We start from the raw sequence: 288358 nt of genomic DNA, 5'->3' as shown, positions 1-288358 counted from the left end.
AGTGTTTTATTAAAATAATACAAGTGACAGGATACAAGACCATTGTCCCACAGCAGGGAAAAGGGAAAGGTTCTATTTCCGAGACTTTCTGGAAACTAGAGAGTATAACAACACCAGAGAAAAGGAAACAGACCTCATAGACCAGCAGCAGTCTTGGGTCAGGATGTAGAGAATAGCACTGTTGGTCCCAGGTTTTCTAGAACCTTCTATAGCTTGGGTGCAAACACAGGGACCTCGGCAGACCCAGACTGACAGCCCTGGGGGAGGGAACCAATGAAAGGCACCTGGCGCAGCAGGGTCTGCAGCCTCTGAGAATTTCTGCACACAGGCAATCCACTGCGCTAGCTTCTTACAAAGACCTGAAGAACAATACCCCTGGTGGCAAATCCTTCTGCAAAAAGGAGGAGTTTTGAATTTAAAAGGAAAGAAATGAGGAACTGAAGTGTGGAGAGGAAGGATGACATTTTTAGGAATGAAACCAGAACAAGAACCATAGAAGGTTTTTAACAGGATAACGTGTGTCTATCTCGCAAGCTTCTCTGCCTCTGCTTTGCCTTCTCTAGGAATAGAAACACACCTGTCGGCAGACCTGACCCTCGGTCATCCCTTCTATGGGGTGGGGGGACTTATTTATGGAAAAGCTATGCCTAGAAAAGGAATTCAGTTAATGTAAAGAGGACCCTGAAGATCGCCTGAGAAACACAAAGTGCAAGGCTGGGGGTGCTATGACAGACGAGGAGAAGCAAACAAAGAGACATGAACATGGTGATACAAATCAAACTTATTTTTGTTTTTTTTACTGAATATCTACCATCCAGAAACTTGCTGGAGGGTTTTCTCATGTGTTAAAAAGTGAGCAGGCCACTATTTTTAAAAGCACAATCAGAACAGTGTTCACTCCAGAGGAAAGTTGAAGTAAAAATGGGTCACCCGTTTGAATTAGAAATCTGAGAAATGAAAACGCCCCATTAAATAGAATAGAAATAAAAGAAGTAAGAAATATTTTGTCTAGTATATTTAAATAATAGGAATCCACTTACATACTCATTTAATAAGAAAAGAACTAGAAAGCAGGTTGAAGAAATGGGGGCCATGGTAAAAGTAATAATTAAGGACAATTTTATTGAACTGACCAAGGGCTGGTGACTTCACTCCTGACCTATGAACAAAAAGAATAAATAAAGACTTGTTTTTTTTTAACAAAACAAATTTGTTTTAACAAAAAAACAAAACTCCAAGATTTTTGTTAGATATGTACTCGTGAAATTTCTGAACTTACCTTGAAAAGAAAGGAATAAGTTATTTATAAAGGAGTTAGAATTTGGTCAATATTGAACTCAATTTTTGTAACATGGAATTCTAGAAAGCAATGAAATTATCATTTACATACTAGGTAATATGGTTGTTGTTTTTAAAAAGACAAGGACTCAAAACATTTATTATACAAAAACCCTTTCTGAAACAAATTGTATAAGGACATACATTTTTCAGCAAAATAAAAAGTAAAATCAAGAGAAACACTAGGGGGAAAAAGAGCTTGGTTATGAACAAAAGTAACCACAAAAGAATAATTGTGGGCAGAAGGCCTTACTGTGGCTGTGGTTGATGTAAGCATCGGGAAACACTGCGGCAAACTGTGAAGTGAAGAGTGGATGGGCTTGAACTAAAACTGGAGAGACTTTGGCTTTTTATGCATAGACTTCTAAATTACAGAAATTTAATCAAGTTTGTGTTGCTTTCAGACTTTAAAATTGTATTTACAAAGATGTCCATACTTTTTTTGTTTGGTTTGGTTTGGTTTGGTTTTTGTAGTGGAAGGATTGTTGATTTTGAGACCTGCTCTCCCAGGATGGCCTCACACTCATAGACATCCACCTGTCTCTGCCTTCTAAGACTAACGTGCTGAGACTAAAGGGGTGCACCACCACTCCGAGGTCATACGAATCTTAAGAATAGTCATCAGGGTAATAAAACCACTTGCCAAAAAGGATTTAAAGTATCAAATAAGGAAACACTGTGTGTTGTGTGTTATTAGGGAATTAGAATTATCGCAGAATTAGAGAACCACACACCTGTGAAAATGCTCAACTCTGGGTGCTAGCAGCATCCACCATGAGTGCAAATGTGGAGCAGCAGGAATCGCTGCTGGGAAGGCAAAACCACAAGCACTACCCAGTTTCTTATCACACACTCTATCAATTACATGCCTTTCTATTCAATCAAACAGCTGAAAAATAATGTCCACAGAGAAAGTCACCCACGGGCATTTGTAGTGGTTTTATTCTGAACTGGGGATTGGGATGGCGGCAGGCTCGGTGTCTGAATGACGATCCCGGAAACTACACCTGACAACCTGAGTTTAAACTCCAAGTTCATTGCAATAGAGTAGAGCATCTAGTCCTAAGATGTGTTCTCTGATTTCCACAAGTGCACTGTCATGTACAGACACACACACATGTACACACACACACACACACACATGTACACACACACACACACTAAATAATACAATTGTTAAAAGCACAAAAGTCATCCAAGTGTCCTTGAGTTGGGAATTGATGAAGACTGGTACCTCTGAATAAATGAACTGAATGTGCTATTAAATATTCCAGTGTGAAATGAACGATCAGGCAGTTAAAAGACTTTGGGGGAAACCTAGACACAGAACACAATTATCTAAGATAAAGGGGCTAGGGACGGCAGTGGGGTGAATCAGAAAGAACAGTGTACACTGATGTATATGTATGGGAATCTCATAATGAAATCCACTCTTCTGTGTGTGGACGAAAATTACTTTTAAAAGAGAACTTAGGCCAACAGTGGTGGCGCACGCCTTTAATCCCAGTACTTGGAAGTCAAAGCAAAGGTAGGCAGATCTCTGTGAATTTGAGGGCAGCCTAGTGATTTCCAGGACAGCCAGGACTGTTTCACAGAGAAACCCTGTCTCAAAAAACAAAACAAACAAGCAAAACAGAATTTTACTCTGAAAAGGTCATGTGCCTTATGATTCCACCCATGTGATCTGGAAAGCTCAAAACATGGAAAGTGAGCAAACCAGGCAGGGCATAGAAGAATGTTAGACAGAGAGATCATTACAGTGGAGGATATTAGCAAATACTATGTACACATATTATATAAAATTTTATGTTTATAAAATATGAATCACTAAAATTGTAAGGACCTTAGGGTCACTACATAGCAAACAGCTAAAGAATACACCTCGTGGGAAGTATGAGAGAGATTGATATCTTTTTATTATTGTTGTTCATTTTTATTATTTTATTTATGTAAAGTTTTTCTTACAGCCTAACTGCACTTTCCCCTCCTTCCTCTCCTCCCACAACACCCCACCCCCATCCACTCCTCCTCCATTTCTATCCTTTTCTGAGAAGAGCAGCCTCCCATGGACGTCACCTAGCCGAGGCATATCAGTTGCTGTGAAACTAGGCACCCAGTCTCTGATTAAGGCTGGACAGGCATTCTGGTACGAAGAAAAGGTCCCCGCAGCAGGCAGCAGTAGAGACCTGTTCCCACTGCAAGGAGTTCCATACATGTCTAAGCGACACAACTGTAACATAATGCAAAGGGCATAGGTCGCTCCTCTGCAAGCTCCCTGGTTGTCACTTCAGTCTTTGGGGCTCCTATTAGCACAGGTTACTTGATTCTGTGGGTTTTCTTGTGCTGCCCTTGACACCTCTTTTACAGAATTCCCCAAGATCCACTTAATGTTTAGCTGTGGGTTTTCACCAATTGCTGGGTGAAGCCTCTCTGATGACAGCTGGGCTAGGCACTAATCTATGAGTATAGCAGAATATTGTTTTTCTTTTCCAATCACGTTTGGTTCTATCCTACGTCTCTGAGCTATCCAGCCTCTGGTTCCCAGCCCCTCCAGGCAGAGTCAGGAGTGGGCTCGGTCTTACAATAGGGGTCTCAAGCTGAACCTGTCCTTGGTTGGACACTCCCACAATTTCTGCACCACTTTTACCCCAGCACATCTTGTAGGCAGGACAAATTGTAGATTGAAAGTTCTGTGGATGGGTTGGTATCCCAGCCCCTCCATTGCAAGTCCTGCCTGGTTATAGGAGATGGCCGACTGACATTTTTTTTTTAAGGTAACATTATACTTGCTCATCCAGAACAGATAAAAAGTAAATTTAAAGATGATGATAGTTAAAGAAAACACCAAAAAACAGGGGCCAGTGGGATGACTCAGTAGGTAAAGCACTTCCCATGAAACCTGCTAACCTGAGTTCTGCTCCCCAGAATCCCTGTAGAAGAGCAAAATCTACAAAGTTGACCTCTGACCTTGGGCACACCACAGCATGTGCTCCCCCAACCAATCAATCAACAAATAAATAAATAATGAAGCTTAAAAGTTTTTTTTTTTTTTTTTTTTAATTTCAAGGAGGGAAATTATTAAATCAGAAAGGCCTGGAGAGGTCTGTTCCAACTTCCAAAAGATCACATCTGTCAACCCAGATTGTTACAGCCACAGAAACTATCTTTTAAGACTGCCACGATACTAACAGACTAAAGAAATGCATGCCACTAGGCCAGCCTGCAGAGAATATTGAGAGGAACACTAGCCTGAAGAGAAGGATAAGCATACCCAGAGTCACGGGGAAGCAAACAGAGTCCTGGAAGAAATTCAAGGGCAGCTCAGATATAAAAACCAACTAATGTGGTTTATTATCTTCGTAGACTTAGAAAAAGAAACAGCTCATATGATTGGCTCAATGGAGCAAAACAACACAGCACAAAACTCAACACTCACTTGCAAAATTTGTAAAAGGTCTCTGTAAATCTGAACTAGAAGACATTTCTTAACTTGCTAAGCAACATTCATAAACGTGATGAGGACCTTCTGCTCTTGTCTTTTTAAAGGAAAGAATTCAATCAAGTGATGAGAGAAAGAGGCCATAAGGGAGAGAATAAGAAGGATGACATAAAGACTGGAGATGTGGCTCAGAGGTTAAGAGCACTGACTGCTCTTCCAAAGGTTCCTGGTTCAGTTCCCATCACCTGCTTAGCAGCCCACAACTGTCTATAACTCTGGTTCTAGGGGATCTGTCATCCTTACATGATATACATGTAGACAAAGCAGAGAGATGTTAAAGTGGGCAGCCCAATGTGGAAGTAACCCAATGAGTTCTGATTTTAAAGAAGTTAAATTTAAAGAATGCTTATGAATATTCATGAGTCGAGTGACATAGTTTGGGAGTAAGATGACTCTTTTTTTCTTCCCAAATCTCATTCAACACCACACTGTAGGTCTCAGTCAGCACAGGCAATAAAATGAGATGAAAGATATGAAAAGAGTAGTGGAAAAAAACCCAGATAGTTCCAAGTTTGCAATGGTTAGATTCATATGTGTTTAATTATAATGGTGTAGAAGCGTGCACTTATGATAAAAATTACACTTTCAATCTGTACTTTGAATCCTTTGATGGCTTCAGGGTGTGATATGGCTTCTCAGTCAGTGGTGACAGCAAGCCACATTGCCCCAATCTTTCAGTCATTCAAACGCAAGTCCCAGAGCCACCAGCACCACTTAGTAAGCTGTGTTCAGGATACATGAGATGTTCAATGCTTTATTATAAAGTAGTCGTTGTGTTAGATGATTTGCTAAGCTCTTGGCTGCTATGTCCATCTATGGCCTCTAGAGACCTGTACCTGACTGAGGACTATGAGACATGAAGAAAGGATAAGGAATGAAGAAATAATAGACGCATAGGCAGACAGAAATGTGGGATCCTGTGGTCTGGACTCTACTGGAGAAGCTGGAACACCCTGGAAGCTCAGATGTTTCTTACATAGACTTGAACAGAAAGGCAGGGTCATTGAGGAGGCCTAGTTATTACACTTAGAGAAGCAAGAAGGTGGGGTTTATGGCACACAATTGAATGGAGAGGACTAGTGAATATATGAGCAGTCTCGGGGAGTAGAGGAGAGCAGCGGGGAGCAATGGGGGCAGTGGGGGAGCAATAAGGAGGAATGAGGAGCAGTGGGGGGAGCAGTGGGTGGAGCTGTGGGGGCAATGGGGAGTAGTGGGGGGCAGTAATGAGCAGCAGGGGCAGAGAGGAGCAGTGAGGGGGAACAGTAGGGGACAGTGGGAACAGTGAGGAGCAGTAAGGAGCACTAAAGAGGAGTGTTGAGCAGTGAGGGGAAGAGTGGGGAGCAGTGATGAGCAGTGGGGAGCAATGGGGGGCAGTGGGGAGCAGTGAGGAGCAATGGGGGCAGTGGGGAACAATGGGGAGGAATGAGGAGCATGGGGAGCAGTAGGGGAACAATGGAAAGCAGTGGGGGGCAGTGATGAGCTGGGGGGGCAGCAAGAAGCAGTGAGGAGCAGTGGGGAGCAGTGAGGGGAACAGGGGGAGGACTAAGGAGCCGTAGGGGGCAGTGGAGGCAGTGAACTGCAGTGGGGAGCAGTGGGGAGCCGTGGGGGTCAGTGGGGGACAATTGGAGTAGTGGGAAGTAGTGATTGTAAAAATGCCTACATCAGGTTGTCTGTAGGAAAGTCTGTACCGGATTTTCTTGATTAATGATTGATGTGAGTGGAAGGTGCTTAGCCTACTAGGGGCAGTGACACCCCAGGGCAGATGGTCCTGATTGGCAGAAGACAGCAAACGGAGTAAGTCATGGGAAGCAAGTCACTAAGCAGCTTTCCTTCATGGCTCTGCTTCAGTTCCTGCCTTCAGGTTCCTGACTTGAGCTCCTTTTCTGACTTCGTTACATGATGAACTGTAATTTGCACGGTGAAATAAACTCTTCCCTCCCCAAGTTGCTTTCAGTCCTGGTGTTTATCACATTAGTAGGAACCTTATTGAAGTCTCAGGCCATTTACTACCATGTACCAAAATGGAATTCTAATTCCAAAGACCATTTTTACAGTCTCATTCATTGAGTCTTACTACTCCTACATCCTCATTCATTGAGTCATAGTTATCTATGGAAAACAGAAACCCAAGATCTCTTTAAAATCTATCATATCACAAATATTGCAATCCTTTGTTACCCCAAGTGGCCTAACTATTTAAGCCTTTTAATTTTTTTCTTGCTATTTTTCCTTTCTAGAAGGTCAATCTGTGGTTGTCCTTGACTCTGCCAGTAGTGGGTCTCAGATATGTATATATCGATCAAAAATTTCCATTCTGTAAAACATAAGATGCCTTGTCCACTTCCTATAAATGATTCATTGCAAGCGTGATCACTCCAACAAGCTCTTGCTCAATAAGAACATCTTCATCTGTGTGTAAATGATGCCAGCCTTCCCGGGCCAGTGCTGTGTCACTCCCGTACCTGCAGAGATGAGAAGAGATTAAATGGGTCTCCTCAATACACCCCGTGAAATATTGATTAAAGGTCTGTTGAAATAAGTGTATTAATGTAGGCTTCAAGCACTCAAGTGACAAAGAACACCCCGAGGGGAAACGTTTCTACTGAGCAAGTGAGACAAAAATTGATACTTGGAAATGGTGAGAATGTTCCTGGGTACGCAGTTCCTTTTTGCAATCTTACACAGCAAGATTGGACTTTTAACAAATGCTCTCAGTGATAAAAGCCTGGTTCTTAGAGGGAGGGCTAAGGTGGGAGAGGAGAGAAGTAAAATGGAAGCAAACAGGAGGCAAGCAACGACAAAGAGCTGCTTGTCGAACCCCTGGAAAACAATGATACTTCCTCATTCTCCCCTCTTATTGGATTTTGTCCCGATTCCAGTTCAAAATAAGCTACTCCTTCCTGGGGTGACTGAAGGAAGAAGAGTGCTGAGTTCTGCAGGAGCCATGGGCCTGCCTCCCCATCCCTGTGTTTAGCGCCCTCACTAGCTTCCTCTGCCTTGTGTCTCTGCCATGATATCCTGGGCTTGCAGGAGTTCTACAGCCAGAGCAAAGCATCCTCAGAAACATCCCAAAATCTTTAGCCAAAATCAGTCCACCCTCCTCATAAGTTAATCATTTCAGGTATTTTGTTACAGTAACAGACGCATTACTACCATAGAAATTACAGGTTGCATGGATACAAAAGGTAATAGAATTCATATAGAACTTCCAATGCTTATAATAACTTTCTAGATGGGGGGAAAGTTTACATGGTACAAAAGATTGTCTAGAGACTCACAGTAAGTGATGGCAAAGAGAAACTTAGAGTCAGGATCCTTGGGCATGCCCCATTGGCCTGCACAGAGGGTGCTGTCACCCCACTAGTGAGAGCTTAGGAGTGTGTGGTAACTTCTATGATTGTTGTACAATGTCTGCGGGATGCTACTGGTCCACTGACTAGGAGAAATAAATGTCCTTTCAGGAAGAGTTATCTTCCCGATGATACTAATGTGGTTCCCATGGGCAAACACAAGAAACCCTCCTCCACCTCACCTGTGGATTTATGACCACATTTTCCTTTCTGCATTTATGAACATTTAAATTATTGCTATTATTTTTGTGAATGTTCCTTCATTTCAGTATTCAAAATCAATCCCCTACTTCTGCTTCTACAATCCATGGGCAAATTCCCTTCCTTGAAATAACAGACAAGGACCACCATTGGAATGGTATGTGTGTCTCAAGTATCCCTCAGAGTCACAGCAGGCCTTGGGACCATGACCAAACTTTAAACAAACATGACATTTTGTCTTGTCTTAGAATATCTTTGAATATTCTAGATTTATTTTTGTTTCTACTGTGACAACATACATTCCACTAGGTCTCAATTTTCTTCATCTACCAGCACCCAATTAACTAGAATGAATCATTTTCTTTCCCCTTTCTTCCTTCTTTCTTTACTTTTAAAGATTTATTTATTTATTTTATGGATATGAATGTTCTATCCACTTTATGCAAGAAGAGGGCATCAGATCCCACTATAGATGGTTGTGAGCCACCATGTGGTTTCTGGGAATAGAACTCAGGACCTCTGGAAGAGCAACCAGTGCTCTTAACCACTGAACCATCTCTCCAGGTCTGAATGAGTCATTTTCTACATCTAAGCCCAGACCACATTCCAAATGACCATCACAAATAGCACACTGTGCTGGGCGGTGCTCGCACACACCTTTAATCCCAGCACTTGGGAGTCAGAGGCAGGTGGATCTCTGTGAGTTTGAGGCTAACTTGGTCTATAGAGCTAGTTCCAGGACAGCTAGGGCTGTTGCACAGAAAAAGCCTATCTGGGAAAAAAATAGCACACTTCCCTCAGCGGTTACTAGTTAGGCTTCTTCTTGCCCTTTGGGCCCTACTAGCCCTTTACCACACACCTCACTTCACTAAGGAGGAGTTCTTGAAAATACTGCAGTGACTTTGTTTGAAGAATGCGTTGGTTAGTTTTTCTTGTTAATTTGATACAATTTAGAGTTACCTGGGAAGAGAAAAATTAAGCTGAGGAATGCCCAAGTCAGATTGGTCAATAGTTGTATCTTGTGAGAGATTATTTGATTGATGATTGATATGAGAGAGTCCAACCCACGGTGGGTAGCACCTAGGCAGTTAGGAGAAATCGTGGCTGATCATGAACCATTGACGCAGCCAGTAAGTAGCCAGTCCTCCACGACCTTCGCTTTCAGGTTCCTGTTTTGAGTTCTTGCCTTGATTTTTCTGTGATGAACTGTTACCTAGAAATGTAAGACAAGTAAAGCTTTTCCTCTCCGAGTTGCTTGGTTGGACTATTTTCCGAGAGCAACAGGAAAGCAAGCTAGAATAAAGGGCCATCAGTCCCATTTGATAATGTCTACAGTTGAAGAGAAGACGTAGAGGCTTGTGTTCAAAGGAATGTAGGCCCACTGTTAAGACAGCTCTAAGTGTTATTTAGATGCAGTCGTCTTGCCTTAAAGGAACTTATATCTTAGCCAGCACAGACGGAGTTCTTGGTAACACCCCTTCCGATGGAACTTGGTTGTCATAGACAGGGTTAGATTCTGATCCGTTCAAAGCAGGAAGCTGTTGTGCTTGGCAGCAGTCTCTGTCCTGAGCTCACCTCAGGTGGAACGAAAACCTCAAGAGCCGCTGGGGAGAACACTGAGAAAAATGAGGACATTCATCACAGACTGCAGACAAAGGGAAGCTAATGCTTTCAACCTGAAGATACACATAATAATTCAGCCTGTCTTCCCTCTAAAGAGAAACAACTCTTGAACGGCTTGCCAGTGGGTAAGGAAGGATCCTCCTCTCACAAGACTGAGTTTCTTTAACTGTGTCCTTGCTCCTCAGTGAGTCAGCGGTTACAGATTCCTCCGTTTCCACGTTGCTGGTACTTACTCTGATGCCCACCACATGCCAGGAAGCAGAAGAAGTTAAAGAAGAACCAAGGGGAATCTTAGAACTGAAAGAAATAGAGAACAAGGACAGTTTGACGTAAATAGTGCAGTGTGAAGCCTGTGTGGGATTTTCCACCCAAACGTCCTCAGGCCACGGTGCAATGAAATTATGTCACTGTCCTTTGAATCTGGAATTGAGAAGGGAAGAAGGTTATCGTCCCTCAGAAGGAAATACACCCGCCCCCATAAACACCAAAAGTAGAAACACGGTTATCCCACGTCACAGCCCCAGCTAAAGACAGGAGGATGAAATTCTGCAGATGGCCACTTTGTTGCCCATCTCTAAGGACTGCAGAAGGAACGGAACATCCCTCGGGGTGCTCTGGACATTATGGAAAGCTGGCCCTGGCATTTGTCCTGTGTAGGGAGTCAGGGTGGATGGAACTGATCTGCCGGCCAGGCATGCACTCCATCAGATAGTATAGGTCTCTCTAAAAACAAAACAAAGCAAAACAAGACAAAAAACAAAACTACTTGTTTGGGTATCAACCAATGGCACAAGAGGCCTTTCCCAGACAGCCCCTTAAATCACACTGCCCACAGCTGCAAGTCAGTCTGCTAGAATGAGATGAAAACTTGTAAAACAAATTCAACCATGTTATTCTATTAAAATAAATCACTGTTTAAATGCTGTTATTTGTAGAACAAGATGATTGATAATAAAGTTGATGAGATACCTTCATAAAACATAAGAAACAAGAAATATAGAAAGTAAGACATAATTATGTACAATATCAATATTATGTGTAAGTTTTCAACACTTCTATGGAATCAGTATCCAAATGAGTGCACCTTACTTACCTATAAAAATTAGACTTTAGGGCCAAAATGTTTTTAGAGATTAAAAGTATACTGTAAAACAATGACTTTATTAAGTCAACGTGCATACACCTGAAACTACCTCAGAATATTGATAGAAATCTTGATAAAGAGGAAAGCCAAGGGGCTGGAGGGATAGTCAGTAAAGTCTTGCATTGCAAGGATGAGGACCTGATCATGGATCCCAGCAACTACTTAGAAAGTTAGACACAGATATCTCCAGCCCTAGAGAAGGGGAAAGAAAGGCAGATGGATCCCTGGCATTTGCTGGCTGCTTGCTTTAGCCAGATTAGCAAACCCTGTGGTCAAAGAACAAGTGATTGGTTTGGCTGATCTGCTTTACTATATGTGTCTTTTTGTTTGTTTGTTTGGTTGGTTGGTTTTTGTTTTTGTTTTGTTTTTGCGACAGTATTTCTCTGTGTTATAACTCTGGCTGTCCTGGAACTCACTTTGTAGACCAGGCTGTCCTCAAACTCACCTAGATCCACCTGCCTCTGCCTCCCTGGTGCCTCTAAGTGCCTATGCCTCCCACATACCACTATCCAGCCTGCATGTGTCCTTTAAAAAGAGACTTTTTTGAATTTCTAATTGTATGTATATGTGTAGGGGCATGGGAGCACAAGTTCTCAAGGAGGCCAGAAGAGGGCGCTGTGTTCCTGGGAACTGGAACTACAGCAGTTGTGAGCTGCCTGATGTGGGTGCTGGGAGTTGAGCATGAGTCCTCTGCAAGAGCAGTGCATGCTCTTAGCTGCTGAGCCATCCCTCCAGCCCTTGTGTATATCTTTCTAAATGTATTAATCTACATTCTCACCTTCCTTATATCTTTCTTTTTACTTTAATCAACAATTTTTTCCAACATGTTTTCCCAAGAAAGCAAATGATATGAGAAGACTCGAAGTATATCATATTTTGATCCACACCAAAAACCTGCAATTTCAAAATATTTATCAGAAAAGAGTAATAGGGAAAAATATTCAATCCAAAAAATTAGTACTTACAACCAAGAGACAGAATTGAATGTTTATAACCCAATGAAGTGCATTAGTGGGTCTAACCACAATGGCTAGAAGGAACAAGCACTGCCTCGAGTCCCCCCAGGAGAATGATGGTTGTTGGGTCCAGCCATGAACTCCTGGAGATGGGCTGTCCAGGGATTGTTATGAGCTCACTATGCATTTGGAAGGCAGGGTCGGTATCAAGTGGAATATTCCCCACCTTTAGCTTTTTAATCATTTTTCAAGCCAATGACAAAGTAAAGGACTCACTAAAATCTGTGAAACTATCTTCCTCAGCATGCTAAGTCCTTCTCCTTTTATTCCTGGGAAATTTCCAGAAGTCCCTAAACAGAGTTAAGTTCCTCCCTATCTTCCAAATCATCAAAAAAGTGGTTTGTTTCACAGTATCAAATCACCCAGCAACCCATTAGCTGTACCTGAGAGACTAAACACATGCACTACTGTGGGAACCCCAGTATGACGAGTCATTGCTTGTTATTTGAGCTTTGTAACTGATAGAACTTTCCCTAGAGAAGAAAACAGTCCTGGAGGTCTGTGGAGATGAATGATTCTGCCTAGAGGGTGCTCTGATCAACACAGGACAGGGTGTTGGGAATCTTGGTTCCAGCTCCATCACTCCATGACTGCAAGCGTCACAGGAAGTCCTCTAAATGCTATGGCACATGATTTCCAGTTACCAGGCTAATATACCAGAAAGGCTTGCTCTGCAGCCACGTGCCTGCTTCCTTCTCAGTACCCTGTCATCTTTTAGGCTTCCCTGAGCCCTGAGCGCCACAAGATTCTTTGTCTACCATTCATGAATAGCAGAAGAGGCTGACCAGACATAGGCTGGTCCACAATGCCCAGGATGGCCCACAATGCCCAGAATGATCCATAAAGCCTTGCCTGTTTCCCAGTGGTAGACACCTAATGCTGATCTCATCACATTTTGGAAATCCGGTCTTCACAAACTAGAGAAATATAACAGTGAAACACAAAACCAAATTATTTTATTTAAGGACTCCGGCACTTGGTTTACAGTATACAAAAATCTTGTTGAAATGTAGAATTTCACAGCCCCTTCTAACATTCTGTGGTTATTAAGGAGCACATATTGTCCCATACTTACAATGGACTTATCATTCTTTAACTTTAAGGTGGTGTAGTAGCAATATATAGTCAATGAAACTGCATCTCCAACAGTGAAGTTACATGTTTTCATGGGCTAGGATAATACAGATTGATACATAAAGTTGTGTGAGGCTGCATGTTTTCATGGGCTGGGGTATGTAGGATGGTATTTTCAGATACTGTGCAACAGCAATAAGCTATACTCCTTACTCATCCATGAGAGGAAAGCCAACTCTACAGATCACCACACTGTTAAACTGGGCTGTTAGGAAAGGCAGATGCATTGAAGGCATTTCAACCTACATTAGGTTCACTTGAATATCGTGAGTCAAAGAGCATCTGTATCTTTAAATTGGGTTGAAAAATAATAAAATAAAAGATGGGTGTTACTTCTCATTCTTCAGTACCTTTCTTTAACTTTTTGATATGGTATCTATCTTCATTGATTTCACTAATGTTCAACAAATACCATATAAGAATGGGGGTTCATCATCAAAGACCAGAAGTATTAAACTACACTGGTGACAAAGCCCGAGAAGCTGGGCTCCTTCCCAACCTTGGTATCCTGTGATTCACTGAGACATGATCCTCATTCTGCAGAGACGTGATCCAGGAATTTGGGGACTGGAAAACCCACACCAGTGTTTCCTCAGACACAGCAGCAGCAATGACAAGGGATGGGCCTGTGGTTATTGCTTTGGTTGGAAGGACATTAAGGAGTTAATGATGTTACTGTTTAGTGTGTGTTTTTCTGAAGATCCCAAAACCTTGATTGTCTCTATAGCTGAGAAACATTACTGAGATGAGCATAAATTAATAATCTCCCCCTGATATGTATCTGAGTATGCCTATCAAGATTCGAATAAGCATTTAAATCAATAATAAATGCAAAATAAACTGGTTAAAAGCCGAATCAACCAGCCCAATGCAATTTTCCTGCTGTCTTGTGTTCTTTCTTTGTTTTACATTAATAGGAAAAGAAACATGAAATATCAGCTTTGGTGATCTTTCCATTTTATCACCGTAATTAGTCCAGCTGTGTTGTTTAAATATTCTAGTTAGTCTGAGAAAAGATGGAGATAAGATACATTTTCTTAGCTACAACCACGTGACAAGAAATTGGCAGGTGCTATAGATGTACCAACACAGTCACTGATTCTTTGAATTTTGAACCAGTTGTGGGTCTGTGTAACAATCTCAAAGAAAGCGGGTAATTGATGGCTGCTAAGAGAAGAAGAATCATTTTTTGTTTTTATTTTTTTCTCCCCAGATAGGTTAGCCAATCCCAAGTGATCAGCCTAAACATGTGTGCTTGTGGGTAACACTAAAGTGACTCAGGAAGATGTATGTATAAATATAGAATACAAGGTCATGGATTTGAGAGGGACATAAGGAGGGGTGGAAATGATGTAAAAATAGTAGTCACATATCAAATCCTCAAACATAAAAAATTACATTAAAAAATCATAGGTACATTTGTTAGTGGATATTAGATATGGTGACTTTTAACATATGGTGATTGAAAAATGACCTTTATGCATCAGTGTTTGTGGGATCAGAAGCAGGAACTTACAATTGCTGACATACCATTTAAAATTAAATTAAAAAATATATGTGTACTGTATGTTTTGCCTGCATATATGCTTGACTACCACATGTGTGTCTGATGTCAATAGAGGCCTGAAAAGGGTGTCAGCTCCTCTAGAACTTTAGCTACATGGTTGTGGGTGCTGAGAATCAAACCAAGCTCCTCTGCAGGAGCACCAAGAGCTCTTAACTACTGAACCATCTCTCCAGCCTCTGGCATAACTTTAAAAAATATTTTCATTGTCTAATTTTTAATTTAACCTAAAATTATAGCTGTTTCAACAGTATTTGTTACTGCTGCAGCTAATATTCATAAAGTGAGCTATGTGCAGCAGAATTTTCTTTAGCTAGCACTGTGGAGATTGGCCAGTTTTTTTGCTAAATTCAAGACTGAATAGTCTTGCAGATTAAAACAGATTAACAGTTGACTGATACCACCTTGAACTAGGCCTGAACAGCTTGCTTCCCTATTGAGAACTAAGGAACACTGGAAAAAACTCTCATCAGCACAGACCTGTTTTGTTTAAGTGTTTTAAAAATATATACTTTTGGTTACAGATAGCTGAAAGACAGTAACTACATTGGAATTCTTAAACGAGTTAATGTATTCATGCTAACAAATCATATCCAGGTGTTGTTATCCTGGTAATGTCAGAACCATTTTATCAATTAATTTATATCACTAGTTTAAAGATTACAAGTCAAAAACCAGCAATCATCTACATTGAAACTCTTTAAAAATAAAAGAAATTTGCATTAACTCAATAAAAGACAGTTTTTTAGGGAACAGTTACCATCAAGTTGATGATGAAACACTTTGGTATATTTAAGGCAAAAATAAGCCCAAATCAACACTCTTACCAATATTATTCAGCATTAGCAGGTAAATTTTTGCTAAAGAAATAGGTAAAAGAACAAACAAACTTTAAGTACTAAAACATAAATTATTAAACCAGAGAACGTAGGCCAAACTAATGCCACCTCTTCTCCATCTGTCCAAGTGAGGAGTATTTCTTGATGATTAAATGATAGGATTCATCCTCAATCTCAGATCTCAGACCTGAGATGTAAATTTTATTGTTACTAACTACAGGGCTTAGGAGATCAAAGCAGCAGGCCCTTGCGTCTGAGTTTCCCAATACAAGTCCTTTGCAGCGTGAGTTTTAAGTGCACTATGGAAATTGATTAAATGGAGAAATAAAGTTGATGGATTCTACTTAAAACATGGTTTTTCTGCTGAAGGCCTCCTCATAGCCTTTGGCATAATGCTCCAAGTCAGAATACTCAGGAAAGAATCTGGTGTACAGTGCTCCCTAATATATCAGGACATGGAGAACATCCCCCACTCCCTTTCTAGAGATGTGTCTCTAGGGGTCAACAATCTTTGAAACAGACTTTGGGAAGCACTTCTGGGCTAGTCCCTCACCTCACAGATAAAGGATCTGTGGTCCGGAGACAAAAGGTGATTTGCTTTTAGGTGAATCCACAGACAGATGACTCTCAGTCTGACTCTGCCTCTGTGGTTCTTGCTCTGCTGCAGTACCTGCCTCACTCAGAAACGTTTCTGGCATTATTTCTTCAAAGTTTATGGGTCCAGAAACTCCTGGTCAATGTGCCAGCAGAGGCACTTCCTCCTGAAGTCTATCCCTTGGCTATCTTCTCTGTCCCTAAATAGTCACACTTCTGTACACACACATGTCTGTGTCCTGCTCTCCTGTTTGATAGGACATCAGCCATTTTTGGTTAGAAACCAACCATATAACTTTCTTTTATTTTATTTGTCCCTCTGAAAGACCTACCATCAAATAAAGTCATATTCCAAGTTTCTGAGGTCAAGGCTTCAGTGTACAAATTGGGGAACAACCAGCCCATAGCCATTTTCCTGTGCCCAAGAAGCCTCGCAATTCTCAGATGCAGCACGCATCTCATAAAGTATTTGATTGTAATACCTCTCCATCTCCCAGCCTACAAGGAATTTAAGAGAGCATGTGGATATGACTATCAAAGAGTCTAGCTCATAGAATTTGTTGTACACCTAATTAAAGTGTGTTGAGTGTATGGTTTGTGAAGTCAGGGGATCGTTGCATTCTGTATAACCGTGTGATCCTTGAAACAAATAGAGATAATAATAAGTGCCTCCCATAGTTTTGGTGAAAACTCAATAAAATACATCCTTGGCAAGCTGCCTAGAACATAAACAGAACTCCATAAATGTTAATTGTATTTGAGGTTGTATCTTCTCCCTAGATGTCCATAAAAACTAATTAATGATACTGATTACAAATGCTTATAATCAAATTGCTTTATAAAAACAATAGAAATGAGGTGTTCTAACCCGTTCTCCCCAGGTGCATGAAGGGTTTGCCATCAACAATATTCTGTACGTTTTATCACACAGGATGAGGATAGTTTCAACTGGAGGTACTTCAAAGCCTCCTGGCCATAAACTCAATTTCCTTTTGGCCTGCTGTGGAGAGCACCATGTGACTTCTTTTAGGCAAAGTGATGAACAATCTGCACACCCCGTGCCCCCTGAAGAGTGAGTTCTGGATCTGCTGCATTTTCTCAAGGCACTACTGGCTTTGGCACTATAGTTAGAAAAGAACAGTGCAAAAACTTTGAAGCTATTCCAGGAATAGCTTCTTCTCTAGATTTTTATCAGAGCTAACACATAAGGTGAACAATATCAATCTCAGGTCACAGTGAAGATCTCTGGAGGTCAGAACCCTATCTACCTCATGTATCAGAGCTATCTGGTCTACCTCCCTAATACAGCTGCATGGCAAAGCAGTATATGCTGCTCAGATCTCTTGCTCAGTGACCAATGGCTCTTGTTGATGCCCTTCCAGATCCGTTTCTGAGTTCACAGTGCGGCTCCACTTCCTCTAGGCTGCTCTCAGCCTATGACTAAGCATATAGAGGTTACTAGTACAGGCCCACTTCTATGAAGGGCAGGGCTCCTGTTAAGTTACATTGGCTCAAGATGTCTTCTTCATACTAGTGAGACTTTCATAAAACCATGATGTAGTCTGAGGCTTTTTTCCCCAACCACCCTTCCTTATTTTATGAAAGTTCAACCTATATCTCAGTCTGAAGGTTCTCCCTATCTCTATTTCCCCCCCCTCCCCTTACAGGTATTTCACAAATCAGTCTCTTGCTTACCTAACTCCATGTTTCATATTCTTCTTAGAAGAACTGAATTAGCACACACTCGAAAGTTCAGTCACTACAATCAATAAGCATTTCCTTTTGTTCATAGGTGTTCATGTGTTGACTAAGAAAAACTTCCAACTTAGCCTTTGATCTGAAAAAGGCTAAGTTAGCATTGACTGGGATTACCCATGGATCACAGCCAGATGGTTGCTTAGGTTCTCATAGAATCACCCAGGATGATCTCAGCAAGGGAACTCCAGTTTGGAGACATATAACTCTCTGCCCTCAGGTTTGTACTTGCAATATTCTCCGAGGACGAAGGGGCTGTGTTCTCTGAATTTTCACGTTGTTGGTTTGTAACTAACATAAAATCCTATGAAGTGTTTTCTATCAGTTCATACAAATCAAAAGACTCACCTAGTCTGGTTGAAGACAAAGATTTACTCCTTACTGGGAATGATTCCAAGGCCTCCTTGCAAAAGGCATAGTGAAGGACCAGGTAAGGAGGTCCAACCATCAATCTCACAGTCTGTTCCCAGTGTTCTCTCAGATACACGGGCCATGTTCGGCTTGCACATCTACCTTGGCCTCTAATCAGCATGTCTGGACTCTTGGCTGCCCATCACAGAGGCCTGCCATCTCCTGGATGCAGCTCCTGGCTGGTGTGAGGCACAGCAAGCGGTAAACCCCACCCTCTTGGAGCTGCTTCTAGTTCTTGCTTGGGGAACTTGAAAAGCTTTGCTGAGGGCAATGAGTCTCTTTTCCATCTGTTCGCTGTCAGCTTGCATCAGTTTCGGCTCAGAATGCTAAGAGAAAACAGTCTACAGAAGCATTTGAACTCAACCACACTTTTCCAGGGAGCAAACTGACAATTAGGACAAGGATCAGCATCAAAAAAGAGCAAGCCAGCATGAAGCCTGTGTAATTAGTCATATGAACAGAGAGCTTCCCCTCCACTTCCTCAACAGCCCATGCTTGTCAGATTTCATAGGGAAACTTTGCTCGCTGACACGTTATTGAAAGGGAACTGGGAACAGGTAGGTACGTATTAATACCGTGAGAGTCCCTCGCTGACTCACAGAATGTTCCTCTAAGAGTTACACTTGGATTCCTTTTTGGCTGCTTGAGCCGGGAAGTGAGCATTTTAATCATGCTGCAGAAATGCACCAAGAAGAAGCCCTGCACTCTGACTCTCGGATTTTTATACTTTGTCTCATGCTAATGAGAAACTGAGCAAGATGAAGAATTCATCATGAAGGCTAGACATGGGTTGCTAATCCTGGGGACTGGGTTGTTTAGCTTCCATGCTTCATGATTCTTTTTGTCCCCTTAAAGAGTCCAAGTGCCAGCAAAGGTCACCAGGCCTGTCATCAGAAAGGATTAGGGAGGACACTGGCACAGCACCCCGATGAGACAGCTGAAGCAGGCTTTCGCAGACCACCAGCTCCAAAATCATGACATGGAGACTTATCATTAGTTGTGAGTGTTCGACTTTATCTTATGCTTGTCCCACTAGCTCTTAGGACTTGTTTTAACCTGCTTCTCTTCATCTACATTTTGCCTCGGGGCTTTTTACCTTTCTTTCATTCTGTACATCCTAATTTTCTGCTTCCTCTGTGTCTGGCTGACTGGCCCCGGGGGGGGGGGGGGTCTCCCTCTCTTTTTACCTTGTTCTCTTTTCTCTCTACTCCTTTTGAGCCTAGATTCTTCCTCCCACTTGTTCTCTCTGCCTGCCAGCCTTGCCTATCCGTCCTTCTAGTTAATGGCCATTCAGCTTTTTATTAGACCAATCAGATGCCTTTGGCAGGCAAGGTGAATGCCACATAAACAAGCGAAACACATCTTTGCCTAGTTAAAGTAATATTCCACAACAGGTACCTCTGGGTGCTGAAGAAGCAATTACCTGCCTCCCTGCCTACCCACCATTTTTGAGGATTCGTTAAGAATCGGGACTAGAGGAAGACAGACCTTGGACCAGTATGTATCTTGCCTAGATTCTCACAGCAGGATGGCCCCATCTTCCACTATATGTAAATGAATTTTCAAATTTGGCTTTTAGACAAGTCATATTTTTCTCTGCAGGTGATTTTCCTCCCAAGGACACTGTGACTACATGACCATTAGTATAATTCTAGTCTCTTATTTTCCAATTTGGGGTTTGAGCCAACCTTATATAAAATGTCTGTCTTTACTGAAACCACAAGCACACTTTCTTTTTCTCATTTAATTATTAAGCAAAGCAAAGATATATGCATCATCTTGTGGCCTGGAAAAAAAAGGCAGAGCACAGGCCCTGCCTCCTCTGACCTCCCTCCTCCTAGGAGCTGGTTAAAGCCTTCTAAGAATAGTAAATATCTAACTGTCCTGCGAGTTCTTAACCATTTTCTAGATCTGCAGGACGCTCTCTCAGACAATAAGCCCATGGCACCTCCCCGTTCCTCTAACGTGGACTGTCTTCTGGGACCATTTCCTCTCGTGCCCACCTCAGCTGTGGGCTCCCAAGAGACAAAGTCTCTATTGTGCAAATTGTGTCACCTGGGACAACTTCAGATCTTTACTTATATTTATGCTAGGAAGAGAGAATGGGGGTGGATAATGAAACCTCATTATGCTACAAAAGATGCTAATCGTGAATCAGGAAGCTTGTTCACGGTGCTGCCCATTGTTTAGGGGCACGTGGGTTGCCTGAAGCTGCCAGGGAGGTTGTGACCAAAGGTGTTAACAAACTGTCATCCATTTGTGTGGCAGCAGGGCCTCTCAACGGATCATTTGACTGAAGCTCTGAGGTGGCCACGTGGCTCTTTGCATTTCAACCCCGGTCCCCTTATTCTGGCCCAGAATTGTGACCCAAGCTTGGGATGGAACTTCTCAAAGAGAAGCTTCACAGCAGCCACCGAGCCTCACGCGTTAACAGTCTGGTATCAGCTTAGAGACTGTAATCAAATGTTCTCTGGAAAATCACTAATTATGTCCCTACTCTCCAAATCTAATGACTCCTTGAGCGTTTGTCACCGCTGTTCCTCCTCTATTGTCCCTCTCTCCTAGAAGGCTCAGTTCCTGCGGTTTCCAGCTTTTATCCCTTGGGGATTGCTTTTTGTGGGGTGACATGCTTGAAAATGCACTTGTATGTGGAGTATGTTAGCAGCAGAAGAACTCATGAGGAGTTCACACCCAGAATATGAAGGATAGAATGTACGTATGTGACAATCACTTCTATATTGTTTTTTAACTCTATATTGAATAGGTGTTATTTTTGTATAATTGCTGTTAAAAACATTCTTTAAAAAGAGAAGCATACAGGATATGGAAAGCTATAGAGATTTTTATGGTCATTACTGCCTGGCAGGGATTGAGGTATAATGAACTCTTCTTCCTTCTTAGATTTATTTTATGTATGTGTGCTCTATCTGCAGATTTCACTTTATGCCAGAAGAGGGCAACAGATCACACTTTAGGTGGTTGTGAGCCACCATGTGGTTGCTGCGAATGGAACTCAGGACCTCTGAAAGAGCAGCCAGTGCTCTTAACTGGGGAGTCATTTCTCCAGTCTCATGAACTCCCATGATCTGCTGATCATTAGTTTACCTCTTTGCTACCCTGAATCTACCTGCACATATGTTAAAAAGCAAGCAAAACTGTTGCTTAATACGACTAGAGGGACTTCTCCTGGTATCCCAACATCATTATACCCATCGCAAATAGAACCTTATAGACAAGATTTTTGTCCAAGTATGTAAGGTATGTAAGGTCAGAATAGATGCTAAGAATAGTGTAAAACTCATTGCTAGCAGGAAAAGGAATTCTGAGGATACAGCAATATGACTTTTGTAACTGCAAGGCAGTGGTAATGTACACCTTTAATCCTAGCACTCAGGAGGCAGAGGCAGGTGGATCTCTGAGTTCGAGGTTAGCCTGGTCTACAGAGTGAGTTCCAGGATGACCAGGGCTACATAGAAAAACTCTGTCTCGAAAACAATCAGACAAAACAAACATAAATATACAAAAAACAAAACCAACTTGTAACGGTTATGGAGTTAAAGGCTGCTGCATACGCTTTTACAGGAGGAATGAAGATTTCAGAAACCGTGGAAGGTGTCAGTGGTTTCTAATGGAGCTGAAAAGCTAAGAGAACTGAAATTCCTTTTTTTTGTTTTTTTGTTTTTTGTTTTTTCGAGACAGAGTTTCTCTGTAGCTTTGGCGCCTGTTCTGGAGCTAGCTCTTGTAGACCAGGCTGGCCTCAAACTCACAGAGATCCGCCTGCCTCTGCCTCCCGAGTGCCGAGATTAAAGGCCTGCCACCACCACCTGGCATGAGAACTGAAATTCTAGGATCAGTCTTTTGTATGTATGTGTGTTTGTGTGTGTGTGTATGTGTGGTATATTGTATGTGCATGTGTGTGTATCTGTGTGTGCATGTGTGTGTGCCTGAGTGTGTGTGCATCTGGTGTGCTTAACTGTGTGCATGTTGTGTGTGTGTGTGCCTGTGTGTGTGTGTGTGCCTGTTTGTGAAATCCAGAGCTCAACATAGGGAGTCTTCCTTAATTATTCTATTGTTCTTCTTATTCCTTTGAATAACTGAACAAAGAGCTCATGAATTCAGTCCTCCTGGCTTGCTCACAAGGCTGGGGTCTACTGTCTCTGCACCCTCAGTGCTGAGACTACAGGCATACCACACCTCACCTTCCTGGAGATCCAACTCAGGTTTTTGTTCTTGCAAAGCAAGCACTTCACTGATGGAGTCTTCTCTCCAGCCTCCAAGACCAGTAATTCAAATCTCAATTCAAGGTACAATCAGCCACCAGACAACTCACCTATCTCAACAGCAGCCTTAAGGTTCTTAATCACTTATAGCCAAGGACAGGCATGACTATGTGGCTGCCAACATGACAAAACCAGATGTCTTGAACTCACAGGAAAGCAGGTCTTATTGCTACAAGTATTTATTAAAAATTTCTAATGAGACTTAAATATAATTGCTCTGGGGTGATAAAAGTTGAATGTACAACCTCAGCACATCTCTTCCATTGGCGCTAATACCATCCTCCCGTTTAAACTTTTTTCAAGACTATCCCATTTTACTGCCTCCAAATTTATAGCTAGTCAGATCTCAGAACACTTCAGGAGAGTTGTGGCCGCTATTCTGTGGAAATGCGGTTTACCTACTTCCCAATTTTTAAATAATCAGTCATTTTGATTTATTCATTATAACCCTTTTAGCTACCTGACAGTATTTCATTGTGACATTTTTATACCTTACGCTCTTGTGCTTTGCTCATATCCATCCTCCTGCTCTGTTCTCAAGTGCCCTTTCCCCACTTCTGGCGGTCCTTCAAGTCCCCCAGTGTCCCTTCTCTGCTGCATATATGTGTGTGTGTATATGTATGTGCATATATGTATACTTTTAAAACTACATTTTCCATGACAGAAAGCGTATGTTTTCTTTCTGAGATCTGCTTATTTTGCTTAACATGATGGCTTCATGTTATATCCATTTCCCTGAAAATAACACCATTTCATCCTTCTTTATGGTTAAATCAAATTATGTAATATATGTGCTTATAAATATGCATATTTCACACATTTTATTCATTGGTTGTCTATATTGGCCAGAACATGGGGAGCATTTATGGGAATGTGTACTCTCATTGCCTAATACAGCATAAGCCAATTTATTGATAGAACTGCACCCATTCTATTTTCTGAATTTAATGTGACCATTTTTCCTGACTGAAATAATTCTGACATGTTGTTTCTTTGGAAGAAACACTCCGGTGGGCTCTATTCAAAGAGACCATGATGCCAGAACTTCTTCGCTTGATGTGGAAGAAGGGCTCCAGAAACCCAGGGACATGTAAATCACAGTAAATGTATTACAAGCAACCTATGACTGTGACCCCTGAGAGATGTTCGGTCTGTTGTGGAACGTGCAGAAGCACTGGGGAGAAAAAGCATCTGTGCTGACTGTCCCTTGTAAGTCAGGCAGCATTCCGCTGAAGTAAGGATGCTGGTTTCTGTGGGATGATGAGACTTTAAAGAAGTAGCCCGGGCTGGAGAGATGGTTCCGCGGTTAAGGGCATTGCCTGCTCTTCCAAAGGTCCTGAGTTCAATTCCCAGCAACCACATGGTGGCTCATAACCATCTGTAATGAGATCTGGTGCCTTCTTCTAGCCTGCAGGCATACACGCAGACACAATATTGTAAACATAATAGATAGATAAATAGATAAATAGATAAATAGATAAATAAATAAGAAGTGGCCCAATGGTAGCTTGCTATGCAGTTGCCATAGTGAATGCTAGGGCTGAGTGGCAGTCAGGGTGCTTGGACACATCAGGAGAGGTAGTGGTGGTCAACTACTAGGTGCTTCTAGGAAAGAAGATGACAACCTGCCAAAATATTACTTGATGTGGATTAGCAGAAAAATAGTGGGTTTGTTGAGCATAATCCATATTTGTGTGGTCACAATCACGTCACAATAGAAAATACTCTTATACATTCCAAAGCCTAAACACCTCTAAGGACCAAGACTCTTTGACTTGGAAGGAAAGCAAGTCCCATTATCGCAGAAGAGAGTATATCTCTCTATATGTCTCCAGAGGAAACTGTGCCTACATAACTGAGGGACAGTAAGCCAAGGAGAGGGAACATAGCAACAAAAGACAGGGGAGTTGATTAGATATGGTTTTATAGTTACTTCAATTTCTTGTAACTCCAAATTTCTCTGCTGTAACAAGAGGAGTGGGCTGCTTGTCGTCCAGGCTGCCTGGCTGTCTTACACCTGAAATAATCACACAAAAACTGTATTCATTTAAACACTGCCTGGCCCATTAGCTCTAACTTTTATTGGCTAATTTTTACATCTTAATTTAATCCATTTCTATTAATCTGTGTATCGCCATGTGACTGTGGTTTACCAGCAAGATTCTAACCAGCGTCCGTCTCAGGCAGGAGATCCATGGTGTCTTCCACTCTGCCCTTCTTCCCAGCATTCATTTCTGTCTACTCTGCCTACCTAAGTTCTGTCCTATCCACTAGGCCAAGGCAGTTTCTTTATTCATTATCCAATGAAAGCAACACACAAACAGAAGGACCTCCTACACTACTCTGCAATCTCTGGGTAAAGGATAAACTTTTGTAAAAGTCTCGGTGGTAAGTAGAGTTGGATTCCCAGTCAGTCCTACAACAAACCTTGGGGGCTGCTGTCCTGGCCATGTGGTCATGTGGTGTCCTCTTCAGCAGTGGTATACTTGAGAGAATACCAGGGAAGCAGAACATCCTCTCCGACTGCCTGACATGTAAGAGGGTGGTAGGGAGGGCCAGGCTGGAGATTCTAGACATTCTCTCTTCTGGCAGAACAAGAAACCAAAGATAATGCCAGAAACCCAGAGGACTTGAAGAGGTTAAGGCCAGCATTAAAGATTTGAAACATACATGAATAGTAATCCCTATATACCCTCATTTCAACCTATGCTTTTCCATCTCATCAAAAGTCATATAGAAAATTACTCCATCCACAATATCGGAGCAGGTAGCTAGACAAGGATATCATGCCAGGAAGTAGATTCAACAGGGACCAGGAGGCTGGTGAGCTCAAAGACTGATGAGTCATCATAAGGAAAATGTTGGAACACACACAGAGTTGAGCCCGGTCCACCACGTCTGAAGGTCGGACAGTTTGAGCTTATTATTTTGTTCTACAAATGAGAGATTCTGGCCTGGGGTGTGGTTAATTAGAATTTTGAGTGTTGAAGTCATTGCTCCCCCTGGACCAAAGTTCTGAGAGTTCAAGTGTATTCCTTGTGTCGTGCTAATGAAGTCGGTTGCCTGCCCCTCCCCTTTTGGAGTGAAGTAATTAAGCCTGAGGAAAGAAGCGAAAGGGACTCAGTGTTCATTGAGGGTCTCTCCTATAACTTCCATATATGTTTCAGTCTCTTCTTTCTCTTTTATCTCTGTTCCTTTGGCCTAATAATTCTAATCCTCATGTTCTTACCCTAGAATGTGCAAGTTTTCTTAAAGCTGGGTTTTGAGGGGGCTGGAGAGATGGCTCAGAGGTTAAGAGCACTGACTGCTCTTCCAGAGGTCCTGAGTTCAATTCCCAGCAACCCACATGGTGGTTAACAACCATCTGTAATGAGATCTGGCGCCCTCTTCTGGCCTGCAGGCATACATGGAGGCTGAACACTGTACATAATAAATAAATCTTTAAAAAAAAAAACAAAAAAAACAAAAAACTGGGTTTTGACAGGAAAGGTCAGCCTCCAAATCTTTCTTACATCATATATAGCATAATACAGCACACATACTCTACACACATACAACACACACTGCACACGATACACACACAATATACACACCACACATCATTCACATACAACACACATACACCATACACAATAAACACATACCACACACATACACACATAAGACACACATACACCACATACACATAAGACACACAATTCACACACAATACAATGCACACAACACAAATGACACACATACCACACACACATACAACACACACATAACACACAATTATGTCAAGAAATCTGAGTCAGGAAAGCAGAAAAAAAAACAGGGAAATGATTTCTTGCTAAAATACTCATGTTGATGATGTTAAAGTTTCTTTAAGAGTTTTTGAATCTTCCAAATACCTTTTGTGAGAATTTTTCATTTTTAAAGGGGAATTTTACATTCATGACTTTATTCGGACCTCACAAAAGTACTGTGAACTGCACCATGAGAGAATTGTAAGAGCATCTCAAGGAAGCTGGATAAACGGTTTTCTTTTTCTCTTACAGGTGTTAAGGACCCGGCTGGGAGTGCACTTGGTGGAGTCGGTGTGGTGAGTTTCAGATCCCTAGTCCCACAGTTTCTGCGCCACTTGGCTTATTATTTTGGAAATGCAAATGGATTCCAAATTCACCTGGCTTTTGTTTCAGAACAATGCTCCTTGGAGGCTCTAAGATGTTCTTTGCCCTGGTGTAAAACCCCTATTTAAAAATAGAACTGGTAACTGGCTGCATGCAAGGCTATATCTAAATGTGGGTGACCCCCCTTTTAGGAGGACCAGTCTCCTAGACCAGCCATATGATTTATTCCAACAGGTCTAGCCGGAATTCATTTTTGGGTTTTTTTTTCACTCTAGCCTCTTAAGTCAAGAGGCTAATCACTCTGCATTACAGTACGCATTAAGTCAAGAAAGGAAGCTCTCTGGACTCACAGAGCACACCTCAACATGTGTGTGTGTGTGTGTGTGTGTGTGTGTGTGTGTTTGGCAGGACGTTGCTTTTTCTGTATCACTATAACTTGGTTAAATAAGAGTTTTATAATTTAAGAACATTCAAGGTAGTTTTCAAAATAAGAACAACAAAAGATCACGGCTAAATGTCAATAACCTGATTTGTTTTCTCTAAGAAAGTCTGCTAATTTAAATGAAAATAAAAATGAGCACCAGGATCTAATCTGAAACAATGTGAACTTCAATTGATAAGAAATTAGTAATTCCGTATGTGTAACCTATAAGTGAGTGGCTTGTGACCAGCAGGGGCCTTCCATCTGGGCTAAGAAAAATAGTACCATAGGCCATTAATCCCAGCACTCAGGAGGCAGAGACGGGTGGATCTCGGCGAACTAGAGGCCAATCTGGTCTGTAAAGTGAGTTCCAGGACCACCAGGGTTGTAAAACAGAGAATCCCTGTTTTAAAAAACAAGCAAACAGAATAAATAGAATAATCATAAAAACAGATCTTTAAAAAAAAAAAAAACCACTGTAATCCCAGCCTTGGCTCATATGACCAAGGGTACAGGTGGAATTAGTGAGACAGCTTTGAGTCACTGGCTTGTAGAAAAAAGAATAAGGCACAGCAGGCTTTCTGCTCATGTTTGTTAAACATCGTGAACATGGATAGCACCTCCTCAGTGCCGCAGCTCAGTACTACTCACGGGGGACAAGATTATTCTGTTTCCTCAGGTGGCTGATTTCTGCTCTCTCCAGCTTCCAAGTTGCCAGTTTCTGGTTGGAAGATGAACCAGAGTTAAGTCCCATTCTACAAGTCCGAATTCCATGACTAGCAAAGCTCTTCATTCCTCTTGACTGTAATATCAAAGTTTCATGTACTTGAAAATTTGATTTTTCAGTTTAGTGATGTTGGAAAAAGAAACAAAACACAGAGAATAGAGATCAATAGGCGTCAAGGCGTATGCTAGGGAGCGGGGGCAGAATCAACGAATCAATGCAAGAGTTTAATGGAGTTTTATAGAAAGAATTGGGGATGGATGGAGAATATAAAGCTCTATCTTTTTTCTTTAAAGCATTTGTACATTAATAGATCTTGTAGGTTATAAATGTCTGGAGTGACTCGTGAAAGATGGAGGAAGGGCTGCTTTAAGAAAATCAACATGCCTAATGACTGCCTTCATGTCCAATGAGGAGCATTTGTTCCCTGGAGAATCAATATCAAGTAAGAAATATTCCTGTCTTCAGAATTAGATAATTCATAGTTCTAAAATATGCTACTAATCTTTTGATGAACAGAAAGTCACCAAAGTCCCATCAATACCAAGTCAACTGTCTGGCAGATACAAAGTTCTCAATGGACTTGTTATTGATTCTCTGTCAAAGCATCTAGATCAATGGTTCCTAAAAATACATGTTGTGAAGTTCTGGGCTCGATTCCCTGCACACATTCCTGGAGGCCAAGGTCAGAGGTCACTGTCAGATGCTCTCCCCTATTGCTTTCTGCCCTGGTTGCTGAGATAGGGTCTCTCATTGTAGCTACGGCGTACTCTTTGGGATGGGCCAGTGGGTTAGCCAATGCGTCCCTACTCCTGGGACTACAGATGTGAGCCACCGTGCCTGACTTTTACATGAGAGCTGCAAACACTCCCCACTTAGACATCTATCTAGTCCTGGGTTTTGCGTTCTTAAATTTGTAGACCTGGCTGCCCTGAAACTCTCTATGTAGACCAGGCTGTCCTTAAATACAGATTTGCCTGCCCCTGCCTCCCAAGTGCTGGGATTAAAGGTTTATGCCACCATGCCTGGAATTTATAATTTTTAAAAATCTAAATTTGAAAACTCTACAAAATTTAAATTACAGTGGCTACAATCAAGATTTTTATCAGAAATAGCTATATTTATTTTATTTTCTGAGGTTGTTTTTGTGCTATAAGGGGGAGTGGGATTTGTGACAGAAACCACATGGCTCCCAAAATCTAAATGTTAGCTATTTGGCATTTACAGAAAAATCTAGCAAGCCCTTACAATAAAAAATTGTTTATGTGCAGTAAGAATTACATTTTATATAATTTTCAAGTCACAAAATGTTCTTTTCATTTTAAACCATCTTTAACTCCCTAAGTATCCAAAGCCTGACAATTTAGGAAACAGCTTATATTCTACCACACATCACTAGGAGAACAGTGCGGGTCTCCTGAGAAGAGAAACAAAAGAATGAATACTTAACGTTCAATTTCACAAACTCAAGTATAGCTTCTAAGTATGATCTTTCAGAGTCTTGGCTTCCCTAAAATGTAGAATTTAACCTACTCTTATTCAGACATTCCTGCTTTGTAACCCAGGCTGGTCTCCCGTTCGGAATCCGACTGCCTTGGTTTTCCCAGCACTGCTTATAAACATGCACCTCCAAGCCAGGCTTAAGATCCTTCTTGAGCACAGATATTTAATATTCCTTGTTTCTTCATTTGTCTTGTTTTTTGAGACAGGGTTTCTCTGTGTAGCCCTGGCTGTCATGGAACTCATTCTTGTAGACCAGGCTGGCCTCAGACTCACAGAGATCTACCTGCCTCTGCTTCTGGCTGCTGTTTCATATTCTTGCTACTTCTCCATCTTATTTGTAATCAATGGATACAAAAAAGAAAAAAAGAAAAAGAAAAAAAAGTAAGATGTGGTCTTGAGACCTATTGAAGGCATATGTGACCCTGGAGGAAAGTTTGCCTGGAAATAGCACTGACACCATCAAGCCAATAAGGAGAGGTTCTCCTTTCACCCTTGGGTTACAGTGCACCCGCAGATGTCCCTAGACTACTCATGTAGATGATATCTGTAGGAGGAAGGTAAATAGAGTTCATGGCTATTCCAGTCACCCAGACTCTCCTAATCGTTTCTCTTTAGTGATCGAAGCTACACATAGTCACCGCTATCAGTCTTTCAGGTAATAGAGTAGTGTGGGGGGTGGGGTGGGAGGAGTTAACCTTTCTTTTGCTCAAGTTGCACAAAGGCCATTGTGCAGTTTCAGTGACCTCCATCTCCAAATCAAGCAACAGGCATGCCATGTCTCAAAGCCAACCTCTTGGAGTAAGGTGGGAATAATAGCTTCCTGGGGTCCTTGGTCTAACAGCTCTGGATGACTCCAAGAAATACATAAAAGATCTGAAACATCTTTGAAAACCTTGAACTGCATATGGGAATCTATTGTCTTAAAGAATGTGGCTTTTTTTTAGAATGCTTAAAATATATAATAAAAATTTTCTAGCAAACTCTTTTTTCTGAATAATCTGGTTGTTTAAAACCAAAGCCCTGTAAAGTAGATTATATTTACAATAAAGTCTAATTGATTAAATTTATTTCAAAGGGAAATTATATGTGTTCACACACACACACACACCACCTCTACCTGGGCTTTAGCATACATTAGATCCTAGCACATGATACATAGATGGCGTGACAAGTGAAAATGCAGGAAGCATGCAATCAATCCCATCGTGGGAGGGAGTTTATGGGCAGCCCAAAGGCCAGTGGTGGTGGTGAGGAGGTCACACTGACTAATATAAGCCTCCTGCTTTCCGTTGGAGTCTCTGCCACCGGGACTTCCACGGAAGAAGCAGCAGGAATCCTGTCTCTGCTCATTACCACATCAAAGCCTCTCCAGAGTCCTGGAGAACTGGGCTCACAGCGCCTGAGAGTTTTAGCTGAGGCAGACTGAGTTCAAGCCAAGGCACCACCACTGGAGCTGAGCGGAATACAGGAGTTTGTATGGGAACCTTCCTTCTGTCATCAGTTAAATGGGGGAAATCAAATTAGGTAACACTGGCAAGGCGCTTGTGTTGCTTCGTGGTACAATTAAACACTTGAGACCTGTTGTTATAGATGACTGTTTCATGCGACAAGGGAAAGTCAGCTCAAAACTCCAGCTAGAATAAGGCTTTGGGGTAAATTGGTGAGCGAGAGCCACTACAGACAGAAGCTCGGCTCGGGAGGAAGGAATCCCAGGCTGCCTGTGGAATTGGGCTGTGCGCCCAGCACATCCCACTTAAGAACGATTCGCAAACATTCACTACTTAGAAGGCCACTTTACTAATTAGCCCTGCTTTGCTAATTACACTTTACTGATTAGAAACAATGCTGATAATTCCAGGCTTGCAGTGAGTACTCAGGAGGGTTTCTAAGCGACAGTTGGCCATAATGGTGACTGATCTCTAAGCTGGGTTGTTGCTTTTAGGACCTTCAATGATGTGTCATGCAAGCAATGCGAGGGAACTGGAAATTGGAGTGTTGGGTGACACAGGGACCCTCTCTGGGCCAGTACCTGAATCCTTTCCCCATAGCTACCCTTTGGGATCAGAGGAAAACTGGCTGGTTAAGTGCAGGAAGATCTTTTAAAACCTGAAACCTGCAGCTTGTACACCATTTTGCTAATAGCAATCAGTAAATGCCTTGGATGTATTTTCTGTTCAGCGTTCCAGGGTTTGGACGAATTTAATGTGCCCATGGTCTGTTCATAACCATGTGACATGGGTGCAAGTCCTCCATCTACTTTAAGGTTATGAGCAATGAGGCTCTGAGAGATGATCTGCCCAAGGTCCAGCGAGGCTGCTGTAACTACCCAGTCAGCAGTGAGGAAAAAAAAAAAAGCAACCCCCAAGTCAAGTGCTCAACTTTTTTTTGAAACTTTCAACCTCTAGCCCTGTCCTCCTTTTTAAATGTGTGTGTGAGAGAGAGAGAAAGAGAAAGAGAGAGAGAGAGAGAGAGAGAGAGAGAGAGAGAGAGAGAGAGAGAGAGAGAAGAGAGAGAGATGCAGGCTGAGGAGGACTGTCGGGGGGGGGGGGTGATCTTTTTAAAGGCACCAGATTTTAATGTAACAGTAGCAACGCCGCCTGGTGTATGTACCAGGCCTTCCATAGAACACTTTCTGGTCTGTCGTATTTCATCTTTACAAGCTGGAGTGAAACATCTCTCGAGATCCATTTTTCAGATGAGGAAACCGAGATTCAGAGTAGTTCGTGAGTGGCCTCCGCTGTACAGAACTATAAAGTCAGACGAAAGCTAGGAAATCAAATTCTAATAAAACGTTGGCCTCTAAGAAGCTGGATAGAGGTAGCCTACCCCGCCAGACCGATTTGGGGCCCTTTCTCACAATACCCCAGAAGCACTGCAGCTGCGGTCAGGACCCAACCCCCACCCGGCCCTGTGCTAATGGGGGTAAAGCTGGCCGGCGCCATCCTGCAAGGCCAGTCTGATAATAGCCCTGATTAAATGGCGGAGCAGCCATGGGAAGGCCCCGCTGCCGCCAGCGCCCTGTCCCCGCGCCGGCCTAGCAGGGACCAGTGGTGGCGGAGGCTCCGCCTCGGCGTCTGCCTCCTAGCCCAGGGCTACCGCAGCTGCAGTCTAAGGCGCACTCCCCGGCCTCTGAGCCTGGAGGAGCACAGGCCCCAAGACAGGGTCGTAGGGACCCCTAAACGCCGGGCTGAATGCGTCACGGGGAGCCAAGCCACCTAGAGCTCCGTCGTTGTCACCAGCTCCTAAGCTCCAGGCTGGATTGGCCTCTTTGAAGTCTTGGTTTGGTACTAGGAGCAGATGCTGGGGAAGGAGAGGAGGGGACCAAGGCATCCCAGAACCCAGAACTAAGAGATGGCTTGGGTGTCGGTACACTGTCTAGAAAAAAATGTGTGCGGGCAACCAAACAGGGCACCAACTAGCCAGTCAGACACAGCCCAGACGGTGCCCAGTATGGGCAAGCCTTGCCGTCGCTGGGTCACTCAACCCGCATTGCCTTCCCATAGGATTGGGGCTACAAGAACACTTGCCCCTCCTTTCAAAACCAGGGAAAAGAAGGCCTAGAGAAATACAGTGACCCAGGGTCACAGGACAGCAGCGGACCAGCTGAGGACAACCTTGGCAGCGTGCCTCCTAAATTTAGGGGTAAGGGAGCCTCTGGGAAGCTGAAGAAAGGTTGCCAGGTCAGGGCAGGGCACTTGATTGGGAGGGCCCCCTTCATGCAGACAAATGACACCACAGACAAACTAGCCTCCGCTGCTTAGGCAGTACCTGAAGTAGTTCCTAGGTAGTAACTTTCAGAAAAGAATCACAAAAGTTACAGCGGCCGTAGTCCATGAGTTAGCCACTTGTGCTTCTGGGTTCTGAGATTAGTTAGTGCCCCAGGAATATTTGTTCCATAAACCTGGGCAGTCTGAGTAGGCTGATATAGGCTAGAGGTTGTCACTGAGGAGCCAACAGACTGGTCGCATGGACCAGGGGCGCATACTACACCTTGAAACTCCTCCTGTGCCTTGGGCAAATGACACTCAGCCATTGCAAAGCCTGGCAATACTAAGAGTGCAATGAGTAGATGCTTTTCGGGATTTATGGAAAACTGAAAGTTAACATTCCTGAAGTGCGAGTTAATGGGGGACAATCCAGCCACGGAGGCTGTGGGTCTCCAGATATCTAATAAATTGTTCACAGTCAGTCTTGACTTCTGCAGGAAGCAGCCCTCCTGGCAAAATTTCTGAGAGTCAGCACACAGAAGCCAGAGAGCCGGCTGTTTCTCAAAAGGAATTATGGCCCTTGAACACAACTTTTTGATAAGATATAAGTATATCATTTCTAAATCAAGAAAGGCATATTGGCCAGAAGGAATGCATGGCTTCACTTAATAGCTGATGTGGGCAGTCTCCATATTTACAGATGTGGAAACAAAGCCCAGTGCCAGACACCATTCGCTTCTTCTGCAAGGGCTTGAAAGTTGTTATTTTGTCTCACTGTGTTTTCAAAGTTAAGCAGTTCACACCCATATATCCCTGGAGTTCTCTTAGCAAAACTTTGATGCAAATGCCATACCTATTTTCTGCATGGATCCTTTAAAAAAAAAAAAGATAAATAAATAAATAAATCTTCAAGTTTATGGGGAGTGTCTGGTCCAGAATGAATGTGTGGTCACTAATAGACTGAATTCTCTAAGTCTCCTCTTAATTTACTTAAATCTTTCCTTCAATTTCTATATGCTGTGTCTGTGTGTTTCTTATCTGTGTCCTGTATTGACTTGCACTGAAGCGAGACCTTTAAGATTCTGATCGCTAAGTTTGGCACAGTAACCGGAACAAAGTAAGCACTAGGTAATATTGGCGAATGAACAGATACAGTGTCCTTTTTTGTTTACTAGATGCATAGGCATTTGCTCCCTCGCTTTTGCTTCAGGCTGTCTGAAGCCAGTTGACATTAGGCAATTGGTACCCAAGCCCTTAATGGATGCGTTTTGTCAGCTGCTGTAGCAGGGTGTGTGTGGGAGGGGCTGTCAAACAGTGACTTTCCCTGTGTCTTGCTAAGGTTAGTGGAAGAGAACTTGGAGGCTAGTTCCTGCCACCGTAACATCCCTAACTTCCTGATAAAGATGTGGATCTATTGTATTTAAGCAGGTTCGAGTTCCTGCAGAATGCAAAGTGGAAAACAGTGGGAGCCGGAGCCACTCCTGTAGTCACCAGAAGGGCCAGTGCACAGTTGTGGCGGTAAAAGGAACTATCGGAACCGTCCAGAATTGCTTTGAGTTTAACCTGGTTACATCTTCCAAACTGGCCCCAGTCGACCGGGAAAGGGCACAGGAAGGCAGCGGTGGCTGCTGTTCTAGATGTACTTAAAACTTTAGTTTAAGCCGCCTAAAAAACCTCAGCTTTGGAAAGACCCTTTGGCCAGTTGTCCAGACAAGCATGTATACAGGCCCTAGCCCACGTCCTTCCCTATCGCTAGAGAATTTGTCCATCGGATCTTCACCGAAGGCCCATGAAGACGCAGCTGGTGCCTGTTCCCACCAGCCGCTGAGAGGGCGGCTCTAAGACTGAATGCTGAACGCAGGTACGACTCTTCCAAACTGTACATTTCTATTGACTCCTGGTTCCACTTGTTATTGTCAGCTTCATTTTGATGAAATTCTTAACCTTCCTGACAAGCCTGGGACCAGGTGAGACCCCCAAATTTAGAAGTGCCTCAAACCTCAGCAAACAAGCAAATAGTTTAATGTGATTTTAAAAACACGAAACGTTTGAAATTTTAATTTTAAATAGCACCTGCCAGTATTTGGATGGTTTGGAGGCCGAAGGGGCTGCACTTCGTAGAAAAGGAGAGGAAGAGTGAATGAAGATGCAGGAGTGCAGGAGCCTGTGAGGTCTCAGGTCCGAAGGCGCTGCGGGACAGGGTAAGCAGAGGACCAGCCCCCACGAGGACATGCGTGGCCATGTAGGCTGCTTGCCGTCCTCAGCTGCTGGCCTCCTCAAATCCGCAGCTGAAGAAATAAATGTCCTCGCCGCAGTTCAGCCTCTGGTCCCTTATCTCTAGATCACGTGGGCCGTGGACGCCACATCAATCTCCTCCCAGTCTACGCTGAGGAGGAACGTGACTTCCCAGGTGAATAGCGGGCTCACTCAGCCTCCCAGCACAGGGTGACTCTGCTTGGCCTTACAAAGGGAACTGGACGAAGTCGTCAACCAGGGTCCCCCGAAGGTCTGAAGGTTTAGGGCCACATCCTGCGGTTTGAACTGGGACCTACGCTCTTGCTTCTTGCGAACCACGCGAGTTCGAGAATACCTAACGCTGACCGTGTGCTTGAGCACCAACCCAGCTCCCCCCCCCCCCCCCCCCCCCAGCACAGGCTGGGACCTCTTATAGCCAGCTGCTGAGCGCTGCCTACCCAGTGCTAGCAGCGCAAAGCTCCGCACCACAGGGAACGAGCCTCAAAGGCCTTTTAGGACTGTGGTCGCCTAGCTCCCCGCACTGTTCGAGGCGGCTTTCCTCCTCTGTAAACCAAATTTATTGATCTAAAGGCGGGGTGGCCTTTGACTGTCGTTTTTATAGATTCTACCCGGCAGAACTGGAAGGAAGATCAGGACAAGACTTCGGGGCCATTTTCGGAAGTAGTTGCCTGTTTGCTGAGAAACGGATGTCCCTCTTGCCCTTGGCTTCTGCCTCCCTACCCCAGTTGCTTAGTACCTCTGCTTGGTACCTGGTCCAACGCCCAGGCTCAGCTCTTGTCCTCAGCCCCTGCGAACTGTCAGCTAGACCTGTGTGGCATCTGCCCCAGCAGCTTCCGATTCGTTAAGTCGGGGACCTTGGCAGAATGCGGGTGGCCGATCAGTCCCTGGACAGTTTTGCTTCTGAGTTATGGGGAGTTCCAAAACAGAATTTTCTAAAATGCATATCTTACATTAGGGGGCATTGGCCCCTCCTTCTAGATAATATCAAAATCTTAGATGTCTGTATCAGTTCTGAAGCTTAAATGTCTGTGGTAATCCCAGCACCTTTATGTGGTCCCAATCTTCTGCGTAAATTACAGAACTATCTGATGTCTCTGCGATTAAGAGTATGCAGCTCAAAATCAAATAATTAAAATGCATTGTTTTGCTTATGCGGAGTAATAATCAATGTTACTTATCGTTGGGTGTTTTACACTCACTGCGGATTTTATTAACTCATAGAACGATAGGAGTATTAGTCCCAGTGTAAGGTAAACGATGAAACGGAGGCTTCGAACAGTTTGGGAAAATTTCAAAATGCCAGCACAAACACATGTTAAAACAAGACTTTCTTCAAGTCCAATGCCTTCTCCAGTATCTGAAAGCAGCCTGAACACACAGCCTGTCATCAGCCTGGGCAGGGTCTCGGGAAGTGTTAATGTGATTTCTTTGTTCTAGCTCTGTGGGTGGTTTTATGTGTTAACCCTTGCTCCCCGAGGGTTTTGAAGGGACCTCAGGACTAGTTCCTCTGGGCTCCCAGGTGGAAGGTTTGAATTACCCCATGGCTGCAACTTTCTGCTAGCACCGGCTCCCCATCTTAAAGCAACACATTGGTTTGCAAAAGCCATGAACAGTTTATCAGGACAGTATCCCCGCAGCATTGTTCGCTGTGGTGATGTGATCGTTTCAACACCGACAAGATGCATGGCTAAGGGACACTCAAGTGACTCCGGTGCCTGGATTTGTTTAAGTGTTTATTTCAATTCCTCTAGTTTGCTCTCTCTTCCCACTTGCTGAACCTCTCCTGATTTTGCATGATTTCTTGCCCACAAAAGTCCCAGGTTGAGTCTGTTAGAACGGCAACAAAGCTCAATTGTTGAGCAATTGTTGCTCAGCAACAATTCAGCTTTCCCATGCTCCATCAGTTTCTCTGAAACATATCCATCTCCCAGGGTGCCAGCCATTCCAACTATAAGCTAAGTCATTAAGGTAATAAAAGATAGTACCTCCCCTTATATAAGATAAAATAGAAAGTTTTATCAATTGAGATATAACGGTACAAGTTATTGAAAACTAGATACAGCAAACAAAACCTGCAGCATTAGTTGAAACATTATATCAAAGTCTATATAAACCTCTTTCTCTCCCAAATAAAAACCTCCCTTCTTGAAAAAAAAATCCATCTTCCTTGACAAACCCTAAAAATTCAGACAAGAAGCAAGACAATGTGAACCTTACAATAAAAAGAAAATGTTACCTTGATTAGGATAATTTATATAAGACCAGGAGAGATGGCTCAGCAATCTAAAGCACATGCTCTTCTTCCAGAGGGGCTGGAAGAGTTCCCCCCAGCCCCCACATGGAGGGTGTAATTCCAGTTCCAGGGCATCTGATAACTCTCTTCTGGCTTCCACTTGCATGCATGAATGTGGTACTCAGGCACATACATACAAACACATAAGTAAATAATAAAAATATAAAATGTGTTGTATGCAGGGAGATCTATCTCCAAAGCCTGCTGCCATCCGGCCTTAGTCCTGTTATGAACTCCTCCATAGCCAGAACTGCAGAGTCTGTGTCTGATCAGGACCTGGACTGGACTGTGCCTCTGGGTCTTCAGACCCTTTCTAGCTGGGAGATGGCCTGGGGGGGGGGGGGGGGTTGAGATGCTGCTCTGCCAACTAACTTGTCACCTTCGATCTTTTAAAAGTGAGGCATACCACAGACAAGGAGTAAACAAACGCCTAGCCTGAAAACTCTGTCCTTTTACTAATTTCAAATTTCCCCAACTTTGACACTTTACGTTTGAACAGAGATGTTAGAATGACCAGGCCAGCCTAAAAGAGAACTTCTTCAGATGCCAACATGTTGTTTACACCGGATGCTCTTATAGTCATTTTGGCATTTTCTTTTCTCTATGGCTTTGTTTCAGAAGCTGTGAAGAGGATGCAGTGGGAGGCAGGAGATTGTGTGTGAGTATGTGTGGGTGCATGTGTGGGTGCATGTGTGGGTGTCCCGTCCTTTCTTTACCCCCACTTTAAGACCTACCAAGAGGTTCCTAATCGCCAGACAAACCTAATCCCTGGAAAGGAGAGCAAACATTTACAAGCAGAGCCTGAGAGTGTGTGTGTCCTCTAGAGTTTACAGGAGTGCGAGCGAAGCGGATTACCCTGCGAATTTGGAGAATTTGAGTTATTTAAACTGAGCAAGGCCAACAGAACTCCCTACACAAGGCCGTGGGAAGTCTTGGCCCTTGCCGGCTCAGCAAGGCAGATGGTTCCGTGTCCCCCGAAAGCCAGAACCATGGAAAGGTCACACGTTCCCACTGAGCGTCGTCGCGTGGTCCCCGCAGGGCTCCTTGCCCTGCCCTGGTTTTGCTGCGGGCCACTGCCCTACTTTCAGAGTCCCTCTTCTGAGTGAAATAATCAGCCCAGGAGCAACCAGTGCGCCGCGAAAGCCCAGCTTCGCCATAAAGTATTCTTCCTACACGATCCCTGCGTCTCAGCTTTTCTTTCCCAGGGATGTACCTCTCCAGCTCTCCTAGAAAGTAGATGTGACTTGGGGGACCGTCAAGTAGGGAACCTAGCCCTGGGGATTAATGCCACTTAGCGACGCGAAATTTCCTCTACTCTTCTCAGCTATTTGGGAACTTTTAAACGCTAGTAGGCAAGAGTGGAAATAGCAGAACTCGGATGGGCTTCCTCTGGTGGCGTCGGATCCTGCGCTACGTGCGCATCCCTGGATCTTCTGGGCGGCAGTGAAAGTGCAGCTCCAGACACCGCACGCCGCCCTCCCGCGGGATCTGAGACACCGGGCCGAGGTGACAAAGGCAGCTGCGTCACCCTGTTGGCAGCACACTATTTACCGTGAGGGGTGCCCAGTTCTCCTTCCAGAGCGCTGAAGGCAGGAGGGCGACGCGCCCCAAGCACTCCTCGCAGGCGTCGCTTGGCCCCGCCCCACGCCCCACAGCCAGGAAGCGGTGACGTGAGACCACTCTGACTGGCTGCTGCAGGCTAGGGACGGCCGCCACCAGCAAATTAAGGCGCGGGGCCGCGGGAGCCCAGGCGCAGTGTAGGTCGCGCCTTGCTGCGCTCTGCAAAGCTGCGGTCGGGCTCCCCGGTTTCCGCAACCTCGAGAGTCCCACAGCCGGTCGTCACCTCCCGGTGGCCCGGGCCACTCCTCAGTCAGCAGGGGAGGGAGGGGGAACTCGGCTTGGGTGCATCCCGCACTTTGTTCAACTGACGTCTGGTGTGCCCCGCGGCTTGCACACAGTTTGAGTTCGCGGCTGGTCCCCACCCTGCTTTCCCGCTGGTTCGAAGTCTCTGCGGCTCCCGGTCTTTGCTCTAGTGGATTGGAGAGGTCAGCGTGGAGCTCTGGGGACGTGGGACCGGACTCTTCGAGAGTCCCCAGTTCCGCTCTGACTGCACTCGGGAACTTAGAGCTGCGTTTCGGGTTTTTGTCCCCCTTGGGAGAAATTGGACTGCTGTTTGGCAGGCCCGGTCCCTAACCAGGAGAGCACGCTGGGGACCATGGAGTTCACGGCGTCACCAAAGCCCCAGCTCTCCTCTCGAGCCAATGCCTTCTCCATCGCCGCGCTTATGTCCAGCGGTGGCCCCAAGGAGAAGGAGGCAGCAGAAAACACCATCAAACCCCTGGGTAAGTCGGGGTGCTAGGCTGTCCACAGGGGCCGTCTTTCTCTATGTGTCCTGGCTACAGGCGGTTTGTTTCGTGGGCAGCAAGGGTGGCCTTTTCTCCCGGCCAGATCTGCTTCTACGACTCAGACTATCGACTAGATATAGGTCTGAGGAGGGAGATTTCATTTTCTTCTCTGCGCAAGTTTTCTTTGGGGGTTTCACGGTCATCTAAAGGTCGTGGGAATCCAGCTTGTGTTTGTAGTTGCTCTCTGGAGTTTCCTGGAATCCTGAGGTCATGTAGATAGTGCATGCATGTGCAAATTCGAATAAAAACAAATTCAAGGACAAATAAGAATTTTTTTTAAAGACCAGGATCCACACTGCGTGTAACACCTGAGTATGTACTTGGAATCAAAGATACTGAACGACTTCACAAGAAACCAGTTTAATTTTTCCGTCGCAACAAACTTCTTTCTCCTCTCTGCCAAGAACTATAAAATTATCCGGTTTTCCAAGCAGGAGTCGCTTTCTCCAAGGAAGGGCTAGACTTATCTGCAACCTTCATTTACATTTGACATTTTCAGTCGAGATTAGCAAAACTCTCCCTAAATTTCTCTAAGTTTACTTACACTGCTTTTGCAAAAAAAAAAAAACCGAACAAACAAACAAAAAAAACAATTTTCTTTATAGAAGACATTAGAATCAAAGAGAGGAGAGATGAGCAAGAGCAAAGAGCAACCTTGATTTTTATGAAATACGAAAACAAATGCCCGTGACAACCTCCTTCCAACCCACAGAGAAAGAACTGTTGCCATTCATTCTAGGGTCTTCGGAAAAAATTATCACACTCCCGAATCACCACCACTCTTATAATACTGCCAAAAATCAAATAGCTAACTTAGGGCAAATTTTTAAAAATTCAGTAATTTTCATTCCAAGATAACAGCAGAGAAGAAACCTTAAGGGGCTTGGAAAAATAAGGAGACTACACATGAAGAGGAGAGAACTAAAGTCCAAAATGACTTGAAACCAAGGAAATGCCAGTGTCAAAACACAGCTCTTAGCTCTGAGCTGCACCCCCCTTTTAACTTCCATCTAAATCAAAATCTTCGAAAGCGAGTGAGCTAGTCACCAAATCCTCTTTTTTAGACACAGAATTGGCTACTAATTTCACAATTGAACTGCTGAGGGTCATAGCAGTATCATTATTCTTCCTGGTTAGGGGAATTCTTTTGGAGTACCCCCATCTCATTTGGTACCCAATAGAAAATGAAGTTCTCAGGTCAAAATTCCTGACAGACTTGTGAGCACTGGGCTGGGAAGCCTGCCAGCTCTACTCTCATGTCTACATTAGTATTCTCTTTAATTTTTCTTAAAAAAAGAGAAAGACGCTTCAATCAAAATTACAAATTCTAAATACTAGGCCAGCCCTGACTCTCTACAACCTCCCCCAGTTAGCTACCGGCTCCAGTCTCTGAGAGGCGTTTGTTCACCTGTTTGGAGAAGAGTTCTTGCCTATTCCTTTTCTGGTCCCTTACATTCTCCAGTCCAACACAGCATAATAAATGACTAAATTGAAGACTTGGCAATAGAAACACCCAAAATTTCCGTTAAGAGACAGTGGGGTGTTTTCATTGAAAATCAGAATAAAACCACAAGGAGTGGGTTTCTCTGGTGCCCCATGCTCCACCACTCGAGGGGATCAGTTGTACTGGAGCAGTCCTGTTTCCTTATCTTCCTTTTCGGTGGGTGTCTGCGATGCTCAGCCCAGGTGATGCTGAGAGAGCTCACCTGTCAGCTGCTGCAACTATGAGAAGTTCGGTTTGCTTTTTGATCCCCTATAAATATGTGGTGTGAATTTTCAAAACTGTTTCTAGAAAATAAGGTGCTGGTACTGTCTAACCAGTCTTTGATCTGGAAACAGCCTGTATGACAATTAATTTGTCCTTCACTTAAAACATCTGCATGAGCTGCATTAATGCTTTATGACAAGAAAGGGCAAAATTCTATTTTGTATTAGCCTCACATTAAGAGGTTTGAGGAATAAGAAATCATTTTAGAACAAACTCGGGCACACAGCACACCCATATACAGGTACATGGCATGCCCACAGCTGGAGCTGATCGACTTTCCTTGAGAGCAGTTAGAACAGGCTGGTCTGGTTGCAGAATCAGCTCCACACTGCAGATTTAGATATTTTTTTTCTTTTTTTTAATTTCTTTTTAAGAAATGAAAGATAATTGGCTGGATTTTAAAAACCTCCCTGTATTCCACAAAGTTACGGTGGAGATTCAGTCTTTTAGCTGCTGTGCTGGAGTATGTTCCATAGGCAGTGATATTTCAACCCACTCGTATGTGGCGAAACCTTCTCTTTAATTTCCTGCTAGACTGGGGTTGAAGTTGTTTTCCTCACTTCCAGGGCTATTTGGAGGAAAAACAGTTGCTTACGTATCTCCCCAGTAGTCTGTTTCTGTCTTCAATCAATCAATCAATCAATCAATCAATCAATCAAACAAACAAACAAAGTCTGTTAGAGCCCTCCCCTGTAATTTAACAAGCTGGATGCTGGTTTCTAATGCTACCCCCTGTAGCTGCAAAGCCTAGAATTTGGGATGGTTGTAGTAATAGTTAACATTTTATCCCCTATGATCACTTTTCCCTATTCTCACTCATATTTTATTCCTAAGGTAGCTTCAGGCAGCTCAGTGATAGGCCCTGGTTCTAGATAGACCCTCCTCATTTGATTCGGTTAGCATCCAGCCCCAGACATGCACACCCCAGGTACTTTTTGTCCTGTGGTGGATCATGCTTTTTTTTTTTTTTTTTTTTTGCTGAAGTTGCGGAGTTCAGCGGCGACCAAGTGCCTTTTTTAGGTTCTCTGCCCAGCTCCTTCGTAAAGTGTCTGTTGTTAACTAAGTGACAGCAAGTTAATCTTACTTCTCATTGCCTCCAGAACAATTCGTGGAGAAGTCGTCCTGCGCCCAGCCCCTGGGTGAGCTCACCAGCCTGGAGACTCACGCAGAGTTCGGCAGCGGGGGCGGAAGCCCTTCCTCATCGTCTCTGTGCACCGAGCCACTGATCCCCACCACCCCCATCATCCCCAGCGAGGAGATGGCTAAAATCGCCTGTAGCCTGGAAACGAAGGAGCTCTGGGACAAATTCCACGAACTGGGCACGGAGATGATCATCACCAAGTCTGGAAGGTAGCTGGCGTGGGCGGGAGCATGCAGATCAAAGGGTTTGTCACTCTGCGCTCTCGGGGGTCTGGAATGGGAGCTGCGGGGCGTGGGTATGAGGGGTGACCGAGCTCAGAGGCCTCCGCTTCTCACCAGTTCCCTTAGAAAGATTCTCGGTACTAGAGTAGGTCCTGCAATCGCAGGGTGTGGCTTCAAGACTCCACGTCCGGAGATGGAGATCTTTCCCCACAGCGTGGTCTTTGCTCCCACCCAGGCATCTTGTGTTCAGATAAATGCCCGGCTGGCAGGAGCTCGGCTGGGGACTGCAGGAGGAGGAAGGAGAGGCTCTCCGGTATACAATATATGACTAACCTAAATCGAAGACTTGGCAACAGAAACATCTAAAGGTTCTCTTAAGAGACAGCGGTATGACTCTTAATAGAGTCTCCCGCTTCCAATAAAAACTCAGTTGAAAACCCGGGCGGAAGACAGAACTCCTAGTGGAGAGAAGGCCCAGACAGTGGCCCCGAGCGCGAAAGGCGGGCTGCTTCTCTAAACCAGACCCTGGGCGATTCCAATAGGGACTCCACGAATCCCCTCGCTCAGGAATGCCCGGCATTTTTGATGGGTTATGCGACCTATCTCTGGTTATTTGGGAGAAAATAAAACAAGCTCAAAATTTCTATCTACTGGTAGGGGCCCCTGTAAAAGAAACAGAATCGATTTTTTTTTCCAGTGCAAGTTCTATCTCAGTAGGCACATCTCTGAAGGTTCATAAACAGAACAAACAAAACTAACAACAACCAAATGGGAAATCGGGTACTGCATAGCGAATGGTTCCAGTTTTCTTCCTTTCCTCCTAATTCGTGTCAATTCTTTACAATGAGTGAATCCAGTTTCTCTCTCTCTGCCAGGAGGATGTTCCCCACCATCCGCGTGTCTTTTTCTGGAGTGGATCCTGAGGCCAAGTACATAGTCCTGATGGACATCGTCCCTGTGGACAACAAGAGGTATCGTTATGCCTACCATCGGTCCTCGTGGCTCGTAGCCGGCAAGGCTGACCCTCCTCTGCCAGCCAGGTTCGTGCGTGACTTTGGACTTCTTGCAGATCAAAGTGATATTAATCTTTCTGATTTATGTAAAATTTAGGGAAGTTTTTTTTTTAACCACCGGGCTCTGACTTGAGAGATTTCCAAGCCAGGACAGCGCAGGACTGAATTCAAAACTTGTAGATTAGTCTTCAAGAAAAGTGAAGTTTGTGCATAGAGAAAACATTGTCATTATCTCTCAAAATTAATTACAGATATTCATGAAATTTGGGTTTGAATTCTTTTTTAGAAATGTGACCTTTTTGAGATATAAATATAATATTGCTGATAGGATGCTGAGTAAGGATATATAAATGCACTGCTATTTGCCCTTGAGTCTTTATGTGTATACCATATTTATGACATTTTTAGCTATTTCTTACAAGTGATTATATCTGCATACATCTAGTGGCATTTGGGTAAAACTGGTTGTTTTTGAGCCATGCAAGAGTCACAAGTTTTAGGTAAGGACAGCAATTTTCCCCCTTCACAATTTTGATGGATAAACATAATTCAATAAGTTAATATTCTTTTACATTAAACCCAGCTAATATATGGGAGACAATGCAGCTTGTTTTCTTGGTTGCCTTTGCTGATAATGTTGTCAAAAATTCCTATGAACCTCTCTCATGAGCGTTTTCCTCAGAGGCGTATTCAGGAGGAGCAGCAGAATAGCCGGAGTTACAGGAGTCTGTCCCTGTAGCAACTGCTGTTACTATACAGGACATTGCACGCGCTGACTCCACTGTTCTGAATAAGAAATTGCATATTTCCTGACTGATCTTTGGTATTTGATTGAAAGTTAGATCACAACCAACACATGTATTTCAACAATCAGATTTAAAATCCTGGCAGGTATGTCTGATAAGCATCCAGTCCACAGCCACAGACACCACGGACTCAGCGGTGTGCTGGACAAGGTCCTGAAGGAGCCTCTGCTTCACTACTGGGCTGGCAGCCTGTTCCAAGCACCAGAAAACAGATCACAGCCCTCTTTAGCTCTCTGTTCTTAAAAGAGGCGAGGAAAACTGCCTTCCAAGGCTTCCAAGTCATATTGAACAATTAGGACTAGGAAATACTTGCAAATGGCATTTTGTTCTTCTAAATTAAAAAGCAATACTTCATAACAGATATTTAAATCAATAGAATTGGCGTTTTTTATTATTTACTTCTGGAAAGTCAATTCAGTTAAAAACTTCTTTTCTTTTGAGACCCGGTCTTATGTAGTTCAGGCTGTCCTCAAACTCATGGTCCTCCTGCCGCAGCATCCAGCTGATTGCATACGAGGCTCACAAATGCTCAGTTTCTAATTTATTTTTAACTCAGATCTCAAGGAGAAAAGAGAATTAGGAGAGCAGACTTCTAACCGTTTTTTTTCTGAGCACACATTCGCTTTTGCTTTCTCTAGCCTTTCTTTTCTTTAGTCTTTTCCTCTTATTTATGCCTCATTTTCTTCCTCTCTGAAGGTATGGCCAAATGCTGCAGGCCAGCAGTACTTCATAAATATGACATGCTTGTTTATGCTTCTAATCTGTTCTGGTTAGAGAAAGAAAAGTGCCTACTAGTGTGCTATCTTAACTGAAGCTTGTGTGAGCTATTGCTGGAATTTTAGGTCGGGAGGAGGGGGGTGAAGGAGGGGGAGGTTCCTGTAAGTTGTTCCATGTATCCCAGTTTGGCTTATTTAAACTAATATTAGATAAAACCATGAAATGGAGATAATTCATGGAAATTCCTGGTTGTTATTATTATTATGGAAGATAGTTTTCCAGATTTCCCACCTCCATAGAGGAAGGGAACCTGGGAAATTGGAATGCTTGAGCCAATGGTAGAAAGTCAGTTTCTAAGAGACTTCTACATCTAAGACGCCTTTCTCCCTCCTCAGACTGAAGCCAGTGATTTCTAACCAGGAAGCACAATACTTGGTAATATTATCTGGTAGTTATAACAGGCACAGCATTATTCATGACCAAAAGTAATGTTACAGTTCCATACCACTACTGTAACTTCTATTTAAACAAGTTTATATCTATGCTAATGTGATCACATATAGTGAATATGATAAAGGAGGAACATGTCATCTATTTCTAGATCTTTTAGTAAACTAGAATTCTAGGAGAGAAGGGCAATGTGAGGCTGATCAATAAAATAACAGTATTTTTAGAATTATACCTTTGGAGAGATAAACCTTGACATGCTGTTGTAGTCAAGCTATCAAAGACTACTCTTATTTACCAGACGATGATGACACCTTTGGGGGAAGACAATGCAAGAAGCAGAGTCCGCTGTGGGTGGGGTGGGACTCCTGGTCCCGCCAGCCTCACTGTTTCCGACTGTTTCGTTTATTTCACGAAGGGGACAGATTCTTTCCATTCTTAGTCTTTCTGTATAGCAGACCGTGACACAGACTTCTCATTCTCTACCCAAATAGTGCCAGTAATGTTTGCTCTATGACCTTTTCCCAGCACAACTGTTCACAAATCCCAGCTGGAAGGATGGTATGTAAAACTTATGTAGAAATAAGCTGACACATGGGTAAAAGAATTTGTCAGGCCTGCTGATATGGCTCCTGATGCAGCCTGAGCTTAGCATGCCTCAAGCCCAAGGGTAAATTCCCAACACACAAACAGCAACAAAAGAACAAAAGAAGAAAGAGAAAGAAAAAGAAAACAAAGGAAGAAGAAAGGGGAAAATGTAATTTGTCTTATGAAAAAAGAGGATGTCACCTTCCTTCTTAGTCTTCCGCCATCTCGCTTCGATTTTGAAAGATTTTGTGAGGCAGACAGCAGTGTTGAGATGTACACTGTACACAGTGCTGTAGCTGGTGTGGCGGCGGGGATGGAGGGATGGCTGGCCTTTCTTTTACAGTGAGTTTGTGCCTTCCACACAGCAGCTAGTCAATAGACGATAGGTTTTCCTTGCCAAAGCTTTTTATTGCCTAAGTTTTTTATAAATGAATCAATTTAATAGCCAGAGGTTCACTTAGATAGTTAAAACTCTCCTTTAGCAGTGCATAATCAGATAGCAACGAAGCTGTGTGGTGGAGTATAGAGTAGGCAGGGCAGTAAGCTCTCAGCTCTGATCTGTACACTAGAGAACATTTGCTGTGTCCTATACTGAAAACTCAACAGTCTTGTATTAGTAAATTAAACAAAGTGACTTTTGAATTTAAATGAGTTGATTCTCTAAAATTATTTCCTCATTTAACTTGCTTCTTTTCATTGCTCTACAGTAATGCCTATATAGAAACGTACACATTGCTGTAACAGGTCTTTTAAATCCTCTAATAGTAAGATCACGTATTTGATAAATGTAGACCAGTAGACTGGAAGAAAAAAAAAAGACAGAAACAATTCATCCCTGAAAAATCGTTTGCTCAGCAGATAATAGAAAATGTATTCATTACTTCTAAGGTCTCTGGGACATGAAGTTTGTTAGATGCTTTGGAGTTATCTTAACATTGCTATTTTAATAAATTCAAGATACATGGGAAATTGAAATGTGCCACTTACATGACGTTTCTGTGTTCCTTTAGAATCAAAACATTTAGAATAAGGACCTGATTTTGTTGTATTTTGATCCAGGATTCCACTATGCATTCCAGGCTGATTTCAAACTCTTAATTCTACCTCAGCCTTCCCAGTGCTGAGATGACAGATGCATGTGCCAATATGCTTTGTTCAAGAGGGAGTCTTAAAGCACACCTCAATAAAGCTCTCCAATCCTCTTCTTAGACTCTATGTGCATCCAGACTCCCCCTTTACTGGCGAGCAGCTCCTCAAACAGATGGTGTCTTTTGAAAAGGTGAAACTCACCAACAACGAACTCGATCAACATGGCCATGTAAGTACAGAACCTTGCATCTGCAGCTTCCCCTAGATGCAATGGACACGTTATATAAAATATCCTCTCTCCCCTCCCTCTACCTTCCCCTCTCCCAATTTTCCAAACTTCTTGTATCCATCTAGGAGTCATTGTATGAGAACACCCATGTTCTTCAGGGGACCTTGGCTGCTTTTGTTAAAGCCATTTATGTGGATGCCGTGTTGTACTGTTTGTACAAGGGGGTCTGGGACCTTCTGTGCCAAGGATCTCCTAATATGTTTGCAAACACCACCACATTTTCTAACAAGACAAAGGAAATGTGAGTTTAGGGAGACCATCAAGCACATTTTTTGGTTAAGCATCTTACGGATGTTAGTATATTGGTATCACATAAAAAAGTAGGACTAAGACATCCTGTGGGAGCCTCCTAAGTGAGTTCTGCAGAGCGCAGCACGCTACACCTGCAGCAGAGTGGAGAGGACCTCATTTCCAAAGAATCCTGCAAAGCTTTGACTCACGTATGTAGCTGTACAGACCCGCGAGCCTCTACAGCATTTATTGAGAGCAAACCTAGACCTAGAGCAAACTCTGACCCCGTTAATCTTCCCTTTGACATTCGCATGTCTCCTTGGAAAACAGCAGGGCAATGGAGAGCAAACACCCACCTGCCAGCAGCTGTGTCTCTCAGAGGGAGTGCTAGAGAGGGAGTTCAGGGCCCTGTGACTGCTAAGGTTCTAGCTGAGGGGGTCTGGCACACTCAGTGACACTGCTCTGCACCAAATACACAAACTGTAGACTAAAGTTGTCTCTTTTCTCCCTAAAAGGAACCCAGAGTCTCTGTGTGTTCCGGCAGGCTCTGCCATTACTCTTTCCTTCCAGGACTTCAAGTTTTAGTTTTGCTACACTGGCTGTGCAGTTGTCTGCCCTTGGGGGGAGGTGCACAAGTGTGCAGACAGACAACATTTGCAATTATAAACAGAGCAGAGGACATGCTGCTCACCTGTCATTTCTCCAGGGGAGGTGGAGCCAGGAGGAGGCAACCTGGTCCGAAAAATACATCCTCACCAAGTCCTTGTCTCAAAAAGCAAACCAAACCAAACCAAAACACATTTTATTTGGTGTAGGTAAAGACTTCACTGTAAGATGGGAAAAAGTGTTATTGGTTGTTGGACAAAGAGAAAATATAGCTCGGAGCTTCTATTAGTATTTGATAGAGCAAATAACCATTGATAAAAGGGCCCTTGCCATTTGCTACGTTCCTTGTCAGGCGTTGTCTTTGATGTGATTGAATGTTCCTGTGCCTGTGTGTGCCTGTGTAGGCGTATGTATGTGTGCGCATGTGTACGCATGTGCGTGTCCTTGTGTGTGTGCCCGTGCCATGCATGCCAAGGACAGAGGTAGGCAGGCATCCGGTGTCTTCCTTTACCTCTGTTCCCCTTATTATGTTAAGACAGGATCTCTCCCCCAGTCAAAGCTTGGTGTCTCAGTCAGGCTAGTGGGCAAGGGAGCTCCTTGGATCCTCCTCTCCCTGTCCCCTAGTGCTGGGGTTGTAGGTATACACAAGCTTTTATGTGGATGCTGGGGATTTGAACTTAGGACCTTCTGCTTTTAGGACAAGCACTCTTACTCACTAGGCCACTGCCCAAGCCCCTATGATTCAATGTTTTTGAATAGAATAGATGTAAAATTCTCTTAGATTTTATGTGAGAAACTCAAGGCAGACAAACATGTTTCTTTTCAAAATACTGTTTCTGTGTTTTTGCCTTCATTGTTGGAAAGCACACGATTTCTTTCATAGTTTCTTTCCTTGGATAATTATTATAGTTATATATAATCTCTCTTATCTTTTTACTAAATAAAGTTCTTGTGACTTTAAGGCTCAGTTTTTCTTGGATCTGTGAAATATGGAGGAAAATAAGTGAGAGAGTTCTATAGACAGTTTCAGACGGTTCAACTGAATCTAGAACTAAAATGACTTGAGTTGGTGTCCCTAGGAAACCTTCTTTGTTTACTATAATCACATCAGGGTGACTGTGTATCTTGTGGGTAGCATTGGAGAGACATTGGAAATGGGTTAAGGAGCTTCTGTTGTTTCACCTTTTGGAAAGATAGTAGCCTTTTCAGTGTTGGCCTAATTTGCCCTTCAAGAAAAACAGACGATGCTTCCACTCAGTGGGTTTTTTGTCAGGTTAAGATTTATGAACTATCTGAGATATTCTTTGTAGGCCAGTCATCCATCTTATTTAATGTGATTCAAATCAAAATATTTTAGGTTCCAACTGGAATCTTTGCAGAGAGAAAGTACAATTAAGAAGAAAATTCTGCTGCATTTTCTACATGTGAAAGTTCTAGAATTCTTTAGGATTCTTCAGAAAAACTCTAGACTTCAATGGTAGATTATTTACCCAGAATTTAAATGATTTATTTTAGCATCCGTTTCAAGGGTTCTGAGATCTAGCCCAATTGTGTGGCAGTTAGATCTTGTCAATTGTTCAGTTGTCGGTGGCTACTTATATTTACTCTAGCCTCAAAACTTGTCTGATTTAATATTCCCCTTTGTCACCAGAATTAGTAACCTCAGAAATTGAGTAAGAAGGGTCCTTAGGTAATATATTATTTATCCAGCTTCGTGGAATCAGATTGCTGAACTTTCTCTCTCTCTTTAAATTTATTTTTAATTTATGTGCACTGATGTTTTGTCTGTGGGAGGGTGTCGGATCCTCTGGAACTGGATTTATAGACAATTGTTAGTTACTGTGTCGATGCTTGGAACTGAACCCAGGCCCTCTGGAAGAGCAACCAGTGCTCCTTATCCACTCCCAAAGATTCCTCGCTCTCCCATCCCCATCTCTTCTTCCTTCCCTCTCCCTCCCCTCACACACACACAAGTACTCTTGAGTCTCTGACAGGAGCATCACTGTCCCAGGGAGGTATGTTCTCAGGAAAGTCGAGTGTGCATTTATGTTGGCTCTCAGCTCTGTGAGGTCTGGAGGAGCGTCAGCAGGCCTTGGAGTCTGAGGTTGTTCAGCATCCCTTACTAAATGAAGCTGGCCTGGAGCTTAGGACTATGAGGGGTGTTATTTAAATTGAAGGATTTTTTTGTTTGTTTTTGTTTTTGTTTGCTTTTTTTGATCTCATTTGGGTATGTGTACATGTGGGTGAGTGGGAATGCTATTTGAATGCTCTTATCTTCTCAGTTGAACATATAAGGAATTCTGAAAGACATTTTATATTAGGAGACAAATATTTGCCTTTATTACTTCAAACTGAGTCCAGGTCTATGATCAAGTCTCATTGTTTTGGACTTCTTGGAGGAAGTACATTATACAGAGAAATTAGGTCCTTTTTCAAAACTTATTTTAATACATTTGAGGATCTCTTTCTCCTTAGTTGTTCTTATTCTGGTTTGAGACTAGAAAGAGCAGCAGGTACAAAGTTCAATCCTATTTATTTACTCGAGGTTGATTTACAAATCAGAGAGATTAGCAGAGAGACGCTGACTATGTGGTCAGCTATTCTCTCATTTCTGTGAACATTGTTTCTAAGGTGTTCGAAAATAATAAAACCATGGCCCAAGTCACTTAATAAAACAAGACACTATTGACACATAATTTCCTCTATATTGTGAGTGCTGTGTAGGTTACTGGTAATATCTAATGCAAGTATTATGTGAATAGTTAACAGGCTGAATCATTTAGGGAATAAGCCAAGGAAAAAAAGTATGTATGTTTAGCATAGGCACAATATTTTTTAATCTAAGGTTGTTATTTTATTTTATTTACTTTCCTGTTTTTTTGAGACAGAGTTTCTTCCATGTAGCCCTGATTGCCCTGGAACATATTATATAGATCAGGGTCGTCTTGAACTTGAACTACAGAGATCCACCTATCTCTGCCTTTGCCTCCTGAGAGCTGGGGTTAAAGGCATGCACCACCATGCCTGGCCCTGTTTAAGGTTGTTTAAATCCGCAGGGGCATCACCCAAAGATGCAGATGTTGCCACATATCAGTTATCCACAGTATCTTGTGGAGAGTTTGTAAACACACTCAGCAGCAACTCTCCTCCCTTCACCACATCCATCCACGTTAGTCAAGAAACCAAAGGGCCCTTCAGTCACCATGTCAACATAGCAAACACCTATTGGCCCCAAAGTACCATTTATGGGGTGCTTCCTGAGGCCAGGGGATTTGCACGGTGTTTGAGGAGAGGATACAGCTGAACCTCCAATTCCAGAAAAGGCTTTTGTACATTTAAGTAGCTGTCTGTCAGTGGAGACACGTGGGAAACATTTTATACCTAAAAATGAGTTTTGTTCTGTCAAATCTGGTAGCTCAGGCCTGTAATCCTAGCATTCAAGAGGCAGAGGCAGGAAAGTTGCCAAGGTTTCAGGACTGGCCTGAGGTACAAAGTGAAACCCTGCCTGGAAACAAACACATCAGTGAGCAAACAAATACTAACAAGTTTTGTTGTTCATTTTGTACAGTGGCAAAATATTTATATGCTCGTTATAGGATAAATAAAAGTGCTATTTCTCAGCTGCCCTTTTAACCAAGATATGTTTACCATCGCTGTGAACTTGCAACTTTGGTAGCTGCAGCATGGAAGATGGCTATGACATTGGTAAAGTTTAGTTTTACAACTGGAAGTTGGGGTCAAAGGAATTGTCATTTTTCTTTTTCAAAAAATAGTTTCCATTTTTGAACACTTCCTATTTTTTGTGTGCCTTACAGGGTTACAGTCTTTTTTTAAAAAATATTTATAAAATATTTATAAAAAATATTCTGTCTGTGTGCATGCCTGTATTTCTAAATCATTTTACTTTTTTTTCCTCTGTAAATAGCAGTCTGGCCTACAAAATATTGTTTTTTATTTAGAAAATGTAAACATGCATTTTATGAACTGAATAGACCAAAACCAAAAAAAATTTAAAGACATTATTATTTGGGGCTGGAGAGATGGCTCAGTGGTTAAGAGCATTGCCTCATCTTCCAAAGGTCCTGAGTTCAATTCCCAGCAACCACATGGTGGCTCACAACCATCTGTAATAGGGTCTGGTGCCCTCTTCTGGCCTGTAGGCATACACACAGACAGAATATTGTATAATAAATAAATAAAAAGACATTATTATTTTAATTCGTTTACGCTGTGTGTTTGAGTGTTTTGCCATACTGCAAGAGCAACAAGAGCTGTTAACCACTGAGGCATATCTCCAGATCTTCAAGTGCATTTATTTATTTATCTATTTATTTATTTGTGTGTGTGTGCATTCATGCCACAGTGCATGTATGAAGCTCAGAAGAAGGCTTCCAGTAGTCTGTTCTCTCCTTCCGTCATGTAGCTCCCAGGAATCACATCCAATTCATCAGACTTGGAAGCAAGCGTCTTTGTTCACTGAGACATCTCACTGGTCCAAGGGTTGATTTTGAAAAATTAATAAGACTTGGTCTGAGGAGATGGGTCAGTTGGTAGCATGTCTGCCACATAAGCGTGAGGGCCTCCATTTGGATCCTCTGCACCTCCACAAAAGACAGGTTTCAGCAAGGGCTGCTTTAGCGTGGAGACACTTGGAACCTGGAGCTCACTGGCCAGTCTTCTAGTCAGTGAACTCCAGGTTCAGTGAGAGACTCTGTCCAAAGGAAGAGACTGAGGAAAACACCCTATGTTCAACCTGGCCTCCACATGCATGAACGCATGTGTCCACATACAGGAACACCCGGAGAAACACACACACACACACACACACACACACACACACACACTCAATCTAATACATGCAACATGCCTCAATGCCTTCTCTCCTGCCTCCATCATTTTAGAAGATGGCTCCTGTGATTTGCCGTTGTTCTGGTAGAATGTTCGCCTCTATGACTCTAATTGTATGAGAATGACTTTACAGACGGGAAAGGGTCATTCCTACTCCTAGAGTTGAACTTGAAGTTGTAGATGGATGGAAGGGTTAAGGATGTGAAACTCAGGACTTCCCATCTCTTCACTGTAGATCATTTTGAATTCAATGCATAAGTACCAGCCACGGGTGCACATCATAAAGAAGAAGGACCACACGGCCTCCCTGCTCAATCTGAAGTCTGAAGAATTCCGAACATTCATCTTTCCGGAGACAGTGTTCACAGCAGTCACTGCCTACCAGAACCAGCTGGTGAGTGAGCCTTTTGCAGTTCAGTTCCTGCACAAGGGGTTTCCTGGGACTCGACATGGAAGTTTCTTTGGAGAGAGCTCTTAAACGTCAGCATCAGAGCATCATGTACCGAGGGACCATGTATTGCATCATCTTATCTTCTAGGACTTGTGTTCTGTAATACAGGCTGTCTGATAGCTGAGTCCTAACCTGAATCCACCCCAGTTTACCTTCTGCAGGGAGCTCTCGGGTACTGGTTCCTCCTCCTGCAGAAGCATGCTCTTTTTGTTTTCCTAACAATTGCAAACCTTGTAGACAGCTGCCCAAATTACTAACACTTGAGGAATTTTGTGAGAGTAGCTTAGCCACAACTGAGGATAAAGAAAATGGCTGTGAATGGCTCTTTAAATAAAAAGCTTCAGTTGGATAGTTCATTGATGTCAAGATTCCAGCTCACAACATCAGGTCCTATCTTCTATTCTCTGTCAGACACCATATTTCCAACTGGACTATTATTTTCGTGCGTAAGATTTAATCTTAGTAAATATTTATCATTGTCCCACTAAGGCTGAGTGCTGCTAGGCACTAGCTCAAACATTTTATTCTTTCGTGGTCAGCAGAATGCTGACAGGTTTGTAGCAATACTGAAGCTGAATGGCATGGCCAGGAAGCTGAGGGGAAGGAAGAGTGAGAAATTTTTCTTCAGGAAAAATCCCAATCAACCAAACAAACAACCAAACAAAAAACAAAGCAGGAAGTAGGATTCCCCTGAGTGCACTTAGTAAAAAGTATTCACACCTTTAGTTTAATTGACCATGCGGCTGTTCAGAGTTCTTCATCTCGCTTTTGTTTGATTAGCTATAAGTAGCTAGGTGCTTGCCTTCCTCTTGGTGGGCTGTTGGTGTAGTTTGTAATGGAAAACAATCATACTGCCTGCTGGCTGAGAATCCAACATGGGTGGGTAGGCAGAGGAGATCCAAAGACTCTGGGAAGTCAAGAGGAAGCTGAAAGCAGAGGAAGTCCTGTGCAAATAAGAAAGTGGGAAGGGGGCTAGAGAGATGGTTCAGCAGTTAAGAGTGCTGTCTGCTCTTCCAGAGGTTCTGCATTCCATTCCCAACAGCCACATGGTAGTGCATAACCATTGAAACTGGAATCTGAGGCGCTCTTCTGGTGTAAAGGTGTGCATACAGATAGAGCACTCACATACATAAAAGAAATAAAAACCTTAAAAGAAAAAGAAGTAGGGACAGACAGAAGAAGTATTTAAGAATGGCCAGAGTGGGTGGGGAAGGCTCATGTTCCTTTCACAGCTATCGCTGCTGTTTCCCTGGCTTTTAAGCTGGGGCTAAGAACTAACCAGACCGTATTTGGAGACTACGGTGCACCACGGATGGGATGATGTGTACCAACATGCCTTGAGAATGCAATGTTGGACTCTTCAGGAGTGCCAAGAGTGCTTATCCACACTTGGGCTTTAAAATGTCAGTGACTGTGCATGGACATGGCTCAACAGGTAGAGGCACTTGTGACCTGCTTACCTGAGGTAGGTCCCTAGAAAACACACACACACACACACACACACACACACACAAAGGACTCACTGTTTATTGGCTGTGTGGGGGTTTGTGCTCACACAGGACATTGGTGAGTATCATGTGAGGGTTACTATCCTCAACCAGAGGGCCAAGAGTCAGCTCGGTTCACTTTAGCAAAGATATACCATGCCCATCCATTTGAGAGTCTCATGGAATTATTTTTTTCACTAACCTATTTACTCAGATAAACTCCGGTGTCAGAAGGAAAGTCTTATAAGCAAATGGTCAAGTGAACTGCATGCACTCCCCACTCAGGTTTCACAATCAACTATTACCAAGTTTGCTTCATTCTGTCTACTCCTTTCCCCCCTGTCTGTACTCTTCTGCCAATCCAAACTAAGATGCTAGTCTCACCGACTGAGGCTGACTCCTTTCAGCAAGCACGGTCCCACGGTGAGGATACGATTGTTGTGACCATATTGTCTTTAAGACAGCCCAGAAGATCTATTAGAAATATTCCTTCATACGATGTCAGCTCATCTAAATTTTAGTGTTGACCCATAGTGCCCATTGTGATTTTGTTTTTTTTAAAATATTTATTTATTTATTTATTATGTATACAATATTCTGTCTGTGTGTATGTCTGCAGGCCAGAAGAGGGCACCAGACCTCATTACAGATGGTTGTGAGCCACCATGTGGTTGCCGGGAATTGAACTCAGGACCTTTGGAAGAGCAGGCAATGCTCTTAACCGCTGAGCCATCTCTCCAGCCCCCCATTGTGATTTTGTTTCTTCCCCTCTTGTTTTAAGCTCCAACTAAGATTCATTGTCTAGGCTGGTTATTTAAATTCAGAAAAATCCTTCTACATTTTTCTCAGTAATCTTATTTAATTCTGACATGAATCCCTGACGGGAGTTCGGTGAGTATCATTTTGTAGATAATGAAACTGAAGTTCCAAGTGGTTAGGACACTCACTCATGGCTACATATTTGATAAGTGCCAGGCCTGTCAAGAAGGTTTGACCTGCTGGGTCCTAACTCCTCCGTTTGGGTTGGATTGCAAGCAATAAAGTAATCACTTCCAAGGTCAATAGTTTTAAAGCTGAATTTGAGAATGTTACTATATGCTAACTAATGCAGATTCTAACATTCATTACTCCTCTCGCTAATGTTTAGTTTTCTAATTGAAAGAACAAGTGGGTTCAAAATTCAGTCCCAAGAATCTATCAATCTTTGATTGCATCATAAAGTCTAAAGATTAATAGGATTAGTAGGCCATTTCACCACGGAATAGCCCACAAAAGAAGCATCTTCCTCCTCAGACTCCTGGGTTTATTTCTGTAATCCACTTTCAATACCATCCTTAGCATAAAACCATCCATAGATGTGGCTTAATATAGCAGGACCGTTTGCACAACTGACTGATAGATTTCATTCAGCAAATAAAGCTGACCCAGGTCTCTTTAGAAATCAGTTCAGGAACTGCCATTTTCAGTGGATGGTGTGCTGTCTTCTCCCTACCTCACCTCCAGGGCTCCTGGAGTCAGCTGCTTTTTCATTGCCACACTGCGTGTACTAATTTACCTACAGTAAACACACAAAAATAAATACGATACAAAGGAAATACATACTGTGTATAGCATCAACAAAAAGTTTTCCCTGCATGAAGAATTAAGATGAGAAAGGGGAGGGATTAAAAGTTTCCACTTCCACCCATTTTTCTCTGTCTTAAACTTTGATATGACTATTATTTTTATGTCTGATAAATTCAAGTCAAAGTTTCTGAAAGTGTGTGTGTGAAACCTTCTTACTTATTGACACCGGTAGTTTTATTTAAAATTAATGAAAATGGGACCTTTTCACCCATTTCTTCTTCTGCTTTTTGCAAGGGGATGATTGCATTTCTTTACATTATTAGATAAATGCTAAATACATTATACTTTCAACAAACTATCTTATAATTTAAGATTTAAAGGTCATGCATTGTTTTTGAGCTGGCAGATCATTGCTGTGGAGTTGAAGTGTAGGTCAGGTTTCATTTCTAAATGCCTTTGGTCAGACCTCCTCCTGATAATTGGAGAAATGGTCTCCAAGGGCCAATTTTACCTTATGGCTGGGACCCCAGCTGGATTCCGAGTCCCATGTTGTGACAGCGGATAAGAATAACAGTCGCTGTAAAGTTGTCTTTCCGTGCACTGCTGCTGGCATCACAAATCTGCCCTCTAATTGTGCCTACAGTTATTTACAGATAATAGCAATGGTAAAATTAATGAATTTTCTGGTTTCCCATGCATTACTCTCCATCATTTCAATGATAGCAAAAACACAAGTCTTTGCATGTACATGAACATACGCATGAGAGGATTTCTTAAGTATATAGTGTTATTCTTATTTGTCAATATGTTCTCTTCACCAAGTGAAAAATCTTGCTGTTTTTAAAAGCTGATTCAGGGGAGTAGAGAGACGGCTCCTTGATCCAGAGCAGAGGACTGGGCTTTGGTTCCCAGAATTCACATCTGGATTTTTTTCAACCAGAGCATCAGATGCCTTAGTCTGCCTCCTGCAGGCTCTTGCACACATGTAGTAAACATCAGCCCACATAGGCACATACATATACACACAATAAAAATAAATCTTAAAATAATTGTTTTTGAGTGATAAAAAGATCTGTGTCTCTGGCTTAACAGGGCAGCAGCTTTGCAGGCTGAGAACTTCCTGTGAGGAGTTTGTTGAAGTAGGCCCAGGTGCTTAGCCACTTCGCCTCATCCATTCTCACAGACAGTCATTCCATTATCCTCAGTTCTACAAAGGGATGTCTGATGTGGGATTTTCCTCTGTAGGCTGTGATTGCCACTAATGAATAAAGAAACTGCTTTGTACTTACAGTAGGGCAGAACTTAGCTAGACAGGGAAAACTAAGCTGAATGCTGGGAGGAAGAAGAGTGGAGTCAGAGAGAAGCCAGAAATGGACACCGGAACTTTAGCCGGTAAGCCACAGCTACATGGTCATACACAGATTAATTAGAAATGGGTTAAATTAATATGTAAGAGTTAGCCAAGAAGAAGCTAGAACTAATGGGCCAAGCAGTGATTTAGTTAATACAGTTTCTGTGTGGTCATTTTGGGGTCTCGATGGCCGGGAAGCGAACAAGCAGTCAAGTGGCCTCCTTCAGCAGATGTCAGACTCCCCTTCATTAGCAAGTTTCCATGTTTTTAATTTAAATACTAATGTCTGATCTTTTTATGATTTGTTGTTACCTAGAAAATAAAAATTTTATTATTTAAAATTATTTTGCTGGGCTGGAGGGATGGCTCAGAGGTTAAGAGCATTGCCTGCTCTTCCAAAGGTCCTGAGTTCAATTCCCAGCAACTACATCATGGCTCACAACCATCTGTAATGGGGTCTGGTGCCCTCTTCTGGCCTGCAGGCAGACACACAGACATAATATTGTATACATAATAAATAAATATTTTAAAAAAATATTTTGCAGTTGGATATGATGGTCCAAACTTTTAGACTTAGACTCAACACTCAGGAAGCAGAGGCAGACTGATCTCTGTGAGACTGAGGTCAACTTGGTCTTCATAGTGATTTTCAGGATAGCAAGGAGTATGTAGAGAGATTCTGTCTCAAAAAACCAACACACACACACACACACACACACACTCATTTACACATATGTATGTTTGTATGTATGTGGATGTATGTGTGTGTGTTGTTTAATCTTGATATAAGAAAGCGAAATGAAAGCCGGGAGGTGGTGGTGCATACCTTTAATCCCAGCACTTGGGAGGCCGAAGCAGGCAGATATCTGTGAGTTCGAGGTCAGTCTGGTCTACAAAAGTGAGTCCCAGGACAGACTCCAAAGCTACAGAGAGACCCTGTCTTGAAAAACCACAAAAAAGAAAGAAAAAGAAAACAAATAGAATGCTTTTAAGCATTCTAGGTTAACACACAGTTTAATCTAGCCTGCAAAATCATTAAATCACAATTTAGCAGTTTGTCCTTATCATAAAGCTCAACAGTCCTGTCTGGAATTACTGCTGTGGTTGTCTTTTGGGTCTGGAGGTGAGCTGAGCCACATAAGGTATAAGGGGAACTACAATCTCTGTGCTGCTATATTCACTGGAGATAATATAACACAACCCCAGATTCACCCAGCTTTTTTTCTCCTCTAATGCTCAAAATCAGTGATTTTTTTCTCCCTGGATTTAGCCAAACTCATCCATAGAGAAAGTAAACATCAGGTAATTGTCTTGGGTTCCTTTCTAATTATTGTTCTAAATTAAATCATCATTATACTTTATTAGTAGGCCTAGATATACAGAGGACCATGCCCTATTGCAAATTTTCTGAAGCTTGAAATTATATCAAGATGTGGAGAAGAAAAGCTATCATTGATATCAGTGAATGTTATAAAAAGGAAAGTTTAAAGAAACTCATGCTGTATTTAATTCATTTCCAGGCACAAAGTTATGACAATAATGTTAGATCATGGACACATTAATTGGCATCCATTTCTCTACTTGTATCAGGGCACTGGAGGATTTTAACCAAAGTCGCGTCATTCACAGCCACTGAATTTTAAACTTTGGAAATATGAAAACCAATTACAAATTTTTCAAAATCCTTCCCAGGACAAAGCAGCCATCATAGTGTAGACACTTCTTTCTGTTGCATGGTTTATCTGCAACCAAATAAAGCTTGCTGTGGTTCACATGGAAGAGAAAAGGCTCCAAGAACTTCTGATGTTGCCCTCACAGCATCTGCCATTATCTCCAGACAATTTTAACTATGAGCAAATCCAGTCACTTTTCAGTTTTAGAATACGTTACTGAAAGCAAGATCTGCCTTTGTCGTTTGGACGCACAGTTAAAATTTTCATTTGGGTTTGAGTTGCCTTTAGTGTTACTACCTTCCAATGGACTCACATCATCACCCAGGGCTCTTCACGGTGTATCTCTGCACTTGCTTCATAGAGTTTCAAACCCTGTCAAGGCAGAGAGCAGGTGTTCTCCACCCACCATTACCCTGCACCAAAGCAACCGATCCTCATTACTGGCTAATGATTGCCTAAACATTTCAGGAGCCCTAAGACAGTTTAACATTATAGAGTATTTTACATTACAGTTGCTGAGCAGAAAGAAGAACATCTTTCTCCTTGAAGATTAAAATCTTGCTGGGACTTATAATCTTAGGGCATTTTGGTTCTATGAACTTTAAAGAATTTTTATAATTTATATTGAATAAACAATATTATTCTTCTTGAAAGCTGACATTCAGAAAGAAGTTCAAGTCTGAAACAAATGACTGAACAGACTGGTCTTCAGGAGAGGCAGCCATACATGAGAAGAGATTCTCATCCTGAAGCGTTGGATGTGCACACTAGAGGCCACCTGAGGCCTTGGAGGACTTGGCTCTGTGCACGTTTTATTATTGCTTTTCATTGTGAACAGATCTTACTGTCTATCATGGTTCCATCCCTGTCTAGCAATATCCATAATTTTGCTAAAAAGGAACCTCGTTTTCCCTTCTCTGCTCTCCAGGGGATGTTTTGAGTGAGCAGGTACCCCCAAGGCTCTAAGTCACAGGCTCTTGCTTGGGCCTGTCAGTGCTGCAGATAGAGAAGAATCTCCACCTGTGTGATGGAGGGCACCCTAAGGGAGGTGAAAACTTCTTGGCAGCCTTACAAACACAATTCACATCAAGAATATTTTCAAAAGGAAACGGCGTCTTTTCTTATAATGAAAAGAGAAACTCGAAGCGTTGAACTTTGGATGCAGTCTTATCAGTTTTGTTTTCCAAAGTAGTATTTGTTATAAAACTTGGTTTTATAGATAAATAATATACTTATTTTATAAATTTTATAGTTATCGTGTAGAATTCTGTTTTGTTAACTCTTTAGTGTGAAGCAGAAGGACACCCCACACCCATGGCTCCCTTTTCCCTGCTCAGAGTATTTTGTGTGTCTCCCTCCAAAGATGAACCTGTATCCCAAATTTGATGTTACAAGCTAAGACCCTCTTGAAAGGGTTCCCTGTTAGTAATTCAACTAGGAACAGGTCCTTGGGTCCTGGAGCTCCTAGTGACTCACCGTGATGGTTTGCCAGATGAGGGCATAGCCTGCTCATTGGTGAGGTTCCTTTTAGTGCTAACGGAAATCTGTTCCGAGTCTGTTCTCACCAGTCCTTCCTCGGTTTTTGCTTCAGAGCCTGAAGCATCTTTCCTCAGGTGTGGCACACAGGGTCTAATGGGTCTCTCTGAGTTACTAGTAACAGTACAGATTTATAAATTCCGAAATGTAGACCCTTAACGGAGACTGATTCTTACTAGAAAGTAATTGCTTCTAGATGAGCATAGTTACGTAAGTGACATTGAACAGAAGGCTGACAAAGTAACTGCTTCCATTCTAAATGAGGCAAACGGAAAGGATACTGGTAGTAAATGTATACTTTGAAGGCTTCACGTCCTGCATTTATATAAAACACGTCAGTATCAGCACAGTGTTGAACATGGGCTATTATTAGCCTTTTAATCTTCTTATCTATTACGGTATATAGTCACCTGCTCAAAAAGTTGTTTCATGCTTCCAAGTCAGAATGAGACAGCGTCTTTGCTCTCATTCTTCACTCCCCCACAGCACACACGGTCTGCACAAGTCTCCCATCTAGGTAGTTCCCCTGCTCCAGTTGATCCTAGCCTTTCCCTAGCATTTTAAATCCTTCACAATCTAGTTTCATGTTCGGTCTTGCCTGAAAGGCCACCAAACCTTGGCTTTCTCAGTCATGACCCCAGTACACCTGTGGACTTGTCCCTTTACCCAAACCCAAACTTCTCCTGATGCTTACAGGATCACTGGGGTCTTTGGGAAATGAAAAAACTATTTCTGATTTTGTCTCATTGACCTCTGAAATGAGATCGTTTTGTACCCATTTTTTCCTTCCTAGATAACCAAGCTGAAAATAGACAGCAATCCATTTGCCAAAGGATTCCGGGACTCCTCCAGGCTCACTGACATTGAAAGGTAATAAGAATTTTCTATTTGTTCTTTTGTCCAGATAAGATAAAAGAGTGGGTGGTAAGAACAGGTGCCTCTTAACTCCCACGAAGCATGGTTTTACAGCATGTAGCTTCCATTGTCTCTGCACCTTTCCTTCCCCAACCATAAGCCCTGTCATGGTACAGCTCCTCCATCTCGAGAGCGCCTGCTGCAGGATCTCTCAAATAATTCCCCAGAAAAGAGGTTTATTTGATATGGGCCGTGTCTTCCACTGTGAAACATTGGGTTTGCTGTGACCAGAAAGTGGGTCCTAGTTACGATCGAACACTGTCTTACTGAGCGCCACTCTGAGGAACTTTATGGCCATTTTCCTTCAGAGGGGGATGTGCTTGGTAACACAAAGAACTGAGGGATGATTTGCAATTTTGAACCAAGGGGATGCCATTTAATTTGAGGCCACACAATTTTATCTGTAAAGTGGGTTGCTGTCTTTCATCGGAGAAATAAATATCAAGTCTGAGGACCCGGAAGCAGACAAGAAGCAGCCATGCATGTGAAACTTACCCTCTCCACAGTGACAGCTGTTTTTTGTCATTGGACACCACGGAGTGATTGAGATCCACAGCGATTAGCACGTTATGGATGCTGAAATGTATCTTTTTTTTTGAGAAGATTTTGACCCAGTTGATTATCTACACTCTTTACACACAGTAAATTTCTATCCTTCATCTTCATACTAGGTCTGATATGTTTGCTAATGGGCAAAACACCGCGTAGCTACCAGCCCCTTACTTATACTGTATCTCAATATTTTTGTGCAACTCTCCTGCCAACTGCCACACATTTCTGCTTTTCGTTTTATTGTTTACCACATGGGCATATCTGACCTTGACACTTCTGTCCAATCTGTCTTGGCAACTCAAATGAAAGGTTAACTGTGCTTTATCAACTTGTGTCTGATTCTTCTGAAACCTGCCAAAGTGGCAGAGCACCGAGTGGTTAGCATACTTGGAATGGATGTAGAGGCTATGCAGAAAGCCGGAGAGCTTGAGTTAAAAAAATAAAGACTAATTGCTGGAGAGTCTGACTACTGGTCAGAGTGGTGAAGTCAGCAACAAACCTTAGGCCGTTGACGGGACATCTATTGCCCGAGTCTCAAAAAGCAGGTTGGTTGGAGAATTATGGATGGTGACATTTATAAAAGTGCACATAAACCCAAAGGGCAGAAATGTTTCTGAGTCTCTCGTCTTAGAGTAGCCTTGCATCTAACCCTTTAGACCCTGTCTGTGTAATTCTGAATGCTCTCTGTGAGCTGATCTTAGAGTAAAAATAGTCTTGGAGTTGCCCTATGCTCAGGAGATAGGAGCCCAGCCTGGCTGCCCTTTAGAACAGCAGATTTGATAATGCCTGTGGCCACATTTTCCACTTATTGAATGTGGGAGCACTCGCTTGCTTGTGAAGCTAAGTGGCTTGCGATGGTGCCAAGGCCAAGAGAGCTCTGATGTGACTAGCTGAAAGTTTGCAAGATGACCTAAGTGGTGTGAAACTGGCCAAGGTTTTGGATTTCATTTCCAGGTATTTAAGTCTGAATTTTTCCTAAATAGCCTTTGGGGATGGGACAAATCAGATCAATTGATCTTTAGAGACCTAAAGAAATTAAATTAGTCTGGAGTCAGTTACTGCACTAAACCATGTAGTAATTGAATTGTTCCTTGTAACTGATTGAAAACAGCCCTATCTGTATCAATCCTGGGAGCTTTTCTTCATGAGAGATCTGAGGGGAAAACACATTTTTTTATGACACGATGACAGATGCTGCATTTTTCTAACCTAACTGAATATGATGTAATAAATATGTGACTTTAATGATTTCAAGTTTCCTGTTCTAGATTTATAACCTACTGTGGAGGACAGCCGCCCCCAAATACTGTCAGCAAGGGACATGTGTTCTTGGACTTTAACGTGGCCTTGTCGTAACTACCAGCGCTGGGTGCTTCTTGAGGCCTCACGGTTGTTCTAGGTCTGGGTTTAGCGGGGGTCTGTGTGGCTGGATGTGTCCTTCCTGCCCTTCACGTGCAGCCTCGCTGTGCAGGGTCAGCGTCCTGAGTTGTAAAGCAAACTCATGTCCTTATCGGGAGTGGAAGCACTACAAAGCCCAAAGGGATGACTACACAGGAATGAATTTTTAACCATTTAGATCAGGGAAAGCGTTGCTGCGGGTTCTGAGTAAGCAGCCCCGGACAGCCTCTGGCCTGCTGTGTTTTCTATCCCTCCCCACTTTTAGGGGGGGTTTCGTAGAGACACAAAAAAGCTCAGTGGTACTTCTGAGGAAGGGAAGATAACTTAGGATATTTTCTTCAAAAGTCAGTGCTTTTGTTAGTCCTGCTCTTTGGACAAAGAGTTACTGCTCAACTGCAGAACAAAAAAAAAAAAAAATGTTGACCAGGAAGAAAAAAGCATAAAAACAACAGACTCCAGTGCCTGTGTGTCCCCTGGGTTCTCTTTTCTGAGGACACCAGTTACCAGATGCTATTTTTAACCACTTTCCCTCTAGATATATTTACCTTATAATTTTTTAATTATTGTCTTGTGTTTTTCGTTTTATACCACAATTTTAGGTACTTAGGGTTCTTATTTTTTCCCATTTTGAACAATGACAGGAAGGAAAATGTATTTCTTTACATGTATTATTGATTATGTATATAGGATAAGTAATCAAAGGTAAAAATACTAGTGAAAGCATGTGGTTTTGTTTATTTTTCTACTATACTGCTATTTTTTCAGTATCAGTTTTACTGGAGAAAGAACCTAAGCTTTCAATAGTAGAAAATGATTTAATAAACTTTACTGTCATATGATTTAGAAAACAGTGTTCAAATATATAAAATTAAAAATACTATTTTAATCAATTTAAGCAAGATATTCTGTGACATTAAGTAGATTCATAATGTCATGCAGCCATCACCTCTATCCTTTTCCAGAATGTTCTGAGTATCACAAAGAGATGGTATGCTCAGGCCCCATCCCCCTTCTTCTTTTTTTAAAAAGATTTATTTATTTATTAAGTATACAGTGGTCTGCCTGCATATGTCCCTGTAAGCCAGAAGAGGGCACCGTATTTCATTATAGATGGTTGTGAGCCACCATGTGGTTCCTAGGAATTGACCTTTGGAAATATAGTCAGTGCTCTTAACCTCTGAGCCATCTCTCCAGCCTTCTATCTGCCTTCTTTCTCCTGGCCTGATCCATTTTAGTTCCTGTCTGTGTGAATCTGCCTAGTTAATTATCTCCTGTAATGAGTGGACACATGTTCTCAAATATATTTAACACACAGCCAAGTTTTCCAAGAAAGCTCATTTAGGCATTAAAACAAAGGAAGAAAGAAAGAAAGATTGTCTGTTCATGTATTTGTGCCCTGTCAAAAATGATGGTCACCATTTCATTCTTGCTAAGATGATGGTCTAAATACAAATTTTCTTTTAGGAATTAGCCTATCTATTTCTGGAGCTCTATTTTTGTTTTTTGGCATTGTCTGTCTCCTATCAACCTATGAAAGCCATTCATGCATCATGAGTACTTTGACAAAAGCCTGTAAGGAAGAATGGGTTTGTTTTAGCTCTCCATTCAAAGTATTGTCTATCATGGCAGGAATCAAGACAGCAGGAGATTGAGGCAGCTGGACACATTGGGTCCAGTACCAGGAATCCGAGAGTGATGGATACTTGCTTCTGCTCAATCCCTTCTCTTTTTATGCGGACCAGGATCCCAGCCAGGGAATGGTGTCTCCCCCAGGATGTGGACCTTCTCACTTCAGTTAATACAGTCAACTTATTTGTCTCCTACAGATGTATCAGTGGCCAGTCTCCCGGTTTTTGACTCTCTGAGTTGACAGTTAACATGAAGTCATCGTATTTCCTTCTAGCTTACTATTCACATTTTTGACTATTTGTTTTGATATGATATAAAAGAGACATATCACTTTATATTTTTTCTGTAACATATATTACCTGTAAATCAATTTTTATTTAATTATGTCTGCCTTGATTATTTACCTAATTCCTTTTTTAAATTTGATTAACATTTTTCATTTATTTTTACATACTGACTAGTTTCCCCTCCCTCCTCCCTTCTTGTTCCTCCCCCCACCCCATCTACTCCCCTCCTCTTCCACTCCTTTTTCTCCATTTAGAAAGAGGCAGGCCTCCCTTGGCCTTGAACCAGGTAAGGCACATCAAGTAGAGGCAGGACCAAGCTCCTTCCCCTACATCAAGGCTGGGCAGGTAATCCAGTGTGGGGAACAGGTTCCCAAAAGCCTGCTCAGCACCAGGGGACAGGTCCTGATTTCACTGCTCTGAACCTTAAAAACAGACAAAGCTACACAGCTGTCACACACATGCAGAGGGCCGAGGTGGGTCCCATGCAGGCTCCCTAACTGTTGCTCCGGAGTCCATGAGCTCCCAGGAGCTCAGTTCAGCTGTCTCTGTGACCCCCTACCCCGTCATGACCTTGACACCTCTCCCTGACTTGTACACACCCTCCTCCTTTTCTTCAGCAGAACTCTCAGAGCTCAGTCCAGTGCTTGGCTGTGGATCTCTGCATCTGCTTCCATCAGTTACTGGATGAAGGCTCTTTGATGACAATTGGGTAGTCACCAATCTAATTACAGTAGATGAGCAGTTCAGGCATTCTCTCCACTATTGCTAGGAGTCTTAGCTGGGTCATCTTTGTAAATTCCTGGGGGTTTCCCTGGCAACAGGTTTCTCCCTAACTCCAAAATGACCTTCCCAATCAAGATGTCTCTTTCATTACTCTCTCCCTCCATCTTGCCTCTCATCTGCCTCTGGCCCCCAGCCTGCCCAATCCTCTCCCTCAAGTTCCCACCCCCGCCCCAAACTCCACCCCCAGTTTGCCTAGGAGAACTCTTCTATTTCCACTTCCCAGGGAAATCCATGCATCCCACTTTGGGACCTCCTTGTTATCTAGCCTCTCTGGGGCTGTGGATTGTAGGTTGGTTATCCTAAACTTTACTCCTAATCCACTTATGAGTGAGTACATACCATGTTTGTCTTTCTGGGTCTGGGTTACCTCATTCAGGATGATTATTTCTAGTTCTATCCATTTGTCTGCAAATTTCATGAGGTCATTGGTTTTTTACAACTGAGTAACACTTCATCATGTAAATATACCACATTTTCTTATCCATTCTTCAGTTGAGGGGCATTTAGGTTGTGTCCAGATTCTGGCTATTATAAATAATTCTGCTACGAACATAGTTGAGCAAGCGTCTTTGTGGTATGATTGAGCATCCTTTGGGTATATGCTCAAGATTGGTATAGGTGGGTCTTGAGATAGATTCTCAATTTTCTGAGAAACCGTCACATTGATTTCCAAAGTGATTGTACAGTTTTCTTTCCCACCAGCAATGAAGGAGTGTTCCCTTGACCCCACATCCTTTCCAACATAAGTGCATCAGTGTTTTTGATCTTAACCATTCTGACAGGTGTAAGATGGTAGTTTACCTGATTCTTTTCCCCCCTAATTCTTATCTACACTAGGTCTTGTACTCTTCTTAGCTGCTGCTTTTGTGCTTTGCATAAATTGATAACATACGTAAATACTCAAGTGTCTCAGATGTCAAACCTCCGTTTTCTTGTTGTTTTCAAATTTCCTTGATGTTCTATGATGCATCCATCTAGTCTTCAGAATCATCTGGCAAGTCTTCCCTAGAAAATGTCATAGGAATTTTGACTTTGTTTCTGTTGAAATTACACACAAGTTCTCAGGAGAAAATTGATGTGTTTATAGTGTATATGGATGGAGGCTCTTTGATGACAATTGGGTGGTCACCAATCTAATTACAGTAGATGACCAGTTCAGGCACTCTCTCCACTATTGCTAGGAGTCTTAGCTGGAGTCATCCTTGTGGATTCCTTTCAATTCTTCTCAGGACTATTCATGTTTACTCTGTTAGCTAACACTATCACTGACAGAATTTGGGCATTTTCAGGTTTTGAAATCCCACATTAATTTTCTTAGACACATACCTGGTTCTATGAAGCTACAACATTTAGTGCAACAGCTCTGGGTAAAGGTAGTCAGTGAAAATTTGAAGGGAGGCTCTCCCAATCCTGAATTTAGGAATGAAAGTAAAAGAACCCTCCGTCCATCTGAACTTTACTTTAAAGCCTTAGTAAACACAATGAAAAACTCTCATTAATACGTGGCACACGCCTTTAATCCTGCACTCAGGAGGCAGAGGCAGGTGGATCTCTGTGAGCTCGAGGCCAGCCTGGTCTACAGAGAGAGTTTCAAGGCTGACTCCTTAGCTACTGGGAAACCGTGTCTTGAAAAACCAAAAGAAGTTTATAATATTCATTAGATATTAAAATATTTTGGGTTATTGGATTAAATAAAATATATTTTATTGCTTACTTATGCAGCCGCTGGACTATTTGAGAATTACATATGTGGCTAGCATTTTATTCCACTAGAAATAAAATGTTTTTATGAGACAGTTTGCTGTGATAAACACAATTTTAAGTTAGAAACCAAGCTGTTCTTGTTTATTAAAAATGATCAAATTCCTCATATCATTCCATCACTGTAGTGAACTTAAAGGTTAGTTTAATAAATTCTAATGTTTGTTGATTTCCAATTATATTGCTTCACAGTCTTTACAAGAGATGATACTTTTTATCTTTTATAGTTACATATTTAAAACAACTTCTTTCTTTCTGACAATGACTAAAGCATATTGCCGACAAACACAATCTCTGACATTCTTCTCTTTTTTTCTCTCTGTCCTTTGTAGTGCTTCTTGGGTCTTGCTGTGGGTAGTTTCTGCTGGTTGGCTTTCAGATGGGTGCACCTTATTACACAAGCCCCAGAAGTACCAGGGTCAGAATTAGAAGTTCCTTTAAGCCAACACTGTTAGGCTTACATTCAACATTCTTTTAGAATCTGTTGAGTGGATTTAAATTTTTTGTCTACTTTTACATAATAATATGATTTATTATTCTTATATTGCCTGTTGAATTATTATCTTATTTTTGGAATAATTCCCATCTGGATTTTATGTTGCTTTGGAAGTATATTGTCAGACTTTAGTTATTTATGTTTTATTTAAGACTTTTTGCTGATATTTGTAATGGCTAGGACTTCGTTCCTCTTTCTCTCTTTGGCCCTTCATTCTCACTATCAAATTCAGTTTGCTTAATGGAAATATAGTATTTCTCCTTTCACTTTTGGATTTGGTTTCAATAGAAAAGAAATATCCTTTACCCGAAGAGTGTATTTGGCCGGCACAAACACCAGCTGCAGTGTTTTTTGAGAAGACCACTTCTTGTCAAAATTCCTAGTTTATTCCACAAGTCATAGCTAACTATAGATGGACTTTGTCTCATTTAGGGTATTTGCTTTTACTTCAGCTTCATCTAACTACGCATGCACTCTCTTTTTCTTTTTTTTTTTCTTTTTTTTTTTCCCTTTTTTTGATTTTCGAGACAGGGTTTCTCCGTAGCTTTTTGGTTCCTGTCCTGGAGCTAGCTCTTGTAGACCAGGTTGGCCTTGAACTCCCAGAGATCCTCCTGCCTCTGCCTCCCGAGTGCTGGGATTAAACGTGTGCGCCACCACCCGGCGCATGCACTCTCTTTTAACCTTTTCTTTTGATTGCCCTTTGATTTTTTTGAAGTCATGATACCAATGCATTTTCCTCTCTTTCTTCAACATACAAACATACTGACATTTCTTTAAGGCAAAAATAAGCATTTCCTGCTTGCATTGCCTAATTTTTTTGTTCCTTTTTATGCCTTCTCAGAATTGTACATACTTTCTTCAGTTCTTTCCTTCCCTTTCTTCTTCCCTGTCTCGTAGAGCTTCACTACTGCCCCACAGTCCACCTTGGCCTGCTTGCCTGTGACCCACCAGGCCAGTTTCCAGTCCTCAGCCTGCTCAGCACATCAGCAAATCTAGTACATCTCTCCGTTTCCTTCTGGAGTTCTCAGCTTCTCCCTCTCCTGGTTTCTAAGTAGACTTTCCTGCTGTTCCATCCTCATTGTCTCCTCCGTAGTGGCGAGGTGATACAGACCTTAGATCTTCCATCTTTGCTTCATAGGCTGCACATGCATCCTGAGAGGTCTGTCTCAGAGTGAGGCCAATTCTACAGGGCTTGTTGAGTTCCCTCCAGATTCAAACATGCAACCAGCCACTGCTTTTACTGTCCCCTCCTGGCTAAAAGCACTTCCGATTTTACCTATTTGAAATGGAATGTGCTACTGCCCCCTCCACATGCTCTTCTCTCATTGCTCCTGATGCAGTCATGACTGATTCTTTCTGATGCTCTGGCCATCAACTGGAAAGTCACTCTGACTCCTCTTTTTATCTCGAAACAGTTGATGACTCTTATTATCTAATCATTCAAAATACACTGTAGAGCCCCAAACACTTGCCATGTTGCTTGCCAACACACAAATGGAGCCACTATCCCCTTTCTCCTAGTTTATTACATTAATTTTCTACTTGATCTGTTTGCCACCACCCTTTCTGTCCTTCTGTCTGTTTTCAATAGAGCAATCAGAAGGACTTTCTCAGTGACAGGAAGCTGTGCCTAGTTCTCTAGTTACTCACTGAAGGCCCAGTGAGTTCTCCCTGGTCTCCAAGTAAGTGCATCTGTCCCTCTCTTGCCCATTTGCTCTAGACACCCTGGTCTCTTGTCTTTCTCCTAGCTTGCCAAGGCTAAGTGGGAACACTTAGATCCTCCACCAGCATTGTACTTAATGCCCTCATTTCAGCCTTTGTATTCTAATGTCTTCAGAACTTAGAGTCCGATAATACTAACGTTCAAGTATTGCTGGTAAGTTGTATTGTTGATGATGTGTCCTTAAAAATATCATTCAGTATATCTGGAAAATGTGTGAAGGTCTTTGCTTTCTCTTTGCTAAACCTCTATAAGACTTGGACAGTTAATTTGTATCGTGATTCTCTGATATGAGCCTGCATCCTGTGTAGGACAGCTGTAATAGAGTCTGTGTCCTGTGTAGGACAGCTGTTATGGACTCTGTGCCCTGTGTAGGACAGTTGTTATGGACTCTGTATCTTGTGTAGGACAGCTGTTGTGGACTCTGTGTCCTGTGTAGGACAGCTGTTATAGAGTCTGTGTCCTGTGTAGGACAGCTGTTATAGACTCTGTGTCCTGTGTAGGACAGCTGTTATGGACTCTGTGTCTTGTGTAGGACAGCTGTTATAGAGTCTGTGTCCTGTGTAGGACAGCTGTTATAGACTCTGTGTCCTGTGTAGGACAGCTGTTATGGACTCTGTGTCCTGTGTAGGACAGCTGTTGTGGAGTCTGTGTCATGTGTAGGACAGCTGTTATGGACTCTGTGTCCTGTGTAGGACAGCTGTTATGGACTCTGTGTCCTGTGTAGGACAGCTGTTATGGACTCTGTGTCCTGTGTAGGACAGCTGTTGTGGAGTCTGTATCCTGTGTAGGACAGCTGTTATGAACTCTGTGTCTTGTGTAGAACATCCTCAGCTTGTTTCACTCTTAGTACTGTGATGGGATCTCTCCATATGTGCTCAGCAGTGAGGTACACACTGGAAAGGTGATTTTTCATTACTCTTCAAAACAATCACTCACCAGGAAGCTTATCTCTGTTTTTTAGATGTGACAAATAAAGCTGAGTGAGACTGGTGCTCTGTCATTAGTCACATGACTTGTGACAGCTGAGCATCAAAGCCTGTTTAGTTTGTCAGAAACCAAGGTAGCCTGGGCAAGTTATGCCAGCAATGTAGATGGACTGTTTGTCTTCCTATAGTCAGGACTTAGCACTAGTAAATTCACAAACTCCATCATTTCTTATGCTTTAACTCACCAAGGAGTCTTAAGTTCACTTATAGGACAACTGCAAATTCTTTTTCTAGTCTAACATTAATGAGCAGTATCACTGACATTCAGGTCACACATTACACTTCACACATAATACAGGAGTGAGAGGGTGGACAAAGAAGGGTTAATGCTACCTCAGGAATCAAAAGAACCTTATTGAAAGTGAAGGCAGAGTTGGAATAGTCAGGAAGGTGATCAGATGAGAGCTGTTGAGCTCAGACTCAGGCTATTCAGGGCAGATCTGTCAGGTGAGGGGCTGAAGGGGAGGGTCGCAGGGGAAAGGCTGCAGGGGAGGGGTCGCAGGGGAGAAGCTGCAGGGGAGGGGCTTGTCAGGACATTCAGTTTAGAGTGCAGGCAGTTCCTAGTGGCAGCACCAAGCAGGTAGATAGCACTGAACTGAAGCCTGGATATGCATACACCCAGAGTTTTATTTTTTAAAGATTTCTTTATGGTGAAGTGTGTGTGTGTGTCTGAGTGTATGTATGTGCACCATGGGGATGCAGGCACCTACCTTGCTAGAAGAGGGTATCAGATTCCATGAAGCTGGAGCCACGGGTGGTTGTGAGGATCCTGACGTGGATGCTGGAAGCTGAAAGTGGGTTCTGTGCATGAACAGTATGTGCTCTCAACTGCTGGGCCGTCTTTCCAGCCCTACACTTAGAAGCTTATACCCGGATGTCTCATGATACACATCCTAGCTAGTCTGATGCCTGACAGGCACTGCCTTGCCACTGGTATACGTCCAATTTTAAATGGATTTTTAGGAGAGGCTCATCACTCACTGGTCTCATGGGCATGGCACTGTCACAGATTTGGTTTCTTTGAGATGATCTGATATGCTGCATGTCCCTGAGTTAATTCAGAAGAGCATGAGTGGCCATTTTTTTGTGCGTAACTATTTATTCTGGCAATGCTACGTGCTTGTGCTAGATTGGAGGTGGCCATAGAGTACTCGGGCTCAGAAGGGCTCAAGTTGTGCTGTATAAAATATAGCCCCTTAGGGAAGGCACACCCTGAAATTGCTGAGTCTACAGCATGACATATAGCTATCTTTCCATAAAATCCTCTTCTCTAATGGGCAGTATATTGCTCTTAAATATTACCTTTAAACTCAAGATCATCACCTTTAAATTCTAGAATTAAATGATTCTAAAATTGATAGTTCTCTGTTTTGAATGAAAGTGAAACTGCATATTTTCCTATTCTAGATACTAACCTTCATCAACCAATAATTTTTATTTGAATAATTTGAGTCCAGATTTTCATCCCTATGCCATTTTGTGTCTTTCTTGTTTTTATAATACATTAACCACAATCTTTTTAGTCTTAATTTTTCTCATACTTATTTCTTCCATACTCTTTCCAGCTACTGGAATTGAATTCATTTGACTCTCAGTTGGTAGCAAACTTACAATGAATGATTCTGGAAGGCCATGAATATCCTCTTCTTCATGCATTGTGTTATTAATGTATGTTTCTGTGACAAAGTGCGCAAGAACACTTACATGGATAAGGATTAATTTTAGTTCACAGTTTCAGAAATTTCACACCATGGTTTGTAAGAAGAAGCTTCTGTGTTCCACAGCTGCTCTCAAATAAATACTCAGAGAATTATATTAATTACAAATGCTTGGCGAATAGCTCAGGTGTATTACTAACTAGCTCTTACATTTTAAGTTAATCCCTATTCATTGTTTATGCTCTGCCACATGGTGGTACCTTTATTAGCATAGCATGTTCATTTCCTGCTCCCTCTGCATCTGATTGGCAGCTCTTCACTCTGCCCTTCTTCTTCCCATCATCCTTAGTTTGATTGTCCTGCCTATACTTCCTGCCTACTGGCCAATCAGCATTTATTAATTCAAATGACAAATTCTTGCAGTATACAAAAGGACTATTCCTAGCAATGGTTGATAGGCTATGTAACTTTGGATCTCAGGTAAAGTGGAATGTCATGGCTATGAAAGTGTGTGGCAGAGGAGGCCTATCAGACCATGCCTCATAGTTTTCATAAAGGAGGAAGGCTAGGCATTCTTTTCAAAAGAAGTACTCTAGTGATCTACTTCCTTCTGCAAGGTCTCACGATAGTAACCCATTTATGAGAACAGGATCCTTATGAACTATTAATCTTCCAATAATAATAGTAGTTGTGGGGTTGAAATTTTTATCATATCAGCCTTTGGGGTCTTTTAAAATCCAAGTACACTGCACAGCTTGTAGGCAGTTCTACAGATTTTACAGTGTCCCTTTTCAGACAACTGGACTAGTCTCTGCCTCTTTAAGTATCTCTCAGCAGTCCTGGTAGCTTATATATGATTGGGAAAGGAGGACCCTAGTGCATCTGATCAGTTTCAGGAACTTCCTGAAGCGTATGAGTTGTTTACTCCTGGGTTTCATGGAGCTTCCCTGTAGGACAGGATGATTTAGAACATCTTGTGTCTTAATAACCTTTTCTCCAGAATTAAATGTTTTATCTCAGAGAAATTGCTACACAACACTATGTCATCTAGCTCTTGTAGATAATGGGATAAAAGCTAACACCAAACTTATGGTTTTAGTTATAGGGAGCTTACTTCTTTCTTTTTATAGAATATGTTTCTGAAGTATTTCTTTAACTTCAAAATTAAACAGTACCAAATATCTGTCCACTGTAGACTTTTTGTTAGCATTTAAGTATGATTAACGTTTTGTTCTGATAAGAAGTCTTAATTAAGCTCAGGAAAATCTTCTTCTGGCTTTTGCATTTCTCCTCTCTGTTGCTGCTTTTCATCTGCCCCCAGTCAGGCTTTAAAACTCCTGCTATACATACACAGCACCCCTGAGTCTTTGTCCTGGTTCTTTGTCTCCCCAACTCTTTCTTCTGACTTTTGGAGCGAATTTATCAGTCTTCTAATGCATTGATTCTGCTTTCTGCTGCATGTAATATTCTGCTGACAGTTGCTACTGAGTTTCTATAAAATGTGGCAATTACTATTTTGTTATTTCTGAACAGTTTACTAAGTTCAAAATGTTCCCGTTTCGTGGATCTTAACTCCTGTTTTATTCATCTAATTTTATTAAATGTCAAAATTCCAAAGTACAGGCTAGAGCTGTGTCTTCCTGTTGTTTGCAGCAAACTTGTTTCAAAGGAATATTGTTATATTTTAATAGTAGCTTTCCTTCTTTTTGTTGTTGAATATTTTATAATATCCCCCTATAAAATTCATTTATAGGATAAAATATTTGCTTAATATTAGAAATCAAAATGGATTCTGATTAAAGACGTGTGATGGTTGGTTAGCTCTTCAGACTAAGACTGAAGAAGGTTAATTAATTCATTGTCATTTCAGCAGCATGGAAACTTTAATTCTGTGTGGTATAGTGAGTTGAATTCCATTGCTGGACTAAGTCTTTGCATTCATGTAACTTTCTTGCCTGCCTTGGCAGCATAACTCAACTGGGTTAAGCTCCAACCACTCTCAGCTAAGTGAGCATGCTCCCTTCCCTAGAGATAGTCAAGATATGGGTCATGGATGGCACCGCTTAGGGTACCAAGTGTAGGAGGAAGGCCACTTGTTAGTCCTGGATACTCAAAACCAAATTAACCACACAGAAATTGTATTCATTAAAACATTGCTTGGCCCATTATCTCTAGCTTCTTATTGGCTAACTCTTACACCTTAATTTAACCCATTTCCATTAATCTGTGTATTGCCATGTGGCAGTGGCTTACTGGCAAAACACGTCTATCTCCGGCGGCAGATCCATGGCGTCGCCCTGACTCTTTCCTTCTCCCAGAATTCAGTTCTGTCTTCCCCACCTATCTAAGTTCTGCTCTATCAACAGGCTAAGGCAGTTTCTTTATTCATTAGCCAATGAAAGCAACACATAGACAGAATGACCTCCCAACCACCCAAGTGTACTGTTACCTGAGAGTTCCTTGCTGGCCTCTCTTATTCTCTTCAGGAGTATGGAACCTGTTGCTCACCAATTAGTCCAAGTCGGGATTTAGATAAAATGGTTTGTTGTTCTCAAGTAATATTTTTTTATACACTGGTGAGTGGCACATGGGTGTGCCTCCCCATCTCTTTTCTTATTGTGACTGAAATATACAAGTATAGAGTTGTCATTGTCCTTCATTTTCTTGGTTTCTCTAGTCATGAAAGTGGAGCAGGAAATTAAATACGTAAGCTTATATTACCATGTTGCTTTAGAAGACATACTTAGAGCCTCAGAAAATCATTAAAAAATTCCTGTACATTGAATAAAACTTTTAAACGTGGGGTTTGGGAACAAGACTAGTGAGATGCAGTAATTTTTGTTGGAACACAGTCATGTTTTTAGTATATATATTTAGTTACACAATGTAGCTTCTTCTCTACTCCAGCCACAGAGCTGAGTATATGGAGACCACAGGACCCACAGAAAAACTTTAACTATATGTGGTATGGTTTTAATGACCTGGGGAATGTTGACAGCAAGGTGACTTCCCACCAAGAAATAGTACCTCCTTCAGGTGACCTTTTCTTTTTACCTTTTCTCTCCACCCCCTTTTTGAGTGAGGATCACATTATAGTAGCCTTGAACCCCATCTTCCCACCCCAGCTTCTAAATGTTTACAACCCAGGCATGTGCCATCAGTCCAGGCTTGCCTTGCCTTCTTCTGGGTTAAATTAAAAGGCTTGCTTTATTATGAAGTCCAGGTAGTGATGGTTGCAGCTATCTGTTAGTTTCTCTTTTCTGTTTTCACATTGGCAGTGAAGATGTTTTAGCATTGTTTTAGTACTTGTGGCTTTGGCCTGAAGATGACGAGGGTGGGATGGAGATGATAAGGGGGGATGGAGATGACAAGGGGGGATGGAGATGACAAGGGGGGATGGAGATGACAAGGGGGAATGGAGATGACAAGGGGGGATGGAGGTGACAAGGGGGGATGGAGATGACAAGGGTGGGGTGGAGATGACAAGGGGGAATGGAGGTGACAATGGGGGATGGAGATGACAAGGGGGGATGGAGGTGACAAGGGTGGGGTGAGGACAAGGGTGGGGTGAGGACAAGGGTGGGGTGAGGACAAGAGTGGGGTGAGGACAAGGGTGGGGTGGAGATGACAAGGGGGGATGGAGATGACAAGGGGGGATGGAGGTGACAAGGGGGGATGCAGATGACAAGGGTGGAGTGAGACAGTGACAATGTGTAGATATGCACCTGTAAAACCTCTTAAACATCTTGAAGAACTGTGTTATTTTTGTCTGTTTTCTAAATATGTGCCTCATTTATTATGAAAAACTGGAAAATAACTCGACCATATATGGTTTTACTGTGTGACTTAATTTTCAATGCGGCTGTGTTGGGAAGTAGTGTCTTTAAGTACTAGGTCATCAAGAGGGATTGTGGCTTTTTCCCTCCCATAGGGTATAAGTTCTTGTTCTTGAAAGATTAGATTGCCTACCTCAAGAGTGAATGGTACAAGCCAAACCTGTCCTCCTTTGCGTATTCTTTTGTTTTCTTTACCACATTATGACATTTTTTTTGAGGGGGGGGGTGTTCTTTCACTAGTAACACTTGATGCTGTCACTTGATGTTGCCTACCGAGTTACAAAATAGCTTGAGGCTCTCAGCAGATGGAGCTGATCTTGGCCCTAGAAAAGTGAGCATGACCTTTCTTGGATGTTTAACTTCTAAAACCATGAGACAGGAGCACATCTTTTCTTTAGGAAGAACCCGACCTCAAGTACTCTGGTATAGCAGAGCAACATGAAGGAAGACATGTGTAACACCATCCCCCTTCAGAATCCCGGAACTTGAAGGGTCTTTGAAGAATTGGTATGAAAGACAGCATGAAAAATCATGAAACACTCTTACATCTTTAAATGGTTAGGAAATCTTTTTTTCCCTTTACTACCATTTCTCTCTCATCTGTGGGCAGAATCTTCAGACAGGGACCTGCACCTGTTGCATATCTGTGCCTTTTCCCAATAGAGGTGACACAACATGGGGAGGGTGGCATCAGTGCCAAAACTTCCCTTGCTCACTCCTTCATACACCAAGCAAGGCTCCTTATGATGCATCTTTTGAAGACAGTCTGAGACCATCCCCACACTAAGCTCTGGTGAGTTTCCCAGTGCATTTCTTGTGTGGCTGAAAGTGTGGCTGTAAGTTTAGAAAAACTTTGTGGAAAAAACGTGAGGATTATGAAGATTCTTTCTCTTCATGGAGTTCATCTGGTTCTCTGGCACGTGAGCCATTTCAAGGGAGCTGAGTGGGAGAACTGAATGGATGCTACGCTCAGGTGCCTCTCTGGCTTTCCTGCACTAGAGGCATTTCCTTAAAAGCAATCCCCCTCTACCCCACTATTTTAGACGTTATTGCCATTTTATTTTAGACATGCAGCCATTTTCCCCACAGCTGAGATTTTCTGCTGTACAGTTGTGGGCCCTTAGTACATCTTTGCCTTCATCCTTCTTGGTTGCACTTCTGTGCTTTCTCCCCAGTATTGTCTAGCTCTGAAAGAGAGTACTCTGCCACCCAGGACTCCTGAAAAGGCCATGCATGCTGTGAGCTGACTAATTCAACCTAACAGTTGTTAGCCCAGTGTACAACAGAATTAATTCTCTTACCTTCCTTAGCTCTTGAAAGAAAGCCAATGGAGTAGATTTGGGTCAAAAGAATATTGTTTACTTCAGTTTTTAAAGGAGGGAATCGGTCACGGATAGGAGGAAGCAAAAGTAACTACATTTTTGTGGTTTATAACTTTGCTAATTCCATTAATTGTTCATTTGTATTTCAGTTGTATTTACAATTATATTTGCAAAACATACAGTGAAAAGTCTACAATGTCTGCAATAAAGAATACATCATGGCTTATCAGGGTTTATTTATAGACTGAATTCTTTGAACTTGGCCTAAGAGATTTCTTCTAGTCAGAGCCAGGGATTTTAGTAAACAAAACAACAGATCTTACGCGTTTTCCAGTGCTTTCTTATTTAAGTTGTTAGTGATACAAAATGAGAAATACATACTACTAAGGAAAATAAAACCCAATAGGATTTAGTCAAATAAATAAACATCAAGTCCAAAAGCTTTTTAAAAGATGAACTTAGAGTTATTTGCTTTTCCAAAATTGATTAACACTATATTTCAGTTCTTAAATTAAAATTAATGTTTTATGATATATCTCAAATAGTATTATCCCAAAGTTTTCATTTTTTAAATATTTTATGGAATGTACAGATATTGAAGAATTATAATTTACAACATAGCTGCACAAATCTTTAGTAAGATGCTGCGACAAGAAGTTATTTATAAAGACTTAATGAGACATGAGATAAAGGACAATTAATGAAAAAGAAAATTTAAATGTTTAGTTTCCTATAAATTGGATTGATTTTAGTGTGTTTGATGTTTTCTTTCTAAACACAAGCTTTTTTGTTTTGTTTGTTTTGTTGGTTGTTTTTGGAGGGGAGGCGGGCCTATCTTTAAAAGAGAAAGTTAGAATTAAATTGAAATGATATTTGCTTTTTACTGATTTTCTTTGTGACTTTACAAATTATAGGAAAATAAAGCATGGAAAGGTGTAGGGACCAGAAGTGTCAGTTTTATCTAAAATAAGTCTGCTTAATAGAATACAGTTTTGAAATCAAACTGAGTTTTTTAAATCTATACATATTTATTGAGGATTCTTGTGTCAGGGACCAATGAATACTGTATTAATTTGCATAATCTAATAACAACACTAAGAATGAGAACACATTAAAGTCTTCATTTTAGTTGTGTTGCAATGGAGATGTAGAACAGTGAGACAATATATCCTCAACCCTACAGGACACGCTGCCAAGCTGAGCTTCTGGTTAGGCCCTGGGGCAAACACACTCATGCAGGTTGCTCAGGGCAGTGGTTTCCCATATGGGGTCTCCAGCCAATGACATCTGAACTACATGGAAATATTCCACGTGCTCAGGCCACACCCCAGAACGCTGAAGCCCTGGGTCAGAGCTGGGTAGACTTAGAGGCATTGCACGCTGAAGTTTCCAGAAAGAGACACTGCTCTCTGCCTTGTTTTCCAGTAAGCTAGCTGAATAAAGGGTCATACAAATATTTGCCCTTAAACTGACAGGTGCTGACGAAAAAGGTGTGTTTGGAAGGGCAGTTATGCAAAAAAGAATGTGAGGGGAGGGGAAGCTTTGGGGTTTTAAGCATTGAGGAAAAAAAAAAACATTTTAATTCCAAGGATGAAGGAAGGAAATCATTTCCACTTTCAGCAGAGTGGGCAGGTTTTGCTTGCTGAGACTCTGAAGTAATCGCTGAAATGGTTTCAGTGCTTATGAACACTATAGCAGCGAGAACAGAATGATTGCCTGCCTCCTCTCTGTTTCGTCATCTTCTGTCCGCTTGAGTTTCGAACAAGTGTTCCCAGAATTGACAGTTACGGAGCAGTCAGCAGCCATCCACTGAAGACCACCTCAAGCAATAATGCCATCCTTTGCTTAGACGAGTTTAGCATTAGATGCTAAAACCACTACTCATTCACAGTGCTACTCAGGTAACTCCAAGGCAAGTCTAACAGAAACCACAGTCTCTTGCACCATGAGGCAGCAGAACTGAGCATCACAAAGTGTATAACATGTCAATCATTCATCCCGCTAGCTGAACTCCACACTCGTCATGGGACAGTGTCTTTGAAACCCTTCTGATGGCTTTGCAGGCTAAACAGAGTCTTTGCTCTTTCCTTTCTGCTGCAAACAGGGATTTGCCATAAAGTAAGCAGCGTGAGCTGTCTGCTCTTTGCAGCGTCTCTGAGGAGATGGCTCTGATATGCACCACTGTGTTCAATCACTTGAAAGGCAGTAATGCAATTAGGCCGTCCTTTAGACAAGAACTGCTGTTGCTTTCAGTTCACTTCCAGGCCTGACACAAGTAAATCACTTCGATAAAATCCTCCCCCCCCCCACTCCCAGGGAACAGCATAAGTAATGATACCAGCGATCTAGCAAGGACAAAATGAATGTAATGTACTTTTTATAGAATAGCAAAATGTTTCACAAGGCAGTGATTCATCGTGTCATTTGGAAAATGAGTTTTCTTTTGTTGAATGTGAAGATGTTTAAATGGTGTTCTCTAAAGGCACTTTTGGAGAGGCAAAAACTACACACCTCTTTGGAATTTAAATGCTTACACATGAACGCCCTAAAAAAGGAATATATTTTTGAAACATACTGCTATATTCTCTTATAGTTATTCAAAAAAAGGCATTTTCCTATGCTATTTAAGCAAATTCTTTTCCTTATATATAAACAGTGACCAATTCTTTTAACTTTTTATTTTAAACATTAACGGCATGACTCAGGCACAGACTTAAAAGACATCGACTTTGGTGTAGTTTTTGATTGTCATTTTATGATGGGTTGTTTAGCCAACTTGACTTTCTTCTTAGTCACCCAGCTTACCCTAGGCGGAGACCCTTTTTGATATTACAGTGTGTTGAGTCGTTAGTCAATATTACTAGCTCTAGAGGCTGCTATCTTCAGCAGTACAGAAGTGTGGTCTGTCGTGATTAAAGCCATCCTTTCTGTTTAGTCTTTTTAATTAACATATTAGTGTTGTGCTTCAATACATGCACATTACACACACACACACACACACACACACAGAGACTAAATCTAGTTCTTTGTTCTTTATCATCCTATGTTCCCACTTCCTGACCTCTAATTATCAACTTCCATCAGAACATTTTTTTCTGTTAACTGACACACACAAAACACATGTTTCCATAAGCAAGGTTTCATTTAACTTCAGGTCTTTTCGTTCTATCATTTTGCTGAAAAAGACAGGATGTCGTTTCCCCTCCTGGTGCCATATTATACCATCATGAGCATATATACTATCATGAATATATCTACTGCATTCTCTACTTTCTTCCCTTCCCCCCCTTCCTCTTTTTTTCTCATCATTCTCCTTCAAGGGGAAGATATTTTTTGTCTTATTTGCTAATACTCCTACAATTTCTATAACATATTGTTCCTGGTAACAATTCCATATATCTGCACCTATATAAATAAGTGTACAAAAGTATATTTATTTACTTGAACATAAGACTGAACTTGTGTAGAAAATATTTTGTTCCCCAGTTTACAAACAAAGAGAGGTTAGGCTAGTAATAAGGGTTGGAGTGCTGTAGGTAGTCCACCTCCTCATGGATTCATTCATACAGTCAATGAATGGCATTAACATTTATGGCATTTCCAATGTAACATGAAATCTCCTATGTCTTTTATGTTGATATAAAAGCTGATATGATGATTATTATTTTTATTAATCCATTATCATAAGTCCCAGAAATGTTATTTTTGAACATCAGATCTTTTATGTTCTGCCTTTGGTAAGCTGTGAGAATCATATGACATTTTATACTTTATAATTATTTTTGAATAAATAATGCATGCACCAAAAGTTCAAAACTTAGAGAATAGTGCTTGGTGAAAATTTTCTTCCGCATATCTCCCCTTCATTGTAAATCTCTCTTCATGTTGGAATTACCTGGGAAATTCTGCCAGTTACTGAAGCCAGTGTTCTACCCGTGGACGCTGTGATTGAGTTGATCTAGGAGTCCTGGTGGGCTTTGAGATTCTTAGAAAGACATCATCATAAGGAGCACTGCTCTGAGAAAAGGTGTTGTATCAAGGGCGAGAAACAGACAAAACACAGAAAACATTTTTTGGTAGTATCTTTTTAAAAATTTTTTATTGATTTTATTGAGCTCTACATTTTTCTCTGCTCCCCTCCCTACTTCTCTTCTCCACTTGAACCCTCTCCCATGGTCCCCATGCTTCCAATTTACTCATGAGATCTTGTCTTTTTCTACTTCCCATATAGATTAGATCCATGTATGTCTCTCTTAGTGTCCTCGTTGTTGTCTAAGTTCTCTGGGATTGTGATTTGTAGGCTGGTTTTCTTTGCTTTATGTTTAAAAACCACATATGAGTGAGTATATATGATAACTGTCTTTCTGGGTCTGGGCTACCTCACTCAATATGATGTTTTCTAGCTCCATCCATTTGCCTGCAAATTTCAAGATGTCATTATTTTTTTCTACTGTATAGTATTCCAATGTGTAAATGTGCCACATTTTCCTTATCCATTCTTCGGTCAAGGAGCATTTAGGTTGTTTCTAGGTTCTGGCTATAGCAATGCTGCTATGAACATAGTTGAGCACATGTCCTCATGGCACGATTGAACATCCTTTGGATATATACCCCAAGGTGGTATTGATGGGTCTTGAGGAAGATTGTTTCCTAGTTTCACAGAAAGCATTTTTTTTAAATAACACTGGGACTGAAGCAACAAAAGGCAGTACAGTCGTTGAGGACAAAGCAAATGGAGAGAGGAAAGTGATGCCCCAGTACATTACTTTTGAGGGTGTTCAGACCCTGACATGGGAGTGAGAAAGGGAGGTGTGCTTGCAGGCTTCCTTGAGAAGTCAGAGTGGAAGAGTCCTGTGTTAGGAGACTTCGGAGGATACTTGAGGGAGAGGGAGAGGTGAGGGTTTAAAGAAAAGAAACCCAGAGATCGAAGAAGAATCTTTCTCGGGTGTTCTGAAAGATGTGAAGGGATTTCCAGAACGAGATAGAAGCAGAAGGGCTAAGCAGCAGTAGTGTTGACACAGGGGTGAATACCTCTCAACAGGATACTGGGCAAAATTCCTGAAAGATTTGTTTCACAAGGGGAGGGAAAAATAGCCCTGGGTTAAGGACAGTCCTACCTAACATATCCTTGGAAGAAGAATTGCAAAGTATTTCTAATGTAACCACGCCCCACAGCAAAGTTTCAGAATATGTGTGGGAGCGTGAGGACTTGCAGTACCTGGCAAGATCAGTTCCCAACGCCTGGTGACTAGGTCGAGCCTAAACATCAGCAGAGAAAGAAGAGACCAGGTATGTAAAGAGGTGAAAGAATATGCCTGACCATGAGGGTAAATTAGCTGAAATTAATACCAACGTCATGCCAATCTGATAATCAACAAAGATAATCAGATAGTTGTCACGACTATTTCACATATACAGAGTTAGATGCATGGAAGATGAAGAAAAGATCCTCGTTAAATTCTGAAAGAAGTGACTATTTACAAAGTCAAATGTAGACTGGGTGGGCGGAGGGCAGATTAGACACAGCAGATGACGAAATTTGTGAGATCCAAGACAGAGTAATAAACACTCAAGGATGAAAGAGAACAAAGAGACAATTTAGACAACACAACGAGCTTCAAGAGGCATCACATATATGTAACTAGAGACCCCGGAAGGTCGCTGGAGGGTGGGAAAAGAAATGTAATTTCCCCCAATTTAACAATTAAATACGCAATCCAGAAGGTTCGACCAGGCTGAGCTCAAGAAGCACGAAGAAAGTAAAAGCTACAGCATAATTGAATGGCTGGAAGTCAATGACAAAGGAAACACTGGAAGCACTGAGGGGATTAAAGACATTATGTCAGAGGAACAAAGCTGAGGATGACAGCGATGACGATGACAGACTTCTTGTGACTAAGGAACTGTCTTTGAAGATCTGAGGGGAAACGTGCGTGGGTAGAGTTATGACAGCCACCAGAATGAACTGTCTTTGAAGAGCCAAGGGGAAGCGTGCGTCGGTAGAGTTATGACAGCCACCAGAATGACTTCTTAAAATCAAAAGCAGAGCAAAGGTTCTTTTCCAGATACACAAAAGCCAACGACTTCATTCCCACCATCTAGTTGCTCTGTAGATCAGTTAAAGGAAGTCTTTTAGGCAGAAGCGATTGTGCTAGGTCCCATTCTGGATCTCCAGGAGGAAAGGAAGATTGGCAGAAATGCAAACTACTTGGATAAACAAAATGTTTCCATATCATTTAAATCTTTAAAAGATGTAAAAGTAGCAAGTGGAATTTATACAACATACAATGTTTTAAAAGATAGACACAACACTAGAAGGGGTAAATTAAATATATAACTGCAAGGTTTTTTAAGTGCTGGGGACTGGAAAGATTCTTCTGCTGTCCTTGAAAGGTGCAATATCACCTTAAGGTAGACTGTAACAAATTCAGTATTAACTATAAATGTGGAGACAGTCGGTAAAGTAATGGAAGGAAGCTGTAACTGCTAAACAAGAAAAGGAGATAAGGAAGGACTATGAAGCTGTAGCCATAAGGGAAAGATGATAAGGATAAAAAACAGCTGAAAGACAGGTGGTAGTGGCACATGCCTTTAATCCCATCACTCAGGAGGGAGAGGTAGGCGAATTTCTGTGAGTTTGAGGCCAGCCTGGTCCATAAGTTCCAGGAGAGCCAGGACTGGTACCCAGAGAAACCCTGTCTCGAAAAACCAATAAATAAATAAATAAAAGAATAAAAGCAAAACTACAGCTGAGAACAAACAGGAATTGAAAAAAAAAAGCAGCAAGCACAAACGAACAAACAACAAACAAACAAAACCCGCAAAGCAGCAGACAAAAGCAGCCACTAGCAGTCAGCCGGGAATATCACCTGCACATGTGCTAAGCGCCCTCATCAAAAGGTGGAGGCTAATGCCCATAAAGGACATGTTAAATCATAAAGAAATGACTTGAAAGTAAAGCCATAGAAAACAAGTGTAACAAGTTAACACTAAAGAAGACCAAGCTGGGCATGATGATACAAGCTAAGTCCCAATATGTAGAAACTGGAGGAAAGTGATTTGGGAGTCCTAGGAAATCTCCTTGGTTACAGGAAATCCTATCTCAAAAAGAGAAAGAAAAGAAAAGAAAAAGCTAGAATAGTTGTATTATCAAGGTAGGGCTGACTGGAATCAAATGTCACCTCATTCTCAGGAGCGTGCTCTCTTAGACCTATATACACACCCAATATCAGAACTCTGAGCCTGACAGGACTACAAGGGAAACAGACAATCAGTGAACCAGAGTTGGAAACTTCAGAGCCTCTTTCAATAGGAAATAGGCAAAAATGAGAAAGCAGTCAGAATATTAGAACAACTCTATTATCCAGCCTGACTCAGTCTACATTTAGAAAGCACCCCTTTCAACAGTAGTAGAATATGCCTTCTGTTTAAGTGACAGATCACTTACCATAGTGACAGATCTGTCCCATAAAATGAGACTCAATAAAGTCAAAGATATGTGCCTTTTATGAAATATTTCTCTGAAATAAAGAAACAGTAGGAGAAATCATTAACATGAAGATATCTTGATAAATTCTTAAATACTGTAAACCATATAGTAGATATAAATGAGAAAAATATCAAGAGAGTTAGAAAATATCTTGGACTGAAGAAAAAGGAGAGCATATGGGAAACTGTTGAACACTACTGAGTAGTATAGTCTTCCTTTAGAAATGAGGAAATGTCTAAGACCAATGACCCACATCTTCAATCTCAAAGAAACTAGGAGAGGAAGAACAAATCGATTCAAAGAAGGAAAAAACCATAAGAGCTCTCAGCAGCACCATGGCGGTCAGTAAGAACAAGTGCCTGAAGAAAGCCATCAGGAAGGCAGTGATCTTTTTCGAAGAAAAGTTGGTATGATGTGAAAGCTCCGACTATGTTCAATATCAGAAACATTGGAAAACACTGCTCACAAGGACTCAGGAACCAAAATTGCATCTGATGGCCTCAAGAGTCGTATGTTTGAAGTGAGCCTTGTTGATCTACAGAAGGACAAAGCGGCTCTTAGAAATTTCAAGGTAATTACTGAGGATCTTTAGGGTAAAAACTGTCCAACTAACTTTCACGGCATGGATCTTACCTGGGACAAAATGTGTTCCATGGTCAAGAAGTGGCAGACCATGATTGACGCTCATGGTGATGTCAAGACAGCCGATGGTTATTTGCTCTGTCTGTTCTGTGTTGGTTTCACTGAAAAGCACTCCAGCCAAATACGCAAGACCTCCCATCCACAGCACTAGGAGGTTCCCTAGATCCAGAAGATGATGAAAATTATAATCTGAGAAGTGCAGACAAAATGACTTGAAGGAAGTGGTTAATAAATTGATTCTAGACAGCATTGGGAAAGACACAGAAAAAGCCTTGCCAGTCCATTTATTCTCTTCATGATGTCTTTGTTAGAAAAGTGAAAATGCAGAAGAAATCCAAGTTTGAATTGGGAAATCTCTTGGAGCTCCCTGGTGAAGGTGGTAGATCTGGGAAAGCTATTGGTGATGAGACAGGTGCTAAAGTTGAACGGGCTGATGGATATGAGTCACCAGTCCAAGAATCTGTTTCTAATAGTGACAAATAAAAAGTCTTATTTGTGGGGGGAATAAAAGAAAATAAGGGGAGAAAAGCAGGAACATGAATGCAGAGATGAATAAAATTGACACTTTTCCAGTCAAACAGATCAGGAAGGAAACACAGTCCTCGTTATTAAGCATGTGGGGACTAACACCACTGTTGAGACGGCATAATCTCTCATCTTTAAGACCGCCATGAAGAATTGACCAGAGCAAATTGGGCTATGGTAGTGGTTCTTAAGTTGTGGTTACAACCCCTTTGTGGGTTAAGTGAACCTTCACAGGGGTCACCTAAGAGCATCAGAAAACACAGATATTTCAATGACAACTCATAACAGTAGACAACTACAGTTATGAAGAAGCAATGAAATAATTTTATGGTTGGAGCTCACCACAACATGGGGAACTGTATTAAAGGGTCTCAGCACTGGGAAGGTTGAGAACCGCTATTCTATGTTATGTGTGGGGAGTTGTAGTGATCACAGTAATTGAGATGGGAAGACTCTTCCCCCGTAAGTTGATTTTGTAAGAGTATTTTATTACAGCAAAAAGACAGGAAGCTAAGACAAGGAGTAATAAAGGAATATTATCATAGTACAATAATCAGCACACTTAGGATTTCACAATTTAAGGGAGGCAAATAATTTTTTTGAAGACAAAAACTATCAAATGCATTTGATAGTTGTGAATTTGTAATTAGTGTTTCCATAAGAGCTAAGGTGCCTCCTGATGACTTATACAAAATGTTTAAATAATGTACAATAACAAAAATTCCCAGCTTTTCTAGTAAACTGAAGGGAAGGGTTATGTGATGGTTAGTTTTAGTGATCAACTTGACAGGACCTGTAGTCACTTGGGAGGTAGACCTCTAAGCATGCGTGGTTATCTTGATTGTGTTAACTCAATCCCATCTCTTGTGGGTGAGGTGACACCATGCCCTAGCTGGATCCTGGACTGTGTAAGTGGAGGCAGCATGCTTGCTTCTCTTTTTTTTCTGATTGTGACTACAATATGACCTGCTATCCCAGGCTCATTCTGTCTTATTCCTGTCATGGTGAACTGTGCAATATGAGCTGTAACAAACCCTTTCCCCTTAGCTTGCTTTGGTAGGCTATTTTATTATAGCAACAGGAAGAAAATCCAAGTATACTTTTAAAATGAAGTTATGACGACATAGTTATCGTAAGACGAAGATTGAGGAAAGATATTGCAAAATAGAAAATAAGAGTCTAATATTCCTTTTTGAATATACATGGGAAAAGTTTTAAAATAATTCTAGGAGATTGAGTTAAACAAAACAACATTAATAGGACCAACTAGAGTTTTCCCCAGAAGTACAAAATTATTTTAATACTAGAAGTTTACCCAGTGTAACTGATCAAATTAACTTAAAAAAAACTCATTTGATTTTCTTTATAGACACAAAAAATAACAAAAACAAAATCAAAAGGAAAAATTTATTGCTTATTTAAAAAAATTCTCTCAGCAACATGGGATGAGAAAGGATCAATTTTTTGAATTTCATTAAACTAACTCCAATGGAAACCATCCACCAAGCCCTGGGAGCAATGTTGTGTATATGGTGTGGGATCTCACTAAGTGAATCTGACCACATCTATTCAGAGCTGTGCAGGTGATTATGGATGTTGCAGTAAGATGGGGGAAAAGTAAAATAAAATTTATTATGAACAGAAGCAAAGAATTGAAATCACTTCTGATCCTAGATATCACGACTGCATACAAATGCAAATCTTTGTTTTTTTTTTTTTTAATATTTACTTATTTATTATGTATACAATATTCTGTCTGTGTGTATGCCTGCAGGCCAGAAGAGGGCACCAGACCTCATTACAGATGGTTGTGAGCCACCATGTGGTTGCTGGGAATTGAACTCAGGAACTTTGAAAGAGCAGGCAATGCTCTTAACCACTGGGCCATCTCTCCAGCCGAAATGCAAATCTTTGAAAGAGTCACTGGGACAAATACGTGTGCTAGCAAAGCTGCAAGCTACATGCAGCATGCAAAAGAAAACTGCATTCATATCTACTATAAATGAGAAGTTGAAAATTGAAATTAAAAAGCATTTAGTAGAACATGAAACGTTTTGAGATAAGTGTGGCTCTGATGTGTCAGGCTGGTATATTTAAATCTATTTAGCTCTATTTAGTGATAAACAGAAGGAGCTGTTCATGGGCTGAAAGAGACTCAATATTATAAATGTCAACTCTCCATAAATTGGTGTACATCTCAGACACAATCCTGATAAAAATTTCAGTAATCTTAAAAATAAATCAATAAGTACTAAATTTATATGGAAATAAAGAAACTAGAGTAACCAATACAGTTTTGAATAAAAAAATGAATCTGGGGTACTGGTAAAAACTCATTTTGATACTTTAATTCAGCAACAGAAATTAGGGCATTGTGGTTTTTGGTGATTTCTACAAACAGAGACCAACAAAACATTAGAATGTGCAGAAGTGGGCTCTCACCATTATCTGTTGGGGACAAGACCCCACAGCGTTGATTATTTAAACTTTTAGGACCCCAAATACTCTGTTAATTAGACAGCATCTTCACAAGTGTGGATATATCTCTGTGAAATGTCAAATGTTACATTGAATAGTTATTGTGACACTTGATTTATTTTCTCAGTTCTTCAGTAAGCACTTGGGTGTTTGGCTTCTCCTTTCTCATTCCACACAATTTAAAAGTATCAATTTTTTTGGCCCTTTGATAGGTCATAACTATGTTTTTTTGAAAGAGTTATTTGCCCTCTTGGGAGACCCTCTTCAAAGACAATGTACCAGCGTTTCTGAGGGTCTCGATTTGCTCATGTTCCTGTTACAGCTTTTCTGTAATTTTCAGTTTAAACACCACAAAGATCTTCTAGGTCCATTATCCAAGTTGTTCTTATTGCCATGTACTCTCTGTGTTTACATTCTTAGTGAATAATGAGTCATTTTATAACTGATATTATGAACTTTTCCCAATATTTTATCATATCCTGAGCCAGTACATTTGAATCAATTCGTATCTGTTTTGAATCATTATCTGCTGAAGTCTGTAAGATTTATTGCCATTCATCACTTTTTGCTTCATTAAATCCCATCCTCCTATGACCATATTTCATTGCTCTGTGTTCTTCTATTTCTACCTAGTTGTATTTATTTGCACTTAGGCGTCTGAACTCATGTTCCAGAAGTCTCTTTACAGTGAATGAACGTACAAGCTTTGAAAGTTGTCTTGCCCTTTGGCTGAAAAAATAGGCTAGTGAACCCCCAACCTCCTTTCAGAAGAGAACTGTGATATGTCCCTCTGTTCCACAGGGAGAGTGTGGAGAGCCTCATCCAGAAGCATTCCTATGCCCGGTCACCTATCCGCACCTACGGAGAAGAGGATGTACTGGGAGAGGAGAGCCAGACAACTCCAAATCGAGGTAAGGCTGTCTACCATGTGGAGATGTGGAGCTGCTGGAGGCCAGAGCACTTGATAGGGAATGAAGGCAGGTTGCTGATGGAATATCTGGTCCTCTGGGCGTGCATGTCAATAAGTGCCTTCAAGCCTTTTCAAAAGAAGCAATCTCCAATGCTGATCTTCCTATGCCTCTTTAGTTTGCTTGAGTGGCTACTCTGTGGTGTGTTTTGCTGGTAACAGACATAGAACCTTTGAATAGGGTAGGGATGGGTTTGTCTGTGACTTACTGCCAAAGAGCCACCAATCACAGTCCTAGACAGTTTCTTACTATTTTTGAATCTCAGCTTTATTATTTGAAAATTAGGGATATTTTGTTAGGATCAAAGTTCAAAATGAAGAACACTTTTAAAAGAGGAATATCATGACAGAGGGCTATCACTGACCCTAATAGTTGAAGCAAGAATTAAACCAAGGGGTAGAGAAATGGCTTGGTTACCTAGAGTTCCCTGACTTGGAGAATCAGAGACAAACAAACCCCTGGGCTCCCTGGCTTCCAGCCTGCCATAATAAGCTAGCTCCAGAATAGTAAGAGACTGTACCTCAAAAACGGGGTGGGGAATGACACCCGAGGTTGTCCAGTACACACTGCACACGTGACACAAATCTCCAAGAGAAGACAGAGCACACAGGAAGCATGAAAGACGGGAAAGACAGAGTAGAGAGGCCAGTGGGGTCCTACCTTAGGATGGTACCATGAGCAAAGAATTTTTATTTTTTTTTTCTGGGTCTGTTTCTAAAATACCAAGCAACACAATTAGTGAAAACACAGGGCATTTCTAATAACTCAGGGAAAGGAAGCCACAAACCATTACGCAGTTGGAAAATTCAGCATTCCTGGTGTAGGAGAATTTATTCTTTGGGTTTTCATGATGACTTTGGGAAAAGGTGGCTTTGCTGAGACATATCTGGTCTCCTACAGAGAGGTGCTACAGATATGTGGAGCTCTTTAAGGAAATGACGTCATATTCTCCGGCAAAGCATCACTGCTTGGCTACTCCGGAATATGCAGGCCGTGCAATCAGCTGAGTGCTTTTCTGTCTAGTTAGTTCTTCCTTCCGTGTAGGATGCCAACGATACCTTCTTATCTAGAAAGTTGGATCTGCACTTTAGTAAGGTTCATGTTGGTTTGTCTTTTTGAAATGCTGATATAACATTTTTCCCTCTTTTAAAAATGTTAATAGTTTTATTAATTCTTTGAGAATTTCATAGAGTGTGTTTTGATCACATTCAGCTCCCTCTCCAAACTCTTCCTAGACCCACCCACACTTCTTTAGCCTCCTGACTTTGAGTTCTCTTCTTTCTTTTTTTCTATTTGTTTTACACACACACGCACACACACACATGAGTGATTTATCTACATGTATGCTTGTGTATCATGTACATGCCTGGTGTTTGTAGAGGTCAGAAAAAGGCATCAGATTCCCATGAGACTGGAGTTACAGACGGTTGTGACCTATCATGTGGGTGCTGGAACTCAAACTGTCCCCTGGAATACAGTGTTCTCAACTGATGAGTCAACAGTCCATCCCCTTCTTTAGAAATAATTGAGTCCCATCTGTTGACCAACTACTATTGAGTGTGGAGAATTAGCAACTTTTTTAAAATAAACTGATCTTAAACTGGGTACAGCTGCACATGCCTTTAATGCCAGCACATAGAAGGCAAAGTTTTCAGTGAATTCAGGCCAGCCTGGTCTATATAGTGAATCCCAGGATAGCCAGGGCTACATACTAAGACGCTATCTCAAAATAACAACAACAAAAATAAACTGATCTCTAGTTCTTCATCAGTATATTTACAGAGCCACCTAAATCTAATGAGTGTTTTTCTTCCAGGATCAGCCTTTACAACATCTGACAATTTGTCTCTCAGTTCCTGGGTATCATCGTCTTCCAGTTTCCCTGGCTTTCAGCATCCACAGACCCTGACTGCTCTTGGCACCAGCACAGCATCCATAGCAACACCCATTCCTCACCCTATACAGGGTTCTCTGCCACCATATAGCCGCCTGGGAATGCCTCTGACCCCATCCGCCATTGCCAACTCGATGCAGGGAAGTGGTCCTACATTCCCATCATTCCATATGCCTCGATATCATCACTACTTTCAGCAGGGGCCCTATGCAGCCATCCAAGGACTACGCCACTCCTCTGCTGTGATGACGCCGTTTGTATGACTCTTCTGAGAGTCGGGGGAGCTAGATCCAGAATGTGCAAATGGGTATGAAAATATAGGAGGGGAATGGGTGGGTGGGATGTGGGGAATTGGAGCAGGGGCTCTCCAGGAAATACAGGACATATTAAAGACGCGAGCTGGACTCACAGTGTAGGCGAGTGCACCATGGGCCAGGATTCGTCTGCAGCTGGATTCAGTGTAAAGTTTAGCCTGCTCCTACAACCAACAAGACATCAGTTTACCTAGGAAGCTTAATGCTCTAAAGCAAAGGAATCTCCAGGTGCGTTATTCCTAGTGTTTAAAAGTCCTGTTGATTCAGTATTGTATAAAATCCTTGTGTATAGGTTTTCTTTCTATCAACAGGTTCTAAGCATCGTCCAGAAGGCAATACTACATAGCATGTTGAAATGCTCAACTCCGTTTCTCCCAGTGTGAAATGGGAGCCAATAGCGAAAAGTTTGTAGTGCTGTGGCTTAAGCACGTTTAGTTTCCTTTCTGTCAGTTTGCTGGGGAAGGGGCGGAGTCGGTGCTAATGCATCCTGTGGTGTGAACGAATAGCGGGAGCTGCCTTTCCTGAGTTCCTGCTGCCCACGGGCCAGGACACCAGCAGCTCTGTCTTCAGTCCTTTCCCCCTTTCTTTTTCCTAATAATTCTTTTTCTTGCAAAAACCTTGCAGGTATGCAGGGGAAACCCTCTGTCTGTTATTTTAGAGTAAGATGTTCTGTTATTATCGAAGAGGTTGGCTTTTGGGGTGCTGCATTCTCAATAGGCTGCTGGCGTGGCCACCGAGGATCTCTCCAGAGCCCGTGTGTGGTGATCGGCAAGGTTCCCCTGTACAAACTACAATCAAAATATGGCGGTTCTCGTCTGAAGGGATTTCTCTGCCATGCGAACCAAAGTCCCCTTCATTTTTGCCTCCTTGTCGGGGATCTTTTGCGTATTAAACCGCATTGGGCCAACATCTGATTTTTTTAGAATCTGCTTTATTGCTGCTGCCATTGTCGTCAGGGGTTCGCTATTGGCCATTCTCTCACAGGTGGCTCACCACGCTTTCACGTATGCCTGCGGGCATGGGTGTGCCCTGCCTCTGACTTCTCTTATCTATCTGTGATACATTTACAGACTCCCTTCCTACACCCCCCCCTCCGTCGCTAACATGAAACTGCATGTTAATCCGGTGACTCCCTGACAGAAACACTGACCGTTCTTACCAGCAAACTAGGACTGCAGCCAGCTTCTTGCTTCCTTCTTACGCGTCCCCTCTATAAATACACTAGAGATTATGTTTTACTGCTATATAATCAATATGTTATTTTTGAACAACATGTATCTTAGCATTTACAGTCCAGGGAAACAAATCTGGTATTTTACAATAATAAATCCCTGATAGCATAGATTTATTAAAGTCGTTAGACCTTCAGCTTTGAAGACAGTGTGTTCCACCTTTAGGATGTGACTGGTTTGCTTCACACAGTTCCCCGAACTTTATTTTAGTTTAAATTTCGTATGTAGTTTTCATTCTACTCTGTTCCTACTTCAAATGTATTGAATGTGCTAGAAGACACGGGAAATGGCACTCCTGACGGTAGAAGAGAATTTAGGCATCAGCTCAATATAGGTACCGCATCACTCGGCAATTTGATTTGGTAGTTTTGTTAGATGTTTCCACGCTGAATGACTTTCTAGGTCAAGTCCAACCTCTGAAACAAGGTACCACACACAGCATAGGGCGGGATGCTGGCTTTAGATTTCTCATTTGATATCCTTCCACCAAAGTCTGTACCGGACTTCCAAAGAGGCACAAACTGTCAACAAAACCATTTAAAACTCCCCTGTCAGACACTGCCGGTGAATCTGGCTTCTTGTGTGTCATCGTCTCGCAGTTGGATCCACAGGGAGTTGGTTTCCAGACAAGTACAGACATGCATTTATTTTTAAAACCAGTGGTGAGTGATGTTTAAAATAAACGCCCATAAGGTTAGGGTAGGAGATGGTACTCAATGACTGGCCTCTTGCAAAAGGACCTTGGGATGAAGTGCGGCAGGGAAAACCACTATCTTCTAGGATGCCCGGATACTGAATTGAGTGAGTGTCTGCATTTTCTTTCCCATGACAGTGAGATGATAGTTTGAATACTTTGTGTAGTTTTCCCAATCTGTGTGCCTCACAGTAGATTTTTGTTGTTATGGTTAAATATGATCTTTGCCAATATTTCTTGGAATTTTTCTTGTAATTCGGCAAGAACAAAACTGAATGGCATGGATGGTGCCGAGCAAAGCAGGTTCTGAAAATTTTTTTCCCCTAAAGTTCTCCCCTTTTGGTATTACATGAACCAGACAGAAGCTATCCAAGGAAAATGGGGCCGTATGAGTGCCTGGCAGTCAAGCCTGGGAGCCACCTGTAACTTTGGGGTTTATTCTGGCCATCAATTCTTATTAATTCCTTGGGAATTTACTATTTAAAAATCCCAATGTTCACTCCACCAAAATCGATGGCAAGAATTAGATAGTAACAGGTAAATTCAATTGAATAATCATGACTAAGCCTTAAAATATAGTTGGAATAAATTTAGGTCTTCCCCTTTGCGTGGCCAAGCACAGTGTTGCTGAGGACGCCTGGCCAGGCTTGCTTTACTGAGCTCTAATGGACTCGTTCATAACTCACTGGCTTTTAAATATACCTCAATAATTCTAAGTTGAGTTGTGCCCATTCATTGTTTAGTGAATCATCCCACCTGCTTCCTGTCCCCAGCAGTTCTTGTGGGACTACATCCAGATGTGCCTGACATATCAACAGTTGTTATCAACACTGTCTAGCTCAGGGCTTTCTGCTCCATGGCTGGCGTTTCCAGCTAGTAACAATGGTGTATTGTCTGGAAGGGTTACCAGCACTGGTAGTGAGTGGGGACAGAGATGCAAAATTTCTCTGTAGAGATTCATGATGCAGCAGTAACATTGTGTGGGCTTTGTGTAACAGCTGCACTGACTTCTGGGCCATTTGTAGATCTCACCTCCCCAACCACTGGCCACGCGTCCACCATTTTGCTTCTCCAGGTACAACACTCCCATCCCCAAACACAGTAATAAAAAGAAAGGGAATCCTCAACATGCCCAAGAAATATTTTTAGAAGTGAAACCTCATGTCTCACATTGCCTATAAGTGGTTCAGGGAGATGCTAGGTTATTTATCCTGTTTCTCTATTTCCAATGAACCTTTCAAGCTACAGTGCTTATGCAAAGGGCAATTATGCTGAGGAAAATCCTCTATGTATAAAACGGATGGGAGGATTTTCCACACTGTTAGGCAGGGAAGCTCACTGGTGACGTAGTCATTAATGAACATGCTAACATGCTGTATTAAAACCCAGGTTTTCACTCAGTGTTCTAAAATTGATAATTATTACAAACAAAGCAATACCCATTATGACAAACCAGTAGACAAAAGAAAAAAAAATTAGCTTGTTCCTCTACAGAGTTGCTTCAGGAAGGGTGGGTTTTATATGTATTTTTTGTATTGTCTTAGAAAGAAAGGCATTGCTGTAAACAAGCAACAGGAAGATTATAAACTTTTAAAACATTAAGGAAGCATAAAACCCTTTGTCATGGTTTACTAGTCTATACCAGATTAAAAACACCAAAATACTTACCTTTCCTCTGCAAGCTATATATATCTGCAAGCTATATATAGAAGGCTCATTTGTTTTTTTTTTTTTTTTTTTTGGTTTTTCGAGACAGAGTTTCTTTGTGGTTTTGTAGACCAGGCTGGTCTCGAACTCACAGAGATCCGCCTGCCTCTGCCTCCCAAGTGCTGGGATTAAAGGCGTGCGCCACCACCGCCCGGCTAGAAGGCTCATTTGTAAGTATTTGATGGGTTAATAATTCATATTTTCTAGCTTTCTTTATCTGCCTCTCTCTTGCATAATTTCAGTCTCTTCCCTCTTTAAAGAAAGCATTCTGTAAAGAAAATAAATTGTGTGTGTGTGTGTGTGCGTGTGTGTGTGTGTGTAATAGTACATACGGACAAAAGATACAATTTGTTGTATTTTACTTCTGACGCAAAGACATGTTGTATTAAGTTGCTTTTAACACTTTTTTTTTTTTGAAATCTGAAAAGGTTCTTTGTTAACTAAAATATGAAATTCTGTATCACCTGTTTAAGCAGACTGTCACGGTCTTCTTGTTTGCTGTGTCTTCATTTGCTTAATGAATTGCGTGGAAAAGTCACTGTAATGCAGTGTGTGGGGTGGGGGAAGGGCGTGGGAAATGTTCTATGGGGAAAAATTATAAGCCTAATACTATGAAGTAACATCTAATGAAGTTCTGTTTAAGTGCAATATATTTATTTCTGCCAGAAATGTATTATCAACCTTATGTAATATTTGAAGCATAACATGTTATTTGTAAACAGCTAAAATTATATATTATCCCGAATTGTACAGAAGCATGAGTGTGTGGATACTCGTTTCTTTTGTGAAGAATGGAGTGGCATTTATACTTATGAACACATTTACACCTTTTATTATCTACACACAGTGACTCTTGGTGCCTGCATTCTCACCCAATAAGGAGGAGGATTGGATGATATGGGACTCCACCAGCCATTCCCAGATATGATCCCGGCTATGATGTCATGTTGTGACACTGTTGTTTAAGGAAGACGCCCTCATAGTCCTACCTACCTTTCTCTTTTTCTAGTACTACTTAATTCTCTTCACTCACGTATTCCACCCAGTGAACCCTCAGAGAAAAATATGCTTTCATGTCTCTTGTACCAGTTGACCCTGAAATTGATCCTATGTAGCTTAAAAACTACTGCCTTTTCCAAGCCATGAGCACTGATACATGCTATGGTGACATTACAGCAAATGGGCTGACCAAGCAGGATTAACTGAACTCAAGGTCTTAGGCATCCTCCACACAACTGTTCTTCAGAATACATGGTACTATCATCCCTTCTGCTTGCAAACGTCTAATTTTTGCGTATGTAGAACTCAAGCTTTCATAGATCTTATTTGAAAGGATTTCACACTTACAGGAAATACTGCAAGCATAATGTAAGAAATCCTGTGTATCCTTTATTCGGATTCACCAATTCTTAGTCTTAGTTGCCATTTGCTTTGTCACATGTGCACTGAGTAGCAAACACAGTAGTGCATGGAAATAAATATGCACAGTGCAGAACCTGTCTTGTGAACGAATGGAGCATATGTTGAGGCTACGGCCCATTTCCAGAAGTAACCCAAAACATGTTTTTAAAAACAACAAATAGCCATAGTGGTTTGGCAACTCTAAGATATCTAACAATGACCTATTATCTATATCAAAATTTGGTCACTTGACTGAGCATAGTTTTCTTTCAGTTCACATCTACTTCAGAATGACATGTTGTATTTATACACATCCTCAGCTTGTCTCGGTGTTTCATGACAAAAGTATCAGGTTTGTCAATGCTTTATGGTGTTTCTATCTTTAATTATTTTGAAGCTCCATTTGTTTCAGATTTGGTCATTAAGAACTTTTCTCTTTTTGAGCCATTTATTTATTTTATTTTAACCATTCTTCAATTTCTGTCGCAATGAACTATTTCAGGCCTATCTTATACCTTCCTTGCCAGCCCTTTCTAGAAGTAACCAAGGCTCCTTTTAATGGAAAGGGTATTAGAAATCAATTTGGATGGCAGATACGTTCAGGGCAGCGCGTTTATGTGGAAAGGTCCATATTGAAAAGATGTCAATTCACAGCTTTGAGCAATAGAGTCAACAGAATTCTACTTAAAAAACCCAGCAAGTGCTTTATTTCTTTTTTTTTTTTTTTAATATTTATTTATTATGCATACAATATTCTGTCTGCGTGTATGTCTGCAGGTCAGAAGAGGGCACCAGACCTCATTACAGATGGTTGTGAGCCACCATGTGGTTGCCGGGAATTGAACTCAGGTCCTTTGGAAGAGCAGGCAATGCTCTTAACCACTGAGCCATCTCTCCAGCCCCCAAGTGCTTTATTTCTATAAACAAATTTGTTCTAAAGTTTATATAGAAAGGGTAAAAGATACATAAAGCCAGCACAATACTGATGGAGTCAGGCCTTACTTCAAAATGTACTACAAAGCTACATTGAAATAGACGATGTGACATTAGTTATTTCTTTGTTGTTGCTGTTGTTAAATGTTTTTAAAAACATGACTAGATCAAAGAAGTAGCATAGAGGACCTCACCGCACACGCCTACAACATAAAAATCTTATCTCCATAATTAATCAAGGACCATTCCATGGAAAATAATCTTTTAGCATTGGTCCTGGAATAGTGTAATAACCATATGCAAAACTATGAGTTTAGGCACAGGCCTGATAGCTATAAAAATTAAATCAAAACATACATAAACGTAAAAAGTTCACAAGATAGCAGAATAGGGAAATCTAGGTGTTTTAGCTAGGTTTCTATTCTGGCGGTTTAACAACATGACTAAGAGTGGCTTGAGGAAGAGAAGGTTTATTTCACCTTCCAGAGTGAAGTCCATCTTCTAGGGAACTCAGGGCAGGAACCTGCAGACAAGAACTGAAGTCATGGAGGAAGGTTGTTTACTTTCCTGGCTTGCTCCCCATGGCTTGCTCAGTAGGCTTCCTTTCAGAACCAGGAACCACCAGCCTGGGCAGATGACAACACTCACAATGAGCTGGGCCCTCCCACATCAATTGCTAATCAAGAAAGCACACTACTGGTTTGTCTTGTGGTACCAAAGGTAGTCTGATGGGGTTTATCAATGGAGATTTCCTCTTTCCAAATGACTCCAGATTGGCCTAAAATCAGCCTGCCCACTTGGAGCTTTGCTTGTGCTTGTTTGAATGTTTTACAACACAACACCGAAAGTGTGATTCTTTAACCTAATAAGTCAACCTTGAACTACGCTAAAATGAACATTCCTTGGGCTCAGGAGGTGCTCAGTGTAGTACACTGGTTTCACACAGTGGAAGGACGGGAGTTTGCATCTTCTGCACCCAGGAAAATGCTGAGTAGGCATGAGGTCACTTGGAACCCAGTCATCAGGAGGCAGAAGCAAGATCCAGTGAGCAAGCTGCAGCTAGACTCGCCTAAGCAGAGAGCTCTGAGCTCAAGTGAGATACTCTACCTCAATATATGAGGTGAAGAATAATGGGAAAAGACACCTTACCTTATCTTCTGACCCCACAAGCATTTGTAAGGCATGCACATGCACCTTACATAAGCACCTATATGCATACTTGTGCTCATACACATACAAACACACAAATGCATGTCAGATACATGCACAGTCAAAATAGAAAGCCTCTTTTGATGATAGACAATATTAGAAGAATGAAAACAGCAGGCAAAGACTAGGACTAAATATTTTCTTTTTTTTTTTTTTTTTTTTTTGGTTTTTCGAGACAGGGTTTCTCTATGGCTTTGGAGCCTGTCCTGGAACTAGCCCTGTAGACCAGGCTGGTCTCGAACTCACAGAGATCCGCCTGCCTCTGCCTCCCGAGTGCTGGGATTAAAGGCGTGCGCCACCACCACCCGGCTTAGGACTAAATATTTTCAAAATACAAATGTGATAAAGGGTTTTCATTCATAATACAAAAGACAATTTAAAATGCAACAGATATAGACAAGCAGCCCAATAAAACAAGGGCAAACATCTGAATATATGCACATATTTTTAAGAAGATGTGGGAATGGAAAATGAACGTGGAAAGATATGCAATATTGCATGTGATCAGTGATTCATGCATTAAAAACTAGCACTTGGCATCAGTTGCAATACCAGGTGCTGGAAATGCTGGTGCAGTGTGGATACAGAGCTAAAGGCCTCCTACTCACTCTGGGGAAAATAAAAATCTTCTGGTTTTGCTCCAAGCTAACATTATGCTATCGTACAACCATTATGCTTTTTAGCTATTACCCAAATAATCTTGTTCTGTCGGACAAAAGTTTTCACATGAATTTATAGTAGCTTTTTTTTCATAATTATCAAGACTCGGAAACACCCAAGATGTTCCTCAACAGGTAAATAGATGCACAGGTGACAGCACAGCCATCTGTTACTCACTGATTAAAAGAAATGAGTTGGGCTGAGGTATAGCTTAGCTGTGGAGTGCTGGCCCATTGTGCACAAGTCCCTGAGTAGATTCTCAGGAATGTGGCAAGAAAGGAGGAACTAAGAGAAAAAGAGGAAGAGAGGAGGAAGAGAAAGAGGAAGAGAGAGGGGAAGAGGAAGAGTGGAGGAAGAGGAAGAGAAGGGAAGAGACGAGGAAAGAGAAAGAGAGGAAGAGAGGAATTTGAGGAGGAGAGGCACTGTCAAGCTGTGAAGAGAGGCAGAGGAACTGAAAACGTTTATTGCTAAGTGAAAAGAACATTGAGAACGGGTACTGCATCCTTCCGACCATGTAACCTCAAGATAATCTAAGAAAAGCAAATTACTAACACTGTAGGCATATCAATGAGTTCCAGGTGTTTTTTTTTGGGTGGGTGAATAGATAGAATCCAGAGGAGTTTTAGAGATTCAAATAATTTTGTTATGATAATTTAATGGTGAGTCTTAAAAATTATGCATTTGTCAAAGTTCACAGAACCAGACAACTCTGAGAATGAACTCTACTGCAAACTAGAGACTAATTACTAAGAGTGCATCTGTATTGACTCATCAGTTATAACTCACAGATTACACGAATCCAACATGTTAATAACAGGGGATGTTATTATTGGCCAAAAAGGAGATATGGAAACTCTGCTTCTGAAATTTTTTTCTGTGTACTGGAAACTTTTCTAAAAAATAAAATCTATGAGCAAGACAACAGCACAATGTCACTCTGTAGAAGTTATCTCAATTCAGAAAATAACCAGGCGAGCTAAAAGATAAAACAATTGTATTTTATTTATTATAAGGGGAAAATTTACAAAACAGGAACAAGAAGTCCAAGCTCAGCTGTGCTGCGAGGCAACCACAGAGAGAGAGCACCTGGGCTTTGTGCCCTCCCGTTTTTTTCTCCAAGTCTCAGAAAGCCACACCCTAACTTGGCCCCACCTCTTAAAGATAATTGGTTAACAAAGTGTCTCCATCGTCACTCCTTGTCTCTAGGACATCTTTGGTCACAAGGGTGATAATAATAGGTGTTAGCAAGGATGTGGGGAAACAACAGTACCCCCTCAGTTGTTATTTGTGAGCACGGGAAATGGTGTGATCGTTTTAGAAAATATCTGGCATGATGCAAAGGCTAACCATGAATTATCAGGTGATCCCAGAATCCCAGTCCCAGGAGCAAAATGGGAAAATGTAAATGTCCGTCAAGGATGAGTCCATACATAAAATGTCATGCACCCATATGATGGATGAAAGAAAACATTACAGCATGGAGGGACTTTGAAAACATGCAGCCAAGTGAAACAAGTCAGCCAGAAGTGACGACATATTGCACAATCCTGTTTATATGACGTGTCCCGCACAGGAGTGTCTGAAGAGAAAGAAAGCAGAGGAGAGAGAAATGGAACAAACTGCTTATGGTTGTGGGATTTATGCCAATCATATTAAATGTGTACTGAGAGGATGGTGCTTATCTTATAACTTTGAGTATACTATATTGGATTACATACTCAAAGCATGTATGTTATGGTGAAATTATTTGTCATGGGAGTAATTATCACACACACACACACACAAGCAGGATACCTCTATTTTGATTCTGTAGGTTTAATTTGTCCACTTTCAAAACTTCTGAGTGTCAGACAAATCTTATGTACTTGGAATTAAGAGGCGCTCCCTAGAATATCGTACTCACCTGATTTTTCTTGAAATAGAAGGCATTTCTGATGTCTCACAGCCTTGAGACCTAGGTCATCAATTTATATTACTTCATTTTCATTTCTTCTTTCTTCCCCTGAGAAAAGTCATAGCTAGTTCTTGAGATTCCTGGAAGAAAATTATTCCAAGTCTTGGAATAGTAACAATTACTGCTACACTTTTCAAGACCTTTATGGTGTGTAGGACTTTGTGTGCAGTGTCTGAACTTCTGCAGTAACCGTGAGGGAGACTGATCATGAGTCTTAGAGAGATCAGTTAGAGACGCCAATCCCATCTGTACTCAAAACTAAGATACCAAATAGCCATTTAAACAAATGTTGCGAATTTGTCTACTCTCTTGGCTCACTTCCTGTTGTTATAACAAAGTACCTGAGTCTGGGACACTTTTACATGAAGAGGGTTTGGCATGGTTTTGGTGACTGCAATGTACAAACATCATGGAGCTGGCATCTGGGTAAGTTCCACCGGGCTGTCACAACATGGCAGAGAACTGAAAACAGAAATAGCTGTGTGCAGAAGAGATTCAGGAAGTTATGTTTTCCTTGATATTTCTGAACTAGGTACATACTCGTCATTAAGAATATAAAATCTGGGGTTGGAAAGATGGCTCAGTGACTTAACACTTTACAGTTATGTATTTCTTGGGGGATGAATCAATATCTTTATGGGAGATAGACTCTGATGTCCCAAACAGGGGTCTAGTGGTCTTGGCCTGTATTTTAATTTGGTTTGTCATCTTGACCATCTTAAGAGTATTATCGAGGTACTTCTGGGTGTGCCTGGGAAGGCATTTCCAGAAAGAATTAACCAAAGGAGGAAGACAGGCACCAACTCAAGAGTTGTGGTCCAGCTGGGCACCTCACCCTTTTTTCTGTTTATGGTACCGATGTGACAAAGCACTCACCACTTGCTCCTGGAGCCGCAGAGACACTTGTCGTCAGGCCTTTGCCGCACAACATCTCCCCAAATTGAGAGTCAAAGTAAGTCTCTGCTTCCCTGAGTTCAGAGAGGTGTTCCAGAAACCTCTTAGGAACTCCTCAGAGGCCACACACAAGTGTTCTATCAAGTACATGAGTGACTCTAGTAGAGGCAATGTGTGGAAGAAAATTTTATATTAAAAAAGGCTAATTTGAGTTTTCTAGAAATAACAGCCTTCCAGAAATAAACTCAATCCAGTATCAAAATGCATGAATGAGGCAGGAGGAACTCAGGTTAGAGCCAGACTTAGCTGCATGGTAAAACCTTTTTGATACAAAAATTGCAACACATCACTGAAAAAGGAGATTGATTTTATCTTTGACCTTGCAGGCAATGTCTTACAGAATAATGATTGAACAGGCAACTAAATAATACTGCCCTAGAATTTTGGAAGGAGATTCAAGTACAGTTTACATAATTATGAGGTGCTAAGAACTTTATAACCATCTTTGTGAATAGCTAATTCTGAAATTTTGTCAAAGGTCCTTTCTGCATTTAATGAAATGATCATGTACTTTTTGTCTTCCAGTCCGTAGAAGTGATATATTGTGTTTATTGATTTATATATGCTGAACCATCCCTACATCTCTGAGATAAAACTAGCATGATCATGGTGGATAACTTTTTCAATGTTTTACTTGTTTATGTAATGCATGTGTATATATCTGTGCACCACATGCATACAGAACACAAGAAGGGCAGAGGGGGTATTTGATCCTCTGGAACTAGAGTTACAGAGATTTGTGAGCTGCCCTATGAGTGCTGGGAACCTAAGCCAAGTCTCTGTAAGAGCAGTCGATGTTCTTAAACTCTGAGCCACATCTTTAGCCCTATAGTAGAAAACATTTTTGATGTGTTTTAAAATTCAGTTTACAAGTATTTTATTGAGAATTTTTGCATCTATGTTCATAAAGGATATTGGTCTATAATTTCTTTTTTTTTCTTGAGTATGTGATTTTGGTATCGGGATAATTGTGGTTTCTTAAGAAGAATTAGGAAATGTTTCAGTTTCTATTTTCTTTTAGGTTTCTTATTTATTTATTATTTTATTTATTTTGAGAGAGAGAGAAAGAGAGAAAATGAAGTTGGATGGGTAGGTAGGTGGAGAGAATCAAGGAAATCTGGGGGACGAAAAATAACATGATCAAATTACTGTACAAAAATTAAAAATAAATTAAAAAATATAACTAAAAAGGAAAAAGTACCTGAAAAAGAACAAGAAACTGTGAAACAGCATGAACAAAATTCCACCTTTTTTTGTAAAGAATATAATTAAGGTAAAATCAGTTGTTTTAAATGATCCAGTCACGAGTGGAAAGTTTCTAAGTTTCAGAAATTGTGATGATGGAACGGTCCATATACCTTGCTTCGTATAACCAGGTTAGATGTAGACTAAATTTAAGTGCTTATATTTGTGTCTGTGTGTTTGTTCAAAGCTAAAAACCATACACTGAACTTAACAGAGAGAGGAGGACTCTCAATGAAACAAAATGAAGTTATTCTTATTTGAGAAACTAAACACCGTACACAAAATACAATTATTAATTAGGTATATGAAATGTGCAGTGAAATTGCTTTTATTTGGTGTTACATTTGGAGTTTCTCTAAATTTCATATTTAGTTCACTGATCTATTATAGATATTTTTTTCATGTTCAAATGCATTTTTCCAGGCAGAACAACATATGCTTCTAATTGAGAGAAAGGAGCGTCAACTACAGGTCTAAATTCACCCGGAAGTAGTTGTTTAGACAAGGACTGCAGAAACCTTGGCTATATTTTCCAAAAACCACTTTAAAATCCCGGTTTACAGGCCATTATTGCCATCTGTTGGCTATACAGCCTAGTTGCATTTTTCATGAAAATGCTCTCCCTGATCACTGTTCACAATACCTAGGAAATGGAAGCAAACCTTTGTGTCCTTCAACTGAAGAACTGGTAACGAAAATGTGGTACATATATGCTATGGAATACTGTTAATCTGTAAAAAAAAAAATTAATCTTGAAATATTCAAAAAACCAGATGGAACTAAAAGGATCTGAGGCTCACAGCTCCAGATTTCTGGATGTGAGAATATATCCTGGAAGAACTGCAGAAAACAAGAAAGTAGAAAGGGGTGTTGCTATTGCTGGGGCAATTGGTTGGTGGAGCAACAGAAAGGGAATAACAAGCAGCCAGTGATCTGATGGGGGAAACTGGAAAATGGGGGGATTAATTGAAGAAGGGAAAATTAAATATACAAGGAGAGAGGGTAAAAATGAACAGTAAAGATATCCTAAGAAGTCATAAGGAGTCATACTATAAAATCTACCTAAAATGCCTATAATACATGTAAGTTGATGTATAAATACACATAATATAGTGTAAATAAATATTTTCCATCTGGGATGGCAATGCTCTCTCAAAAGGTCAAAGACCATCTAACAAAAACCCCAAACACCAAATATGAGAATCCCTCTTTTGAGTTGTTGATCAGGACTGTCCAAGAGACTACCAAAGTATTATAGGCTAGGCTACTGATACTGCCCTTAGTTGTCCCTCAGAGATGGAAGGTAAGCCCCATTACTGAAGATACTATGCCCCAGAGTTGAAAATGACCTGAATGCCTCCTCCCTGAGGACTAGCGTTCATAGTAACTTAAGGTAATATGCAAGCTTCCAAAGAAGGGAAACAGCCTACAACCTTACCCAGCTATGATGCCTATCACAGCAAGGACCAGCATGGCACAATAACCAGAAGGGTACAATAGTGGTGCACATACCTTAAGGACAATAAGTTTGTCTCTAATCAAATCTAAGACTCACTGGCGCCAGAAACCTAGCCAACTACCCAGAGCTATTGAAGTCACGGATTTCAGAGGACAACCTACATTTACCACTTGACTAAACCAGCATAATTCAGAACTATGGTCTAAATTCTTGTCCTTATAATCACAGAGAAATGCAATTTTCTCCCATCATTAAGGAAACTTCTCTTTGCAACAGGTAGAAACCAATGCAGAAAACTACAACCAATTACCTTGCTCAGCTTTCTCCTTTTCATGGAGAAAAATCTTTATAAATCTTTATAAGCAGAACCAGTAGTAACCACATGACAGAGTCTATACGACACTGCTTTGAGATATCTTCTGACAACGGAACTAATCCAAAACTCTTCACTTTAGTCTCAGGCAGACTCTTTGGCCAAGAGCAAAAAAGCAGCCACATTCCTCACAAAAATATCCTGAGACCAGTCTCTAGGCCACATACTAATGCTCACCTCCTGTGAAACCTCTTGATCCCCACAGTTCGTCAAATCACACTCAGCACCACTGTCTTCCATGCTCCTACTAGGATGGCCCATTAACAGCATTTAAAACATTTCACTATTTTCCTAACCCAAACTCCCAAAGTCTATATTATTCCAAACAAAAACACCATCAGGTCCAGTACAACAATACCTCAGTCCCTGGTACCAACTTCTGTCTTTGGGTTTTTATTGCTGTGAAGAGACACCATGGTTACAGCAACTCCCTTTTTTTTTTTGAATGCCTATACATTCTTTTTTATATTTATTTTTTTAAAAAGAAGACAAATTATCTTTTTTTCATTATACATACCAATCCAAGTTCCTACTCTCTCCCCTCCTCCCATTCCCTTCACTTACCCTCCCACCCCACCTTCATTTACTCCTCAGAGAGGGTAAGGCACATTGTTATGTGGAAGGTCCAAGGCCCTCCCTACTGTATCTAGGCTGAGTAATGTATACATCCAAAGAGAATAGGATCCCAAAAAGCCAGTACATTCAGTAGGGATAAATCCTGGTGCCACTGCCAGTGGCCCCTTAGTCTGCCCCAGCCATGCACCTGTCAACTACATTCAGAGGGACTAGTTTGGTCCTATGCTTGTTCCTTCCCAGTCCAGCTGGAGTTGGTGAGCTCCCATTAGTGCAGCTAAACTGTTTCAGTGGGTGAACCAATCATGGTCTTGACCTTTTTGTTCATATTTTCATTCCTCCCACTCTTCAACCAGACTTTGGGATCTCAGCCCAGTACTCTGATGTGGGTCTCTGCCTCTGTTTCCATCAGTTGCTGGATGAAGGTTCTATGGTGATATTTAAGATATTCATCAGTCTGACAACAGGGCAAGTCAAGATCGGATCCCCTCTCTATTGCTTGGGGTCTTAGCTGGGGTCATCCTTGTGGATTCCTGGGAATTTCTCTAGAGCCAGGTTTCTGCTAACCCTATAATGGCTTTCTCAATAAAGATATTTCTTTCCTTGCTCTCATCTCTGTCCTTCTTCCTTCTCTACTATCCCATTCCCTCAAGTTCTTCTCAACCCTCTTCTTCTCCCCTCCTCTCCCCTTTTCACCCTCTCTTCTTCCCTTACCCCCATGCTTCCAATTTTGTCAGACGATCTTGTCTGTTTCCAATTTCTAGGTTGATCTATATATGTTTTTCTTTGGGTTCACCTTATTATTTAGCTTCTCTAGGATCCATGAGCTATCGGCTGAGTATTTTTTGTTTATAGCTAGTATCCACTTATGAATGAGTACATACCATATTCATCTTTTTGGGTCTGGGTTACCTCACTTAGAATAGTGTTTTCTGATTCCATCCATTTGCATGCAAAATTCAAGATATCATTATTATTTTTTTTAACCTCTGAGTAGCACTTTAATGTGTAAATGTGCCACATTCTTTATCCATTCTTCAGTTGAGGGGAATCTAAGTTGTTTCCAGGTTCTGGCTATTACAAATAATGCTGCTATGAACATAGTTAAACTTTATAGTATAATTGAGCATCTTTTGGGTATATGCCCAAGAGTGGTATTGCTAGATCCTTAGGTAGGTTGATTCACAACTTTCTAAGAAGCTGCCATACTGATTTCCAAAGTGGTTGCACATGTTTGCATTCCCACCTGCAATGGATGAGTGTTTCTCTTACTCCACATCCTCTCCAGCATAAGCGATCGTTGGTGTTTTTTATCTTGGCCATTCTGACAAGTATAAGATGGTATCTCAACCACAGCAACTCTTACAAGGAAAACATTCAGTTGAGGGTGGCTTGCTTTTTCGGAGGTTTAGTCTGTTGTCATCAGGTGGGGAGCATGGCAGCAGGTAGGCAGACATGGCGCTGGAGCTGAGAGCTCTACATCTTACAGATAACAGGAAGTCAACTGAAACACTGGATGGTATCCTAAGCATCCGAAACCTCAAAGCCTGGCCCCACAGTGACACACATCCTCCAACAAGGCCCTACCCACCTCAAGAAAGCCACACCTCTGAATAGTGCCACTTCCTATGATATTATGGGGGCCAATTCCATTCAAAATACCACAGAGGGATATTGAGAGGGTTTGGAGGGAGCAAATGGAAGAAGAAAATGTGATTACATTATAATTTCACTAAACATTTAAAATTTGATTTATCACAAAATGGGAGGGGCAGAGGTAGGTTTTAGATATATAAGTGCATAGAGTACCTTTATGAAAAAGTGATTATCAGCCGGGCGGTGGTGGCACACACCTTTAATCCCAGCACTTGGGAGGCAGAGGCAGGCAGATCTCTGTGAGCTTGAGGCCAGCCTGGTCTACAAGAGCTAGTTCTAGGACAGGCTCCAAAGCTACAGAGAAACCCTGTCTCAAAAAATCAAAGAGGGAGAGAGAGAGAGAGAGAGAGAGAGAGAGAGAGAGAGATATTATCTTCTAAAACATGAGTGGGGTATTCGAATTCCAATGCCCTCTACAGGCGTATATGTTTGAATGCTTGGGTCCCAGTTGGTGGAACTATTTGGCAAGGATTAGGAGGTGTGGGTTGTTGGAGGATATGGCCTTGTTGGTGGAGGTGTGTCATCTGGGGCGGGATTGACATTTCAGAAGCCCATGCCATTCCAATTGGCTTGATTGCTTCTTTGTGGTTATTTTCTCAGTTTGTAAACTCAGCCACTGCCCCAGTAGATGCCAAGCTGCCTGCTGCCATCCTTTCCCCACATGGCCATGGACTCCACCACTCTCTAGAACCATGATCTCTAAATTAAATGCTTTCTTTTCTGTTGTCCTTTTCATAGTGTTTTGTCAAGGTATTAGAAAAGTAGCTAGGACAGAAGTTGGTACTAAGGAGTGGTGTATTGATGTGGTTGGACTAACCATGCTCTACCTTCCTTCCTTCCTTCCTTCCTTCCTTCCTTCCTTCCTTCCTTCCTTCCTTCCTTCCTTCCCTCCCTCCCTCCCTCCCTCCCTCCCTCCCTCCCTCCCTCCCTCCCTTTTTCCTTCTTTTCTTTTTTTCTCTTTGAGATTTCTGGATGATTTGGAGACTTTGGACAAGGAAAATGGGTTGAGTTTAACAGGCCAGTGTAGTAGGAGCTTGGAAGACAAGAGTGCTGGGGACAATGTAAACTGTAAAGGTCCAATTCAAGAGGTTTCAGAGGGGAACAATATTAGCAAGTGGGCTATAGTCTATTCTTTTGATATTTTGGGAAAAAATGTGGTTAGTTCTAAGAATTTGCCATTTTGAAGCATTTGGGCTAATTTCAGTTCTTCAGGTGATGCTGCCTACTGAGTGACAAGTTGACACCTAAAACCCAAGAATATACATATCGGGTTGGATTCAGAAAATACATCCCGCTTATGTTTAACACTGTATCCTATTTTCTATTATCACTAGCCATTCACTCAAAATGAATTAATGGCCCTAATACTGTATGACATGAGTAATTCTGTAACTTGGAGTTTGATGTTGAGGCTATTCTAATTTTAAAATTGACAATAAATAATGGATCAATGGATATTTGTTCAAAAGATTATTTTAAAGGTGAGAGGGACTAGATTTTATTTGTAAGGGATGAACCAAAGGTAAGAACATGCCTCTTCAGGCAGCTGGAAAGAGACTACAGGTAATTAACAAGAAAAGAAGAGGTAACCCCTGCACTCCCTTTATTGCTGCAAAATGCAGAGTTAAAACATGTACATTAAAAATAAGGAGCTCCATTTTGATTTTGTGTATTCATTTAAGAATAGGTTTTTGCCAGCTTAATATGGTGACAAAACTTGTAATCTTAGGATTAGGGAGACTGAGAAAGGAGTTCAAGGCCAACCTGGACTACATGACAAGATGTGTTAAATATACATTGTGTGTTTGGCAAACAATAATTAATAATATCTTGTATTTTAAACTCAAAATTGGATAGACAAAGTTACAACCTATTAAAATATGAGCAAAGTACCATATTTCTGGTCCTCTGTTTCCTATGTACATCTTGAGCACAACAAACAGTACCAGGAATGCAGAAGTGCCTCTTGAGAAAAATCTTATAAAACATAAATTAGCAGTAACTTACTTGTTTCACATGTACTGGATTTAGTTAGTAGATAAATATAACTACCAGTAAGCACTCTAGCTCTTAAGTGAAAGCATAATTAATGTGAACTAGAGAAAGAGCCAGAAGACAGCATTCAAATAGGCAGGAGAAAAGGCTGGGAAAACCATGGGATGGCATGTATATATGCGTGCATGCGTGCCTGCCTCTCTCTCTCTCTCTCTCTCTCTCTCTCTCTCTCTCTCTCTCTCTCTCTCTCTCTCTCTCTCTGTGTGTGTGTGTGTGTGTGTGTGTGTGTATTTCACTGATACTCATCGGAAGATTTGTGTCCAGGAAAGTGGAAATTAAAGTCGGAAAGGTAGATTGGGAAATATTACTGAAGGTATCGCGGAGTAAAACCAACAAGTTTAAGCTCTGAGGGATATGGAGGAACCATGAGCGTTTTCAAGCAGTGTTCTTCCATGAAGAGAAGCTCAATAAAGTCCTAAAATGGATGGGTGAAGTGTTGTGGACTCCAGCTGCACAGACTGACGACTGGAATGTGGCGTGCCAGTGGCCTCTACAGTGCTGTATAGAAACTGTGAGGCCAAGACCTTTTTCTGAACCAGGGTGGCTTCTGGTTTAGGGAGGCAATGAACTCCTGAGCCTGTCCCCTTCTTCTCCGAGCCAGGATCTGAGCAACTTCGTTGGAACAGACCATGTTACTTAAAGAATGAGCTAACGAGTACTGTCCTTCAGGGCCCAGGCCCTGGGGCAGGTCACACCACTCGCAAGTCGCGCTGGCATGCGCGCGCGGGCTGCACGTGGAGAGCGCAAGGCTTCCTGGACCGCACGCTCGCCATCTTTGTTTCACGGTCGCCATGACGACGAGGCTGCCCGCAACGGCGGCGGGGGCTGGTCGTTGAGGCTGCCAAGTGAGTCCGGCCCCCGAACCTCGCCCTGCGGTGACCCAGCTCCATCCACCTGACCACAGACTATGAGAAGATGGTAGGGCCGACGAGGAGTAAACTCAGGGAATCGGACCCCGACGCATTGCAAACCAGGAGGAGTCGGGGCTCAGGGGCGGTGGAGCCCCCGCTGGAGCGCGCCGCGTCGCCGGAGAGGCCCAAGAGGTGGCTGCCGCAACCTTTCTTCCTGGGCGGCAGGAACCTGCCTGGGGGCGCCCGCAACTACGCGCAGCGGAGGACCCGAAATCTGAACGCGCAAAATTACTTACACCTGGAAGAGGTCACCAAGCTCCTTCTTCACGGCCGCTTCCAGTTCCTCCACAGCCTCTTGGACCAGCTCCGCGACAGGGTGCAGGCCCTGCAGAATCATCGCTTCTCCCACAGGACCCTCTTTGGTGTAGGTGAGCAGAGCCTGCTCCAGTCCCAGCCGGGCAGGATTACCTCCCAGCCTAAAGCCTTGAAGGGTTGGCATGGGTCTTGGGGGATTCATTCACCAGTGTTTGGTGTGGTGGAAGAGTTGTCGGTGATGTCTGAGAATCTCATGCCAGGAATTCTCAGCCTTCGAGCTCCTGTTTTAAACTATCTTGTGGGATTGTCTGACTTGGTGGTCGCCTGTATGCCAACAAAAAAGCTAAGCCTGTCAGAGCAGCTAGTTAACACAAGTTTGTAGAAGTGGTTGACTACCTTCGGGACAGAGTCATGCTGCTTTGTATTTTAAATCAAAGTTTCTTAGCTGAGATCACTAAAGGCGGAGGAAGGAGGAGAGTAGACGGTGCATTTGTCACCCCTGCTGATACTCTTCCACTCTGCTGAGCTTAACAGTAGCTGCTAGGAGTTTTTTTCATGCATGCATTTCCTCCATTTATACCTGTAATTTTCCGTGGTTTCTGAGGTAACTTAAGTATTGCTGCTGTCTGGTATTTGGGACGAGAGCTTTGCCACACTAACTGCGGATATAAATGGAGACACAATTACATCAATACAGGTCATTCCCGCCTCTTCCCACCATATGCTATGTGACTGCTGAGGTAAAAATGAGTTGTCACATTGAAGTGTTAACAGTAATTGAGGAATAATTGAAATTCGTACTTAGATTTCCACCTGCCGTCTATGCCAACAGACCCGTGCCACAGCCACAATCAATAAGGGCTGTTTTCTGAAATCCAAGCTCCAATGTATCGAGGTGTAGCACATGGTTACCCATGAGTGGCTAAGGAAATCATGGATGGCTTTATTAAATGAATAATAACTTTACTAGCTGTGCTCAGGAGAGACAGTTAATACTTTAGAATGGAAGGCGAATGTAGCTCAGAGAGATAGAACTTTTAGAAAATGGTAGAACTTGAGTAGTAGCAGAGGGCTGATATATGGCCGTGTGGAGCCGGGAACAGTGTGTGTGTGTGTGTGTGTGTGTGTGTGTGTGTGTGTGTGTGAGAGAGAGAGAGAGAGAGAGAGAGAGAGAGAGAGAGAGAGAGAGAGAGATGCTGACATAATGGCAGGTTACCTGTCTTAGCACTAGGACAGCATGGTGTGGAAACAAAGTTAAGATGAAAAGAAAGGCATGAAGACTAGAAGGAGGATGCTATTGGCATAAGCTTCCAACTCAGTGATGGGCCTGAGGCATTTGAACTCTCTGTGTGAAGACATGGATTCTTACCTTTGTTTTTTAATTGTTATTTATTTTTAAGATAATAAAATTGCATAATTTATCCCCTCCCCTTTTTTTTTCTACTCAAATCCTCTCATGTATCCCTTGCTCTCCTAAAAACTCATGGTCTCATTTTCTGTAAATGCTGTTACACACAGAGAGACACATTCCTAAATACATAAATATAACCTTCTCCGTCCATATAATGTTACTTGTCTGTATATGTTTTCAGAACTGACCATTTAGTACTGGATAACAAGTTGATGTGTTGCTCCTTGGGAAGGCTGTTCAAACATTCTTTATGAATAACTAAGTGTTCACTTTATATACAAATACGCTTATTTATATTTAAAACACTAATTGTTCTATTAAAAAATTCCATGGCATTCAGTAGCTGTGTGTTGTTGGCACTGAATGATTTCTCCCTCCAGGAAGGCTGCTTGGTCAGTGCGTGCTTTTGAGATCCTGGAGGCTGAAGCATGTGCTGTGGACTGGAGGGTACTGAGAACGAGAGCAGAAGGAATAGTTGGGAAACTCTTCTAGAACCAGACTACAATGGTCTAATGACAGCAGCAGCAGGAGGGGTGGGGAGAGACGGACAGAGAAGGTAGCAGATGAGATTATAGCAGCTGAAATTGAAGCAGCAGCAGGGGAGACAGGAGGGGATGAAGACAATCACTTTGGGTGTCCTCCACATCTGCGTGAATGTGGACAATTAAGGTGGCAAGGAGATTTGCAAGGCAAACACCAATGTACAGAAAGAAGAGGGGCAGAGTAAAGACAAGTGGGACAGGAAAACTGAGATGCACCTAAGCGTGCATCTTTTGGGGAGTCGTGGCAGGAGGGGCTGGGAGACACGGTTGGATTTTGAGGATCTTTGGAAAGATAGGTGGATCGTATTTGGCCTTTTGTGAGAATATGTGTGCATGGGGTGGGTGTGCACTGTACTGCACACACTTACAGAAGCCAGAGCAGGACCTGGGCTGTCCTTTTCTGCCATTCTCTACCTTACTTGCTTGAGACAGGTTCTCCCACTGAAATATCAGCTCATCCTTTAGTGTAGTCTGGCTGGCCAGCCAGCTCTCAGGCTCTGCTTGTCATCACCCCTAACCTTGGGTTATATAATATGCAGTTATGCCTGGCTTTATCACATGGGTTCTGGCGATTTGGACTTAGGTCCTCACACTTGCAGAGCAAGTTCTTACTCCCTGAAGCCATTTTTTTTTTATTTTGAAAATGTAATTTTAAATATTTCCCACTATATATCACTAACAAGAGACTGGAAAAAAAAGAAAAAAATGTAGTCAAATAGGACACCCTCTGTCACTAGTAACTAAACTTTATCTCAGGACATTTTTTTTCCCAGCTGAATATAAAGGTTATACATTTTTATTTCAGAGTGGTGCAGAGAACATTTGTTTTGTGTGAGGGACTGTATGGCACTATTGAATGGTTGTTTTAATAACCTTTTGAAAACAAAGAACATTTTAGCTTGAGCATTGCATGAAAACAGAGAGTGGGCTATAGTTTTCCCATCCTGATACAATACAAGCAAATCTGAGAAGTTAAGATGAGCCCAGCATGGTCATTATGTAGGCAGAGGAGCAGGGCTGGGAAATTCAACATGGTGATTTTGTTTCTTAATTAAATTGCTTTGCTTTTATTCTGTTACCCAAGATGCATGGTTTTATTTTTTTATTTTATTCTTTTTTAATTAAAATTTCCGCCTCCTCCCCATTTCCCATTTCCCTCCCCCTCTTCCCACACATTGCCCCCTCCCCCACTCCCTTCCCCCTCTCCCCACTCCTCTCCCCCTCCCCCCACTCCATTCCCCCTCCCTCTCAATACTGAAGAGCAGTCCAAATTCCCTGCCTTGCGGGAAGTCTAAGGTCCTCCCACTTCTATCTAGGTCCAGGAAGGTGAGCATCCAAACAGGCTAGGCTCCCACAAAGCCAGTTCATGTATTAGGATTGAAACCTAGTGCCATTGTCCTTGGCTTCTCATCAGCCTTCATTGTCCGCCATGTTCAGAGTCCGGTTTTATCCCATGCTTATTCAGTCCCAGTCCAGCTGGCCTTGGTGAGCTCCCAATAGATCAGTTCCACTGTCACAGTGGGTGGGTGCATCCCTCGTGGTCCTGACTTCCTTGCTCATGTTCTCCCTCCTTCTGCTCCTCATTTGGACCTTAAGAGCTCAGTCCGTTGCTCCAAATTGGGTCTCTGTCTCTATCTCGATCCATCACCAGATGAAGGTTCTAAGGTGATATGCAAGATATTCATCAGTATAGGATAGGGTCATTTCAGGTTCCCTCTCCTCAGTTGCCCAAGGTACTAGCTGGGGACATCTCCCTGGACACCTGCGAGCCCCTCTAGAGTCAAGTCTCTTGCCAACCCTAAGATGGCTCCCTTAATTAGGATATATATTTCTCTGCTCCCATATCCACCCTTCCTATATCCCAACCATCCCATTCTCCCAAGCTCCCCCCATCCTCCCCTTCTCACGTTTCTCACCCCATTTCCCTTAGCCCCATGCCACTTCACCCACCCACAAGTTCCCAGTTTTTGCCCAGCAATCTTGTCTACTTCCCCTATCCAGGCGGATGACTATACGTTTTTCTTTGGGTTCACCTTCTTATTTAGTTTCTCTAGGATCACAAATTATATGCTCAATGTCCTTTATTTATGGCTAGAAACCAATTATGAGTGAGTACATCCCATGTTCCTCTTTTTGGGTCTGGGATACCTCACTCAGGATAGTGTTTTCTATTTCCATCCATTAAGATGCATGGTTTTAAAAAACAGTTTTAGAAGGTTAATGCTGGTGGCTTATGAGGTATCTTGCCAAGTGTACTTGGGGCAACCCTGGGGAATGCAACACAAAGTCTGTGCGACGACTGCAGTGGCTGAGTGAGCTACCTCCTCCATGTCAGCAAGGATCTGGGGAATTACTAAAACCAACATTCAAAACTTTGGAAATGAGTGTAAGCTTATTGTGATGAAAGGGCATTCATCTAGGAAGAGCCATTGGAAGAAGTAGGGGCGTTGTGGCATTTAACTTGTTCTTTTGCCTCCTTGCTCCCAGCTCCATCTCCTGGTCACTGTGTTTGGAGCTCTGAAGAAAGCTGCAAACCTAGAGTAGCATTGAACTGGACCTGTTCCTCACCCCGTTAGCCTCTTGCATGGGGCTCATCTGGACCCTTGACCATGCCTGGACCAAGGTTCTCTTCAGGAGCTGGCAGTTCGTCAGGGCCTGAATAGTACAACTTAGTTCCAAAGGCATGGCTGAACAAGGGATTTTCTGCATCTAATGATCACTGAAGAGTGCAAGGAACAGTGTTCTAGGCTGGATTATGCAGGCCAGAGTGTTTTCCAAAAGAACCTTTACCTTGGCATAGTATATATTCTTTAAAAAACACTTTATATAAAGGAAGAAGAGAATAAGAAACAATAGACAGTCATACTGAAAAGTCACAAAAAGATCAAGCCACCCACTTCATCACTCTTAAAAGGAGGGATATGTAAAGCTTCCAGGTCCTCCCCACCTGCAGAGGGAGCATGGCTCAGTTTACTTTACTTCCTTTGGGGCTGCTTTCCTGGCTCAGTGAGCTCTGACTTTAGGTGTACATTTGAAGTGCTAAGTGCTTATTTTAAAGACATTTAGCAATAAAACGGTTTTTAATTATTTCTCTTTTTTCTTTTCCAGCTGCCTTTGTGGGGATTTTGCACTGGTAAGATTTTTTGTCTCAGCTTAAAATATGTGGGTTAAATTTTGGCACTGCCACTTGTAAATAGCAAAACAAGACATCGATACCCGTGTCAGCTGACACCTATGCGTCACTTCTGTATGCAGTTCATGTGCACAGCATCATTTAGAGTGCAGATGCCCTGGGAGCAAGTAAAAAAAATGATATGCATAGGTATTTTATCTGTATGTATGCTTGTACACCACGTGTGTTCTCATAGAGGCCAGATGAGGGCATCAGATTCCCTGGGGCTGGAGTCAGACGTGGTTGTGGACTGCCCTGTGAGTGCTGATCATCTTACCTTCTGAGTCTTCTTGCCAGCCCCACAAATTAATTTTTTCACTTTACCAAAGACTCACCCCTCTATTTCTTTAAATATCTCCTACCCCATAAGGCTTTTCAGTTTATCACGCCTAAAGCCTTTGCTTTCCTGGAATACCTGTATGTTACTGTTGACATAAGTTTAGAGCTAAAGTCTTAGGAATGCCTGCAATCTAAAACCCAGAAAAGGAGATAAAGCTCACTTTCTTTCTGAACTGGAAATGGTGGTACATGTCTGTGGTTCCAGCACTTAGAGACCGAGGTGGCAGGATTGTGGGTTTGAGGGCAGCCTGCGAGGCATAGTGAGATCCTGCCTCCAGAAAGCAAGCCTTTCCCACAGTGGTGTGGCGGAAGTGCTCTGAGTCTGCAGTCTGCCTTCCCTGGCACTCTCTTTAAAGAAAAAAATTTTAAAAATTATTTTTTTAAATCATGTGTTTAAAAAACTGAAAATTTTATCTGGAATATTTTCGTTTCTACATGAGCTAACATTTCATAGACGTAGGAAGCTTTCCTGGAGAGTGTTTCTCTGTCTTGCCATCTGCCTAACAATTTTGCTGTGAGCCCTGAGGCTGGACCAGGAAGGAGCCATTCTTCTACACTGTTGGTTTTCTGGCATATGACCTGCATGTGAATCCAGGGCAGAAACTATGTTGATACGTGAACTTTGTTTGTATTTTTGTTGGGAAGATTTTATAAACTGAGGGCAGCGCGTTCCCTGACTGTGACTAATTTCACCACGTACATGCCTTGGTCACTAGCAATGGCTGCTGAGTTTCACTGCTGTGAACCTTCAAGTATAGGCTTCTGGGGACTTAAAAGACCATTCTTTGTATGGACTTACACTTCTTTTAAAATTACCTTATTTAAAAGCGATTTTACTTAAATTATATTAGAAGTGCTTTTCAGTGGTTACAAAAGTATTTTCCAGCCCCTTTGAATCACTCCTGCAACATAAAAATAAAAAATAAAACCATAGTCCTTTCTGGTTTTTAAATTTTTGAGACAGGGTTTCTCTGTGTGGCCTTGGCTGTCCTAGATCTAACTCTGTAGACCAGGCTGACCTCAAACTCAACAGAGATCTGCCTGCCTCTGCCTCCCGAGTTCTGGCATTAAAGGAGTGTGCCACCACAGCCCAGCTCTTCCCGTGTTCCTAAGGAGCTGGATGTGGAAGAAGAATGGAAGGCACCATAGGAACTGTGCATGTACAGCTGGAGATGTGCATGTACAACAGGAGATGTGCATGTACAACAGGAGATGTGCATGTACAACAGGAGATGTGCATGTACAATAGGAACTGTGCATGTACAATAGGAACTGTGCATGTACAACAGGAGATGTGCATGTACAACAGGAACTGTGCATGTACAATAGGAGATGTGCATGTACAATAGGAACTGTGCATGTACAATAGGAGATGTGCATGTACAATAGGAACTGTGCATGTACAATAGGAACTGTGCATGTACAACAGGAGATGTGCATGTACAATAGGAACTGTGCATGTACAACAGGAGATGTGCATGTACAACAGGAACTGTGCATGTACAACAGGAGATGTGCATGTACAACAGGATATGTGCATGTACAATAGGAACTGTGCATGTACAATAGGAACTGTGCATGTACAATAGGAACTGTGCATGTACAACAGGAGATGTGCATGTACAACAGGAGATGTGCATGTACAATAGGAACTGTGTATGTACAACAGGATATGTGCATGTACAATAGGAGATGTGCATGTACAACAGGAGATGTGCATGTACAATAGGAACTGTGCATGTACAATAGGAACTGTGCATGTACAATGGGAACTGTGAATGTACAATAGGAGATGCACATGGAAGAATGGAGTCAAGCAGTTTGGAGTGTGTGCGATGGTGAATAATAAATTCTCAAGAATATACAAGCAGCTACATCAGTAAACTGTAAAATCAGCATTTGTTATAAAACTTGTCTTTATTGTATGGCTTTCTGAGCTCTGAAATTGTTTTAGGGCTGGTTCTGAAGCCCATTCTCATTATTATTGTATATTTCTGTCCCCCAGGATACACTTAATAACACTTTTTGAAAATGACCGTCATTTTTCTCACCTCTCATCTTTGGAACGGGAGATGACCTTCCGCACGGAAATGGTTCGGTTCTTTCTTCTAACTAATCTGTGCTGTGATAGTGGGACAATAAGGTAGAGATTTAGCAGGAACTGAAATGGGTTTTGGGTGATTCCCATTGCCTTTATACCCTTCCTGTGTGAGTTGGTCAGTACACAGATGATGGCACTGCTTTTTATTTTCCTCCAGTTCCTCTTGAAGCACTGGAGGATTCGTTCGGGGCTTAGGTTCAGGGATTGAATTTATCATTGATGTCTGTGTGGCTCTTGAATACCTTAAAGGCATTATTTCCAAGGGCGGCATATAAACTACTATTAAATAAGAACATAGTTGTGGCAGGCCTTTGGGAACAGACATTGGGTGCAGACAGCAGTCCTGTGTTTATTTCTGTGAGGACTGATCAGTTGTCTCTGAGTCTCAGTCATCTACCTGTAAGGTAGAAATCATAACAGACTTATGGGACATAGTGAAATGAAGGGGAAAATGGATGAATGCACACATTATAGCATATCCCATAAAACAATAGCTTATTATGAACAAAAATCATTTTTATTTTATTTCCCTGAAGGTAGACATTGGTATATTAGGTATGATTTGGTAGTTTTATTGCTGTGTTATCTTCATAAACTGAAAGGAAAATCTAAACAGCACAGAAACAACCAATTAGGAACTGGCTTGAATTTAGAAGCCCCTGGTGTTGTTTAACATATCAACACTGAAGCGGTCGGGTGAAGCATGAATGAGCATGGAGTTTCAATTATTTCAAAATTTTGAAGAATGGGGCATTTGCTTTTCTTTGGAAAACACCGTGGCACTTTTTATTTATTTATTTACTTATTTTGGCAAACAGCAAATTTAAGATGAAAATAACATAAAACAGTACAGACTTTTGAGTTGAAATCCCCTCCTGGTCTAAAGAGGACATTATTCCCTGTGCTGGAACTACCAATCCGGGGTGATCACTTTATGACACAGCATCTGTGAACAGTGGAAGGCAGCTCAGGCACCAGTTGCAGCTCCAAAGTAAGCTGGACCAGTCACCCGATGCTGACAAACCTGCGTTACTAGTTAATAAAACTGTTGTTCTTTCCAAATGTGGAGTTGCACTTCGACATGAAGACATCTCTGTTTTTGATAGAATTTATTATATGCCAACTTCTAAGCATATGGGAAAAATATATTTAGTCAAGTTAAAAGTACACTCACTAGATGCATGTCTTAAAGCACTGTCCGTGCTACATGCAACCATTCATGTAATCTGAATAATCTCAGACCTTCAGAAAGCTAGAAAGAATCGTAGAGAAGACACGTGAAGATACATGATTTTTAGTCTGAGAATGTTAACAGCAAGGAGTTACTAGGAAGTCTTCTTCATGATCTTTTTATAACAGAAGAAATATGATCTAAAAAATTGTTTTAAAATGTGTTCTATAAACAACTCAAGGTTTTATTGACATTGACAGTGTGTGTCTTTCTTAAAAGGGACTTTATTATTCCTACTTCAAGACCATCATCGAAGCGCCCTCATTTCTGGAAGGACTGTGGATGATCATGAATGACAGGCTAACTGAATATCCCCTGGTAATCAATACAGTGAAACGCTTCCATCTTTATCCAGAGGTAAGGAGTCTTTAGAAATGAACAATGCTAGCAAGCTATTGTCAAATAAAAGTGGTAAATATAAAAGCAGAGGTGAAAAAAGAGGTTTTCTATTTTAGGTTTGTTAACTTTAGATGTTTTTAAGATTTGATCGCACCATAAAGCAATCCTCTCTTAAAATCCAGCCCACTGAACCCCCTTACATGACGTCAGAGAGGACACCTTAGCGTGGGAATTGTAACTAAGGCAGGACAGCTGGGACCAGGGCTCAGCTTGGGGCCGTGAGAGTTGGCATGGAGAGCACATGAAGGGACAGTGAGACTGGCAGCGGAACAAGGGCCTTGGAGTTCACTGCCAAAGTAAGATTTACTTGGTCGCATGGCCAGTAATCTGTGGACTTTTAAAAAATATTTAGCCTTACAAAGTATGTTTTTTTAATGGGAGTCTAGAAATTTGAGAAACAACAACAACAAAATCTTTGGTAAGCTTCATTTGTGAATTCTTTTTTATTGAAAATATTTTTATACGGTATATTCTGACCATTGTTTTCCTTCCCCACCTCCTAGATCTTCCCCACCTGCCCAATTTCACATTTTCCTTACCTCTCTCTTTGGAAAGCAAACAATCAAACAAAAAACATGAGAAAAATGGAATAAAAAGTATAAAAAAATCCCACAAGAGACAGAGACAAAAATAAAACCTATAGAAATACAAAATTGGAAATCATAATATACATTCAAAAAAACAGTGAGATGAAAAAACAGTCAAACAAAGTAATATAAGACAAAAAGTATACAAAACTACCCCTGAGTTTTGGGTTGGCCATCTACTTCTAGGCATGGGCCTTACCCTTAAGTGTGGTTAATATCCCCAGTGAGACTCAATTGGCAAAAACTAATGTTTCCTTTACAAGTGATGCGAGCTAGAGATAGCTTCTTGGCTAAGGGTGGGAGCTGGTGTCCATTCCTCACTCTCAGCTCCTGGGACTCTGCCTGACTTAAACCTGTGCAGGCCATGTCCAGTTCCAGAGTTGGTGGTCAGCGCCAAGCTCTGCACAGCACTGCTGTACCCTTAGGGCTACTGTGCTATGTCAATATTGCTGCAGTTAATAGACTTCATAGCTGGAGGACTGTTGGTGGCTTCCCTCCTTTGTAAGGTTGCCTGGCAACTCCTGGTACCATGAAAGTTAGCCCTCAGGGAGGAGAAATTCAGGTCAGTTCCAGTTCATGTCCCTGGGGCATGCATCTGCAGTGCATTGTGTCTTGAGCAATAGGGGCTTACCTTCTCCATCTGGGGGACCACCAAGGCAATAGCAATAACCTGTATGTTTTGGGAGTCTCTTGTACAACACTGACGAACAACTTGAATGAGGACTTCTCATGCCTGGTGTCTGGGTTTCCTTAGCTGGTCTATGGCTTTTGGAGGGAACATGGTCAGTCTACATGGGAAAATTTCATTTGAACTACATGTGTATATTTATATGCCAGCTTTTTATAGGTGTCTTAAGTAGATAGAAAACCATATAACTTCTTGTGACTTTTTCAGATATCCTTACTATTTTTACCTTTCTCCCTTTTCAATATTTATTTCCCTTCCCTCCTTAATTGATGCTCCCCTTTCCACTTCCCCAGTTTGGTCACTTATTCAATACTGTTCAAGTTGCTCCCCACCCAACCCCCAACCAGGCAATGATCCCATTATACTTATGGTTTATGTAGTTACTTTAAGTAACATACCCGTACCTCAAGATTTATAAGTAGGAGCATTCTATGACAGAACATGCGACATTTGTCTTTCTAGATCTGGGTTACCTCACTCAATATGATTTTCTATTTCCACCCATTTACCCACAAAATTCATGGCTTCATTTTTATTTACAGGTAAATCGTCTTCCATATCGTATATGTACCACATTTTCATTTAGGTTGTTTCCATTTCCTATATTATGAACATGGTTGAGCAAGAGTGTGGAGTACACTGTCAAAGGACTGCTATAGCTGGGTTGTATAGTAAATTTTAGCTTTGTGAGCACTATCCACACTGATTTCCCCAGTAGCTGCACCAGTCTGCAGTACAAAGAATGAGTGTTCCCTTTTCCCCACACCTCCACCAAAATTTGTCGTTCTTTTCTTTTCTTCTTTGATCTTTGTTGTTGCCATTCTGACTGGTGTAAAATGAAATCTCAGTAATTTTGATTTGCATTTCCCTAAATAAAAAGGACCAATGAACATTTCTGAGATATTTTCTAATCTTTTCTTTTTCTTCTGAGAACCCAGGCCATTGGTTTTGAATGTGTCATGTGTTGGTTTAATTCTTGCTTCCGAGTTCTTTATATATTATGGATTTCTTACACTGCCAGATGTGTAGCTGGCAAAGATTCTCTTCCACTCTGTAGGCTTTGTCGTCAGCCAGGTGAGTTCTTCTTCAGCTCTGCAGGAGCTTTGTGTTTTATGAGGTCCCACTTGGCAGTCGTTGGCCTTAATTCTCGAGCAAATGGAGTCCTCTTCAGAAAGTCCTTCTATACACCTATATCTGATAGGGACCTGGCTATGTTTTCTTTAATAATTTCACTGTTTCATATTTCTCATTTAAGTCTTTGATCAGTTTGGCCTTAGTTTTTGTGCAAGGTGACAGATTGGGTTTAATTTCATTCTTCTTCATGTGAACATGCAGTTCCCAGCAACATTTCTTGAAGATGCTTTTATTCCTTCAGTTCAGACAATGAGGGCTGCTGAGAAGCCAAGGACAATGGCACTGGGTTTTGATCCTACTGCATGTACTGGCTTTGTGGGAGCCTAGCCTGTTTGGATGCTCACCTTCCTAGACCTGGATGGAGGGGGAAGGGCCTTGGACTTCCCACAGGGCAGGGAACCATGACTGCTCTTTGGAATGGAGAGTGAGGGGAAGGGGAGTGGGGAGTGGGGAGTGTGGGGAGGGGGAGGGAAAAGGGAGGCGGAGAGGAGGTGGAAATTTTTAATAAAAAAAAGAAATAAAAAAAATTTTTTTGGCACCTTTGTCAAATAGCAGACAACTGAAGTTATGTGAACCCATGTTTGGGTCTTCAGTTGTTTTCCCACTGGTCCTCATGTCTGTTTTTGTGCCAGTACCATATTGTTTTTAACTATGACTCTGCAATATATCTTCCAGTCTAGAATGGTAATCCCTCCAGTATTGTTCTTTTTATTCAGGATTGTTTTAGCTATTTGGGGTCATTTGTGGTTCCATATGAATTTTAGGACAATTTCTTTTATTTTGGTGATGAATGAATTAGGAATTTTGATTGAGATTGCTGCATTGAATTTGTAAATAAGTTTGGTCCTATGGTTATCTTCACAACATTACCTCTTCCAGTACATGAGCATAGGATTCTTTTCCCTTCTCTAGTGCCTGTGATTCCTTCCTTGTAGTGGTCCTTCACTCCTTTAGTTAGGTTTCAGTGGATGAATCTATCATGGTCTTGACCTTTTTGCTCATATTCTCATTCCTTCCACTCTGGGGAGCTCAGTACAGTACTCCGATATGGGTCTCTGCCTCTGTTTCCATCAGTTGCTAAATGAAGGTTCTATGGTGATATTTAAGATATTCATCAGTCTGACTACAGGGCTAATCAAGATTGGGTCCCCTCTCCTCTAATGCTTAGCGTCTTAGGTGAGGTTCTCTTTGTGAATTCCTGGGAATTTATCTAGAGCCAGGTTTCTGATAACCCTATAATGGCTCCCTCAATCAAGGTATCTCTTTCTTTTCTCTCATATCTATCCTTCCTCCATCTTGACTATCCCATTCCAAGTTCTCCTTAACTCTCCCCTTCTCGCCTCCTCTTCTCCTCTTACCCTCCCTTCCTCCCCCTACCCCCTGATTCCAGTTATGTGAGGCAATCTTGTCTGTTTGCAATGTCCAGGTGGGTCTATATACTTTTTTCTTTGGGTTCACCTTATTACTTCATCTCCCTAGGATCATGAACTATAGGCTCAATGTCCTTTGTTTATAACTAGTATGCATTTATGAGAGAGTACAAACCATATTCATCTTTTTTTGGTCTGGGTTACTTCACTCAGACAGTGTTTTTTAATTCCCTCCATTTGCATGCAAAATTCAAGATGTCATTTTTTTTTTTTACCGCTGAGTGTACTGTTTTTTACTCTAATGTGTAAATGTGCCACATTTTCTTTATCCTTTCTTTAGATGAGGGGAATCTATATTGTTTTCAAGTCTTGGCTATTACAAATAATGCTGCTATGAACATAGCTGAACAAATGCTTTTTCTACTATGATTGAGCATCTTTTGGGTATATGCCCAAGCATGGTATTACTGGATCCTGAGGTTGATTGATTCCCAATTTTCTGAGAAACCACCATACTGATTTCCAAAGTAGTTGTACAAGTTTGCATTCCCACGAGTAATGGATGAGTGTTCCACATCCTCTCCAGCATAAGCTATGATTAGTATTCTTAATCTTAGCCATTCTGACAAGTTTAAGATGGTATCTCAAAGTTGTTTTGATTTGCATTTCCTTGATAGCTAAGGACATTGAACATTTTCTTAAGTATCTTTTGGCCATTTGAACTTCTTCTGTTAAGAATTCTTTGTTTAGTTCCATACTCCATTTTTTGAATTGGGTTATTTATAATTTTAATATCTAAGTTCTTGAGCTCTTTATATATTTTAGAGATCAGACCTTTGTCTGATGTGGGGTTGATGAAAATATTTTCCCATTCAGTAGGCTGCCTTTTTGTCTAATTGTGTCTTTTGCTTTACAGAAGCTTCTCAGTTTCAGGAGGTCCCATTTATTTATTGTTGCTCTCAGTGTCTGTGCTACTGGGGTTTTACGCAGGAAGTGGTCTCCTGTACCCATGTGTAGCAGGCTACTTCCCACTTTCTCTTCTATCAGGTTCAGCGTGGTCAGTTTTATATTGAGGTCTTTAATCCATTTGTTTTTGACTTTTGTTCATGGTGATAGATATGAATCTATTTTCATTCTTTTACAGGGTGACATCCAGTTATGCCAGCACCATTTGTTGAAGATGTTTTCTTTCTTCCATTGTATAATTTTAGCTTTTTGTCAAAAATCAGGTGTTCATAGATTTGTAGGTTAATATCAGTGTCTTCAATTCAATTCCATTGGTCAACATCTCTGTTTTTATGCCAATACCAAGCTGTTTTCATTACTGTAGCACTGTAATAGAGCTGAAAGTCAGGGATGGTGATGCCTCCGGAAGTTACTTTATTGTACAGGACTGATTTGGCTATCTTGGATTTTTTGTTTTTCCATATAAAGTTGACTATTGTTCTCTCAAGGTCTATGAAGAATTTTGTTGGGATTTTGATGGGGATTGCATTGAATTTGTAGATTGCCTTTGGCAGAATTGCCATTCTTACTATGTTGATCCTACCAATCCAAGAGCATGGGAGATCCTTCCATTTTCTGGTATCCTCTTCAATTTCTTTATTCAAAGACTTAAAGCTCTTGTCAGATAGATCTTTCACTTCCTTGGTTAGTGTTACCCCAAGATACTTTATGCTATTTGTGGCTATCATGAAAGGTGAAGTTTCTCTGATTTCCCTCTCTTCTTCTTTATCCTTCGTGTATAGGAGGGCTGCTGATTTTTTTGAGTTGATCTTGTATCTTGCCACATCGCTGAAGGTATTTATCAGCTTTAGGAGTTCTCTGGTAGAGTTATTGGGGTACTTATTTACACTATTATATTATTTGTAAATAACTAAAGTTTGACTTCTTCATTTCCAATTCAAATCCCTTGATCTCCTTATGTTTTCTTATTGCTATTGCTAGAACTTCAAGCATTATGTTGAAGAGATATGGAGAGAGTGGACAGCCTTGTCTTGTTCCTGATTTTAGTGGAATGGCTTTGAGTTTCTCTCCATTTAATTTGATGTTAGCTATTAGCTTGCTGTATATTGCTTTTATTACATACGTATGATTCTTGTATCTCTAATCTCTCCAAGACCTTTATCATAAAGGGGTGTTGAATTTTGTCAAATGCTTTATCAGGATCTAATGAAATGATCATATGGCTTTTTTCTTTCAGTTTATTTATATGATGGATTACATTGATAGATTTTCGTACGTTGAACCAGCCCTGAATTTCTGGAATGAACCCTACTTGATCATGATGGATGATTTTTTTGATGTGTTCTTGGATTCAGTTTGCCATTATTTTATTGAGAATGTTTGTATTGATGTTCATGAGTGAGATTGGTCTGTAATTCTCTTTCTTGGTTGAGTCTTTGTTTGGTTTTGGTACCAGGGTAACTGTAGCTTCATAAAAAGAGTTTGGCAATGACTCTATTCTGTGAAACACATTAAGGAGTATAGGCATCAGCTCTTCTTGGAAGTTCTGGTAGAATTCTGCACTAAAACTATCTGGTCCTGGGCTGTTTTTGGTTGGGAGGTTTTTTATGACAGCTTCTATTTCTTCACTATTTATAGATCTATTTAAATTGTTCACCTGGTCTTGATTTAATTTAGGTATATGGTACTCTCTAAAAAAAAATGTCCATTTCTTTTACGTTTTCCAATTTTGTGGAGTACAGGCTTTTGTAGTAAGACCTAATGATTCTCGGAATTTCCTCAGTATCTGTTGTTATGCCCCCTTTTCATTTCTGATCTTGTCAATTTGAGTGTTCTCTCTCTGCGTTTTGAGTAGTTTGGATAGGGGTTTGTCAATCTTGTTGATTTTCTCAAAGAACCAGCTCTTTGTTTTATTTATTCTTTGGATTGTTTTCTGTTTTTCTATTTTGTTGCTTTCAGCCCTCAGTTTGATTATTTCCAGTCTTCTACTCCTCCTGGGTGAGTCTTCTTCTTTTTTTTCTAGAGCTTTCAGGTGTGCTGTTAAGTCACTGATGTGAGCTTTCTCAGTTTTTTTTTTTTTTTTTTTTAATGTGGACACTTAGTGCTATGAACTTTCCTCTTAGCACTGCTTTCATAGTGTCCCATAGGTTTGGGTATGGTGTGTCTTCATTTTATTTGAATTCAAGGAAGACTTTAATTTCTTTCTTTATTTCTTCCTTGACCAAGTTGACTGTTCAGTTTACATGAGTTTGTAGGCTTTCTGGGGGAAGCAGTATTATTAAATTCTATCTTTACTCCATGGTGATTTGATCAGATTCTAACTTTTTTGTATATGGATGTTTGCTTTGTTACCGAATATGTGATTAATTTTTGAGAAGGTTCCATGAGGTGCTGAGAAGATGACATATTCTTTCCTGTTTGGGTGGAATGTTCTATAGGTGTCTGTTAAGTCCATTTGATTCATTATTTCTATTAGTTCTCTTATTTCTCTGTTAAGTTTCTGTCTGGCTGACCTGTTCATTGGTGAGAGAAGTGTGTTGAAATCTCCTACTATTAGTGTGTGGGGTGTGATGTGTGCTTTGAGTTTTAGTAATGTTTCTTTTACATATGTGGTTGCTTTTATATTAGGGGCATAGATATTCACGTTTGAGACTTTATCCTGATGAATTGTTCCTGTTATGAGAATAAAGTGTCCTTCTCCATCTCTTCTGATGGATTTTAGTTTGAAATCAATTTTGTTAGATATTAATATAGCTACACCCACTTGTTTCCCTTGTGACAGTCTGATTTTTTTTGTTGTCTTGTAGCATTTCCCTACTTATTTCAGACTGTGTTAGTTTGAATCTTCTCTTTCTTTTTGTTTGTTGGGCCAAAGCTTTGTTAATATTTTTTTATCTTCTCAATGAACAGGCTCTTAGATTCACTGATTCTCAGTATTGATTCTTTTATTTTTGTTTTATTAATTTCTACTCTAATGGTTATTATTTTGTGTCACTCTCTGGGCCTGGACTTTGTTTGTTCTTCCTTTTCCAAATTGTTTAGCTGTATCATTAAGTTATTTATTTGTTCTTCTTGTGATTTTTTTTATAGACACTTAGAGCTTCTAATTTCTCTTGTAGACTAATGTGTCCCCGAGGTATATTTGCATTATCTTTTCATTTAGTTCCAGTAATTTTTTAGCTTCTTTCTTGATTTTTTTCTTTGACCTATTCATTGTAAAGTAATAACTTGTGTAATTTCCATAATCTTGTCTGTTCACTGGGGGTTAGTTTGATGACAAGTTTAAATTCTATTGCATTGTATTCAAATAGGACACAAAGAGTTATTTCAATCTTTTAAAAAAAAAATTAAGATTTGTCTTGTGTCCCAGGGTGAGGTCTCTTAAAGAAGTTTCTGTGTGCTGCTGAATAGAATGTGTATTCTTTAATATTTTGGTGGACTATTCTATAGGTATCTGTTAAATTGATTTGATTTATGATGTCAGCTAATTCTAATGTTTTTCTATTTCCTTTTTGTCCAGATGATCTAACTTTTGGAGAACATAGGTTATTAAATCATATACTCTTAATAGATTGATGCTAATCTGGGTTTTTTAATTTAGTAATATATTTTTTATGAAATAGGGTGCACTAGAGTTTGGTGCTAGTATGTTTAGGATAGTAAGTCTTCTTGGGTAACTGTTCCCTTGAATAGAATGAAGCTTACCCCTTCTCTCTTAGTTTGAAGACTGATTTGTGAGCTCTTAGAGCTATTAGAATAGCAACAGTCACTTGCTCTTTGGTCCCATTTGATTGGAATACTTTTATTTATGGTTTTACTTTGAGGTTTTGTCTATCATTAATGTTTTTTGTAGACAACAGATGAATTTTGTTTCTTTATCTATTAAGTCAGTCTGTGTCTTTTGATTGATTTAAAATTGTAGCAACTGGGATTGGCATAATGTTAAGCATCATTATGATAATTTTTATTTTTAGTTTAATAATTCTTGGTTTATCTCTAAAAATGTTGGTTTAGTCATTTCCTGTCATTGTAGGGGAAACTCCTTCCCAAAGCAATTAAAGAATCTACTACCTATTATAAAATAACATACTGCTCTGGATGATAGAAAGGCTATAGAAGAGAGAAAAAATTCAGGAGAAACCAAAAAGCAAAGATTTTAGCAAACTCCTATAAATGAACAAAAACCAAAATTAAAAATATGAATCAATGACATTGTTATTGAGGATCTTGTAGATACAGATGCAGATGTAGCAAGAAATGCACCAGAATCTTAGCGTCCAAATTATCATCTTCAGAAGGTAAATGTTCAGCTTTTAGGCATTGGAATGTTATCTCAGGTAAAACAGAGAAAGATATGGGTTGAATGTATAGGACTAGAGGGACATAGAGGAAAATTAAAGCCATTGATGAGTAGCATAACAATGAACTTATGGGTATGTGATTTGTTATAGTAGTGGAAGACTCAGATTAAGATTCCTCCAATGTCAGAAACAAATCATAAATTAACATGTGTTTCTGGGGAAATATTATAAGATATTATAATGAACATTCACTGATCATTCAGGTTGTACAAGAACAGGACATAACAACTGCTGATCTTCCAAAGGACAAACATGTACAGGTTAAGCTATCACCTTTAATGATAGAAAAACTTTAGGCTTTAGAACAGCTGGTATAGGAGCAGCTATATCTTCAGCATATTGAAGAATCAACCAGCCATTGGAATTCTGCTATATTTGTTGTTAAAAAGAAATCTGGAAAATGGAGATTGGTAACAGATCTAAGAGCTGTTAATAAGGTGACTCAGCCAATGGATAGCCTCTTATTCATTATACTTTTATAAGAAAAAGAGAGAGAGAAATTTGCCTTCACGATGCCTGTTAAGAGATATCAACGGAAGAATCTCCCACAGGGAATGTTAAATAGTCCTACTCTGTGCCAACTTCTGTAAGACAGGCATTTGAAATGATTCATAAGCAATTTCCTGAATCTATAGTTTACCATCATATGGACAACTTCTTACTGAGTCAAATGTAGATACTTTAGAAAGAATGTTTAAAGAAGTAAAGAAAAATTTGCCTTGTTGGGGATTGCAAATTGTTCTGAAAATACAAAGAGGAAATTCTATTAATTCTTTAGGATGTAAAATAGGTCTACAAAAAATTTAAACCCCTAAAGGTGCAAATTAGGAGAGATCAATTGGAGACTCTCAATGACTTCTAAAGATTGCTAGAAGACATTTCTAATCTATGGCCCACTATTGGGATAAAAATAATGAACTGAGTAACTTGTTCAAAATCTTGGATGACAAGGACTTACATAGTCCAAGAAAATTATCCACTGAATCTGAGAGAGAATTAACTTTGGTAGAAAAGAAATTACAGGTTGCACATCTGAATCATTTATATCCAAAGCTTGATTGAATTTTGGTTATTTTATTCTCTAAGCATTCTCTTAAAGGAATATTAATGCAGAGAAAAGAAATTATCTTAGAAGAGATTGTTTTATCATATAAACAGAGTAAACGAATTAAAATCTTACCTGTAAAAATTGAAACTTCATCAATTAGCAAGAACAGACCCAGCAGAAATTGTAGTACCTCTTAATAATGATGACTGACAAATTATGGTAAGAAAGTGAACCTTGGCAAAGAGCTTGCAGCAATTATTTTGGGATATGATAACATCAAATATCCCCAAAGCAAGAGAATTCAATTTTTTAAAAGAGAACTAATTTGATCCTTTCTCACATTATAAGGGGAAGACCAATATTTGGAATTCCCACATTCTATACCTATGCAAATAAATCAGGAAAGGCAGGTTGCAAATCAGAATAATTTAAGTAGAGTGGCTCAAAGCCCTTATGGCTTTGTCCAAAAGTCAGAATTATATGCTATTCTTATGGTATTAATGAATTTTATGGAACCTTTTAACATAGTACTGATTTGTAATATGAAGAAAGAATTGTTTTGCATATTGAATCTACTGAATTTATACCAGATGATACAGAATTGATTTCCTTATTTATTCAGTTACAAGAAACAATCAGGAGTAGGAATCATTCCATATATGTAAAACATATATCTGATCCCATATGGGTCTCTGTCAGGCCCTCTATCACAAGGTAATGAAGAAATTGATCAACTATTAATAGAAAATATACTGGAGGCTTTAGAATTTCATAAAAACATCATGTCAATAGCAAAGGTTTGAAAAAAAGATTTTTCCATCACCTGGCATCAAGCCAAGGAAGTTATAAGGAAATGTCCTACTTGTTCTTTATACAACCAAACTCCACTACCTGCAGGAAGTAACCCAAAGGGGTTCTCAAAAGAATGAAATATGGCAGGTGGATTTGACACAGTTTATAGAATTTGGAAAAATAAAACATGTAACCACACCATTGATACCTACTCGAATTTCAATGGGTGGCTGCTTTGATTTCAGAAAAGGCTGATTCTGTAATCACATATTTGCTAGAAAGTTATGACCATCATGGACTGACAATACTCCAGCATATATCTCTAGTAAAATGAAACAGCTTTTTGCTTACTACAATATTAGGCATATTACAGGTATATCATACAATCCTACAATGCAAGCACTTATAGAAAGATCAAATCAAACTCTAAAGGATATACTAAACAAATAGAAAGGGGCAATAAAGACCCTTAGAAATAGATTGCACAGCTTGTTTTATATCAACTTAGAATTTTCTAGATGCTAATGAGAAAGGATTTTACTTTTACTATAGGCATATAATGCAAATGGTCTTTTGGAGTCACAGCTCAATTTAAAATTAAAGCTGGCTCTATAGTAAGAGTGTGGCTCTTTCCTTCTTTAAACCCAAGCATGCTTGTTAAAGTAAAACCCAAAATCTCTCTATCTCATTTCAGAAAGACCACCTGATAAGAAACAGGTGATAAACCAAAATTTAGGGACTATTTTATTGACATTAATCTCATAATCCTTTGATTTTATTTAGGTTCTTTAACATTTTTCTTAAGGTATAAATATTATCTCACAATTCCCAATATATATTAATTTTTTGTCATGACAGTAATGGTTATATATAGTACTAACTTTTCTAGAGAAAAGGTTTCATCAATCTTTCTTTAAATGATTTCTTGTTAGAGTCTCTATCAGAAAACTAGAAATTAGGTTTTGTACTCTGGATGTACACAACAAATATTAATTCTTTAAACTTTTTGAGATCTGCTGCATATGACACTTAAAATGTTTAAGTTTTCTGCAGTGAACCATGACCATTCCTAATAGCAACCTTTGAAGTCTCCGAAAGGAAGATGGGGCCCCACAAATGATACCACCAAGATGATGACACCACCACAAAATTGAAAAAAAAAATTGATGATACCACCTAAAGACCGGCTTTGAACTACAAGCTGCTCAGGACAATTTCAAAGTGGCTAGCTGAGATGATCCAGCCTAACAGACTACTCAAACCAGGACTTGGGACAAGTTCTGCAGTTTCCTATTATGCAAGGACTGGACAACAAATGATACAGCTACCTCTCCCAGGACTTGATGATTAACCCCAAATTTTTCTTTTCAGGATCCCCTAAAGATGTCATCGCCCCCAGACAGAGGAACATGACTCCCACATTCCCAAGAGGTAGGGTTGTTGGTTTTTGGTTGTACAGTGGGTTATAGTTATTTGTCATCATTTAGAATGGTTGGTTACAAATTGTTATTAGTAATGGTCAGGAAAAAAAGCAGAACAAAATGCTGAAGATACAATAGAGGAAATAGACTCATAAGTCAAAGAAAACATTAAGTCTGATAAAAGATTAACCCAAAAATATCCAGGAAATCTTGGACACCATGAAAAGGCCAAACCTAAGAATAATAGGTATAGAAGAAGGAGAAGTTCACCTCAAAAGCACAGAAAATATGTTTAACAAAATCATAGCAGAAAACTTTCCTAACCTAAAGAAAGATGTGCCTATGAAGATACAAGATGCAGGGATGGTTCAACATACGAAAATCTGTCAACATAATCCACCATATAAACAAGCTGAAAAATAAAAACCACATGATCATCTTATTAGATGCTGAAAAAGCTTTTGATAAAATACAACATCCTTTCATGATAAAGGTCTTGGAGAGAGTAGGGATACAAGGAACATACCTAAACATAATAAAGGCAATATACAGCAAGCCAACAGCCAACATCAAACTAAATAGAGAGAAACTCCCAACAATCACACTGAAATCAGAAACAAGACAAGGTTGTCCACTCTCTCCATATCTATTCAATATAATTCTTGAGCAATAAGACATCAAAAGGAGACCAAGGGGACATAAATTGGAAAAGAAGAAGTCAAACTTTCACTGTTTGCTGATGATAAGATGGTTTACATAAGCTATCCCAAAAATTCTACCAAGGAACTTCTACAACTCATAAACATTTTCAGTAATGTAGTAGGATACAAGATTAACTCAAAAAAATCAGTAGTCCTCCTGTACACAGATGATAAAAGGACTAAGAAAAAAAATCAGAGAAACATCACCTTTTACAATAGCCACAAATAGCATAAAATATCTTGGACTAACTCTAACCAAACAAGTGGAAGACTTGTATGACAAGAACTTTAAATCTCTGAAGAAAAAAATTGAAGAAGACACCAGAAATTGGAAAGCTCTCCCATGCTCTTGGGTAGGTAGAAGTAACATAGTAAACATGACAATTTTGCCAAAGCAATCTACATATTCAATGCAATGCCCATCAAAATCCCATCAAAATTCTTCACGGACCTCAAACGAATAGTACTCAACTTCATATGGAAAAGCAAAAAACCCAGGATAGCCAAAGCAATCCTGTACAATAAAGAGACATCTAGAGGCATCACAACCCCTGACTTCATACTCTACTACAGAGCTACAGTACTGTAAACGCCTGGTATTGGCATAAAAACAGACAGGACCAATGGAACTGAATTGAAGACCAGGATATTAATCCACACACCTTTGAACACCTGATTTTTGACAAAGAAGCAAAAAATATCAAATGGAAAAAAGAAAACATATTTAACAAGTGGTGCTGGCATAACTGGATATCAGCATGTAGAAGAATGAAAATAGATCCATATCTATCAACTCAAGTTCAAATGTATCAAAGACCTCAACATAAAGCCAACCACACTGAACCTCATAAAAGAGAAAGTGGGAAGTACACTTGAATGCACTGGCACAGGAGACCTAAATATAACCCCAGCAGCACAGACTCTGAGAGAAACAATTAATAAATGGGATCTCATGAAACTGAAAACCTTATGTTAAGTAAAGGACACAGTCAATAAGACAAAACAGCAGCCTACAAAATGGGAAAAGATCTTCACCAACCCCACATCAGACAGAGGAATGATCTCCAAAATAATTAAAGAATTCAAAAAATTTGTCATTAAGGAACAAGTAATCCAATAAAAAATGGGGTACAAACCTAAACAGAGAACTCTCAATAGAGGAATTTAAAATGGCTGAAAGACACTTAAGGAAGCACTCAACATCCTTAACCATCAGAGAAATGCAAATCAAAACATCTCTGAGATTCCATCTCACACCTGTAAGAATGGCCAAGATCAAAAATACTGATGACAACTTATGCTGGAGAAGTTGTGGTTTAAAGGGAACTCTTTTGCATTGCTTGTGGGAATGCAAGCTGGTACAGCCCCTTTGGATATTAATGTGGTGATTTCTCTGACAATTAGGAAACAACCTTCCTTAAGACCCAGCAATACCACTTTTGGGTCTATATCCAAAGAATGGTCAATCGTGCCACAAGGACATGTGCTCAACTATGTTCATAGAAGCTTTATTTGTAATAGCCAGAACCTGGAAACAAGCTTAATGCCCCTCAACCAAAGAATGGATTAGGAAAATGTGGTACATTTACCCAATGGAATACTACACAGCAGAAAAAATAATGACATCTTGAATTTTGCAGGCAAATAGATGAAGCTAAAAAAAATATCATTTTGAGTGAGGGAACCCAGACCCAGAAAGACAATTATCACATGTATCAATCATAAGTGGTTTATAAACATAAAACAAAGAAAATCAGGCCACAAATCATAATCCCAGAGAACCTAGACAACAATGAGGACCCTAAGAGAGACTTACATAGATCTAATCTACATAGGAAGTAGAAAAAGACAAGATCTCCTGAGTAAATTGGGAGTATGGGCAGAGGCATGGAGGGGAGCAGAGAAAAATGTAGAGCTCAATAAAAATCAATAAAAAAATAAATGCAAGTTAGTAGTTAGTCATTATAATTTAATTTTTATTCATATTAGGTATGTTTTCAATGCCAAACAGATATGTTTTTGATAGACAGATCATCTTCAACAGTTCAGAAATCTTTAGAATGTGGAACTTAAGATGTTTTAATAGCATAAGTTCTTTTTGTATGAGAATGAGACATGTCTTCTCCTGGCAACACAAATCTACTTCAGAGAAGATGATGGACAGCAAAGAAACTCCATATGGAGCTTACTTTCTTTGTGACAAAAGTTAACCACTGGGTAACAAGGTGCTCTTTCCTCGACTACTGACAATATGCTGTCCAAATTGGATGAGCAGGACACAAAAGAAAGTGACTACCAAACTTTGCCAAGACAAGGTAAGACAGCCATTTAGAATGTCTGGGTTTACAGAAAAGTCTATTAAATATTCTAGGCCAGTAGACTGGAGATGGATGTCCCAATGTTACAGAAGAACCTTTGGTGACTGTCCAGGCAGTTAGCTGTTCTGTCACTTCCCATATTTTTTTGGAAGTCATTTGTTTGCACTTCTTGCTTATTTAGGTAATATTACTCTGTGATAGAGTTGAAGATTACTGTTTTCCTTATTATCAGATTCAGAAAAGAAATTCACTAAAGAAATGCAAAGTGTATTCAGTTGAGAGATATAAAAAGATAGTTCTGGTAATGCAAGTTAGAATAAAAAGTAAATTAGGTAAAACCTTTTGGACTCATCAAAATAGGATAATGGAATATTTTCTCTGAATTTGTCAAATGTTTATAGACTAGACATTTTTGATATATTTATTGCCTGTATATATTATACTCACTGATATAGTTTTTCTTATATTAGTTATAACCTTTTTTATTTTAGACAAAAGGGGGTATGTGGTGATATATTTTTTTTATAACAAATAAAGCTTGCCTGAGGATCAGAGTGTGGAGAAAGCCACTAGTTAGCTATAGAGGCCAGGCAGTGGTGTCATACACCTTTAATCCCATTACTTGGTAATCACACACCTTTAATTCCAACACTAACGAGGTGGAGACAGGAAGGGATTTGGCTGGGCAGAGAGAAATATAAGGTGGGAGGATACAGGAACTCACAGCATTTAGTCTGAGGATGTGTAGAGAAAGGATACCCCATTCTGCTTGTGGTTTTCATAGAGGTAAAAACTAGTGACTGGCTGCTCTGCTTCTCTGATCTCTCAGCTTTTGCCCCCTAATATATAACTCTGAGATTTTATTATTAAGACTAATTAGAAATCACACTACATTTGACTAATAATCCATTATGTAAATGAATTTCATTTTCTTTATCCATTCTTCACTTGTGGATCATCTAGGTTTTTTTTTTCCCAGTTGCTGGCTATTATAAATAAAGCTACTATGAACATAGTTGAACAAGTGTCCTTGTATTAGGTTGGAGCATCCTTTGAATATATGCCCAAGAGTGGTATAGCTGGGTCTTGAGGTATATTGATTCCCCAAATATCTGAACTACCACCATATTGATTTCAAAAGTAGCAATATAAGTTTTCACTCTCAACAGAAATGGAGGAGTGTTCCCATTGCTCCACATCCCAACCTGCCTAAAGTGTCATTTGTGCTTTTGATCTTAGCCATTCTGGCAGGTGTAAGATGGAATCTCAGGAGTCATTTTGATTTGCATTTCTCTGATGACTAAAGGTATTGGACACTTCTTTGATGGATCCCAGTCATTTGAGATTCTTCAGTTGAGAGTTTTGTTTAGATGCATACCCCATTTTTTAATTGGAGTATTTGGTTTGTTGATATCTAGTTTCTTGAGTTTTCTTTATATACTTGGAGATCAGTCCTCTGTTAGATGTGGCAGATCTTTTCCCATTCCTGTAGGCTGACTCTTCACATTATTTTTATTGTTTTTATCAATCCTATTTTATTGATTCCAGTCCTACCTCTTTTGGGTGTCATTTTCTCTTTTTGTTGTTGAGTTTTTTGGTGTTCTGTTATGTTACTAGTATCAGCTCTCTCCATTTTTTTAATGTAGGTACTTAGTGCTATGAACTCACTTAGAAAAATCTTCATTATGCCATAAAAGTTTGGATATGTTGTTTTTTAATTCAATTCTAGGACGTTTTTAAAATGTCCTCCTTAATTTGTGTCTTCACCCCCTTTTCCTTCAGTAGTGAGCTGCTTAGTTTCCGTGAGTTTGTAAGCGTTCTGTTGTTTCCATTATTATTGTTACTCAGCTTTAATCTGTGGTGGTCAGATTGGATGTGGGATGTTCTGTCAATTTCCTTGTATCTGTTGAGATTTGCTTTGTATGTGTTCAATTTTGCTGAGTAGGTATATTCTATTGTTTTTCAGTGAAATGTTCTATAAATATCTGTAATGTCCAATTTGGTTTATGATGTTAGGTAGCCCCGACATTTTTTTCTTAAGTTTTTGTCCAGATGACCTGTCTATTGTTGAGAGTGGTGTACTGAAGTTACCCACAATCATTGTGTGAGGTTTTATATGTGATTTAAGATATTGTAGTACTTTTTTTTTTTAAATGAACTTGGATACCCTTGTGTTTCATGTATACACACTAAAAATTGCAGTATCCTCTTGATTTTTTTCCTTTGGTGAGTACGTAGTATTCTTCTCTGTATTTTCTGATTAGTTTGATTTGGAGTCTATTTTGTCAGGTATTAAAATGGATACACCAGCTTGCTTTTTAGGTCTGTTCACTTAGAATATTTTGTTCCATCCTTTTCCTCTGAGGAAGGGTCCATATCTTTGATGTGAAGGTATGTTTTTTTGGATGCAGGAGAGAGATGGGTCTTGTTTTCTACTCCATTCTGTTAGTCTGAGTCTTTTTGTTTGGGATATTGAAACCATTGATATTGTGAGTTATCAGTGAGCAGTGTTTGATGAGTCCTGTTATTTTTTGTGTGGTGGTGTAGGATTCCCTCTCCCCTTTTTGATTTGCTGTATCTGGGCTTTTTATTCCATGTGTTTTATTGGGTATGGTTATCCTTTTCAGGTTGAAGTTTTCTTCCTAGCACCTTCAGTAGAACTAGATTTATACATAGATACTCTTTAATTTTTTTTAAATCATGGAATGTCTTTTTTTTTTTCTACATCTAACATGATTGAATGCTTTGGTATATATAGTAGTCTGGGTTGGCATCTGTGATCTCTTAGCGGTTCTCAACCTGTGTATCATGACCTCTTTGGGAGTCAAACAATCCTTTCTCAGGGGTCACATATCAGATATCCTGCATATCAGATATTTATATTATGATTAATAATAATAGCAAAATTTCAATATGAAGTGGCAACCAAAATAATTTTATGATTGGGGGGGTCACCACAACACAAGGAACTGTTTTAAAGTGTTGCAACATTAGGAAAGCCGAGAATCACTGTCTTAGAGTTTGTAGAACATCTGTCCAGGCCCTTATGATTTTTAGAATCTCCATTGAGAAGGCATTGTTATTCCAATATGTCTGCCTTTACATGTTATTTGGTCTTTCTCCCTTGTATCTTTTAATATCCTTTCTTTGTTCTGTACATTTAGTGTTTTGATTATTATGTGATGTGGGGAATATCTTTTCTTGTCCAGTCAATTTACTGTTGTGTATGCTTCTTATACTTTGATAGGTGTCTCCGTCTTTACTTTGGACAAATTTTTTTCTATGATTTTGTTGACAATATTTTCTTTTGCCTGCATTTTTTCTCTTTCCTAAAACTCATAGATTTGATCTTTTTATGGTGTTCCAGATTTCCTGGATGTTTTGTTCCTGGGTTGTTATAGATTTTATACTTTCTTTGACTGATGTATCCATTTCCTACAGCTTGTCTTCAGTGCCTAAGATTCTCTCTTCCATTCCTTGTATTTTGTTGATGAGGCTTGCCTCTGAGGTTCCTGTGTGAGTTTCTAAATTTTTCATTTCCAGTTGTCCCTCAGTTTGGGTTTTCTTTGTTTATTCTATTTCAAAGTTCATGTATTAAACTCTTATTTATATTCTTCCACTGTTTGTGTTTTCATCGATTTCTATAATAGATTTATTAATTTCCTCTTTAAGGACCCCTTAAATATTCCTAAAAGCTCTTTTGATGTCTTTTCCTTGTACTTCAGCCATGTTGCATTTCTTGAAACTTATTGTAGTAGGGTTGCTGGGCTTTATTAGAGATATATTGTTCTGGCTGCCACCAATTGTGTCTTTACTCTGGTGTCTAGCATCTGAGTTTAGGAAGGTGGTGACTCTAGGTGCTGTTCTCTGGTCTCATCTTTGTTGGGTGTTCCCTTCCTTGGTTTTTGCTGCCTTCTCTGGTTCTTACAAGAGTGTGGTTGCTGTGCGTCACCTGGTAGGGAATGTTTCTGAGATCCTGCTTCATGTGACCACTGGGGGTTCTGGGTAGAATGTGTTTCTTGCTTTTGGGACAGATGGTTAGGGATGAGATGATTTGGGGAGGTACCACAGGAGAGAGCAAAGCAGGATGTGCCACCAGGATCTGCTAAGTCCCCTAGGAACAGGGACAGAGAGGGAGAAGAGGATTCAGCATGTAGTCTGCCACAGAACTGGGGCTGAGGCTGGAAGATTAGATTTGGAGAAGAGGAGGGAGAGTGAAGGTATGAAGACTTCTTGCCTGCTTCCTGTTTAGGGTGGTCAGTGGGCTCTCAGGGAGTGCCCAGGACAGACAGGTTTTGAAGAGAAGATGTACTTGATTGGTATTTCGTATTATTTCCATTTTGATGATGAGATCTTAGCATGTGGACTATTTTGTCAGTTTTGTATCTCACATAGACAGAGCAGGTTGGGGAGGAAGATAGGATACTGTGGGACTTGGACCTATGGGTTGGAAATGTCATGAGTGGAATGAAGTCAGGTGGAGAGGAAGAAGGGCTGGTGTATAGGATATATCTCCTGGTTGAAGCCAGGAGTGTGCAGGAAGAGTTGGCTGGGTGGAGAGGTGGGTTGTGGCATGTCAAGGGCCTGTGCTATAGTGTTTGGATATAGGTTGGGAAGGTCTTTGCAGAAGCCTAGAGATCAGTTTTGGCACAGCAAGGAAGGCAAGCTAGGCCAGGGCATTGGTTGTTGAACTCAGGCTAGGTCTGGTGGGTTGAGGAGGGTGTGTAAAGAGAAGTCAGAGAGACTCACAGGACTTGGCCTTAAAGAAAGATGTGGAAGATCTTGTGAATGGAGAGCTTATATGTATTTCAGAAGGGGACTGTGGGTGGTGGCAAGTTGTGTGGATACTGAAGGATACCTGGAGGTAGGTTGTGGTACAGGCAAGGGGTGGTCAGACTTGACTGGTGCTCTGGATGTGGGAACCAGGCCAGATCTAGCCAGTTGGGAAGGAAACCTGGCTAGGTAATGGAAGAGAGACTTGCAGGGCTCGACCATGGAGAATAATATGAGATACCTGACTGGGTGTAGTGATTGGACATTGCCAACAAGAGGTTTGTGGGTGGTCACAGGTGGGATGAGTTCTGCCAGATGCCTAAAAGTTAGTTACAGCACAGACAGTGATGACCTGAAAAAGCAGGACACTGGCTGTGGGACTCTGTAGTAATAGTATGATGAGGTTTTTTTTTTACTTGTTTTGCTCTGGGCTCCACCACTCACTCCCAAATAAATCACACAGAGGCTTATTATTATTTATAAATGTCTGACTTTAGCTTGGCCAAATTTTCCTTAAGTTATATTATCCTATCTACCTTTTGCCTCTGAGCTTTTCCTATTCTCTTCTGTAAATCTTACTATAAACTCTGTAGATTTCTGGGTAGTTGGATGACTGGCCCCTGATATCCTCCTCCTCCTCCTCTTCTCTCTATCCTTTAATCTCTTTTCTCCCAGATTTCTCCTCCCATATATTCTCTCTGCCTGCAAGCCCCATCTATTCTTTTTTCTGCCTCACTAATGGCATTCACATCTTTATTAGACCATCAGGTGTTCTAGACAGGCAAAGTATCACAGGTTCACAGAATTAAACAAATACAACGTAAACAAAAGTCACACACCTTAACATAATATTCCACAACAGGATTCTGCCTAGACTTGGTGGTTGGGGAGAAGGCATAAATGGGGAGGAGACTCACAGGCCTAGATCCAGGAGAAGGAAATGGGTACTCTGTCTTGGTGGAAAAGTTGGATACAGAGCCTTATTATTAACATCATTCATGAAATTTTTATTACTTTATAAATAATACCAATGAAGAATTCCACTTCCCTCCCTACTCCCCATCCCCCTCCAGTCCTAAGAGAGGGCAGGCCCTGTGGGAAGTCCAAGGCCCTCCCCACTCCATTCAGGCTTAGGAAGATATGCATCCAAATAGACTAGGATCCCCAAAAAACAGTACATGCAGTAGAGGCAAATCCCAGTGCCTTTATCATTGGCTTCTCAGTCTGCCCCAATTGTCAGCCACATTCAGGGGGTCCAGTTTGATTCCATACTCATTCAGTCCCAGTCCAGCTGGATTTGGCGAGCTCCCATTAGCTCAGGCACACTGTCTCAGTGGGTGGACCAACCCCTCATGGTCGTGACTTCCTTGCTCATATTCTTTCTCCTTCTGCTGTTCAACTAGACCTTGGGAGCTCAGTCCATTGCTCCAATGTGGGTCTCTGTCTCTTTCTCCATTTGTCGCTGGACGAAGGTTCTATGGTGATATTCGAGATATTCATCAGTGTGACTATAGGACAAGGCCAGTTCAGGCACCATTTTCTCTGCTACCCAAGGACCTAGCTGGGGACATCCCCGTGGACACCTGGGATCTCCTTTAGAGCCAAGTCTCTTGCCAAACCTAAAATGGCTCCCTTAATTAAGATATCTCCTTCCCTGCTCCTATATCTGCCCTTCCTCCATCTCAACCCTCCCACTCCCCCCCTTCTGCCTTCTTACTCCCCTTCTCCCCACACCCTACCTCACCCTCACCCCCATGCTCCCAGCTTTTGCCTGGTGATCTTCTCTGCTTCCAATATCCAGGAGGATTTATATATGTTTTTCTTTGGATTCATCTTATTACTTAGCTTCTCTAGGATTGTGAACCATAGACTCAAAGTCCTTTGTTTATGGCTAGAGTCCACTAATGAGTCAGTACATACCATATTCATATTTTTGAATCTGGGTTATCACACTCAGGATAGTGTTTCTATTTCTATCCATTTGCATGCATGTTCCAAGATGTCATTGTTTTTTTTTCCCCCCGCTGAATAGTGAGTGTTCTAATGTGTATATAGTCCAAACTTTCTTTATGCATTCTTCCATTGAGGGGCATATAGGTTGTTTACAGGTTCTGGCTATTACAAATAATGTTGCTATGAACATAGTTGAACAAATGCTTTTGTAGTATGATTGGGCATCTCTTGGGTATATTCCCAAGAATAGTATTGCTGGATCCTGAGGTAGGTTGACTCCCAATTTTCTGAGAAATTGCCACACTGATTTCCAAAGTGGTTGCACAAGATTGCATTCCCAACAGCAATGGGTGAGTGTTCCCCATATTCCACATCCTCTCCAGCATAGGCTATCATTGATGTTTCTGAGTTGAGCCATTCTGAAAGGTGTAAGATGGTATCTCAAAGTTGTTTTGATTTGCATTTCCCTGATAGCTAAGGAAGTTGAACATGTCCTTAAGTATCTTTTGGCCATTTGAAATTCTTCCATTGAGAATTCTCTGTTCAGTTCAGTATCCCGTTTTTTAATTGAGTTATTTAGAGTTTTAATGTCTAGTTTCTTGAGTTCTTTATATATTTTGGAGATCAGACCTCTGTCTGATGTGGAGTTGGTGAAGATATCCCATTCAGTAGGTTGCTTTTTTGTCTTAGTGACAGTGTCCTTTACTTTACAGAAGCTTCTCAGTTTCAGAAGGTCCCATTTACTCATTGTTGCTACTAGGGTTATACGTAGGAAGTGGTCTCCTGTGCCCAAATATTCCAGTCTACTTTCCACTTTCTCTTCTATCAGGTTCAGTGTGGTCGGATTTATATTGAGGTCTTCAATCCATTTGGACTTGAGTTTTGTGCATGGTGATAGATACGGATCTATTTTCTTTCTTTTACAGGTTGACATCCAGTTATGCCAGAACCATTTGTTAAAGATGCTTTCTTTCTTCCATTGTGTAATTGTAGCTTCTTTGTCAAAAATCAGGTGTTCATAGGTTTGTGGATTGATATCTGGGTCTTCAATTCGATTCCGTTGGTCAATGTCTCTGTTTTAATGCTAATACTAAGCTGTTTTCATTACTGTAGCTCTTTAATAGAGTTTGATGTCAGGGATGGTAATGCCCCCAGAAGTTTCTTTATTGTACAGGATTGTTTTGGCTATCCTGGGTTTTTTTGTTTTTCCATATAAAGTTGATTATTTTTCTCTCAGGGTCTGTGAAGAATTTTGTTGGGATTTTGATGGGGATTGCATTGAATTTGTAGATTGCCTTTGGCAGAATTGCCATTCTTACTATGTTGATCCTACCAATCCAAGAGCATGGGAGATCCTTTCATTTTCTGATATCCTTCATTTTCTTTCTCCAAAGACTTAAAGTTCTTGTCAAATAGATCTTACACTTCCTTGCTTAGTGTTACTCTGAGATACTTTATGCTATTTGTGGCTATCATGAAAGGTGAAGTTTCTCTGATTTTCCTCTCTTCTTCTTTATCCTTCATGTATAGGAAGTCTACTGATTCTTTTTTTTTTTTTTTTGAGTTGATCTTGTATCCTGCCACATCACTGAAGGTATTTATCAGCTTTAGGAGTTCTCTGGTAGAGTTATTGGGGTCATTTATGTACACTATCATATCATCTACAAATAATGAAAGTTTGACTTCTTCCTTTTTAATATGAATCCCCTTGATCTCCTTATGTTGTCTTATTGCTATTGCTAGAATTCAAGCACTATTTTGAAGAGATATGGAGAGAGTGGACAGTCTTGTCTTTTTCCTGATTTTAGCGGGATGGCTTTGAGCTTCTCTCCATTTAATTTGATGTTAGCTATTGGCTTGCTGTATATTGCTTTTATGATATTTAGGTATGGTTCTTGTATTCCTAATCTCTCCAAGACCTTTATCATAAAGGGATGTTGAATTTTGTCAAATGCTTTATCAGGATCTAATGAAATGATCATATAGCTTTTTTTCTTTCAGTTTATTTATATGATGGATTACATTGATAGATTTTCATTTGTTGAACCAGCCCTACATCTCTAAGATGAACCCTACTTGATCATAATGGATGATTTTTTTGATGTGTTCTTGGATTTGGCTTGCCATTATTTTATTGAGAATTTTTGCATCAATGTTCATGAATGAGATTGGTCTGTATCTCTTTCTTGGTTGAGTCTTTGTGTGGTTTTGGTATCAGGGTAACTGTAGCTTCATAAAAAGAGTTTGGCAATGACTCTTCTGTTTCTATTCTGTGAAATACATTAAGGAGTATAGGTATCGGGTCTTCTTGGAAGTTCTGGTAGAATTCTGCACTAAAACCATCTGATTCTGGGCTTTTTTTGGTTGGGAGGTTTTTTATGACAGCTTCTATTTCCTCACTATTTATAGGTCTATTTAAATTGTTCACCTGGTCTTGATTTAATTTTGGTATATGGTTTTTATCTAAAAAATTGTCCATTTCTTTTACATTTTCCAATTTTGTGGAGTACAGGCTTTTGTAGTAAGACCCAATGATTTTCTGAGTTTCCTCAGTGTCTGTTGTTATGTCTCCCTTTTCATTTCTGTTAATTTGAGTGTTCTCTCTATGCCTTTTGATTAGTTTGGATAGGGGTTTATCAATCTTGTTGATTTTCTCAAAGAATCAGCTCTTTGTTTCATTGATTCTTTTTTTTAATTAATTAATTTATTTATTAAAGATTTCTGCCTCCTTTCCACCACCACCTCCCATTTCCCTCCCCCTCCTCCAATCAAGTCCCCCTCGCTCGTCAGCCCGAAGAGCAATGAGGGTTCTCTGCCCTGTGGGAAGTCCAAGGACCACCCACCTTCATCCGGGTATAGTAAGGTGAGCATCCAAACTGCCTAGGCTCCCACAAAGCCAGTACGTGCAGTAGGATCAAAAACCCATTGCCATTGTTCTTGAGTTCTCAGTAGTCCTCATTGCCCGCTATGTTCTGCGAGTCCGGTTTTATCCCATGCTCTTTCAGACCCAGGCCAGCTGGCCTTGGTGATTTCCCGATAGAACATCCCCATTGTCTCAGTGTGTGAGTGCACCCCTCAGGGTCCTGAGTTTCTTGCTCGTGCTCTCTCTCCTGCTCCTGATTTGGACCTTGAGATTTCAGTCTGGTGCTCCAATGTTTGTCTCTGTCTCTGTCTCCTTTCATTGCCTGATGAAGTTTAATATTCAGGAGGATGCCTATATGTTTTTCTTTGGGTTCACCTTCTTATTTAGCTTCTCTAGTATCATGAATTATAGGCTCAATGTCCTTTATTTATGGCTAGAAACCAAATATGAGTGAGTACATCCCATGTTCCTCATTTTGGGTCTGGCTTACCTCACTCAGGATAGTGTTTTCTATTTCTGTCCATTTGCATGCAAAATTCAAGAAGTCATTGTTTTTTACTGCTGAGTAGTACTCTAATATGTATATATTCCATACTCTCTTCATCCATTCTTCCATTGAAGGGCATCTAGGTTGTTTACAGGTTCTGGCTATTACAAACAATGCCACTATGAACATAGTTGAGCATATACTTTTGTTGTATGATAAGGCATCTCTTGGGTATATTCCCAAGAGTGGTATTGCTGGTTCCAGGGGTAGGTTGATCCCAAATTTCCTGAGAAACCGCCACACTGCTTTCATTGATTCTTTGGATTGTTTTTTGTGTTTCTATTTTGTTGATTTCAGCCCTCAGTTTGATTATTTCCAGTCCTCTACTACTCTGGGTGAGTCTGCTTTTTTTTCTAGAGCTTTCAGGTGTGCTGTTAAGTCACCAATGTGAACTTTCTCAGTTTTCTTTATTTGGGCTCTTAGTGCTATGAACTTTCCTCTTAGCACTACTTTCATAGTGTCCCATAGGTTTTGGTATGTTGTGTCTTCATTTTATTTGAATTCAAGGAATACTTTAATTTCTTTCTTTAATTCTTCCTTGACCCAGTTGACGGTTCAGTTTCCGTAAGTTTGTAGACTTTCTTAGGGAAGTAGTATTATTAAATTCTATCTTTACTCCATGGTAATCTGATAAGACTCTAACTTTTTTGTATCTGTGGATGTTTGCTTTGTTACTGACTATGTGGCCAATTTTTGAGAAGGTTCCATGAAGTGCTGAGAAGAAGATATATTCTTTCCTGTTTGGGTGAAATGTTCTATAGATGTCTGTTAAGTCCATTTGATTCATTACCTCTGTTAGTACTCTTATTTCCCTGTTAAGTTTCTGTCTGGCTGACCTGTCTATTGGTGAGAGAAGAGTGTTGAAATCTACTATTAATGTGTGGGGTGTGATGTGTGCTTTGAGTTTTAGTAATGTTTCTTTTACATATGTGGGTGCTTTTATATTAGGGGCATAAATATGCAGGATTGAGACTTCATCTTGATGAATTGTTCCTGTTATGAATATAAAATGTCCTTATCCTTCTCTTCATATGGATTGTAGTTTGAAATCAATTTTGTCAGATATGAGGATAGCCACATCTGCTTGTTTTTTAGGTTCGTTTGATTGGATAACCTTTTCCCACACCTTACTCTTGAGGTAGTGTGTCTTTGAGGTGTGTTTCTTGTAAACAGCAGAATGCTGGATCCTGTTTTTGTATCTATTCTCTTAACCTCTGCCTTCTTATAGGTGAATTGAGTCTATTGATATTAAGTGATATTAATGACCAGTGGTTGTTAACTGCAGTTACTTTTTGGTGGTAGTGTTTGTGTATTTTCCTTCTTTGAGTTGTATTGGTGGAGGGTTATTCTATGTCTGTGCTATTGTGGGTGTTGTTGGCTTCCTTGGGTTGAAGTTTTCCTTCTAGTACTTTCTTTAAGGCTGGTTTTGTGGATACGTATTGTTTAAATCTATTTTTGTCTTGGAATATCTTGTTTTCTCCATTGATGATGAAAGAAAGCTTTGCTGGGTATAGTAGTCTGGGCTTGCATCCGTGGTCTCTTAGTTTCTGCAGTACATCTATCCAAGATCTTCTGGCTTTCATGGTTTCCATTGAGAAGTCAGGGGTAATTCTGATAGGTTTACCTTTATATATTACTTGACCTTTTTCCTTTGCAGCTCTTAATATTCTTCCTTTATTCTGTATGTTTTGTGTTTTGATTATTATATGGCGAGGGGACTTTTTTTTTGATCCAGTCTGTTTGGTGTTCTGTAAGTTTCTTGTATCTGCATAGGGATATCTTTCTTTAGTTTGGGAAAGTTTTCTTCTATAATTTTGTTGAATATATTTTCTGGGCCTTTGAGCTGAGTTCTTCTCCTTCTACCCCTATTATTCTTAGGTTTGGTCATTTCATGGTGTTTTAGATTTCTTGGATGTTTTGTGTTAAGAATTTGTTGGATTAAATGTTTTCTTTGATCAATGAGTCTATTTCCTCTTTAGTATCTTCAGAGTCTGAGATTCTTCTATCTTTTGTATTCTGTTGGTAATACTTGTCTCTGTAGTTCCTGTTCATTTACCCAGATTTTCCATACCCAGCCATTCCTCGGTTTACATTTTTTTTATTACCTCCATTTTGGTCTTCAAGTCTTGAACTGTTTACCTGTTTGATTGCTTTTTCTTGTTTTTTGGGGGGGTATCTTTGAGGGATTTTTAAATTTCTTCTAATTTTTTGTTTGCCTTCTATTTTATTTCTTTAAGCGAGTTTTTCAGTTCCTGTTTAAGGGTCTCCATCATTTCCATAAGGTTATGTTTAAAGTTGTTTTCTTCTACCTCTTCTGGGTTAGGATGTTCAAGTCTTCCTGTTGTGTTTCCACTGGATTCTCGTGTTACCATGTTGCTTTTCAGGATGTTGGAGAAATTTTTGCATTGGGGCCTACCCATCTCTTTCTTCTAATGAGGCCAGCAGAGTCTTGGCGTCTTGGTCCAATATTTGCTGTGGTGACTGTGTACTTGGGAGTTTTTCTTGGTCTTCCCTCTCTTAGGTCCACTCAGCATTGGAGCAAACTCTCAGATCCCCTCCGCCCTGAAGCAGGCTGTGTTGGAGGTTCCAAGGACCTTGCAGACTAAAAGGTGGGCTTGTGGGCAGGGTGGAATGGGATAAAAAAAAAAAGCCAGCAGCAGGAACACACCCTTCTGGATGGCCAGAAAAGCTTAGGGAATTGGAGGTGACCTGGATTCAGTCCCCCCCCCAGGACTGTCCCAGAGAATGGCATTTTAGGCTGCCTGGCAGTGTGGCCACTTACTCACCTCTCTGGTTCCGCTCAGCATGGGAGCAGGGTCTCTTTCAGGGTTCCAAGCAAGTCTCCCTCTCTGTCTCTGTCTTTGTCTCTCTCTGTCTCTCTGTCTCTCTCTCACACACACACATACACACACACATTAATGACCAGTGATTGTTAAATCCTGTTTTTGTTTTCCAGTTGTAGTGTTTGTGTGGTTCCCTTCTTTGGGGTTTGCTTGTGCAGGGTTATCTGTTGCCTGTATTTTCATGAGTGCAACTACATTCATTGGGTTCTAGTTTTTTTTCTAGTAAGTTTTAGTAAGTCTGTAAGACTGGATGTGTGGATAGTTATAGTTTAAATCTGCTTTTGTCATTAAATATATTATTTTCTCTGTCTATGGTGATTGAAAACTTTACTGGGTATAGTAGAATGGGCTTTGTATCCATGCTCTTTTTAGTGTCTGGAGCACATCTGTCTAGGACCTTCTGGCTTTCAGGATTTCCATTGAAAAGTCAGATATAATTCTTGTAGGTTCACCTTTATATGTTACTTACTTAGCCTTTTTACTTTGCAGCTCTTAATATGTTTTTTTCCTGTATGGTTTAGTGTTTTAATTATTATGTCACAAGAGGACTTCTTTTGGCCCCAGTCTATTTGGTGTTCTGTATGCATCTTGTACCTTCATAGGAATAGCCTCCCTTAGGTTGGGAATTTTTTCTCTGATTTTGTTGAATATATTTTCTGTGCCTTTGAGCTGGAGTTCTTCTCCATCTTCTTTCCCTATTATTCATGGTGTTCCAGATTTCTGAGATGTCTTGTTGTAAGAATTTGTTATATTTAACATTTTCTTTTACTGATAAGTCTATTTCCTCTATCATATATTAAATACCTGAATTTCTGTCTTCCATCTCTTTTATTCTGTTTGATATGCTTGCATCCATAGTTTTGTTCATTTCCTTATATTTTTCATTTCCAGAATTCTGTCAGTTTGTGTTTTCTTTGTTGCCTTTTATTTCAGTTTTCAATTCTTGAACTGTTTGCTTCACCTGTTTGTTTTTCTCGGTTTTCTTTAAGAGATTTATTGTTTTCTTCCAATTTTTTTGTCTTTTCTTTCATTTCTTTAAGGGAATTTTTTTTCATTTCCTCTTTAGGGGTCTTTATCATCTTCATAAAGTTATATTTAAGGTTGTTTTCCTCTGCTTCTTCTAGGTTAGGATTTCAGTCTTTCTGTTGCAGGACCACTAGGTTCTGGTGCTGCCACATTGCTTTTTAGGCTGTAGAATATATTCTTGAATTGATGCCTGCCTGTTTCTTCCTCCAATTGGTGCAGGCAGTGACTTTGCCTCTTGGTCGTATCTTTGTAGTCAGTGTCTATGTCTCAGGGATCCTTTCCTGGTCTGCTCTGTGCAGTTGCTGTTTGTCTCAGGGAGCTGCTTAGGACTCCGGGATGGGTGGGTATAGGAGTGGAGTGGGACTTGTAGATTACAGGGTCTGATGGGGGGTGTTGGAGGAGTTTACCTGCAGGAGGTTTGCTCACTGACAAGCTAGTATAGTTGAGGATTTCTGGGAGAGTCCTGGGGTTTTGCCCTGGGCCTAGGGCCTACAGACTGGTCTGTCTAGCTTGGGGGTTGTTCCTTCACCTCTTGGTCAGCTCTATGCAGTCACAGTCACTGAGGTGGCAGGGGATGGGTGGGTTTGGGGGCAGAATGGGACTCATAGATTAGAAGGTCTCATTGATGGGGGTTGTTGGAGCATGCTGCCTATAGAAGGCTTGCCTTCTCGCCAGCTATATGCAGTAGAATTTTCATGGGATCACAATGACTCTGCAGATTGCTTTTATTATGATGGCCATTTCATAACATTAATCCTATCAATCTGTGATTATAAGAGGCCTTTCCATATTTTAGTATTTATTTAAATTTCTCAATGTTTCAAGTTTTTATTGTAAAATTTTTTTGTTTCCTTGGTTAGATTTGGTCCAAAATATATTTTTTTTGAGGATAATGTGAATGGGGTCTTTCGCCTGATTTCTTTCTTAGTATGCATGCCTTTGGTATATAGGAAAACTACTAATGTGTGTGTATTAATTTTATATCTTGTTATTTTGCTGAATGTATTTATTAGCTCTAGGACTTTTCAGCTGGTATCTTTAGGGTCTTTCATGTATAGAATCATATAATTTGGAAATAAGGATATTCTAATGTCTTTATTTTTGATAACTTTATTTGATATTATTATTTGATAGTTTTATTTCCTATTTGTATCCCCCTTTAATCTTTTCTTGTCTTATTGCTCTAACTAAGACTTTAAACACTATATTGAACAGAAGTAGAGACTATGTACATTTTTGTCTTTTTCTTCATTTTATTGGAAAGGGCTTGAATTTTTCTTCATTTAACATGTGGTTGTCTGTAGGTCTTTGGGATATGTTCCTTGTATCCCTAGTCTCTCCAAGATTTTTTGTTTTACATTTTTTAAAAAATTGATTATTTGGGTATCTTACATTATGCACCCCGATTGCCCTCAGTTTCCTGTCCTTTTATGTATACCACTCACTCCCGCTCCCATACCCCCCCAAAACCAAGTCCATTTTTCATACACTCACTAGAACTTTGTCAAACTCCTAGCAGTCAGTTCCCCAAGGGCAGGTTAGTTTTTCTTCCCATGTACCCAACTCAGCCAGAAGCCATTAACTGTGAAGAGCCATGTTGCCACATGTGAGGGGTGGAACCAGCTCTTCTGGGTATCCACACCATGCTGGCATGGGACAGTGACAGTTCAACAAAGGTCCTCAGATATTAACACATATTCAGGCAGCAGCCCAGACCACAGGCATCAACACCATCCCTGGCCTTATCAGGACCACTGGCTCACTCATGGCTCTCAGTGACTTCAAGGGTCACAGCCTCAACATGATCTGAGGTAGCTGGCTATACATGCCACACATATCCAGATGGCCCACTGAGGTAGCAAAACCCAAGGACATCTGTGGAGGCCCCCCAAAATGAGCTTAGTCCACCTTATCTGAAGGTCAGAGAGTTTGAACTTATTTTGCTCTTTCAAGGCGTTGACAACAAATATTGCTACATACCCTGACCTAGTGTATGGTTGCTTGATATTTTGGACATTAAGATGGCCAATAGAGATAGAACTACTGTACCTTGACTAAAAGTCAGAGAATTCAAGCATAATTCTGTGCCTTCTTTTGAAATGTGAGCTTTGACTTAAGGAGTAACTGCCTACAGGATACTTGGTCTTGAGTGTTCAACTGCTCTAAGCAATAAACACTTTTCTCAAGAATTAATGGTTTGATGTCTCAAGTATTGGGGCAAGTAACTGTTCTTCTTGTCCTTTGTATCATGTTAAAACAGTCTTTTGCCTTCCTCTCCCCCCTTTTGTATTGGAGTATAAAAATGTACGAAAGATAAACACTAGTGAATTTAGCATTCAGCATTCACTGAATTGCTCTCCCGTTACTATCCTGTGTTCTGTGATTCTTTCTTTCTTTCTTTCTTTCTTTCTTTCTTTCTTTCTTTCTTTCTTTCTTTCTTTTTTTTTGTTTTTGTTTTGTTTTTTCGAGACAGGGTTTCTTTGTGGCTTTGGAGCCTGTCCTGGAACTAGCTCTGTAGACCAGGCTGGTCTCGAACTCACAGAGATCCGCCTGTCTCTGCCTCCCAAGTGCTGGGATTAAAGGTGTGCGCCACCATCGACCGGTTCTGTGATTCTTTCTTATCTCTCTTCCTGCTACCTAATGTTTCTAACCCACATACTCCTAACCTGAAACATAAGAACCGGCCATGGCTAGGACTGTGGCAAAAGTCATCCCAAAAATGTGGATGCCCCTCCCCACCAAGGTGGTTCCTGTCAGACATCACCAAGACCTCAGGCAGTGACACAGACAGCATACATTCACATGGATCTCAGGCTTCATTGTAGCCTTGGGCAGTAGCATGGACCATAGACACCAACATGGCCGCTGGTGGCATCGTGGACCACAGTGGTCCTTTGAGGAGGTCCAGTCTAGAAAGTGAAACTTTTCTCATCTCAGACCTCCATTGTTGCCCAGATTCAGGGGAATCCCGAGTCAGGGTGGCCGCAGGAGCTGAGTCTTTGTCGGCATAAGCTCCAGGCTGCTTCTGCTACACACCACTTTGTTGACGCTACTGGGCGATGACAGCGTGTCAACTTCAGCCCTCTCTCTCACCTGTCACTGCCATTGTGTCTCCAGTTGAGCCTCTCTCCACAGTGTGTGCACCATTCCTTTTTCCTATCTTTTCCACCTCTCCAGCACATATTTGTTCATTGTAGCCCATGCCACACCACACAGTGAAGGTGGCCTGGTTATCTTTTTATTTATTTTTGAGATAATAGTATAATTGTATTTCTTCTTTCCCTTTCTTTCCTTCAAATGCTCCCACATACCTCTCCTTGCTCTCTTTCAAATTCATGTCCTCCCTTTTATTGTTATTACATACATATATGTGCACATACGTGTATGCACACATGTACATATACTTACATATATATAATCCTAAATATAACCTGTGAAGTCTATATAATGTTACTTGCATGTATGGTTTTTAACCGTTTGGCATTGGACAAGTAGTTAGTGTGCTTGCCCCTGGGAAAGACTGTCCCTCCACTCTCAACACTCCCTAGTTGTATAGGTTGAGGCCTCCTGAGTCTTCTCACCCCACTTTGGTATGTCTGTCGCTATTACCTTGTTTAGCTCACGTTTGCGCAGTTATGTTAGTGCTTTTATGGATGTAACTTCTGACTTCACTATGAGACATAATCTCACAACGATCTCTCTGATCCCCTGGCTCTTACAATCTATCTGTTTCCCTTTACTGAAATGTTCCCAGAGCCTTAGGGTATGGTAAGGTTTTATAGATAGATCCTTTAGGACTGAGCTCCACAGCTCTGCATTTTGAATGGTTATAGTTTTCTGTAGGTCTCCTTCCTTTTCAAAGAGAACTTTCCTGGATGGTCTCCTTTCTTTGCAAAGAGAAGTTTCCTTGATGAGGGGTGAAGATGACATGTATCTGTAGTTAGAAAGACAAATCATCATTAGGTATTATGCTGGCTTTTATTAAAGTAGTGGTTGTAGACTCTCATCCAGTATCCATGACTTCGTTAGCACTAAGTAGTTACCTAGGTTTTCAGTGCTGGGCATGATTTCTTTCCTGTTGAGCAGCTTTAAGTACAATTAGAGAGCTGTTGGTTACCGCTAAAGTGCTAGTGACATTACTGCACCCTTAGAGATGTCATGCCATTATGGTCATTGATATGGCTGCTTCTTAGGCATCATAACTGGGTAGAAACATTGGTTGCCTCCTTCCTTTGGAAGCCTTCATGGTTCTTGTTTGAGGGCTTTTGAAGTTTGTCTATGGCTTTTTCTGTATCCAGTGAGATGCCATGTGGTTTCTGTTCTTGAGTCCATTTGCGTGATAAATTAGATTTATTCAGAACTAGAAGCAGCAAGTGAACTGAGTGGCTTTTAAAAAAGAGCATATAAGGTTGGTAGGATGGGGGAGGTGTTGAGAAAAGGGAAGGAATCAGAAGAGTGAGAATGGGAAGTGAATTTTCTCAAAACAAATTATATACATGTATTAAATTCTAAAACAATAAAAGTAATAAACCAGAATCTTCATTGAATCCTATCTTTCATATCTAAAATTGTCTTATTTTATTCAACTGTTTGTGTTGTATTGGTTTTCATTTAGGTGTTTATTCATACTCCCTTTGAATTCTTTGTACATATTTATAACTGATACTTTGTGTTTATTGTACTGTGCGTCTTCTAAATTGTTTTTCTCAAAGAAAATGACTATGGGAATACTATACTGTATTGGTTCTTTGTGTTGTGTTTCCACAATAGGAATTGGGCATCTGTGGTTAGGCCTTTGCCTGGGTCGTTTGGTATGGATATCTGTGCTGCCATTGTTGGGTGGGTATTTGGATCCTTACTGACTGCCGCCCAACTTCGAAGATTTGAATCTTCTGGGCTTGTGCTTGTGATTCAGTCTTGGGACCACTCAGTGGTAATGTGTTATTGGGGTATAGAAGTCATCCATGCTCAGCTGAGCCAAGATGAAGCTTTGAACACATGAAGGGGCTTTTATGGAGCTAAAAGATTTTTTCTGAAGTTCCTCAGAAGTTGAGGTTAGAGTGCAGAGAGAGACAAAGGTGAGATTTACCAGCATGGTGCGCAAGCATTTAATGTAGATCTCCAACTGACAATCTTAGAGCCCTAATGGGCAGGGGAAGAGGAGGGCTTCCTTGGAGGGCACCAGGGAATCTGGACTTCAGATATGGGGACTTGAGGTTACCACAGAGTGGTAACTAGCAGTGCTAATTGTGGAATACATGTATGACTTAGTCCACAGATGCCACGGCAGTGAGGACTTTGGGATACAGGAGAGCAGACGCTGCTTGTGAGATGTATGTATGTCTTAGTTAACAGCTTAGTGTTATATGGGTTAGGGTGAGGCTACCTGTGAAACACTCATGGGCTTGCTGCAAACATCCTCATAGCCTTATTGAAGGCTTACTGTATTTTTAGTTTCCTCCTTGATGCCTTAAAAGTCATTGTGAAAATGTGATAAATTGCTTGTTAAAACATGATGGCAAGATATTCATCAGTATGGCTATAGGATCCTCAGCTGCCCAAGGAACTAACTGGGGACATTGCCCTGGGCACCTGGTAGCCACTCCAGGTTCAAGTCTCTTGCCAACCCTTATGTGGCTCCCTTAACTAAGATATATGCTTCCCTGCTCCCCTATCCAACCTTCCTTTATCCCCAATCATCCCATTTCCCCAAGTTCCCCCCATCCTCTCCTTCACACTTTTCTCTCCCCATCTCCCCTTACCTCCATCCCACCCCACCCCCAAGATTCCAATTTTTTTCCTGGCAATCTTGTCTACTTCCCATAGCCAGGAGGCTAACTATATGTTTTTCCTTGGGTTCACCCTCTTATTTAGCTTCTTTAGGATCACAAATTATAGACTCAGTGGCCCCTATCCAAGGCTAGAAACCAATTATGAGTGAGTACATCCCATGATCTTCTTTTTGGGTCTGGGTTACCTCACTCAGGATAGTATTTTCTATTTCCATCCATTTGCATGCAAAATTCGAGAAGTCATTGTTTTTTACCGCAGAGTAGTACTCTAATGTGCATATATCCCACACTTTCTTCATCCATTCTTCCATTGAAGGACATCTAGGTTGCTTCCAGGTTCTGGCTATTACAAATAATGCTGCTATGAACATAGTTGAATAAATGCTTTTGTCATATGATAGGGCATCTCTTGGGTATATTCCCAAGAGTGGTATTGCTGGGTCCATAGAACCTTCATCTAGCGATGGATGGAGATAGAGACAGAGACCCACACTGGAGCACCGGACTGAGCTCCCAAGGTCCTATCGAGGAGCAGAAGGAGGGAGAACATGAGCAAGGAAGTCAGGACCACGAGGGGTGCACCCACCCACTGAGACAGTGGGGCTGATCTATTGGGAGCTCACCAAGGCCAGCTGGACTGTGACTGAAAAAGCATGGGATAAAACCGGACTCTCTGAACATGGTGGACAATGAGAGCTGATGAGAGGCAAAGAACAATGGCACGGGGTGTTGATCCTACTTCATGTTCTGGCTTTGTGGGAGCCTAGCCAGTTTGGATGTTCACCTTCCTAGACCTGGATGGAGGGGGGAGGACCTTGAACTTTTCACAGGGAAGGGAACCCTGACTGCTCTTCGGACTGGAGAGGGAGGAGAAGAGGAGTGGGGGGAGGGGGAGAGGGGCGGGAGGAGGGGGAGGGAAATGGGAGGCGGGGAGGAGGCGGAAAATTTTTTTTCCAAAAAAAAAAAAAAAACCAAACAAAAAAAAAACATGATGGCATTGGCAAGACCTGAAGCTGGCGGTTTGTTCTGAGTTGTATTTCCATCTTGAGATGATGAAACATGTGGAAGGCCTAAGTTAACTGATGACTACACAATATCACAGTTTTGTGTGTTCTCGCTTTTTGTGTTTATATTGTCAATATCTAACTGTGGGTTAAAAATGTAAGTTTAGAACTTTTTGAGAAGATTAAATATATTTCATGCTTATTCTATGCCAGCCTTTTACACAGAAGTTCTCTCACTCATTTCATGGTTAAAAATGGTTATTATTAAGTTTACTTGAAAGACGAGCTGATGTTTTGAGGCTGAAAGTTCACTCAGAAACATAGAAATTACAAAATGCAGAGTGAGAATGGTTTTTAAAATCAGATTTATTTTATTTTCAATTATGTGTAAGTGTATGGTTTATACATGTGTGAGTGAAACTGCCCGTAGAGTTCAGGAAGGAGCATCTGATTCCCTGTAGATGGAATTATAGGTGATTGTTAGTTACCTACCATGGGTGCTGGGAATGGAACTGTAGTTCTATGGAAAAGCAGTGTGTTTTCTTAACCACTGAGATATCTCTCCAGCCCCAGAGACAGAGTTTGAGTTAAGTTTGACTCCAAAGCTATGCTTTCCTTACTATGTCAAAGTTCATACCAAGAGAAATATAATTCTAGATTTAGCATATACATATAATGTGGTATTTTTTGTACAGGCATGGCAAAAGTCATAAGAATAAAAATGTTAAAATTTTAAGAGTGTGTAATTTTTAAAAGACAAAATTGTAAATCTATAGTTTGGACTGAGAAAGAACATTGTGAGGCTTTTCAGAGTTGTGTGTCATTGAGTAAGTGCAGCTACATGCTGTCGGCCAGAGAGATGACAAGGTGACTCCCAGCATTTAGTGTCAGATCCATGTGTTTCTTTTTTGAAATTCTTTTTTTACTTTCTACCAACAATTCTCATACCTTTTATCAAAAATTCACCTAGTTAAAAATCCCAGAGAGAGCATTTTGTGTTATTTTATTTTTCTCTGTTTTTAGTTCCCTCCCTTGCTTCAGAACTTGGAAGCATAGGTTTCAGGTTGAAAAGAACCAGTTGCTTCAGTCTTGTCCCTGTTCCAGTTCTTAATGTGCCCTGGAGCTGTTACTCCATTGTACTTCAGTTTTTTAAATGATGTGTCTTAATAATAAAGAAATTCAGAGTTATACTCTTCTATTTGGTTGTGTGTTTATATTACTACAATTAAATTGACTAATCTATGTAAATATTACTAATATAATAAGTTTTTCTCAAATAAATTTGCTTAGGTTTATAATGTTAAAGCAACCATCAAGGAGTGGCATTTTAGAAAAGCTGTCTTTGTGATCAGAATATATTTTCTTCCATCTTCTCTTTTATAGGTAATCATAGCCTACTGGTATCGCACAATCGTGGGAACAATGGATTTATTTGGATTGAAAACTAAGACCTGCTGGAATGTCACCAGAATAGAGCCTCTTAGTGAAGTTCAGAGCTGTGAAGGCATGTGTCCTATGCTCACTGGTGTTTTCGTAGACATCTGATGTTGTGACACATTTCAATGTTTATAATAAACTGTGATCAATTTTATTTAAGACAGTAAAGAAATGTCCCATCACAATAAGTATTTTGCACCTTATAGTTATTTTACAAGAAGGCCACATCCCTAATAATTTGAGTATAAACTGGAAATTTAACTTGAGCATCGATATATCCCAACATAAGCACTTTTGAGTAAGAGTTTGTTTCAGAATTAGATGGTACAAAGAATATTTGGGGCAATGTTAGTACATACATTTGGGGGGCAAAGGGTCAAATACATACTTATAATAGTTATAGATTAGTTAATGCTAATAATAAGCTATTATAAATATTGCTTTACCCTTGTTCACACTATAAGAGGAATTTTAATGAAACTCACCCTGAATATCTTCTATATTGGCATCTCTCCCAAAACTAAACAAAAACGGAGAAACAAAAAAATCAAACTCTGTTGGAATCATGTAACAGTTTGCCAGATGCCTTATGAGACTGTTGATAGCCACATAGAAACATGGATCTAACACAAAGTGCTTATAATATCTTCACACATGACTATTCTCCACAATATTGCTACTTACTACATTTATTTAATTCTTGGCATATTAAAAACATTGAATTTCCTGTACTTTTTAAAAATTGATTTCCTTAAAAGCCTAAGGTGATACTGGTGGAGAATGTTCAAGGAGTGAAATACTTTGTGAATTTGGCAAAATACAGGAATGGAAATTATGGCTCATCAAACACTAGACTTTGTAGTGTGTCCATCATCAGCTTTTCTGAGGGTAAAAGGCATTACCTTGAAGATGTGTGGTGTATATTAAGTTCCCAATCAGAGCAGGCTGGTGTTTGGTACTTGGACTGCACAGAAGAGTCAGGAGACATGGGTCTTAAACTTGGAGAGCTTTTACTATTAACAGGCTGTTAGTAGTTATAACCATAGTGCATACTATACTACAAAGGTTGATACGCTGGGAATGTAATCAAGGACAGAGCACACTGGACCATGTACTGGCTGGGGACTTACTTGCCTCTTATCTTTGGATGTGCCGTAACAGATCTACATTCTGAAGCATCACTGCAAGCTGCAGGAAAAGCACATTTGTAAGGGCAGTGGTAGCTTCCATGTGGTCAGGTAGATGACTGATAACCTCTCGGTCAGTTCATGAGAAAGATCACTATAAATGTCTGGATTTTGGAAGCAGCATGTTTGGGTGAGAAGTAGAGTGAAGAATCATACTACTGGCTTCTAACTGGAGTCTTTGGACTGACAGAGAATGAAAAGTAGCTAGCATGGATGTTGTTTCACTTTATGTATTCGTCTTTCAACTGAAAGACCCAGAGCTGGAAATGATCAGTGGGTACATAGCTGTAGAAGCATAGAAGTAGGAAAAAGATCAGTCTGGATATAGACTTGACACCAACTGTGCATGGATGGTATCTGGAAGTAGAGAGCGTGTGACAGAGGCCATGTGGTCTTGGGATGAAAGGGTTAAAGAACCAGAGCAAACAGGGTCACAGGACCCGCCTCTCAGCAGACAGAGCAGCATTAACTTTGGAAATTATTTAGGTTTTTAATATTGTTTTCTCAAATACAAAAATCCTTTATACCAGTTAATCTCGAACCTGGCCTGAGAATTGTGTAAATCGATGACTGTAAAGCACACAGAAAGTGATGCACATGCACACAACTACATGTATCAGATATGCTAGCATTCTGTCTACACCATAACGGATGAAGTGATTGGATCATATCACAGAGACTAAGGCTTTTTCAGACGTTAGGAACTGTATGCCACTCCTCAAGAGCCTAAAAAAGACAAAATAATCAGTGGCTCCAGGGACTTCAAGTGGCTCTGCAGAAAGTCCCCAACACTGTAGCATTATCATTTCAATTATGTGAACCACAACATACCATTACATTATAGAAGCAGGCCACTAGGGGAAAGTACTAATGTAACAACATATATGTTGTAGGGGTTGGGGCTGTGTGGGAGGCCATGGCTTTTCCCCAGGACAGCAAACAGTACCATCCTCTATGGAGGTAAAGAGGATTGTAGCATTAAAGACTGATCATGAAAGCAAATGCTTTTAGCAGATTTATGAGTTCATGAGTATAAAGCACCGAAATAATTTTGCTCCTTAAATACTGATCAATCTGTGTATTTTTTTTTAAAGGATTGGGAGACCCAGCTTGCTTTTATGTTGGTGTAATTTTTATTTTAAATGGACTAATGATGGGATTGTTCTTCATCTATGGTACCTATCTGAGGTAAGACTAGTAAAGATTAGCAGAGAGAGTGAGACTATAAAGACTGGTTGATTCCTGTGGCTAAATGAAAAGGAAGCTTGAGGAAGCCAACTGACTGGGCATAAGGAATTTCGTAGTTTTGATTTTCTGTAACCAATGCCATGCAAACAGAAAATGAGATTATACTGAAAAACACTCTACAGGTCTCTATTTTACCCTTTGGGGGATCTTTGAAAACTAAGACTTACTAACAAAAATGTTAGTGAAGATAACTCTAGTGTAAGCAGAGACTACAGTTTTGCTTTTTGGCTGCCTGGACTGAATTATCACACAGAAACTATATTAATTACAACACTGTTTGACCAATGGCTCAGGCATATGTCTAGCTTTCTCTTAAATCTTAAATTAATCCATGTCTATTAATCTATGTATTACCATGGGGTTGTGGCTTACTGATAAGGTTCCAGCATCTTTCTCCTTTGATAGCTACATGAGTCTCCCTGACTCCATCTTCTTTCCCCTATGTCTGCTAGGATTTCCTGATTTGCTATATTCTGCCCTGCTATAGGCCAAAGCAGCTTCTTTATTAACCAATGGTAATAAACTATGTTCACAGCGTACAGAGGGGAATCCCACATCACTCCAGTTCATGTGTAAATTATGACAACATTACATAGCAGAATGTTGTTTCCAACTTTATTCTTTTTGACGTGAGGTTTTAAAAACTATCAAAATTTTTTAATATCATTTGTAGAAGACACTGTAGGGTTAAGCCCCACCCATTGGGGGCGTGTTCGCCTCGGGCTAATGTTTACTTATAAATCTGCCGGGCGTGATCCCAGCAGCCCTTTTCTCTGCTTTCCTTTTCTCCGCGGGAACCTGTGGTCCTGTAAGTCTATTTCCTCATTAAAGCTGTATATATTTTTATAATCTGTCTGTATTCATTTACGTCGGTACATTTTGGCACCCCACGTTTGGCGCCACTCTGTTGGTGGAGTGGCGGGGCTGCTATGCCCTGAAATAATTACACGGAAACTGTATTCTTTATATATATATATATATATATATTATTTTTTAATTAAAATTTCCACCTGCTCCCCGTTTCCCCTTTCCCTACCCTCCTCCCAAATATTGCCCCCTCCCCCCACTCCCCTCCCCCTATCCCCACTCCTCTTTTCCTCCCCCCACACCCTTCCCCCTCCCTCTCGATACTGAAGAGCAGTCCAAATTCCCTGCCCTGCAGGAAGACGAAGGTCTTCTATCTACGTCCAGGAAGGTGAGCATCCAAACAGGCTAAGCTCCCACAAAGCCAGTTCATGTATTAGGATCGAAACCTAGTGCCATTGTACATTGGCTTCTCATCAGCCTTCATTGTCCGCCATGCTCAGAGAGTCCAGTTTCAACCCATGCTTATTCAGTCCCAGACCAGCTGGCCTTGGTGGGCTCCCAATAAATCAGTTCCACTGTCACAGTGGGTGGGTGCATCCCTCGTGGTCCTGATTTCCTTGCTCATGTTCTTCTTCCTTCTGCTCCTCATTTGGACCTTAAGAGCTCAGACCGTTGCTCCAAATTGAGTCTCTGTCTCTACCTCGATCCATCGCCAGATGAAGGTTCTAAGGTGATATGTAAGATATTCATCAGTATAGGATAGGGTCATTTCAAGTTCCCTCTCCTCAGTTGCCCAAGGTACCAGCTGGGGACATCTCCCTGGACACCTGCGAACCCCTCTAGAGTCAAGTCTCTTGCCAACCCTAAGATGGCTCCCTTAGTTAGGATATATACTTCGCTGCTCCCGTATCCACCCTTCCTATATCCCAACCATCCCAATCCCCCAAGCTCCTCCCATCCTCCCCTTCTCACGTTTCTCATCCCATTTCCCCTTTGCCTCATGCCACCTCACCCGCAAGGTCCCAGTTTTTGCCCTGCAATCTTGTCTACTTCCCCTCTCCAGGTGGATGACTATATGATTTTCGTTGGGTTCACTTTCTTATTTAGCTTCTCTAGGATCACAAATTATATGCTCAATGTCCTTTATTTATGGCTAGAAACCGATTATGAGTGAGTACATCCCATGTTCCTCTTTTTGGGTCTAGGATACCTCACTCAGGATAGTGTTTTCTATTTCCATCCATTTGCATGCAAAATTCGAGAAGTCATTGTTTTTTACCGCTGAGTAGTACTCTAATATGTATATATTCCACACTTTCTTCATCCATTCCTCCATTGAAGGACATCTAGTTTGTTTCCAGGTTCTGGCTATTACAAACAATGCTGCTATGAACATAGTTGAACAGATACTTTTGTCATATGATAGGGCATCTCTTGGGTATATTCCCAAGAGTGGTATTACTGGATCTTGGGGTAGGTTGATCCCAAATTTCCTGAGAAATCGCCACACTGATTTCCAAAGTGGTTGCACAAGTTTGCATTCCCACCAGCAATGGATGAGTGTGCCCCTTTCTCCACAACCTCTCCAGCATAGGCTATCATTGGTGTTTTTGATTTTAGCCATTCTGAGAGGTGTAAGATGGTATCTCAAAGTTGTTTTAATTTGCATTTCCCTTATCGCTAAGGAGGTTGAGCATGACCTTAAGTGTCTTTTGGCCATTTGAATTTCTTCTGTTGAGAATTCTCTGTTCAGTTCAGTGCCCCATTTTTTTATTGGGTTAATTATCCTTTTAAAGTCTAGTTTCTTGAGTTCTTTATATATTTTGGAGATCAGACCTTTGTCTGTTGCGGGGTTGGTGAAGACCTTCTCCCAGTCAGTGGGTTGCCTTTTTGTCTTAGTGACAGTGTCCTTTGCTTTACAGAAGCTACTCAGTTTCAGGAGGTCCCATTTATTCAATGTTGTCCTTAATGTCTGTGCTGCTGGGGATAAACGTAGGAAGTGATCTCCTGTACCCATATGTTGTAGAGTACTTCCCACTTTTTCTTCTGTCAGGTTCAGTGTGTTCAGACTAATATTGAGGTCTTTAATCCATTTGGACTTGAGTTTTGTGCATGGTGATAGATATGGATCTATTTTCATTCTTCTACACGTTGACAACCAGTTCTGCCAGCACCATTTGTTGAAGATGCTCTCTTTTTTCCATTGAGTACTTTTAGCTCCTTTATCAAAAATTAGGTGTTCATATGTTTGTGGGTTAAAATCAGGGTCTTCTACTTGGTTCCATTGATCGACTTCTCTGTTTTTATGCCAATACCAAGCTGTTTTCAATACTGAAGCTCTGTAATAGAGTTTGAGGTCAGGGATGGTAATGCCTCCAGACGATCCTTTATTATATAAGATTGTTTTGGCTATCCTGGGTTTTTTGTTTCTCCATATAAAGTTGATTATTGTCCTCTCAAGATCTGTGAAGAATTTTGATGGGATTTTAATGGGGATTGCATTGAATCTATAAATTGCCCTTGGTAGAATTGCCATTTTTACTATGTTGATCCTCCCAATCCAAGAGCAAGGGAGATCCTTCCATTTTGTGGTATCCTCCTCAATTTCTTTCTTCATAGACTTAAAGTTCTTGTCAAATAGATCCTTCACTTCCTTGGTTAGAGTTACCCCAAGATATTTTATGCTATTTGTGGCTATCGTGAAGGGTGATGCTTCTCTGATTTCCCTCTCTGCTTCCTTATCTTTTGTGTATAGGAGGGCAACTGATTTTTTGGAATTGATCTTATATCCTGCAACGCTACTAAAGGTGTTTATCAGCTGAAGGAGTTCTTTGCTGGAGTTTTTGGGGTCGCTCATGTACACTATCATATCGTCTGCAAATAATGAAAGTTTAACTTCTTCCTTTCCAATTTGAATCCCTTTCATCCCTTTATGTTGTCTTATTGCTATTGCTAGAATTTCAAGCACTATATTAAAGAGGTATGGAGAGAGTGGACAACCTTGTCATGTTCCTGATTTTAGTGGAATAGCTTTGAGTTTCTCTCCATTTAATTTGATGTTAGCTGTCGGTTGCTATAAATAGCTTTTATTATACTTAGGTACGACCCTTGTATCCCTAATATCTCTAAGACCTTTATCATAAAGGGATGTTGAATTTTGTCAAATGCTTTTTCAGCATCTAATGAAATGATCATATGTTTTTTTTCTTTCAGTTTATTTATATGATGGATTACATTGATAGATTTTTGTATGTTGAACCAGCCCTGCATCTCTGGAATGAAGCCTACTTGATCATAATGGATAATTTTTCTAATATGTTCTTGGATTCGGTTTGCCAGTATTTTATTGAGTATTTTTGCTTCGATGTTCATGAGTGAGATTGGCCTGTAGTTTTCTTTCTTGGTTGTGTCTTTGTGTGGTTTTGGTATCAGAGTAACTGCAGCTTCATAAAAGGAATTTGGCAATGACTTCTCTGTTTCTATATTGTGAAATACATTAAGAAGTATAGGTATTAGGTCTTCTTGGAAGTTCTGGTAGAATTCTGCATTGAAGCCGTCTGGACCTGGGCTTTTTTTTGGTGGGGAGGTTTTTTATAACAACTTCTAATTCTTCGCGACTAACAGGTCTATTTAGATTGTTCACCTGGTCCTGGTTTAACTTTGGTATATGGTACTTATCTAAAAAAGTGTCCATTTCTTTTACATTTTCCAATTTTGTGGCATACAGGTTTTTGTAGTAAGATCTAATGATTCTCTGAATTTCCTCTGTGTCTGTGGTTATGTCTCCCTTTTCATTTCTGATTTTGTTAATTTGCGTATTCTCTCTCCACCGTTTGATTAGTTTGGATAGGGGTTTATCAATCTTATTGATTTTCTCCAAGAACCAGCTTTTTGTTTCATTGATTCTTTGGATTGTTTTCTGTGTTTCTATTTTGTTGATTTCAGCCCTCAATTTGATTATTTCCAGTCTTCTACTTCTCCTAGGTGAGTCTGCTTCTTTTTTTTCTAAAGCTTTCAGGTGGGCTATTAAGTCTCCAATGTGTGCTTTCTCCATTTTCTTTAAGTGGGCACTTAATGCTATGAACTTTCCTCTTAGCAGTGCTTTCATAGTGTCCCATAGGTTTGAGTATGTTGAGTCTTCGTTTTCATTGAATTCAAGAAAGACTTTAATTTCTTTATTTCTTCCTTGATCCAGGTGTGGTTCAGTAGTTGACTGTCCAGTTTCCATGAGTTCATAGGCTTTCTGGGGATAGCATTGTTGTTGAATTCTAACTTTAATCCATGGTGATCTGATAAGACACAGGTGGTTACCGATAGTTTTTTGTAACTGTGTAAATTTGCTTTGTTACCGAGTATGTGGTCTATTTTCGAGAAGGTCCCATGAGCTGCAGAGAAGAAGGTATATTCTTTCCTATTTGAGTGGAATGTTCTATAGATGTCTGTTAAGTCCATTTGATTCATTACCTCCCTTAATCCTCTTATTTCTCTTTTAGGTTTCTGTCTGATTGACCTGTCCATTGGTGAGAGAGGAGTGTTGAAATCTCCTACTATTAGTGTTTGTGGTTTGATGACTGCCTTGAGTTTTAGTAATGTTTCTTTTACATAAGTGGGTGCTTTTATATTAAGGGCATATATATTCAGGATTGAGACTTCATCCTGATGAATTGTTCCTGTTATGAGTAAAAAATGTCCCTCTCCATCTCTTTTGATTGATTTTAGTTTGAAGTCAACTTTCTTAGAAATTAGTATGGCCACACCTGCTTGTTTCTTAGGTCCGTTTGCTTGATAAACCTTTTCCCAGCCCTTTACTCTGAATGGATGTCTGTCTTTGTGGTTGAGGTGTGTTTCTTGTAAGCAGCAGAATGTTGGATCCTGTTTTCGTATCCAATCTCTTAGCCTGTGCCTCTTTATAGGTGAGTTGAGTCCATTGATATTAAGTGATATTAATGACCAGTGGTTCTTAACTCCGGTCATTTTTCCTTTCTTTCTTTCTTTCTTTCTTTCTTTCTTTTGGTAGTAGAGTTTGTGTGTTTCCCTTCTTCAAGTTGTGCTGGTGAAGGGTCATTAGATGTCTGAGTTATTGTGGGCATTGTTGGACTCCTTGGTTTGTGATTTTCCTTCTATTACTTTTTATAGGGCTGGATTTGTGACTACGTAATGTTTAAATTTGTTTTTATCCTGGAAAATTTTGTTTTCTCCATTTATAGTGAACGAAAGCTTGGCTGGGTATAGTAGTCTGGGCTTGCATCCATGGTCTCTTAGTTTCTGCAGTACATCTATCCAGGACCTTCTGGCTTTCATGGTTTCCATAGAGAAATCAGGTGTAAGCCTGATAGGTTTACCTTTATAGGTAACTTGACCTTTTTCCGTTGCAGCTCTTAATATTCTTTCTTTATTCTGTATGTTTTGTGTTGTGATTATTATATGACGAGGAGATTTTTTTTTTGATCCAGTCGATTCGGTGTTCTGTATGCTTCTTGGACCTTCAAAGGAATATCTTTCTTAAGGTTGGGAAAGTTTTCTTCTATAATTTTATTAAATATATTTTCTGGACCATTGAGCTGTACTTCTTCTTCTATCCCTATTATTCTTAGGTTTGGTCTTTTTATTGTGTCCCAGATTTCCTGAATGTTTTGTGATGAGAATTTGTTGGTTATGCTGTTTTCTTTGATCAGAGTGTTTATTTTCTCTATGGTATCTTCAGTGTCTGAGATTCTTTCTTCTATCTCTTGTAATCTGTTGGTAGTACTTGTCTCTGTAGTTCCTGTTCGTTTATCCAAATTTTCCATCTCTATCCTTCCCTCAGTTTGTGTTTTCTTTATTACTTCCACTTCATTCTTCAAGTCTTGAACCGTTTCCCTTACCTGTTTGATTACTTTTTCTTGTTTCTCTTGGTTTTCTTGGGTATCTTTGAGAGATTTATTCATTTTCTCTACCTTTTTGTTTATAATCTCTAATTGATTATGGCAGTTTTTCACCTCCTGTTTAAGGTCCTCTATTATTTTCATATAATTCACTTTTGAGTCGAATTCTTCTAATTCTTCTGGATTAGGGTGTACACTTCTTATTTTGGGATTCCTGGATTCTGGTGATGTCACGTTGCCTTTCAAGTTGTTGGGGGAATTCTTGCATTGTCGCCTGCCCATCTCTTCCTTCAAATGGAGCCAGGAGAGGCCTGGTGTCTTGGACCAGTCTTTGCTGTGACTAACTCTCTGGGTGTATCTCCTCAGTGTAGGGGCGGGAACCGTTCCCTTCCAGATGAACTCCTCAACACCAAAACAGGGACGCCTGGTATTCCAATGACCCGCGGAAAAAAGGGCGAATGCAGGAGGTAGGGCGGGGTCGAGTAGAACACAGGTGACACTGCAGTACAAGCTGGAGGTGCCTGTGCTCCCTTTCGGGGGTTGTTGAGGCCTGCCCGCTAGGTAGGCACTCACTGCTCTGGTTGGGTAGCCTTAGTGAAGGGGGGTTTGTGCTCTCTACCAGGACAGTCCGCCCCAGGATAGCACACACTCACCCGTCCAGATGGAACTTCTCAGCACCTACACAGGGACTCCTGGTAGCCCCAATGAGCCAGGGACCAAGGGAAGTAGGAGGCAGGCAGAGCGGGTCCAGGAGAGCACAGCAGACCCTGCAGCCCCAGCAGCAGGGGCCTGCGTTCCCTGGCGGGGACCTTGAGGCCTGCCCTCTAGTCAGGCACTCACTGCTCTGGGTTGGTAGCCTTAGTGAAAGGGCAGGAAGCTGTTCCACAACAAAGGACCTTGCAGACAAGACAGGCTTGGGGGTGGGGGTGGGGGCGCTTGTGTAGGAAAGAAGGCCCTGCAGCAGGAGCTGGGGGAGGGGCGTTTGTGCTCTCTACCAGGACAGTCCGCCCCAGGATAGCACACACTCACCCGTCCAGATGGACCTTCTCAGCACCTACACAGGGACTCCTGGTAGCCCAATGAGCCAGGGACCAAGCGGAAACTGTATTCTTTTAAACACTGCCTGCCCCATTAGTTTTAGCCTCTTATTGACTAGCTCTTATATATTGATCTAACCCATTTCTAATATTCTGTGTAGCACCACGAGCTGGCTCTCCAGGAAATATCTGAACCTGCATCTGTCTGGAGTGAGAGAATCATGGCGACTCACTGAATCGCTTCTTTCTCCCAGCATTCTGTTCTGTCTACTCCACCCACCTAAGGGTTGGCCTATCAAATGGGCCTAGGCAGTTTCTTTATTAGTTAATCAATGAAAGCAACAGATAGATAAAGACCCACCTCCATCAAGACACATTCATTAGGCAGTCTTTATTGATAATAGTACCACAATTTTGTTTGAAGTGTAAATGTGCCTAGTCGCAGGTCATAAAGTTAATTATGACAGTCACATATTATTCCCCCACTCCCCATTGCTCCTTAGAAGAGCCAAATGAGTTAACTTTTCTCTTTAAAAATTAAGGCAAAGTCATCATCACAAGCAAAGCAAGTAGGGGTGAGAATAAATTTATGACACATTTGTAGGAATATGTTTTAATAAAACTCATTTATTTGTTTTCTAATCTAAATAAAAATTTAAAAGTAGCAGAGGAGACGTGGTAGATATATACAATGGCTTTATCCAGCTATAAATAAAAATGAAATTATTTCATTCACAATAAAATGTTTGGAACTGGAGAGTATCATAATTAAACAAAAAACCCAATAAAGACAAATACCATGTTTTCTTTTATTAGTAGATTTAATCTAGATTTAAAAAGTATAGGCTGAGCCATGAAATTGGAAGGACTACTGTTATTGGAGGGCAGGGGACTAACGGGTGTGGGGATAACGACAAGAGTGATCAGTGGGTGTTATTGGAGGGCAGGGGACTAACGGGTGTGGGGATAACGACAAGAGTGATCAGTGGGTGTTATTGGAGGACAGGGGACTAACGGGTGTGGGGATAGGGACAAGAGTGATCAATGGGTGTTATTAGAGGACAGGGGACTAATGGGTGTGGGGATGGGGACAAGAGTGATCAATGGGTGGGATTGTTCAGTGATTAAGAGCACTTGGTGTCCTTGCAGGTGACCAGTGTTCATATTCCAGCATCCACATGGCAGATCACAACCATCTGTAATCCCAGTTCCAGAGGGAATGACATTCTGTCCTGGATTCCTTGGGTACCAGGCATGCACGCACAAGGTGCACATATATACATACAGGCAGGGAAACACTCCTACATGTAAAGTAAAAATAAATGTAATGGGGAAAGCATACATATATGATTATCTGAATCTAGATTTTATAGACATATAATAGTTTATGTAATGTAGGTTAGAAATTAACTATATATTTATTTTATATATGATACATATGTGTATATATGAGAGAGGAAAGTGAAGGCAGACCAAAAAGAATGCAAAGTGGGAAAGGAACCAAAGAATATAATGGATTTAATATGTCCAAAGTAAAATTATATATACATATATGTATATATACATAGATATATATATATATATATGAAAATTTCATAATGAAACTATTATGTTGTGAGCTAACTAAAAAATTTCTAAAGTAAAATCACAATGCATTGTCATGCTTCCCTCTGGTCAATGTAAGGAAGCTGACAATGACTTATAACATCATTTCTCTCCTCACTCAGCTCTTCCGTAGCTTATTACCTTATTACCCCTACACAGTGGTCAGGGCTGTTACCACAGCTTGCTGTTTTTGTTTTTATTTTTCATCTCATTCTTTCCTCCTCCTTTCATTTCACCAATATTTATTGTATCCTAAACTAAGCAAACAGTGAGGAGTAGGCATATATAGAGTCTGCCAGCTTCATGTTTATAATATAGAGGCCTGGGATATGGGCCGTGGATAAACGTACAACAAGACAAAACCCACTATACAGCATGGATCTGAGAGTCTGTGATGATTATGAGTCCCTGTAGGTCTGCTGTGTAGGGTCTACAGCATGGGTCCATCAGAGTATTTGCAGTTAATCAAATGGTCATGAGTCTCTGCGAAGTGAAGCTGTTAGTCTTTTGACTTTAATCTTCAGTCGCTTAAGCCTAATTTCCAAAGACACAATTAGCGCATTTACATTATTGACAGAACAGCATACAGATCAAAGGGCTGGGCTGTGTGTTTAAAATTATTTTTGGTCATGGTTTATTTAGAAAATATTTTAATGTAATTGTAAAACTGAGATTGTATTACATGGGCACTTTGTGTTTTTATGCAGCCAGGATTAAAAAACCAACTACACAGGCTTTGGGGGAAATATTTGTGGTTTTATGACTTAGTTATTCATGTTTTAAGCATAGAAAATTATGGTTTTAATTGTGATATAATTTTGTGGGAAGAGCCTATATGTTGCATGCTATGACTGTGTACTTTATTATTTTTACAGTGGGAGTCAGCTAGGAGGTCTGATTACAGTGCTGTGCTACTTTTTCAATCATGGAGAGGTCAGTTTTCTATTCAACCTTTTTGAAACATAGAGTGGCTTGTATGAACAAGAATATATAATCACTAAACTACTATGATTGCATTGTGTTGTGACTGTGAGATCTTAAAGCACTTTACTTTGTAAATTGATATGTTAATTACTAATCTAAAATTATAAATCAGTACAATTTAAAACAGGTGATCCATCAATATTTTGGTGCTTATTTATTTCCATACATATGTTTTATAGATTAATGACAACATTGCACTCCCTGAACCAGTCACTTTATACACGTCATTCATTGACTATTAGATGTCTGGTGTGTGGGTGTTATCTTCATCATATGGGTTATGAAATTGAAATTTAGAGAATTATATTACTTAACCAAGATTTCAAGGTGAAGATAGGCTACCTAATCTGTGTTGGTCTGATTCTAAAACCTCAGTTTCCTGTCTTTCTGAAATATAAACCTACCACTTTCTCCTTTTCAGACAGGGTCTCCCTGTGTCTTCTAGTCTTGCTTCAACACTTTTGATTCTCCTGTCTCAGCCTCCTAAGGGCTAGAATTAAGTGTTTTCTTAATGGTAAGAACACTTAGCACAATACCCACTCTCTTAACAGTTTGCTTTTTTTATTCTACAATACAGTTATTTTTAAAGATTGTGTGTGCGCATGCTGGAGGTACAGGCAGTTATGAGCCACCATGTGGTTACTAGCAATTAAACACCAATCCTCTTGCCTCCAGATCTATCTGCCCAGCCCCCAAACTTAACAAAATGTTGAGGGCATCATATCTCCAGAACTTGTCCATCTCCCATAATTGAAATTTTACGTCTTTGCTCTTCTCAGTGGTTAGAATGGTATTGGCCTGACAGCAGGCACACAGTTCATTCAGTAGCTGCCTCGTTCCTTTGCCGCTTCTACTGAATTAGTCTTCCTTTTCCATAAGCCATCCCAAACACAGTTGGCTGTAAGGTGCTCCTAAAAACAATTTATGACATGATAGATTCACTGTGAGTATGATCCATGTTCTGGGTTATGTATTAGATGTTGAATGCATGGTAAGAAGACAGAATCTGACTATTAATGTTTGGAATCAGATGTGTTATGCAGTGGCTCAGGTGACATGCAGTGGATGTCCTTATCTGCTGTTATAGTGGGCCAATTTAAAAATCGCTTAGATAAAGGAAGAGACAAAGTCACTTTATGCTTTAAATGTTTTAAATAATGCTTTAAATGCTTTAAATAAAATGCTTTAAATATGACATTCAGTGAAGACAAATGCCTTGTAATTCATCTGTTGGCACAAAGAAAAACATTTTATTTGGGTGTGCAGGCTTTGATGGACTGAGTTTAAGTTTGAATAAAACCATTACTCTTTTTAAGGTTTGCAAGTTTAGTTTCTTAAACAAATTATGATTTTCGGAGGCCCTTAATAAAGCAATCAGACTTACCCAATGATAAAAACTCAAATTCTTTCTATAAGTTTAGGGCTTCTGATATAAAAATTTATACAGAAAATATGGATCCATATGTCTTAAGGCAGTCTAAATATGTATATTCAAATTTAATATTGTCACTGTCTTCATTAACAGCAGTTCTTAGTGCTTTCAACTGTTTTTAAAAACTTGACTCATGTAGAGTAGATTTGATTAACTCAGATTCAATTGACCACTGATTATGTATATCTATATTAGTTGGAACTTAATGTGTCTAGAATCGTGAATTTTGCAAGTGCTCTATATTTTTGATTAACATGGTTTCCTAGCCAGATCATGTACCTCGAAGCCCCAAATGCCAGGCTCCGGTTGCAGTGCACTCTGAGCCAGTGGTCCTCACAGCGCCTATCCCTGTGTATTTGTTGGTCCTTTGGCTGTATTGTGTGTGATTTAATACAGTGTTTACTTGTTTCCAGTAATAGGGCTCCCCTTAATGGCCATGAGAGAGGATGTCAAAGGACCAGAAGCTATTCCAGACAGTGAGAAATAGGATCTAATGAACCCGGTGTTAAAACTCTGAAAATAAGCCAATCCCTGAGTTTTAAGTGAGTAACGTTTACTTTAATGGAAAATAATGCAATCTGCATGTTTTATGGTTTCAGGCCACCCGTGTGATGTGGACACCACCTCTCCGGGAAAGTTTTTCATATCCATTCCTTGTACTTCAGATGTATGTTTTAACTACTATACTCAGGTAATTTCTGTCATAAAATGTTATGGTGTAAATGAACGGCGAACAGAATTAGCCAGGCAAGCTCAATATAATAAATTCAGCTTTAATAAGGGGAGGACTTACAAAACCAAGGTTCCAGCCGAGAGCAGGAAACAGAAGGGAAGGTGGGGAGCACACCTGCAAGATTTATAAGTAAATATTAGCCTAAGGGGATCCCGCCCTTCAAGCAAGGTAGGCTGGGCTTCCCCTACAATAAAACAAAGCTAAATAAGTTGGGTTCTTTTTCTTAAGATTTGCTTTTACCTAAGTCATAATTACCTAATTTAAACATTTATATCAAAAATGAATAGATATAAAATGAGTAATAAGGTAACTGCAACATAAATTTGTAAACTTTTTTTTTAACATGAAAATGTTAGCCTATAGGGTCTAGATAATAATTAATAATTAAATAATAATTAAAAGAAAGATTTATTTAGTTTTCTTTTGTGTGAATAAGTATCTTGCCTTCATGTGTGGCATGTTCATTTTATACAAGCCTGGTGCCCACAGAGGCCAGAAGATTGGGTCATATTCTCTGAAAAGAGGATCCATGTGAGAGCTGGGAATTGAACATTGGTCCTCTGCAAAAGCCGTGTGTCCAGCCCCATTCAAATGCTTTTGACAAATAAGTACTTGATTCCTCAAAGCCAACATACTCCAGCTCTTTAGTTCCCAAACTGAGTCTTTGAAAGAGGATTGACATAGTGCCATGAAAAGGGGACCCATGTACACATGGATTTGGGAAGGTGTAAATTTTATAGTACCAAAGAGCGTGCACACACACACACACACACACGGATGGGTATATGAATGTTGTACATATGTGTAATATATAATCAACTTCTGAACGATGTTTCTTATAGTTCGGCTAGTTTCATATTGTCTTGGACACTCTTTTGTGTATTAAGTTAAGCATTTTAGAAATGTAAGAGGTCTGAGAAGTAAGAAAAGTAGAATACAATAAATAACTTTGTTATATGAATAGAGTTCGTAGAACGTTAGTGAAAGTTGCCACTGAATGAAATCATGATCATTATGTCTTCTAACTCGCAGTTACTAAGCTCTGGCAGCCTCTGCCTCATATGGAAATCTTCACTCCTTCCTGCCCTTCTTCCTAAAGTTGTGCATTATGTATTTAAAAGTACCCATAGACGCAGGAATTATACTGAATTTGAATCTTTAGCCATAGACTACTTGGCACAGTCAAGTAAATGGTTGAGGCAACATTTGCTAGTCAACTGAATAAAGATGGCGCATACATCCTGAGCTCCCTGCAGATCTGGAGAGCAGACTGCCCCTGGTGTGCCAGCAATTAAACCTCGAATATGGCTTTGGGAATCTGTTCCCAGTTCAGGTTTCTGGATTCATTCCTTACTTTGTGTGCTTAGAAAAATTATAGAGAAAGATGCTACCCTCTCATTTCCCAGGAGAAGAGGAGGATTGTTCATTTGAAGTAATATTAACCTGGCTAATTGGGGGTTAGGGGAGTCATACAGTAAAATGTGTTAGTCGGGACATTTAAGATCTAGACCTTGAAGGCCTGTACTCTATTTAACAAAAACCAGTTTTGTCTGAATAAATGCAAGAATGCTCAGATGGACTTTGTGCTCTGCTTGGGACATGGGACTTGAAAATAAAGATCCCTCCCACCCTAGATTGCGCAAAACATAAAGCTGCAACCGCAGATGGGCTTTGCTCTTCACACACGTTTATCTTTTTCATATTCTAAGAGATGCTCCACTTTCTTTGTGAAAAGAGTTGGCTCTCAAAGTTGCTCTGTTGCAAAACACACAACTCAAATGCCGGCTGCAGTTTTAAGAACTTCCCTGCAGTCCCCCACAAGTATTGGTGCGCTCCCTGACAGAATGTGTGCGTCTCCTCACTATTTTCTGAATCATGTGAGTGACTAGTGTGGGAAGGACTTCTCTGTGTCCTGTGGGACACCCTGAGGAACACAGGATCAAGGTCAGGTCCTGTCTCCTGAGCTCTGCCTGGAGGATTAAAATTGAAAGGCAAACATTTTTTTAAATAAGGAACTAAAGTTGTATTTAAATAATTAAGTTTACTGAAAAAAATTGCTCAATACTCTTTCTAAATATCTAATTTTGTTTTATTTAATCTTTCTATTGTTCAAGCATTTTAAATAATTTTAGCAAGTTGATTTCCAAAATTGAATTTTGTTGTGTTACATAAAAGGTAAGGAGATGAGTTAGGCTTCTGTGGTTAGCAAAGGCTGTGTTGTTTCTGAGTTACCGGCTGTCTTCACAGAAGAACTTACTGGTGTTGCTTCCCTCCATCAAGGACCTCCACTGTCCACAGAAAACACTACATAGCGCTCTGTCTCTCCAACGTGGCCTTCATGCTTCCCTGGCAGTTCGCTCAGTTCATACTTTTTACGCAGGTAAGATGAATGCACGTGGCCATGATTGCTCCAGTAGAGGGTTGCAGAATGCTTGTTTGATTTTGTATTTTGAGGCTAGCCTCAAATTCACTCTGCAGCCCAAGTTGACTGTCTGTGAATTTATGATTTTATGATTTATGATTCTCAAGTGAAGAAGTAACAGAGGCAACCGTCACACCTAGTTGATTTCTTTTATGCTTTCAAATTAACAGCTGATCCGAAAGTCTTTATAAATATCTATATCCTGTCTTTGTAAATGTCTGTGTTCTGTCTGTTTTGTGTGAGGAGCAAAACTGTACTAGGAGCCATTTCTCAACCTTCTCTCTCTCTCTCTCTCTCTCTCTCTCTCTCTCTCTCTCTCTCTCTCTCTCTCTCTCTCCACCCCCCTCCACCGTTTTTGGGTTTTGGAGACAGTGTGTGTGTGTGTGTGTGTGTGTGTGTGTGTGTGTGTGTATCCATGTCTGTCCTGGAACAGGTTGGCCTCAAACTCAAAGAGATCTGCCTGCCTCTGCCTCCCGAGTGCTTGGATTAAAAGTATGCACCACCACTGCCACCTTGCTATTTCCCAAGATTTTATCAGTATCTTTTTTTTAATGAGAATTGAAGCCACATTCTTTTTTCCTAAAACTTTTATGTAACTAATAGCAAGAAATTAAACTAGTGAAGCAGAGTTAAAGGACAACGTGGTGAAGATTTACAGCAACAAGTTTACCATGGCAACGTGGTGAAGATTTACAGCAATAAGTGCACCGTGACAACGTGGTGAAGATTTATGGCAATAAGCGTACCCACGTAGGTCCTTACACCCAACAGTGATGCGCTGTACCAGAACCAAGACATGACTTATGACTTCAGCTCCATAAGCACAGCTTGTTTGAAAAGTTGTTAAAGGATTCTCAGTTATTATTAGAGTTGGCTGAAAGAAAGGTCATCGTTTTTGCAGGCTGAAACAGTAGAATACAAATAACTTTTATGTGTTGGTGTTTTGCCTGTTTATAAGTCTGTGTGTGCCATGGAGGCAGTCACTGCAGCAGTCAGAAGAGGGTGTTAGATCTTCTATGACTGGAGTTACATTGGTTGCTATGATCTGCTGTGTGAATCAAATCCAGGTTCTCTGGAAGAGTAGCTAGTACTCTTAACCACCAAACCGTGTCTCCAGGCCTTGTATTTTAACAAGTCTTTGTGAGCAAATTTATCAACCAAGCTCTTTAAGTGAGTTTGAAATTACATTAATAACTTTCCAACAATTCAAAGCATATCCAGGACTTAATTATTTTAACTGAAACATGTGCCTACATTTGTGTCGGTATTTACATTTTAATGGGGAGATTCAAACTTATTTTTTTCTGGTGGCAACAGCCCTGCTGTCCTGGAACTCACTCTGTAGACCAGGCTGGCCTCAAACTCACAGAGACTGGTCTGCCTGCCTCTGCCTCCCAAGTGCTGCGATAGCAGATGAGATTTCTTTCTTTTCTTTCTTTCTTTCTTTCTTTCTTTCTTTCTTTCTTTCTTTCTTTCTTTCTTTCTTTCTTTCTTTCTTTCTGCCTTTCCTTCCTTCCTCCTTCCTTCCCTCCCTCGCTCCCTCCCTCCTCCCTCCCTCCCTCCCTCCCTCCCTCCCTTCCTCCCTCCCTCCCTTCCTTCCTTTCTTTCTTAATAAGGGTGAAGGTTAGTTCAAATCCTCTAATCATTTTATCTAAGACATGAATATAAAGGAAAGATGGCCCACATTTCAAAGCACAAAATAATGAGAATCACAGGAACCTAGGACATTTGATCTGACAAGGCCTTAGACATGATCATTCTAAGATGCTAAGAATATTGGCAGTGAGTTTTAATTTATAATTTATCTAGCTTCCCTTTGGAATCCCTAGCTATGTTTGAAAGTTGTGTCAGGGCAAGGTGAGATGGAAGAAATTGTAAAACAAGTTAGATAGATAGAAATTGTTTTTAGACAAGATAGTGCTAATGTATTTATACCAAATTCATTATCAATTCAGTTGTCTTTCTTTATATGACTGATTTTCAATCCAAGGTGCATAATTAGTTCATATCTTTTCCGAATATTTAAGTCGACGTGACTGCATGCCTTTCTGCTATTGTTGACACAGGGCCTGTTTCACTGCCTGGAGTTTCTCCTTCTGTCACCAAAAATGCTTTAGGACAAGGGAAAGCTCCAGATGTCTAGGCTAGCATAGGAGCTGGAAAGCAGACTGCCTGCATTGGCAAGGCTGTGTACCCATCATGTATTCTGTGCACTGTGGAAATGCCAGCACACCCGTTTATGCATGACAATGTGGCCTTCCATTAACTTCCCAGCTCTTCCCTTTCACACGCATGAATGTGGCCTTTCCATTATGTTGCCAGGTGCATTGCTTTATAACTGTCTAATTGCACCTCAATGGAAGGACTCCCAAATGAACTGCATTCTACCTGAGGGGAATCACTGAACCTAGTACTTATTTAAGTAAGGAGACAATTGTTTTTTCAATCAATTAGTTTTTAAATGAGCTTTCAAGGCAGCTGGTTTCCTTATGAATTTTCATACATAACTCAGACAGATTGTTCCTTCTCTGTCCTTACTCCTCCCCGTTTCCCACCATCCATACCCTGCTGTTCTCTCGTAGTCCTACTATTACCCATTCTGCTTGAATATCTCATTGTACTCCATTTTCCTTCCCACAGCCCTCCATTAAAGGCACTTTCCTGCTGTATCATGGACTTGCTTTCTCTTTCCTGGACTCTGTTTATTGTCACTCAAAACAAATCCAATCATAAAAGTTAGAAGCACAGTACAAGCATATTATGTAATAGGATGTAGAGTCCTTTGGGTGATGCCAAGTGGTGGTGTAGGTGGTCATATAATAGTTCTATTTTTTTTTTTTGCTTTTTTTCCAAATAAATACAATCCTTAAAATTAAAAACAGTGGTTTTCTCCAATCCATGTTGGCATGTCAGCTGGTGTCATTGTTCACATCTTGTTGACGTATTGTTGAGGTATCATAGTTGCAGCTTCTTTGCCATACGTAAGAAGATGTAATATCACAGCAGGTCTACTGGTTCTTTGGCTCTTACAATGTTTCCACCCTTCTTCTGCAATGCTTCCTGAACCTTGAGTGTAGGAATGGTGCCATTTATGTGCCAACTGGGGCTGTGCAGCCCACAGTGTTAGTTCTTTGCATTTGACCAGTTATGCTTTTCTGCGATGATCTCTATCTGCTGAAAATTAAGCTTTTGTGGCAAATTGAGTTTCATTGATGGGGGATCAGAAGTAAATTTATCTCTGGATATAAAGATAAGCATTTGTTATATAGCTAAAAATTATACTGATTTTCAAAGTGAAAGTGGTAGGTTCTTGTCTAGGTTGTCTTAATATACTTAGGAATAGATATAGATTGATAGAGATTTGCGGTTGCAATTAAACAGTTAAACAAAAAGAGGCCAGAGACCATGAGTTTAAGAGAGAGCAGGGGGTATGCATGAGAGGAGCTAGAGGAAGGAAAGGGAAAGAGATAAATGATTAAATTTTATTTTAATTTCAAAGAATATAAAGGTATTTATTGGAGGTAAAGAAACACACATAGCAAGGCACACAGTAAGACTGCAGAGTAGGGTGAAACTTGGTAGCCCCAAATCCTCAGTGTGTGTTTTGACAAAACTTATCTTTATTATAGTTGCATGGAGTTAGTTTGGGATCTTATATTGTATTTCACTGGTGGATATGCCTGTTTTTGTTCCAGTGCTGCACTGTCGTTGTCACTGTGGCTCTGTAGTAGAGTTTGAGGTCAACTAATGTGATACTTGTGACTGTGTTATATTTGATTAGAAGTCTTGTGGTTGTCTGTGAACTTTGTACTTCAGTATGAACTGTAGCACTTTTTCTACTGTAACAAATGTCATTGGAACTTTGGAGGGGATTGCAATGAATCTGTAGATTGAATTTAAAGAATTTCTTTCTTTCTCTCCATACCTCTTCAATATAGTGCTTGAAGTTCTAGCAATAGCAATAAGACAACATAAGGGGATCAAGGGGATCCATATTGGAAAGGAAGAAGTTAAGCTTTCATTATTTGCAGATGATATGATAGTATACATAAGCGACCCCAAAAACTCTACCAAAGAACTCCTACAGCAGATAAACACCTTTGGTAATGTGGCAGGATACAAAATCAACTCCAAAAAATCAGTTGCCTTCCTATACACTAAGGATAAGGAAGCAGAGAGGGAAATCAGAGAAGCATCACCTTTCACGATAGCCACAAATAGCATAAAATACCTTGGGGTAACTCTGACCAAGGAAGTGAAAGATCTATTTGGCAAGAACTTTAAGTCTTTGAAGAAAGAAATTGAAGAGGACACCAGAAAATGGAAGGACCTCCCTTGCTCTTGGATTGGGAGGATCAACATAGTAAAAATGGCAATTCTACCAAAAGCAATCTATAGATTCAACGCAATCCCCGTCAAAATCCCATCAAAATTCTTCACAGATCTGGAGAAGACAATAATCAACTTTATATGGAAAAACAAAAAACCCAGGATAGCCAAAACAATCTTATACAATAAAGGATCGTCTGGAGGCATTACCATCCCTGACTTCAAACTCTATTACAGAGCTACAGTATTGAAAACAGCTTGGTACTGGCATAAAAGCAGAGAAGTCGACCAATGGAATCGAATAGAAGACCCTGACTTTAGCCCACAAACCTATGAACACCTGATTTTCGATAAAGGAGCTAAAAGTATACAATGGAAAAAAGAGAGCATCTTCAACAAATTGTGCTGGCAAAACTGGATGTCAATCTGTAGAAGAATGAAAATAGATCCATATCTATCACCATGCACAAAACTCAAGTCCAAATGGATTAAAGACCTCAATATCAGTCCAAACACACTGAACCTGATAGAAGAGAAAGTGGGAAGTACTCTACAACACATGGGCACAGGAGAACACTTCCTACGTATAACCCCAGCAGCAAAAACACTAAGGACATCATTGAATAAATGGGACCTCCTGAGACTGAGAAGCTTTTGTAAAGCAAAGGACACTGTCACTAAGACAGAAAGGCAACCCACTGACTGGGAGAAGATCTTCACCAACCCCGCAACTGACAAAGGTCTGATATCCAAAATATACAAAGAACTCAAGAAATTAGACCGTAAAAGGTTAATCAATCCAATTATAAAATGGGGCACTGAGCTGAACAGAGACTTTTCAACAGAAGAAATTCAAATGGCCAAAAGACACTTAAGATCGTGCTCAACTTCCTTAGCAATCAGGGAAATGCAAATCAAGACAACATTAAGATACCATCTTACACCGGTCAGAATGGCTAAAATCAAAAACACCAATGATAGCCTCTGCTGGAGAGGTTGTGGAGAAAGGGGCACTCTCATCCATTGCTGGTGGGAATGCAAACTTGTGCAACCACTTTGGAAAGCAGTGTGGCGGTTTCTCAGGAAAGTCGGGTTCAACCTACCTCTCGACCCAGCAATACCACTATTGGGAATATACCCAAGAGATGCCCAAACATACAACAAAAGCATATGCTCAACTATGTTCATAGCAGCATTGTTTGTAATAGCCAGAACCTGGAAACAACCTAGATGTCCTTCAATGGAAGAATGGATGAAGAAAGTATGGAATATATACATATTAGAGTACTACTCAGCAGTAAAAAACAATGACTTCTTGAATTTTGCATACAAATGGACGGAAATTGAAAACACTATCCTGAGTGAGGTAAGCCAGACCCAAAAAGAGGAACATGGGATGTACTCACTCATATTTGGTTTCTAGCCATAAATAAAGGACATTGAGACTATAATTCGTGATTCTAGAGAAGCTAAATAAGAAGGTGAACCCAAAGAAAAACATATAAGCATCCCCCTGAATATTAACCTTCATCAGACGATGAAAGAAGACAGAGACAGAGACCAACATTGGAGCACTGGACTGAAGTCTCACGATCCAAAGGAGGAGCAGAAGGAGAGTGAGCACGAGCAAGGAACTCAGGACTGCGAGGGGTGCACCCACACACTGAGGCAATGGGGATGTTCTATCGGGAACTCACCAAGGCCAGCTGGCCGGGGTCTGAAAAAGCATGGGACAAAACCAGTCTCGCTGAACATAATGGACAATGAGGACTACTGAGAACTGAAGAACAATGGCAATGGGTTCTTGATCCTATTGCACGTAATGGCTTTGTGGGAGCCCAGGTAGTTTGGATGCTCACCTTAATAGACCTGGATGGAGGTGGGTGGTCCTTGGACCTCCCACAGGGCAGAGAAACCTGCTTGCTCTTTGGGCTGAGGAGGAAGGAAGACTTGATTGGGGGAGGGGGAGCGAATGGGAGGTGGTGGCGGGGAAGAGGCAGAAATCTTTAATAATTAAATAAATTAATTAATAAAAAAAAGAAAAAAATAAATCCTGAATTCATAAGTTGATAATTTAAAAAAAAAAAGAATTTCTTTCTTTTTAATATTCTACAAACACAGGAGATGTAAGGCATATTTCCACTGTCTATTATTTTCTATAATTTACTTTTTCAGTTTCTTAGTGTTTTCTGTTTAAAGATTTTTTTAAAGCTCCTTGTGATTGAGATTTTTTTCTTTTTTCTCTTTTGGTATTTTGAGACAGGGTTTCTCTGTAGCTTTGGAGCCTGTCCTGGAACTAGCTCTTGTAGACCAGGTTGGCCTCGAACTCACAGAGATCCGCCTGACTCTGCCTCCTGAGTGCTGGGATTAAAGGCGTGCACCACCACCGCGTGGCTGAGATATTTTTCTAGATTTCTTTATCAGCAAATTTGTCATACTATACAAAAAGCTACTGATTTTTAATGTTGATTTTCTAAGTCATGAAAATTCACTGCTTATCATGCCCAATGGGACTTTAAGTAGAGAATCATATCTACAATAAGAATAGTTTAACTTCTCTTTCCAGTTTTTAATTTTATATCTTTATCTTGTCTTAATGCTATAGGTGATGATAGCTAAGACCCTAGACTGATGGAGGTGGGTCTTGTATTAATCTGTTGCTTTCATTGGTTAATTAATAAAGAAACTGCCTGGGCCCATTTGATAGGCCAACCCTTAGGTGGGTGGAGTAAACAGAACAGAATGCTGGGAGAAAGAAGCCGAGTCGAGGAGTCACCATGATTCTCCCATTCCAGACAGATGCAGGTTAAGATCTTTCCTGGTAAGCCAGCTCGTGGTGCTACACAGAATATTAGAAATGGGTTAGATCAATATGTAAGAGCTAGCCAATAAGAGGCTGGAACTAATGGACCAGGCAGTGTTTAAAAGAATAAAGTTTCCATGTAATTACTTCGGGGCATAAGCTAGCCATGTGGGTGGCTGGGTGCCGGGGACGCAGCCCCGCTGCTCTTATTACAACACTAGACACTACATTGAATAAGAAGTAGTCAAAGTATTCTATGACATCATTCTTGATGTTGTCAGAACCTCTTTTAACAACTTAAATAAATTTAGTTTTATTGATGGCTTCACTTTCTCTTGAAGAGTTAGAAAATCTTGTTAATCTTTTCAAAGAACCAAGTTTTTATCTGATTAATACTGTGTACATATTGTAAGCCTTGATTTCATTAACTTCATCCTTAGTCTTGTCTTTTTCTGTTGACAGCATTTGAGTTTGGTGACTCCTCACTCTGTTAAAGCATTGAAGTACAAGACTATGTTATATATGATTCTCTTGTTTGCCTCTGTCTGAGATGTGTATGCATGTGAGAGTGTATGTTACATGCATGTCCAGTGTTCAACATTGACTATCTCCACCATATTTTTTGAGATAAAATTTCTTTCTAATCCTGGATCTTCCAAGGCCAGTTTGCTCAAGTGATCTGTTATCTCTGCCCCTACCAGCCTGATATTACAGATGTATGCTGATGGACCTGACTTTTAAGCTGAAGCACCACAGAAATTTTATCAGCTGAGCCATTTCACATCCCATCTCTGAACTTTTTAGTGTGAGCTCTTTTAGCTGTAAACTTCCTTTTTAGAGCTATCTCAACTATCCCAGAGGTTCTGGCAGGTGGAGCTGTCATTTCATTTGACTCTAGAAACATTTGAGTTTCCTCCCTGTTTTTTTTTTTGATGACCTACTATTAAAAAGTGTATCTTCACAAATCCAATTATTTGTGTATTTTGAGGTCATTCTTGCTATTGACTAAATGTTTTATATCATTGGGGTCTGAGAGGAAGCAGAAAACTATTTTTTTATTTATTAAGGCTTGATTTATAGCTTATAATGTAGTTAGCTTTAGACAAAGTCTAAGAAGAATGTCTATTTACTATCTGTTAAGTAGAGTATTAGTAGATATCTATTAAATATATTTGACTTGTATTGTGACTTGCTTTGAGGTTTATTCATGTATTTTATTTTTAATTTATTTTATTGCCTGTGTGTATGTCTGTGCACCAAAAGCATTCAGCAACTAGGAAGGCAAGAAAAAGGCATCAAGTCTACTTTTTCTTGATGTACAGATGGTTGTGAGCTGCTATGTCTATGCTGGTAACCGAGCCTGGGTCATCTGGATGAGTAGTCAGTTTTCTTAAATGCTGAACCACTTCTTCATCTCCCCTACTTATTTTTTGTTTGGAAGACCTATCTAGATGTAAGAGGAGTATTGACATCTCCCATCCACTATTACAAACCTATAGGCTCTTTTATGACCCAAAATTCAGTGGATATCGATAGTAATTGCTTCCTTTCGATGGTTTTTCCTATTTTAAGCGTGCAGTAACCTCTTTATGTCTCCTGACTAGTTTGGTTTGAAGTTTACTTTACTGGGTCCAAGAATGCCTATCATCTTGCTTGTGGCTTCCACTTGCACATTACTTTGATTTCAAGCTTTGGAGTCTCAGTATACAGATGCATCACCTAGATCTATGAATTTCTTGGAAATAGCAGCTAAATGGGTCTTGTTTACTGATCCAGTCAGTCCATTGGTCTGTATCTTTTAATCAGTGAGGCAAGGTCATTTTTGTCCAGAGTTATAACTGAAATAAATTTACTCTTATTTATGATTCCTTTGTTTGTAGTTATGATATGCTGGTTAACTGGTAATTCTTTTCTTTCTAGAGTTATAATTCTGAATGTTTGCGAATTTGCTGTGTTAGACATGATTCATTCCTTCCCAGATATTCTATGTTCATCTGTTGTTTTCGTGGAATGTATTCCTTCCTGTGTTTTCATGTGTAAAATTATCTTTCTCCTTCCTCTGTGTATAGTATTCTTTTAAGAATTTTCTGCAAGCTAGCTAATACCAGAAGCTTTGACTTGTATTCATCTTGAAATATTATTTCATCATCTAATTTAGTGGTTAAGTTTGCTGAGTATCTTGGGTGACAGTTATCTATTTTCAAAGCTTAAAGTACATCATTCCATCTTTTACCAGTGTTCAGATTTTCTGGTGATAAATCAAACACTATTCTGATACTTTCCCCCATATATACTTGTTGGAAGTTTTCCCTAACAGGATTTAGTGTTGTTTCTTTTCGATTGTGGTGTGTCATGGAGATGTCCTTCTGTGGCAATGTTATTTGAGGTTCCAAATACTTCCCATGTTTGGATGGCTGATTCTTTCTTTACCTTTTGGACGTTCTCAGCTATAATTTTAGTGAGTGGGATATCCATGCTGTTAGATATTATTTCGTTCTCTTACCCTAGACTTTTTGGTGATTTTGTCCATGTTTGTTTCATTATCTTGACCTTGTCATCTGTCCCTAAATATCTTTATGCTTAGTCTTCTTTGTTGCTAATACTGTTGAATGGTTGTTATTATTATTATTATTACTATTAAATTGATTGAGCCTTTAATTTCCAGAAAATTTTGTCTGCTTTTTCTTTAACATCTCATTTCCTTGAATAATTTTCTCATATTTTTAAATGTTTGTTTTTATGACCCTGTTTGGAAAACCTGTAGTAAATTAGTCAGTGAAGAGAATAGGGGTTAAGAGGGAGAGAATAGGAATGAAGATGAAGTATGTGGTAAACTCTTGAAAATCAATAAAGAAATACTATGGATTATCTTGAGAGAAAAGGATAGACTTAAGACCTTCAAATTGAATACAAGTGAGAACAACATATCAACTAAACTCTCAAATGTGTTTACTAAGTACATACTAAGAGAAAATAAGTTTAATTAAAAAGTTTTAAAATTTTGAACAAGGTATTATGTATATAAAACAAAATAAAATCTAAAAACATGTTCACAGAAATCAAGTGAAATGAGGGCTCTCAGTTGATGGTTTCATTTGGAAGGGGAGCTCCTCCCTGTGTTCTCCTCAGTTCTGTGATGAGGACACTGCGCCATGATCTTTTCTGCTATGGCTGTAGAGGATCTCACCCCTTTAGCCCTCCTTGAGCCTGTGCAGTTGGTAGATGTGGTTTGAGGTCTGTTTCTCTTGTCCAGATGCAGCAACAGTCCCACCCTGCTGTGTACATCCTATTTCAAAGGTTCTCCTGCTCCGTGGGGCACTAGCAGGGGTATAACACCTCATGACACCGGGTGGTGCCAGTTTTCTAGTCCTTTCTCTGTAATAGTGTTATTGGGTCCCTGGTCATCCTCCTTTGTTTCTGAGCTTCCTTGCTTGAGATTAGCTTCTTCCAAGCTTTGATCTTCTCTGGAAGCAGGTCACCTGCCATCTGCTCCCCTGCGCCATGGTAGGGAAGAGGAATTATGGGTATTGTAAATGTTTCTCCTCTTGGTACTCCCGAGAACAGTTTAGACTCCGATTTGGATTTCCAGCAGTACAGGCTGCTTCCCTGAAACTGTGGTGCTTGAGTGCTTTGGGGTTTTACATGTGGAGGCTGGCTCTGAACACTAAACCAGCTCTTCTTCGGAAGGACTATATCCAGGACTGAAGCTTGCCTGGTTTGGTGGGGCTGCTATAACATAGTACTCCCTAGTTCATTCATTCTGTCTTCCCATCCCTCATGCCTTCTTTGGTGCATTTCTGAAACTCTTCCTCAATTTCTTTTTTTGGAAAGAGGTTTTTTTCTTTTCTTTCTTTTCTTATATTGACTCTCTTCTTCACCATCTCACAAAGGAAGTCTCTACTCTGCTATCTTCTGGAAGTAATGAACCTCTTTTAATTTTGATTTGTCTGAGGCTCTTAGGTTTGGGCATTTTTGAGCCATGGATTCTGCATCTACACAACTGTACATCTCATTAACCCCTGAGCTGTACTTGAGCATGAAGGTGCTTTCTGGATCTCTGTAAGAATTTCTACAAAAGAGAAGCATCCAAAGATTCCACCTGGCAAATTGTGTCTCCTGTCCCAATGCTTCTGAGGGAACTGAAGAAGACCTTTGGTTGGGCATGGCCATCAAGAACTCAGATACACCTCCTTGAAGACAAAACAATGTCACCAGGGCATAGGTGTTGGGCTTCCTGCACAGATGGACCTGGACAGAGGGCTTGCCTGTGTGAGTTGCAGTCATTCTTCCTCACAGAGTGCTTGCAGTGCACAACTGCCAAGAGGTAAAAGAGGCTCAGCATCAACCACACAACCTCTCTAGAACTAGCTTTCTTCTGAGGCAGGCCTCCGAGTGTTGGTGATGGGCAAGTGCTCAAATCAGATTTTCTTCCCTGAGCAATTTGTGTTGCTGTTCTTTCCAGTTTAGGCTTAGAATTTAAAGGTATCCAAACACGGTTAATTCTTACAGAAAAAGATTTCCAATTCAAAAGCCCCTGGTTCTGCAACTTTTAAATCTAGTTCTTTCTTCAGCAAACTTCAGATCTGATAGGCATTAAGGGTCCAAGGAAGGACAGTTTTTGTTCATCAAGTCCACAGAACATTCGACTCAAGAACAGTGAGAACCTGCTAGTCTTGGAAATGAAATGTCAATAGAGGCCACCAAATGTGTTTCCCCACAGGCAATTTGATGTTCCTCCATCTAGAAGATGTTTGCTATAGCACTTCTCTTACTTGAGACCCGACCTCCCTCTGGACAAGCTTTGTCTTACTTGGTATCCCATTTAAGACTGTTAAATACTCCTTAAAAAGAAAACATCTGAAGAGTGGATTTCTCTGGGTTATTTAGATGTCATGGTGCTTAAAATATAATTTAAATTCTCTTTGTAAAACAAATAGCAAATGACAAGAAATATGTTTATAGGGTTTATATGAATGGTTTCAAACCTCATAACTAATTTAATTTAAGATATATGAACACAACTCTGATTTCAGAAACTAAAGTTTCTCAGGGACTTGAAGAGATTCGAATCCCTCCTTTTGTTTCCTGGAGACAATTTCTCACCTGGAAGCCAGTGTCTAAAAGAAGTGCCTGGAAGCAAGGAGCCATTCCCATTTTCTGTGTTTTACTTATCAATTCCGCTGCTTGTGTCTTGAGATAGAAATGGCCTTTTAACCAGCAATTAAACTCATGACATTTCAGAAACCCTGCAGAATCTTTGCCTTTTAAAAGTATTTTTCTCAACCAAAGCTTGGCTGTGGCATTTTAGAAAGTGCTGAAGATGAATGGATCCTAACTGTAAGAATGGAAGACTAAGTGTGCCAAATTTCAGAAGTGGGTGTCATTTTGCTTCAATCCCAGAGTAATCCAGTCCAGCAGGTGGCACTCGCTTCCTCTAACTGAAGGAGACCACCAGGCCCAGGCATTCCTCTAAGCCAGGCTGATCTGTTAAGCACCTGCACTTTGTACTTTGTTTCTGAGACACACCCAACATCTTTTTTTTTCCTTTTTATTTATTTTTTATTCCTTTTTAATTAAAATTTCCACCTGCTCCCCGTTTCCCATCTCCCTCCCCTCCTCCCAAATATTGCCCCCTCCCCCTATCCCCACTCCTCTTCTCCTCCCCCCACACCATTCCCCCTCCCTCTCGATACTGAAGAGCAGTCCAAATTCTCTGCCCTGCGGGAAGACGAAGGTCTTCTATCTACGTCCAGGAAGGTGAGCGTCTAAACAGGCTAAGCTCCCACAAAGCCAGTTCATGTATTAGGATCGAAGCCTAGTGCCATTGTCCTTGGCTTCTCATCTGCCTTCATTGTCCGCCATGCTCAGAGAGTCCAGAATCAACCCATGCTTATTCAGTCCCAGACCAGCTGGCCTTGGTGGGCTCCCAATAGATCAGTTCCACTGTCACAGTGGGTGGGTGCATCCCTCGTGGTCCTGATTTCCTTGCTCATCTTCTCCCTCCTTCTGCTCCTCATTTGGACCTTAAGAGCTCAGACCGTTGCTCCAAATTGAGACTCTGTCTCTACCTCGATCCATCGCCAGATGAAGGTTCTAAGGTGATATGCAAGATATTCATCAGTATAGGATAGGGTCATTTCAGGTTCCCTCTCCTTAGTTGCCCAAGGTACCAGCTGGGGATATATTCCTGGACACCTGCGAACCCCTCTAGAGTCAAGTCTCTTGCCAACCCTAAGATGGCTCCCTTAGATAGGATATATACTTCGCTGCTCCCGTATCCTCCCTTCCTATATCCCAACCATCCCAGTCCCCCGAGCTCCTCCCATCCTCCCCTTCTCATGTTTCTCATCATATTTCCCCTTTGCCCCATGCCATCTCACCCGCAAGTTCCCAGTTTTTGCCCTGCAATCTTGTCTACTTCCCCTCTCCATGCGGATGACTATATGATTTTCTTTGGGTTCACTTTCTTATTTAACTTCTCTAGGATCACAAATTATATGCTTAATGTCTTTTATTTATGGCTAGAAACCGATTATGAGTGAGTACATCCCATGTTCCTCTTTTTGGGTCTGGGAAAGCATCACCCTTCACGATAGCCACAAATAGCATAAAATATCTTGGGGTAACTCTGACCAAGGAAGTAAAGGATCTGTTTGACAAGAACTTTAAGTCAATGAAGAAAGAAATTGAGGAGGATACCAGAAAATGGAAGGATCTCTCTTGCTCTTGGATTGGGAGGATCAACATAGTAAAAATGGCAATTCTACCAAGGGCAATTTATAGATTCAATGCAATCCCCATTAAAATCCCATCAAAATTCTTCACAGATCTTGAGAGGACAATAATCAACTTTATATGGAGAAACAAAAAACCCAGGATAGCCAAAACAATCTTATATAATAAAGGATCGTCTGGAGGCATTACCATCCCTGACCTCAAACTCTATTACAGAGCTACAGTATTGAAAACAGCTTGGTATTGGCATAAAAACAGAGAAGTCGATCAATGGAACCAAGTAGAAGACCCTGATTTTAACCCACAAACTTATGAACACCTAATTTTTGATAAAGGAGCTAAAAGTATTCAATGGAAAAAAGAGAGCATCTTCAACAAATGGTGCTGGCAAAACTGGTTGTCAACGTGTAGAAGAATGAAAATAGATCCATATCTATCACCATGCACAAAACTCAAGTCCAAATGGATTAAAGACCTCAATATTAGTCTGAACACACTGAACCTGATAGAAGAAAAAGTTGGAAGTACTCTACAACATATGGGTACAGGAGATCACTTCCTACGTTTATCCCCAGCAGCACAGACATTAAGGACAACATTGAATAAATGGGACCTCCTGAAACTGAGTAGCTTCTGTAAAGCAAAGGACACTGTCACTAAGACAAAAAGGCAACCCACTGACTGGGAGAAGATCTTCACCAACCCTGCAACAGACAAAGGTCTGATCTCCAAAATATATAAAGAACTCAAGAAACTAGACTTTAAAATGCTAATGAACCCAATAAAAAAAAATGGGGCACTGATCTGAACAGAGAATTCTCAACAGAAGAAATTCAAATGGCCAAAAGACATTTAAGGTCATGCTCAACCTCCTTAGCGATAAGGGAAATGCAAATTAAAACAACTTTGAGATACCATCTTACACCTGTCAGAATGGCTAAAATCAAAAACACCAATGATAGCCTTTGCTGGCGAGGTTGTGGAGAAAGAGGCACACTCATTCATTGCTGGTGGGAATGCAAACTTGTGCAACCACTTTGGAAATCAGTGTGGCAATTTCTCAGGAAATTTGGGATCAACCTACCCCATGATCCAGTAATACCACTATTGGGAATATACCCAAGAGATACCCCATCAAATGACAAAAGTATCTGTTCAACTATGTTCATAGCAGCATTGTTTGTAATAGCCAAAACCTGGAAACAACCTAGATGCCCTTCAATGGAGGAATGGATGAAGAAAATGTGGAATATATACATATTAGAGTACTACTCAGCAGTAAAAAACAATGACTTCTCGAATTTTGCGTGCAAATGGATGGAAATAGAAAACACACCCAACATCTTAGACTGCACTCTACTCAAAGATACAGTCTGACTTTATTGTTTATATTATTGTTATAAAGAAAGGACTCCAACTTTCATGCAGCTTTGATAAAGAAATGCACAATTGAACAAGGCTTCTATATCCTGTATCAACTATCAATTAAATTTACTGTTACTTAATGGTTTTTCTGTGTAGAAAAAAAGGATTCAATTTTCCTCACAAGGTGATCTTATGAACTGTCATTCAATGCCTAAACTGTTTTATTAAGTGATCAAGACTCAGCAGGAAGCGTACGAAGCAATTATGTTTTTTTCCCTTAAAACCTTCTTGCTTTTCTGCTTGCCTTCCTTCCTTCCTTCCTTCTTTCCTTCCTTCCTTCCTTCCTTCCTTCCTTCCTTCCTTCCTTCCTTCCTTCCTTCCTTCTTTCCTTCCTTCCCTGCTTTTTCTAAACTGGGATGAAATCCCGAGTTATTCCATATGTTCGTCTTTTGTTTACAGAAAAAGTAATTTTAATTTAATCACAGTAATTGTAGAATTTTTAACCCTATCTATTACATCTTAGAACATACCAAAAATAATTTAATTGATATTTGATGATATCAAGCATGTTTTTGAATGTTCTGAAAGATAAGAATATCTTTCTCTCTCTTTCTCTCTTTCTCTCTCTCTCTCTCTCTCTCTCTCTTTCTCTCTCTCTCTCTCTTTCTCTTTCTTTCTGTCTGTTTATCTATCCATCCATCCATCTAGATAGATACAGATTTATATGTATATATAATTGATGTAAATGTTTGTAAAAAATAGTCAAGAAAAGAAGGTGCAACGGAGAATATTGTGACACACTGAGCAGATCTGGCCTTTCATATAACGTTGACTGATTTGTGATGCAGGAAATTTTTTAAACATCTATTTCAGGAGTCTTGTGTTTTTCTATTCCCATGCCTGGTTGGTTTTTATGTGTGATTTAGGATTAGTGTAAGGTTAAGTTGATGATAGTTTTCTCCAGGGAATAGTGAATTTGTTTCCAACAGGCAAAAGCACAAGAAATCTTGAATTATTGTCACCCAGTGAGATGATCCAAAGTGGGTTTTGTTCTTTCTAATAGCTTCCTTCTTCCTGGATCACATCTAGAGTTAGACCTTTGAAGCCTCAAACCAAAGCCTGAGAAAGAAGGAGACATTTCCTTCTCGGTGTGCCCCCCTCAGAGTCTGCATGGTTAGTCTGCTAAGTCTGTCATACACTGTGCACACTTCAGCCATTGTTGGCTGAAGTTATTCTGGAAGAGAAATAATCCAGATATCATGGTCAGAGGTAGAGATTCACATTATTAACTGGGATTTATCTTCTTAATTCTCAATCAGCTTGATAATAATAATAGTAATAATAATATCATGAATGCACTCATATATGCTTATACTTTTGTATGTTTCCCCCAGCAATTACATTTCTAGGCTGGAAAATTATTTTATTCCTGCCATCAGAAATATAACTGCTCCCTTGTATTTGCTTTTTCTATGAATAGTGAACTGTCTGTTTTCTATATTTTTTCACTTTGGGGTTTTTATATTTTTGTTTCAGATAGCCTCATTATTTCCCATGTATGTTGTGGGATACATTGAGCCAAACAAATTTCAGAAGATCATTTTTATCAACATGGTAACATTTTAATATTTATAAGTGTAATATTAAGTTATCTCTGTTTGTAAAGCATTGTAATTCTCTTTTCTGGGGTACTTCTCTTGGTATTTCAGGTTCATGAGACTGACGCTGTCTAGAGGGAAAGCTGGAAATGCACACGCCACGCTCTGTGTTGTGCTATGCTTTTTTTAAAACTGGCAACCACACTACAGATGGACTGTCCTCTCTGGAGCTTTTATGTTTTAAAAATATGTTTATTTTTGTGTTAGGTGTGTGAGTGTTTGTGCATGCATGTATTATGCACTGAGTGTGTGCAGTGCCCACAGAGTGAAAAAAGGAAGGCATCAGATGTCCCGGAATTAGTTACTGATGGTTGTGAGCTGTCATGTGGGGACTGGGAACAGAACCTGAGTCCTCTCTAAGAGCAACCAGTACTCTAGGCTGCCGAGCCATCTCTCCAGCACTTTAGTATTTATTTTTACATTTTAATATTGTCATTAATTTTAAAATGCCTTTTATACTTGGGATTTTTAACATTGTGCAAATGTGGAATTTTGCGACTGAACTTCTGTACTTGCACTTTTTTTTATATTAGTTCCCAAATGCATCTTCCTTTAAAACATAAAGTGATAATAAATCTTTAAAAGTTACAAAAGTCATAAAATGATGCAACAAGACATTAGTGAAAATACATTTAGCATTGTCATATTATGTCACTCCACTATTGGAACTATAGAAACCACAGAGGGACATGGAAAAGAATTTAAATTCTGCTATAAGTAATTTATGATCTTAATTTTAATACTTAAATCATAGCAGTAACTTGAAATCTTATTTTTATTCAGAAAACCCCATTAATACTGTAATCAGTGCTTATATGATATGATCAAATTGTATGGTCTTCTTATGTGAAAATGTCATAATGAAATATGTATAGTGAATATCCACTAATAAAAATGCTAAAGATATAATTATCTAACCTGCCTCCAAAGTGTGAATACATGTAATGAATATAAATCATTTTTGTTTCCATTTCTCAGAGTTCTGTTGCCCTCTGTTTCATTTTGATGTTTGGAAATCCAATGTACTTAAGTTCTTACTATTCCTCATGTTTGTTAGTGACATGGGTAAGTCACAGAAAGTCAAGCCTAAGTTTTGAGGGAAAGGGGGATGTGAATAGCTGTGTTATTATGAAGTAGAAAGTATGTGGAAAGCAAAGATGTTAAAACTCCAGGGCAATCCCCAATAATTCAATTAGTACATTGTACCTGGGAAATGCCAGTTTTGCTTTTCTATATGAAATAAGAGGGAACAGAGGGCATTCACAATTCACGCTTATGCATATCAGAGGTGTGACTAAAAGTCATAAAATGGATTTATGGAGCCATTGCTATAAATATAAGAAGTAATCATGATGGTTTGTCTTTAACAGTTCTTCAAACCAGCTTAGGCCATCTATAAATATAACATCAAGCCCCTGCTGATAACCTCTTAGCTACCCAAAACGGAATAGAAAATTCCTAATAGCCAGTCTTGCCTGCAAGAGTCTTGCCTGAGAAATATTAAATAAGCAGAGAGTGACTGCAGAGAGAAAAACACAAGTATAAGGATTAGAAGGACATACAAGGCCTCAACGGTGTAAAAATGTCCTTTCTGATTACTTGATAATGCAGAAACAGAGGAAAGGCACGCGCTTATCTTTGTAAAAACTGACTGAGTGCAGAGTGGAGTTGACTGTCTCCGTGTTATCCACATCCATCGTCTCTCCACAGAGAGCAAACCAAAGAACTGGCTGTGGTAGAAATGTAGAGATGTGTTGCAGGAGACAACATCTCAGCACACAGGGCAACATCCTCTAGCTTCCGGGAAGTTTATTTGTCCACAATTTGGAAAGTCAATAATTAAGACAGAAATTGCAGATATAGTTGAGATAGGAGGGAGATATTGTATAATGTAAATTTTATTTCTTTCATTTTTTGTTACATGTCTTCTAGGCAATATTGCAAAAGAAGAATAAAATCCAAAAATTAGGAACCTCTGAACTCCAATTGTGGGTAAGAGTTAATGTTTTTAAAAGTTTCTTCCAATCTGCCTTTTTATTTCTTAAAATGAATGAAGAAGTGGGTTTCAATTACGAAAAGAAAAACAAATGTACTGATCTTCTAGGTTCTTTCTGAGACATTCTTGTACCATATGGTGAAGATGGAAAAAGATCTGTCCCACAAGTCGATAGCATGACACTTTTATACACAATAGTCCTAATTTCAGAAGTGTGCCATTTGATGAAATTAATGAATATCAATTGCTTTACTTGCGAGCAGTAAGTAGAACCATGTCTATGGACACTGAGAAGATTCTCCTAATTGCACATAAAAATGTACTAAATCTTTTAGCATTTTTCTCTGGCAGAGGTTGAAAAGGCATCCTCACAATAACTAGGAGACAGAGGTGTGAAGAGAAACCCCAAAAGTTACTTAAGTCGGGAACATGCTCCACCCTGAGGATCTTCCTAGCCTCAATGGGCAGCCATGGAGGCCATAAAGACAGGTGACATGAAGACAGTCGTGTTACTCATATTCCCATAATTGTACAAAAATGGCTAAGAAGAAAAGAGAAAAGGTATATTTGATTCACATCAGAGGTGCCAATCTATTGCTACTTGGCCCTGTTGTTTCTGGGCAGTGGTGATGTGGAACAGTGAGTACATGGTTACTGGGCAGCCGTGATGTAGGACAGGGAGTTCGTGGTTACTGGACAGCGGTGATGTAGGACAGGGAGTTTGTGGTTACTAGGCAGCAGTGATGTAGGACAGGGAGTTTGTGGTTACTGGGCAGCAGTAATGTAGGACAGGGAGTTTGTGGTTACTGGGCAATGGTGATGTAGGACAGGGAGTTCATGGTTACTGAGCAATGGTGATGTGGAACAGTGAGTACGTGGTTTTGGACAACGGTGATTTAGGACAGTGAGTATGTGGTTACTGGGCAGCGGAGATGTGAAACAGTATGTGGTTACTGGGCAGTGGTGATGAAAGTTGCTCACCTCATGGCAGCCAGGAAGTAAAGAAAGAGGGAGGGAAGGAATTGGGAACCTTTTATAACCAAGTTCCACTCTCAAATTCTGTTAATCTAGGGATTGATGAATGGATTAATATTTGTGAGGCCAGGACCCTTATGATCGAGTCACCTCCCAGAGGCCAATTCTCAACCCTGCTGCACTGATAACTCTCTGCCTTCCGCACATGAGCTTTAGGAAATATTTAAGATCCAAATCAAAAACCTCTAATAATGAGCTCTCTACTTCCTACACCTGGTATCTGCCACCCTCCACTTAATGGCAAGAGGGCTGGTGAGGGGCATTCTCTCCCAAGAGGGCTGGTGAGGGGCATTCTCTCCCAATAGATAGCAAGAGAGAGGACTGGGAGGAAACCTCAGAGGCACCAAGTGAGCTAAACTGACAAAGATAGCTCTACAAAGACTAAAAACTAAATTGCTTTTGTAACAAGAGTATATGAAAAGGCCAGGGTCTTTGTAGGATGATATGGAGTATAGGTTAAGATGGGGTGCTAAAATGGGTTCTACAATCTCTATTACATGATTCAGAATGCACTAGATGCAGTAGCTACCACCCATAATAGCAAGAACGAGAAAAATAATGAGTTAGAAAAGGTGATCAGCAAATCTTCATTGAGATAAATTGGGTGGTGTTATCTTTGGAAATCTTTGGGTTCTTTTTTTTTTTTTACTAATTATTCTAATTGTTCAGATTTATAGGATACCGTGTGATCATTGAGTCATGCATATAGTGTGTAGGGACTAGAGTAGTTAGCTTTCAAACTCCTTAACTGTTAACCAAATATATTACTTTGTAGTAATTCCATATATTTATGGTATAAAATTTGGTATTTCAGTTCCTGTATTCTGTTGCTCTGACAGTTGGGATGACTTCCACCTTTCCATCACTATTTTGTGTTTAGAGCTCTTACATACCTGACTTCTGGTTTTTATAAAATACACAAGAGATTATCATGAACTATAGCCGTGCCTTGGTGTTGTGGACCACTATTACTTACACTGGCTACATTGCCACTCTGGGTTTACAGCCAAAGAAAATGGCGTCAGTATATCAGATGGACACCTGACAGTCTATGTTTATGGTGCACTATTCCCAATAGCCGAAACATGGGATCAATGTGCTTGCTTATTGGTGGTTGAATAGAAAAAGGAAATGAGGTGTGCCTATGCACAGAATAATTTATCAGCTATAAATAAGAGTGATAACCTATGATATATAGAAAATACATAAAGCTGGAGGGCATTATACATAAGGAAAGAAGTCAGACACAAAAAAATTACTGCCTGTTCTTGCCCATGTGCAGATGTTTTACAAACACTGACTGAAGTGTATTATAGTGATTACTCCAGGCTGTGAAGAGTGCAGGGAGACAGGAGGAGACTGGGTTTGGGCACTGGAATTATTCAATAAAGATTTTAAAACATCCATCTTAAAATGCTTCAGTGAACATATTTAAATATGTTAGAAACAAAGAGATTATAACATCTCAGGAAATAGATGCTTTTAGAATAAAGAACTTAGGAATTATATAATTGAAAAACACAGTAACTATAAATTTAAAATTTGATGAATAAGGTTATGGTAAAAATGAATGATAGGAAGTGACATCATTGAAGATGAAGCAAGAGAAACAGTTTGATCTAAATTAAGAATAGACTGGAAATATGACAGTACCTCAGAAATATGTGGGCAATAAGAATATATACATATTATATATACATATTATATATATATATTATAAAAATTCTAGAAGGGTCCAAAAATAGGCTAACAAAACTTGAAAAGCAATGACTGAAACCCCAATCTGTCAAAAGGTGAGTCCTGATTAAGATAAATCCAATGAAATTGTTAAGTAATTTATTTAAAAATGTCACAAAAAGAATTCATGCCATGCAACAAGGCTCACACAGGAGATTGTTTTGGAGGGGCAGAGATGGGGGCAGAGACTGGTCCTGGGGATAAGAATGGCAGAAGAGAAAGGGAGAGAGAGAAAGAGACAGGAGGTGGGCAAGGTCCACCTTTTGAAAGCAAACAGCAGTTGTGCACATGGGGTGCTTTTAGTGACTTCAGGACCCCAAGGGCAGGCCAGTAAGATGCCTTTATTATTATAAAAAGGTGAGGAGTTAGAAAGGGTAGCAGGTGAGGTGGGGATGAGGATACTGTGTTCTGGAGACTGCTTCATGCTGACCTGGGGGCATCACAATATTTGAGGAACCTGAGAAATCTGGGGTGCTGGCACCACATCCTGGGGTAGCTGGCTGTTTCACTTCATTGTCCAGGCTCTGTGGATCTGGCAGGTACCTCTTGAACCTGGCAAGATATTGTTCGAGGGGGATCCAAGTTGACTGCCTGGATCTTAAAGCACCTGATCATTGCCCATCAACACAGCATCACCTGGACACCCTCTTTCTAGCCAACTAGGAAACACAGGTTAATTACTGAGGATAGTCATTGTAGAGTTAGTACCTTTTAAAGAAATGAATAGTAAAGAGGTACATTAGAATCTGTTCTGTGAGTCTCTTTTCTGAGTCTTGGGAAATGTACATTCCTCTGGGGTGCTGTTGGTTCTCACCACCTTGCATGTTTGGTAGTTGTGTGCCTCCAGCTGTGTCTAACAGTTGGTAGTCATGTAGCAATAGCTGATTAGTTGTTTGATCAGGGATGTTTGAGGGTATTGTTGGAGATACATAGAAAAGAAATTGATGAAGCAGGGTGTGGTAAAAATAGGAGAAAAGGGGAAAGGGTCAGGAAGGAAAGCATCTACTTCCATAGGAGTTTCCAGTCCAGTAGAAAGCAGGTTTTGAAGCAATGAAAAAGAAATAAAGTGGAGAATTTTTTTTGGTATTCCCCAACTGGTCCAAAGAATACCAAAACCAGGTAGAACGGTGGCGGCGGCGGTGACTCTGGCAGCTCGGGACTGAGTGCAAGTACCAGAGACTCACCATGATTCTTCAGAGGCTCTTCAGGCTGTCCTCTCTCCTTCGGTCGGCAGTCTCTGTGAACTTGAGGAGGAACATTGGTGTTACAGCGGTGGCGTTTAATAAGGAACTTGATCGTGGACAAGATAAGAGAGTACAAATCAAAGCGACAGACATCTGGAGGACCTGTTGATGCTGGCCCAGAGTATCAGCAAGATCTGGACAAAGAGCTTTTTAAGCTTAAACAAATGTTTGGTAAAGGAGATATGAATACGTTTCCTACCTTCAAATTTGAAGATCCCAAATTTGAAGTCTTCGACAAACCCCAGTCCTGAAGAATACTATAAAATCCATCTGGTAATTTAGTTGTACAACTAATTAAAAAATTCAAATAAACTTTCATTTCACAGTTAAAAAAAAAAAAAAAAGAATACCAAGACCAGATTTGATTTAAAAGGAGTGATCAGTGGGTGTCTAAAAGGCATCCCAATGGGAGCGAGGAGGCGTGTGACTCAGTTCCCAAGGATGGGGCAGAAGATTGAGTGGGCACAATAAGTAAGCACAGAAGGTGCTCTTAATGGCTGCAGCTGAGGATGTATCCTGTTAGGACCCCAAGGGCAGGCCAGTACAGATGTTTGAATACTAACAAAAACTAAAGAGAGAAATCTTGATATTAGGTAGAGAGAATTAGCATGTTGCCTCAAAGGGTAAGATTGAGAATTATAGCAGACTTCTATCTCCAACTGTGGAGACAGGAGCTGGCAGTATTTTTGTCTGGGTGTGAAGAAGTGCCAGTCAAAAATTCCATACACAGTGATGGTGTCTATTTTAGTCACTTTTCGGTAGCTGTGATAAACACCGCCACAGAGGCAACTTGTAGAAGGAAGACTTTGTGTTTAAAGTTGAGAGGGATAAGAGTTGATCATGATGGGAGGCATGACAGCAAGCAGTACACACGGCAGCAGGAGCAGGGAGCTCCGGTTTCAACCACAGGCACAAAACAGAGACCTTACTAATGGAAGTGATAAGAGGCTCTGAATTCTCAAATTCCACCCCTAGTAATGAACTCCTGCAATAAGGTTGTACCTCCCAAAGCTCACTAAATAGCACCCCCATCCAGGTACCAAGTATTCAAATACGTAGGTTAATGGGGACATTTGTCACGTGACCTGCTATGGTACTGTCCATTAAGAATGAAAGGAAAGTGGGGGCATTCTGAGATCAAGGATAAAGAACAGAATTTGTTACTAGAGAAACAATGGAGGATTAACTCTAGTTCATAAAACGAAATAAAAAGGAGATTTTAGAATGGCTTGGCATGCTTAAAGGTTCAATACCCAAATCCTCAAAGATGGAAAAAAAGCAAAAAGAAAGAAAGAATATCTTAACTATATGTACACATACAGACATGAGAACTTCTATATTAATAAGTTTCTATACGACTTTTTCTAAATGTCTTTAGTACTGTTGAGCCCTCCCCATACTGTCCTCTATCCTGCTCTCCAATCTTCCACCCCAATTTAACCCTCCTTGTTGAATTATTCCCCTTTCACACTTTATACCACCTCACTCTAGCCCTCCTTTCTTGAAAGCACTGCCAGCCAGCCATTGTTCCTTACTGATTTTCAGACCTTTATGGGATAGAGTGAAACCCACATAGCTGAAGATTCAAAGGCAATATCCACAAACAAGAGAAAGCATGTAACGTTCTGGGTCTGACTTACCTCACTCAGAATGATTATTTCCAGCTCTATCCATTTACCTGCAAATTTCATAATTTCACTTTACATAACAGCTAAGAAATGGAGCATTGTGTAAAATGTACCACATTATTAGATGTTGATAGACATCTAGGCTGTTTGTATTTTCTACCTATTGTGAATACAGGAGCAATGAACATGGGTGAGCAAGGATGTCTGTAGTAGGTAATAGAGTCCTCTGGATATATGTCAAAGAGTGGTATAGGTGGGTGTACGGTAGATTTTTTTTCAGCTTTTGGGGAACTGCCACACTGATTTTCCCAGTGTTTGCATCAGTTTGAACTCCCGCCAGCAGTGAATAACTGTGCCCCTTTCCTGACAGCCATGCCTCCATTATTGTCATCCGTTGTTTTTTTTTGTTTTTTTTTTTTTCTTTTTGATTTTTCAAGACAGGGTTTCTCCGTAGCTTTTTGGTTCCTGTCCTGGAACAAGCTCTTGTAGACCAGGCTGGCCTCGAACTCACAGAGATCCGCCTGCCTCTACCTCCCGAGTGCTGGGATTAAAGGTCTGTGCCACCACCACCCGGCCCGTTTTTTAACATTAGCCATTCTGAATGAGGTAAGACAAAATTTCAAAGTAGTTTTAAATTGCATTTCCATGATGGCTAAGAATGTTGAACAGTTTTAAAAGTGTTTCTCAGACTTTTGTGTTTTATCTTTTGAAAACCCTATTTAGCTTCATTCCCGATTTTAATTGTTGGTATTATGTCTACATTCTTGGTCTTCTGCTCAGAAAGTCTTTTCCAGTGCACATGAGTTCAAGCACATTCCCTAATGTCCCCTTTCTTAGGTTCAGGACATCAGGTCTTATGTTGAGGTTCTTGCTCCATTAGGAGTTGAGTTTAATGCAGGATGAAAGATAAAACTCAAGTTCAGTCCTTCTACAGGAGTTCTCCAGTTTGACCAGTGAAATATTTTATAGATATTGTTTCTCTCTCCAGCCCACAACTCAGTTTTTAAAGAGTGGCAATAGAAACCTTAGCTAAGGTATGTGCATAGATGGAGGGTATCTTTTATTGTGGACAGTTTGTTTTCTGTTGTCTCCTTCTCAGGAAATAGAGTTGTGATAATGTGTGCATCCTCCTGCTCTGTTCCCTGTCCGCTCTACCAGTCTACCCTCATTTCAATTATGCTTGCTTATTTAGTTGCCTTTAATATCTTTGCCAAATTTTAACTTGGGTCTTTTCTGTAGACATCCTTTCTTTTCTTTCATTTTCAATTATAATCTCGTTCCCCCCTCTGTCTGTGTTTAGTGAAAGTGTTATTTTGTCCTATTTTTCCCAACTCTATTATTGGCTTTTGAATTTCTTATGGATTTATTTTAAACATTTATGCATTTAAATATATCTTCCCTACTGTTCAAAGGCACTTAATTGAGCTTTTATTTTTTAATAAATATTTATTTATTTACTTATTTATTTTACATTCTGGTTACAATTTCCCCTACTTACTCTCCTCCCAGTCTCTCTACCCATACCCCTTCTGTTAGTCTCACCAATCCCTCATTTTCTGTTTAGGAAAGGCAGGTCTCCTATGAGTAACAATAAAATATGGCATACCAAGTTGCAGTAAGACTAAGCATGTCCTATGTGTTGTGTTAAGGCTGGGCAGGGCAACCCAGCAGGAGGAATGGGGTCCCAAAAGCAGGTAAATGAGTCAGAAACAGCCTCTGTTCCCACTGGTAGAAGCCCCAAAAGAGTACCAACTTCAAAACTGTAACATATATACAGAGTGCCTGTGTCAGTCCCATGCACGTTTCCTTGTTGTAGGGAGAGCGAGGCCCCTTGTTTGTCCCAGCTGCCTGGCTAGCTTACACCCAAAATAATCCCACAGAAACTGTATTCATTTAAACACTGCATGGCCCATTAGTTCTAGCCTCTTATTGACTAACTCTCACATCTTGATTCAACCCATTTCTAATAATCTGTATATCACCACGAGGTTGTAGCTTACCTGGAAAGATTCAGCATATCTGACCTGGCAGCTCCATGGTGGCTCTCTCTCTCTGCCCTTCTTCCCAGCATTCAGTTCTATCTGCTCCGCCTACCTAAGTGCTGCCCTATCAAAAGGCCAAGGTAGTTTCTTTATTCAACCAGTGAAAGCAACACATAGACAGAAAAACCTCCTACACCATTTCCTGCTTGTTTTTTTCAGTCTCTGTGGGCCCCTAGGAGCCCAGGTTAGTTGATTCTCTGAGTTTTCTTGTGGTGTCTTTGATTCCATTGGCTCCCACGATCCTTTCCCCACCTCTTCTGCAGGATTCCCCGAACTCTTCTTAATGTTTGTCTACATCTGTTTTCATCAGTTTCTGGATGAAACCTCTCTGATGCAAATTGGACTTGGCATCAATCTGGTCACAGGAGATGACCAGGTCAAGGAATGTATCTGCTATTGCTAGAAGTCTAAGTCAGGGGTCTTCCTTGTAAATTTCTGGGAGATTTTCTTGTGCCAGGTTTTTACCTGCTCTCAAAATACCCTCACTTCCAGTAGTCTTCCCCTCTGTCATCCCCCAGTCTGATAACTTATGTTCCCATCCTGATCCTCCCTCAGTTCACTCACAAAATCTTTTCTATTTTCCCTTCTCAGGGAGATACAAGCATCCTCCCTTGAGCCCTCCTTGTTACTTAGCCTCTCTGGGGCTGTGGATCATAGCATGGCTATCCTTTATTTTACAGCTAATATTCACTTAGGTTTTTATGCCAGTACCAAGCTGTTTTCATTACTGTAGCTCTATAATAGAGCTTGATGTCAGGGGTGGTGATGCATCCAGAAGTTCCTTTATTGTAGAGGACTATTTTGGCTATCCTGGGTTTTTTGTTTTTCCATATGAAGTTGAGTGCTATTCTGTCAAGGTTTGTGAAGAATTTTGCTGAAATTTTGATGGGGATTGCATTGAATCTGTAGATTGCTTTTGGTAGGATAGACATTTTTTTTTATCATGTTGCTCTTATTATCCAAGATCTCTCCATTTTCTGATATCTGCTAGAACTTCCTTCTCCAAAGACTTAAAGTTTTTTTTTTGTAAAGGTCTTTCACTTCATTGGTTAGCATTACTCCAAGATATTTTACATTATTTGTGGCTATTGTGAATGATGATGTTTCTCTGATTTCTTTCTTAGCCCTATTATAATTTGTATATAGGAGGGCTACTGACTTTTCTGAGTTGATCTTGTATCCTGCCACATTACTGAAGGTGTTTATCAGTTGGTAGAGTTCCCTTGTCTAATTTAGGGTCAGTTTTATATACTACCATATCATTTGCAAATAGCTAAAGTTTGATTTCTTTTTTTTCCAATTTGTATTCCCTCGACCTCCTTTTCTTGTCTTATTGCTGTAGCTAGAATATTGAGTACTAAAATGAATAGATATAAAGAGAGTGAACAGCCTTATCTTGTTTCTGATTTTAGTGGAATCACTTTGAATTTCTCTCCATTTAATTTGATGTTGGCTGTTGGCATGCTGTATATTGCTTTTATTATGTTTAGATATGTTCCTTGTATCCCTGATCTCTCTAAGACCTTTTTCATAAAGGGGTGTCAGATTTTATTGAATGATTTTTTTAGTATCTAATGAGATGATATTATGGCTTTTTTCTTTCAGTTTATTTGGTGGATTATATTGATTTTCATATGTTGAACCAACCCTGCATCTCTAGGATGAAGCCAACGTGATAATGATGAATGATTTTTTTAATGTGTTCTTGGATTTGGTTTGCCAGTATTTTCTTGAGTGTTTTTTGAATCAATGTTCATGAAGGAGATTGGTCTGTAATTTTCTTTCTTGATTGAGTCTTTGTGTGGTTTCAGTATCAGGGTAACTGTAGCCTCATAAAAAGAATTTGGCAATTTCTTTCTGTTTCTATTGTGTGGAACTTCTTTGAAGTTCTGATAGAATTTTGCACTGAAACCATTAGGCCCTGGCTTTTTTCTTCTATTTCCTTACAGGTTATAGGTCTACTTAAATCGTTCATTTGGTCTTGATTTAATTTTGGTATGTGGTACGTTTTTTTTGAAAATTGTCCATTTCTCTTACATTTTCCAATTTTGTGGAGTATAGGTTTTCCAAGTAAGACCTAATGATTCTCTGGATTTCCTCAGAATCTGTTGTTATGTTCCTCTTTTCATTTCTTATTTTGCGAATTTGGATGTTCTTTCTCTGCCTTTTGATTACTTTGGATAAGGGCTTGTCTATCCTGCTGATTTTCTCAAAGAACTAGTTCTTTGTTTCATTGATTCTTTTTATATTGTTTTCTTTGTTTCTGTTTTATTGATTTCAGTCCTCAATTAGATTATTTCCTAAAGTCTACTACTCGTGGATGAGTATGTTTCTTTTTGTTCTAGAGCTTTCAAATGAGCAGTTAAGTAGCTAGTGTGACATTTCTCCACTTTCTTTGTGTGGGCACTTAGTGCTATAAACGTTCCTCTTAACACTGCTTTCACAATGTCCCATAGGTTTGGATATGTTGGGCTTTTATTTTCATTCAATTTTAGGAATTCTTTAATTTTTTATTTTTTCCTTGACCCAGGGATGATTCAATTGAGCTTTGTTCAATTTTGAGGGGTTTGTAGGCTTTCTGTAATTAGTGTTGTTGTTGAATTATAACTTTAAGCCTGATGATCTGATAAAATACAGGGAGTAAGGAGTTGTCCTAATTTTTTTGTGTCCATTGAGATTTTCTTTGTTACCAAGTATGTGTTCAATTTTAAAGGAGGCTCCATGAGGTGCTGAGAAGAAAGTATATTCTTTTGTGTTTGGCTTAAATGTTCTATATATGTCTTTTAAGTTCGTTTGAGTCATGACATCTGCTAGTTCTCTTATTTTTCTATTAATACATAGTGGTAACTCAGTAGAAAGTTGTTTAGTTTCTATAAGTTTGTAGACTTCCTGTTGTCTGATAAGGTATGGGGGTTATTTCATTTATTTTATTTTATTTTATTTTATTTTATTTTATTTTTGTATCTGTGAAGACTTGCTTTGTGACTGAGTTTTGGAGAAGCTTCCATGAGATGCTGAGAAGAAGGCATATTTTTGAGTATTTTGGTAAAATGTTCTGTAGATATCTATTAGGTACATTTAAATTATCAAGACTGTTAGTTCTGTTATTTCTCTGTTTAGTTTCCCTCTATCCTATCCATTGGTGAGAATGGGTTATAAAACTCCAACAATAATTGTGTGGCGTTCTATGTGTGATTTAAACTTTAGTCATTTTTCTTTTACAAATGCAGTGCTCTTACATAGGGGCATAGGTGTTCAGAATTGAGACATCATCTTGGTGGACTTTTCCTTTTATGAGTATGAAATGCCCTTCTCCATATCTTTTTAATTTTGATTGGAAGTCTGTTTTGTTAAATATTAGGATAGCTTGCTTCTTGGGTACTTTTGATTGGAAAATCTTTTCCAAGCCTTCACTCTGAGGTAATGTCTATCTTTGATATTTCTTGCATGTGTGTTTAAGGTATGTGTGTTCCTTGTATGGAACAGAATGATGGATCCTGTTTTCATATCCATCCTGTTAGCTTGTATCTTTTTATTGGGGATTTGAGTCCATTGATATTGATAGATATTAATGTCTGATAATTGCTAATTCCTGTTAATTTATTGTTGGCAATGGTAGTGTGTGTGTGTGTGTGTGTGTGTGTGTGTGTGTGTGTGGTGTGTTTCCCTTCTTTGGGTTTTTCTGGTGTAATATTATCTATTGCTTGTGTTTTTGTGGGTGTAGTTAACTATTAGAGTTAGAGTTTTCCTTCTAGTATTTCTATAAGCCTGGGGTTTTGGATAGATACTGTTTAAATTTGACTTTGTCATGAAATATCTTGTTTTGTCCATTTATAGTGATGGACTGTTTTGCTGGGTATAGTAGTCTGGACTGGCACCCATGTCTTATAATCTGAAAGCCTTCAGTCCAGGCCCTTCTGGATTTTAGTGTCTCCACTGAGAAATCTGGTGTGATTCTAATAGGTCTGTCTTTATATTTTACTTGGCTTTTTTCCCCCTTGCCACTTTTAATATTCTTTCTTTGTTCTGTATGTATAGTGTTTTTCTTTTCGGATCCAATCTATAAGCTTCTTGTGACTTTATAGACATGTCCTTCTTTATGGTGGAAGAATTTTCTCTATTATTTTCTTAAATGTATTCTCTGGGTTTTAAAGCTGGGTTTCTTCTCCTCCTTTCATTTCCATGACTCTTATGTTTGGACTTTTCATAATTTCCCAAATTTTCTGAATGTTTTGTGTTAGGAATATTTTAGATTTAGCATTTACTTTGACTGATGAATCTATTTCTGGTATTGTGAATGTTAGTCCCAAATGAGGAGGCTTCCATGTAGGCTGCAGCATGATTCCACTCAAATAACAGAACCAAGAAAACAAGTGACCCAACTAAAGATTACAGGCTGTGGAACTGAACACTTCCTTCTCCAAAGAAAAATAAAAGGCTAAAAATATCCCTCATTATGTTTATCACACTTAAAATTATATTTCCATAAATATAACTTCAAATTACTCTGAGATTTCATCTTACCTCTGTCAAAATGACTAAGATCTAGAACATTATAGCAACAAATGCTGATGAGGATGTGAGGAAAGAGAAACGCAATTCACTGTAGGACTGCGAACTGGTCCAGTCACTGGGCAGTCATGGGGGAGGATCCTCCAAAGGCCAGAAATTCATCTTCCATATGACCAGGCTCTGCCCCTCCTTGGCTAATGCTCAAAGGAATTGACATCCTACTCCACAGATACTTGCTCAACCATGGTCATTGCTGCTCTACTCATAATAGCTAGGGAATGGAACAAGGCTAAATGTCTTTCATCTGCTGCATAGGTAATGGAAATGTGATACATGTATAGTAGAGAATTGTATTTAGCTGTAAGAAGAATGAGCTGACGTGTTCAGGGAAATGGATGGAACCAGAGCATGGACTGAGTGAGATACCCCAAACCTATAGAGACAAGTACTGTATGCCTTTCTTTTTTGCAGATCTTAATTCTGGAAATTTAGATATGAGAAAATTTTCCTTTGCTTGAAGAAAAACTCATATTTGCACAAAAGTAGTAGAAAATATTTGATAAAATATTTTTATTAATTTTTTGAGAATTTCATACGATGTATTTTAATCATACTAACTACACTTCTCCCACTAACTCCTCTCAGATCCATCCACATCTCTCAATCCCTCAAATTCAGGTACTCTTTTATTTTATTTTCTAATAACCTACAGAGCCCAATATCTACTGCTGCTCACAAACTCCATGCTGTATGGCCCTCCACTACAGTGTTGTCGATGTGCTAGGGCCACATTCTTAAAGGGAAATTGACTCACCCTTGCACAGAAACCATCAGCGATCTGTCCATAGCTCCTCAGTTAGGGATGGGGTTTGTGAACCCACTCCCCAGTTATACAAAAGTGTAGACTAGCTTGATTTGTTGAGGTCATGTGCAGTCAGCCCCAGCTGTGTGAGTTCTTGATTGAAGTAATCCTGTCCCTGACACGTCCAGAAGACATACTTCAGAGAAGCAGCTTGTACCCTTCCCCATCCTTGACCTTGAGATCTTACCATATTTCTTATCCTGCCCCTTTAACCACTTTTCTGAGTCTTGGCTTTAGCTGAGAATAATGTTCGGGAATATAACTGTTTCCGTTTTCCAAGAAATTAAAAGGAAGTTTAATTTTTTTGTTTTTTTGTTCTTTACAATTATCTTCATATTTAAGATGTATATTGCCCTGGGGTTGTTAAGTACTTGATTATACTGTGACAGTGTCATCAAATTCAATTCCTTGCCAATACACTGAACTGTAAGTCAGCTTTCCTTCTCTTCCCATTCATGTACATACCACACTAATGCATCTCATTTGGTTTAGTTTGGCTATTTTGAGTATCACTGAATACTGTAACTGAAGCACATGTTATTTTTAAAAGTCAAATTCTACTTATTTTCTAGCTAATCCAAGGCTGTGCTTGGTGGAGTGGAACAATTATCTTGAAATTCCTGACATCTAAAATTTGTGGTGTTTCAGACCATGTAAGTACTCTTTACTTACAACATTAGCATCTCTGAAGGTACATCCCTGGCTATGAATCTGAAGCAGCCTGTTTGTATCTCTTCATTTTAATGAGACTCCAGTTTTGTGTCCTTTATTTCTACACCCCTCTTTCCACTGGAGCTTGATCAGATCTCTAAGTGTTACAGACTTAAAGAAAACTGTCATAACTGGCTGTGGTGGTGCATTCCTTTATCTGAGCTCGTAGGAGCCAGAGGCTAATGGGTCTCTATGAGTTCAAGATCAGCTTGGTCTACAAAATTCCAGGACAGCCAGAGCTATACAGAGAAACCCAGTCTCAATACCTCCACAACCACCATCTCCCCTCCCCCCCCCAAAAAATAAAAAAAATTAAGGAAGGAAGGATGGAAGGAAGGAAGGAAAACTATCTCTCTGTCTACCAGCAGCTAACAGTTTCTAGTCACTCCTTGGCTTGGGATGGGATTGTGTATCCAACTTTCTTGTCCATGCTGGGATTTGGTCTGACTTAGCCTTTCACAAGGATTGTATATTGTAGCGATGGCTTTTTTGTGTCCCACCCAGTTCTGAGGCTGCTTACAAAATAATCATTGACTTAATATTAACTATAATTTGCCAATGACTCAGACTTATTATTAGCTAGATCTTACAACAAAATTAACTCATTGCTATTAGTCTATATTTTGCCATGAGGCTCATGGCTTGCTATCTCACATCTTACTTCCCCAGTGGCTGCTGATTTTTTTTCCCTAACTCTGCCTTCTTTCTCTCTGTATTCAGTTTGGCTTTCCTGCCTAGCTACATTCTGCCCCACCATAGGCCAAAGCAACTTTATTCATCAACCAATAAAAGCAACACATAATCACAGCATACTGAAGGACATCCCACATCATTTCCTCTTTTCTGTTTAATTAAAAAGGAAAGTTTTAACTTTAACATTGTGAAATTATGTGTAACAAAACAGGTATTAAGCAATAATTACAGTTATAATAGTCCATTTGCATTTGACAAAATTAAATAAAATACTCTATCATCTATCTATCTCTCTGAGTCTGAAGTTTCATATCTAATATCATATCTTTTATCATAGCTAAGAAAAATTATAACTATATAGTCTTCAACTCCATCAAAGGCCCCAGAAAGACATAATATTCCCAGAATAAACAGGAAGTACAATCAGTCGACTTTCAAAAATGCAAGAAATGACAGAAACAGCTGACTGTCTGGTCAGTCACCCAAAGTTCTTCTGTAACATTGTGGCATCCATCTTCAACCTACAGGCCTAGAGTGTCTGGCAGATTTCTCAGGGAAGCAGGAAATTTGAAGGATTGTCCTGCCTATTTTGGGAAAATTCATTAGTCCCTTCCTTCTGTGTCCTGCAGAATGTCTGGAAGACTATTCCGTGAATCAGGAACCCTGAAGGACTGTCTCACCTTGTTTGGCAAGTTCAGCCTTCATTTTCTGTGGGTCCTACATGTCCAGTTTATACAGTATATTGTCAAGCAGTCTAGGCCAGAGCAGTTTCTTGACCAAATGGGTGGCATTGCCACTTTGAAAGAAACTCCATAGGAGCTTCTTTGATGCCCATCATCCTTGTGAAGTAATTGGTGCTGCCAGGAGCACACATGTCTCAGTGTCAAGAGAAGTTGAAGTTTTTAAAACATTTTAAATGCCATATTATGTAGGTCTTTGAAGTGTTTGAAGACTACTTATCCTTCTGAAATATATTTCTTATATCTAGAAAATCTATCTAACATGACTATAAGTATGACTATTAAAGATGACTATTAATTTGTATTTCTTAACTATACATTACAATTTTTAAATGAGTAGCATAAACATAATACCTTAAGCAAGGGTAGAAATATATATACAATATAATAAAATTGGCTTTAAATTTGTGTCAATAAATCAAAATCCATACCAATGTATTTTAAGATTTACAGTATTTAAGAATTACAGTAGATTCAATAATCTACCTTTTTCATCATTTCTATATTATATGCCCCATTTTTCTTCAGAAAGAGATTGACTATGACCACTAACCATTTATAACCAACCCACTTTAAATGTAAACAAACATTTATATATAATATTCTGAGAATTTATGAGTAGTTTTCTGTACTTCCTGTTGATTGGTGGTGCTGGTAATCTTCTGGAGATTCTAAGAAAATTTAGAATTTTGGTCAAGTCCTGATGGGTATTTAGTGTGGTTGATTCATCTCAGCCAGTAGCTTTGAAGCTGTTGTGGATGTTGGATCATCTGGGACATTGTTTTCCCTAGAGACCTTTCAGGGAGTCTGGCTTGATCAAACCATATTAATCTGGAAGCAATACACAGCTTCTCATTTTCTATGGAAACAAAAGCAGAACCTCTTTTCCAAAGCAACATATTCTTAGACTTAAATTCTGAAGTCAAGATGCCTTTAAAATACATATGTTGGTTAGCTTAGCAATCCCCACAATCAACTATCTCTCTACAGTTAGCTCATTAACAGTCAAAAATTCAAAGAAAACACAATAGTTTAAGTATACATAATCCAGACTCCCTGTGTATTTTTCATCTTTACATGGCTTATGATAATTTTTATTGTTCTATTTTTCAAGAACTTTATCTTAATCTATGACTGTCTCTATCCTTTTTCCTCTGCCTCTCAAGAATACATACATTTTTAAAATCTACTGTGACTCATTTAGAGGTTTCTTTTGGTCTGAATTTATCTTTATGGTGTATCTGTAATCCTTTCTGATCACTGCTTTAAACTGCTGAACAGGCATGGTTAAAACCATAGTGGTCACTTTGGCTGTTGGCTTCACCCCATTTTACTTTCCAACATGTCAGAGACACATTTAATCACAAGCTCTGAGAGCATATTTACTGTTCCAACTTTGGGAATCAGTGGGTCCATGCTTCCACGTAGTGTGAAGTCCACTAACCTTTTTTCTCTGTATGGCATGAATCAATGAAACAAAAAGTTGGCTCTTGGAGAAAATCACCAAGATCGACAAACCCCTATCCAAACTAATTAAACAACAGAGAGAGAAAACGCAAATAAATAAGATCAGAAATGAAAAGGGGGACATAACCTCAGACACAGAGGAAATTCAGAGAATCATTAGATCTTACTACAAAAGCCTGTATGCCACAAAACTGGAAAATGCAAAAGAAATGGACATTTTTTTAGATAAGTACCATATACCAAAGCTAAACCAAGACCAGGTGAACGATCCAAATAGACCTGTTAGTCATGAAGAACTAGAAACTGTTATCAAAAATCTCCCTTCCAAAAAAAGCCCAGGACCAGATGGTTTCAATGCAGAATTCTACCAGAACTTCCAAGAAGAGCTAATACCTATACTCCTTAATGTATTTCACAATATAGAAACAGAAGAGTCATTGCCAAATTCCTTTTATGAAGCTACAGTTACCCTGATACAAAAACCACACAAAAATCCAACCAAGAAAGAGAATTACAGTTTGGCTTTCCTGCATACCTATATTCTGCCCTGCCATAGGCCGAAGTAGCTTTATTTATCAACCAGTAAAAGCAGTACATATTTGCAGCATACAGAAGGACGTTCCACATCAGTATATGGTGTCCCTACTGCTGTTAAGCCCATAGGTGCTGCTGCCCTGCTGTGTTAAAGTTATCTTATAGTCATCAGCCTCTTCTGATTATTACATTTTGCACCACCTTCCACACTGATCCCTTAAACATTGGAGGGCTAATTATTCTGTACTCTCTTATTCTCTGCCCCTTGTGTAGTTGTGGGTCTCTGTGTTAATCACTATTTATTGCAAATAGAAGTATCTCAGTTGAACTATGAGAGACATAATGATCTATTGGTATAGTAATAAGCCATAAGGAGTCAGTATTAATACTATGCTTATTTGACAGTGTAATAGTAATAGGATCACCCCTGGGGTCTATAACTTGTTTAGCCAAAGGTTCTTGGACCAATAATGGTGCCAGGTATGGGTTGCATCTTGTGGAGTGGGACTTAAATCCAATTAGAAAGTTATTGTTTATGCCAGTGATGATCATGCCACAGTTCTCACTGCCATTATAAAATATTGACCAAAGCAACTTGAGGAGGAAAGAGTTAATCTAGTTTCCATGTCACAGTCCTTAGTTAAAGAAAGTCAGGGCAGCATCTCAGCAAATAATCTGGAGGCAGGAACCAAAGCAGAGCCCAAGGAGGAACACTTCTTACTAGCTTGTTATCTATGGCTTGCTTATCTTGTTTCCTTCTCCAACCCAGTGTCCTGGGGTTGGCTCTACCCAGGGCAGACTGGACCCTCTGCATCTCTCATTGATTTAAAAAGATTCACCATAGACATACCCACAGGACAACCTGATAGAAGCAGTTCCTCAGTTGTGGTTGTTTTTTTTTCCAAAAGACTCTAGTTTTTGTCAAATTGACAAAAAAATAACCAGCACACTTGATATTCCTATTTATTTTCAGTAGTCTTATAAGTCATTGCTGAATATATTCATTTCTTTAAATTTGATTTTTGATGTGGAGGCACACCTCTGCATCTTGGATTCATCTACTCTATTACACTTGGGCAATATCATTTATCCATATAATTTTTGTTCATTTTGCTTCATTTTTTTCCAGATTCGCTTGAGTGACCTTATAGCAGCCAGAATATTAAGATACACAGATTTTGATACCTTAATATACACCTGTGCTCCTGAATTTGACTTCATGGAACGAGCGGTATGAATGTTTTTCTCCTTTTATTCTCTGCACATATAATGATTGCGTTCTTTGCTAGTTTTCCATTTGGTTTGAAATACAAATTTGGAAACACACGACCTACTCTATTTTCTGTAGCGTTGGCTAGCCATGTGGCATTTTTCAACAATTTTACCTATAAAATCAATGCCTAATAGTCTATTTCTAAAAAAACTCTAGATGATGGCTAAAGCAGTTAATTTAGGTTAAATGTCTGATCAAAGTAATCATAGCTATTCCAAAAAAAATTGCTTTGACTAGTGCAGGCCACTGAGAGACCAGTTAGAAAAATTAAATTAAAAAAAATTTAAGGAAAGTTATTCTTACTATATTATTATCCTAAATATTAAAAAATGTGTTTAAACATAAAGCAAATAAAACCAGCCCACAAATCACAATCCCAGAGAACATAGACAACAATGAGGACACTAGGAGAGACATAATCTACATGGGAAGTAGAAAAAAATCAAGATCTCCTGAGAAAATTGGGAGCATGGGGACCTTGGGAAAGGATTGAAGGGGAGGGGAGAGGTGTCCCGCGCAACCGTCTCGCCAGCAAGAACGACGCGGCACACACAGGATCCTTCTGCAGAAAGCTTTAATGCATCTTGAGAGGGAGAGCATAAGCTTACAGAGCGGAGACCCCAGAGGACCAAAGCCCAATCCTTTTATAGGTTAATAGTCCTCGCCTCCGACGTGTCACGCTCTGACTGGTTGCAGCTCGTCAGCCCATATGACGCCACGGGAGAGGCAGAGAACAAGGGATGGAAATTTCAGTTGGTGCTGCCGAATGCAGGCGCCATCTTGTAATGGAGTATGCAGGGGTGGCTCCCCACATCTCCCCCTTTCTAATATATTAAGGCAAATAGGCTTCCCAGATTATTGAGGGTAGAGACAGTGGTCATACTTCCCACAAGCAAACATACAGGACTTGTACGAAAGTCATCCCTAGGTTTATCGAGACCTGAGATGCTCTCGACCTGTCCTCTGCCGTTTTTCTGGGAAAGGGAGATTAAGGCAGGCAACCCTTATGCAGTACAACATGTCTCTCAGAGAGGGTGTTATAGCAGCAACTCTCTGTGCGATGCGCTTCGCTCAACACCCCTCTTGGGATGAAAGGCCAGACACTCTACCCTGTGCAATGAACCTAAGTTCCGGGTGTGCAAGAGCTGTCCAGCGAATAGCCTATTGCTTGAGCATAGTTAGCCAGATGTCAGTGGGAGCCCCCTGTTCTAGGGCGACAAGAGCCTGTGCAATCACCACCTTGTCTCTTTTGTTTTGGGTTCTGAGCCTGCAAACCAGCCAGAGGAGAACACCATTCTGCAGCAAACAATCACACCAAACAACCCCACCCCCACCCATCCTTTGAAATAAGAAACAGTCGAGGAAATCTAGGAAGACAGCCCCTCCATGAAGGACAGATCAAGGCGGGTAGAGTTGATCTAGACAATGGCGGCTCTCAACTCGCGAAGCGTCTGTTCAAATTCAACGGTCCAGTTCTGCAAAATGAACTGCAAAAGACTTATAGACAAATTAGCTGCTCTGGTAAAATTTTCATACTGAATGGAAGTAACACATAGGCCAGGGAGCTTTTGCTCGCAGCCCGATTGTGCCATCTGCCATAGATGACTGTAGCATTGATTACAATATTACTGTTAGATCCCCATCTAGCCTCTTTTAGCCAGGCTGAGGATTGGTTACAGGAATCACTATTATTTTGTTCTTTCACCAGGAAGCAAAGGCTCCCTTTAAGGGAGATAGTCCTGTTTTCTTTAAGTTCTTGAATTTGTTCATCTTTGGGCAGAAAGGCAAGTCCCAGTTCTTTATTAGTGGCAAAAAATCGGGGGAAAACTTGTGCATTATACATTACCGGCATTGGCAATGGGAATGTCGACATTATTCCCCAACGTGGCTCCCCTTGAATTACCAGAATCTTAATCATCAACAGCATCACAAGAAGCGCCCTGTTCTTTTTCTTTATGTTGCTGGTCGGTTTCATTTTCCTGCTCCAAGACAGTTCTGGTGAGTCTCTCAGGGACCCAAAAGGGATTTTCTTCATCCTGTGGAAAAACACAAACAGCTCCCCTGGATCTTATTAAAATAGGATCTGGGCCTTTCCATTCATTAGTCAGCACATCTTTCCATTTTACTAATTCCTTAGGCCGCTGTGGGTCCGAGCAATGTCTCTGTGCTGCGGTTTGATCATTTTCATCCGAATTTAAAAAATTCACAGTAAAAAGTGCTACAGCAATAGCAACCCTCGGTACTGGGGGTAAGTCCTGTACAATTCCCCCTTTTTGTTTTATGAGATAAGATTTAAGCGTACGATGTGCACGCTCAATAATACCTTGTCCCTGAGGGTTGTAAGGCAAGCCTGTAACATGTGTGACTTGCATCTGTGCACAAAATTGTTTAAATTTTTGAGAAGTATAAGCAGGTCCATTATCAGTCTTGAGGCATCTGGGCTTTCCCCAGGCACTCCATGCCTCGAGGCAATGTTGAATAACATGGCAAGTTTTTTCCCCTGTAAGTGGCGTTGCATGGAGAACACCAGAACAGGTGTCTATTGACACATGAACGTATTGTAACTTTCCAAATGAGGGGACATGAGTAACATCCATTTGCCACACCTGTAGCGGTAAAATTCCTCTGGGGTTGATACCTGTATGACGAATAGGAAGAAACTGACAGCAATTGTGACATTGGGTAACAATATCACGGGCTTCTTTTCTGGTTAAAGAGAAGCGCCTGCGTAAAGTCTCAGAGGTGACGTGGAAGTTATTATGAAAAGCCTTGGCAGCTTGTAAGGGTGAAGCAAATGCGGCTGCAGCCAGTCGCATGGCTTTGTCTGCCAAATCATTGCCAAGGCTCATTGGTCCAGGGAGGCCTGAATGGGCCCTAATGTGAGTGATGAAGAAAGGAGCTTTCCTATGCAGTAGACAATCCTGTAATTTTTGAAAAAGAAGTGCCACTTTGCTTGTGGATTTTATAATCCCGGCAGTTTCAAGCAAGTTAACAGCATTGACTACATAAAAGGAATCAGAAACAATATTGAGAGGGCCCAAAAATTTTTGAAAAACTTCCAACACCACCAGGCACTCCACTATTTGAGGGGAGGTCTCTGTATAGGATCGTGAAAACACCCTGGAGCCTACAACGTAGGCTCCAAGACCGCCCTTTGAACCATCTGTATACACCACCAGCCCATCCTTCAATGGGGTGGGTGAAGTCACTCGGGGAAAAACTATAGGGTGTTCCGCAGCAAATTGTATCAAAGGATGTTTAGGATAATGATTATCAATCTTTCCTAAAAAGGTGGTGACCAAAATGGCCCAATCATCAGAAGTGGCAGCCAATGTTTGTACTTGGTGGGAATTATAAGGAACTATAATGGAAATGGGGTGCTTGCCAAAATGGCCAACAGCTGCCTTCAAGCCTTTAAGGGCAATTTGAGCTATGGCTGCAGGGTACCAATCAATTATTTTTTGAGGGGAAGCATGTGGATGGACCCATAAAAGCGGCCCATTTTGCCAAAGCACTGCAGTGGGCAACTTCCTTGTTTTGAACACGCATAGGGAAAAGGGTTGGGATGAATCTATACGGCATAATTGTGCCCCTTCAATGGCCCTTTCCACTAAAAGGAGGGCAGCTTCGGCTGCAGGGGTTAAAGATCTGGGGGAGGTAATGTGGGCATCTCCCTCTAAAATATCAAATAAGGGCTTTAGGTCAGCAGAGGGAATCTTTAAAAATGGGCGAAGCCAATTAATATCTCCTAACAGCCTTTGAAAATCATTTAAAGTACATAAATCATTTCTGTAAATTTTAAGTTTTTGTGGAAGAATCTTATCTGGAAAAATTAAGGAACCTAAAAAATGCCCAGAATTAGCAACTTGGACCTTTTCGGTAGCAATTTGGAGGCCCCAAAACTGTAAGGTCTTAAGTAATAAAGGATAGGCTTCTTGAAGAAGTTTTTGATCTTTATGACATATAAGCACATCATCCATATAGTGAATAACTATTAGCATTGGAAATTGTTCTCTTATTGGCCTTAGGGCCTCTTGTACATACAATTGACACATAGTCGGACTATTTGCCATGCCCTGGGGCAATACCTTCCATTGGAATCTCTTATCAGGTTCCATATGATTAATGGAGGGGACAGTAAATGCAAAACGTGGTCTATCAGGAGGATACAAAGGGATGGAGAAAAAACAATCTTTGATGTCTAATATAATTAAGTTCCAATCTTTGGGCAAGGTGGAAAGCACCGGGAGCCCCCGCTGCACAGCCCCTAGGGGGTGCATTTGTTCATTAATGGCTCTTAGATCATGTAGCAAGCGCCATTTTCCTGACTTCTTTTTGATGACAAAAATCGGGGTATTCCAAGGGGAGGTTGATGGTTCAATGTGTCCCAAGGCTAGCTGTTCAGAAATAAGGCTGGTTACCGCCTTCAATTTTTCAGAGGTCAGTGGCCACTGGGGAACCCACACCGGGGTCTCTGTTTTCCATGGTATGGGTCGTGCTGCCCCAGTGGCGCCTAGGAAAAACCCAGGCCCTGTCTTCCTTGGTTGGGGTCGGGCGCCACAGGTTCTGTCCGCCCTTGTCCTAGGTGCCCTAGTCCTTTTCCCACCTTGTACCCTATCTTTCTCATAATATTGATTGCTTGTGGTGAATATTCATTAGATAAAGTAAGTCCCATGGCTTGCATAACATCCCGTCCCCATAAGTTAACAGGCAAGGCTAGTACATACGGGGTGAACCGTCCCTCCTGTCCTTCCATGGTCCTCCAAATAAGGACCGAGGAGCTGATAGTTGGGTGAGCATTATATCCCAGTCCTTGTAAAGAATGTGACGCTTCAGTAGTTGGCCAAGATTTGGGCCACCAATGGGAGGAAATTATGCTTTTGTCCGCTCCGGTGTCCAAAATGCCTTCAAAACGCTTACCATTAACCCAGAGGGACAACTTTGGCCTATCCTGGAGGCTAACAACTAAGTAAGCTGAATCCTGGCCTGAGGATCCCATCTGTCTGTCTTCTGTTTTCTGATGAGCATCACCTGGGAGGAGCAGCAGCTGAGCTATTCTATCTCCTTTACTAATAGAAAAAACCCCATTAGGACTGGAACATAATACTTGAATCTCAGGGACATGTTGATTATCAATTATACCAGGATGGACAATTAGTCCCTGCAGGGTGAGCGATCCTCGGCCTAAAAGGAGACCTACGCTCCCTTGTGGCAATGGTGTAGGCATCTGAACAGGGACAGGCTGCACCCCCATCTGGGGCATTAGTAAGAAGTCAGAGGAGGCGCACAAGTCCACTCTTGTTCCGTTTCCGGGGGAGCCTCGTCTGTTGCCTTGATAAACCTGTTCCCATATTTTTGTGGGCCCTGGGATCGAGGGCCCACTGCCCCATTTTTTGGATTCTTATTCACAAATGTCTCCATAGGAGGGAGAACTCTGCCCTTTATATCCCTTACTGAGCGACATAGCTCAGCTTTGTGGTAGCCCTTACCACAGCGGGTACAGAGGGTAGGTGGAGCCCTTTCTCTTTCTGATGCTCTACAGTCCTTTTTAAAATGCCCCGGCTTTCCACATTTAAAGCAAACTCTTTTGTCAGGCCCTTTAAGGGGGCGCTTTTGAGACTGTAAAATGGCAGCAGCCAATCCTACATTAGTAAGGGGACCACCAAGTTCTCTACAAATCCTGAGCCAATCTTGTAACCCTTTATTCTTTCTTGGGGCTATGGCCGCGCGACATTCCTGAGTGGCGTTCTCAAAGATAAGCTGTTCAGTAAGAGGCGCGGCTGTTTCAGGATCACCAAAGATGCGCCCTGCTGCCTCTGTCATTCGCGCCACAAAATCTGAAAAAGGCTCCTGGGTCCCTTGAATAAGCTTAGTGAGCTGATTATTCACTTCCCCCTTTTTGGAGAGTGCCTTCCAGGCCCTAATGGCCATATCAGCGATTTGCCGATATGCACCCCAGTGATAATCTGTTTGATTAGCTGCAAAACGCCCTTGACCTGTCAGGAGGTCGAACGTCCATTGTTGCTGTTCCGGAGTCAGAGCCATAGCATTGGCCCTGGCTTGCTCCTGTGCAGCTTCATGCCAGAGAGCTTTCCATTCCAAATATTGGCCCATGCTGACAAGCGATGCTTTCGCCACCGTCTGCCAGTCAGCTGGGGTCATGGCGGCCATGGCCAGCCTGTCCAATTGTGCTAGAGTAAAGTTGGCTGTTACTCCATATTTTCTGACTGACTCTGCCAATTCTTTAAGTTGATTATACTCTATGGGTGCATGTACCCGTCCTCCCTCTGCGCCTTCAAAAACAGGATAAGCAAGACGTAGTTTTCTTTTTACTTTCTCCGGGAGGAAGGAGAAGGACTTCCGGCGCATTTCATAAGGAGGGGGCGCTGAAGGGACTACCTGCGGGGAGGCTGCATAAGGCTGCCGCTTTCGGGGCTCTCTCTTACTCCGCAAGTGATCATCAGGATGATACCTCTCCTCCTCATATCTGGCTTCTTCCTCCTCTAGTTCAGCTTCTTCCTCAGGGTCTAAGTCTTCTTCTTCTGAACTTTTAGAATCATCGGAGCTATCGGCAATTAAAGCTTCAAGCTCTTGTAAAGGGTATAGACTAGTACTCCCTTTCTTTCTTACAACAGGCAAGGGACCTCTAGGGTCCGATGCATACACCCCCTTGTCATTAGACGCACCGGGGGGGCCATTTTCCTTAATTGGGACTGGTTTTTTCTTGCGCGCGCCCAACCTCTCACTACGCTCAGTTTCTGACATGCTATCCTGGACTTCTTCAAGGACATTTCGTCCCTCCGCTACAACAGCCCGACAGGCTTCATCCTCTAAACAGTTCTTAATAAGTTTCCAAATGGCCCTTGTCCCCTGTCTCAATTCCCCTTCTGCCAGTTTTTTATCAAGATCTTTACCTAATTTATTCCATGAGGCAAGAGTCAAGGACCCGGAGCAAACATACCAGGGAGCCACCCGATCAATTTCTTTGACAAAATTTTTAAGTGTCCGATTGGCAACTTTTATGTCTCGTTGCTTTAACACCGTTTCTAGCGCTGTAACGATAGACTGAGAGGAGCCCATGATAACGAGCAGACACCCGCGGCTTATCTACGTCCGTCTTACAAGTGCGAAGAAAATGAAAGTAAACTCCGCGTACGGCTCTTTTATCTACAAGAGACTGAGGCACGCAACAGAGTACTGCCGCTTATCTACGTCGGACTTAACGCACCTAACAATCATAACGGTGAAAGCAGAGCATAGTAGCACTCCCAGGACAATCACTATGGCTTCAACACTATCTTCCTAAGGCAGCGAGAGGTCCAAGCCAAAATCCAGAAAGGACATACCTCTCTGAGCGTATCCACCTGCAGTTCTGAATCCTCCTTGAATCCAAGGGATCTCCGATGGTGCTGACGATGTTGAGGTTCCCGGGATTTCGGCACCAGTTGTCCCGCGCAACCGTCTCGCCAGCAAGAACGACGCGGCACACACAGGATCCTTCTGCAGAAAGCTTTAATGCATCTTGAGAGGGAGAGCATAAGCTTACAGAGCGGAGACCCCAGAGGACCAAAGCCCAATCCTTTTATAGGTTAATAGTCCTCGCCTCTGACGTGTCACGCTCTGACTGGTTGCAGCTCGTCAGCCCATATGACGCCACGGGAGAGGCAGAAAACAAGGGATGGAAATTTCAGTTGGTGCTGCCGAATGCAGGCGCCATCTTGTAATGGAGTATGCAGGGGTGGCTCCCCACAGAGAGGCAGGAAGGGGAGCAGAGAAAAATGTAGAGTTCAATAAAAATCAATTAAAAAAAACTTGTAACAGGTTATTGCCTAGATAGACAAACTGCTAGTGACTCTTAGTGAAGAAATGCAGCTTAAGTTATAGAATGGTATGCCATTCACCTTTGAAAAGGCTCAGACTCATAGGTGTTAAAGCGTTGCATTGCTGTAAGATCATAGACTAAGGGGATGTAACCACGTAACATAATTCTTCCATGTGCAGCTGAAGAAAACGAGGCACATTGTCATCGAGCCCCCAGTGCAGTGCACTTCTTCAGTACACAGCTTCAGTGTGAGGCTTAGTTTTATGTTGTCTCTGGATCTGTTCTTGCCTAATACCTATAAATTCTAAGTTAACAAAGTAATGAAATTTTATTATTTCTTACCCATTAACTCAGAAACTGTTGCTGACCGCTATCTACTGGGCAGGTCACAGTAGGACTTCAGAGAGGGAGTTTCTTGCACATATGATACATAAACATAATTAGTAACGTGCCAAGTGAGTTCATATGAGAATTGGTGTAGAGAACTGTCTGCCTGATAACCTCTGCACTCTCTCTACTTTCTGTGGCTACTCTGGTGTATTTTCTTCTTAGCTCAAGAAACAGTCATGAAAATAATAGAACTTTTCAGTATAGAAAGTGAGACTGTAGGACCTTCCCTTATTAACAAATGTAAAATCTAGCATTATTCATATGTAGAAAAACACCACCTAAAAGAAAGGAAAATATATGTAGGCATAATCAAATCTAGGTTCATATATGTTATGGATAATTTTTTGCCTATTAATTTTTAATCTATTAATCTCCAAATTAAGAAAAAAATAATGGGTTGAATTATAGATTTTAAAATTATTTTTATATGTATAGTTCCTAATATTTTTTTTCTTATTTATCTCCTAGCCCACGGCTCTACTCCATAGTCCCTGGCCCACTGTTACTGGCTCCTTCATCTGGAAAATGCTAAGCTTCTCTACTTTCATGACACATATGTTCATTAATTCTACCCTCCTTCAACAAAATACATTCATCCCCTACCATAGTCCCCTTTCTTCTTTCATGACTAACACAGCAGACAAACACACACACCAATATTTCATGAGTGAAATGAATTCCAACTTCATCCATTTTCTTACAAAGTCATGATTTCAATATTCTCTACTACTGAATAAAGTTCCACTTTGCATGTTCATAACATTTTTATCCACTCAACTGTTGATAGAAACCTCATCTAGACATGGATGTGCTCGTCTCTCTGTGATAGCTGGCTCAGAGTTCTGTGTCTATGCCACAGATGAAATGTACTGGTCTTTTGATAGTTCTACTTTTAGCTATGTGAGGGACATCTGTTAGTTTCTATTGTGGCTACTCTCTGATTTCCATCCCACCAGTAGGTTCCCCTTTGTCTGTACCTTTGCCAGCATTGTTTTCTTGATGAGAGCTATTCTGAGTGGAGCAAGATGGCTAAGAATATGAATATGAACCCTTTTTCAAAACCCATTGTCTTTTCCACTTCTTTTGGACAACTATCTATTCAGTTCAATTATTAGTTAGATATTTTAGTGTTTATTTTTTAAGTCCTTCATATAATTTGATATTAAACTCTTGCCTGCTCTGGCAATTGTTACCTTTCTCATGAAGAAACTTAAAGATTTTGCATAGCCTGTTTGTTAATTCTTGGCATTATTTCCTTTGCTATGGGCATCCTTTGCAGAAAGTCCTTGCTATGATGAGACATTCAAAATTTTATCTATATTTCCCTCAAGCAATTTCAAAGCTTCAGTCCTAATATTTGAATCATGTGAGGGCTGGGGGCTTTTCTGGAGGGTAGGACTGCCAGTCATTTTCTTAAAGCCAGAGCCAGCTGACCTTTCTTTTGGATGGGCCTTTTTCTTCCCTTCTCCCTACCAGGTAACGACAAAGTTGAAGTTAATTTTTGGTATATTGTCTTAGTCAGTATTCTATTGCTATAAAAAGACATCACAACCACAGCAAACTCTTACATAAGAAAGCATTTAATTGGGTCTAGCTTACAACTTTGAGGTTTGGTCCATTATCATCATACTGGGAAGCGTGGCAGGAAGCTTGGCAGCATACAGGCAGACTTGGTGCTGGAGAGGGAGCTGAGAGTTCTATATCTGAATCTGCAGGCAGCAGGAAGCAAGAAAAACACTGGGACCAGGCTTGGGCTTTTGAACCCTCCAAGTCCACCCCCTAGAGACACACTTTCTATTAAAAACATCTCCTAATCCTTTTACATAATGCCACTCCCTGATAAATAAGCATTCAAATGAACCTATGCGGACCATTCATACACAAACAACCACATACAAGGATAGTGTTCTCAGCACATCTCAACTGGTCTTTCACCACTTTTGTAAATTTCTGAGGGCCCTCTCAGCCCTTGGAGTAGAGCCTATTACTCTTGAAGCTTTCCACTTAACCATGTCATAGAACAGCTTCTAGGTTGCTGTCTTCATTGAATGGTTTTTATAACCATTTTAATTATTTTATTCTTTGGAAATTAATAAGCATATATTTTGTTAAAGACAAGAAAATTTAAACTTTAGTAAATATCATTATGACACCCAGTTTGACATATTTACTGCTTCAAAGTAAAATTTCATAATTAACTATTTTGAATCTTTTGCTGTATTTTAGACGCCACTGAGATACACAAAGACATTATTGCTTCCACTTGTTATAGTGATTACGTACTTTATCTTTAAAAAGGTATGTAAAGATTTATCACTTTTTGTGGTTTCAAGAAAAGAATTATAATAGATTAATGCTAATTGCTCAAATCCCTTCTTACTTTTAGGTTTAATTCTTTTTATCTGTCTAAATAATTTTATTCAGGTGGTTTTGGTATTAAACTTTAAAAACCACACTATTAAAGATGCTTCATTTTATTATTTCAAAGGTGATTTTACCAATCACTGACTATGTGTAAAGAATTGCATTTACTTGAAAGCATGATGCATAAGCCAAACATGGCCACTCCCTGACCAAGCATGCGGTGTGAAACACCACACAAGTAGCTAAAGAATAAAGTCGTAGTCATGTGGCATGAGTGAGAAGTAAGGTGGTGAGTGTGAGCACATTCAAAGTCCTCATCTACTCTGAGTAGACGTGCAGTGCGCAGGAGAAAGCTACAGAACCACCAAAACAATCTTTCCTTACACATACACTGTTTTTTACATCAAAAGACCTTACCATGTTAAAAGAAATGATCTTTAAATTTTCACTAGCATATTTTCATGGTTTAAGACTTTAATGACAGAAATCCTCATGGTTACTTTTAGTATATTAGAGAATCCTTTCTTCTCTCTCTTCTTCCCTCCCTCTCCCTCCCTCCCTCCCTCCCTCCCTCCCTCCTTCCCTCTTTCTTTCTTTCTTTCTTTCTTTCTTTCTTTCTTTCTTTCTTTCTTTCTTTCTTTCTTTTATGAAACAATCCTGTCCTGGAACTTACATTGTAGGCCAGGCTGACCTCAAACTTACAGAGATCCACCTGCCTCTGCTTCGCAAGTGCTGGGATTAAAGGCGTGCACCACCACACTTTTAGCATACCGGAGCCATCTTCATTTATATTGTTAGTAGTATCTTAAGTCAACATAGGTTTGTTTTTTCCCTGTTCAGCAGAAGCTATAACATGATTCCTTACCCACAATTCCAGTTGTGGTCCAGTTGAAAGAGTTTTATATACTTAATGTTAAAAATTGCATGTCTTTTCCATGTAGTCCCTATGCCCCATTTCTTCTCCCTGTCTTTCAGCATAGAATATGAGTAGTCATTTGAATAAAGAAGGCACTGCCCTCCAAGTCTACAGCTGACTTGGCTCCTTTCCACTGGGGCAGTCAGAAGGGAGGGGAAGATGAATGGGCTGGATGACAAGAAGGCTATGTCCTCCTGTGCCCTGGTCTACCATGCTCAAAATGGAGATATTTTACAGTGTGTGTTTCTGTACTCCATCAAGTAGACCATGGCATTCTTGCCAGGCTCAACATAAACTTGGGGACTAAAGCATGAAATAACTGTTGAATGAAGGGGTATTCAGTGCAGCAGAGGATAGCTATGCTGTCTCTTTTTTTATCAAACACAGATACTCTCAAATATTTTATTAGCATTCAAACACTGCAAACCCTAAACTGGTGTGTACATAAACACATATGTACACACACACAGAAAGACACACACAGACACACACTTGTAGCCACTAAAGCTCCACTCCTTTCTGCTTCCTTGTCAACTCTTCATTCTTACCTTGCCCTGTATGACTTATTTTTCATTTCATGTATATAGCTGATGTTCAGTTAGATTTTCACTTGTATAAAAGAACCTCATAGAAGGAGGATGATGTATGTAATTAGATTCTACTGAGAAAGCATACATATTAAATTCCTACAAACTGATATTTTTATCAATACCATCAAATTGTTTGAATATGTGACTAGAATTATATATATATTATTTGATATTAAATTAAAATTACATTTACGTTTTCCTTGAATTAAATATTTTTCTATGAAACATGCTCTTAAATTAATAAATGAAATTAAAATTTCTATACTTAAATTTTATTTCTTCTAAAGATTATCTATTCAGCTATCTATTTTTACATATTCATTTGGGTTATAAGCTACTATTTTATGAAGTACGAACTTTTAGGTATCCATGGATTCTTTTGTTTACATGGTAAATTCGTTGTGGCCCAGCTTAGTTTACACATTTGCTCCTTCCCTCTCCATCATTTGGTACTTTCTTGTGAGAACTAATAATCCTCCAATAGCAGCTACCTTGAATTGAGAGTAGTTAAGAAAGCAGATGGATCAATAACTTATTTAAGAATTACCTAGAGTTTGGAGTAAAACAGGAATATAAATGAGCAGAGAAGAGGAAGAACCAGAGGAAGAGAGGGATGTGGCGGCTAAAGTGCATGGCAGAGGTTTCAGATAATCTATCTCCCCCCGCTGCCCAGCTAAAATAGTTTCAGTACTAGTGAGTGAATAGCTCTTCACATTACCAGAGCTAAGTGCTTTAGAGCTGAAATAGACGTAAGATTTACTCTACCACTTCCACTGAATATACCAGGAAGCTGCTATCTTAAGTTTATGATTTAAAGCTGGGAGCAATCTATTACAGAGGCTTTAACATAAGAAGGTGATTTTCATGGTAACACCTGTAATCTCAGGATGTGGAGGCTGAGTCACAAGGATCATTAGTTCCAGGGTGACCTAGGCGAGGGACACATTTATATCCAAAAAGACGAAAGAAAACAAATGAAGAAAGCAAAGGAAAAGAACCTTGGTGGTATGGGAGGTTTATACTAATGAGTCCACATTTCCATATATCACAGTATGTCATAAAGTCTCTTTGATTGATTCTGTTTACAGATTGCTCGTGATATCATATGTGTCTTATGTACAAACACTTACCTAAGGTAATTCTTTCAGAGATTTTTTTTAATCATACCATGTTCATTATTAAGTAACTTATTGAAATATTAATCTTTTGAATGACTGTTTACTTCAACATTATGATCAAAAAAGGAAATAAGAAATAAATTTAATTTTTTAAAAAACGTTACTCTGATGGATTTAGACTATTTATTCAAAATTGCTTTAGATATTTATGTTTTGAAATAATTAAAAATTTAAATTTACTTAATTTGTATATATATCATGAGAGTTTAAAGTTCATAAATAAATAACCTGTTTTATTTGAGCCATCATTATTTTTAACTTTCAGAAAAGAAATAACTGTTATATTTCTATATAACTATTAAATGTTAAATGTTTTACCAAAATTATTTCTTAAAATATTTGTCGAATCACATCTTTAGTGGTTTCAGTAAAATTGTTATAATCAGGGCATAGACTGGAGCCCATGAAATATGATATAACTCATATCACACATAACTTAGAAAAATACCTTCTGAAGAAATATTATTTTAAACTATGTTTAATAATAGTAGTTATATCAGTTAATTTTACTTAATATCTTTTAAGTTTTGGATAGTTTATATTTTCAGAAATATTGTACCAACCATGCTGAGTGTTCTTTCAAGTCTTGTGTACTCTATGCTTGTGTTTTTATTAGCAGATTTTGTGTGGGTGTCAGTGAAGCTATTAAAACCTCGAGTGCGCTTGCTGCAATGGTTTCCAAACCAGGGTACTAATAAGCACACTCTGTTTCGTGTGGGTCAGATGGAAGCTGGAGATGTGTGTCGTGCTAAATAAGTGTCCTTGATAATTCCTTCCATAAGAATGCATGAAGGGACGTGGAACATTTCACTGTATGAACCATAACTGATAGAGGTGTGAAAATTGTCCTCAGATACTGGCGCAGTGATGAAATGTGGAAGAAAAAAGGCTTGTGAGGGCAAGTGGGTAGGAGACAGTAATTCAGAATAGGGGAGTCTTTTATTGACTACATATCTAAAAGTGAAGTTTTATATCTTTTTTAAGATCTGTTTATTATATTTCTTCTTAGTGATTTATTTCTTCTTAGACAATAAACATATATATATTCCATACCTAATATAATTTGCAGCAAGGAATGGATTCTTAGTATATGTGAATTTTGAAATGTCTATATAGTCAAAACTATATAAAACTTTCTGGTATTCTGGGTTTGTTTGTTGGTTACAAATATTAGCCACATAAAAAAGAAAACTATTCAAAATGCCTTAGATAGCTTCCTGTTTTACACAGAGATCATTGTGGTAGTTACTGGTCTCATTGCTATAACAAAAATACCATAAGACAGGAAGGGTTTATTGTACTAATTTTCCAGGGGACACAGTCCATCATGGTCACAGGGAGGAGGCAGTGGAACACCACCTGCACAGCCATAAAGCAGAGTGGTGATGCTTGTCCACTTCGGGCCTTCTTTTTTGAGTTACCCAGCAACGTAATAGTGCACCCACATTTAGGAGGGGTTTCCCATTATAATTAACCTGATCTAGATAATCTCTCATAGACATTCCAGTGATTTGTTTGTTTCCATGGTGATTTTAAATACTGTCAAGATGACAATCTGAATCATCACAACTTGATCAACTTGATCCCCCAAATATATCAGTTTTAAGACATAACGTTATCTCTTGTTCCCATTCATTCATGGCATTTCTTAATATAAAACACACTCATCAGTCTTCAAGTACTCATTGTCTTTGGTAATTCTAACACAGTACAAAAATCTGAAGTCCAAGGCCTATCTGAGACTCAAGGCAATCAATACTTTTCACCCTCTACTTTTGCTTCTTGAAAATAGATTGATTCAGTCTGCCCCAGCCATACAACTGTCACACACATTGTGAGGGAAATAGTTTGGTCCTATGCTGGTTTCTTCCCTGTCTGGCTGGAGTTGGTGAGCTCCCATTAGCTCAGGTAGACTGTTTCACTGGGTGTCCCCATCATGCTCTTGACCTTTTTGCTCCTATTCTCATTCCTCCCACTCTTCAACTGGACTTTGGGAGGTCAGTTGCTACACTGTGGATCTCTGCCTCTGCTTCCATCAGTTGCTGGATAAATATTCTATGGTGACATTTAAGATAGTCATCAATCTGACTATAGGGCAAGGCCAGTTCAGGCACCCTCTCTACTATTGCTTAGGGACTTAGCTGAGGCCATCCTTGTGAATTCCTGGGAATTTCTCTAGGACCAGGTTTCCTGCTGGCCCCATAGTGTCTCCCTCAATCATATGTCTCTTTCCTTGCTCTCTCTCTCTGTCCTTTCCACTTCTTGACTATCCCATTCCCTCAAGTTCTTCTCCCCTGCCATTCTCTCCTCCTCCTCTTCATTCCCCCCTTCCCCAAGCTCCCAATTTTCTCAGCAGATCTTGTCTATTTCCCCTTCCCAGGGGGGATCTATATATATATTTCTTTTAGAGTTCTCATTGTTACTTGGCTTCTATGGGGTTGTGGACTATAGGCTCTTTATCCTTTGCTTTACACGTAGTATCTACTAATGAATGAGTACATATCATGCTCCTCTTTCTGGGTCTGAGTTAACTCACTCAAAATAGTTTTTTCTAGTTCCATCCATTTGCATGCAATTTTCAAGATTTTTTCATTTTTTACTGCTGAGTAGTACTCCATTGTACAAATGTACCACATTTCTTTATCCATTCTTTGGTTGAAGGGCATCTAGGTTGTTTCCAGGTTCTGGCTATTAAAAATAATACTGCTATGAACATAGTTGAGCAAATGTTTTTGTAGTATGATTGAGTGTCCTTTGGGTATATGCCTAAGAGTGGTATCGCTGGGTCCTGAAGTAGGTAGATTCTAAATTTTTGAGAAATTGCCATACTGATTTCCAGAGTGATTATACAAGTTTGCATTCCCACCAGCAATGGAAGAGTGTTCCCCTTACTCTACATCCTCTCCAGGATGACCTATCATTGTTTTTTTTTTTTTTTATCTTATCTATTCTCACTGGTATCAGATAATATTTCAGAGTCGTTTTGATTTGCATTTGCCTGATGGCTAAGGATGTTGAACATTTTCTTAAGTGTCTTTCAGCCATTTGAGATTCTGTTGAGAATTCTCTGTTTAGATGTGTACCCATTTTGTAATTGGATTATTTAGAATTTTGATGTATAATTTCTTGAATTCTTTATATATTTGGGAGATCAGCTCTCTCTGATGTGGGGTTGGTGAAGATCTTTTCCTATTCAGTAGGCTGCCTTTCTGTCTTATTGCCTGTCTTTTGCTTTATAGAAGCTTCTCAGTTTCAGGAGGTCCCATTTATTTATTGTTGTTCTAGGTGTCTGTGCTACTGGTACTATATTTAGGAAGTGGTCTCCTGTGTCCATGCATTGAAGGCTACTTCCCACTTTCTCTTCTATTAGCTTCAGTGAGGTCAGATTTATATTGAGGTCTTTGATTCATTTTAATTGCTTGTATTTTGTTGTAATATGAGCGGCAGGGCTGCTTCCCACCGCCACCCGGCTAGCTTTACCCAAAATAATTACACAGAAACTGTATTCTTTTAATCACTGCCTGGCCCATTAGTTCTGGCCTCTTATTGGCTAGCTCTTACATATTGATCTAACCCATTTCTAATATTCTGTGTAGTACCACAAGCTGGCTTACCAGGAAAGATCTTAACCTGCGTCTGTCTGGAGTGGGAGAATCATGGTGACTCCTCACTCGGCTTCTTTCTCCCAGCATTCTGTTCTGTTTACTCCACCCACCTAAGGGATGGCCTATAAATGGGCCAAGGCAGTTTCTTTATTAAATGAAAGTAACTCCTCCATCATTTCCCCTTTTTCTGTTTAAACAAAAAAGAAAGGCTTTCACTTTAACATAGTAAGATTACATATAGCAAAACAGTTATCAAGCAAGAATTACAGTTATAATATTATATCTATTTTATCATAACTAAGGAAAACTATAACTATCTATCCATTCTTCAACTCCATCAAAGACTCCAGAAGGATATAATATTACCTAAGTAAACAAGAAATAAGAAAACTCTAGAAATGACAGAGACATCTTGCTGCCTGGACAGTCACCCAAAGTTCCTCTGTACCGTTGGGGCATCCATCTTCAGCCTTCAGGCTCATAGTATCCAGCAGACATTTTCATCAAGCAGGAAATTTCAAAGACAGTTCAGTCACTATCTGCTGTGTCCTGCAGAATGTCTCGTAGACTCTTTTATAAATCAGGAACCCCGAAAGACCATCTCACCTTTAGGCAAGTTCAGCAGTCCTCTTTCTGTGGGTTCTTTGTGTCCAGTTTATGCAATAGTCCAGGCAAGAACAGTTTCTTGCCCAAGTGGCTATCAAACTCCATAAGGATCCTCTTCGATGCCCATCTTCCTCTTGAAGTAGATTGGTGCTGACAGAAGCAGATGTGTCTCATTGTCATGAAAAGCCCTAAGTTATTAAGACATTAAATGCCATATTCTGCAGTCTGAAAGATATGAAGAATGCCTATCTAGCTGAAATATATCTATGCATATCTAGGAAATCTAACTAACATGACTAAAAGCTTGACAATTATCGATGATTATCCATTAACAACCTATATACATTACATTTTTAAATGAACTATACAATCACAATACCTTAATCAAGATTAGAAATATGCATATACATATAACAAAATTGACCTTCAAATCCACACCAATGCAAATTATTCATATCTATATCATATCCCCCTTTAAATGTAAAAGAACATTTATAAACAATATTTGGGAACATGGGCGCAGTTTTTTTCTCCAAACTGCTTCCTGCTGAATGGGGGCGCTGTTATTCGGATCTTTTATGGTATAACCTGTGTGCCAGGGTCATCTCAGTTGGCAGTTGAGTGAAGTAATTTTTTGAGGGTGTTCACAGTAACCTTTCAGGAGGGCGTGGTCTATCATACCATATTGGGATAGAAGCTGGCCTATAAATGGGCCGAGGCAGTTTCTTTATTAAATGAAAGTAACTCCTCCATCAGTATTTCAAATAGGTTTTGTGATGGTAAAATCACCTGCTTTGAGTTTATGTGTGCAACTGCCACTTTATGTCTAGAATAGCATTTCATAGCTTTCCTCCTATCTTCAAGCTCTTAGGAGATTTCAACCCTCTTCTGTGATGTGCCTTGAGCCTTGGTGGTATACTGTGTTTGATACTGTGGTATTGTAATCTTATGGAAAACAAGAAGTATGGTTCCTGCACAAAACTTATTTGGCTATGAGTGTTCTTTTGTGGTTTCATACTTAGAGTTGATTATTTCTCTTTATTCAAAAAATGCATGATGGTTTTAATATTGTACTGAATCTGTAGGTTAATGTGGATTATATGGGCATTTTACCAATATTAAGTCTCCGAATTAATGGGAATAGGATTGATTTTTGTGATTTTAATTTTTCTTTTTTTATTAATTTTTATTGAGCTCTACATTTTTATCTGCTCCTCTCCCTGCCTTTTCCTTGCCCCCTCCTAACTTCCCTCAAGGTCCCCATGCTCCAGATTTATTCAGGAGATCTTGTCTTTTTCTACTTCCCATGTAGATTAGATCTATGTAAGTCTCTCTTAATGTTCGCATTGCTGTCTAAGTTATCTGGGATTGTGATTTGTAGGCTGGTTTTCATTGCTCTATGTTTTAAAACTACCTATGTGTGATTACAAGTGATAATTATTTTTATGTGTCTGGGTTACCTCACTCAAAATAATGTTTTCTAGCTCCATCCATTTTCCTGCAAAATTCAAGGTGTCATTATTTTTTTCTGCTGTGTAGTACTTCATTGTGTAAATATACCACATTTTCCTTGTCCATTCTTTGGTCCAGGGGCATTTAGGTTGTTTGTAGATTCTGGCTGTGACAAACAAAGCTGCTATGAACATAGTTGAGCACATGTCCTTGTGGCATGATTGAGCATCCTTTGGATATATACCCAAAAGTGATATTACTGGATCTTGAGGGAGGTTATTTTCTAATTTTATGAGAAATGGCCACACTGACATCCAGAGGGGCTGTCATCCCCACCAGCAATGTAGAAGTGTTCCCTTTAGCCTACAACCTCTCCAGCATAAGTTGTCATCAGTGTTTTTGATCTTGGCCATTTTTAAAAGTGTAAGATGGAATCTCAGAACTGCTTTGATTAGCATTTCTCCTGATGATGAAGAATATTGAGCATTTCCTTAAGTGTCTTTCAGCAATTTTTAATTCCTCTGTTGAGAGTTCTTTGTTTAGGTCTGTACTCCATTTTTTTTATTAGATCATTTGTTCTTTTGATGACCAATTTCTGGGGTTCTTTGTATATTTTGGAGATCAGATTTATGTCTGATGTGGGGTTGGTGAAGATCTTTGGCCATTCTGTGGGCTATTGTTTTGTCTTATTGACCATATCCTTTGCTTTACAGAAGCTTTTCAGTTTCAGGAGGTCCCATTTATTAATTGTTTCTCTCAGTGTCTGTGCTACTGGAGTTATATTTAGGAAGTGGTTCCCTGTGCCAATGCATTCAAGTGTACTTCCCCTTTCTCTTCTATACGGCTGGCTTTATGTTGAGGTCTTTGATCCAACTTTGGACTGAGTTTTATGCATGGTAATACATATGGGTCTATTTTGATTCTTCTACATGTTGATATTCAGTTATGCCAGCACCATTTGTTGAATATGTTTTCTTTTTTCCATTTGATATTTTTTGCTTCTTTGTCAAAAATCAGGTGTTCAAAGGCATGTGGATTAATATCCAGGTCTTCTATTTGGTTCCATTGGTCCTCCTGTCTGTTTTTATGCCAAAACCAGGCTATTTTCAGTACTGTTGCTCTGTAGTAGAGTTTGAAGTCAGGGATTGTGATGCCTCCAGAAGTTCTTTTATTATACAGGATTGTTTTGGCTCTCCTGGGTTTTTTGCTTTTCCATATGAAGTTGAGTACCATTCTTTTTCAAGGTTGTGAAGAATTTTTCTGGGATTTTGATGGGCATTGCGTTGAATCTGTATTGCTTTTGGTAAGATTGCCATTTTTACTATGTTAATTCTGCCTACCCAAGAGTATGGGAGATCTTTCCACTTTCTGGTGTCTTCTTCAATTTCTTTCTTCAAAGATTTAAAGTTCTTGTCATCCAAGTCTTCCACATGTTTGGTTAGAGTTAGTCCAAAATATTTTATGCTATTTGTGGCTATTGTAAAGGGTGATGTTTCTCTGATTTTTTTCTTAGCCCAGCCCTTTTATCATCTGTGTATAGGAGGGCTACTAATTTTTTTGAGTTAATCTTGTATCCTGCTACATTACTGAAAGTGTTTATGAGTTGTTCCTTGGTAGAATTTTGGGGGTCGCTTATATAAACTATCATATCATCAGCAAACAGTGAGAGTTTGGCCTTTTTTTTTTTTCAATTTGTATCCCCTTGATCTCCTTTGGGTGTCTTATTGCTCTAGCTAGGACCTCAAGAACTATATTGAATAGATAAGAAGAGAGTGGACAACCTTGCTTGTTCCTGATTTCAGTGGAATCCCTGGGAGTTTCTCTCTATTTAGTTTGATGTTGGCTGTTGGCTTGCTGTATATTGCCTTTATTATGTTTAGGTATGTTCCTTGTATCCTTGCTCTCTCCAAGACCTTTATCATGAAGGGATTTTGTATTTTGTTGAAAGCTTTTTTGGAATCTAATGAGATGATCAAGTGGTTTTTATTTTTCTCCAGGGATGAGTAGAACGTATTCTAACTTAATCAAAGATCAGCCTTTTCATATACCATACATAAAACAATCATAAATTATGTCTTTGAAACTCTTTAATTTTATTAGCATATATAGTGTCTTACATTTTGTATTTTACACAGTTTAGGAAGAATTAAGAACTTAAAATACCAAAAAAGATAAGCAGCTTTATGTTGTAATGGGCGTTCAGTAAACAGATCATTTTTCTTTTCTTTCAGAAAACAGATCCTTGAAAACGGTGAGGTAAAAGCTCTCATTCTTGGTAGCCTTATCTGTTAAACCCTACTTGAAGGACAGTTCACAGGGGTGCAACCTTCCTGCCGATGCAGATCCGTGCTGTTTGAACTTTGGGCAGTGGTACTCACTTTCGGGGACTTCTTCCTTTTGGTCTCAAAATTGAATAGTAATAATAATTTGAGAGTCAATTCAGAAAACACATAAAAATTGCCAGCAGTAACCCTTTAACTTTGATTTTTTTTTCAGTGTGTTTCTTTATCATCCTCCTTATTCTCTGTGCTATAGATACATGGGTTTTTATTTTATTTATTCATTTATTTTACAGAATATTATCCTGTACATACACAAGTTTGTATTGTAAGGAAGGGCAGCCCACTGGAGTCAGTATGGGATATACCCAGGCACCAAACTCTCATTACAAAGATTGATTACCCTAGAAGGGCAAGTTGGGATGGGGGCTGCCTATAGATCTGGCAGAGGCAGACAGAAAGCAGCAGCAGATGTTTTGTTTGTTTGTTTGTTTTGTTTGGTTTTACAGGAGTAGGTTTTTAAGGAGGAAAGAGGGAGGTTTATGTTAGGGTGAATGGATAGTCCTGATTGGATGTGTTAGTCAGTGTATCCAAATAATGAAGTTTGCTTGTTGGAACTTGGTGTTTTATCTTAGGAATAAATCAGTGACCAAATAGACCTTGGTGACTAGCTTTAAGATTTAATCTCACAGTTTAATAAGGGGAGAAGGGTAAAAGGCAAAACCTGCTCAGACCTGTTAGGGAACTGTTCATGTTTCCTAAAACCTTTTGCATTCCATTAAATAATCTTTTAATAGTATTTTTTTCTGGGCATGTGGCATATCTGTTATTTGTTCTTCTATATTATTCACAATGTTTGTTTCCAGTTGAGGCTGTTAAAATACCCTCCAGTGTGTTTTCATCATTCCCTGGGTAAAGTCCTAGAAGGAATGTGTAAGTCAAAGTAATTGGCTGTTCTCTAGGATCTTGATAGCTTGGGATTACAGATATTGGTCATTTTACTATTTCAGTGTTTATTTCATTTCATTCTAAAGTACAAGCTGACTGTAAGCCTTTTGATAAATGAAAATACCACATTGTGTGGGGTATTAGCACACTGCGTGAAAATGTGCTGTCGTGTTTGTTGAAATAAAAAACTGAATGACCAATAGCTATTCAGGAGGCATAGTCAGGATTTCCGGGGAGAGTAAGGAAGAGGAGGAGGAAGCTAGGTACATAAGAGAAGCCAGGATACATGGAGAGGAAACAGGAGGTACAAGACGGAAAAAAGGTAACGCCATGTGGCAGAAAGTAGGTTAGTATAAATGGGTTAATTTAAGTTATAAGAGCTAGCTGAGACAAACCCAGGCCAAAGGCCAAGGTTTCGTAATTAATAGGAAGTCTTTGTGTCATTATTTGGGAGCTGAATGACCAGACAGAAAAAGATTCGTTACCCCACGTGGACATTTGTAATTTAGTTGAATATCGGTGGATCAGGATGTAAATATTTAGCTGCCATTTGCTTTGGCTATTGCCACATTCACTTCATGTGTTTCTAGTAAAGGTTACGCTGTATGAAAGTCTCAGTTAGGAAAGAGTTGCTTGAAGCCTTTGCCCTGCGGAGCCTGAGCCTTGTTAAAGCAGGATGGAATACTGACTAGCACAAACACTCGGACAATCCTCCTTTCAAACCGCCTGGGTTATGTACTACAATGATAGCTCTTAATGAAACACACGTACATATATGGAGCTTTCTGCATTTGTCACCTTTTCTTCTGCCCCTCCTTGATCAAATCCTTTTCCAGATGTCACTTCTTCAGTTTTTCCCACTATGTTGATGCTCCTTAAGATACAGTGCCTTTACATGGTCTTTCACAGTCTTTGTTGCTTGGCTCTTTCCCCTCTTCCATCTTCCTGCCCATTGTTCTTGTCACTGTCTACTCAATTGCAGCTTATTCATATAAAGTGAGTTACTGGTGTCCCTTTCTCGCTAAATGCAGTAGTGTGTGAGCCTCATGAGGGTAGAATTGCTCAGCACCCTATGGGAAGCACTCAGGACAGTTCCTGGCATTGATTATATTATGAACTCTTAGGTGAATAGTCAAATGCATATCAATGTCATGCTGGGAAATCTCTGCCCTCCTATATGAGAAAATTTAAGACACTTCATTTTGATCTGTTAATTTATAATGTATAAAATACAAAAGGTGACTATTTTGTGTTTTGCAGCTGATTTTTCACACCTTGCAGTTGCTGGCATTCACAGTTCTTGCCATTTTAATCATGCGGTTGAAGCTGTTTTTGACACCCCACATGTGCATCATGGCTTCTTTGATCTGCTCCCGACGGGTAAGCCATCCGTTCTTGAGTGACTGTTACTAGAGCAACTAAAGCGACTGCAGTGGGACTGTTGTGACTTTGCTGAGTCATCCAAAATATGAACGCATCAGTGCTTTGAGTTAACTATGTTCAATGACTGTAAATGTCACTTGGTTTGATTCATTGTCAGCAAGAGAGTGACTTTGACAAATACTAATAGACTGTGAATGATGTTTTTGGTGGTGAGCAATTGAATATTCCTCGCTCTCTGTTATCATCGTGTCTACAAATAAAGTCTTTTAGCATTTAAGTCTGTGCAGGTGTGTTGGGCCCATAAACAGCACATTTCCAATGCTGCGCAAATCCAGAGTGGCCCTGCTTGGATAAGAGAATTCCTCAAAAATTCTCCATTCTGCTATTCTTTACTAAAGCTCACAGATACATAAACTAGCTAGAGAACTACAGGCACTAGCTAGCCGCTCAGTACGTCTAGATGTACCTCATTCAGCATTGACAATCTAGCAGCCATTCACATCATTGCTAGTGGGGTTTCCTTTGGTTACTCAAGTCATCATAAAAATCAGTCAAATGGTTGGGTCATGGTGATACGCGCCTTTAATTCCAGCACTTGGGAAGCAAAGCTAGGCAGATCTCTATGAGTTCGAGATCAGCCTGGTCTACAAGAGATAGTTCCAGGACAGCCAGGGCTATTACATTATCCTGTTTCAAAAAACCAAAAACAAACCAAAAAAAAAAAAAGCAGCCAAGATTTCAGTATAACATATTTCAAGGTGTAGTTCCCTAATCCTAGTGTCTGTCTGCAAATCAATCCTGGAAAGACCCTCAATCCATTCAATAACACAGAAAATTCATTTATAACCAAGTTAGTCACTGCAGAATGTTGGCTGTTTGGAAGTAGTAGGTGGGCATTCTGTGTGTCTGTACTGAGATGAAGGGTAACCCACTTTGGATTCAGTAGGAAGGCGAGAATGTACTTTGATCCAATAGTACTCTTCATATAAGAAATATAAATAAATGGTTTTTTATTTCAGCTCTTTGGCTGGCTTTTTTGCAGAGTTCATTTTGAGAATGTTGTCTTCGGTATTCTGACAATGATGTCAATACAAGGTTGTGCAAACCTCCATTACCAATGGAGCATCATGGGAGAGTTTACTAACCTGCCTCAGGAAGAGCTCATACAGTGGATCAGATACAACACTAGGCCAGGTAAGTTGTTATACATATATAATATAAAGAACACATACATGTTTGTTTGTCACACACAGCTAAGCATGTGTGTGTGCATATATATGTATATGTACATATGTATGCATTTGTGTGTGTGAGTGGGTGTGTTCTTATGTGTATACAATTGTCAACATTTAGTAGTTTAATTGTCTTACTTCAAAACGGTCTGGAAAAAAAATATACATTCAATAAGAAATATGTTTTAGTTTTGATTGTCATCTTTCCCCAGATCTAGCCATGACACTCTCTTAGGATGCTGTCAGCTCCAGTGAGCCACTCCATCACTGGAGGGTAAAATTGACACTCCTCACGGTTCTAGGCCCTTAGTTGTTGCAGGCTTGTTGCAATTTCCACACCAGGGCTCAATGGGGCCAAGATAGTTGGGGAGAGTGGAGGCCAGTCCATCTCAGCTTTCGAAGCGCTGCAGAAATAGCTCAGCAAAACAGCCAGAAAAGGCAACTTCTGCTCCAGGCTCTGCATACTGTGGGTTGAGAGGCCAGGTAGAGGCAATAACAGTGGGCAGGATCCAGGGCAGCAGCCCTCCCTTGGAACTTACAGAACTCTTGCCTACCTGGGATAGCGGGTGGTGGAGAAGAGAAGGCTTCTTCATTCTTCATGATGGGCCTCAGGAGGAGGACAAGGAGAGTCTGTGAGGAAGCGGCAGCAAAGAAGAAAGTGGTCAGAAGATGTGGGGTGAGCGGCAACAATTTTATCTTGGAAAGCAGTGTTCATGGACTGAGTGTGCTGCTTATAGGGAGGGACTTCTATGGTTTGTTAGGCTGTGGCCATATACTCACATACTGTCTCTGAGCAAAAAGGACCTGTTGGAGGGTCCTATATTGGTTCTACCTCCTAAGTGGTCAGCCCTTATGGGGAGATACAGTGGCGAACCGAGTCATGATGGAGAGTTCCTAACCCGGAATTCAAACAGGGGAAAGTAAAGAAAATGTAGGGGTAGAAAAGAAAGCCCCAACTTACCAAGGGCTTAGAAAACAAAGGGGTCAACTCACCAAAAACAGCAAACTCGACACGGAAGAGAGCTGGGACAGGGACAGCAGTGGGGGCAGCAAACAAGAAAGAAAATGACCAAAAAAGAGTATTAAGGAGGACCCAAAAGGCACTCAAAAGGAAAAGGTCCATCCATGTTGGGTGCCAGTTGTTGCAGGCTTTTTGCTGCTGCTTATTGTATGAATGCTGTTTCCCGTGGGGGGAACGAGAAACAGGGATGAGAAGAGGCAATGACGCAGACTCTGAAAGATTCCAATGTAAAAGCTCTTTGTTATAAAAGGGTTGGGGGTTTCTATGCGGTTAGGGAAACTAAGCTGCCTCAGGAATGTTTTTGGTTGATCCTTCAGAAACTGGGGGCACTGCTGGCTTGTTGTGATTGGCTGTGAGTGTGTGGCAATAGTTACTGTGCTTTTGATGCCCTGACAGGTTATTTTAGCCAATTTTGCTTATTCATTGTGAGTTTGCATGTGTTTGCTTGTGCTTGCACTATTGCCCTGCCTCACTTCATATTTATTGACATGTTTTCATGAAGTTGTGTTTGATTAGAGTGCTTAGTTATATTTGGAAAAAATAATTATTTCAGTAGACATAAATAAAATGTCCTATGCTTGTGTAATACTTTGATGTAATACTAATTATGTCCAAGTTTATACTTCCAAAAATGTATACCAACTAGTAATGAATGATTTGCAGAGCTGGAGAAATGATGTAAAAGGTAGCCAATGAACTTAATTGTTAATATTACAGGAACAACTATTTACTTTATGCATATGTTCCTGTATGTATGCTCAGAACATTCATACAGATGTGTGTAGAGAACAGAATAGGAATTCAATCCCCTGAATTAGAGTCACAGATGTTGTGAGCCCCCACGTAGATGCTGGAATCTAAACCTAGGTCATCTACAAGAGAAGTTAGAGCTCTGAACAACTGAGCTGTCTCGCCAGTCCCTGAATTATGAATATTGAAATAACGAAATCTTCTAACAGATCCACATGACTGCAATTCACAATAACAACAAAATAATTTGAAAAAATGTGCTATGATATTGACCTTTTGCATAGTTCATAGCACTACAGGGGAGTTTTCCTTTTGTCTAGTTTTCTCCCTGTAGTACTGGTTCTTAAAGTGTAGTAGGAAGTTTTGATGAAGTAGTGAAGGGTGAATTTGGATAGGTTTCAACTGTACAGTCCTGGAAGATCACTTAGCTTTGCAATGTTTGTACCTATTTATTTATCTTCACAGTAAGAAAAACAGAATTCATTGTCCTACAAACCAAGTCACTAGATCCTTATAAAAATATTGTGCATGGGGTCAGTGAGAAGGCTCAGTGGGTTAAGAAGGCACTTGTTACCAACTCTGAGGATCCGATTTCAATTCCCAGGCCTCATCTGGCCGGAGAAAACCAATTCCCAACAATTGTCTCCTGTCCTCTCATGCATGTATACATGTATACACACACACACACACACACACACACACACACACACGAACACACCAAATTAAAAAATGTGAAATAAAATTTAAAAGTATTGTGTATAGCTCTTACCACCAGTGAAGCAAAAGCTAAATATTATAGAAGGCAAAGAATAGATATTTAATAAGAAAAATACCTGTATCAGTGGCCATTATGTAAGGACCCTTCTTTCTTATTTTGAATTCCAATATTAGGGGCACATTGGACTTTTTATTTTCTTTGAAATGTTTTGCTAAGAAATGTCATCTTGTTTCCCAGATGCTGTCTTTGCAGGCGCTATGCCCACGATGGCGAGCATAAAACTATCTACACTGCATCCAATTGTGAACCACCCACACTATGAGGATGCAGACTTGAGGTGAGCAGTCACATGCTTCATTGAGTACAATTGTCACTATGTTCTCTCTCTCTCTCTCTCTCTCTCTCTCTCTCTCTCTCTCGTGCACATATTCCCACAAGCATTTTTATATCCATCTCTAGAAGCAAAAAAGATGTACAAAGAATTAGATGTGGAAGGCACACCTATAACCCCATCACTTGGGAAACTGCAGCCTGAAAACTGCTGTGAGTTCAAGGCTGACCTTGCCTACATAGTAAGTTCCAGGCCAATCTGAAGTACAGAGTAGAACCTTGCAAACAGATATCTTAAGGTACTATTTCTTCTGGTGTGGGTTCAATAGAACCTCAAATCTGAATCAAATATGAGCAATATAATGTTTCAGGGCTGGGGAGATGCTTTAGTCAATAAAGGACCAGTCACACTGGGATAAAGACCCTATTTCAGGTCCCTTGCACCAAAAGTCAGTAACAATGGCTTACATAGGTGCCTCCAGCATAGGCAGGACTGGAGACAGGCATATTCCAGAAACTCATTGGATAGTATAGCTGAACTCTACATTCAGTGAAAGACCATGTGAAAGATTAAGCAAAGAAAGACATTCACCATTGACCTCTGGTCTCCAGACATACACACAAGCACATTCATTAGTCAGACATACATATACACAAAGAAATGGTTTTCATGTATGGGGGGTTATGTGCCTGAGAGAGAAAGAGACAGAGATAAAGAGACAAGGACAACACAATACAGAGAGATAGAGGCAGCCAAACAAGACAGACAGACACACACTCACACACACATGGAGAGAGAGAGGAGAGCATGTCTGGGGACTAGAGGTCAGTGGTGGATGTCTTTCCTGATTGCTCTCCACATTATTGTTTGAGACAAGGTCTATTGAACATAGGGTCCAGCTAGGCTGGCCAGTGAGATTCTGGGATCTCCCTATGCTTTAGTCACAGATATGAATGGCTATTACTGGCTTTGGGTATAGGGGACCTGAACTCAGGTCATCATCCCAGTGCAACAGGTATGGATTTAAGGATTATTTTGATCAGTCTGTCATTTGTTAAAGAAATCATTTTCTCTTAATTTGGGTGCTAGAAGAAAAATTTTAATTTGTTGAAAAATTTCTGTCTGGTTGTAATGATTGAACACCTCAAACTTTGAGTTTGCTCAGGATCATGTAAGAACTCTAACTTAACAGCCAAATTTCTATTGTGCCATATTTAAATGAACATCCTGGCTTTTCCTATCTGTGGTAGTATCCTGGATGCCCACTGCTAAGTACTTCTTTGGCAGCATTTCGTCTCAATGTATCTGTTCCTAGAGAAAGATTATCTACTGGAATCCATATTGCTACAAGCCCCAGCTTCTAGGTGACTGTATTCTATTAGCAGACTCTTTTCTGGGTTATGTGAAGCAAAATCTACAACCTAACTATCAGCCTGCCACCCAGTACAACTTTAAATTAGCTTGGATATAACAAACCTCAAACTGCTTTAACATTCAGCACATTAAAAACATAAGTATTTGTGTGAAAACCAATCTCTCAAAGAAGCTGCAGAATTCGATCATACATATCCATCTTCACCCGCTGAGAGTATATTATCAATTTGCTAACAATATTTCTGTAAATATGTTTGTAATTACTGTTTTTAAATTTAAAGGGCTCGAACAAAAATAGTTTATTCTGCATATAGTCGAAAACCTGCAGTCGAAGTGAGAGATAAACTGTTGGAATTACATGTGAATTATTATGTTCTAGAAGAAGCATGGTGTGTTGTGAGAACTAAGTGAGTATCAATATTATGTATCATATGATATGTTGTAAAGCAAAAATCATTCCGTGTTATTATGTCGTGATAAAATGCTGCTTTGTAGAAGCCCTGAATCATTAAGGCTTTATGTTTTAGATATGTTATGTCAAAATATTACTACCACAACATATGATATAATAAGTTCATCTAGAGAAATTAAAATGTACTGTCTTTTCATAATAACTGTTAAAATTATATTTTAATATCTTAATTTTTATGTGACCTTTTATATTTACTTTGCACGGATATATATATATGGAAACATAAGATTGAGAAAGTAAGGTGTTTTAGCATAGATATTCATCATGTAATTCTCTAGTCAGGTTAAAATATCTATTGTAAATTTATATTCCATAATTTTTCAAATTTTTATAATATTTCTATTGATGTCTGAATTATAAATGAAGTATCTCTTACTGTTACTCGGTTAAATTCGACATATAAAGCTTAAAAATTTCTTGTAACTGAAGATGACTTAGTAAGTAAAAATATTATAATTTTTTACATTTGCATTTTCAAAAATAAGAAAAACATGTTCAGTGTATTTCTTGAGGTTATTGTTTATATTTCTGAGTAGAGGTATCAACAGATTCATGCAAGTAAATTGTTTCCTATAACAACATTCCCATTCATCAGTCAGAAGATCAACACAGGTTCCAGTGTCATTAGATTGTATTACCTACAGTGTCCACTTTTCATGCCGCACCTATTAGTCATACACATGATGGCAAAATGGGACCAAAACTCTGAACATGGGAAGTTATCAGAAACTGATTCAAAGTATTTGATTAAGCATATATAGAGTCCATATTCACTATTCAAAGATTTAATAAAAAATAGTCCTGGGGATACAGTTCCAAGGTTCAGCACTTGCCTGGCATGCATAAGACCCTGGCTTCTGTTCTAGCAACAATAAAAATGGGCCATGCCTTTAATCCCAGCACTGGAGGGAAGGTGGATCTCTGAGTTCGAGTCCAGCCGGGTCTACAAAGATAACCAGGGCCACTCTGAGAAACCTTTTCTCAAAAACAAACAAACAAAAAGGGGGGCATGAAATAAAGTAGAATTTACCATCGGTTAATGGAAAGATACACTGTTTCAACAGAGCTAAACCACCTCTGTTAGGAGCTCTAGCGGGAAAATACTTCAGATGAAACACTTAAAAGTGCTGAACAGAAAAGTTTATTTGATACAACAATAAAAATGCAGTGAATTGAAGTAGACCAAGGAAAAGCAACTAATAAGAACAGGGCTTATCTAAATTGTTTTTAAGGAAAACTTGCAGAGACTTGGACAACATAACTAAGTGACTGAACATGAGGGGAACAGCTGGGACAGAGCACAGGACCAGAGAGAATGAGAAGACAGAGCACAGGACCAGAGAGAATGAGAAGACAGAGCACAGGACCAGAGAGAATGAGAAGACAAGTGATAGAAAATGAGAGCTGAACAAATGTCGAAGTCTCTGAGGTTTGTGAAAGCCATTAACTGAGAAATCCCCTACAAAGTTCAACAAATCCACACAGGGCAAGTCCAGAGAAAAGCAGAGAAAGGCTCATTGCAGCCCAACAGAAAGAGAATGTCAAGGCACCCTGCAGCCCAACAGAAGGAGCAAGTGGTGGACTGTCTTGAAGAGAAGACACAAGCACACCATGATGGACATCTTACGTCTCATCAGGAAGATGCTAATCATCTGATGCTGGAATGAGCATAGTGAAGAAAGAAGTCAAGAACTGTATACTCAGTGAGACTCATCTGTACAGGAGGGTCGGCTGACAGTGTTCTGATGAGATTCATCTGTACAGACGGTTGACTGATGGTGTTCTGATGAACTTCATCTGTACAGGAGGGTCAGCTGACAGTGTTCAGACCAATGAAAGCTAAGAGGCATCTTGCAAGCAAACTTCCGCTTTGAGGAGGCCTAGAATTCTCTGTGTTGTAGAGAAATAATTCCTGATTGCAGCTCAGATTGCAGCAGATCACAGCAATGTGCTGAGAATTTGCACGTGCTAATCACCGTATTGTTCTTCTATGAGAACATTTTAAAATTTTGTGAAATAAAAGAAAGTATCAACATATTCTTGAGATTAAATGTGAATAACATTACAATAATAGCACAAAAAAGAATAAATAGAAATATAAAGCTTTATTTACTAAAAACAATTCAGTCTACTACCCAGCAAAAGATATTTTGAAGAGTTCTGTTTGTAATCCATAAACAACTACTAATATAAAATGATAAATGGGCTGAGAAGTAAATCAGAGAATTAACACCCTTTACAATAGCCACAGTAATATAAAATATCTTGGAGTAACCCCAACCAAACAGGTGAGAGATCTATATGACTAGAAACTTTAAGTCTTTGAAGAAAAAAATTGAAGAAGTATCAGAAAATGGAAAGCTCTCCCGTGTTCGTGGGTAGATTGAATTAACATAGTAAAAATGGCACTCTTTCCAAAATCTGTCTACAGAGTCAATGCAATCCCAGCACAGTCTTTCACAGACCTCAAAAGAACATGCTCAGTCTCAGATGGAAAAGCAGCTACTAAAGCACAAAATTTAAAATAAAATTAAAATGAGGCAGCAGGTAATGGAGTGCTATTACTAAATGTTTTACTTGATTTTATGAAAAGCATGCATTTCTTATCAGATAAAAGAGATAGTAAAACACAGCACCAAAGTATAACAGCCCAGTGCTGAGCAGTCCAATACAGTGGGATGATGGAATGATCGTGGCAGTGAATGACTGTGGGTAAAGCAGAACACGCGTACATGTGAAACAAAGGCTGACGGCCCAGTAGAAAAAGACCAGTAAATACAATTCGACATTGCAACACTTAACAAGTGATACAAAAGCTTTGTTGAAATCCTCAAGGATATACAACATCAAATAAAATAACATAACCAATTGAAATGTACATAGAACTCTGATACTCTGATAAAAATCTGTGATTACACAATATACAAAATGCATATATATGCATTTATATATAAGTATATACATATATATTCTATATGTATTGATATACAGTATTGATATTTTATATATTATGTCTAGAACATTTGATAGGATATTTAAACTTCTCAAACTTAATAAGAAACTACACAAAATTTGGCAAATTGTACCGGAGAAGATATTCTAAATGACCCATAACAATACTAAAATGACTAAAATTATGAAGACTAGTAGTACCACATTTCTATGTAAATAAAGAACAATTTGAAATTACATACATTGTTTTTAGAACCAGAAAGCATTACAGTCACTTTGGAAGATAATGTTAAACTATAAAGTTATGAATCACACTTAGCAGTCTGCCTTTCAGTTCCGCTGCTTGGTGTCTGCCTAAAATAAGGTGTAATGTGTCCTCATATTAATTTTAATCACTGTCACCAAGATCCCAATACTCCAAATGTTCAGTAATTTGAGAATCAACAGCAAAGAAACTGTAGTACTTTTGTGTCATAAAATACTGTTTAGGGATGTAAGGGCAATAGTACTATACAAGAAATATAATATTCTCATTTTATCTTTTATAATAAAATACCCAGACAAAAAGCAAATTATGGGAGAAAAGTGTTTATTTGCTTAACAATTCTAGGTCATAGTTCATCATGAGGGAAGTAAAGTCAGGCATTCACGAACCTAAAGGCAGACTTGCTTGTTATTACCGTATTATTACACATTGCTGTTATTACCGTATTAGTACATACACACACACACACACACACACACACACACTGGGTTTTAGACTGAGGAACTGAGTTCACCCTAAAGAAGTATGGCAGGAACCATGGAGGATGTTGCTTGCTGAAAGGCTCAAAGGCTCATCATGCTCATCTAGATTTGCATTTATATTTTAAAATATTTACTTATGAATGTGTGTGTATGTTTCTGCATGTGTGTATGCCATGTTTGCAGGTGTCTATGATGGTTACAAAGGGACATAAGATTTCCTGTCTGGAGATACAGGCATTTGTGAGCCACCTAAATTAAGTCCTCTGCAAGAGCAGTTTGTGTTCTGAATCACTGAGTGGCTTCTCCAGCCCCTCAGCTAGATTATCATGGGATTGGTGCTGCCCACAGTGGCTGGGTCTTCCTACATCAATTAACCACCAACACAATCCCGCACAAACATGCCCGTGGGACAACCTGATGTATTCTTGAATTGAAGCTGTCTTTTCAAGTGTTTTTAAGTTGTGGCAACTTGACATTTAAGGTCACCAGGACAAACAGCATCCAAGGTATCCACAGTGCAGTATTCTAAGATAAAAAGGCCAGAAATGAAAAGCTTACTCAATGTGTTTGCATGGAACTATAAACGCTGTAGGCCAGAAACGAGATCCATGCGTGCCCATGGATCTTCCCCATGCATGGGGAAGAAAATTGGCTACAAGAAGGGCATAGGAACTTGTTAGGTGATAGGAATGTCTCTGAATTGGTTGTGATGATCCTTTCATATAGTCTAACTTTACATGGGAAATGTCAGGATTTTATATGTTAGACTTCAAAATACACTTCAAAAATCTGATGTCAGTTTTGCCTGACTTCTTCCAATTAATGATTACTATGTAGGTTACTCTCTATCGAGGCATTATACCCCCCAGTGTGCTCCTATTACCACTTCCCGAAAGGGAGGGGCTAAAGAAAGCAACTGAACCTAAGAAACTCCTTTCTCTGCCTGGATGTGTTTATACTAATTCAAGGCCTTTTATAATTAAAAAAAATACAAATCTTCTAAGAAATTTAATTATATCTCCTTTAATTTAGCTCATCCAGTTACAAAACAGATCTTATGACTGGATGGGAATCGTGGTCCACAAGTATAGCTATGTTTTATTTTGGAGGTAAACTATTTCAGTTATAGATTTCTGATCCCATATTTTGCATTTATTGTCAGCATATGTTGACAGGTTTCTAAAGGTATGGTTTGAAGATTTTTAATAGTTAAATCAATTAGCCTCTGGAAATTTAGAAGCTATTATTTAATTTGAATATGTTAATTTATTTACTATGGCTATTTATCTATTCCGTTTATCTTTCAGACCTGGTTGCAGTATGCTTGAAATCTGGGATGTGGAAGACCCTTCCAATGCAGCTAATCCCCCCCTCTGTAGTGCCCTGCTCAAGAATGCCAAGCCTTACTTCACCACAGTATTTCAGAATAGTATGTACAGAGTCCTGAAGATTAACTGAGAACAAGGCTCTCCATCACTCTGCGCAAAGATGTCAAAACAGAACACTTCCAGCAACAATAAAAATCACAAGCTTTCCTAAGAGACACTTTCAAAGAAGATACAATTATTTAAAGTTACTGGTTACTAAGGATAAATTACTTCACTGTTTACATCAACTGTGAGCCTGCCAAGCTTACCTCATAACTGATTTAAGACATCTCATACCTCATCAACAAATGTTCATTTTAGAGTTTTGAGGAAATGTGTATGCAAAATAACAATATAATTTAAGAAACCAAGCATAAATAATTCCTTTTCAACCCAGCTAGATACATTGCTTCTTGTTTCCCTAGAGCTCATGGATCAGCCCAAACCCTCTGAGCCATGAAGACTGCGCAGAATCTGAGAAGCCTGGGAGCTGTGGTAGCCTCAACTCCCACGTGCTCTGAGCTTACTAGCTAGCCCTGGAGAGAGAATTTTAATAGCTTTTAAGAACCTTTAAAAATCATTTCCAGTCCAAGTGTTTCTAAGCACTTTGACTTGTAATAGTTTGAATGCTACAAAGATTATTAACTCAACCAGATAAATATTTGCTACTGATTAATTTCTAGACCAAACCCAATAATTATCATTCTGTTGGTAAAATCCTGTTGTTTTCTTTTAATAGCAGGTAAAATGAAAATTATTATGGAACCAAATCAAATTTGGAACTAGGCGTCAGTATAGAAAATCCAGCTGGGTTTATAAAATGAGGTTTTCAGGGGCTAGACCGTAACAAAGCAATGGCCTTCTCTTCTCGGTGGCCCCTGGCTCGCTGAGTATGGTCTGTGTTTGAAGCCACCATCTTTTGTAATTCATATTTTTAAGTCCTCGTTTATTTTTAGTTTATGATGAAGATGGCATTGTTTTACAAATTTTATCTCCCAATAAAAGCTCTCTGTTATAAATTCTTTGAAAATTGGCAATTACCTTGCAAGTACATTGGGTACACGCAAAGAGAAACCCTCTCTTTTATGATAAGTTTTAAACACACTGAAAGTTTGAATCTGCATGTGCTACAAATTAAGCATCTTGGAGTTTTTATACTTATATTTTCCTTATATTTTTGGCCAGCCATAAGAGATGAGTCAGTTTCACTGATTAATTTATTTGCCAATAGGTAAGAAAATATATATAAAGTTACTATAAAAGTTGGAACATATTTTAATGCTGGAAACAAAATAGTCAAGAAAGAGTGCTATATTGTGTTGATTTTAACATTTTCAAGTAATTTCTTTTGCTGTGTGGAACAAAGAAGGGAAAAGATTTATTAAAGTAACATTTTAGGACAATGTCATCAGAATTCAGCAAAAACAATACAAGCTATATTAACCAATAAAATGTTCCATACACATACTATTTTCCTATGAATTTTGTTATTTTCCTGTGCAATGCTTATTAAATCATTTTAAAGGTCCTCAAAGACTCTCTGTGTTTTCTTTTTTCGTTCTTCATGAAACATTTTGAAATTAAAAGAGCCGTGAAATCATAGGTTGTTGGGTGTATTCACTGGGTTTACATTGGCAGTGATCTTTAGCCATTAAAAGTGTTTTTCCTGGTGACGATGGACTATGGTAGAGAAAGTGAGGGAGGTGACATAGCATAGAACTAAGTCTGTCCTGGTTTTTTTATACTTGGTCCATCACCAACCATCCATTCCAAAGGATATCGGTCCTGTGACAAGCTTGTTCATGTTATCCTGTGAAGTTCTGTTTCTTCAGTATGAACCAGAACTCACCTAGTTTCAGGGTCAGTGAGCATTAGTTAAATAGTGTTAAAGTGCTTGGCAGTTGTAAGTGCTCAGCTGATGTCACTTCTTCCTTCCCCGGCCCCCTAAATAGTCATCACAGTAACAGAAAACTACAGGAAGTGGACCTGTCTCAGAAGTCTACACAGCTCTACGTTAATTTGTTGTAGGTAAATAGGAATGGTAGACTTCAACTTATTTTTAATTTTTAAAATTAATTTAAACAAGCTATTACTTTCTTATCTGCATGTTTTAGCACTTACTGTTTTGAAGTTTGAAGATTTCCCATGAGTGCTGTGAGATGGCCGGTGGGCAGATTTTCCTCCTGTGCAGAGAGATGCTCTTTCTGTCTATATTCCTGGCCTGTACACTGACCTCAGAATGGCTGAAGGGAGCTCCACACAGCTTTGTCCAGCTTCAGAAGCAATGTGTGGCCGTAACAAATAACACTTATGCTTCATCTTTTTTCTGTCCATGCCCTAAAATAAATCACTTCTGTTCTAATAAAATTTGGCTTTCATTTATGCTTTTTTTGTGTAAGAAAGATGAAGTCTATTGAAGATAAGGAATTTGAATGATAAAGGGTGTTCGGGAGGCTCTACTAGATACCTGTGCAGGTTTCAGCTTGTTGTGTTCTTTTGCTATAGTAAAAGAAGTTTTAGAAAAGTTTTAAGCCGGGCGGTGGTGGCACATGCCTTTAATCCCAGCACTCGGGAGGCAGAGGCAGGCGGATCTCTGTGAGTTCGAGACCAGCCTGGTCTACAAGAGCTAGTTCCAGGACAGGCTCCAAAACCACAGAGAAACCCTGTCTCGAAAAACCAAAAAGAAAAGTTTTAAAACTTCCTGGACTTTTGTAACACCTGAAGACATAAACACATAAAATTGCACAACTGTGTAAAAACATCGCATTGGTTTTCTACAACCTTCTTTGTTTTATTGTACTTTTAAAACTTTTTAGTTAAAACTAGATACAAACGCAGATTGACTCAGGCCTAACAGGGTCAGGCCCATCAATCAGTAGCACCACTGCCCTCCACACATTCCTCCCTAGAAAGCCTTCAGTGGCAGCACCTCTGTGCCCCCATCTTCTTCTATTACAGGACAGTATTCTTCTGGCTCCCTTCCGAGGATGCTCCCCAGGCACTGCTGGAGTTGCTTCTCTTTATCAGAAATGTGTCCATGAGGTTTGATTGGCTTGCTTGTTCCTGTCTTCACAGATCTTCTGGTAAGGTGATAATGTCTTCACAGATCTCCCCAAGGACCTGGAGAGTCTGTTGGGCAACTATGTCTCATATAATGTCAGTGAATCTACACCCATGATACCACAACAATATGACTACCCAGGACAATGACAGCACCAACAGACATGCAAACTTGGAAGGGGTAATTTATCTGGGCCTCACCTGGAGACAAACAACCACAGGCAGCTAAAGACTACCAAGAGAATGCAGGAGGGTTTGGAGGGGAAAACTGTGTAGTTATACTTTAACATATAAAAACTATTTTTGGAGTAGGGGTTCACATTTGTAAAAGTTTCACTTTGCGTCTTTTTGAGTTTCTTCTTCATCACTGTCTATCTCACCTCTTCCTCAGCTGTACTTCCCAGGCCCTGTCTCAGAAGGTCTTCTCTACAGGCCCACCACTCTGATACCTTTTCCAGGGGACTTCAGTAGTCAGAATCACCCTTACCCAAGGTAAGTCACTGCCTCACTGGGAAAAGGTACCAAGTCACATGGCTAAACATAGAGAAGAACTATAGGTTAATTTAAGTTGTAAGAGCTAGTTAATAATAGTTCTGAGCTAATAGGCCAAAAAGTTTGTCATTAGCATAAGCCTCTGTGTGTTTCTTTGGACTAAATGGCAGCTGCACTGGGTGGGACAGAAACTTGCATCTACACCTGCCCTATTCCCTTTATCATTATGTGTATGTTTACTCCTCCATGTTTTTTATCAGTATTTAAAGACATGATAGAGGAATTGGAACATTCAAGCAATGAAAAGGATAAATAAGAAAATGAAAGCAGATCAAGATCCATGGAATACTCTGAGAGGTTATTTCTATTAATCATGGGCATAGAAGAAGAATTTCATTCTAAAATCATAGAAAAATTGATAAAACCATAGCATAAAGTTTCCTAAATCAAGGAAAAGAAACTATATTCATGTATTGAATGCATTTAGAACACCAAACAAACAAGATTATAAAAAATCCTCTGTCACAGTAAACCTGAAACACTATAAAACAAAGAAAGTAAGCTATCAGAAAAAAGTTATATTTGAACACAAACCTTTCCAAACAATAGCTGATATCTCAACAGAAACTTTAAAAGCCGGGAGGACTTGAAATGATGCATTTCAAGTGCTGAAAGAGAACAGTGCCAAGGCAGACTATGATACCTAGTAAAACTATCTGCCATAATTAAAGGAAAATAAAATATTTTGATGACTAAGCAGAAGATAGACTATCAGGGCATTAAGATAAAGGAGAGGACCTAGTTTAAATAAAAAATAAATATGAAAAATTAGAAACATAGGAAAGGAACATATGGTATATGTGTATGAAACATAGAATTCCATAAAAATATCAAATCTTCACAGGCATATATGAGGGAGTAGAATCCCAAGTCAACAGCATAGATCAGATAGTCAGCAAGATCACAAAAGAAAATTCCATAAACTAAAGAAACAGACCCCATAAATAGAAACACACAGGTCACCAAATAGACCAGACTGGAAAGAAAATCCCCACAACAGATACTAATTAAAACACTAAGCATGCATAACAAAGTATATTGAAAGATCCAAGAGAAAAAAAATACACAAGTCACATATGAAGAGAAAACCACTAGAATAACAGCTGATTTATCAATGAAAATTTTGAAAGCCAGAAGACCCTGAAACAAAGAATTTTAAGTCATAAAAGAAGGATAAAGAAAAACTTACTGTGACATAAACCATCTAAAATTTTTTACATATAACAAACCAAACCTAAAAAAAATACAGGAAGTAATATTCCACATTGAGGAGAGGAATGAGCATAAATGATATTTGGAAAGAAATACTAAGCCATAATTCTTTTTTTTTTTTTTGCCATAATTCTTAAAACAGAGAAAGTGCTACTAAGAAGACAAAGAGAATGCCAAATCCAACAAAACCAACACAATGACTGTAGTTTATGCACACATTTCAATAATAACTGTAAACATCAATGGCTTCAATTCTCCAAAAGGCACAAACTAACAGGATCAAGAAACAAAACCCATCTATTTGTTGCCTCCAAGAAACACATCTTAGCATTAAAGAAGGATACCACCTGAGAGTAAAAGGATGGCCAAAGTACTCCAACCAAATAGAATGATAAAGAAAGAAGGTGTTAACCTAATAGCTGATGAAATCGATGCCATACTAAAATTAATTCTAATCAAAGGATTAGTTCGTTACCTTTGAAGACATTACTATCCTAAAAAGATATACATTAAACTCTGGTACACCAGTTTTCATTTTAAAATGTACTTCTAGATTTAAAGACATCACCCCATTAATAGGGGATGATTTCTATATCTCACTTTCTCTAATAGATGAAATATTTGGGCAAAAAATAAACTGGGAAACATCAGAATTAGTTGACATCATACATCAAATGGACTTAATAAATTACCTATGGAATATTTCATCCAAACACCAAAGAATATATATTCTACTCAGCAGCACATGGAAGCTTCTCTAAAATAGACCATGTACTGTGACAAAAAAAAAAACAAAACAACATTACAAATTCAAAGAAGTTGAAACAATTCTTGTGTTCTGACTACAATGTAATAAATGTAAAATACTCAGCAAACATATCGTTAGGAAATACAGAAACTCTTAGAGATAAAACAACTCATTGTTTTATGGTGAACCAATCAAAGGAGAAATCAAAGAAAAGAAAATTTACTGGAAATAAATGAAAATTAAAACACAAGAAAATAAAACCTCTTAGACACACTGATAGCAGTTCTACAAGAGAAATTTGTAGTGCTAAGTATCTACATTATTTAAAAAAAGAAGAAGAAATAAAAGCACAAATAGATGACTTAATGATGAAACTCAGAATTTGGAAAAAAAGAAGAAACCAAATTCAAATCCAGTCAACAGCAAGAGCAGAAATTAATAAAATAGAAACAAATAAAGCAATACAAATTGTCAATGAATATAAGAGATTCTTCTTTTTGTTCTCTTATGCAATACATCCCTACAGAAGCCTCTTCTCCTTCCATTCCTCTTCTCACCTCCACTCTCCCCCAGATCCACTCTGATGGAGGAAGGTCATTGGCTAATAAAGAAACTGCCTTGGCCCATTTGATTGGCCAGCCTTTAGGTGGGTGGAGTAATCAGAATAGAATGATGGGAGGAAGAGGAAGTGAGCTCAGATGCAGGGCAGCTCCTCTCAGAGCAGACGCAATGAAGCAAGCCGCCAGGCCAGACATGTTGAATCTTTCCCGGTAAGACTGATGCTACACAGATTACTGAAAATGGGTTAGGCAAAATATAAGAATTAGCCCGTAAGAGGCTAGAGCTAGTGGGCCAAGCAGTGTTTAAAAGAATACAGTTTGTGTGTTGTAATTTGGGGGCATAAGCTAGCCAGGCGGCCCAGGAGCTGGGGCGGCAGGAACGCAGCCCACAGTTCCCACAACACCACTCCTCCGTTTTTCTTCAGAAAAGAATAGGCTTCCCAGGCATATCAACCAAATATGGCATAAAAGATGCAAACCCCCATAAAAAGGCTGAATGAGGCAATCCTATAGGAGAAAAGGGTCCCAAGAACTGGCAAGAGAGTCAGAGACACCACCTACTCCTATTGTTTGGAGACTCACAAAACCACCAAGCTACACAACCATGACATATATGCTGAGGCTCTAGGTCAGATCCAGGCAGTGTCTGTGATTGCTGCTTCCGTCTCTGTTAGCCCCTATGAGCCTTACTTAATTGGTTCTGTGGTTCCCATGTTCCCTTGGTATCTTTGACCCCTCTGGATTCATAATCCTCCCTGCTCCTCTTCCTCGGAATTTCCCTGAGCTCTGCCTAAGATTTGGTTTGGGTCTCTACATCTGCTCCCATTTGTTCCTGAATGAAATCTCTCTGATGACGATTATGCTTGGCTCAAAAACCAGAATCTTATTTGGAACTTACATTGTGCCTAAATCTTAGAGTGCTTTCCCTATTTCCTCCATTGTAACAAGAGGGCCTGTTTGGTTTCTGCCCTCCCACCAGATCCCACAAATTACACAGAGGTCTATATTAATTATAAACTAATTGGCCCATTAGCTCAGGCTTCTTATTAACACTTATAATGTATATTAACCCATTATTCTTATCTATGTTAACCACATGGCTCAGTACCTTTTTTAGCAGGGCAGGTCACATCCTGCTTCTCCGGTGTATGAACAGGACTGTGGAAAGAGAGTCCTTCTTCCCAGAATACTCTTGCTCTCATTGCCTTGCCTCTACTTCCTGTCTGGTTGTCCCGCCTATACTTCCTGCCTGGCTACTGGCCAGTCAGCGTTTATTTAAAACATGATTGGCAGAATACACACAATTCTCTCACACCACTCCATCATAGTTTTCAGAATTATATTAAGGTCTTTAATCCAGCTAGAGTTGACTTTTGTGAGAGATGTGAGATAAAGATCTAGTTTCATCCTTTTACATGTAAATATCCAGTTTTCCATCATCATTTGTTGATGAGGCTATTTTCTCTGATGTATTTTAAAAATTTAGATTATAATATAATTTCAACATTTATCCTTTTCCTTTTCTGCCTCCAAACCCTCCTACACCCTCCTTCAATCTCCTTCAAATTCATGGCTTCCCCTTACCATCAATTGAATTACAATCATAAATGTATATACATATATGTTCTGAAATATAACCTGTATAATGTTCCTTGTATGTATGTTTTCAGGGCTGACCTATTGACACTGGATAACTAATTGGTGTCTTCATTCCTGGGGAAGACCAAATCTTCTATTCCCAGCCTTTATCAATTACCTTCAGTTTTTGTGGGTTTTGTTTGTTTGTTTGTTTGTTTGTTTTTGCATAAGTTTTAGGTCTACTAGGTTGCCTCCAGTCTTAATATGAGGGGAAGTGCCTAGTCTTATTGCAACTTGATATATCATTTTGGTTGATAACCCTTTTCTGAAGAAAAAGGAGGAGGAGTGGATCTAGGGTAGAGGAGATTTGGGGAGAAGAGATTGGGAGGAGATGAAGGAGGGGAAACTGCAGTTGGGATGTAATATATGAGAGAAGAATTTTTAAAAAGGATTCTGGGGACTGGAGAGATTACTCACTGGTTAAGAACATTGGCTGATATTCCAGAGAACCCAGGTTCAATTTCCAGCACCCACATGATAGCTTACAGCTCTCTCTAACTCTAGTTCTAGGGGATCTGATATCCTCACATAGGCATACATGCAGGCAAAACACCAAACAATGCTCATAAAAATAATTAATTTTTAAAAAGATTCTATTATTTTTATATGCCTATAAAAAGATTCTCATTTTAAAAAATCATGCCAACAATTGTCAAATAAAATTTCATGTCACGACATGCTTCCATGATGTAAATGAAACAACTAAGTGAGCAGAATTAATATATCTAGAGTGCATGAGAGATTCAAAAACTAAAGAAGAAATCAGGAGATGATCTAATGAAATAAACCTAAAGTTCTTGAAAGATGAAATATAAATGTCCTATAAGTATGAAAATATGCTCATTCTCACTAGCCATCAGGGATAAGCAGATTTGTACTATCCTGAGATTCCATCTCACCCCAGTCAGAAAAGAGTGGGGAGGACATGGACCAGAGGAAACTTGCAGGCACTTCTGACAGAATGTGACCTTGTGCAGCTACTGTAAGAATTCTGTGAAGCATCGTCAGAAAACTAAAGCTAGGTTTACTGTGCGATTCGACCACAATGTCACAGACTGCAGCATCAAATGTTTATTGCATCACTCCTCAAAGTGGCTGTCACAGAGCAAGTTTGGTGTTCATCAATAAACAATGATTGCTGAGGAAAATATGACACGTGTTTTTATGAATATGTATATGCATATTGTATTACCATGTTGATTCATATCCTAAAGCTTCTCACCATCCCACCCTTCCTCCTGCTGTCTTAACAGCAGTCACCCCGTTGACCTTGTCGCCACCCACCTAGTCTTCTGTGACTTTCTCTGACTCCCCAGGCATGATGCCACATAGGCACTTATTCATTTCATACCCTTGCTGCTGTGTTTCCTTGCCTGGGAGAAGTCCTTCTGGGTACCCTTGCCAGGGGCAGACCTTACCCTTCAAAGATGCCCACCCTACCTTTCAGTTCCAGGCCCTAGACATGTTTCGAGTTCTTGAAGTGAAAAAAGTCTCTTGGCATAAACAGTTGAGGCATAGCACACGGCACAGTACATGTGTCTATGGAAAGTTAAATGCTGGTGTTAAAAATTACCCCCATTCTGGATATGTTTAAATAAACATTGGCTGCATTGTGAAAAAAATCATAATCAAATGATAGCTTCAGTTTATTCTTTATATTTAAATTATTTACTACATTATAAAAATTAACTTTATTTCCATAAAATTAAGTAGGAGATACCCTTCTCCAAATGAATTTTTAACACGCTTAACAATCTTGTATGTCTCATTAGCACCATCTTCTGGCTGTGAGCCTTACAACATTTGTCCTGGAGGTACATGGAAAGTCCTGTGAGAATTCAAAACCTGAGTTGTGCTTTCTCAGTTTGTGTGATTGCAATGCTAGGAGCATCCCTGACTCTTCTTCCCCCCCCCCCCAACCTGGCCCTTTCCACAGTTTCCTCGCTCCATCTCCTGCCACTACTAGTGAGAATGTAAGCTGGTGCAGCCACGTCGGAAACAATGTTACCACGGAACAACAACTGAACCTAGAACTACCGTGGACCCAGCAGTGCTCCCTGGTAGCCCTTTCTTAGAGCTGCTTGATCATTCCCGTTTCCTGCTACTTTGTTTCTATGGCTTAGACACTGAACCCACCTAGAAATAGTTCAACAAAAAAACTGTAGTCTGAATAACTATGGAATCTTGTTCAGCTGTGCAGGAAGATGAATCACCTTTGCAGGGAAATGGAACTGGAAATTTGTGTTGAGGTGAAATGAACCAGGCTCAGACAAGCAGACGGTTTCTCTCCTATGAAGAGCCTAGATCCTATGTAGTGCGTGTGTGTAGTGTATGTGTGGGACAGTGCAGGTCGTGAATTAGAAGAGCATAGAAGAGGAGGGAAAAAGATCTACAACAGGGAGGTGGGGGTAGAGCACCTGAGACGTGCAGACAGAAGAAGGGAGACGACTGGGGCCAGGGTTAGCAAGTGGGAGATGGGATAAGTAATCAAAGTGGGGAAGGAGAATCAATAAGGACAAATCAATATTATGAAAGCATGTAATAAAACCCACTACTTTGTATGGCTTTTTAAAAAGCAAAACTAAACTTAAAAAAAATAGAATTATTCATTTAATTTTACACGTGAATGTTTTGTATGCATGTATGTCTGTTTGCCATGTGTATTCAAGGTGTTGGTGGAGGTGAGAAGGCTCTGAATGCCCCGGAACTGGTGGTATGGTGGTTGTGAACCACCCTGTGGATGTTGGGAACAGAACCTGGGTCCTCTACAAGAGCAAGTGCTCCTGGCTGTAGAATTACCTCTTCAGAATTATGTATGGCTTGTCTTAATTAAGAAAAAAAACTATTTGGTTGCCTTTGACAGTCTCCTATTTATTAAGTTATGAACTACTCAGGTACATGATATGTGGCATTTATTTCTGTTTTCCTATCCAGGGAGTAATGTCACAGTAGTAAGAAATCAATAATGTTTGATAAACAAATAATGTGAAAGATAAGTAGTTACAATGCAGAATGTTTCACAGACCGCATGCTTAATGACCTTTCGGGTTTTTCCCCTCTGTTTTCTATTCCTATAGTATGGTTGAATTATCCTCAAAATAGATAAAACTTTTCTCTATTCTGAAGCCCAGTGCTGGACTGGGGACTGCAGTCCAGGCCTTAATGATAGTATGTGGCTGAGAGCAGATCTGAATTCCTGCTCTAACCTGGCAATTTATTTAACATTTAAAAATGGCGTCACTTACAAAATTGAAATGCTAAAGATAGCTTACTCAAAATGGTATTTTGAAGAAAAATCTAGATAATATATGCAAGGCAAAGAGGATGAGGTAAGCGCCCAGCAAGCTGTAAGCATTGGTTGGTGCTACTGAGCCCAAGAACTGTTCATTGCTGATGTCACTGAGTCCAGCGAACTCTTTGGTGGTGGTGGTGCTATTGAGTCCCCAAACTGGGTGTGTGAAGAGTTCAGCGGAGCAGCTGCTGATGGCTGGGATCCCATCCTTTACCCAGGACCCTCTATTCCCGGAAGCTTTTTATCAATGATCTTATCCACCCGAAGGAGCATCACTACTCTGCCACTCCTCTAACAAGCAATAGCTTATATATTTAATTTTTTAAAAGCCATGCCTTTATCAAAAAATGGACACCACATAAGATTATGTGTGGATAACTGATGCTGCAGACATATAATATCTCACCTGCAGCTGCTCATGCCAGCCATGGCCAGAGGAGCACTGGTAACTCTGGAGCGCTAAAGACCAGCAACTCTAAAAATCCTGTGACTGCTGTGTGACTTGTTGGCACTGAAATTTTTTTTTATTTCAGGAAAGAGTTTAAAAACAAAATTAAGGACAAAAAAAAATCAACCAATCAAAGCTATGCTGCACACAGTAGGCACAGTAGCACATTGCACAGTAACTTTCTATGCTGCACACAGTAGGCGCAGTAGCACATTGCACAGTAACTTTCTATGCTGCACACAGTAGGCGCAGTAGCACATTGCACAGTAACTTTCTATTCTGCACACAGTAGGCTCAGTAACACATTGCACAGTAACTTTCTATTCTGCACACAGTAGGCACAGTAGCACATTGCACAATAACTTTATGGATGCTCTTTTATCAATGGGAGTAACAAGCAAAGACCTTGGCTCATAGTAGGTTCTTGGGCGATGCTTTTGACCACTAGAGACGAGTTTCAGGGAGAGGATGATGATGTCTGCAGAGAGGTCACCATTGCACAAAGTACTTTATACTTCATTGACGAGAACTACCATACCAAACATATGCTGGAGATTTCGGAAGGATGGAGGTGAGAGATCAGACAGTCAGTGGCTGTCGTCTCAGTGACTTCACATGCACTTTCCTTGGTCTGGATCCTAAGCAGCTTTTCATGTAAAGACACCAATCTTACTGAATTGTCCTCAGTAAGTACAGTTGCCCTCCTCACAACAAACTCATTTAATTTTGTCACTTTAGAGACCTTAGATCTAAACATTTAAGCTGGTGGGGGTCAGGGTTCAAATATGAGTATGACGGGAGAACATGACTTAGTCTATAACGCCTGCTTAACATGGACTAGAAGGGGAGGAAGAAGAGGAGGAGGAGTCCTTTGTCAACACACGTGACAGAAATTCTTTTTTAAAAAATCAGTTTGGTTATCCTACAATAGCTAAACACATTTCGGACATTATGAGCACCATGGAGTTTAGAGCTACAGAAGGGCATGAATGGCATGCAGCATACAGAAGAAAGAAGGATGAACAATCCACATGTGAAACGGGCCCATCCTCTCTCCTGTGCTGGAAGGGGATGTCAGTAGCTCACTGTGAATACTCCTTTTTCAAGTCAATACTTCAATGACATTTATGCACACTTACTTTTCTACAATATATGCCCAATGTTCATCTCTTTACTGCTTTTATAAAGGTGAAATAAAGTTTTTGGTGACTGAGCACTGCATTGTACAGTCATAATTCTAGAGCCCAGGTGGAGTGTTCCCGTTGAGACACGCTGTATCTAATTCCTACCAGATGCATTATCTGGCAATATCATTGAAGGTCTTTGTGGTAGATGGCCATAAAGGAGGTTGGAACCAGATCACATACAAAGGGAATGAGTGCATTATCATTAACTACATACACCAAACCATCTCCTGCAGTTTTACTATTATGACTATCTGTTTTTACTCAGAATTCTCTGATAGCATAGTTGAACATGGAACAGTCTATCCCTTGAGTGTTTCTACCATTTGCTCTTGATTTTTTTGTGGACAATCTGCATAGCCATTAAAATTCAGCCACTTATGAACTAGCATTTGAGTAAATCTGTTCGTTTGGAATCTGCACAGCCCACCCTTGCTTTCTCATATGAACAACTAAGTGTTGACTCTTGCTGAGCTGTACAGATCTTATCTACTGGACCTGGGATCTGAGGACCTAAAGAATGGGGTAAACTACAGTCTACTGCTGTGGACAATCTGACTTCAGTTTTAGTGTTCTGTTCTACACAAATGTAACAAAAACCCAATGATTTAAGGAAGGTTGTTTGAGCTCAGAAAAACATGTAAATAAACCAGTGAGTACATACTGAATATTAACAGAGCAGCCCCACTCCCAGAACTTTCTCAAGACAGAGCAGTTTAAATGCAATTGCCTGCCACATGCTGTAGTTTGTATCTGGCAAAGCATGAAAGCAAGGCAGAAGGCCATATCTAGATGCAGGGTACACTGACCAGACTGGGCTCTATAGCTATGTTCTGACATCCAACCAGAATAAACATGTCTTACAAGTTGAATGTGAACGTTCAATACAGGAGGCATGAAATCACATCCAAGAGCAATCCAGGGAACAAAATGCACTTGGGGTAAAAGGCCCTTGGCCTTTTCTTCCTGGAGCCTCTCTGAGTTGCCCAAGGACTGTTCACCATGCATCATTCTTTTGACCATGTTCTGACACTAAGGAACTCTGACAATAAAAGAGTGAAGGAGGCAGAGAAAACACAGAGAAAGTCACTAAAAAGGCCCGTCATCTAGCTGAAAGTGTACAGTGTCTGGATGAGAGCTGGGTCAAGGGCTGACTCAGTCATTACTAGAGGCTGTATGATCTGATAAAGTAAGTCTGAAGACCACTGGGAACCAGCCAGCAGTCATGAACGACATGAGGCAAATGCGTTGAAAAAACTGTAGAGTCACCATTTATAGACCTGGTCTGTGCTAGGCTCATCATGTAACTTATATGACCACCTTAATAAAGCTGCTTGACAAATGAGACAATTAAGTATCAGAGATGTTGCTGGTCTTTCCTAGGGTCTCCCTGGGAAGGGGCCAAGGTTCGAAATTCTATGTTACGCCATCTGATCTACCAAATGCAATCAAAACTCAAAGTGCTCTGAATGGAAGTCATTTACCTAAGGGGGCATCTAGAAAACAAGGTACTCCTTGACTTGTTATTTTATGTTTGTAGCCAGGTCGAGGGGGACATAGAGGGCAGACTACTAAGGGGAAAACCCTGGTACCCCCAAGAGAAACACGGGCAGAAGAACACTTGTAGGTTAAATCTGAAGCTCTAAAACACATCTCAAGAATTGTTTCCAAGGTTGTTGTCCTAGCAAATCATGCAAATCATCTTAGCCCAGCCTTCCTAGGCTGGGTTCAGGCCAGGTGCCCATAGTAGGAAGTCAAGGGCCAGGACCCCCTGGGGTGGAGAAGGAAAGAGAAGCTAGTTAACATGCTATAAACAAAGCTGAAAGGGAATAAGGGCAAGAAAGTATTCCTTGACCTTACAAGCAACAAACCACTGGGAAGAGTGAGGGGGTGAAGGTGTCTGTACTCAAGTTTGGGGGTTCTGGATCCAGGATCAGCTGATGCTCAGAAGTTCCACTTATGCCTTAAAAGGAAGTCCTGTTCAAGTGGTTACATGTGCCCACTTAGTAGATGTCAGATGTCACCTGAAAGGAGGATCGTTCCTGTCTGAAGCACTTTTGCCATTGTGTGAGATGCATGCGAAGCCCTGGGGCCATTGAGTATTCCTGGGCTACTGTGCACTTAGCATCAGTCCCTGGGGAGGGTTGTTTCTCAGGAAACCCACAGGTGAATGACTAATGGGATATGTGTCTGAACCCCCAGGAAAGCCTTAGAATATAAGAGAAAACCTCTTTGTGCTCACAGACCACCTGAACAGCAATGCCTTGGTGTTTGAAAACCAGAGCGTTCTAAGGCTATGGCTTCACAATGGGATGAAAACGACACAGCACAGAGAATGACATCAGTGAGACACAGCTCAGTCATGTGTATGACAGTTAATGCAATCAGAGACCCAGAGAAAGTCAGTAAGTTCATTCTCAAGGGATGTCTTAATACAAAGGGGTTAGCTACTGTTCAACTATGGGAACCGACACATTAGCACAGTAGGACCCCATTCTCCGTTTTACCTTCATGGTGGGTTGGGACTTTACCCTGAATAGGAGAATGTGTCTAAACCTTCCTTCACCTGCCTGCGAAGAACAAACTCCATCTGGGAATTCTTGCCTGCTCTATGATGCTTAAGCTGCTAAATGGTTAATTGGTCTCACTCATGCAGGGGAGGTCTGTAACTGCAGGATAGTTCTTAGAGCTGAGTGATATGATTTTATCATATATAGTTAATAAGACATGAAAAATGCTGTATCTCAAGCCAAGAATCTTCCAGTCAATTTGAAAAACAACGAAGACATTAAAAATCTGTATTATCACAGTCCTGCTATGTGCCAGAAGATTGAGTCAGCTTATCACTGGAGCACAAGGTACTTGTGATAACTTACAAAGAGGGAAGGTTTGTTTTTACTTCCCAGGGTCAGGCTATGTTGACTCCATTGTGTTTGGGTCACATTGGCATACGCGATGGGGGCTTGTTTCTGAGAAATTTGCCCACTTCATAGTACCAAGAAGCAAAAATAAAGAGTGGGGCAAGGATTAGAAGGTGCTAGTGTCTGCTTGCTCCGCTGATTATCTCAGGCATTTGTTACAATAAATAATAATTCTATGAACATTTCTTAAAAATTAGAAAAGGAATTACTTCCTGTCCATTTTATGAGCCTATAATTACACTGATAATATACTACACTGTGCTGGCTTCTTGTCACTATAATGAAACGTTCTTGTAACAGGGAGAAAGATTTATTTGGACTAATAGTTTAAGAGGTTTCAGTCAATGGTCATTTAGCTCTGTGGCTTTGAGCCTGTGGTAGAGTGTATACCACACCATGGCAAGAGCATATGCTACTGGAAGCCTATGTGCCTCATGGCATCTCAAAAGCAGAGAGAGAAACAGAGAGAGACAGAGATAGACATATAAAGAGTGGCAGGCAGAGACAAAGGGATTTCCAAATCCCATTCAAGATCATACTTATATGAACTAACTTCATTTCCCTTGGCCCTACTTCCCAATAGGAGGCCCTCTCTCCCAATAGGGCAGGCTATGGAGCAACCCTTTAACAAACAGGCCTTTGGAGGATGCATATTCGCAAAACCAAACTACAGCTCATGCCAATATTTTCATGAACATAGAAGAAAAGCACAGAAACAAAAAAATTAAGAAGTTTTTCTCTGTGGATAAATAGTTTAGTGCTGGAGAGACAGCTCAGCAGTTATGGCCATTGCCTGCTCTTCCAAAGGTCCTGAGTTCAATTCCCGGCAACCACATGGTGGCTCACAACCATTTGTAATGAGGTCTGGTGACCTCTTCTGACCTGCAGGCATACACGCAGACAGAATATTGTATACATAATTAATAAATATTTAAAAAAATAGTTTATTTTAGGGAATAATTCAGAACTCATTCAACATTAATCAGTTAATGTGTTTCATCATATTAGTAATGAAGTGGAGAAAAAAATTATGTTCTATTTATAATATCTGAAAATTTTAATATCTAGCTATGTTTTTAAATTCTTAGGCAACTGTTAATAGAAAAAATTTATTAGCTGATAGAGAAGTGGCAAATAGTTGATAATGAATATAAAAAGACTAAACACTTTATTTTTTCCAATATAATATTTTAACTTATTATTTGAGAATGTCACATCATGAGAAATCACACTCATTTCCCAGTCCTCCCAGGTCTGCCCCTGACCCTTGTGACTCTTCCTAAACACTTTATTTCTAAAATTGCAAACATGGCAAGGTTATCTCCTCCTCTCGTTCTTACACAAAGGTCTAACCAGTGTGATATGGCAAGAAAAAGAAAAGAGAAGCAGATCAGAAAGATAAAACAACCCCTCTTTAAAACAAATTCTGTAAGCCTATGTGTTTCTGTGTGTCATGTTCCAGGTGTGTGCACATGTCTGCAGAGGCTGGAAGAGAACATCGGATCCCCTAGAATTGAAGTGATGGTCTATTTGGGCCACTTGATAAGAATCCTGGCAATCAAGCTTAAGTCCTTGGCAAAACAGCAGGTGCTGTTAAAGCTGGACCATTTCTCTAGTCCCTCAATCTTTTTTCCTGGTCGACATGACTACATAGAAAATATCACAACATCTTAAAAAACTGTTCTAATGCTAAAAACTTGCAATTGACTGAAATGTCAATAAACAAGATTAGTTTTATTTCCATGTACTACCAAAAAGATACTGAATATTAAAATTTTATAAGTGTGTTAAATAGTCCCACCAAATCACCTATTAAGAATAAATATAGTCACAGCATCTGGATGCTAAAAACTGCAAGTTCTAATAATAAAAGACTCAACTGGGCTACAGTAATCTAAGTTTGTAGTTCCTGATAAGAGGATGGGGTGAAGGTAGAGGCAGTAGGATTAGCAAAGTTCAAGGCCATTCTCTACTGTATCATGAGTTTGAGGCCAGCTGGGACTTCATAAGACCCTGTCTCAGAATGAAAATAATAATTAATAATTATAATTCTCAAAGAAAGCCTAAATCAAAAGAGAAGCATATCTCATTCACAGACTAAGATGTCTTTACTAGACTGTATAGTCAGTGAAATTTAATGGAGACAGGGAAATTTCAACAGCTTGAGCCAAGGTGAGTCATAGGGCTAAAATTTATAGCTATGAAGCTTCAGAAGCAAACATATGAGAAAAGTTATTATATTATACTGTTAGCTAAAAAGATCCTTATATTTGACCCCCATTCTGATGTATATATGAGAAATTCATAAATTGGAAATAATCAGAGTTGAGAATCTTCCCAACAAAATTAATACTAAAGGAATGCAAAGACAAGCCAGGCTACTATAGAAACATTTTTAGAATATGCAGATGCCAAAAGACTTGCAGCCAGAATATATAAAATACTCTAAAATGTAGCAAAATGGAAACAGCAATATTCTAAAGAATGTCATAAATTTAAACAGTTACTACAACCACCAGGTAGGTGAGCATGCAGAGAGCAAACAGGCACAAGAAAAGACAGCTAACTGTGTTAATCGTTAGGACAATGCAGCTCAAAGCCACCTTATTCATAATCCAAATTATGAATGCTGATGTCGAAATAAAAGTATAACACTATAAAACGCTAGTGAGAACTCAGAGCCTCAGTATCTGGGAAAAGAGTTCATCAGTATACTGTAGGCCCCAACACGCTCCTCCTATGTGAGCCAGGAATCTCACTTTAAGGTAAGGAATGCAGCAGCTTGTCTGTAATTCACTAAAACTGGACACAACTGAGATGCACTTTAACTAGCGAATGAACAATGAATGGGGGATCCAGTCAAAGAACAGAACAAATTGTTCATGTGTGCGACACACGCCAAGCTCATTATGCTTCATGTACAAAGACTCCAATGTTGTATGCGGCGAACCCGTTAATGTGAAACCCTGGAAAAGTTAAAAGTACGGGAGGAAGTGCTGGTCAGTGGGTGACAGGAGTTCAGAGAGCAAGGACACAGATACAGCAGTATACAGGGCAGTAAGAACAGAGGGAATGCTCGACACAGTTGTGTGGATTTGCGAAAATTGTTTGCACCCCAAAATGAGTGAAGATCATTATATGTAAATTTAAAATTTTAAGTTCATGTCATATGTTTCCATGTAAGTTATTACAGCTAGAAGGCTGAGACTGGAGAATTTTGAGTTTGATGCCAGCCTGGGCTACATAGTGAGTTACAGGCCAGCATGGGGTTACAGAGTGACACCCTTTATGAAAAGATCTAAAAGTAGAGGCGGTGGGAGGGAGAGGAGGACATGCCATACTAAAACAGGGTTTCTTTCTTTTTTTTTTTTTTTCAAACAAGACAACAATCAGTTTTAATAATTTTTTTTTCTAAATTTTCTTTTTTTTTTCATTTGTAGTAATTTGGATCAATTTATTTATTTATTTATTTATTTATTTATTACTGTGAGCATCAATTTTTTCTTCTTTTTTTATTAATTAATTTATTTAATTATTAAAGATTTCTGCCTCTTCCCCGCCACCACCTCCCATTCCCTCCCCCTTCCCCAATCAAGTCTTCCTCCCTCCTCAGCCCAAAGAGCAAGCAGGTTTCTCTGCCCTGTGGGAGGTCCAAGGACCACCCACCTCCATCCAGGTCTATTAAGGTGAGCATCCAAACTACCTGGGCTCCCACAAAGCCTTTACGTGCAATAGGGTTTCTTTATAATAGTTCTCATTCATAGGATTTTAAGATGACTGTCTGATTCATAACAAACCTATGAAATAGGTACATCTATCTCCTAAATTACAATGAAGTAACCCCGGGTTCAGAGAAGACAGAAACATGTTTTGTCATGTAATTAGCAAGGGGCAGAGGATCAAGGGTCTTCTGGCTACACAGTGTCTGTGCCATGATGAGGGATTGAGACAGCAACCCAAACACTACACATGTATCTATCCACAAACACACACTTCAAAAATGTTTGTAAATTCAGATTCCTAAATGAGACTCTATAACTAACAACAATATACAAAAGTGCAAATAGGAAATCGTGTTGTTTTTCATCATTATCCTATTAAATATATATAAAGTGCCATGAGTTTGTAGACCCATGTCTCCTTGGTCAGAAAATAACAATCATGTTGTAGCAAGTGCCATTCTAAACTGCAGCTAGTTAAACTGGCATGACCCCTGCCCCCGTGAAGCCCCCATGGAGTATCTGGTTCAGCAAGGGTGGACAGTCAAAGCACAATAGACAAGGAAATGCAGAGAGCCACATAAGGTAAAGTCTATGAAGGCAAAATAGGTGAAGTAAGGAAACAGATTAAGAGAAAGGCTTTGAGACACAAATCCCTTCAGAAGTGGGGACTTAGGGGCAGAGATCAGACTTAAGCAAAAGGTGGGGCTGGGGGAGTATTGGAAAGGTCTGGGAGATTTTCCAGTCTGTGAAAATGACAGAGATAAGTGTCAGACTACTGGGTATGGTTCCCAATGGGGCACATGAGCCATGTGACTGGTTGAGCTGGCAGAGCTGAAAGTGTGTGTGTGTGTGTGTGTGTGTGTGTGTGTGGTGCACATGTAGCTAGTTTCAAAGTTTCCTGTGTAAATGTATCTTCCCGTGTAGATTCATATTCTTTATAGGGTCATCCCTTGTGCTTCCTTTATTCGGGCTCACCCTGTCTGTTCTTGACACTAGACTGGACACAGAGCATATTCTGAATACGGCCATGCTGTGTGATGATGTCAGAGGAGCCCGAGAGAGGAAGCAGCTGTCGGGTCAATAAACACCTTCTAAGAGAGTCAGGATTTCCCCAGACTGCTTCATATTTGTCTTAGTTTGCTTTCTTTTGTTGTGATAAACATCAAAACCAAAAGCAACTTGAGGAAGAAAGGGTTTATTTTAGCTTACACTTCAGGCCTATCATCTGTAGAGTCCAGGGCAGGAGCTCAAGGTGGGAACCGAGGCAGAGACCACAGAGAAAAACCTACTTACTGACTTGCTCTCCACAGCATGCTTGGCTTCCTTTTCTCTAGCCATCCAGGGTAGCACTGCCCACGGTGCGCTGGACCCTCCCATATCCATCTTTAAAGAAAATGTCCCCACAGACATGTGCATGGGTCAATCTAATGTAGGTAATCCCTTAATTGAGGGTCCCTCTTCCCAGACGTTTTTTGTTTCTGTGAAGCCGACAAAAGCTAACTAGCATAATATGTTGCTCTTAGGACTAACAGAGAGTTCTGCTGAGGGCAAGGTTTCCACTTGATTATGATAGCATTTGGCATACAGTAGCCATGGGTTTATCCAATACATATTCTGAGCTGATGCTCCATTGTGACACTCTAGGGATGGTCAGCCAGGCCACGAGGTATCAATGCTCTAGGGGTAGCCAGGACCCCTAGAGAAACAAATAGTTCTTAAAGAAGGGTATCGAGAAGACTGCTTTCCTACCAGGTAGGACCATGGCTTTCCGCTTGGGCAAGAATGCTGTTCACTGTGGCCTCCTGTCACGGCAGGAAGCCAGTGGAGTCTCACCCTGCACCTCACCACTTCCTCCCTCAGAGGATTTCCCCACTCTGTTCCAGAAGCTCGGAGATTCTCTTATGTAATTAAAATCGGGGCGAGGAGCTAAGCAAAGCCAAACAAGCTCTGTGAGGCGTCTGCTTCTGCCTCAACCATGCTAAAACAAAATGCTTGTAAAATGCTTGCCAGTGTCTTAGTGAATTGATGTCCTGTGAAAGATGATTTAGCAAAATGTTCTCTGTGCACATCTCTGCTAGTTTCATGACTGCATATTGCCTAATTAGCTGTAACAGAATTTGTTTTAGAGCAGAAGCAAAATAATACTTTCCCTCCTCCCACACGTCTCTCCCCCTCCTCCTTTTCTTCCTTCTCCTTCCCCTCCCTCTCTTTATCACCCTCCTCCTCCCCGTCCCCATTCTTTTCTCTCTACTCCTCCTTCTCTATACTGTACAAGAATATCTTGGATAAAATAAACCTAGAAAACAAATAGAACCTTGGCAGTGATCATCTTAACTGGTCCTAGAATTTGTGGAAGGAAAAACCATGAAAAAATGACATTTTAAAGACGTAAATAATACATACTTAGTGATTATCAGTTGTGGATGCTAAATGAAAATGTAGAACATGGATCTGAATGAAAAAGAACTTTACTTACATTGGGCACAGAGCTCCTGCGCTGCGCGCTGCTGTACACTAGGGGGAGCCATTCAATGGGATTCTGTGAAAAGCCTCCCCTGAAGCACAGACAGAAACGCGGTCCTAGAAAAAGCTCAGGAATTAGACGACTTAGAATCTTAACAGGGAATGGTTACCTCAAGAAATACGCTAAACCAAACCATCAACACATATTTCCCTGTCGATTAAGCCAAACGTGAGTCCAGAAACGGGATATAATTTATCAGAAGCAATCAACACTGTAGGCAGATGGGATAAGGTCCAAGCAACTTTGCGGTACTTGTCTGTGCTCAATTTGAATCAGACAATCAAGTCATGAATGAAGAGGTGCTAAGGAAATGAAGGCTGGTGGTGGGATAAGCGCCACCTCTCAAAGAAGCCAGAGACACCTGTACACAGAGAGATTCCAGGAAAAGCCAGAGTCCTGGAGCCTGTTTCTAGAGACCAGCAGCCATAGGGTGGGAAGAAGCTGCCTCTGGACGCCATCAGGAGGAGGGGACACGGGATGGCAGAAGTTTTGTTGGATACCTTAACCTCCTCTGCTTCCCAAGGTTCAGAACCATCTGGTTAATTCTGCAGTGGGTGGATGAATTGACTCTAGAGTGATTCTGGAAGTCGCTTTCTTGCAGCCTGAAGCACAGAGAATGACTTCCAATTTCCGGGCTTAAAACAACACCAAGGATTTATTATTTTGGGGGGAGTTGGCCATATTCAGCCGGGAGGATTTGGCCCTTTTCTCGATGACCGTCTGGAGCTAGGATTCTCTTGGGAACCTTTCCATTTGTCAGACCCTGAGCGCGGGCTGGGAAGACCTACACATCTGGGGCTGGTACACTCAGGGTGCTCAGCACCTCTCCGTACCACAGCGGGCCCCTCCCTGCGGACCTTCTAGTACCTGGGTCCCAAAGTGCTTGTTTCCAGTGTAACCATCAGTTCTGTTGTGACTAGCCGCTCTTGGTGATCTGCTTCCTGGTCACCCTGCCAGTTCTAGCATGCATTTCTGGGGACAGGGAGGAACGCTGCCTGGGTTCTAGAAGAGGAACTACAAACCCCAGAATCAAAGGCCATGTAAGCTGCTTAGAAATTTCAATGGACCTCAGTTTCTTCCTGTGTTAAATGCAAGGAATAACTTCTGGTAGAGCTCTGTGGGGGATTGGGAATAGCTGGGCTGAGGCGGATGGGCTCACCTGGTGAACGCTGGCACACTGCCCAAACAGAAGAGGAAGGAAGACTCTCACGTGGCATTATACTTGACTGTTTTGAACCTAAAAAACACTGGTTTTTTTTTCGTGCACAGTGCTCTACTGAATAACCACCCAAGTCATAAAAATATTACTTCCCCCTTTAAACTAACAATAAAGTCATTTTGAATGAGACAGAAATATTACCAGTTAGTAGTTTTGCTTTTCCCTGACCTTACCCTTGATCAAAATGAAGCATTTAAACTTATTGTCAAATCTCAGAGGTGGGCAGGCAGTGTTCATCAATTGAATCTTTACACGAGAAGCTGGTTAAGAGCTGTAGTAATTTGTCTTTGGCGTAGTTATCGAAGACAGTTGTATTTGTAAGACAGGTCAAATTTTTCCAGAGTCATTTTAATGGTCATGCAATTCATTTCATTAATTCTTGATTTAGAAACACTAAAATGACAACGATATTGTGAGCCCACGTGGAAAATGCAGGGTGCTCAAGTTCTTGAGTGTTTGGGATGTGGCTGGACTTGGGGAAGGGCCTAGAACCAAAGATGAGCATTTTCTGATTCATACACTATATCCTCTCCCTGCTCCTTCCCTCCCTCCCCACTCTTTCCTCTCCCCCCACTGTGTGCTGCCCTTCCTTAGCTGATATGCCTGCCCCACCATGCTCCTCTCCATGCTCACCCAGTGCAATGTATGGCCCATCAGTCACAGACGTAGGATTTGTGGTGGGGGCTGTCTTACACAATTTGCTGCTATGCTAGACTTGAGGGTAGGAGCAGGTTTTATTCATGTTTATGCTCAACATCAAGTCTACTGATTAGTCCCTAGAAAGCCCTGAAGTTACCAATCAGTTTCTTTTGTTGTTGTTTTGTTGGTTTCTTTTTCATCATCCCATCTCCCAACTAACAAGGCTTTGAGACCCTCGAGCTAATTCGTAGGCTAGGCGAGGTGGTGTCTCTCAAGCCCATTGTGATCATTTGAATCTAAGCAAAGGATCCACATTGCAAACAAATGTCTCCCACAAAATGTCTCCATTTTAGTGACACACCCTCAAATGCACTCTCTGTAAGAATGGGCTGAGAGGAAAAGACGTAGAGGAATATGGAGAATATTGAAGCTTTAACATTTACCCACAGCTGTTATACAGATCCACTGTTTTTTTTTTGTTTTGTTTTTGTTTTTTTTTTTTGTTTGTTTGTTTTTAATCTAAATAAAGCTTGCATGGGTTGAACGCAAGAAGTATATTGCTTAGATTCTCTGGACCATAGACACACAGGGGCTCCACTAACCTACTCATTTGAAATGAAAAAGAAAGCAATTTGGGGGTGGATTTCTGGAAGAAAATTGAAGACAAGAGGAAATAAGCCGTGAGAATGGAGCAGTTGGAGTTCACCCTTTCCAGCGGGAATTGAAATCCATCTTGGATTCCTTTTTATCAAGGCTTTGCAGTTTCTCCAAGTTGGACAGGAATGCAAGAAGTGCCCACTTTCTCCCCTCAGGGCAGTCACAAAATACCTTGGCACTCAGAGAACCAAATGCCCCAGGAAGCACCCACAGGGCCTAGGAGAAACCCGATTTCTTCCCTTATGGTGGATTCTGTGATCTTTCAGAGGACATTCTCCAACAGGGAGAGCTAAAATCCTTGGCAGCAATAAATCTAGGCCTTTTGTCCTCAAGCCTGCCCCCCCCCCACAGAGATCCAGAAGCTTAACTCTGTAGGCATCCCAGGAACACCCCCATCCCCAGTCCCCACTTCTGCACCACAGGCCTTGTCTTTACCAGCAGCTCCATCTTTTTCTTTTGTCTGTTTCCAGGAAGGCTCTAAGCCAGGAGACAGACTGCACTGCTGACGTCTTGTTCTGTGCACATTCCAACTACCTTTCCTACTTGGTTATATAAATATCTCCCACTCAGGTTTATTTTCCAAGCCAGTGGGTTCCTGTCCGTGGTGGTGTCACAACACACTGGGGTGTTGCATTGGGCTGTCAGCAGTGGGAAAAGTCATTTGTTACTAACAATAGTTTGTCAGTCTGCAAAGGGCTTACTTATAAATATATAAATTAAAGGGGAGTCAAGTTAATCCCCGTAAAATGCTACACTCCATTGCTCTGAACGTACTGTGAAAGCCTATGATTGTAGCGATCGCCACGTTTTCGAAGAAGCAATTTTGAGTTTTTAAGGGGAACCGTGGAACACGGTGTCCGTCTTTTATGAATACTACATCTCGATAGCAAGAGTAGTAGTCTCACGGGCACAGTCACAGAGACCTGTTTGAGTCTATCCTTGAGTAGCTGTGTGACCTCAAATGAGTTACTCGGGTCTCTGTGCTCCTTCTCGACAATACTGGGGATGGCAGCACGCCCCTTGTAGATTGCTGTGAGAATTACACACACTCGTATATGGCTTTCAAGTGTCACCATTTGAAGGACTGGCTTTCAAGTGTCGTCACCATTTGGAACAGTGAGACTTTCTTCTATTTGCCCTGCCGTCTGATTAGTTTGTCTTAGGGTGTGAAGAACAAATAACAAATACATGTTTACTGTGTTGAGTCACACTGCACATGAACATGTGGACTTCCAAAGCCTGCAGTACTTCTGTTTTGGGGATGCTGAAAACCTCCATATCTCCTGACTGCCTCCTAAAATGATCTGTGCTCCTGACTGTGAGAAAAATGGCATTTGGCACAGAGCTTTTATTCAAAGCACCTGAAGGTTTTCTCCACTGTTGTGTTTTGCTTCATTTCTCCCTCCTCACCCATCACTTCCAGCTCTTGTTTCTGGCCTCTTGTGGGTCGGGGTGGAGAGTGAAGTGAGCTCAGGTGGACAGAGCTACAGCCCAGCTCGGGTGGACAGAGGACTTTTTAACAAGCGCTATGAGCAAATGGCTCTGTGTGCTGATGGCCTGCCCCATGTGCTGGCAATACTCCAGACGAGGCTCAGATGGAAAGGAGACAGTTGCCAAGACAGCCCCCCCCAAAGATGTGTGAAAGAGAAGAGGGACCCAAAGGAGAACTAGTGTTGAGCCACGTGAAAGCCTCTTCCACGGTTCAACTCCATCTGAGAGGCAGCTCTTTGTTCTTACCCCAAAGCTGTAGGTCTGTCTGCTCATTTGGCAGAGTCACTTGAGAAACAATTCAAGGTCCTGGAGTGAGGCCTAGGTGTCCGCTGTTCTTAATGCATCTCAAGTAACTTTCATGGTACAGAGCTTTCAGGATACAATATGGGCACTGTCTTAGTTGTTTTGCCATTGCTGTGATAATAACCTTGATGGAAGCAAATTAAGGAAGAATGGGTTTATTTTGGCTTATAGTTCTAGTAGAATACAATCTGTCATGGTTGGGAAGAAATATAGCAGCGAGGGAAGACATGGTGGCCAGAAGCTGGCTGGTCACATTGTAACCAAACTCTGGAAGCACAGGGTAAATAGGAGGTGGGGCTGGATATAAAGTATCAAAGCCGCCGCCCCGCCCATCCCCTCCCAAACAGGCTTTCTTCAGCAAAGCTACTTCCCCAGGAATGCAGCCATCTGAGGATCAAGTGTTCAAATGTGAGCCCATGGGTTATTTCACATTCAAACCACAAATTTCCATGAAGATGCACAGGTACCCTAGTTACCCCCTTCCCTGCCTGTTTCAAGAAGGGTCGGGCTACCTCCAATGTTCTTCCACCTCTGCAATATTATTGTTCACACATTCCTAAATATGAAAACGAAATTAGTTTCATGAATAGTGCTTGTTCTAGTTTTCCCTGTTTTGTTTCCTTGGCGATATTGTCAAGATCTAATTTCAGGATCTATCTTGATGACTAGAGAACTCGTCTAGGAATATTCACTGGCCACTACTTTAAAACAGGGCTTCAAGAGAGATAATGAAAGACACTACATGAAAACTTCTCTCTATTGCTTTCCCCGTGGTTCCTAGAAAGACCGTGTGCATGGTTTTTTTTTGTTGTTGTTGTTCTTGCTTTGTATTCTTCACAGGCATACGAACTGCTAAAAATTAGTCGAAGAAAAATATTTGTACTCCAGAAATGAAAACAGAAGGGAAAAAAACTTACTTGGAAGTGTGGCCTCCAACATGCATCACTGATTTCTCTGCTTTAAATGAGACAGCTGCAAGCTGTGATCTGAAGCCGCAACATGTAGCACCCTGCATGGAGGTGCATAGCAAGATTCCACCTCGAACTCCTAGGGATGGGGACAAATAATCTGCATTATTATCTTAAGCACACTTTCTAAAGCTTTTCCTTGTTGTCATTAAGAAGGACAATATTAATAATAATTCATATTATTGTGAACAAATATAATTTATTATTACTGTTATTATTTTATAGCAGATGCATGGTCTTTAGCATGAAACAAATTTGAAAGACCGCTATCCAAATAGATTATGGTGGACCTCCTGTAGTAGGAGCAACCAGGTGAGGAAGCAGCCTGGGCTCAACAGGAGGCATGGGACCCCAGAGGGTCTTCTTTGAGGCACTATACCCAGCTGTGAAAAAGATTCCAAACAGCAGTGCTACCTCTGCTTTAGTGAGCGGCTCCTTTGCTACCTTGTTCCCTTCCTTCTCTCCATCCAACTTGTCTCCTTGACCTGTGCCGTCCTTGTCAGGGTCCTCTGTCCTCCTTACACCTCCCTATAATCTTCTTCCAACCATCGTATACAGTCCGGGACTTTGAGAAGACACTCAGTTGCCAAACAGTCGCTGAAACAGTCCGATTCCTATGATGTTGTGATAAGGCTGACTTTTCAAACACTGCCCCTCGCTTGTAGGACATTTAGCACCGCTGCCATCGCTTCCCTGCCAATCTCCTGCAGCTAGAGTGGGCTTCATAGAAGTGTGTGGCTCTGCTCCAATTGTCTGAGCATTGTGGAGTATTTGTTTAACCATGTGAAGATGTGTTGCATTTGTTTGATTATGTAAAGATGTGTTGCTATTTTATCTTGCCTGCCTAAGGCACCTGATGAATCTAATAAAAAGACGAATGGCCAATAGTGAGGAAAGAGGTATAGGCGGAACTTCCAGGCAGGGAGAGTAAGAAGGAGGAGGAATTTAGGCTGGAGGGAGAATGAAAAAGAGACACCAGGGAGACAGCAGGGGCCAGTCAGACAGACATAGGGGAAGCAGGAAAATAAGACATACAGAATGAAAGAATGACAAAAAGCCCCGAAGCAAATGCAGATGAATAGAAAAAGGTTAAATTAAGTTATAAGAGCTAGTGGGACAAGCCTAAGCTAAGACTCAGTATTAATAATTAATAATAAGTCTTTTTGTCTTTATTTGGGAACTGGTTGGTGGTCCAAAGAAAACTCCAGCTACACCCAAGCTGCTCCCAAGGACTGGTCTCTGCCATACTGGATACTCAAGTCAATCTTCCTTGTAGATCTAACTCCCAAGAAGGAAACAATACTGCAGATTAAACTTCAAAGCTAATATTTAAAGGACTGTGTGTGCCCTGTAAGTAACTTCTTAGAGCCCTAGTTGTGATTATTTCCTCACGGGAGAGAGGGAAGGCAGCAAACGCATGTCTGTGTGAGCTTTGTTGCTACAATAAGCTGGCGAGGGAACCACAGAGCAGTCTGTGTCCACTCACGCACAAAACTACTTTAGATCTGGCTGCGCATAAACTCTTCCGCACCAAGCAAGGCACAGCACTGGCATATCACCAGGCAGGACCACGGTGCCATCTGATCAAGGGACTCCAGAGGCTCAACTGATTTTCTCTGACGTTCACACTTTAAGCAAGTGTTAACTGAGTGACGTTCAGAGTGAGAAGGGGCACTGGCCTGTATGTACCATCCAGTTACTGTGTTCATTGCTAGTTATAGCACCCTCACTCCCTCTCAGTCCTCAAGCCTGGGTGGAAGCCATAGCGTGCGCAGTTATAGGACCAAGGATGGAATCTGGGGCCATGTGCTCAGTGGGAGCTGCTTATTTTGTTGACTGTACTGTAAGAACAAACTGCTTTCCTCTGCGCAATGGCTCATTTTAACTCACAGCAGTGATAACAGGGTCTCCATGCCTCTCCAGACTGCTTGGAGCTAGGCAAAGTATTCCTTCCCAAGGCTGCTGGCAGCCTGCTATGCTTTCCACTGCTCCACAAGCAAGGTCAAGGCTGGTGGCACACAGTGCCACTGAACTTTGCACTTGGCTCTTCTGAAGTAATATTGATTCCTCAGTGCACAATGGTCACTGGCCAGAGACAGAATCATTGGGCAGAACTGATGCTAGTGAGTTCTCTTCTGAAAAGATAGTTCTCTTCCCTCACCTGCTACAAAACCTAGGCAGTTCTTAGCAGGCAACGCCAAGTGTGCCCTCACTTAGCAGTGTGTGCTTTGGGTCATCGGGAGGTAGAAGTGAACCATCTCCTGCTGTCCCTTCAGATTTAGTTAACAGATAGAAAAACAAGATTCCCAGCACAAGCTTAGGTGAACTCTATTTACTAAGCCAAATAACTAAATCTCTAAACACCTTAGTTTTAAAATGTATCTGCAAGATCTTCAAAGTAATGAGCAATTTGAAATGAATAGTGAATGAACCTTCATCATTCTGTGACCTACTTATCCAAAATCTGTGTCAGAGTTTTGCCAAGTCAGACCTGATTTGCTCATGCTGCAAGTATGTACTGTGCACTATTGATAAACTTTTTATTACAGCAAATGTTGAGATAATCAACTTAACATGTTAAAAAGCTCATTTTGATTCATGGGCTGAGCGGTTGCAGTTCATGACTGGCCAGCTGTGTTGCTCTTAGCCTATGGTATGGGAGTATATTAAGATGAAAAGACACAATTGGGCAAAACTGTGCACTTCCTGCCCAAAAAGTAACTTACTTGCTAAGAATCAGGCTGCAGAAGGTTGGTGGGCAGTCAGAGAAGATTCAGAGACAGATTCAGGTGCTGTTGAAGGCTTTGATGGATTACAGAAGAAAGGAAATGACAGACGCCAAAGAGCAGAATGCCCCGATTATGGATTGATCAAGGGTGAGGAGTAACAAGAAGGAAGAATGACTTCCTGACTGAGGGAATGGTTATTTACTGAGGTAAGGAGAGTAGAGAAAGTACGGGGTAAGATTTGGGCATTTGAGGCACCAGGAAAAATTCTAGTAGAAGTACTGAGTGGACCTGGGTGTATATGGGTCTGAGTGTCAGGGAGAGGAACTGGGGATACAGATTTGCATATGTGTACAAAGAATGAAATAGTTCATCTTCATTGTCAACTTGAATAGACTTAGAATCCCTAGGAGACCGAGGTGTGTGGTGAGGGTGTTTACAGAAGGATTAACTGAGGGTGGGGGGACACATACCCTTGGTGTGTTTTAGCATGATCCATTGGACTGGGGATCTAATTGGTTCCTCTTTCTCCAAGTACCCAGCTACCATGACATAAACAGCTGTCCTCTGCAGCACACTTCACTGCCAACATATGTACCTATTATAAAGTCAGAAATGGAGTAAAAATAGAAGGGGCAGCTTCAGATTCTGGGGAATATTAATACTTGTAAACAAGAGGTACTTTTAAAGGAGAACAGGAAAAAAGCAGACATAGGGATCACAAACCTGAGAGGGTGGTTTGGAGAGACCACAAGAAGTGAGTGATCAGATGCCATGGTGGAGAGAACCATGGGAAGGGAGTGACCAGATTCCGGGGCGGAAGAAGACTTGTGTTCCTGTGAAGCTGATAATGTGCAGGCTGTTATGGCCTTGGCAGAAGAAGGGTTGTAGAAGATCAGATGCAAATTCCAAGGTTCTGTGAGCCTGGGAGGAAAATAAGGACAGAGAAACAGCAGGTTTAAGAAGCTCTGCTGAGAGCATCTATGGATGAAGGAAGAAGAGGATGGCAGCCTTGAGATACTGGCTCTAAAGAAGGTGCTGTTTAAGATAAGAGTCATCTGGCCTTGCTTGAAACTGTTGAAAACACTCAGGAGAATCATGAGTGAACCAAGCATCATAGAGTGAAACACCAAGAGAGTTGGATGTTGCGGGCCACCAACCAGAAGAGAAGTTGGATATGTAGAGGAGGGCTTCTCTTTTTATCAAAGGGAAGGAAACCAAGGGTGACTCCGAGGAAAGATAAGACAGCTACTTCTACATGTGTCCTGTGGCTCTATGGAGGAGCCATCTTCTAGGAATGCCGGTTGGTGACGTATGCAGGTATCAGACATTAGTGAACATTTTCTACACGTGCAGGGGAGAATGGGGTCAGAAAAAAGTAAAAGATAGTCATTAGGGTCTGGTTGGTCAGAGAACTAAGAATCCACAGGGGTTCCTACCTTCTAAGTTGTGGCATTTCCCTAGCATTCCTTAGCAGCATGGCTGCAGATCTCAGAGCTGTACAGTGAAACTTTGCCATGTGGGAGAGATGGAACCAAGCAAGGAAGGAAGGTAAGATTCTGCCGGTATTGCAGTGGTAGACCGGCCATTGACTCAAAATAACAGACAATGGGAAGCACTTGATGGGATAACTTGGATTGAATGACACAAAGGTCAAGGCAGATTGGGGTGGTTAAAAGCTTCATGATGACAGTGTAAAACTGGGCAGATGAGATGGATTAGGGATGCAGGTCCCTGGAGAAGCAAACGGAAAGAACTGTTTCTCAGGAAGTATGAGGATGGGGTAGGGTGTGCGGCAATGAGTGATCGTGGATGGCAGAGGGGCAAGGGCTATAGATGAGGGTTCACAGAGGTGCAATGTGTGAGTCCACCATAGGATTTTCGGGGAGATCGTGGACAAGAGCTTAGTGGGTTGGGTCGGACTGGATCTTGGAGAGAATGATTCAAGGCTGAGTGAAGGACACACAGGGGTAGAGCAGTGTGGAGCTTCCAGGCCCTTCTCCCGCCACAGTTTTCTACTGGTGTGACAAAACAGCTGAGATGATTGAAAAGAAGAGGACTGGCCAGGGGGTGGAGGCACGCGCCTTTAATCCCAACTCTTTGTAAGCAGAGGCAGGAGGATCTGTGTGAGTTCAAGACCAGCCTGGTCTACAAAGAGAGTTCCCTGATAGCCAGGGCTACACAGAGAAACCTTGCCAAAAAAAAAAAAAAAAAAAAAAAAAAAAGAACTTTCTTTGAGCTCATAATCTCAATCTCAGCCTGTGGGCATCTGGGTCAGTTCCTTAAAGGTGAGGTGAATCAGAAGATCATGGAAGAAGCACACAGGGAAAGGACCCACCCAGCTTGCAGTTGTCAGGAAGCAGAGGAAGGATCAAGAGTCCCACTATTCCCTTCCATAGCCATTTGGAGGAACCTTTGGCTTACTGATGAAAAGGGATGCTTAAAAGAACCACACTAGCTCAGAGCTGAGAAATAGGTGGTTATTTATTTAGGAGTAGACTCACAAATCAGAATTCTCTGCTGGAACGGAGATCAGAAACCGAATTCCGCAGCAAGAAAAGAGACTGGACGCATGCTCTACATTGGCATAAATAGCATAAGAGGTCATGCCCCAGTGGACGGGTAACTACTGGCTGTAGGACTTTCTACAGCATATTTCCCCCCAATTATCTATTTTCTATAGCCAGCCCCAATCTCCTAAAGAGTTTCCTTCCTCCCAATAGTGTCCCTAGCAGGGACTATGCCTTTAACACTCAAGCTTTATGGGGCATTTCAGATCCAAATTAAAACATTGCATGCTTGGCCCTGAAAGCATCATGTCCATCTCACAAGGCAAAACGCATTCAGTCCTTCTCCAAGAGTCACCCAAGATGGCTCAAAATCTCCCAAAGTCTCCTGAGATGTAAGACCAACTCTCAGCTTTGAACAACTGTAAGCCTTTAAAAATAAGTTATGTATTCCCAACATACAACATAGACTCCTGTCACAGAGAGGAGGAGTAGAATCCCAATAACACAGGACCAAACCCCAACAGGGAAACCTCAGATTCTGCAGTGCCCTGTCTAGCATCTAGACCAAAGACAATGTGTATGCTGGGTGTGCTCATGTATACAAAGAGACCAGAGGAGGAGGCCAAGTTTCACCTTTTATGCACCTTTCCTTTATTCCTTCTGATATAAATTAGCAAAGAAAAAGTCCTCTTTAATAATAGTATACAACTGGTTCTGGTGAATGCACCAAAGGGAAGCCGACCAGAACAGAAATCCTCATCAGCTTAAATAGTTTCATAGCCCCAAGTTACAATTTTGAGCATTTAAACTTGTTTCATTGAGACAGATCCCAAGGTTTTGTTATCTGCCTTAATGGGGAGATTAATCATGTAAAGTTGTCGCTGTTGTCTACAGTTGGATGAGGGCTGCTTTTGCCAGGTAGACAATACCCAGAGTTGTCCTGTCTGCCTGGCAGAATTGCCCTCTTCCAGGCAAGAGAACCTGGGAGTTCTTCTTTAACTAAATTCGACTTTGTGTGGCTTTATTTCCTATGTAAGTTTACTAGGCCCTTAATGATATCAATTTATTTGTAGTTTTTTCTATATGAAGTGTCATAGTCTCTCATTGAATCTGAAGTTGACTTTTTTTTTTTTTTGGAATACTTGGGTTTTTGTTTTTGTTATTTTACATGAGTGTTGGGGAATCAAATTCCAGGCCTCACTCTTGGGCAGCAGTCTTGACGCTCACTGAGTCATCTCCCCAGTGCCATGACTTATGTTCTTCTGTTTCTGCCAACGGTCTGTCACAGCTGTGGCTTCACTTATTTTCATGAATTACCATCTCCCAGACTGCCTCCAGGAACCCTGACCCTGGACACACGTCCAGGCTTCCCTAGTTTTTAAGAACTCTGAATGGAAGCCTCATATGGAAGCCTCCGTGGTCCCACAACTCATATTTAGTATGCTTGTAAAATTTGTACAACTGGATAATGTCAACTCGGGCCACAGCCTCTGCATGCCCAGATGGCTAAATGTGCAGAAGCCAATGCTTGGCGACCAGTGTCCTCTTCAAAATGAAGGTTTATGCATGTAAAAATTTAAGCTTAGGTGGGTGGAACTTGCTGATCCCCAAGATGCCCTCAAACACATTTACATTCTCTCGGGGCAGAGTGCTTGACTTCTTTCCAATGGTGTTAATATCTTCAATAACCAGAACTTAATGCAGTCATTTTGTTCAAATTGTGAATTTGTCAAACATGCTTCGCTTATGATTTTTAGTGCAAATCTAGCTAAACAAGATCAGCAATATCCATGCCAGAGTCTATATGCTGTGGTGTCTTTAATTTTTCTTCACCATGTAAACTAGTTTATCACCTTTAAACTAATCATTTTACAAAGTCTCAGGGCACAGGCAGAATATAGACAAGCTCATTGCTAGAGTGTCACAAACTTTCAGATGGTTCCACTCTCAACACTTGCTCTCCCTATGAAGCTCTAGCAGTGCAAGCTTCCTCATCAGCATCTTTACTGGGGTTCTGGTCTTCTGGGCTCCCATCAGAATCACATGTTAATATTTACAGTATTTAAGGCTTTATCTTCCTTGCTTTATAAACCTTTCCCAAGTTTCCTCCACCGTTTTAAAGACTTATGAACTTTATGCTCAACTCAGGCATATTAATGCCCCATTTCTGGACTTCATTTGTTTGTGTTGGCCAGCTTTCTGTTGTTACATAACTATCTAAGACAAAGAAAGTAAGAAAGTTTTATTTTGGTTTTCACTTTCAGAGGTGTCAGAGAAAATTGTATAGCTCAATAAAAACAATAAAAAAGATTAAAAGTCACACGACAGGGCAAAGTAGCTCACTTTATTACACTCAGGAAGCAGAGATGGAAGGGGATATATGCTAATGTCCCCTTCATCAGGCCCCTACTTCCTAATATTTCTATCACATCCTGAGAGTACCATAAGTTGGGAAATCAAGCCCTTTACTTGTGACCCTTGGAGAGACAAGGATGTAACCCAATACAGACCTGTGTACTGGTCTGACTGTGCACAGGAGACTGACCATGTATCGTGAGAGAATTAGTCCTAATCTTCCTGTGGGTAAGTGAAAGGAAGGCTTGGGATTCTGGTAAGTTTGCAGAAGCATGATAGATGTTAGCAAGTTCTGGTTCGAAGAGGCTAGAGGTGGACTCTTGTCTTCCATTATTCCCAAGATTCCATTAGTGTAGACGGAAGTTTCTGTCCCACAGCCATTCAGTCTCAAACAAACACACAGAGGCTTTTATTAATTATAAACTGTTTGGCCTGTTTTTCAGGCTTGTTACTACTACTTACAACTTAAATTAAACCATAATTCTTATCTATGTGTAGCCATGTGATTTGGTACCTTTTCTCAGCAAGGCATTCGCATCTTCTTCTGCTTCTGGATGATGACTGTGCCTCTGCCTTTCCTCTTCCCAGAATTCTCCTAGACCAGTTGCCTCACCTATACTTCCCACCTGGCTACTAGCCAATCAGCATTTTATTAAACCAATACGAGTGACAAATCTTTACTGTGTACAAGAGCACTATCCTACAGCACATTAGTATGGATGAGTCTCAGTGCGCTGGCTGTTGTCTGATCCGGGCAGATCTGGGAGCACTGAAAGTCACACCAGGGGCTGTGCATTCTAAGCATTTCACAGCCCATTCATAACAAACTCACTCAGTCCCTGCCTTCATTCTAAATAGGATTTCAGATGGTCATATTAAAACATGCTGTCTGCCAAATACAGATGAAGGGCTTCAGAAATATGCTTATCCCTGCTTATTTTGAGTTTTTCACATTGCTTTCCACATACACTAAATATATGGCTAGGCTAAATTTTGCTTCCCTCTGGAAACTCCCCCATCGTGTCAGTCATCATTCCTTCTTCTGAATTTAGTCCTTGTGTTCTAAAAAAAAATACACTTTGTTGTATGAGCATATTTTGTTCCATCTTATTTTGCCTCACCAATTAAACCTTAGGCTCTTCCAGGATAGAGATTTGGCATATGAATTTTTAATGTCTGTAATATGTGCTAAGACACTTGGGGCCTAGTAAGCCCTCAGTAATTGGAATTCCACTTTAGTTTAACAGACATGCTCCTCTGCAAAAAAGTGATTGACTATACACTATCACTAAGCCTAATAATGAACTCTCTAGGGAACTCTCATGGGCACATGAATAGTTTAAATCACAAGGTCAGATACAAGAAAGACACAAGATAAAAAGATGAAAAGCAATAAACTAGCAATTTATGTGTTTTTCCTCCCCACTTTAAGAGACTATACTAAAACAATACAATGGCAGGTGAATGTTAGAGCTTCGCTGGAAGCCAGGCGCTACACAGAAGACAGACCTTCATGTACCCATTTAGGTTTCAGTGAAGAGCCAGGGCTATTCTGGTTCCTGTCTCGGTGGAAGCAGCTGATAAGCCAGTAACCCACCAGAATCTAGAACTAACTTTAGGGCACTTCTTTAAAATAGGGATCAAATGATGTAGCTCAAGAGGACAAAGAATAAACACCAGATAGTCCACATTTGTCTGGTACCCGTGAGTAGGAGAACAAAGAGTAGCATTTTGAAGATCCAAATAAGAGCTCTTAACTAATAAGACAGAGGCCAGTTCCCAGCTCGCCTTGCCTTGGTCCCACTTGCTTTCCTCACTACCCAGTTGAGCTTTCCCTGATGCCTACACTTAAATAACACTAAGATTTACTTCTCTGCAGTACTTGTCTTGCTTTAGGGTTTTATACTTTTAAAATTCATTCTATATTTACTTCGATTTTCTATCCTCTACCACTGCTCCTAAAGTTACACACAAAGTGTTTTCAATACCGAGCTTTTATTTCAATTGGAAAAGTATAGTTTCATAGCAAGAAAAAGATCAGACTTGGATCCTTTCTTGTCTCAGGCTAGTATTTCCACACTCTCACAGAAGGAATTTGTTTCTGATATATCCTCGAAGCACAGAAAGAAAGCATAGCAAAGAACCACAACACCAATGCTTAATTTACATTTATTATAGCCTTGTATCAATCTGTGGGATCATGTGCATATCTTATTAATAAAATGCAGCTTTCAGTTTGTCATGTTTTTTTGGGGGGGTGGTGTAGTCTTTAAATATCCACCAGTTTGTGGCACGTGTTAATTTAAGGATCCTGAGATGAGTAAACTGGATTGTGGCTCTTCTGGATTTTGTAAAGGTTAAATCGGGTCTGGAATATCTCCTAAGACTCCATGTCAGCTCGATCACTGTCCCTGTTTGAAATGTCCTGCCTCTGGGGGACCGGGCAACAGGAATGGCTGGCTATTTTGTCTCGGTTTAATGATGCATGAAATGGACATTATCTTGTAAAGCACCTGTGAGAAGCAGGGAACCATTCAGTGAGGGATCCACAGCTCAGACCTAAGAAGCCTGACACTGAAAGAACTGAGATCTAGGGCAGCCCTTGAACTGTTGCCTCAGAGTATCTTGGACTGTCAGCTCAAGTCTCAGGCAGGATCACACATACTCCTTTTTCTTATCATTTCCCAGGGCTTTGATCAGCTAGAACAATTGCTCTGCCCAAGTCTCATTGAACCTTCATAGAGCAACAATAGAGCAACAGTTTCGGCGGATATAATTGGGATATAATTGCTAAAACTTCAGCTTTTCTCTTTCTCTCCCCACCCCCCCGTCCCCGTGTCTCTTTCTCAAACTTGCCAGGTAGCTATTTTTATTTTCTTTATGGCAGGATGGGGAAACTGAGATTCAAAAAGGGAAGGGTGTGGATAGGAGAGACATGCCAGGCATGGGAACAAGAACTTTGACCTGGTTCTGGAATGATCGCTTTCCTTTTTTATTTGGACAGAGTATTGCTGTATAGTATAAACTGGCTTCAAACTTGAGATTTTACTCACCCCAAAGTGTTAAGATTGCAAATATGTATCACAATGCCTGTTAAGATCATCAGTTTAAACCGAATCCAAACCAAACCAAGTAAAAACCCCCAATTGCTCAAGAGCTGCCCTTGTTCAGGGTTGCTCATCACAGAAGAGGAACTAAGACCTAACTGCCCCAGTCATAAATGGTCCTCTCTCAAGTCAATGGAGCAAATGTTCAGCCAAGTTCTGAGTGTGGATTCTTGATGCACTTGAAGATGAGCAGGAAAAGATTTGGTTTCTACCAGAAACTCAAACTATGTGGAGATGTAAGCGTTAGGGGCATCTTGTTATGAATGATTGTTCGATTGTGCTATTTCTTACACTCATTCATTTATTCAACAAGAACATCATCTGCTAGAATGGTATCAGCTAAAGGGAAGTTGGTTTTGTTTTGCTTTTTCTTCCCTCAAGTTCACTTACAGGGCCCAGAATTCGTAGGAAGCAAACACACAGAAGTTTTTTTTTTGTACAGGTTATATTTAATTTTTTCCCTATGAGCTATTTTGATCATTTTCCTCCACCCAGAACCTACTACCCACTCACCCAATTTTCTTCCCACAAAAGTACGAAAAGTGAAAATTAGGACAAACAAAAGACAAGTATGACAAAAAAAATCTGAAACAATTAAAGAAAAAAAAACTCCACAAAAACATAACCATAGAGCTTGTTTTCTGTAGGCCAACTTCTCCTGAGCATGGGGCCTGCCCCGGAGTGTGGCTGATATTCCTGGTGACACTCCACTGGACAAACAGATTGAGAAGCAGTCCTAACCCCTCCACATCTGAGAGACAAACAATCAAATACCATAGCTCTGTGTGTTTTCTAATTAACAAACACGCTAGTGATGACTTTACTGTTAGTGTCTTTGGAAGACACTGGGTAAAGTTTCTTTTATTTTGGTGGGTGACAAATTCAGCACCAACCCCAGAAACAACACTAGACTGACTGGATATATTATTTCACAATACAAGCCTTCTGTAGGGCACTGTCAATCACTTTCTTACAGAAGTATCTTAAACAGTTGCTCCTTGTCTCAATACATAATTTAATATCCAAACTCAGGAAACTTTCAAGGTGTAATATAGTGCTAAGTCCTTTCACAAAATCTATTCTTCTTGACTGAGTTAATGAATTCTGATATTAATAAAGTCGTGAGCAAGAGAAGCCACAGCTTCCTGAAAATCCTGTAATCACAATGGAGAAAAGCAGAACCATGTGCCTTGATTTCCAAAATTCACACTTCTTGGAACAAGTTCATTCGGATAGGAGTCAAACATTGAGTCTCTCTAGTGCAATCCTCCAAGGCTTTGTGCAAATAAGAGATGAGTCTCAGTCTCTCTCTCTCTCTCTCTCTCTCTCTCTCTCTCTCTCTCCCTCCCTCCCTCTCTCCCTCCCTCCCTCCTTCCCTCCTTCCCTCCTTCCCTCCCTCCCTCCTTCTTTCCTTTAAACTTTCTCTGGGCTTCTTCATTTACTCCTACATTCTGTTAGAAGAAAATTCGTTTTCAAGGCTCCCATCTCAACAGTTTCCATAGTTTCTGGTAAGAAAGATAGGATGCAGCAGGTAAAAGTAACATGCCGATAACCCTTGCTGACAGTCTTTTCTCTTATGCCTTTAGTTTGGTTTCCTAT

The 288358-nt window shown here is 40.4% G+C and overlaps 2 protein-coding genes and 2 pseudogenes across 2 annotated transcripts; all 4 read left to right on the top strand.

Annotated features, from left to right (window-relative positions):
- Positions 1-39979: 39979 nt before the first annotated feature.
- On the top strand, positions 39980-93602 carry Tbx20 (T-box transcription factor 20). Its single transcript, XM_057768161.1, has 8 exons — positions 39980-40106; positions 43038-43287; positions 44175-44339; positions 48080-48188; positions 54169-54327; positions 62791-62867; positions 91279-91388; positions 93262-93602. The coding sequence occupies exons 1-8, from the start codon at positions 39980-39982 to the stop codon at positions 93600-93602; spliced, it is 1338 nt and encodes a 445-aa protein (XP_057624144.1).
- Positions 87168-87957, top strand: LOC130872596 (40S ribosomal protein S3a-like; annotated as a pseudogene).
- Positions 93603-112643: 19041 nt separating the features above from the next.
- Dpy19l2 (dpy-19 like 2) lies at positions 112644-250362 on the top strand. The gene is made up of 20 exons (XM_057768122.1): positions 112644-113037; positions 117986-118010; positions 120394-120481; positions 121940-122077; positions 159690-159810; positions 162025-162118; positions 172367-172424; positions 174507-174598; positions 176921-177020; positions 195885-195944; positions 209581-209661; positions 214283-214384; positions 224865-224936; positions 227597-227643; positions 235581-235605; positions 237837-237956; positions 238979-239153; positions 241918-242017; positions 243667-243792; positions 248864-250362. The coding sequence occupies exons 1-20, from the start codon at positions 112674-112676 to the stop codon at positions 249012-249014; spliced, it is 2139 nt and encodes a 712-aa protein (XP_057624105.1). The 5' UTR covers positions 112644-112673; the 3' UTR covers positions 249015-250362.
- LOC130873333 (ATP synthase-coupling factor 6, mitochondrial-like) lies at positions 199846-200292 on the top strand (annotated as a pseudogene).
- Positions 250363-288358: the final 37996 nt, after the last annotated feature.

Source organism: Chionomys nivalis, chromosome 4 (assembly GCF_950005125.1).
Source record: "Chionomys nivalis chromosome 4, mChiNiv1.1, whole genome shotgun sequence".
Classification (NCBI taxonomy): Eukaryota; Metazoa; Chordata; class Mammalia; order Rodentia; family Cricetidae; genus Chionomys; species Chionomys nivalis.
Note: the sequence above shows the minus strand (reverse complement) of the source record. Positions and strands in the feature narration are given on the sequence as shown.

What these genes read in the sequence shown, in the direction of transcription:
- Tbx20 (XM_057768161.1), top strand. Translation starts at nt 39,980, where the DNA reads ATGGAGTTCACGGCGTCACCAAAGCCCCAGCTCTCCTCTCGAGCCAAT. An exon ending in AAACACCATCAAACCCCTGG is followed by an intron (nt 40,107 to 43,037) that starts GTAAGTCGGGGT and finishes CATTGCCTCCAG; the next exon opens with AACAATTCGTGGAGAAGTCG. An exon ending in AACTCGATCAACATGGCCAT is followed by an intron (nt 48,189 to 54,168) that starts GTAAGTACAGAA and finishes TCTTCACTGTAG; the next exon opens with ATCATTTTGAATTCAATGCA.
- Dpy19l2 (XM_057768122.1), top strand. Translation starts at nt 112,674, where the DNA reads ATGGTAGGGCCGACGAGGAGTAAACTCAGGGAATCGGACCCCGACGCA. An exon ending in CCTCTGAACTCCAATTGTGG is followed by an intron (nt 195,945 to 209,580) that starts GTAAGAGTTAAT and finishes CTTATTTTCTAG; the next exon opens with CTAATCCAAGGCTGTGCTTG. An exon ending in TTTGTGGTGTTTCAGACCAT is followed by an intron (nt 209,662 to 214,282) that starts GTAAGTACTCTT and finishes ATTTTTTTCCAG; the next exon opens with ATTCGCTTGAGTGACCTTAT.